At 36.7% G+C, this 260,120-nt stretch overlaps 1 protein-coding gene across 1 annotated transcript; it reads right to left on the minus strand.

Moving 5' to 3' along the window:
* Positions 1–7,773: 7,773 nt before the first annotated feature.
* On the minus strand, positions 7,774–241,190 carry LOC150087289 (beta-catenin-like protein 1). The gene is made up of 17 exons (XM_090371950.1): positions 240,983–241,190; positions 220,455–220,575; positions 216,835–216,908; positions 200,693–200,799; positions 180,187–180,326; positions 155,468–155,565; positions 144,368–144,461; positions 123,609–123,700; positions 102,539–102,611; positions 93,790–93,848; positions 73,583–73,731; positions 66,291–66,472; positions 53,115–53,212; positions 36,426–36,506; positions 28,768–28,905; positions 19,336–19,408; positions 7,774–7,951 (listed from the first exon to the last, which is right to left on the minus strand). The coding sequence occupies exons 1-17, from the start codon at positions 241,010–241,012 to the stop codon at positions 7,863–7,865; spliced, it is 1,698 nt and encodes a 565-aa protein (XP_090228076.1). The 5' UTR covers positions 241,013–241,190; the 3' UTR covers positions 7,774–7,862.
* Between the last annotated feature and the right edge of the window lie 18,930 nt (positions 241,191–260,120).

A 260,120-nucleotide genomic window follows, 5' to 3' on the forward strand; every position in this document is an offset into this window, starting at 1 on the left:
GTATTTTATCCTATCAGCATTTGAAAATTTCCATTTAACTGAATTTTTTGTTGGTAAGGAGGATATTTGAATTCTACATATTAATAGATTATGATCACTGTTGAGAGGATCGTTAAGAACTGACCAGTCCATACTTGGAAAAGGATCAGGGAGCAAATGGAGAGGTCTATTACGGAGGTAGACCATTTAGGGAGATGGATATAAGCAGGAGAACCAGTATTCGGTAATGTTAAATTCTGAACAGTGGGAGAATACCATAATGGATGGTTTGCATTGAAATCACCTAATAAGCAAAATGGAGACAGTAATTGCTATACAAGGCCTTTGAGTTCTTCAGTGGTACATGGATGATTGGGTGGAAGATCAATGGAGACAGGTGCAAGTGTAATACCAATTGCTGTATGTGCAGCATCTAGGGAGGTTTGCAGAGGAAGTGTTTGAGATTCTTGAATTCAAGAGGATGGCTTTTCCTCCATTAGGACTATTATCAGTTTATTAATTGAAGGGGGAGACATGAGATTTCGAGATTGTTTCTTGTAAGCAAATGCCATAAGGATTATAGCTGTGGATTAGCTCGTAAATTGACGTTGCTGTGAAAGTCTCTACAATTCCATTGAACAATGTTATCTGACCATTAAACATTGTTTGGTTTGGAAGCTGAATCTGTCTGTCTGTTTTTTAGAGGTATTCTGCTTGTAGCAATTAATTTTGACTTTATCTTTCTTTGAGAAGATAGGGTGTGTATCCATGTCATCTTCTGCTTTAATCTCAAGAATAGTTTCATCAAGGCTAGAAATGTCAGTAGTATCCATAACGGAGGTTTTAGTTTTCTTTTTCATGATTTGTGCTTTCTATTTGAGCTGATTGTACAGAGATCTCCCCCCTCAGTGTGGGCACCTGTACATGCTGAGGGGAACCTCCCAGTGGAGCTGCTGAGTCTTTGGATTAACATCACCGGGATCTGACAGCCCCACTAACTCTTGAACACCTTCACCAATTGCTATACAAGTGCTGTTGGCAGCTCTTGGTCATCACTGTCCTTGTCTTTCTCATGATATCCTCCAACTCGGTGTTAGTCCAATCTATGGCTGCATAGGTGTTTATGGCATTCTTAGCAGGGAAGTTGGACAATGGATGCTCCTGCTAAGAACTCCTGTATCTCTCCATTCAGGCCCAAAGACGGATTGGGTCAAAAATTCTTACCGGGGCAAACTTGTAGTGGCCTCATAGTGGGGTTTATGGCCAAAATCACACTGGCCTCCGGCCCACACAGTTTCCAAGGTTAGTCTTATGGCCAGTCTGCCTCTGTTCAGGCCATAGGTTCTAGATTGCCTTTGCTGGAATCTGGTGCATTTGCTGTGCACGAAAATCTGTGGACTTTGGAAAGGGTTAACCTGGTGGTTTGAGGGGGCCCAACTTTAATACATCACTTTAGTTCCTTTGTCAGCCTGTTCAGAATCAATTGGCTGGCAAGTCCACTAGGGTCAACTGCGCTTCAATAGGTCTCCTTTCCTTTGGTCCTGGGACAGGGGCAAGACCTGTTAGCTGTATGGGTATAGTATCTAGGTAACTCTGATGTCCCACTTGCATACACACTTCCTGCTAATTTGTGGGCATCCCCTTGCAGGGCTCCATTGTGGGTGGAGAGCCTGAAAGATACTGAATTTTTTATCTTACTCCTATTAGTAATTTAAATCTTCCTCCTCCTTAGACCCCTGTTAAGTCTTTACCTACAAACCCTTCAAGTCCCTTATGAATGAAGAAGAAAACGAAATTGGTAAAATGTCATTTTAACAATTTCCTTTTCTTCTTCATTTACAAGGGTCTTGAAGGGTTTGCAGGTTCTCTGAGATCAGTAAATTGACATTTTGAACCACTTCTCCAAGCAACACCTCTTGGAGGTATTCCAATAAAAGTAATACCACACAGAACACTTACATCATGTGGCATAATTGCTGGATAGGATCTTATTGAAACATCTGAAGAGGAGATATGCTCTGAATCGAGAAAAGGATATCCATGCATACCTTATGCATGATAATTAGTCAGTCTCAGATAGTTCTTATGCTTACATTTAATATTCCTACACTTCCTAATTCCATTAAAGCAGGATATCTGAACTGTCCCATAAGGCTCTACATCTCCTAATCCCTTGTGTTGTTTTAGATGCCAAATGTCGTGGTTTGCCTGCTGTGCTCGTTGTAGAAGAAAGGAACTCGATAGCAAGGAATATCCTGCTCTGGAATTGCATTGCTTGAATTGTGGCAGTGGGCATTATACATATTCAACAGGATGCAAAAGGTGGAAAGGCAAAAAAACAAGTTCAGCGGGTCAAGAGAGAGAAAAATATCTTGTATGCAGAGGCAAAGAAACGGGTAACACAAGTAAATAATGGAAAATCTTACACTCAAGAGATTTTGAAAAGTGTTCAACATTAACATACTGATATCTGTCCCACTGTGGGGCATCTTTTATCCCAGGGCCTGGCAAACTATAGCCCATCGGCCAAATCTGGCCCTTTGCCTGTTTTTGTATGGCCCATGAGCTAAGGATGGTTTTAAATTTTTAAATTGTTGAAAAAAGATCAAAAGAATATTTCATGACAACATGAAAATTTTATGAAATTCAAATTTCAGTGTCCATGAATAAAGTTTTATTGGAACACAGCCACACTCATTTGTTTACGTATTGTCTATGACTGCTTTCGTGCTACAACAGCAAAGTTGAGTAGTTGTGACAGACCATATGTGATGCTCTCATTGCTTTGCACTGTGCTCAGTGCACTACTAATAAAAGTGATGCAGTGATAACTTGGCAGCATTTCAAGTGCCATGCATTTTGCTGTGCAGCGACATTTTATTTTTATTTTATTACTAGTACATACCCATCATTTTCAAACAAGAAAAGAAGAAAAAAAAATGGACTTTTAATGCTCTGTGGAGTGTGGATTATTTTATCGAATTAAATGCCAAAGCATTGTGTTTATTATGCAATGACACTATAGCAGTGCTAAAAGAATACAATGTCGACGTATGTCAACATAAAATTAAGCTATTGCTACTATTTATTAACGTCAACATTACTAAACTAAGCACTCATCACAATATTCCCAACTCACAGGAAAGCAACAGTCACAAAAATTAGAAAATTTTAAACGGAATATCTCGTCACAGCAGCAATGGTAAGTTAATTAAATTGTGTTTGATTGCAGCTGAAGAAATGTGTCCAGAGAAATTAGACTTGTTTAAGGCTATTAGCCTTTTGATGAGAACAGTTGCTCGAAGAGTTGAGGACATTGGGAGCAACATCAAGTCAATTAAAAAACAATTGCAATTTTTGAGCTCAGGGCCGAGATTGAAATTTTTCTAAATGAGAAGCAAGTCATGGACTTCAACTGCCCTCAACCACTATTATCAAACATTGAATGGCTTTGGAAATTAGCTTTTGCTGCAGACTTGATAATGTATCTTAATGAATTCAACCTAAAATTAAAAGGCAAAACAGTGCTTATATGCAAAACTTATACTGCAGTAAAGTCATTTTGACAACTAACATTTTTTGAATCACAAGTAATATTAAGCTGCTTTATACACTTTTCATGCTGTCAAAAGTTAAAACAAGAAAAATGCTGCTCAAACTACAGTTTCAGCAGCATTTTTCGGACCTTAATGCAAGGGAAAGATAAATTAGCATATTTCAAAATCAACTGTGCAATTGAGGAGCTTCCACCTAACTTTCAATTGGAAGTGATTAATCTGTAATATAATGACATGCTAAAAGAGCTTCTGTTGCACATCAAGAGAAGAATGTAATAGAATTCTATTAATGCCTTCCAAGCGATGAATGTGCTCAACTGAAATCATATGCTAGTGTATTGATATCAGTATTTGACACTACTTTTAGAAGAAAAGAAAAGTGTGAAAAGACATTTTCAAAGGTGAAATATGTAAAATCTTATTACAGATCAGCATTGCAGATGAATATTTGCAATTGATTTTGATGATGGGGAACACTAACTTTGAACCCCAATTAACTGCCAAAAAAAAAAAAAATAAAAAAATATTCCATTGCTGTATCCCAAGAAATTGTACTCAATTATTTAATTATATTTTGAATTTTGTCAAAAAATTTGTGGAAATTTGTTTTCTCTCTTATTGTATAAGTACCTACACAATATCCTTGATTTTGCCTCTTGGCCCGCAAAGCCTAAAATATTTACTATCTGGCCCTTTACAGAAAAGGTTTGCTGACCTGTTTTATCCTATATGACTGCTATCTTTTGATGCAGTTGCATGGAGAAGAGGCAGTTGCTACTCCCATCTCGAAAACAACAAAGGTACATCTAAAGCAGTGATTCTCAAACTTTTTATCAGCGGGCTGTATATCAGGTTAATGCTGTGATATCACTGATATGTATATACATTGCACAACATACATATTAGAAAACAACACTTCTCGATAAAGTTTGATATAGTTGGCAAAAAACATACATTAAATTAGTAAATTTTCACATGAAACCTTGAATGGTATTTTTTAAATTAAGCAACAGAAATTTTATCTTACTTGCAAAGCAAAATGAAAAACAATTAAATGTTAATATTGGTCATAAATTTAAGTGATTGAAAATAATACAAAGAAATATTTATGAATTGTAGTGTTACAATAAAAAAAGTATAAAATTTAAGTTTGTTTTGTAGTATGTGATTTATGGAATTGATTTTTGTATGAAATTATTTCCATCAGCCTAGGTTCTAAAACACATACAAGATGACTATCCATTTATTTGGATCTTAATTTAGACTTTTTTATGTTTTTTCACCGATATTAGTGCAGGTCGACCATCACTAATCCGGCCACCGGTAATTCGGACATAATTTCTGATTTCCTGGGTTGGCGCACTGACCTGCCACTACTGTTTTGGTGGTGTTGGTTGCAGCATCAGCTGTTGGTGCGAACTCGTAAACACTAGCAAGCCATTCCTACTTGTTTTTTTTGCATTTATTATTATAATCTGGTCACATTTAGCCCTTGCCATGGTTCCAATGCATAAAGGAAATGCTTCTTGTGGTGTAAAGTGCAAACACTGTACATTGTCCATAATAGATAAAGCTGAACTTCTGAAAAAACTCTACAGCGGTGTGTCTGTGAGAAGCTTGTGTGAATTATACAGCATTGGCTCTTCAACAGTGCATGACGTAAAGAAACAAAGTAAAATTGCTCCAGTTCTTTGCTAACAGTGGATCAAAGAAACAGATGGGCACAAGGAAAACAATGAAAGATGGAAAAAGTTCAGAATTAGCATTAGCATTAGTTCAGAACTGGAGAAAGTGCTGATAGCATGGTTTAAGCTCCGCATAAATGAAGGTGTTGAGCTGTGTGGGGATCTGGTGAAGGAACAAGCTAAAATCTTTCATAAAGAATTAGGATTAGATTATAAATGTGATTATAGTGAAGGTTGGCTTTGGCGTTTTAAGCAGTGACATGGCTTAAAGTTTCGTGCAGCATGTGGCGAAAAACATTCAGCGGACAAGGAAGCAGCTGCTGCATTTGTTGACGAGTTTGCCAAGTTAGTTTCTGATGAAAGTCCTGAGCAGATCTACAATGCCAATGAGACTGCCTTGTATTGGAGATGTACTCCAAGAAGAACTCTGACAACTGAGGATGCAGAATCACCGACAGGTTATAAAGCATCGAAAGATGGTGTCACTGTGCTGGGCTGCTCTAATGCTGCGGGAACCTACAGGTGTAAGTTGCTGGCCATCAGCAAAAGTTTACGTCCCAGGGCCTTCAAAGGTATGACACAGTTTCCAGTGATTTACCATGCTAACAAGAAGGGATAGATTACAACTAACATTATATTGGAATGGTTCGAACAATATTTTGTTCCCAAAGCAAGAGCTCACTATGACTGTTGGCCTGGACCACAACTGTAAGATAATGCTTATTTTAGACAACTGCTCCGCACATCTGAAAGCAGAACTTCTGGTAAAAAATATTTTTAGTATCTACCTCCTACCAAACTGTACGTCATTAATTCAACCCCTGGACAATGGCATATTACATTCTCTTAAGTCTAAGTATCGCTTCCTGTTTATGAGGTGCCTACTGGGGGGAGGGGGTTGCAAGATAATAGGTACACTAACCTCCCAATGACAACTTATAATGCCGGTTCTTGTTGCTTATTTACAACTTGCAAAATATCTGTTTATACCTATTCTAGTTAGCTTGAATTTTATGATTTCTGTGATTTTTTTTTTTTTTTTTTTTTCAATTTGTAGTCAAGTATCCCGGTAAAGCAAGAGTACCATGTCTTTAATTTATCAATTAAACTTTATTGTACATATATATGTACAAGAAAATCACGTTATATATGGGGTCAGCAGGTGTTTGCTGCGGTTTCAGTCATCCACGGTAGGTCTTGGAACATATACCCCATGGATACGGTGGGGGTGTCTTACTGTATTTGGATTTTGTTTGAAGAATGGCATGGTACTGGACAAGTGTTGATGCTGTGTAAAGTTTCAGTCAGGTTCTTTTTCTTTTCCTCTCCCACTAAGTCAATAAACATATACTGTCTTACTCTAGTTGTTTTTTAAAGATTTATAATTTTCATGACAAAGGTAGGTCTTGGAACATATACTCCATGGATACGGTGGGGGTGTCTTACTGTATTTGGATTTTGTTTGAAGAATGGCATGGTACTGGACAAGTGTTGATGCTGTGTAAAGTTTCAGTCAGGTTCTTTTTCTTTTCCTCTCCCACTAAGTCAATAAACATATACTGTCTTACTCTAGTTGTTTTTTAAAGATTTATAATTTTCATGACAAAGGTAACACGACACCCAGTATTCTCTCAAAATGGCTGCTATTCTGCAGGAAGCAACACAGTTTTAAATTTCATACATTCTGAAGGATGCCAGATTTGAAATAAATTTAGAAAGTAACTAATGTTAATAAACATACATTTTTTTTTTTTTTAAATATTTTCTAGGGTGCTGCGCTCGCTTCTTTTGATAAAATAAAATACTTACAGAAGCTTTCGACACTGTGTCAGCTATGAATACATAAATACGTTACAATATCTGTATAATATCGGTGTAGATACAGCATAGACAACTCTTAAAGAAAAACTACGATCGTAGTGTGAAAGGCATAATTTCATCCGTATTTCATATTGCACTCGTCCTTCACGAGTTATCTAGTATTGCACTAACCCGGGGGTATTTAAAATGAGATATAATTAAAACTGTGCCGTTTTTAGCTTTTTTGTAGAATTGACGCATTTGCACAAACTTGTAAGAAATATAGGAAACCAAAAATTAATCACGTAGGTGTGGAAGTTTTGTTTTCTTCTTACCGAATTTCTTAAACCACAGGATTAGCAACAAGAGGAGGAAATAATTAATCATCACACTGAGGAAACTGAAAGAATGACTAAAAAACTAAACAAAATCAATACATTGAAACTGGTGCTTCTTTCACCCTGACCCATCTGAATCCTCCAATGTCTTCAGATGTCTTAGCTAATAGGAGAGGCAGATGATCTAACAGGCATTCCAACTTGTGGTCTAGCTTTTATTGTTCTGCACTATATATAGTCCACTTACTTTAGAAAGATGTTTATATCTAACTATGTGGAAGAAGGAAAAAAAAAAATTAATTTCTTCACCTGGGACAACATGGTTAAATTTTTTGGATAATTTTTAAGTGAAGTAGAGTACTGTTTACATAAAATGTAAACACTATTTAATAAAATATAACTCTTAACAGTTCAAACTTTTAGAGACTTTTATTATAAAAGTATATACAGAAATGGAAAAAGTGTTCTTGGTTTTAAAATGAACATGTTCATTTTGAATATGCTCAAAACCTGTCAACCAGCTGTAGTATGTATTGTTGTTCTGCTTCCCTAGTAACTGAATCCTTAGCATCACCAAGGTTCCCTGCATATTCTGCAAAAATAAAAAAAAGTGAAATGAGTTAGAACATTTTAATAGTACAAAAGTACTGTAAATAGGATTGATACTGATGCAGCAAGAAACTAGGTATACTAAATTTATTGTTAGACAAAATAGTTGATAAAAGCCCATTAAATCTGACATGGCAATACATCATGCAATAATACCATGTGTAAACTTATGAATAAAGCATGTCAATTTATGGAATATGCAGTTGTTCATTCATACATGCCAGCCAGAGAATTAAGTATCTAGAAGAGAAGGTTGTAGACCTTACAAGCTGATATAATTACTTTCTAATAGTTAGGCAAAACTCACAATGGGTATTCATACTGTTAGTGAATGTTCAAGAATTTAACTTGCTATTTTTAGATAGTAAAGACCAGTTCTTAACTTGTTTTTTATTTTTTGAGGAGGGCAGGGGGTGGCATGCAGTTGAAATTGGCATCCTGGAAAATCCCATAAATGCCACATGGGATTCAAGTCTAGAGATCATGGTGGCTACTCCATTTGGGCCTATTTTGCAGATATATACAGGGTGATTCACTACCAGTGCGACAAACTTGCAGGAGGTGTAGGGGGCACAAAGACTAATCGGAATCACATAGCATTGCAAGGTCTGAAATGCCTTCGTCATGCGGTAGAGAATGTTGAACGGGAGGTCGTGTGAACAGTCATCCCACTGGAAGTCAGCATTTATTTGCGAACCGTTTCTGTTGAAGAAACCAAGTACCAGAAGTCCTCCGGAGTGGATAATCCACAGGCTCCAACGACTGGACACGTTGCAGATAGTATGTACTCATTTGGTTTGTTGACAGTATCCTCCATACAGTGGATTGGGAAATACCCAATCGTTGGCCTATTGCTTGAGTACTCTTACTCGGATTGCCTTCTGCAAGATGTAGGACATTCTCCTCATTGTCTGGCGTCCTCGTTGTGCTCCTCATCACACAATTAAAATCGTATGACGAGGAGCATGCCTGTGTGGGAAACGTTCCTGGTACAAGTGCAGAGTGGCGTGCCTGTTACAGTCCGCAGCTCCATATGTGAGGTGCATGTCGGCCAGTTCAACGTTTGAATACTCGTCCATCCTACTGCCTCGGGGACCGGTTCGCAAATGCTGACTTCCAGCAGGATCGCTGTTCAAGTGACCTCCTGTTCAACATCCTCTACCGCATGATGAAGGCATTTCGGACCCTGCAATGCTATGTGATTCCGATTCATCTTTGTCGCACTGGTAGTGAATCACCCTGTACAATGTATATTTTACTATGTATCCTAGAGCAACTGCAGAAAGGAAAAAAAAAAAAAAAAAAAATTGGAAATGTGTGTCAAAAATGGTCTTACATGTGTTTTGTCAAATGATATATCTGTGAATTGCTACTACAAACAGGATCATTATAGCAAATGTTTTGATTATGACAGAAATAGAGAACTGAATAGACAAGGAATGTTCAAAAACCTCTCATGCAAATAAATAGGAAGTGTTGCATAGAGTGGTTAGTTATACAACAAAGATATTGGAGAAATCCACATAAAAGTTTGCATACAGAATGCATTATACCTATGCTTCAACCAAAAATGGTCCTTACATGTGCAGTGCTATTTTTTTTGGGAAGGACAATATACTGCAATACCTCTTCAGGGTTTGCCTGACTTCTCAGATGGACTTCTATCTTATCTGACCATGGTGCACCCTATGATGACTACCCTCCATCTCATAGGTGATGGAACTGTCCACGATGACAATGATCCAAAACAGTTCTTGAAATGTTCAAACAGCATCCATGTTTAGGCTCTAGAGCAAAGTTTCCGACATCCCCCTCCCCCCATACTTCTCCTTAAACCCATGCATGGTACTAAGTACTATAGGTTTTGATACCTTTCATGTTTGGAGTTTTCATATAAAAAAAAAAAAAAAAAAAAAAATGAAACTCCAACATTTCTTGGACCCTACAGTTCTGTTGAACACATGTAGCAAAAATAATAATCATCCACTAAAACACTTCCCTACTTCTATATGTTATTGGAGGAAAATGGTCCTGAATCTCCTTGGACAATATTCAATATAGCTCAAGGAGGTCCAACAAGTTATAAGCTGCTTTTTTTTTTTGTCCAGGCACTGTAAAATTTTATTTTTAGAACAGAATACCACTTTTATATTGTTTCAAATAAATTATCAAGTAGTCACTTTGCAAAGTTTATCCCCCTCCACACACATTATTTATCCAAATTCAACACAAAGTGAAATGCAGTATATATTAAAGTGTCATCAATAAACTGGAATTTAATTCTGAAGAAATTACAATTTCTTCAGCATGAAATCAAAATTTATATGATTTACTCTCATGGAGAAATTTCTGCTTGCTGTGATCCAAATTGAATGGGGTTATGTCCAACTTAGAGGCAATTACTGTTATGCATGATTCTACTTAATTTCTAACATCCTTTTAAATTGTATAGCACCACAAGAATTAATGTTAAGTACTTGCACTCAGTCTTCACTGATAGCAGAAAGTCTCTTTGTGAATGAAATCAAATGCAGGTAAAGCATACAAATTATTCTTTCATTTGATTTCAAGCATTGTATTGGATAAATGTGGCCTAATTCTAGGGATAAAAAGTAAACATAACAGTTATTTCTAAATGAAAGTTTTACTTCCATACACTGTTGGCTGTTCACTTAGGTAAAAAATGTTACATTTCAATGCATGTCTGCTAATAGAGATCACCTGCCAGTTGATGGGACACCAGTAAACTTCAAAACAGTTATCCTGGTTATATCCCAGGTACAGTGGATTCATCCAGTCTGGTAATGTAGTAACGGCTTATGCAGAACCATACCCAGTGTTCAATCTTCAATGGGTCTCTCCACCATCAAAATGGAAAACAGGTCAAGTGTGTGAATTTTGAGTTGATTTCAAATACTCTAGAACAGTATTTCTCAATTTAATTTGGCCACAGAACCTTTTCATAATCTTTAAAAAAAATTACGGCTGCATTCAACATCCCTCCCACTATAGACTCCCCATTTGTGGGGTACTGATAATGTATGCACAATTAGTATGGCATTTCCAAATGTTTGTATCTTCTCTTACTTAACAATATTATATTTATTATTTCAAATTACATATATAATTCATTTGATTAACATATGAAGCACGCTATGATTTCTTAAATTATTATAAAAAATATCTAATTCTTTTTGAAACATTATTAGAATTTTAGTTCTTGAAATATTATTCAAATCCCCCCCCCTAGAACCCCATTTGAAAAAACTGATCTAAAATGTCTAAAAACCAAACATTTTAAAATTGTGATCCCCTCTCATCCCTCTAAAGTCCGAAACTGATTTCCAAAGGTGGTGATTGACAAAAGTTTTCTTAATATGATTATTTATTTATTTGTTTTACAGTTGTTGCAAGCTTTAGTGTAGGCAGAAAATGAACCTGAAGCATTGGATGAGAAAAAATTCCGATATGCAACATTCATATCTTAAACAGCTTAGCATATTTATTGGAAAAGCAAGGTTCAGATAAAAGACGAGGGAGGAATGTGAAATTCACCCCTACAAGAATAATTACACTGATATGAACTGAACAAACAATGACATTAGAAAATTTAAAACAGCAATCCAACTAAGGAAACAAAGAACAGAAATCTCGCAGATCATCCCATTACACATTCTTGTAATGCCAAACAACATGAGGCTTTGTTTGTGAGAAGGATCATTAGTATTGGGTGTGTGGTTAAAACTGTCTGATATTCTGGTGGGTAAATGAACAATCTGTGCAAGGTCACTAGTTATTGCAAAAATTTACTTTGGTGATGTTAAAATCACCAAAGGAAATTACTTCACTCTCAGGAAACATGGTTCTGGAAAAAATGAATTCAGAGTTTCAGTGATTAGTGAGAATGATAGAGGATGAATTTAAGCATTGAATGAAGTACAGAGATATCTAAGCCAGAGAAGATGGAAAAGAGAAGATTCTAAATTAATAGGGAATTTAAAACAAAAAGAATCATACAGTGAATAATATTAGCAGTGGCAAGTAAGCAAGCTTATATGGCATCAGCCCCAAAAAAAAAAAAAAAAAAAACCAACCCCACCCTACCCCTTCCCATTTTACCTATCCATCCCTCTCCAACAGTTTGTCTAGTTCTTCCTTGAACTTATTCAAGCTATCCACTTCCACACATTTATTCTGCAACATCCTTTCTCAATTTGAATTTATGCCCCTTCTTGTGCATAGTCTGAGCAAGAGGAAGAATTCCAATAGTACTGAGCTTGCTCAATACATTCAAAGTCTCTAAAACATTTAGGACATAAGCCTCGAGCTATGGGAGAGTCTAGACTATGTATAAATATAGTGCAAGCCCATCAGAAATACATAGCTATATCTGAATAAATCAGAATATTAGTAAAACTGCATCGTTCTAGGTTATATCTCATATTGTGAATACCTTCACGAGTTGCCATGACATTGCACTACTTCCAATAAGTAACGCTTCACTTAAGGAGAAGATAATGTTACTTATTCTCAGATGGATACCACCACCCAGACGGCACCGTTTCAGGGCTTTTTGGCCCTTCTTCGGTGGGTGGGTGGGTGGGTGGGTAGGTACTCGAGTAATGCAATGATGGCAAAACAGTTATGAAGTACAACTCCACAATATGAGAGATGCCTGATGGTGTATCATGTATTTAGACTCTAAAGCATTTAGGGCATAAGCCTCAAGCTATGGTGCAACTCATTGTAAAGGTATTCACATGTATATCATGGCAACTCGTGAAGGTATTCACAATATGAGATATAATTTAAAACGATGCCGTTTTACTAATATTCTGATTTATTCAGATATAGCTATGTATTTCTGATGCGCTTGCACTATATTTATACATTCAAAGCCTTAAACACCACCTTTATCAGTTTCATTAATAAATATGGAAAACAATAATGGGCCCAGCTGAACCCTGGGAACTCTACTAATATCATCAGTCTATGAAGAGCAGTGTCCATTAATAACTCCTCTGTCTTCTACTCAACCAGGCCTTTATCCATAGTAGTAGTAACTTGCCATTAATGCCAACACTACTCCAGTTTGTATAGCAGTCTGCAATAATATCAAAAGCTTTCCTGAAATCACGTATATAATATCAAAATTATTTTTTGCATCTAGTTCCTTAGTCACTACATTATAGTACCTGAACACAGTGGTCAGACAAGATCTCCCTTTAACAAACTGAAGTATAAATACACTCCTGTACTTGGTACTTCATTACTTCTTTAACCATTAACTCCATTATTTTCCTTGGAACAGAAGTTAGCTAACAGGTCTGTAACTCATGTCACCCTTTGATCCCCTTTTGTGAACTGGGGTGATACATTCACACATCTCTGATCCACAAGGACTTCTGAATCCATAGATGCTCTCATAATTATGGTTAAGGGTTTGCTATCTCCCCTGCTGCATCCCTTAATATAATTGTATAGATCCCAAACTTTCCAGATGCTTTTTTATGTTCAATTTCTCTTCCACTTCCCTCTCAGTTATCACAAAATTGTTCAGCTCCCTGTTATAGTTTCATAAACATCTGGCTTCCCCTCTCCCCAAAGAATTCCTCATGTGTCAATGTAGATGCAAAATATTTATTCAGCTTGGCAGCAACCTGAGTAGGCTCATAAACAGTTGGACCATCGATATCAAGTGGACCAATGTGATTCATCCTCTTCCCTCTATTGTTTACATGAGAAAAGATGTTGCTATTTTTCTTTGCATCCTTTGCCAATGATTTTCACAATCTGCCTTAGCTTGCCTAACATCCTTTTTGACTTGTTGCAGACTAGTTTATATCTACCATAGGCTTTTTGTGTCATCTGATAATTTATATGCATCCTGTGCATTTTTCTTTTCTGCCATGAGTTAAGACAATTGAGATGAGCAGTGGTCAAAGAAACTGATAATTGGGATTCTGTCAGTAAAAATGGGACCTGACAGACTGTAAAGGGACATCACTGAGATTGGAAATGAGACCACATATTTGTGAAATACATGAGGAAATATTTGTGAGGTTTAGATTTCACAGAAAAGTTTCTTTTGTTAGTTCATGATGCATTCAAGGTATAAAGTAAAAGTACAGGAAAGGATATGTTGTTTGAAATAATGAAAATTTTTGGATAAGGTGTACACACAGTGAGAATATGCCCAACTACATGACATAACATGGCTTGACAATGGCACTCCATACATACTACTTGGACTTCTTCCAGTCACTATCTAGAAATGTTAAGGAAATGAAATTATACACTATGCCTCCTAGAGAGTTGGCCAGCCTGAAAACACCATTTTAGACCTGTACCCTCAAAAGACATCCATCATGCTGCATTATGGAAGAGGTGAGGGTTTCCAGAGCTTTAGTCTGGAGATTAACACTTCAAGCCCCGAATAAAAAGTGGTTGTTGAGAATCATCTACCACCCAGTATCACCTGGTGACAATTAGGACATTCCCCCAGATGTTGCACATGTGGGGAAGGGCAGGGTTACTAGAAGGAATTAGGTTTCATAGAATGACAAGACTTCATCAAAATTTGTTTTAATTACCACCTTAGTATCAGTTCCATCAGTATTTTAGACTTTCAGATAACAAGCCTTAACTTGTCACACCTGAGAGAATGTCTGCAGCAAGCCTAGGTTAAATATTTAACTTAATGCTTTTAATAATTTTTTCAATGTACACATTCTACACTTAGCAAAGTTGTAAGATTCTTTATTTATAATAATTGAAAGTCTACTTGCTGCTAACTGCCAAAGATATCTTGTACTGATTTGTATATGGAGTGCATGGTGGAGAAGCAAGTGATGATTGCCTAATTTATTTCTAATGCCAGTACAGTATTACACAGAGCTAAGGAAGTTTGTTTTAAATAAATAAACATTTTTCTGATGTCCTACACTGAAATATCCCCCCCCCCAAATAATATTGTGGATAGTAAATGAATGCTATGTAAATGCAACATTAGTTCACTGCATCAATTAACACCATACCAAAATTACTTTATAAAGAGATTAAACTGTGTGTGTAAGTCACCATAGCAGACACAGAAATTAGGGTCAATATCATTGTGCCACATCAACTTGGTTAATACTAGCATGGCACATTAACAAGAAATTTACTGTACTCCTGCACAAAGGGCTGTAAACTGAAGTAAAAATATTTACAACTTGTCTCCTGGGGTTGGAATTACAAGTCAGTCTGAAACAGACATCAACTGAATGTGTCTTTGGGTAGGAAATTCTCTTTTCTGTGTAACAATCAATAAATTGTTTTGTGACTGTATGTGGAATTTTTACCTTTTGAAATTTAATTGTTAATTTTTATAAAACACATACTTGGCTTCCTCTTTTTGTGAGTAGTTGTTGAGATGACCAGAAGTAAAAAAAAAAAAGTATTATTATTATTTTTTTTTATTTATGGAATCCTGTTAAAGCCAAACAAACCTTGTTTACATATAAACAGCAGATGGAGGCTGTCTTCTGTGGAAAGCTTCTGAAGGTCAGAAAGGCAGAAAAAACTTTATTAGCACAAGAAACTGTAAAAAATTAATATTAGTGATGTTTTCCCCACCTTATGGGCAGCTGGTGAAGCCTGCACTACTTTAAAGGCACAGATAAGAAGTCTTCCATAAATAAACAGCAACATTTTATTTTTTTCCTTATTTATTTGCCTTGTGATATAATTCAGTCTTACTTATTGCATAAAATTTTCTTTCACATTTTCTATATAAAATTTGAAAATGGCATTGTCAATGTGGATGGAATATGCTTTTGTTTGTGTGAAAAAAGTTACTGTTTATCTTGTTTACAATGAGAAAATCTGATTTCAAAGAATACAATATCAAAAGGGGCAGTACCACATGAATCACATTTTGGAATCAGTTAAGTAGCATAGGCCTATGGCCAGAAAGAACAGTGGCTTGTCATCAAGGAAATATTTGCTAAAATAGAAGCACTTGTGAATAAGTTCCAGTTGTGGGGAGTCCATCTGTTTAAATATTTTGTATACTTCTCAACTCTAACAACCAAAAAAGCATATTGACACTAAGAAATGTGCTGGTGAAATTCAGTCTTTGATAAGAAATTAACTGTAAATTTCAAAAATTTAAAAAACAAGGCTGCTTTCATTTTTAAACACCATTTGACATTAATGTTGAAACTATAACAGATAAATTTCAGTCAGAAATTATAGATGTACAGTTTGATTAGAACCTAAAAAATAAACTGAGATGTTACACTTCCCGACTTCTTTAAGCTCAGTTTTCCAATGCCTCAACAAATGACAAGCATTTTTGGAAGTACATTTGTAAACAATACATACAAAAACTGATTTGATGATGAATGACTAGAGAACTGCTTTGTGTTACTGCTTCTCCAAATGTGCCTAGATATTGACATTTTTGTATCTAAAAAGCAGTGCCAATTTTCTGCTATGAAGTAAGTTATAAAGATGTGCATATTTCCCACTATGAAACTGCATTAAATAAAGTGCTGTGTTATCAATAACACTGATTATTTTCACTTTAATTTTCTTTGTCTTTTTTCCAAATTTGCAAAATCTAACTTTTGTACTTTGTCTTTTATTCTCTCTACTTCTGGTTCTTATTTGTCTAATTACAACCTTCCAAGTAAAATTTTTAGGAGACTGTTTTGAAAAAATACAGGGTGGTCAAAAAATAACCTAATATAAAAATATGCAACTGTTTTTATGTAAACAATGATTTACATGGACAAAAAATTATCCAAGTTTTACTGTGCAGAATTAAAGGAAATTTACAAATCAGGAACACAAACTTGTATGTATATTACTAAAAGCACTTCAAAAAACAAAATCATAGCTACAATTCCCATATTAAGGAATGTAAAAGTAAAGCAGCAGCTCTCAACAGTGATATTCTGTTTACAACAATATAGTTCTTTTCTCTGCTGTTATTATCAAAACAGTAATACTGTTTTGATAATAACATAATAAGGGCTGTTGTTATATCAAAACAGTAATACTGTTTTGATATAACAACAGCCCTTAACAACAAAGGATGGAGAAAAGTAAAGGTCCTTGCTTAATTCAATCCCTGGAAGTTTGAACAGACCGGATAGATTACTGATAAAAAAAAAAGACAGATTCTCTCTCAGTTAAAAGCCTTTGCTGAGGTAGTCTAACTGTAATCAAATTAGCCTCAATTTTAGCTTTAGAGGGGGTGCAGTGCAAGAGGGGCAGTTAAGCAGATCAGCAGTTTTTATTTCTGACTGAAAAGTCTCCTGAATTTTACACACCTGTGTATTGGTCCAAACTGAATATAACTAGAAATGGCTAATTTGCATTTTATGATAATGACAAACCTCTCTTTTATCTTCACAATTCTGTTAATATGCATAATTGCGATGTGTGGGCTGTAGATCACACACACACACACACACACACACACACACACACACACACACACACACACACACACACACACACACACACACAATAACTGACAAATCATTACAAGATAAGGAAGTAACAGGATAGTATGATTTCATACTTGTATGTTATTTAAAAAATAAATAAATAAATAATGGACCCATTTTTACAGTATCTGTGAATGGACAGATAAGTAGATATTCGTTCTGGGCTTGAGACGAGAGGGGTGTCGGACCATGAATAATTTGTAATATCACTAATTACATCCAGGGGATATGATATAAAGTGAATATTTACATACGTGTTATGAACAGATATGAGCATATAGTGTGTTCAGTCATTGATTTCTCTAGGTCTATCATGCCCAAATGGCATTTCATAAAATCAGTTTTGTCTGATTTCCCTGTCTCTTGAGATAGTAATACATCATAAATGATCAAAGCTACCCTCTCAATAATCAACTCAAAAGTTGATTTTCCTGTTACTGATCCAGATTCCCTTTGAATTTCTCCAAGCCACCATTTGGTCAATTACCCATGGACATAACTTATTCCAATATTTAACAATGTGCTCATTAAAGGAAAACTTCCTACAATCTAGTCAGTAACTCTTAGCTTGAATTTATTGTTCTGGGTTCAAGTTGTAACTGGTGTTATGGAAAAGGCATGCTCACTTGGTTTAAAAAAAAAAAAGAAAAAAGTGTATTCAGCCTTTAATTTGTCTACTATGGTTTTAATAGATACACTCAGTGGCCAAAAATTAAAAACCTTTATTCAATACCTAATTTGTAAGGGGGTGTAATTTGGGCAAAAAGTGGCCCTTTTGCCGAAATTACAGCTCACACATGTCATGGCATGGATTTTACTAGGTGTCTGTGTTAGTTGTCTGATGGCACCAGGGGATTTCCCCCATCTCCGCCTACTAGGTTTCTGTGAGAGTTTAGCTATGCATTTGATCATCCTTTCATGAGGCTATTCAGCAGTTGCTGTATTGGGGTCAGTAGAGAACTGCACAGCCAAAATGAACTTTCCAATATATCCCATATATTCTCAGATCTGGAAAATAAGACAGCCAGAATAGATGTTGCAACTCTTTAAAGAATCCATTGCAATCACAATAAAAGTGAAGTACATGTGATACAACAAAGATATTGAGAGGAGTAACATAACCAGCTAAGGGTAGTACAGGCTTGGCACTCACAGCACCACATCAGCTGAACCTTTTTTTTTTTTAAAAAAAGAAAGAAGTGGCTTTGTACAGACACATGACTACCAAATCTCAGATACTTCAATTTCTGCCATAGTTTGGGTGGATATGGGTTGTTCTTTGCCTAAACTGAACTTTTCATTCATTTGCTGCTCAGGAGAATCTATTCTAACAAAAAAAAAAAAAAAAAAAAATACTGCAGTCTTGTCCTTGGAGTGCCAACCTGTCTGCCTACAGATTCTTTCATCTTCCACCTGTTTTATACTTTTGACAAGCCAGTGATTTTGTTTTTTTCATTTGTGGCTTTTGTTAAACATGCTCCAACATACATGCTTCCTTTTAGTGCTGCCTAGAGATTCTTACACCTGCTATATACTTTTGACACACCTATGATTTTTATGGCTCTTGTTAAACATGCTCCAACACTACCACCTTTCTGAGAGATCATCTGCCTTCCCCATTACAAGACTGACTAGGAAGCTCCAAGAAAGCATACAGTATTTATTTGATAACAAGGAACATTTGATCATACCATGTAACAACTGACTGGCATTTGCATATTATAAATTTAATTATCTGTTAATTTTTCATCCAGTGATTCTAAGTATCCTTCCTCTAAAAGAATACAAAAGAAAGAAATTATCTTATATATATATAAAAAAAAAACTTAAGTCATACAGGAAATATATATATAGAAAGAATACATACCTCTCATGATGTTACGAATTGTTTTAATAGAGCCCCCTCTTAAATTTAAAATTTTAAGAACTCTTTGCTTAATCTGTAGAAAATGAATACATAAGAAAACAGATTAAAATAAATACAAAAACAATGTTTGATAGTTTTAACTTATCTGGCAAAGCCTAAGTACTAATATAATAATATATTTAGCAATATATTCTATTTTTTAAACAGTTAAAAAAAACTCTAGATATAATATTTTAAATTTAGGATGTTTAAGTATAGCTGTTGACTGGAAGGCAAAGGAAATATAATTCAGTATATAAATCTTTCACAAAATATGGATATAACAATTCCTTTGATGGCAATAAAGAAAGTGTAAGTTCAAACAAAACATCAGTAATAATGTGTTCTTTGAGTTATGTGACAAGTTAAAGCACTAACATTTTATTTAGTAAGCATTTTTGAATTTATAGGGCCTTTAAATTAAAAGACACTGGTGTCTATCTTGCTTACTTTTAGTTTTAAGATTTTAACCATATAATAATTAATAGTCTAAGACTCAGTGAATATAGGGTTAATAATATTACTATACACTAATCCACAATTAATACATATATTTCAAATCCTGCCATCCATATTCCATCAATCAAATATGATGATATTCAAACTTATGTTTTAAGGATCCTAAGAATCTTTCAAGGAGTATGCCTGAGTGGCCAAACTATTTCTTTTTTAATTCTGGAAAAAGTTTTTGATTTTTTAAAAATAATACTTTTAGTACATCAACAATGTTTTACCTTTTTCTAAAAAATTTAAAAATATTTTAAACAATAGTAAAACTTTTATTAGTTTTGTTGGATTAATATAAACAAAATTATTAGTCACTTCCATTTTCAAGTTCATAAAACCATTGAGCACAAGAACATTCAAACTAATGCATGTACATGTATTATTATGTTTTGTCAACTAAATAGATCAATAATAAAGAAAATAAACCAATTCATATAATTAATTTTTTTTAATGGTACTATCAAATTTCAGCTGGAAACATTTGTTTACATTACACTGAAACAGAAAAAGCAGCACAAAGTGGAAGACAACAGAAACAAGAGTGCCTCAACTATCAACATATTCCACATAAACAATAAATATTGCTTCCAAAACTAAGTAAAACTATATATTTAGTAAGCTAGATGGAGAAAAAGTTGCTAATCTCAAACTAGTGATTAACATGCAACAGATATTTTTTTGAGACAGAGAGGGCCTATAAGATAATGGGTCAGTGATGTAAGGTTAAGAAAATTAAAAAAATTGTCAGCAACAGTGATTATCTATCTAGTAACTCCCAAAAAAAACCAGTAACTCCCAAACCTCCAATCCATTAAGAGAATATCACTATTCTACATATCCCTACAATCATTAAAAAAAAAATAGCTATAGTAGCCAAAAAGCTTCAACCCTGGATGCCATACCACATCCAATGCAAGTGTAATAGCACTTATACAGGCAGGTCTTTTCATATTTTAATAGAACAATAAATAAACATGGCAGATCTGAAGTCGGCCTCAGCTTACTGTATTTTAAAATGCAACAGAGAACTTTAATTCAGCTTCTACGACCTACTGATTATCAGCACTACAGAAGAACAATTAAAAGCACATTACAACCTATTTAAAGAAGAAATCACGACCAGGCTGTTGGCTATTTTCCAATAAGTACTGGCCATCCAAATTTCACAAGTAGAAGAAATAACGCCCAACAGTCAAGATGAAAGAGAACAACTCAGTATCAAGGATAACAACAGCAAACTCACCTCTTTGGCCAAGCAAAAAATCTACTCCAGAGGATAACTACCATTTCCAGAAGTAACCAGTTGCAAACAAAGCATTTAAAATTAATGTAATCCACCAATATATTTTTAGTTCATGTGTCTGTTTTTAATATTTCTACTACATCTTTGCCCTCTATAACATTGTTTGATTAGTTATCTTGTAATGTTCACATGTAAAGTGAAAATATTAAGTGGAATTAGGAATCCGTCCTTCCTGCAAATTAAAATCTCTTTATGGTGCAACTAAATGCAATTTAAGGGCACAAAAGGTGATATTGTTGTACACGTTGGCACTAATGACATTAAGAGTAGAGACCGGTGGAATTACTTAACAAGTACAGGTCACTGTTGAAAGAAAGAAGTGAATTAAGGTTGAATTTGAAAGTGTCTGCAATTCTGCCCAGGCATGATAGAAGGGACGAGAGCCTTGTTGATCAATTCGGCCCTGAAAAGATTGTGCAAGGCTCAAAGGGTAGAATTTTTTTCAGCATGGTCTGTACTTGTTAACAGGAGAGACTGCTTCTACAGGGATGGGATACACTTAAATAGAAAGGGTGCAAGAATATTTGCTGATACTATCGAAGCAGTGTTACATGGGTCGGAAAACTGCTAGCTTGGGGGGGGGGGGTCTTGCACTGCTTCTATTGGAATGAGCAGCAGTCTGGAAAACAAGATGCAGGGTATTTCAGAGACTGTTGGGAGTCATTGCAGTACAAGTAAACACATGGGTTGTGTTAGGGTAGCTAACAATAGGAACGGGTGCATGTATACTTGCATATACACCAATACTAGGAGTTTGGTAAATAAATTTGAGGTGTTGCTGAAAACATCAAAGGCAGATATTGTTGGGATATCAGAGACGTGATGTCACACAGATATAAGGAATGCAGAACTGGAATTTGGGAAGTACAATGTGTACAGGAAGTGAGGATGGGTTATGCTATTAGTTAAACACAAAATTCAAGGAAGTGCAGCCAGTCGACATTGCTGGACAGTGCAGCAATGTCAATGTTGAGTCAGTTTGGTGTGACATAAGCATTGGGAGATCAAAATTGAGAGTAGGAGTGTGTTATAGGCCTAATGACTCTGATGAGTATAATAAGAAACTGAACAGGGAAATAGAATGAGCCGATAAATCAGAGAGTCTTATAATGGGGAATTTTAATTTCCCAGATTTTGACTGAAATTTTGGATTGGTCACACACGCTAACAAGGCTTTTGTGGATTTATTGAATGATTGTTTTCTACATCAGCATGTTCGGGAGGCAACTAGAGGGAGTAATACTCTTGATCTGATTATCAGTAGTGATTCTTCATGCATTAAGAATCTGCAGATAAAAGAACCACTATAAAAATATATATAAATAAAGATATATATAGATAAAGTGATCACAGTGTGCTGAAGTGGGATTTACTCAAAGAGGTAACTACCATCAGGGGTAAAGGGAAGGGTTTTTGCTTTCGTAAAAGCAACTACAGTCAGTGGTCTGAGACAGTATTTAAATTCTATATGTCTGGCACCAACTGATGATGTTACCAACAGCAAATTCAAAATGGGAGGCATTCAAAGAATTTATCTTGGAAGCTACTAGGCTTTACATACCAACTAAGAAATATTGTTCAAGGTTTAGGCCTAAATGGATGTCGGATGAACTAATGAGACATATGGCAGAAAAGAAAAATGCATGGGATACATATAAATTAATGGGTGACATAAGCTGGTCTGTAACCAAGTCACAAAGAAGATTAGGCAGGCAAAGGCAAAGGAAAACAGCAAAGAGTTCTTTACCTATGTAAACTCTAAAAGGAAAGGGATGAATCAGATTGGTCCACTGGATATTGATAGTTCAACTGTTGATGATCCTTTTCAGGTGGCTAACAAACTAAATGAGTATTTTGCATCTCCATTCACACATGAGGAATTATTCAGGAACGGGAATGCCAGAGGTGAATTAAACTCTGGCAGTGAGCTAGATGGTTTTGTAATAACTGAGAGGAAAGTGGAGAAGAAATTGTTGAAGATAAACATAAAAAAGGCACCTGAGGTGGATGGGATCTATCCAGTTACATTAAAGGAGGCAGCAAAGGAAGTAAGCAAACCTTTAGCCATAATTATGAGAGCTTCCTTGGACTCAGGGGAGGTACCCATGGACTGGAGATGTGCAAATGTGACCCCAATTCACAAAGGAGGATCAAAGGGTGACACAAGTAATTATAGAGCTGTGAGTTTAACTTCTTGTCCAGGAAAATTAATGGAGGCCCTGGTTAAAGAAGCACTGCAGGATCATCTAGACAAGACTTCAGTTATAGCTCGGACACAGCATTGTTTTGTTAAGGGAAAGTCTTGCCTGACCAATTTGACTGGATACTATGATGTGGTCACAAAGGAACTGGATGCAGGGAATAACTTTGAAAATCATATATATGGATCTTAGAAAGGCTTTTGATACTGTTGCATATGGAAGACTGCTGCACTAATTGGAGCAGTGTGGCACTGGAGGCAAACTGCTGCTATGGATAAAGGGATGGTTGAGTGGGAGAAGATAGAGTGGTAATCAATGGACACTGCTCATCGTGGACTAATGTTATTAGTGGAGTGTCTCAGGGTTCAGTGTTGGGTCCATTCTTGTTTTCTGTATTTATAAATGATATTGATGATGGTATATCAAGGATAATGTCCAAGTTTTCAGACAATACGAAGGTTGGCAGGGTTGTTAAGGACACTAATGACAGTACGCTGCTGCAACAGGATCTAGAAAAGTTGAGCAGATGGGCTGAGAGGTGGCAAATGAAGTTTAACATTGACAAATGTACAGTACTACGTATGGGAAGCAGTAACCGCAGCATAACGTATCAACTCTGGGTACTACACTGACAGTGGTAGAGAATGAAAAAGGACTTGGGAGTAACTGTGCAGGCAGATATGAAGTTTTCTGAGCAGTGCAGATGGTCTGCAAGAGTAGCTCATGGTGTTTTGTCAATGATATACAGGAATTTTTCTAGCAGGGATACGGAGGTGATTATCCCCTTGTATAAGGCAATGGTCAGGCCACACCTTGAGTACTGTATACTGGTCTGGAGGCCTCATTTTAAGAAGGACGTAGAGCTGTTGGAACGAGTACAGAGAAGGTAACAAGATTAGTGAATGGAACAAAGGGATGCTCTTACGAAGAAAGGCTTAAGTTTTGCAAATTACAGTGTCTGGAGACTAGGCACCTGCAAGGTGATCTGAATGAGGTGTATAAAGCCTTGAATGGTTTGAGCATGCTCAATGCTGATGGGATTCTTCCTCTTGCTCAGAATAATCACCTGAGAGGTCATAAATTCAAATTGAGTAAAGACAATTGTAGGATAGATGTGTGAAAGTTTGCTTTTAGCCAGCAGGTAGTTGGTAGAACAGACTTCATCTTTTGTTTGGAAGTTGATAGCCTAAATAAATTTAAAGGCTGAGCTGGGCAGGTATTTGGAACGAACGGAGGGATGAAATTGGAGCGGTTTTCATTTATTTATTTATTTTTTTGGCTGATGCTGCATAAAGCTTGCTTTCCTGCATCATACGCATCTACTAATGCTAAAACATATCCATTTCTGAATTGCTGTTATCAACCAGTTTCCATTATAGAAATTAATGAAACATAAAAGCATGTCAATATGAGGGGGTATCAAAATGTTCGTACCTTACCTTGAAATAATAGCCCTAGAAAGGTGAAACTTCACAGGAACTTTAATCCTTTTCTATGTATTCTCCATGTATAGTGACACATTTTCCCCATCTATGGATCAGTTGTTTAATGCCTTGATCATAGAAGTCTGCATTTTTTGCTTGAAACCACGATTCAACTTCATTGATGACTTCCTGAGATGAATCAAAGCGATGTCTATGCAATGGTTTCTTCATTTCTCGAAACAAGAAGTGTAAAGGTAGATCAGGAGAATGGAGTGGGTGCTGCAGGAGGTCGAAGCCACATTGGGCAACAAAGTTGGTGGTGGCAATGGCCATGTGAGCCGGTGCATTGTATCACAGAAGATGGACACCTCTGGTTAACATTCCATGCCTTTTCACCTTCAAAGCATCGCGTAACTTTTTCAAAAGATTTCTCTGGTAAGCGTGGAACCCTGAGGTAGGTAATCTGTCATCTCTGTCCCAAAACACAGACAACATTACCTTCTTCACAGATGGAGTGGTCTTTGCCTTTTGAGAGGTGGTGTGCTTCCACTGCTTTGACATGCCTTTAGTATCCGGATCATACTGGTACATCCAGCATTTGTCACTGCTTCTGCAAAGGCATCAGTAATCTTGGAACCCATCATGCGGAGACCTTAGACATGTGCAGATGGTCAAGGAAAAATGCTGTGGGCAGACCCATAACTAATTCTTGCATAATTTGTGATGAAGTGAATTGTCACATGTCTGTCACTCAGCACCAGCTAGGCGCCTCCGTAGCCAGGTGGGAAGGAGCAGCAGTGCGTAGCACACGCTTCTTGATTAGACCGGGGTTCGAGCCCGTCACCACCAAATACGGAAGATGCGGAAAGGTCAGGGAATGACCACCGCACCGGAGCAATATGGCCTTAGTTGCTAATGCTCCTAAAAACCAAATAACAACAACAATAACAACAACAACAGCACCAGCTGCTCAACCTTTGCAACCGTCTGGATGTCAATAGTCTTCCCTCTCTTGGCTCATCAAAGACACTTGTATGACTGCAATAGAACTCCCGTTTCCACTTTTTTACAGTGTCATAGGGTAGAGAATCCTGCCCATACACAGCTTTCATTTCTTCGTCAATTTCCTGAGCTTTCTTGCCCTGTAAATGCAGGAACTTGATCACTGCTCAATACTCCACTTTGTCAACCATAGCATCATTCCTCAGATTCCGGGCTCCACCTCTGGTGTACAATTACCTACAGCAGGAGTGGCTACTTAATTTGTGATGTGATCTACTTTTTTCCTTCAAAATGTTCCGCGATCTACCATCTCAAAAATTACATTGCACAAATCGAGGGATGACTGTATATTTAAAATTCGTCGCAATCGACCAAAATTAAATCCGCGATCGACTCATTGGCCACCAATGACCTACAGGAATGAAATTTCACATGTTAGTTATTGAATATGTAGACAACTTATATTAAAAATGGCATCTTCTTACTGATGTTTTATCTAGGTCAGGGTACGAGCTTTTTGATACCCCTTCATATACTTTTATTACTGTCATTGTTATACAAGTATAACAATGACAGTAACTCTCAGAAAATGCTAAAATTTGTTTCTTTTCTCTCCTTTATTTGCCAGTAATAATAATAGTTTACTCTTGAAGTCATCTCAGTGATAGTTCATGAAAGTGAAGCCATCTGCTATACAGTAGCCAAATTATGATTACCGAAAAAGCTACATCTTTTAATGGCAAATCACATAACATTACAATACTTTAGCAAATATATTTGGAGTTAAAAAAAAAAAAAAATTCAGAAATTGAAACATGTGGTGCATGAACCACACGCATGCAAATCAACTTCTGACCAGGATGTCTGCCGGTACCATATACAGCAAGTGGTTCATTAAATATTCTGCAGATGCATTCCGAAATGTCATTCTAAACAAATTTGTTATTATTTATTGGACAACTATTGAAATAGTGTGTACAGAGCAAATGCAACCAGTGTGAGGGTACATCACTTGCTGCTACTAATTATCACAGACAATTCTGGACATGTGATAAAGGCTAGTTTAAAGCCTGAACAAAAGCAGAGCTACAAAGAATATTCGTATTAAATTGTTGAGAAGACATTGACTTTTTTTTTTTTTTGCTGTCTGCACTAAACAGCTCATCCTGCTATAATGTGCCACCAAATAAGGAATGAAAGTTTAAACACAAAATCCATGGACCACCACATTATACTCTTTCTCGTTAGTGTTATTTTAGTTTATGATTGTCCGTGAAAGCACAATGCATATTTATATTTTGTGTGTAAAAAAATTTTATACAGTTCCAAATATACATAATTTTACTACCCTTACTGTACACAATGAGTGCAAAATGTTTCAATAAATGGAAAGCATTAAACATTGAAATAAAAATGAAGTTTTAGTTGTGGCAAAAAAATGGTTTCCAACACACGAGGGGTTATCTACCTAAGGTACTGCCCATAGTTATATATCAATAAGTCATGATTTATCATGTTCCTACATATCTCAACTTGAATCACACTAATTTTAATCCCACTATGTTTTTAGGTTGTGCTGCCGTAACAGAAAGGAGGAAGACACCAGTATAAAATTATGGATTTGCTGAAATAGGAGCATCATTCAGAAGCCTGAACAAAATATATGGAAATGGGCCAAAGGCCATTCATAAAAGAATGGTGGCTGTGTATGGCAATGGTGCACCTTTGGAGTACCACGTGAAATTCTGGTCAAAACAATTCAAATGGGGTAGAGAGTTCACCAAAGATGATCCACGTCCCGGAATGTCCGTGACAGCAACCACTCCAGAAATGGGCCTAGCTGTGGAAACCCTTGTACTGAATGACAGATGTTTAACGGTGTCCCAAATCTCTAGGTAATGTAACATATCTGAGGGAACAGTTATAACCATCGACCATGAACATTTGGGGATGACTAAGGTCAGTGCAAGGTGGGTTTTCAGATTTCTGACCCATATGCAGAAGCAATTCAGTGTACAGTGTTGTGAGGAGAATTTAGAACTTTATGGAAGGGATCCTAAGACCATCTCCAGAATTGTTATGAATGATGAAACGTGGGTTCATCGCTAGGATCCTGAGACCAAGCAAGAAGCAATGCAATGGAAGCATAAGAGTTCTCCACCAACCCAAAAAATTCAGACACAACCTTCAGCTGTTAAGATTATGGCTACCATTTTTTGGGATGCTGAGGGAATTTTATACATTCACTACTTGGAACACAAGCAGACAGTCACTGGGGAAGCATATGCATCCCTACTATACAACCTAAGGGACATCATAAAGGAAAAATGCTGTACAGTCTGGATCTGCTTTCCCCACATGACTACTTCCTGTTTCAACACCTCAAGAAAAATGTATGTGGGCATCACTTTGCTGATGATAATGGACTGAGTCTGCTACTTCTGCATTCTTTGAAGGACAAGACAAAGAATTTTATTTGTCTTGTCTGGTATTTCCTCATTGCCAACAAAATGTTCTTTATACTTTGGTATGATCACCAGGTCAGAAGAGTTTACAATAAATTAGCAATATAAACATTAATCACATTTAGCAATCACGGGCTTGAACCCCGGTTCATTCAAAGAGTGCATGCTACTGAACTCTCACTCCTGACCACTTGGCTACATCAGGACTATGGAACAAGTGTATTAAAGTTCAGGGGAATTACATTTAAAAATAAAAAAAGATTTTTGCCTCTGTCTCATCTCCTTCATAAATAGGTAAATAATTTATTGAATGCTTCTCATAAATCCAGACATCAAAAAAAGCTGCACAGAAAATCGAATGTGCTGATGACAAATTTGTTTTAGAAGGGGATGGGGGAAAATAATCATTCTCAAACAACCTCTACAATTAGGTTTAAACTCATTCTTAAAGCAGACAAAAAAAATATATAAATAAAAATTAGTGTACTTACTGATGTAGGCCCAGAACTGCAAATATCCATCATAACGTAATCAATAAGTTGTAAAGTAAAAAGTCCACCTTCCAGCCTCCTTAAATAAAATTCATCCTCCAATGTTGTGTTCACTTCTTCTTCATTGTACCTTAAATCCTGTTTAAAATTAAAAACAGTATAATGGCAAATTTTAACTAAACTAAAAGTAGTAGCTTCTGAAATAGTAATCTGAGGAGAGGCAGGCCATCATGTATGATAGATATCTATATTACAGACACGTGCTAATTTATTGTAAATAAGGTTAGCTTATAAATAGTTAGGGCCTTGATGTTTAAGATTTAGAAAATATGATGTATGGGAATATACGGACTTAACGGTTATCATCTGTTGTAACAGAAAGTACATGTGGAAATATCAAAACAGCATCTCCAAATACTAAAATAAATTACCATAACTATGGTAATTATTTAATGGTTACAGATGTTCTGGAAAATATCATTTCACAAGGGGGGGGGGGGGCTTTGTTTTCTTTCTCAAACACACTGGAAACCATAAATGCTACAGGCAAATGACATTAAATACAACCAAACCAATACAGCCACTCCCCAACTTACATAAAGGTTGCATTCCACGGAACTTTGCACAAGTCGAGTTTTACGTAAGTCGAAATTTCCCTAAATGCTTATGCAGCACTCGCAACTGTGAATGCTGAATTTGATTGAACATTTAAATAGAATTATTCAATTTTTTTTTTTTTCTCATGCACAGGCAAAATTAGAGCATTCTTCAAAATGTACAATAAAAAGATTAAGACAGGTGCCAGTACAAACACCTTACAATCTAAAATAATCGTTGCCAGAATCAACGTCTCCTGATAAGTATGCCGCTGTGGAGATTTAGAAGGGGTCAGCCACTCATCCTTACAAACGAACATATTAATGGATGGCTGGACGGCAGCTTTTTTCTTTTCTTCATAGATTTCTTTGTAGCAAGCAAGCATATCATTCACTCCTCTGTTAACTTTTAAGAATCGTTCGCTGTCAGGATCCATCTTCTCAGATCTTGCCATTGCCGATGCAATTTCACAAAATTCCATTGCCACCTTTCTGGTGATGAAGTGTCGCCGCTCCTCATTTGGTTCATCTTGAGGTCGCATCAGCATTTTCTTCTCTCACTATTGCTGCTTGAAAGTCAAAAAGTTCTTTGTTAGATAATTCCTTCTCTTCTTCATCTATTAACTCCTCCATGTCATTGGCATCAGCCTCCAACTTAAGTAACTCTGCAAGCTTTACAATCTTATCTGTAATCTCTTCATATGATTAGTCTTTTTCAAATCCTGCCACAGGCATACTTTCTTCCAATATGACAAACAACTTTTAGTAATTTCTGCCCAGGCCTTATTAATGTTTAAGATGGCATGGTAAATATTCTAAGATTTCTAAGTCTCTTAACATCAAATTTTTATCACTATCTAATGCAGTCAATGCCTGAGCAAATGTGCGCAAATATGCTTTGAAATTCAAAACAACACCCTGATCCATAGGTTGGATGAGTGAAGTCATGTTTGGTGATAGAAATGTAACTCTCACGTTTGAATTAAAATCATCTTGGTGCATAGGATGTCCAGGAGCATTATTTAATAAAAGCAAAGAGATGAATTACAATATAAACACAATGAATGTTATACTTTATTTTAAGGCACTTGGCTTTATGGAGTTATGGCATCTACGTAATTTTGCCATCCTAGTTGGGTCTTCCATTTATTTCCTAAGGGATGCAAAATATATTGCCACGATTTTTTTTTTAAATTTGCACTGGCCGGCAAAAATTTATGTAAAGTCGAATTTGCGTAAGTCAGGGAGTGGCTGTATACTGCTTTCTTAGAATTTACAAGACCTTATTAACCCTTTCTGGAGTACACATACACACTTAAAGTATATATATGTGTACAGCCAGGCCTCGCAAATGCAAGTTTGATTAACACGTTTTTCAGTTACCACGATTTGAAAAAATTATACAACTTTTTACTTTATGCAATCCAGTTAATGCAATCTTTATGTGATAGTTGAAAAAGATTTGAATCGCACGCTAAGCATCTGATGCCTGCTGCCGCCTCAGTGTGTTCCATCAACCATCGGAAGTATACGTGTTACTTGTTTGTCTCCTACTAATAAAGTTATGTGCAGACGTATTTAAAAATTCTAATTTTTTACCCCTGTTAACTATGGATAAAATAGAGTGAAAAACAACGTGACTGCAATAAAAAAAAAAGAAAAGTTATTACTTTAGCTGGAAATACTTGAAGTTATTAAAAAACATGAAAGTGGTGCAAACCATGCGAAAATCGTAAGAGATCTAGGATACAGTGGGTCTACTGTACGAACTATCTTGAGCCATAAGGACGAATATAAAGAGAAAGGTAAAGTTTCATCAACTTCTTTTGCTTTGCAAAAGATGAGAAACAGAACTCCAATAATGACTGAAATGGAAAGTCATTGATTTGGATAAAAGATTGCAATCAAAAAAGAATTCCATTATCTAAGTACAATATTCAGAGCAAAGCTATTAACATTTTAACTAAGCTCAAAGAAACAAAACATCAAGGGGAGACAGAAATGTTTGTTGCTAGTTCAGGGTGGTTGGAACGATTTTCAAAAATCGAGCAGGATTGCATAATGTTAAAGTAACAGGGGAAGTTTCTAGTGCTGATGAAGATGCTTCAGCCAAATTTCCTGCAGAATTGCAAAAAATCATTTGGGATGGTGAATATGATGATCGGCAAATATTTAATGTAGACGAAACGGGCCTATTTTGGAAACGGGTGCCAACTAAAACTTATTTGGCTGCAAATGAAGCATCACAACCCGGGTATAAAGTCTCAAAAAATTGACTAACGCTTTTATTAGGAGGTAACACGGAAGGTGATTTTAAATTGAAGCCTATGCTTGCGTATCATACACAAAATTTAGGGCTTTAAAAGGATACAGCCATCGAACTCTTCCAGTCATTTTGCGTTCAAATAAAAAAGCATGGATGACCAAAGCCCTATTTGAAGACTGATTTACATCTTATTTCTGTCCAACAGTTGAAGCCTATTGCAAGAAAAATAATCTTACTTTTAAAGCTCTGTTACTTTTAGATAATGCACCTGGACATCCTGCACTTGGTGGCTTAAATAAAAATGTGAAAGTTGTTTTTTTACTGACGAATACGACTTCGTTATTGCAACCCATGGACCAAGGGATGGTTGCAACTTTCAAGGCTTACTATCTCTGTAGAACATTTGCATAGGCACTTGAAGCTACAACAGGAGACAATGCAATTTCTGTACCAGAAGTTTGGAAAAAATATAACATATGAGCGGCCACTGAAAACATTCATGCAGCATGGGAAGAAGTGACAGCCAGCAATATGAGAGCAGTTTGGAAGCATCTTTTACCCCATTGTGCAAACGATTTTACTGGCTTCAAAGATGCAGTTCAAAAAGTTATTGAAGACATAACTGATATTGGTAATGACGTTAGTTTCAAAGGCTTGGTGCAGCTAACATTCGAGAATCACTGAATTCACATTCAGAACAGCTAAGTGACAACAATCTCTGTCAAATAGTGGAACAGTGTGCATACGAATAAGCTAAAGGAAAAAGAATGTGAACCAGATGAAAATGTTACCACAAAGGAGATAACGGTAAAAGAACTAGGTGAAATCTTTCGTATCGCAAAGAACCTTAAACAAAAGGTAATGGACGTTGATCCTAACATCGAAAGAAGCATGTTATTTTGCCACGGCCTAGAGAAGCTTGTTGTCAGCTATCAGAAATTGTATGATGAAAAAAAGAAAGCCAAAACTGTTCAATTATTAGAACAGTTTTGGCTTTCTGTATTAGAAATATTAGAAAAAAAAACTGAAGAAACTAACTATTTCCATAGCAAATAGTTAGTTTCTTCATGTATTTTATGCAATAAACATTTAATTCTATAATTATTTTTATTATCTTTTATGCAGTTTATGGTATGCAGTTAAAAAGTTATTTAAAAGGTATTTTTAAAATTCTTTATGGATATTCCTGAAGATCACAGACCAATTATAATTTTTCCTATTGATTATTATATTCGATTAATGCGTTTCCGTTTTGCGCGATGTGCTTGTGGGAAGAATTAATCATGTTAATTGAGGCCAGCCTGTATATATTTTTCAAGGTTGTTTCAAATAACATTTGAAATAATGCTTCCAAGTACAGGTAGTCCTCGATTTATGCCAGGGTTAGGTTCCTGGGAGGAAGGGTTTATCTCAGGTTTATTTCTGAGCTTTAAATACTAGAGTATTTAAAGCTCAGAAATAAACTTTTTTAATTAAACAAGTTTTTTATTTTTAACCTACAGCCTTTTCAGTTATTACAGCTTGGGTCGAGGGAATGTTTTTTGGTTCAAATCATCAAGAAAGTGTCAGCAACTGTTCCATTTTTTCTAAAAGCTTACTTTTGCTGTAACTAACTTGTGTAGCACTTACTCTGATAGCACTTTGCACTGATTGTTTTATTTTATCAGCATTCTTCATAATCGTAGTAATAGTCGATGGAGACAGTAGGGTGGCTTTCACCAGCTTCCATCCTCTGAATAACTTCCATCTTTATCAATGTGATAGATCGAAGTGCCTTTTTCACACTTTCATTTGCACTAGGATTCATTGAACTTCTATAACCAGATGTAGCACCTCTTTATTCTATTAAATTAAAAACTTTATAACACGACTGGCAAAAACTGCACACGATTATCACTATTATTAATTATTATTTAATTTATTAATAGCACAATTAATAAAAAATGTTAGCATAATAAATTTCCAAAACGTGAAAATGGCGTAAATAACAACAACAACAATGTGAATGCTTCACTGGGACCTTTACCACCTGCATCCACGAGTGGCTACTTTGAGGGCAGGATGCTTTCTCATCTCTGACTGGCTATGATACGGATGTGCTAATTGCTGATTGGCTCAGATTGTCCTTGATCACGTGAACAGCGCACGATACATAGTACAGTATGATGCCAATAAATTTTGTCTAACAACTTTAAATTTTCAACTTATAAAAAAAATTGCGAAAATAAATATTCATGGCCTTGTGGTTAGCGACTGACACTATTGCAAATCGGACCGGTGCAAAACGAGGGCTACCTGTATACTAAACTTGTCCAGTAAGTGTCACCATCTCTTATCTGTGTTTTTAAGTAAATGTAAAAGTTTACATTTTAGCACAAAAAATAATTTTAAAGAGGAGATCATGCCTTCAGCAGTTATGGGATAGTAAAGATATCATGGAGTTTCGAAAGGGCATGATTATGGGAGATCATGCAATGAGTATCGGGCACGTCTTGTCAGCTGCTTATAGCACACTGTAATTAAAGTGTACAAAGTATGGTGTCAAACTACTTTCTATTGACAGAACTGTGAAGGATTGCGTAAGATGGGTGTTTACCATATTATATTGCAATCTCATTCACCATATTATATTGCAATGTCAACTGCAGGTAACTGTTGACATTGCAATATAATATGGTGAATGCAAGAACAATATCCCAAATGACTATGTGCCATACACTCAGACATATGGGGTTCCACAGCAGGTGACCCAAGAGACACCCTCTCCTCCCTGCTGATCATCATCAACAGTAAATGCTGTGGTGTTAACAACACATTGGTTGGCCACCAAAGGACAAACAAGAGTGCTGGTCACATGAGTCCATATAAAGTTTCAACACTCCAATGCATGCCTAGGTGTGTAGTGAAAGCAACACAAATCCATGGACCCATCGTCCAGGCAGGTAACTGTTGACAGGTGGTGGCGGCTGCTTAATATGGAGCATGTTTTGCTGCTGGTAGTCCTCACTGTTTTCACTGGTGAGGTATACTGGCAGGAGATCATGTGAATCCTGTGAGATGTTTTGGAATGGGAAGTGAGGCTTATGGTCATACAATCATCATCTATTCTGACATTGTGGAAAGCATTACAAGCAGCATGGCTGGAGAACCCTACAGACATCTTTCGGCATTTAGTGGAGTTAATGTCTAGGCAAATAGCAGCTATTATCTGTGAAAATGGTGGCCCAACATAATATTAGATAGGTGGTCACAATTAAGTGATCACTGAGTGTATATATGTAGAAGGCAGTGTTACATAAAAAAAAATAAGTAAATTTTTTTGTGAAATTAAATTAGAATAAAAAACATGAAAATTTTTCACTTTTTTTTTTATTCTAATTTGATTTTTTTAAATAATTTCACTAACTGGGCACCCAATTCAAAATTGGTACAAATTCATTCCACAGGGACCATACATCCCTGAAAAAGATAAAACAGTCAAAGAAGGAAGAAACAGGATAAATGATACTTACGAGGAGGTATCAAAAGGTTCGTATCCTTACCTAGAAATAATAGCCCTAGAAGGTGAAACTTTAATCCTTTTCTATGTACTCTCCACATATATGCACAGCAACACATTTCTCCCATCTATGGATCAGTTGTTTAATGACTTGATCATAGAAATCTGCACTTTTTGCCTGAAACCACGATTCCATTCATTGATGACTTTCTAAGACAAATCAAAGTGGAATCCACACAATGCTTTGACATGTCTTTAGTCTCTGGATCATACTGGTACACCCAGCATTCGTTGTGTCACCAACCGATCAAAAAGGTTCTCAACATCCACATTACACAAATCCAACAGCTGGCGAGAACGTTGCATTCGACATTGCTTCTGCAAAGGCGTTAGCAACCTTGGAATCCATCGTGTGGAGACCTTAGACATGTACAGATGATCAAGTAAAATTCTGTGGCAGACCCATAACTAATTCCTGCTGCATTTGTGATGAAGTGAATTGTCACATGTCTGTCACTCAGCACCAGCTGCTCAACCTTTGCAACCATCTCACTGACTGTGGATGTTGATGGCCTTCCTTCTCTTGGCTCATCAGACACTTGTACGACAGCACTGGAACTTCTGTTTCCACTTTTTTACAGTGTTGTAGGATGGACAATTCTGCCCATACACAGCTTTCATTTCTTTGTCAATTTCCTGCACTTTCTTGTCCTGCAAATGCAGGAACTTGATCACTGCTCAATACTCCACTTTGTCAACCATAGTGTCCTTCCTCAGATTCTGGGCTCCACCTCTGGTGTATGATCACGTACGGGATTGAAATTTCACGTGTTAATATTGAATGTAGGCAACTAATATTAAATATGGCATCTCCCTACTGATGTTTTATCTAGGTCAGGGTATGAACATTTTGATTGATACCCCCTTGTACTTTGCATTTAAATGTTAAACGAATTTTAGCATAAACAAAAAATATATACATCTGCTCAGATTATATATTGTCTTATTTGCAAGTTAAATTTTAAGCAAGATAAGAAAGCACATACCAAAAGCCTGAAGAAACTAGGAGATTATTTCATCTCCTGCATTCTTAAAAACATTAATGTTAACATTTTCTAATAAATAAATCAAATGTAACAAATACATTTCAAAACAGCATTAAATATCTCAGGCAAATTAACAGACCACCCAACAATATGACTAAGATTAAATTTACCATAAACATCTAATTCCCATCAATAATGGTATAAATACAAAACCATATAACCATTCCTAGTTAAAAAAATATTATACATACTGATTTTTCCTTTTCTATTTGATTATCAATGAGATGGACTTTATCCAAGTATTTGAAATGTAGTTCCATTAGACGATCTACCTACAAATAAATATTTTTAATCTTTAGCAATAATGAATCAGTTTTATATATATTAACACTCATATAAAATAAAATTAAACACAGGTATTCCCAACTTTACGAGTTAATTCGTTCCTAGCACGCTCGTAAAGTGAGAATTTATTTCCCATAGACAATGTTAAAAACAGGGGTTACGTTCTCAACAATGAAATTTATCCATAGTTATATTAAAAACAAAACAATATTAAAAACAAAACAATATTCTATGCTTAAACAATGATTTATTTATCCAAAGAAATGAAAACACAGCCTTTAAAATCAAGCAACTATTTATGTCATAAAAATGTTAAAGAATGTTTATTCTTCTTCATCATCAACTGATGAAGAATAATGAGATCATGTTTGCTTATGATCTCATATTTTATTCCTAATATTCCTCTTCACTGTTTATTTTTATTAACATCACTCTCCGTAGTATTACTTCGTTTTGGCATACTATACAGTATTAATAAGGGGGCTAAATTTGAAAAAAGATAAGGCAGTGAGAAGGAAGAGCAACACAACCACTCTGTAACATCAGCAAGGTAACTGCTTTATTTACGTGAGTGAGACACACTTCTGCCCGAACGAACAAACGCTATGTGCATGAAAATGCCGTATTTATGAATGTTTAGCATTTATTTATTGCAATTAATGTTATTATTTTTTCAATTTTGTTGATAATTGGGGGAAAAAAAAAAAAAACTAGTAAACCTGGGAACTCAAAGTGGGAACTGCCTGTATATCCCTGTCTATGAGTTAAGACCTGTGACAAACCAGCAGTGGAGATTTAAAATGAAGCTTTGTACAGTGACCAAACATGACTGTTAATGCCACTGTTTTGGGGCCAATGTATTCTGTAGACTTAGGAATCTGTAATTCTCTAAGATGATCATTGTCTTACTTTAGAGGGACTGTTAATCCTATTGTTTCACGGCCAATGTTTTTCACAGGTTTCTATGAATTTGGAGTTTCTGAAGTAACTGTATAAATACTGCTATCAAATAGTTATTCCATTCATTTATTTCTGATTTATCCATATTCAAATATAGACATGATGGCAGGAGAAAAAAAAAATAATAAAATAAAAATTTTAAATTTAGAAATGCGAGTGAAACTTATAGAAGATGAAGCAAAGGGATGGTTTGCAGAAAAGTATAAATGAACTAAAATGCAAATTCAAAAGATTTTACAGAAAACTGTATTCAGGGTGCAAATAAAAATATTCAATGAGAAACATAACAAGAAATTAGAGTTAACTCGAGCCTAGTTTGATGGTGCTTGTGCTAGAGGAATTCCAGTGAGCAGTCCATACTACAAGAAAAAAAAGTTGAGTTAGGACTGAATTTGAAAGTATCTATAATTCTGCCAAGACACAATAGGAGGGAATACATGTTGAGAGCCTTATCAATCAATTCAGCCGTGGAGAGAATGTGCAAGGCTCATGGCGTAGAATTTTTCTCAGAATGGCCTGTGCTTGTTAACAAGAGAGAGAGAGACTGTTTTTACAGGCACAGGATACACTTAAACAGAAAGGGGGGTGCAAGAATATTTGCTGATGCTATTTAAACAGTGATTAGTGGGTCAGAAAACTGCTAGCTTGGGGGGGGGGGATCCACAGACTACTAGATTAACTAGAGCCATGGGCAATTCTTGCACTGCTTCTATTGGAAACTGAAGCAGTCTGGAAAGCAAGGTGTCAGGGATTTTAGGAGCTGCTGTGGGTCATCATGGAACCAGCGAATACATGGGCTGTGTAAGGGTAACTAAGAGTAAGAACATGTGTATGTACACTAATGCTAGGAGCATTGTAAATAAATTTGATGTATTTAAAGTACTGATCAATCATCAAATTAGGAACCAGCCAATACATGGGCTGTGTAAAGGTAACTAAGAGTAAGAACATGTGTATGTACACTAATGCTAGGAGCATTAGTGTATGTACACTAATGCTAGGAGCATTGTAAATAAATTTGATGTATTTAAAGTACTGATTAATCATCAAGTGCAGACATTGTATGGATAGCGGAGACATGGTGTCACTCTGATAAAAGTGATGCTGAATTTCTGATTTTGAGTATGGGGGAGTACAATGTATACAGGAAAGACAGGAGGGATTAGGCTTTTAGTTAAAAAGCATATTAAATCTAAGGCAGAGCATCTAATCAATATGGGTGGCCAATGCAATACTGAATCAATCTAATATTATGTAAACAAAATTGAGAGGAGTGTGGTATAGATCTAATGACCATGATGAGTACACCAAACAGCTATATGGAGAAATAGAGTGAGCCAGTAATTCAATATGTCTTTTAATGGGGGATTTTAACTTTCCAGATTTTGACTGCAATTTGTGGGTTCGTCATTCACACACTAGTAAAACTTTTGTAAATTTCTTATATGACTGTTTTCTATAGCAGCATGTTAGAGATGCAACAAGAGGAAGCAATAATCTTGATTTCGTTATCAGCAGTGATTCTACATGCATTAAGAATCTGCAGGTAGAAGACCCACTGGGTGGCAGCAATCACAGTGTACTAATGTGGAATTTAATTAAAGACATAACAAGGGTAAAGGGAAAGGTTTTTGCTTTCTTAAGGGTGATGATTATGATGGTTTCTGATGATGTTACCAACAACAAATTCTAATGGGAAGCATTCAGAGAGGTAATCAAAGAAGCTACTAGGCTTTTCATACCAACAAAGAAATATTGCTCAAAGCTTAGACCTAAATGGACGTCAGGTGAACTACTGAGACAAGTGGCAGAGAAGAAAAGCACATGGGATGCATATAAATTATCAGGTGATAGAGATATGGTAGATATAAATTAGTCTGTAACCAAGCCAAAAGGAGGTTAGGCAAGCTAATGCAAATTATGAGAAGTCTCTGGCAAAGAATGCCAAGAAAAGCAGCAATGACTTCTATGCTTACACCCCAATTGGGACCTAAATGACTTTGTGATAAGAAAGAAAAGTGGAAGAGAAATTGTTGAAGCTGAACATAAAAAAGGTACTGGGGTTGATGAGATCTAACCAATCATATTAAGAGAGGCAGCAAAGGAGGTGAGCAAACCCTTAGCCATAATTATGACAGCATCCTTAGATTCAGGGAAGGTCCCTATGGGCTGGAGATGTGCAAATGTATCTCTAATTCATAAAGGGAGATTAAAAGCTGACATAAATAATTACAGACCTGTTAGTTTAAATTCTGTTCTGGGGAAAATAATGGAGCCAATGATTAAAGAAGCACTGCAGGATCGTCTTGGCAAGACTGTTATAGTTCAGACACAGCATGGGTTTGTCAAAGGAAAGTCTTGTGTGACCAATTTGATTGGATACTATGATGCGATCACAAAGGAACTGGATGCAAAAAAATAATTTTGATATCATATACAGTCCATTCCGGTTATTTGGGACACATCAGGACTAGTGTATTTTGGCCTGATTAAGTGGCTGCCCCAATTATCCGAAGTTTCACGTAAATAGTTAAAAATACAATGTACCTCCCTTTACAATTAGTTCACTGTACAATCAAATCACGTTACAACGAACTCACCATAGTAAAGTACCGTTCACTATACGATGTGTAGTAAGTGCCAGTCATTGTGATCACGTTTGTGAATTGAATTTTAATTCTATTAAACAGCAATTCTAATTAAATAGGAGGAATTTTATCCACAGGCTATAAAAGCAAAGATATATTAAGCACAAATTTACCCTTTATTACCTTACCAATTAAAAAATTAAATGATACGTGAAAATCGGAAGAATATGTGATAATCAGAATAATTAATACGTACTGTAATATGTACATACAAACTAGTTGATATTTCTGTTCAGTGACATTTGTGGGTGGGGGTTAAAATTTAAAACAGTAAAAATTCAGTAAGATCGAGTTTACTGTCCGTTTATGATAGATTTCGCTAACAGAAAAGTCCAATAAACAGGTGACTGCTAATTGTTTTTGTTTTATGGTTGTGACCTCCAGAATTTCGACTGAACCACGTGGTACCGTCAGAGATAATCGTACGGTAATCTCCAGTGCTGCGGTCTCCTGCCCCGATTAAACGGCATGCTATCCCAATTAAGCGAAGTAAACCCTGGCTATTTCCTCGATTGCTGTTTTTTTAAGATTTGCCCCAAATAAACGGCTGCACCGATTTTCCATCTTTAGCCCAAATAACCAGAATTCACTGTACTTGGATTTCAAATTTTTTGATACTGTTGCACATAAAAGACTGCTGTACAAACTGGAGCAATGTGGCATTAAGAGAAAGTTACTGCTACGGATAAAGGGATGGTTGAGTGGTTATCAATGGGCACTGCTCTTTGTGTACTCTGGGAAACTCCACTAATGTTATTAGTAGAGTTCCCCAGGGTTCAGTACTGGGCCCATTGTTGTTTTAAATACTTATAATGATACTAATGAAAGTATACCAGGCTTAATGTCAAAGTTTGCAGATGATACAAAGGGTGACAGGGTGGTTAACGACAGTAATGATTGTATGTTACTGCAACAAGGTTTAGAAAAATTAGTTTGATGGGCTGAGAAATGGCAGTTAAAGTTTAATGATGATAAATGCAAGATACTGCATATGGATAACAGTAATCTGAGAGTAACTTATCAACTGTGTGGAACTACATTCACGGTAGTAGAAAATGAAAAGGACCTGGTGGTAATTGTGCAGTCAGATATGAAATCTCTGAGCAGTGCAGACTTTGTGCAAGGGCAGCTCATGAGGTTTTGTCAATAATATACAGAAACTAGAGTACTGTAAACAGGTCTGGAGGCTTCAATTTAGGAAGGATGTAGAACTGCTGGAATGTTGTTGTTGTTGTTAGGTTTGTTGGTGCATCAGCAACTGTGGCTATAATGCACAACTGCTGGAATGGGTGCAGAGAATGGCAAAGGAAACAAAAGGGTGCTCTTTCCTAGAAAGAGCTTCAGTTCTGCAAATTGCAGCATATGGAAACTGGGGACCTGTGGGTGATCTGACTGAGGTGTTGGGAGTGATCTGACTAAGACCTTGAATGGATTGAGTAAGCTGAATGTGAATGGCATTCTTCCTCTTACTGAGACTACACAACGTTAGGGGCATAAATTTAAGCCAAGGAAGGATGATTACAAGATAGATGTGCGAGAGTTTGCCTTCAGCCAGCGAATGGTTGATCGTTGGAATAGGCTTGTATTTGTTGTTGTGGAAGTGGATAGTTTGAATAAATTCAAAGAACTAGACAAATTCTTGGGTGGTAAAGATGGGTGAAGTGCGTGCGTGCTTTTTTTTTTTTTTTTTTTTTTGGCTGATGTTATATAAGCTTGCTTTCTTGCATCATTTGCCAATACTATTACACCACTACTAAAAAGCTCCTGCTATTACTGGGATTATGAAAAATTCAGAGAAATTTCATAATCCCAGTAGTGAATTTTGTTGCAAAAGCTTGAAGAAATGGCACATTTTCTGTCAGCAATGGATGGTTTAGAAAATTTTGTAACAGAAATAACAGTTTTGAAGACTGTGTGGTGAAAGTGCATCTGTGAAACAGTGGATTTCACGTTTTCCATCTTTAACACAACAATATGAACCCAAAGACATCTTTAATATAGATGAAACTAGCCTCTGTTATCGTGCTTTACCAAGTAAATCATTAGTTTTTAAAGGTTCCAATAGATGGAAACATCATTGAACAAGTAATTGAATTTAAATATTTAGGAAATAGGATTTCAGAATTTAAAACGAATATGAAATACAAATTACAAACTTACAATAGAATGAATGAAATAATAAAAAGAAATTTTGGCAAACAAATGACAATACAAACAAAATTACAAATACATAACATAATGTCAAAGGCAGCACTTAAATATGGTAGTGAAGTATGGACACTTGGGAAGAGGGATAGACAATGTCTAGAAGCAGGCCAAATGAAATTTTTCAGACCACTATTGGGATTAACAAGACTAGATCAACAAAGAAACACAGATATAAGAAAAAGACTAAACACTTCCAACACAATAGAAGAAATACAAAATTATCAGTTAAAATGGAAAGAACATATAGAGAGAGAATGAGTAGAAAGAGACTACCAAAACTGGCAATGAACTAAGAACCTACTGGGGGGGGGGGGTGTCCCAGAAAGAGATGGACCGAACAGTTCTTTGAAGAGAGATAATGGTACAGGCTTCATAAGCCTAAAATCCATTAAGTACAAGGATATTCCAATTCTTTTGGTTATATAAAAAAAAACTGACAATTTTACTTTGGGACAAAAAGAACACCTATTTATAATTAATACTGCACCGAGAATAAGATGTTTCAAAAACATGAATATGGCATCCATGAATGCTGATTGATTCGTCAATAAAAAAAGCATGAGACATGCTATTTTTTCTAAATGGCTTCATAATTTGGACAAAAAAAAGGAAGATCTTACTGTTATTAGATAATGCCCCATGTCATCCCAAAAATTTCAAGTTAAGTAATGTCAATTTATTATTTCTTGCTGCTAATGTCAAGTGTTTGTCAATCACTGGACTACAGTATCATTCAATCATTTAAATTGTTTTGCTGCCGACATATTTTAACTAAATTAGTAAGCAAATATGGACATGGCATGAAATGTTGAAGAATTAGTTTAAAAAAAATTTCACTAGCAAATGTTGTTGAATACATAACGTTTCCTATTGGCTTAGAATAGTATTAGTGAAAATACTAGTGAAATTAGTGAAAAAAATTAGTGAAACTAGTGAAATTGATGTAAATTAGTGAAAAAAAAAAAGTGTTTCAATAAATGTAGAATTAAATACTGATGTTAGAACCGATTTTATAGAAATCCAAAATGAATTTGTTCAACTTGAACAGCAGATAAATGTAAGTATTGATATGGAATTTGAAGATTCAGTCATGTGAAAATGATGGTGAAAACCAGGAAGAACTTTATGATTCTGCTAGGAACACTGACAATGAATTGGATGTAAAAGAAATTAAAATTCCAACAAGAATGTTTAAATACTGTTTGTTTGTTATTTGGTTTTTAGGAGCATTAGCAACTAAGGTTGTATTGCTCTGGGACAAGTGGTGGTCATTCCCTGACCTTTCCGCATCCTCCGTATTTGGTGGTGACGGGCTCGAACCCTGGTCTAATAAAGAAGTGTGTGCTACGCACTGCTGCTTTTTCCCACCTGGCTACGGAGGCACCTTGTTTAAATACTGTTTCAGGACTTAAAAATTTATCTTGCAATTTAGGTAATAATGAAACGTTACAATTATTAAATGATTTTGAAACTGTTTTAGAAAAGGAATAATTCAACAAAATACAAAATCATCCAGACCGAAATATTTCAAAAAATAAAAATATTTTAGTTTTAAGACTTTTTATAATTAATGTAAAAAAAATTTATAGTTTCAAATAAAATAAGACTTTTATTTCTATTTTCCTATTAAAATTTTTGTTATATCATGATATAGCTGAGTTTTAAATATTTCCACAAGGCAACCACCTCTATAAACATGTGGAACCGAAGGTGGTTAGAGAGGTTTCACTATATTTCTTGAATTTGGACTGGTTAATAATATTATAATAATTCAATAATTCCAAACAAAAAATATCATATATGTAACAGTAGTAGTTATTTTTCTGAGAGAAATTTCATAATTCCAGTAGATGCCAAATTATGCTTATACTTAGAGGTTTGAGTTATCCTAGTTCCCAGGAAATACATATTTTATATATATCAACTTCTCTCTTGATAATGCTGATGATATGTGAGATGATTTATTACAAGAGCCAGAATTTTCTCAAAGCTGTATCTGAACACTGGCTGCTATCAAATTCCACACATCCTATTAACAGATAATTAGAAATACATGTTTTCTACCATGTAGCAGAAATACCAGCTTTGCTTCTTTTTTTTTTTTTTTCCTTAACCAGCACTACTGGCTTTTTGTTTCATTTTATTATTTCTCATAACCAGCACAAGAGGATTTTTCTTTCTTTCTTCTATTCCTCTGAAATGGGTCCTAGAGGATCCTGCCCCTCCTTTCTGGCAACATGGTGGCTCAGAGTCTCTTTTGAGACAATATGTGCTCTACTGGAACTAGCCCACCTTCCAGTGGTGTGAACGAGTACCCAGAATCATCTCTCCAAGAGACTGATGCTTCTGGGTAGCCAAGTGGCCAGAACACAACAGAACATGCACACTACTCACACAAACATATACCAATCACATTTCTGTCCCTTTTACAATGATTCTTCACAGAGAGATGAGGCAGAGTTTAACAGATGTTCCAGGTGCTGCCCTACACATGTCCGCATACTACAATAGGGGCTTTCAAGGTCTGATGAACAAGGTCATTGACAGGTTGTTTGATTGAGGAGGTGGTGATGTACCAAGGTGCATTTGTTGGTCTATATGGAAGATTTTGAGACACATCAGAAGCTTCTGTTAGTAGTGCTAATTCAGGTTGATCTCACTACTCATATGTTTAGAGAGCAATCTATTCTTGAAAAAAGCCACCTATCTGGGTCATATATTGGATTGAGATGGAATCCATCCAACACCAAGAAAAGTGAATGCAATCTTGGAATCAAAGCCTCCCAGTCAATGCTAAACAGGCAAAGAAACTGGTTATGTTTCCATACTGACTTTTCTGAGGCTTGGATAAGATTTTTTTTTTTTTTTTTTTTTTGTGATGTGAAGGCCACAGGATCTATATTGTAGCTAGTTATAAGCATAACTCAATAATTAATAAAATCGATTATAGGCAAATTAGTTGCAAACATTATATATATATATATATATTTACAACTACTTTGCATATATTGCAAATTAGCTGAAAGTTGCACTTTTGCAACTAATTGCATAAGTTTCAAAATTATGTATACACACTTTAAAAATTTATATTTAATGAATACGGTGCATATTGTTCATTAAATATTTATTTCATTAAATAATTAATTTTCTTGAATTCATTTTGTAGCTTGAAAATCTATAAATAATATAATATTTTATGAGAATAATCTTAATTATTCACAGACCATGTGTTCTTTAAAAGAAGAAGTGAAAAATAGATTTCCCAATTTATTTTCTTTTGAAGTGAAGGCATTGATGATAGATCCAATTGGATGCGATGCTGGGTCTGCAAGTGAAGAAATTCAAGAACTCATTGAATTAAAATGTAACAAAGAATGTAAATATAAATTCGAAAAAGGTGGAATGGCTGAGTTGTGGGGATCAAAAACAATTAAACTTCTTTATCCAACAATGTGGTCTGAAATGGCCAAAGTACTAATTTGTCTTCCAATGACTTATATGGTTGAAAGTGGTTTTAGTTTAATAAGTAAAATGTTAATGAAGGAAAGAAACAGAATTGATATAGTGAAGAGGAGACATTAGAATTAAACTTACTAACATCATGCAGAACATTGAACTTTTAGCTAAGAAGCATCAGGCTCAGGGATTCCATTGAATAAAGAGTAAGTATAAGTATTTTCTTGTTTAAAATTTAATGGGGGGGGGGATTATGAAAAAAAATAGTCTAAAAAAGCCCTTTAGGGGACGATAATTAAAAAAAGATTGAGAAACACTGATTTAGCCTAACTGCAAAGAGCATTGCACTAAGAACTGATCCTTGTGGACAACTGTTCGGGATAGTGAAATGCAGTAATGCACCTGAAAGGTTCTGTTTTTTGAGAAAGCTCTGTATGATTAGTGATAGCTGGCCCAGGAGTCCTGTGGCATAGAGATTTTGAAGAATGCCATAGTGCCAAGTAGTATCAAAGGCTTTTTCAATATCCAGGCAGACCATGACAAGATGTTCTTTATGGATAAAAGCATTCTGTATGTTTGATTCTGCCTTGATCATAAGGCCTAGAGTTGACCGATTTTTTTGAAACCGGTCAACTCTAGACCTTACTGATTCATCACCGAGTGAGATTCTAGATACCATACTAATCGAGTGTGAATCATTTTTTCTGTCTTACCAAGGCAACTGCTAAGAGATTCATGAAACTGATAATTTCATAAATCTGACTGATCCTTTCCAAGTTTAGGAAAGGCTAGGACTATTGAGTGGTGCCAAGAACATGGGTAGTAACCTTCTGAGAATATCAGTTGAAATATATTAGTAATGAATTCAGAGCTTTCTTGTTTAAGCATCATATAGTATATCTCATCAGGCCCTGGTGCACTATTAGCTAACCTGCTTAGGGACCTCTCTAGTTTGAGTAATGTAAAAGGTCAGTTATTTAGAAGAGATGTCATATTGAAATTCAGCTTATTCTTTTCTGTGTTGGCTTTTTCCTGTTTAAAAGCTGACTCATATGCTGATGTGGCAAAGATTTGAGAAAAGCATTCTGCCAAGGCACTTGCAATTTCCACTGGAGAGGAAAAGTCTTTACCTTTCCAACTTAGAACAGATGTTGATTCTGAGAGAAATCAACCATTCAGCTTTTTGATTTTGATCTTATATCCAAGTGCACGATCTTTTTTGCATCTTATATCCCGGTGCCATAAGTTCAGTCATTGAGGCCAGTCTCATCGCAGTTGTATATTTGGTCTTTAACCAAACTTCGTTCAGCTATTTCCTTTTGTAGTATTTCACGATAAACAGAAATTGCTGCGCTATCTGCACTTAGCTTCTCACCCTGGATCGACAACTGTCAAATACCATGGAAAAAGTTAAATTTGTCCAACCATTCGATGCTAGCCTTGAATGAAGGATCTCTGCCTAGTTTATTGATTTCAATAGCTTTTTCGATTATTATAGGTCCCAACAATGGAATTCCTTGGCTACGCTTTTGAAGTAACCACTGAAATGGTGCAGTACCCAATTGTTCATTTTTAGCAAGCTTCATTGTTTTCTGACTTTTAACATTACCAGTGGTGGTTTTAACAGTGGTGTCCTCTGGCTGTGAAGTCGCCAACTGCTGGCACTCAGCATAACACCACACATACTTACACGCCTACATACACTTGCCAGCCTTGCCTTTTGCCTTTTGAGATGCTACAGTGGTATATAGGAGAAACTCTGGACCACAATTAAAGCAAACACACCTTGACCATCAGTGGTTTCCATTTTTGACACGTGATTTACAATTTTGTTGGCATCATGCTTTATATCATTTATTGTTGTTCTTCCCATTCCATAAACCAATGCTATACTTGTAGTACTTTCACCTTTTCTTAGACGACTGATTATTTCAATTTTTTGTGATAATCCCAACACTACTTGCTTACGTTTCTTTGTCATTTAAACAGGTTTACTAAATAAAAAACAAGAGATAAAAGTACAACCGTATACAGTGAGTTGTAAACAAAGACTGAGTGATACATGGTTGCTGAGTGCTCTTCAATTCCTAGCCAAATTTTAATCAATGAACATTTATTGTTCTGGATTTACTGATAACCATATATAGTACAAGTAACATTATTCAGACATTTAGTAATAATTAAAATAAAAATGTTTTTACATAAGTGACTTGGACTACGAAAAAGTGGTTAATGTGTCAAGGTATCGATTATGAGGTTTTAGGTGATTTTTGTAGAAAAAAGTACATTCTTTCCAATGAAACCAATTCCAGGTCTAGCTCAATTTGGTTCTTCACAATTTGTACCTAATGATGGGGAATAAAAACTGGAAAACTTAAGAAATGAAAAATTGAACATCATCAGCCATTTTCATCCAGCCACTGCAGAAAGAACGCCTCTCCAGCAACTTTCCAGTTCCTTCTGTTTTGTGCAATGGCCATCCATTTACTACCCACAAACTCATGAATTTCATCTATCCATCTCCACCGTTGTCTTCCAGGTTTTCTTCTAGTTCCTCTTGAGTACCATTCTGTTATTTTCATAGTCCATCTATCATCATGTCTTTGAGCTATGTGTCCTGCCCAAAACCATTTTAGTTCATTAGTTTTGATAAGAATGTCCTTTACTTGAGTTTGCTGCCTAATCCATGTGTTAATCTTCTTATCTAACATTGATTCCCAATATGATTTGTTCCATTCTTCACTGTAGTTATCAGCTTCTCTTCCATTCTTTTGGTGAGTGCCCAAGTTTCACTTCCATAAGTCATGGTGGGAGTATACATTGGTTCATTATTTTATGTTTCAGACAAACTGGGATATTGCTCTTCAAGTATATGATTATATTTACTGAATGCTATATCCATCCAAAATTTATTCTTCTCTTGACTTCCAGCCATTTATCATTATTACAGCTAATAACTTGTCCCAGATAAGTATATGACTCCACCTTTTCCATTACTGCTCCTTCAATCATTATGTCCCTTTCTGTGGCATACTTGTTCATCATTACTTTTGTTTTAGCCATATTCATCTTTAGTCCAAAATCCTTACTAACTGTGCATAACTGATTAAGATTTTCCTCTAATTCTTTGGAATCATGGCTTATGATTACAATGCTATTTGCAAATCGTGAATGGTTTAGGTATTCTCCATTCACATTGACTCCTTTCTGTGACCAGTCTAATCTTCTGAAAGCTTCCTCAAGGGCAGCAGTAAACAGCTTCGGAGATAGTGTCTCCTTGTCAAACTCCTTTCTCGATTTTAAATTTGCTAATGTCTTTGTCTAGTCTAATAAAGGTAGGTAGCGTTCTCATATATTTTCTTCAAAATAATAATATATGGGGTATCTATGCCTTGTCTTTCCAGTGCCCGAAACATTGCCTTATGCTGTATGGAGTCAAATGCCTTTTCATAATCCACGAATGCCAAGCATAATGGTGTTTTATATCCATTTGCTTTCTCCATTAGCTGTGATATTACGTGAAGGTGATCCATAGTTAAGAATCCTGTCCTAAAGCCAGCTTGCTCTTTCGGTTGATTCTCATCAAGTATTCTTTCTAATCTGTTAGTAATGACCCTTGTGAACAACTTGTAGATGTGGGATGATAAGCTAATTGGTCTATAATTTATCTCCTTTCTTATGCAGCAAAACTATGATTGCATTATTCCACTGCTTAGGTCACACCTTTTCAAATGCATTTTGTGAAGAGCCTTGCCAGTTTTTGTGTCATGTCTCTTCCTCCCAATTTTAACTCTGCAGTAACTTCATCTTCCCCCGGCCTTTCTGATTCTTCGTTTTCTTCGATGCATGTTCTACCTCATCAGGAAGGATATCGGGTATGTCGTATGTGTTGCTAATCTGCGATCCATCTTCCCCACTGCTGGCATCATTCTCTCACTCCTTGTATAATTCTCTATAGTAGTCTTCTGCTATTTGAATTATGCCTTCTCTGCTATTTATAAGTACACCATCGCTTTTCTTCAGTTTCACATTTGTCTTTCTGTATTACTGCTCATGGCTGCTGATTTAAATCCTTTGTTTTCCCTTAATGCTTGTTCTACTTTTCTTGTGTTAAATCTTCTTATGTCCTCTCTGAGTCTCTTTCTAATGGCTTTGCATAACTCAGTATATTCAATTTTCTCCTTGTCAGTGTTTATCTTGCTCTTCATTTGTCACCTTCGGTTCATCATAACAAGTGTTTCTTGACTAATTTTTTCTTCTTTGGATTTCTTTTTCCCTAGAGGTTTCTTGGGCTTTATCACTTTCAGAAAGTTGTAATATTCCTCGTCGGTATCTTGGTCCTGAGCAGTCTGCAGAAGCTCTAACTTGTTCTTAAGTTCCAGTACATACTGCTCTTTCTCCTCTTCTGTTATCTCAAAGACCTTCGTATCATTTACTCGAGTCAGTTTTTTTCCTTTTCTACATCTATATCAAGTGTGCATCTTACCATTCTGTGATCACTTCCAACATTTACCTTATTCAGGACGGTAACATCATTCACGATATATCTTCTGTTAGTGAGGATGAAGTCGATTTCATTAGTTGTTAATCCATTTGGACTCTTCCATGTCCACTTTCTGTTCACCCTTTTCTTGAAAAAAGTGTTCATTACTGACAATCATTGAGATTCTGCAAATTCCACAAGCCTTTCACCTCTTTCATTTCTTTCACCAATTCCAAAATTTCTTATAGTTCCCCTTTCTGCGCTGTTTTGTCTTTTTCCAACCTTAGCATTGAAGTCCCCCATAATAATAGTGTAGTGGGTTTTCTGCTCACCCAGAAGACTCAATTTCGGTGTACATTTCTTCAACCTCTTCATCATCATGGCTCGATGTTGGTGCATAAATCATTATAACCTTTAGCTTGTACCCTTGGTGATGTACTTTTGAATTCCAAAATGTTGTTTTTTATATCTTTATGGACCAGAAACCCAACTCCACCTTTGCTCCTTTCACTGTTTCCATTGGTGTACAGCAGATTTCCACTTGATAAACTTATAAGTTATTAATTTCTTCTTCTTGTTTCAGCCGAACCGATGATATCCCAATTCACATTTTTTAGTTCCTTTTCCAGCTCTAATATCCTGTCTTCACTGATGAGTGATCTAACGTTGTAACAGGCCAAGTTCAGTTTCCATGCATGGCAGCCTTGTCGTACCCAGAGATTCTTAGCACCCTCTGCTTCCACTCTGATCCTCTCGCTGCCATAAAAGCCGCTAGGGACTGAGGGCCATTTGTTTCATCATGCTGTCATATGCTGGAGGGTTTGTCTTTTCCTCTTCACACCAACCAGGCATCTTCTACATGTTCGTTGCCACCTAACTGACGTAATTGAACATACTTAATTTTTACTGTAAAAAAAGGTTGTTGTTGTTGTTGTTATTTGGTTTTTAGGAGCATTAGCAACTAAGGCCATATTGCTCCTGTAAAAAAAAAAAAAAAGGTAGACATACAGAAATACTCATACAAAATTATCAAGTTTAAGAAAAAATAGCACACACTCACCCCTCTTCCTCTTTGTCAATTCTTTATTCGGTTGTGGGCCACTTAATCTGTTTTGGAAGAATCTGTTACTAGGCTTCTGATGTTGTTATACAAGTACCTCTGACATCTACCCATCCAACTGTTTTAATAAAAGAGTGAACTCATCAATGTCCTTACTATCAGCAAATTTCCTTGCCTTCACTAGGGCAAATCATGAAGTGATGGTATATTAATCCCAGTAATCCCAGCTAACTGTTTGAAAAATTTCTTCAAGTATACATCCCATTCATACAGTCACTTGTTTGGTAGAGACAGCTTTATTATGACCAACAATTTATCAAGTCATTGTGGGTATCAATATTACTGACAGCATACTTTTCTTTAAAGGTTCCAAACATCCGATCAAGACTAAACTTAGTATGACCAGTTAGGAGAAAATTGAAGAGAATACACTGCTGCAGTCCCTTTGCCACTCACCACATTAGATATTGAAGAATTGTATTATTTTTATTCTGTCCCACACAGTTGTCTGCAAATAGGACAAGGGTCTCAGCTTCTTGAGAAGTTTCCAGGTAGTGTTGCAGCAAACCCACTACACAATTTGGACTTTTCTCTATGTCTTGCTCCTCATCAATCAAGTAGTTGAACTGAATTTTTTCTTTTTCATTAGTTATACCAAAAATACATTTCTTTTTCATTAGTTATACCAAATACATTTCTTTTTCATTAGGTATACCAAATCTGCTTATTTCAAGTGCACATTTTCATGTGCACCTGAAATAAGCAGAAACTGATTGCTGAGGACTTGTTGGATAATGTACTGTTTGAGCAAAATTAAAAGATATTACCTTAGTCATATCATTTAAGTTGCCACATCAGGTTTGGTAATACAATCTCTGATTTCTGCCTTTCTGGAGGTCGTCCACTGTTCAGCTTCAGTTCTTGCTCTTCATCCTTACAGTTTTTGGCTTGAAAAATAGACAGAGAATTACTTCTACAAACACAACACAGATCAGCAGCTGGTTTCATGACTGTCACATAAGGGATGCATTTTGTCCAAATTCTTCTAAAAGACCTGCTACTCAATTTTGGTTCATTAGCATTAAGTGCGGAAATGTGGAGCCTGTAGATGGATGATTTATTCTCTGAAGATGGCAATTTCATAACACAATAATCTTTAAAATTGGGCAGTCTTCCTGGTAGTGGAATGGCCAGGCATGCAGCTGTAGCTTCAATAAACTGCACAACCTGTTCAAACACCTGCTGCCTTCGCGAGTGAGAAAGAATGGTGAGAAAACAGCTGCTTGCCTGGCGACTGCATGTACTGAAGGCGCAGGAACAAGAGACAAATGTAAATGTCATAAAATAAAGCAGAGGCCCACCAGAGAGAGAGAGAGAGAGAGAGATGTCCACCTCACACAGATTCGTGTTTACTTTAATCGCTGTTTACTCGAAAATTTCTTTTTGCACGTTAACCACCTTTTTGTAGTCCAGGTCACATAAATAAAATGTTTCTAATTAAAGTTAGCCTTAGGGTGTTTATGCCCCCCCTCTCCCCTGCCACTGTTTTAAAATCAGAAAATGAGTTCAAATTGGCAGCAAGGGGGAGGGGATAAACACCCTAAGACTAACCATAGCGGGTCAGGCATATCAATCACTGCTGCTTGCAATAATCAGTCGGAAGGGGTACCAGATTGTAAAGACTAACCTGCTTTTCTTGTATTTTAATGCACCTTCCCTCAATAAATATTAACATTGATCTCAAGGACACAACTAATAGAACATTTTAATTAATACAAACCTTCTCATGATCATTTTCTGTAAATTTATTTAACAACCTCTGTCTCTGAGTGCCTTTGCAATTTTTTAACATAGATCCAATAATAGAGCATACGTGTTCTGCAAAGTCATTAAATTGATATTAATAACAATTTATAAAATAAAATAAAATAGATATGTAAAACAAATTTTTCTCTTTATAGCTGTTACAAACTTAAAATATATCAACATGTAAAATAAGAGTTATCAATTTACATTTGAAGTTGAATGTGTTTTATTTTCAATAATAAAAGCAAACCTATAAAATAATTAACTTATTAATAGGCAACACAGATTTCTTATTATAAACTGATGATAAAAATTTCAAAATAAGAGCTTTTGTTTTCAGATATACACTGAAACACTAGAAGGAAAAAGTAATGTTCAGTATTGTAAATGGCATGCCCTCTGATGTCTGTGTTGTTACTTGTAATTTTCAGCATTAGTTAAATGCTAGGTGGTTATATTGTAGTTTTTTGGTTCATGGACTACAATGGCCATAATGCAATAGTTCATATGATGGAATGCATTTCATCTAAGCTGTTAAAGGGAAAAAAAATTTTGATGGTTCCTTTGTTAACCACATTTGTGCTTTGTTAAAGGTGCTATGCTGTTGGTTGGGTTTCTTTCTTTGATGATGTGATATAAATTAACTCCTTTTAGAAAGGTGAAACATTTCTTATATATGGTGGAGCAGAAAGTATGTATGCATTTAGTTTTTAAATTGCACCAGTTAGACCTAATGTAGTCATAAGCAAAAGTCAAATATTGAAAGGTGGGTACTTGAAGTTTTATTTCGTGCCAGTCCACAATGAAACATTGATCTCTGCAATTGTACATTACTTGGGCTGAATTATTTGTAAAGACAGATTTGATTTTACAGAAACTCTAGCTGTGTGGAAAGTGGCTCTATCTTGTTGAAACCAAATATTCTGATTGCAGAGTTAATGTAATCCACAAACTAGTCAAGCCTCAATTATAATGCAGTAATTCTGCTGTAACTACTATATTCCTGTTTTAATCACATTCAAAAAGGTTGAATACAATAATGGCACCCCATATAGTTGCCTTAACCTAGCTAAATGAAGGAGCGTGGTGCATTTATGTTGATTTTCTCATGTCCAATAACAATAGTTCTAATGTCAATATTGGGCATGAGAAACAAATCCAAAACATGAAAATCTTGAGTGCTAAGATGCCAGAGGACAGATGCGTGAAACACAGTGCACTGAGCCAGTCACTCAACATTTGGTATCGGAAAGTTGCTTCTCTTTCTTCTGAATTTGTTAATTTTGTTTATTATTTTATCATTTTTTATATTTTTCAAATAAGTAAGTACTCATGTTTTTTTTAACAATGTGGGTATAAAAAACTGGCATTAGGCAGCTCTGCCCACGTTTAGCACTGTTGATTGTGGCAAGGTAACTAAGGCATAAGGCATCCATGAATTTTATCTGTAGATTGCATGTATTCTTGCATAGCTCACCTAATTTGCAGATGAAACCCTGATTTTGGGGTTTCATCTGCAAATCAACTCACTTGAGCCAACTAACTGCCATTTCAACACAAAGTGTATTGTAATTTTTCCAGTATATGCTACCATCTCTTATCTGTGTTTTCAACTAATAGTAGATGCAGTCTTAATAATGACAGTACAAAAATAGCTTTAAAAATTAGAGGAAAGCATTGGCACCTGTCATCATTTTTGCCTCTGATTTTGGTTTACAAAAGTTGAAATTGAAGACATTCTCTGGAATTTGAATTGTGAAGTTGAAATCAAATTAAGTGGTACACAATACGTAATGATGGGTTACAATACAATTTTTAAGTGAATTTTCAATTAAAAAAAAAAAAAAAAAAAAAAAATTCTGGTTTCATTCTGACAGTTTTGTTCTAATGCTGGGCAATTGAATCAAAATAAGAAGAAATTAATATTTAAAAGCATTTAGGTACAAAATTTGTTTTTACAAAATTTAATGAAGAAACTCATTCCACAGAGCCCATCATCCCTCTGAAAAACTGACTACAGACAAACCCCCCCCCCACACACATTCATGAAAGGGATAAAATGGCCATAAAACTTCTCCATCTAGTGAGACCTTTTCCATACAGTGTGAAAGGGCAAGAGCTGTATTCATTATGCTAGATGCAAGGGCTGTGTAAGGAGAATATGTGTTTACTTTCTTATTTTTGATAGCAGCAGCATCAGGCTTTCATGTGATTTGTTCAATGTATTGTAAATGTTATAGTTCTCTGAATTTACAAATGGCCATAAAACTTCTCCATCTAGTGAGACCTTTTCCATACAGTGTGAAAGGGCAAGAGCTGTATTCATTATGCTAGATGCAAGGGCTGTGTAAGGAGAATATGTGTTTACTTTCTTATTTTTGATAGCAGCAGCATCAGGCTTTCATGTGATTTGTTCAATGTATTGTAAATGTTATAGTTCTCTGAATTTACAAATTCTTCACTAAATTACATCGTAGGATGGTACTTTTTTTTCTGCTTGTGAACAGCTGCATTAATGATAATGATATTTAATAACAGTCTATTTGCATACAAAAGGTGATATTCTGACTTTCCTTTTCTGAAAAAGAATATATACAGCCTATAGTAAAACTCACATTATTATGTTTCTTTAGAATTCTAATTCGAAATTTGTAAATATTTCACTCACATATCTAACTTTTGAAACACAAAACTGAAGTAGTGCTTGTACCCACTGTTAGTGTGCTGATAAGCTATAATGACGCTGCCCAACAATAACAACAAAAAAAGCTTCTGGAGCAGAAGTTGCAGCTTCTAAATGAAACTGATCCACTGATTCCAAAAATATTAAAATCATGTCACTATCACATCTTGAAATATACAACAGACTCAATTTACCAGGATCAGATTAACCAGGACATTTAAAGACTCCACAAAAAAAAAAAAAAAAAAACCAACCAGAAATCATAAAATTCAAGTAATAACTAGAATAGGTATAAACAGATGTTTTGTAAGTCGTAAATAAGTGGCGTTATAAGTTGTCATTGGGAGATTAGTGTACCTATTATCTTGCAACTCCTGCTGTCTTCACACCCGCTTTTTTTTTTTTTTTTTTTTTTGTAGTTGTTGGCGCATAGGCTTCTGTGGCCATAATGCACCTCCCAAGGTTTTTGTAGTACTTTGATCCAAGCCCGAGGCGGGAATCGAACCCGCGACCTTTGGGTTGCCAGGCAGGCACTTTACCCACCCGGCTAGCCCGATCGGCCTTCACACCCACCGCTCAAAAAAAAAAAAAAAAGAGACCAAATGTTTAGTTTGTTTTAGTGCGTCGCGTTGATTGTTTTGTCACACCGCAAAAGGACAAATTTTGTTTCGTTACTTGTCAGGGATGTCAGATTTTTTTTTTTATGAAGCACCCTGTATAGTTAATACAAGGTGTTTCAAAAATACATGGCATAACTTCAGGAATAAGTTCCTCATATGTAGACAATAAAAATATTTTATATCAACATAGTTCCGGAAATGCTTGGTTTCTGAGTTTTGAAGGTCTGTCTATGACACTTAACTGTTCACATCACCTTATAGTAATTGTTCAAAATGTTCGCCTTCTGCCTGAATACAGGCTTGAATACCACTGGCAGAACATTACTCGTGCAGGGTAATCTGCTGGTGACAAGGCCTGTACCCGTTGCAGATGGTAAGGATACAGTTGGTGTTCTTGCAACACTCTCCAAATAGTTGAACGTTGAATAGCCAGTTGCATTGCAATTCTGTGTGTGCTGATTCCAGGAGTGGCATGCATAACATCCAAAATATCCCCCTCTATTTCAGGAGTTGTAGATATTGGTCGTCCTCTGTCGGCAGCATGAGGTGTAAAGGTCCCATGTTCACAAAGGTGGTGATGGATACCTTCAACCGTTTTCCTGTCTGGACATCTTCATTCTGTGAACCTTTCGTGGTACAAACGACAAGCCTCCAGAGCATTGCCATCCATCAAACCGTACATAAAGTGCATATCCGCTTGCTCCTGATTTCAGTACATGGTCGGAATGGAAAACCACCAGATTCTGTCAGTACCTTGTGATGAAGGAAATCACCTGCGGGAGAAAAGACATTCCAGTTAATAACTCGGGAACCAAGCATTTCCGGAACCATGTTGATATAAAATATTTTTGTCAACATAAGAGGAACTCATTCCTGAAGTTATGCAGTGTATTTTTGAGACACGCTGTATATATATATATTTATTTTTTTTTTTTGTTTAGAAATCACGAAAATGATGGGCAAATGCAAGAGTTGTGCTTTCAATTAAACAAAAACTTGAAATTATTCAAAAGTTTGAAAACGGTGCATCTGTTAAATCTCTAATGAACCATTATAATGTTGGTGTCCAAACCATATGCGACATCGTAAAAAATAAAGGGAAGCATCATACTGGACACAAGAGTAGTGTGTGGTAAGTTTTTTCGATTTTTATCTATTGCCATACTTTTTACGTAGGTTGCTGAACATTTTTCGATACAGTAGTTCCCGACTTACGCTATTTATATATATAGCCTTACAGACTTACGTTATTTATATATATATTTTTTAAATTAATGAAGATTTCAGTGAAGGGAACACACACTTCACCATAATAACGTAAAAACCCATAGAATTCCAGCTATTTGTATTATTGCAAATGCAATAAGATCGGGTTTACTACCTGTTTATAATAGACTGTGCTAACAGAAAAGCCCAATAAACCAGAAACTGCAAATTGTTTTTGTTTTATGGCAGTGACCTCCAGAAATGAGCTTTAGTAAAATGTGAGCTCACATGGGGTGATAATAGTGAGTTTTCAGCTTAACCCTGTGAAGCTCTTTTCAGAAAATTTAATTTTGACTGTTATCATGGTGCTGACTAAGAAAATAAGCGACAGAGGTACTAGTAAATCTATCCAGAAAAGGAAAGCGATCGATTTGGATCAGAAAATTAAAATAATAAGGATGTATGAAAATGGCCAAACATTAACAAGTATCATGCGGAATTCGGATTTGTCCATGGCAACGGTGAACACAATAAAGGAGAAAGACAGAATATAAGAAACAGTGAAGCGTCGGCACCAATGAAGTCAACTATAATAACTAGAGCTACGAAATACATATCAGTTTTTACAGTACAATAACATGCGTTTTTTTGTTCCTTTTATGTTTTCTTATGTGCCACTCTGGCTACATCACCACTGTCCCCAGATAAAGTTTTTAATTGAACTAATTAAAAATATACAAAATTTGTATAACTATTTTTCTTAATCCTTCTGAGGATATCATGTAGTTTTTGTAATTTTGGCCAATCAGGCATATAGTAGCATTTTATTAGTCATTCCCGAGTTATGTAAAACTCGACTTACGTAAGAAGTCCTATAACATATCTCTTAAGTATGCCGGGGACTTACTGTATTTTTGGATTAACTGGGAAATCGATTATCCGGAAATTTTTTTTTCCCCCGTCTATCCCGGAAAATCAAGAGTCTACTGTATATTAAAATTTTACTAACTTAATGAACAACCAATTTCAAATATCACACAATACATGTGCTCTCTTAAAACTGAACCTTATCCTTCATTTTAAAATACTGTAATCAAACACATAATGTACTACATACCTTTATTTCCTTAGAAGCATTTGCCACTCAAGAGTTTTTCTTATAGTCGATTTTGATTTCCCCTTTAAAAAAAAACAGCAGTAATCTACCATCGTGGCAGTATCCCAGCAGCCCTCATAGTGCTTTTTCATCACGGATACGTCCTGTTGAAAGTATATTCTGCCTTCTTAATTTCTTAATCACATCTCCCAAATTTTGAGGGCAAAACTGAGATGGGAATGAAGAAAACGAATTTTCAGAGACACTCAGCAGCCCATATCTTTATAACACTGTGAAACCTCCCTATATACCAGTGAGTAATTCAATTACCACAGATATTCCAGGCAAAGTCATGGTACTTTATGGTACTCAAGATCTTGAACAGACATGCTTTCAAGTTTCTTTCAAGTCAACAGCATGAAGTAGAGGAACTAAAGAGAATGCATTTCCACTGTACAGCAAAACTGCTTTTAAACTTAATTTTGAGGCATCTATAAATATATGCCATTCATTAGGATCATGTTCAAAGTCCAGTTTGTTCAAGAGACTATTAATAACCTTTACAGAAACATATGTCTCCCAGAACAAAATTTTGAAAACACTCTGTGGCATTTTCAGTATACTGTAATTTTAGCTCCTATTCAAAGTAATTTCCACTGCTGTAATCTAGAACCAAGGAGTTCGCTTGCTCTTTAGATAAGTTTAAATCACGAACTAAGTAATTCAACTCTTATTGCTTAATTAAGTGTGGTAATTTTCTAGATGGTAATCCAAATCTGTTGAAGTAGATGGTCCAGCAGTGTCTACAAACACAATAACACCCATTATATTCATTGCTACTTCCTTTATCCCATAATTTTGGGTGATCTGGTATCAGGAAGTCTTCATTATGTGGAACAAGCTTATTACAGATTTAAGGTTAGGATATTTGATGCTGTGCTTCCCTTTTTTTTGATATCTCAGAAATAGCAATTATCAATGTGGTTGCACAGTTCTTACCACACCACAGGAACAGCAAAAGGCATTCTTTTAATTTTTACAGTTAGCCACTTCCTCAGATTTGTGATGCAGGTAATGTAGCACATTTGGAGCACAAGTTTATTCCTGATCACCAATCTTGCAACAGAAGTACAAAGAATATGCATATTTGGTAATACTGTAGATTTTCTTCCTCTAAGTTTTGGTTGTAAACTACACACACACACACACACACACACACACACACACACACACACACACACACACACACACACACACACACACACACAGAGCAAAAATTGTCAGGGTTATTGTAATGGAACAGGATCTAGATAATTTGGGCAGATGGGCTAAGAAGTGGCAACTGAAGTTTAATCTCGACAAATGCAAAGTACTGCATATGGGTAGAAGTAAGCCGAGAGAAACGTACCAACTGTGTGGTACTACACCTAAGGTGGTAGAAAATGAAAAAGACCTGGGAGTAATTGTGCAGTCAGATATGAAGTTTTCTGAGCAGTGCAGACAGGCTGCTAGGGCGGGTCATGGGGTTTTGTCAATGATATATAAGAATTTTGCTAGCAGGGAAAAGGAGGTGATTGTCCCTCTGTATAAGGCAATGGTCAGGCCACGCCTTGAGTACTGCGTACAGGTCTGGAGGCCTCATTTTAGGAAGGATGTAGATTTGCTTGAGCGTGTACAGAGAAGAGCAACACGATTGGTGAGGGGAATGAAGGGATTCTCTTACCAAGAGAGGCTTAAGTTCTGCAAATTGCAGTGGCTGGAGACTAGGCACCTGCGCGGTGATCTGATTGAGGTCTATAAGGCCTTGAATGGGTTGAGCACGCTGAATTCTGATGGGATCCTTCCACTTGTTCAGATTACGAACCTAAGGGGGCATAAATTCAAATTAAGAAAAGACAAATGTAGAATAGATGTGAGAAATTTACCTTTAGCCAGCGGGTGGTTAATTGCTGGAACCAACTTCCATCTGTCGTTGTGGAAGTTGATAGGTTGAATAAATTTAAGGAGGAACTAGACGGGCATTTGGAGGGAATGGTGTGATTTTTTTTTTTTTTTTTTTTTGGCTGATGCTGCATAAGCTCATACACTTGCTTTCCTGCATCACATGCCACTACTACGACTACTCAGACATTTCCTTATCTTACACTTAAACATTATAATACAGTGTTAAGAAAAACAAGGAAGAAACAAACAATATGTAATAAATATGCAGATAAACTGTACATATACTCACACTAGAACTGTCTTTTTCTTAGAGGGGGGGGTGGAAGGCAAGCAGGCAGACAGACATGGTTTTTTGTGCCTGCATTTGGGTGTAATCTGCAAGCAAAACTTAAAAGAAACAAAAATTGAAAATCCGCATGCTTCAGTGACTGGACATTAATGAGAAGCTTTCTTCAGCATATAAATAACATCTGAAGAAAGTAAGTATTTCCAGTGGGAGCTACAAGAATCAAGGGTTAAGCTAGCATGCTTCAATTATTGGATGTTAGAGATACCGCTACTTTTAAGTCTTGATAATTACAAGCAAGAATATGCTTGTAATAGCTATTTTTTTTTATGGCCAAACTTTAACAAAATAATGATATAGTTCAAAAGTCAAATGAGTAATGAAGGAATAATAACATTTACGTTGATATGACTTTTTTTGTTTTTTTCCCAGCCAAGGACCACTATCAACATGTGACTGGGTGCATTGTCATGGTGCAGGATCCAACCATCCTTCCACTTATGAGGTTATCTTCACTTTACATTCTTGTGCAAACATGTCAAATCTTAATGTGGTAAGCAGCAGCAATGCTTCTTTACCAGTCACAAATTCACGGTGCACTATGCCCTCATTGTTAAAAAAAAAACAGTCAGCATAACTTTGATGTTGGATTGACTTCTTGGTAAGTGGGAGTATCAGATACTGTGGAATTTAACTTGATATAATCTTTCTTATTTAAAACTACAACTGTATCGCCTTTGCCTTTGTCTGCTTTTTGTATCATGATATCTTTGTTTTTTTGAAGGTCACGTAGTGCTGAGCTTCCTTTACTATTTAATTTGGGGAGGTGCGGGCTTTTAGAGTTGTTCACTACTTGGTTTATCTGTTGAATGATTATGTCTTTCTGCTGGACGTTCCAAAGTGCAAATTTGACGTCTATAACAAGTTGTTTCTTAGGCAAATTGCGGGGTGCCTCCGTAGCCAGGTTGGAAGGAGCAGCAGTGCGTAACACACACTTCTTGATTAGACCGGGTTCGAGCCCGTCACCACCAAATACGGAGGATGCGGAAAGGTCAGGGAATGACCACCGCATATTCCCGGAGCAATATGGCCTTAGTTGCTAATGCTCCTTGAAAAACCAAACAAATAACAATAACAATAGCAAATTGTGGGGGGGAGGGGGAGAGAGAGATTGTAGTTTAAGCCTTGTACAGAAGTGAAATTTGGCCACAGGGTAGGGAGCTTTTTGAGAGATTAGTGACATACAGCAGGAAAGCTGTGTTGCAAGTTGAGAGTGGTGCTTCGGATTAATTAGCGTGTGGAATGCCATGTATCTGTGATAGCCTTATTAATTTATTTCTGTGATGGTCTCTAATTTCCAAACTCCGCCATGGACGGTCCCAAGCCCGGCTGCGAAAGGAGGAGGGTGGTCATCCTGCCGAAATGACCAGAACCGGGAAACCCGGGAAACTAGGCAAGAAACCGCATGAAATTTGGAACAAGCTCTTACAACAATGTTACCACATCCAGGGTAGCTGATGCACCAGCACGGGGGACCCAGGGTGCTGGTGTGAAGTGGACCACTGGCCATAGCAATAAGCTTACTACGCCGAAAAGGGCAATTAACATTGGCGAATGGAATGTTCGAATGGGGCACCACGTTGGACAAAAGGAAATCATTGCCCAAGAACTACTTAGGTGCAAGGTATCAATCGCGGCATTATCCGAATTATCATCCAACCACCAGCACCTAACAAAGCGGTTATGCTATTCTACTCTGGTGGTGAGAAACGAGAAGCAGGAGTGGGCTTTATGGTCGATGTTCAGGCCACCAGTAGTGTGATCGCTTTCCAACCAATATCGGACCGCCTGGCAGTCCTTACTGTCAAGGGCACCATCAAGACCCATATTATTTCCGCCTATGCACCAACTGAGACTAGCCTGGACCCGACCAAGAATGACTTCTACAACCAGCTCCAACATACACTGGATTCAATTCCACAGACAGAAGTGATCATCCTCGCAGGGGACTTTAATGCCCACATTGGCGTGGACAGATCTGGTTGGGAAACAACAATGGGCAAGTTTGGCCATGGGAAGATCAATGACAACGGACTACATTTGTTGTCCTTTGCCGCATCTAACAACCTGATCATCGGAAACAGTCAGTTCCAGCACCCTCAAAAACATCAACTTACATGGCGAAATCCATCTGGCAAGGACTCAGCAATCCTGGACTACATTCTGATCAACGCCCGATTTCGCTCATCACTCATGGACGTTCATGCCATGAGGGGACCTGATTGCGGATCTGATCACTACCTCATCCGGGCTAAGGTGCAACTCAAATTACGGCATGCAAAAAGGTCATCTCGGTCAGCCAAGCTGGACTGGAGGCAGCTAATGAATACTGCCAACAAAGGGGCATATCAGATCGTCCTATCCAACTGCTTCGAGATGCTAGCCGTGCCCGAGGATATAAATGAAGAAGAAAAGCAGATCTCTGATGCCATCCTGGAATGTGCCAAGCCCCTATGTCCACCTGCCCGACGTCGAACACAACCATGGATATCAGACGAGTGCCTCGACCTCGTGGACAAACGGAAGCAGGCAAAGTTGGTCGACTTTGAACAGTACCGGCAGCTAAACCGAGAAGTCCGACAGAGGATGACAGCAGAAACAGAAGCATACTGGAATCAAGTGGCAGACGATCTTGAAGTGGCGGCATCCAAGAATGAGTACCGCACTCTCTACTGCACCCTCAGATGTCTGAGTGGAAAGACCAAATTGACTAGTGACAACATCAAGAATGCTTATGGGACCTTCGTGCAATCACCGTCCGAACGCTTGCAACGGTGGAGTGAATTCTTCAAAGCATTGTATAATCACGACCCACCTCAGGGACCGCCAGAAGCCGCACTATCGATTGATCCCCCTGAAGTCTCCATGGTCGATGTTGAGCCTACAGTAGAAGTGAAAGCAGCCATACAATCCCTAAAGAATGGCAGGGCACCAGGAATGGACCAAGTCTCCACAGAAGCGATCAAAGCTGGGGAGATGTACTGCTTCGCCGACTACACTCACTGCTCAAAACCATCTGGTGCACTGAACAAATTCCGCTAACATGGAGGAAAGTCATTATCGTACCGATCCACAAGAAAGGTGATAACCGGAATTGCAAGAACTACCGTGGCATCAGCCTCCTTTCCATCATCGGAAAGGTCTTTATGAAGATCATCCAGTCAAGGCTGCAAAAACATCGCGAGCAAACCAGTTGAGAAGAACAGGCGGGATTTAGACCCGGGCGAGGATGCTGTGATCAAATCTTTGCCATCCGTCAGCTGATGGAGGAGAGGATCCGGTGTGGACAGCAAACCGTCATTGTTTTCATTGACTTTAAGTCTGCTTTCGACTGTGTCCATCGGCCTGCCTTATGGAAACTACTAGAGGTCGAACATGTACCTCGAAAAGTCATCACACTCCTCCAAACTGCATACAATGGTTTAACCAGCCAGGTGCGCATCCAGAACAATTTATCTGAGGAATTTATCATCCAAACTGGAGTCCGCCAAGGGGATGTAGCCTCCCCGTTGCTTTTCAACATCGTGGTCGACGCCATTATGAGGCAAGCATTCAGAAACAGACGGGGCATACAATATGACAAGGATCACTATGTGACTGACCTGATGTTTGCCGATGATAGTGCTATCTTTGCTTGTAACGACTCTGAAGCCACGGACATCCTCTACGACACTGCCTGCATTGCCCGGCCATACGGTTTGAAGATCAATGCTGATAAGACAAAGGCCCTGACAACAGATGGGTCGCAAGCCACCATCTATCTCGAAGGCGTCCAGATCGAGCAAGTGCAGGACTTTAAATACCTTGGGTCGCTGGTCCAGTAGAAGAAATTTGCATCCACCATGGAAATCCTCAACAGAATTGGACAGGCGGCCACTGCGTTCGCCTCGCTCAAATGGTGTCTGTGGAAGAGGACCAACATTTCCTCAAAGACTAAAATCCGACTCTTCCGGACTTTGATCCTGCCCATTCTCCTTTACGGATCAGAAACATGGATTTGTCTCAAGCTAGATTTAAACAAACTTGAGGTATTCCAAATGCAATGCCTGCGGCAGATTTTGGGCATCTCACTTCGTGACCGCATCACTAATGATACCATCCGTGCCAGAAGCCAACAGCAACCAACCATTACCGACCAAATCCAGAAGCGAAGGCTTAGATGGTTTGGCCACGTATGTAGAATGGGCATGAACAGAATACCATCCACACTCCTTTGGAGACAACGACCCCACCCAATGGAGCATCCAACGGACCGCGCCTAGGAAAACGTGGGCCAAGCAAGTGGAAAATGACTTGAAGAGCCGACGTCTCGACCTTAACCAGGCCAGGACTGACGCCATGGATCGTAAAGTATGGAAGAACATCACAGAGCAAGTCCGAAACCCTGCGGCACCTACAGCAGCATACTGGTTGCGTGGCCAACCGCCTCCCCAGCTGCCAGCTAAGGACCAAGAAGAAGAAGAATTTCCAAAGCTAGTGCTTCGTGATGAAAATTTATAGTGGTTTTCAAGGTTGACCAATCATTAGGGTGAAGGTATTTTCTTAATTTATTGCGGATGTGTTTGACTCTATCCAGATATTGTTGTTGTGATTGGATACCATGATTTTGGTGCGAGTTTGATGATACTACACAATGTGGTGTAAACTAGTTTATTTATGCCTGGTAAATTTTAGTTGAATTTGACTATAGCAAATTTCTGAGTAATTTTTTGTTTGAGGCAATAATTTAGGAAAGTTATGTGGTGATCCTGGGCTGAATATCTAAGTGTTAATTTGGTATATTTCTGTACCAAGGTAGGCAAGAAATCTCCCATGCTGGGTGGTTTGTGGAATTGTCAAAGGAATTTATAGGAATGTATTTAATTAATGGATAACAGAGCAACAATGGCTCAATAAGTTCTACGTTATAAGTAAATTAGTTTAAAAATGGAAGAATTACCTCTATGGTGTCTTGCAGAACACTTCGGTGCTGATACTCTCTGTAGTTGGATAACTATACAAATCGATTAATTGTATTCTACTCTCTCATAGACAAGATCAATGATCCAATGCACCACGGAATCGGGAACCCATGGACCCCCAAGCCTGACCCCAAAATACATCAAACCACCACCCCAATCTTGAGTGAGAGAATACAAAATGTCTGTATTTTTAAAACAATTTAATTACTATGGGACCAAATAGATACATAGTAAATAAATAAGTTAAAAGTAGTAACATTCTACTGTATTGAGTTAGCCATAAAGTTAACATACCTTCATGTTCTTCAACTGATAAACCTTTGTTCCGGTTCTTTTTTGGTGTTTTCATAAAAAGAGGAAAAACAGTTCTTAAACCCAGAATATCAACAAATTTATTACAATTGTCTATTCCTTCTTGGTTATTCATAGCATGATCAAGCACTTTTAAAGCTCCATTCCTTGACAGTCTTTTTTCTCTGCAAAATTTAATAAAATACATTTCAATCATTATACATTTATCTTGGCAAGTGCGTGTAAGAGAGAAGGGGGAAGCGAGAAAAAAAGACAAACTATTCTATAAAAAAACCAGCAGAGATAAATAAACTCAGTTTCTGCAGGCAGGCTTTGAATACAATCACATTAATAGATTGAAAGTACACCCATCATTTTCCACTCAGCTTTATTTCATTTATTTATTAATTATTTTAGGTAGCATAAGGCCAATAAAATTCTTCGTTTATTAAAATTCCATAAGTTTTGGAATTTTAATGTTTCACTCTTCTCCAGCAGTTATATACCCCTCAGGTGATTAAATTAATGGTATAAAATTTATTTTGGACCCAGGTATACACAACTTCGGCACCTAAAAACTTTTAGAAAGTTAATGCAGAAAACATTAAGCATGGATCTTGTCTTTCAACCAAAATGCCCTGAAATAGTGTTCTACAGGGTTTCTTACAAATTAATAAGAATAATTAGTTAATGCAAGTCATCAACAAAATTCAGTACAGCATATTGTAAATCCACTTACTTTATGTGTTCAAAGCTTTTTCAGAGCATAGAAGGAAAATATTTTTTGCATTTCTTAAAACTCCAGTAAAAAAGATTTTCTGCAAAATGACTATTTCCAAATTTATACTTTGTTACCAAAAAGTAAATTTTTCATTTAAATTAAATCCATGATAGTACAAAAATTATGGTGTCCTCATTCATTATCTACTTTCCAGGATCTTCTCATAACGATTCAAAACTGCTGCTCAGTTTAATGCTTTTAACATCATGTTCACTTTCATCTTCTTGACTGATACTAAGAATAATGTTTGTTGCTAGTAAGTTTTTTGGTATCAATCAAATACTGAATTTAGATAATTTTCTAAATCAGAAGCCAACGCAGGAAGTACTTGGTAGATCCATTTAAATGTCAGAATTATTATTTTCAATTCTTTGCACTTTTTGAACTTTTTTTTGAAAACAAGGCATTTATTTTATCAATAACATCGTTGTATTCACTTTTTTTTTTTTTTAAGCTTATAAATAATACAATGAAATGCTCTTATACCACATGAATATTTCAAAGTTTGTTTATCTCTTGTGACCTAATTACCCTAAATTTGACACAAAGGGTGACATTTCAGGACCACTGATATATCCTATAATCAGACCAATCTTTATTAATGGCATCTAAAGAGCCATATTTAAATTAAATCCTAAATAAATATGCACTTTTATCATACTCAAAACATATTCAAACTTGAAATGTCCTTTTAAATTGAACTTAGAAAATACCTGAACCATAAAACAAATAGGGCAATTAATTCAGTTAATAGCTAGGCAAGATGCTATTTTGCTCCCATAAACCTAACCACTTCTACAACAATAAAACACTATATAAACATAAAAATGAGATTAAAAATATAAAAGAGAAAACCCAAAGCAACACACCCTCAGAGGAGTGAATGCATCGATCCTGACTCAAAGAAGAGCTAATGCATTTACCTATTAACAAGCATTAATTAATTTGCATTAATTAATTTATTTATTTTGTAGTTCAATTGTTTCCCAAGTTAAATTTAATAGCTTTATACTAAGTTTTCACTCTCCATAATAAATATCACTTCAAGATGTGCTTCTTCAATCTACGGTCTTGATGGGAAAATGCTATAAATTAGCAGCATACTTTTTTTTTTTTTTTTTTTTTAAGGATATCAACATTAAATATGTTCATAGCAAAGACCTCAAATTTTCACATTTTAAAACTAAAATAGACAAATATGATCTAAATTCTGTTCTCTTATTTTTGGCAAAAGTGAAATGTTGACATCTTGCTCAAAATGTCAAAGTTCATAGTTCACAGTTCCTAGTTCATAGTTCAAAATTCAATTTGATTGTAATCAATGGACACTACTCTTCATGGACTAGTGTAAAGGACTTGGGGGTAATTGTGCAGACAGTCTGCAAGAGTAGCTCATGGTGTCTTCTCAATGATATACAGGAATTTTTCTAGCAGGGATAAAGAGGTAATTATCCCCTTGTATAAGGCAATGGTCAGGCCACACCTTGAGTACTGTATACAGGTCTGGAGGCCTCATTTTAAGAAGGATGTAGAGCTGTTGGAACAAGTACAGAGAAGAGCAACAAGACTAGTGAATGGAACGAAGGGTTGCTCTTACAAAGAAAGGCTTAAGTTTTGCAGATTACAGTGTCTGGAGACTAGGCACCTACGAGGTGATTGATTGAGGTGTATAAAGCCTTGAATGGTTTGAGCATGCTCAATGCATTTACTGATGGGATCCTTCCTCTTGCTCAGAATAATTACCTGAGAGGTCATAAATTCAAATTGAGGAAAGACAGTTGTAGGATAGATGTGCAGAAGTTTGCCTTTAGCCAGCGGGTAGTTGGTTGGTGGAACAGACTTACATCTTTTGTTGTGGAAGTTGATAGCCTAAATAAATTTAAGGCTGAGCTGGACAGGTATTTGGAACGAATGGAGGGGTGAAATGGGAGCGTTTTTTTTTTTTTTGGATGATGCTGCATAAGCTTGCTTTCTTGCATTGTATGCCTCTGCTAATGCTAATGCCAAACCTATCCATTTTGCATCAATACTATTTCTGTTGTAGTAATGGCTAAAAGATCATGCATTTAAAGAGTTGTGAATTGCTTCCAAACTTTATATATACACACATTATTTATTTATTTTTTTTTTTTGTATTAATTTATCTAAATGTAGGTTGTTTCCAAAAAAACAGTCCATGTCTGGCTATATAGCTAATGGGAGGCAAAGTTAGGAAAGTACTTAGAATAGCAAATAGACACTCCTGCCCTTGTATTGCACTAATAGCCCAGAGTGTTGAAGAATTTTAGGGGAAGGACAGTGAAAAGAATATGATTGAAGAAAATACAGCTGGTGATCAGGTAATCCGCAAGGCACAAGTTCCCATCTGTATTAGTAACAGCCCTGGATTGGGTAGGTTATTGCAATTTGAAAGATGTCATTGTATCTCTGTATATCCGAAATGTTAAGGTCTACACTAATGCATAAATAAACCCTAAAGCTATTAACTATTAAAATTAAAAATATATAAACCAACTAACATTAAAAGCTCAAAATTAAAAATTAGAAGGTAACTTGACAGATATATGTGAAACGGTATCTTTTCAGGATGCCATACCGTTTCACTATTTCAGTGAATTGTACTGAAATAGACCATATATGCCGCCATTAATGTTTCAATAGTCTCCTGTACATATAATTTTCTGTTGGGGTCAAAAGGTTTTTAAAAAAAAAAGAAAAAGAATTTATCTAATGTACAGGAAACTGTGGTATCTATGTTAAGTTACCTATACTTTAAGATGTTGACAATTGCTGTTAGAAATTAACAATTACTAAAAAAAAAAAATATATATATATATATATATATATATATATAAAGTCACTGCTAGTACTTACCGACCCACATGTGGCAGCCAGATTCAAAAAGTGAGAATGATTGTTGTTTGAGTTTGCCACCCAAGTTGGGGGGCATAGGTGGTTTTGCCTTCATCACAAACCATGTGATGAAGGCAAACTACTGTAATGCTCGTGAGGGAAAAAAAAAAAAATTAGCTAAAATAACACTAAGATGAAACTAAAATATAGTAGATAAAAGCCTATCATAAAGTTGCCCTTCCACAGGGTGTACTCTTTACATGCTACAGGGAGTGAACAGCCCATGGAAGCAGAAATTATATTTACAAAAATATTTACAAAATATATACAGAATGGTTTTGTCAATGTTTGCTATTCTTCTATTGTATAAGTTTCGATTCATTTTTTATTACCTTACTTAAGTATTTATCGATGAATCTGTCTGGAATTTTATTCTTAGTAAACTTGTCTTTTAAAGCCCCAAGTGCTTCAAATCTAAGTCTACTGTTGTTGCAAATTCTTATTATTCTTATTGCTTGTTTATTGTTTGCAATTGGTATGTTTGAACTCCAATGGCTAAGGTGTATTATTTCGAAATTATACTCTTCTCTTTTATCGTAAATTCCTATTTCATTAATCGCCCTGATATTTATTTTTAGGTCTAGAAATGTTACCTTAGTGTTGCTTCAGTTCGTTTTTGTTAAGGTTAGATCATTGGGAGAGATATCCTTTTTGACTTCTTCTAAGTTGCTGTCAAAAGAAATCATGTTGTCGATGTATCTATGTCTTAATTTGGTTTTTATTCTTTTTGTTGTATTCCTTTTCATAATGAGGTAGGAAAAGGTTTGCTGCCAGTACTGAGGATTTGGATCCCATAGGGATGCCTATCACTTGTTTATATATGTATTTGCCATTGTATATGTAGTTGCTGAATAGGCAAAAATCTGTATACACTGCCCATTGGCTATCATTTATTATTAATTTTTCTTCATGATTTCTAAAGTATGTGTCCAGTACTGTTTTGAGTTTGTCTGGCAGTGAATAGGTTGGAGAAGTCATGTGTTTCTATTTTGGTTATATTATGATGTTCTTTGATATACTGTATCACTTCAGCATTACTATTTATTATCCAAGTTTCTTCTATGTTCATGTATATTTGTTTTAGTATTTTTTCGAACTTATTGGCTATGACACTGGTGTAGCAATTTCTTCCACTGGTAATATATCTGAAACTAAGTGGTGTTTATGGAATTTGGGTATCATATATAAAAACAGTAAATTAGTATTGTCTATTCTTGCTTTTAATTTTTTGCGTAATGCCAGTATCTTGTTCCCTGTGCTTCTCATGTTGTTACTGACTCTCTTGTATGTGTTGCTTTTAGTAATTTCATCTTTCAGTGTATCAGCATAGAATTTTTTACATATAATGGCAAATTTATTGGTGGCTTTATCTATGCTCATAATTATGAATTTATTTTGTAATTCTTTAATCTGCATATTTATGTTTGCATAATTAACTATTGCCATTTGTTCAATATTTGATAAGGTTTGTGCTGCCATCCAGTACACATCTAATCCAACCATTGAATTCTTCAATCGGTACTTCTTATTTAACGGATAATTTGTAACAGAACTGTAATAGGTCACAGTATAACCCTTTTCTTACTTTATTCCAATTATTCTTGTAGTTGAGCCTAAATTTAAAACCCTGTTTCATAAGGTTCCTTAAATCTTTATCTTCTATTATTTCTAAACTGCCTGTAATAACATGTTGACAGTCTGTATTTATAAACCTTTTGTACCTGGTTTGGTTGCAGTAACAGTTTTGTGCTATATCTAAGTCTTTAGCTATGGCTTTATAATTACAAATAAATTCTTAATCCAATGGAAGGTTGGAGGCTATATCTAGGAATAATGACTATACTCTGTTTTAGTGGTGGTAATAATCTTTATTATTTTTGGAAAATGTTTATCCATCTCACTTGGTCAAACCTTTTGTCTAGATATTTAATTCTACAGTATTCTGTATTTTGTGTTGCCTTTTCTATGTTTTTGAGTCTGTTATTTTCCTATATCTGTAATGACGTTGATTAGATGTAGATTCTTCACTTTAATTGTGTTGGTAAATCTTATTAGGACTTTTAATTTACTGTGTTTGAGACTAAATACTTGTATTTTTATTGGTCTGATGTGAATCACTTCTTGATCCTAGTCTGACAACATTTTTCTAAAATCCACAAATCTGTTTTTAGTTTTCCTGTTGCCTCTTTTTCTCTGAGATTTGTTCTGTGCTTTCCTTAATATGTCCACACTGTTAAAGATATTTGCAATACACCTGGGTGTAGTCATGCGGCCACTACTCACTATATGTGTGTTGTGGAACAGGTTATTCAGTCTGTATGGATAAAAAGTCTTTGAGGAAACTCCTGAAAGATGATGTGTTTGAAACCCAATTAAAGGAGGTTGAATTGGCAGTTTGGCAATCATTTAAGGCAGTAGTACATGGTTTTTTGGGTAACAGGAAAGAAGAAAACTATGAAATATTGGTGTCTAATTTACTCAAGTGCTACAAAAACATGGGTCGCCTCCGTAGCCAGGTGGGCAGGAGCAGCAGTGCGTAGCACACGCTTCTTGATAGACCGGGGTTCGAGCCCATGATTACCAAATATGGAGGGTGCGGAAAGGTCAGGGAATGACCACCGCATATCCCGGAGCAATATGGCCTTAGTTGCTAATGCTCCTAAAAACCAAATAACAAACAAACATAACAAAAACATGGGCTGCCGAATGTCATTGAAAATTCATTTTCTTAATTCTCATCTTGAATATCCCCCCCAAATGTGAGTGATGAACAAGGGAAACGATTTCATCAAGACATTTCCACTATGGAGAAGCAGTACCAAGGTCGCTGGGATCCTGTAATGATGGGGGATTACTGTTGGTTCCTTGTGAGGGATAGTAAGCAGAAATACAAGAGAAAATTCCTTATTAGCAAACATTTTTAAGGACAATTAGAGGTATACTGATTATATATTATTGAAATAACCATTTCGCTATGATTTCTGATATTTTTTTTACACTTGTATTACAAACTTGAATTATATGTTTATATCCCTTTATTTTAACATTAAAAGTTGGTGATGTAGATGTGATAGACTTTTTATGGTGATTTTCAGAATCAGCATATTTATTTCCTCCAGAATCACATATTTTCATTGTGTATGACAAAAATTTTTTTGTTGGCTAGTGTAATCAGATCAAGAGTTTTGTTTTTGTATGTTATCTCTAACATTTTAATAGAAAACAATCATGCAATAAAAGCAAAAGTTTTGCTACTTTTGACTGATCACTACACAAGTTCCACACACACAAATATATATACTGACTGATGTTTTAAACTCTAGAACTATATGCCAAAAGTTGAAAATCTTCAGTGACACTTAAGAGAAAAAGTTAAATTGCAAAATCACTGTGAACACTTGGTGACATACTATACAAGACATAGAATACAAGTATGAATACATCATATAACTGATATTATGAGCAATTCACTGTAGATAGATGAAGGATGAAGCAGCATTCTAGAACATGTTCCAAATGAGTTTCTACTGAACTAACCTCAAATAACAAAATGATATTTTTAAAAAAAATCGTTTTTATTATCTATGCATAAATGTCATACCTTAACATTAAATTCATAAGCTGCAAGCCTTCTCCTTTCAAAAACTTATCTCTGTTAGGGGCATACATGAGAGATGAGCACAAGCAGTCAAAAAGATTTTCCATCATTTCTTGTTCTTCAGTACTGGCAGGATCATGCCTCTTAAAATACTGAATTAAGAAAAAAAATTCAACTGTAACAATTTTCCTGACAAAACGTTTTAATAAAAAATATATTATAATAATAATGAAAGAGAAATAGCTTTTCTTTTCAACAAATACAGGGTGACAGAGATGTCCAAAAAACCCAAAGTTTAGATGGCTGTATATTTTCATGAAAATGTTGCAACTTTCTCTTTTGCCATCAGATAGTATCAGAAGGATGTTGTTAACACAACAGTCTCCAATGGCAGTTTTGAGCATTTAGGTTTGGTGGTGGTGTTAGCTTTTTTTTTTTTTTTTTCAATGGCAGGAGCAAAATGCCATTTTCTAAAGTGCAGTGCGATAATTCATATGTGGCCAAAGAGCTTAAATATACAGATGGTGCAGTCCCTTATAAAATGACAATTGAAAGATTGGTGAACCATTTTTGTGAAAGTGAAACTGACACTAAATAGAGTGGAAGATTATCCATTATGGCTAACACTGAATTTTTTTTTTTTTTTTTTTTTTTTTTAATTTGGTAGTTGTTGGCGCATCGGCTTCTGTGGCCATATTGCACCTCCCAAGGTTTTTGCAGTACTTTGATCCAAGCCCGAGGCGGGAATCGAACCCGCGACCTTTGGGTTGCCGGGCAGGTACGTTACCCACTCGGCTAGCCCGGTCGGCACTGAAGTGGATAAGTGATGTAAAAATTGCAGTGGTCTCCTCCGAAAAGTATCATGAAATTTACACTGCAATCAGGAAATGTCATATAAAGGCATACAAAGGCTGTGAAACAGTTACATCTCTATCCATATTATATTCATTTCATCTAGGAGCTGTAGAAGCTGAATCAGAAAAACATCTCTGTTATAAGTGGTTTTGGACATATGCTGAGAAACATGGAAAGATAAGCTTGATATAGTTTTCTTCGGTGACAAATCTTGGTTCAATCTCAGTGGATATGTGAATAGCCAAAATGGTATGACTTAAGCCACTAAAAACCAAGACACATTCCCATGACACTGTAAAGCCCTTGAACTTTAAAAAAAAACTAAATATAGTGGGCTCCTTTTTCTTTGAAACTACTGCATGTGGTGCCACAAACCAAGATTGTGTTGCCAGTTCATTTCACTCCTTAGATGGATGAACACATTACTGGCTTCAGCAAGTTGGTGTGACATATCACATATCTGCTGAAACCATGTTCTTTATATGAGAGTCCTTCAGTGAGCATATGATTTTCAGAGGAGTATGACATACATGATTTCTGGATTTTTTCTTCTGGGAAGTATCTATAAGGAGTGGTCTATGAGAATAATCCACACATACTGGATGAGCTGAAGATGAAAATTACAAGAGTAACCGAAAACAATAGCTTTCTGATACTGCACAAGGTGGCCTCAAAAATGGGACAAGAATATGTGTGTGCATTCAGGAAAAAGTATTCATTTTCAACATACTTTGTAATCACATTGATGTTATAATGTAAAATGTTATGCTGTCAGTGACTACTTAATTGTACTTATTCTGTCAAAACTGTTGCTCAGTTTAGTATTTTTAGCATCAAGTTCACTTTCATTTCTCGCCTGATACTAAGAATAAAGCTGCTTGATAGTAAGTTTGTTAGTATCAATCAAGTACAGTCAGTTCTGCTATAATGCAGAACATGTGTTCCTAAAAATTTCCGCATTATGGTATTTCATGCATTAAAAATAACAGAGCTTATGGGAAAAATAGGAATAGGGGCAGAGCACTCAAAAAAAAAAAAAAAAGTTCAGTCCGATAAGTTTGTTCTTCTGGGAAGTATCACTAAAAAAAAGATAGAAACCCAATGAAATTGCTAACACAGGTTTAAACATCTTAAATTCCTGATAGATAAATAAATAAATAAATAAATAAATATTACAGTAAATATACCTTGACAAGATATGAAGTTTGCTTGTTTGAAGTGGGTGTGGTTAAGGGCTGTAGCTGGTGAGTGTTTTGTTTTTATTATACATGTTTTGTTTTATTTTATTCTGCTTCCAAAGAGGTAGAAGGAGGGTTATCATTCTTAGGACAAAATGTTGTTATACCGATGTGGAAGGGTGTGATTCACTGTCCTGATTTTCTTTCTTCCGTGCTGGTTCATGCACCACATGATTCAAGCAGTCTTTTGTATCATTCCAGGCTTCTACAATCATATCAATGGCAACTTTGATGTTAAATCTCTTCCAAAATTCTATAACAGTTTGTGCCTTGTCACCTTCAGTAGCAGCAATTAACACGTTGACTGCCAAGACTTATTTGGGTAAACTGGTCTCCAACGCCAATTTGAGTTAGGAATGCTAAATTATTCAAAACCCAAATTATAATATATATTCATCACCAAAACTCATAAAAAAAGCTTATTGTTGTAAAAAAAAAAAAAAAAAAAAAGCATTGTGAATTATTTCATGGTGTATGTAACAGAAAATTCTTCGCAGCAGCCAACTACGAGTTAATTCAATTAAATCAGACATGTTGTAACTTACAGAATTCTCTATATGAATCAGTGCTGTGCATAAATCCGCTGCAGTGACACAGACTTTGCTGTGTACATTGTATTTAGTACTTTGTTGCATTCTTGCATTCTAAAAAGGACCGAAAACATGGATAAGAAGAGACCACTGACTGAAGAAGAGCTTGAGCTCTATGCTAATATGAGTGACTCGGAATTTGAAGAGTTTTTTGACGAGTCGTACGGTCCTGGTTGATAGATTGATTGGATCAAATGCTCTTGTATTATTCAGCACTAAGAAAAACCATCAGATGTCCGAAAAAAAAATGACATTACATATTATAGAAATATATATGCATAACGCATACACCCTTTTCCATCAAGTTATGGATTTCTCTGAATTTCGGACACTTTATGGTGGAACCCATAACTTGACGGAAAAGTTACACTGAATCTTTGATTGGAGAAAAAATTCTAAATGTTCCAAAGAAGATTAGGTCTGAATGTAAAATTCATTATTTAGAATTTCAGTTCGCTATACCACTAACTGGAAAAAAAAAAAAAAAAAAACCAACCATGGCCAACTAAGCAGTGTCGAGTATGTACGTGAAATAAAAAACGCCATGGAACATGCTATTATTGTCCAGTGCGCTAAGAGAAGCTATTCACAAAAAGAAATATTTTCTTTTTGTGAATAAATGCTGTTTTTGATGCCGTGGTTAATTTTTCATTCTTATCCCAGAAGCCAACCATCAGTTGCACATATTTGCTACGAATATACTCTTAGCTGCACCCGAAAGGCAAGCCATAGCAATTCGAATTAACTCACAGTTGGCATCCTGGGCCAGTTCATCAAGTATGAATTAACTCGTAGTCGGCATTCAACGTGTTAACATCATGAATGTTTGCCTTAAATGCTGCTATCACACCATGGTCAAGAGGCTGTAGTAGAGAGGTTGTGTTCGGAGGTAAAAAGATGAATTTGATATTCGGAGAGAGTTCAGCAACCGTCTGACAATGGTTTGGTGCGTTATCAAGAATTATTAGAATTTTAAAATCTAGGTTCTTCTTCTTGCATAATTCTTGAAAGCGTCATGGTAAGCTTCAACTAAAATATCAGCGAATATTTGCCCAGTCATCCAACCTTTCTTGCTAGACCTATAGTGAACATCAAGGCTGGATTTCACAATTCCTTTTAAAACTCGCGGATTGGCAGAGTTATAAACCACTACTGGTTTTAAATTCAAGTCTCTGCTGGCGGCAAACATCGTAGTTAAGAGATCTTTTGCAGCCTTAAATCATGAGGCATGTGCTTCTGCCTTAGAGATGTAGGTCCTTGAAGGCATATGTTTCCAATAGAGGCCTGTTTCATCCAGGTTGAAATCTGATCCAATGTGTAGCCACCGCCTTCAATTATTCTGTACCACAGGTGGAAATATGCCTTTGTGGCTTCCTCATCTGCACTTGCAGCTTCGCCAGACAGCTTAACATTGTGAAAAGAGTAGCGGTGTTTGAAGTCACTAAACCAGCTACTACTAGCATTAAAAGGAATCACTTCTGCAGGATTTGGTGATTTAAGGTCTTCACACATATAGTTAGTGCTTTCTCTTTCACTGTGAGAAAGCTTGCTCCTGATTTTTTTTTTGGTTTGGTCTTCAATCCATATGCTTGGCAGCCTTTCCATTTCTTCTATTTCTTTAGGTCTTGTTCCAATTGACTTTGAAGCACTTGAAGTTGTTCCAGCTATACACGTAGCTTTTATTTTTGGGGCATTGTCTCTGATGGTGTGCAATGTGGATTCACTTAAGCCTGTTTCTCTAGAGATATCACATGTTTTCTGATTTTTTTCAAAACTTTTTATTATTTCAAGTTTCTCTTCTATACGTAATGCTTTCCTTTTGCACTCACTGCTTGGCTTCTTGGAACCAGGAGGCTTACCCATGTCTGGGATGCTGTATGAATATACTTTTTATAAAGAAAAGTTAACAAATGCTGGAGAACAATCCAAGACACACACTTGTAGGATAACACACACGGATGAACTGAGGTAAGAGATACAAGAGGTTCATGTACGTGTAAGGTGAGAATATGTAGTGTGTAGAAACACACTATTATCACCTCATACATTGAGCTCACATGTAAACATGTTAAACTTCAAATGTGTGAGAGCTATATTTCCCACTTAGTTTTATTGGTCGGAGACTATGTATGCTTATGTAGATGGCTTAATTATTACTGTAATATATACATACTAATTGATATTCCTGTTCACAGACTTTTTTTTTTTTTTTATTGTAAAATTTAAAACAGTAAAAAAGATAAGCAATCAATAACGACGAACACGGCATGTACAAAGAGAAGATTCTGAAAATTTGTTTTTTATATGATTGAAGAGGAAGGGGAAACACATCTCACCATAACGTGCAAACCCACAGAATTCCAGCTATTGCTATTATTGCAAATGCAGTAAGATAGAGTTTACTACCCATTTATAATTAGACTGCACTAATAAAAAAAGCCCAATAAACCGGGAACCGCAAATTGTTTTATGGTAGTGACCTCCAGAAATGTGCTCCTCTGCTCGCTCTATCCCACCTCACAAAATTTATGTTCAAACAAAAAAATCTTGTGAATACAGAGAATGAAAACAGTGTCTCTGGCCAATACAGTTACAGTAAATGGGAAATATAGCTCTCACAATTTGATGTTTGACATTTTTTTTTTTAAGCTTCGTAAACTTGCATGGTATTGCTGTGCAGGTCGCTACATTCAGCTTGGTGGTGAGCTTTGTTTACCTGGTGTTACTCGCAGACGAAATCACGCATGAGCCAACATAAAAATCTCATTATAGTTGCATCGTTCCCTAATATATCAATCACATTGGAGCAAATTTGCGTTACAGCAGAACTGACTGTACTGAATTTAGCTTATTTTATAAATCAGAAGCCAAAGCAGGAAGTACTAGGTAGAAACATTTCAATGTCAGAGTTATTACTTTAATCCTCTATATACAAAAATAAAGCTGTTTAATTTTAGTTGAGTGAATTCTCAATCACGCTGTATAATCACTGAAGGTATTATACTGCCACATTTCCTCACCTTTATTTGTGACAAACAAATAAAGAAAAAATACATTTACCATGCAATCTTCTCATTTCCATTACAGTATGGAAATACAGGACATCTAAAATGGACGCATAATATACTTTAAAAATTCAGTGTCAAAAATGTTTATCAACATTTTGGTTTTTACTGGACATAAAAACATCTTCTTAAGTTTTTATACCTGCCTTTCCATTTGATATACAAAATCCAAATTGCATAAAAGCTGCTATGGCCAGATTAAAGACATCATGCCCTACTAGAGATTACACTGAGAGGTACTGTATAACTGCAGAATATGAAACTGTTTGAACCCAAAGTGCTTTGGAAAACAAGAATGGCAGTGCTAAAGGTTGTATTTCACTTGAAATTGTAATACTGTTTGCACTTATTTATGCAAATAAAAATTTTGAAAATAGAATATTTCTGTGGACTTTATAAAAAACACCTTTAATATGGAAAAGTAAACTTTATAGATTGACAGCACAATTTCATTTATTGACGTATAAAGGAGTTAATATTTACACTTGTGTGAATACGAAGTATTGCTAATTTAAAAATTTGTTACCTAATTAATATAAAAGTTAAAGGACATGGTGTAAACAATTTTCAAGTTATCATTATTGGTTACTGTTCATTGTTTATCAAAAAAAAAAAAAAAAAGTGCATGTTTAACAATTTGATTGTATCTGGTATGGGCAGATGCACCAAATGAAAATTAATTAGCCTATACGTGGCATGCATGCATGTATGCACACAGCTGCAAACAACTTTAAAACAGATGGGGGGGGGGGAAGAGCGAGCGCAAGATATCAGGTATTTGCAAGGAAGAGGAAAGGAGGTGATTTTTGGGCCAAAACAGCAGGAGCCTTTTCAAAATCAACACTGCACCTAAAAATTAAATTTCACTGGCAAAATACACATATACACTTCATATTAAAAATAAACTACAGGATCATTTATCAGCATGACTTTAAATATTAGCCTACCTAATATTTATTTTTCCATCTGTAGATTTCTGCTTAGATATTCTACTAGACATCAAGTAATTTTGACTCCGTCAAAAAAGGTGTGTGTGGGTGTGTGTGTGTTTTTTTTTTTGCAGACTTTACCAGTTTCAGAAATGTTGAATCAAAATTTTGTTTATAACAATGGCACTGCTGTATAGATCATTTCCAAAGCTTCATCAGAAAGAGAAGATCTGAATTTGTTTTTCTAACCTGGCTGAACATACTCTCACACTTAAGAACTATTAAAATTCTAAGCATGACTTCAGATAATTTGTTATATTTCAAGCTTCCTCATACACTCGTCAGTTCCCCAAACAAGGGCCACTGTAGATCAATTTGTTTTTCTTTCATAATAGTTTCATGTAGGTTCTCATGCTGAAACTGATAGAGCTGATGCTACAAAACATCTACTGCTCCATCTATTTTTTTTTTTTTTTTATCTTTAATACACTTGTTGCATTTGTTCTGAATGATACATAAGAATTCAATAGTTATATGTGTCAATGTAACATAACATAGGCAGTCATTTTTAAGCAATCAACATACAAGTGGTGTAAAAGTAAAGGCATATGAAATGAACTGCTCAATTCTGTCAGCACACTGATTGAAGTCTGGCCTATTAGCATCAACAATTCGTTTTTGTTTATAGCTTGATACACATTTTTATTTCTTTTGCTTGTGTTGAGGTTAGTTTATTTAAATAGAATAAACTTTTGATAAAATTTTGGGTTTTGTTCTTATTTACAATGTTCAGCATAAGAGTAAGTGTTCACTTTTAACTATGAATTCTAAACTTTTACTTTTCAACTATTATTTATGAATTTTCGGAATGTTATTTCTCAACATTCTGAAAAATATGGCACAATAAATACACCTCTCATATATAGGTAATAGCAAATGTGCTAACAACACCAAGATATACTACTGGAAACTTGTCAAAAAAAAAAAAAATTTTCAAATCTGGAAATGATGCACTGCAATTAATGAAATCTGTGCTACTTCAGCATTTATAAGAATATTTTTCAATGGGAACTTTGCACTATGTAATCACATGTAGGATAAATTACTTCCTCACTGAACAAAAGAACAGAATCTTCTTTTGTTTTGGACTCTTCAAAATTTGGGCAAAAGAAATGCCTATGACTAAGTCAGAATCATCTTTCTGGTTTAGATTGTTATGGTAATTAACTACCGAAATGGAAGTAAAGATTTAAAAAACTATCAGTATAATAAATGTGGACATGACATATCTAGGAGTAATTACCTCAATATATGGATGTGAAGTACATTGGTTTGAAGAACTAGTTCAAATTTTTAGACATTGCCATAACATTTAAAAGAAACAAGCAAACTGCTTTATTCAAGCCAGAAGAGAGGAACATGAACAATTTTCTGTATGAGTGGAGATAACATACCTAGAGTTGTCAGCTTGCTTAGCCTGTTCAGGAGTATTTTCTTGGTTAAGTTCATCAATTTGTCTTCTTTAAAAACTTCTTTTGGATCATGAAATGGCTTTGGATATAAGCCAGTGCCATTCACTAGTGACTGCTTGTGGTACTTTTCAATTTGGTAACTCTGAAAAGTGCTCATATGACTTCTGATTAATTCAAATCTCTTCTAGAGTTGTCAAAGCCTGCTACTGTTCTACTAGTCTAATTACACATTAAACCAACCAAATACAGCTAATGTGGACACACATGCTTCAAAATATTTTTTACTTCGGTGGCTTGCATCAGTTGATACTGTTTAAACCTATCTTTCCTTTTAGCACCTCTCTCTCTAGATAGTAGCAAAAGTATTCATCCACTTTCGCAGGAAGGCATGTAGCTCCCTTTTAGCATTAGCATTAGTAGAGGCATTTGATGCAAGAAAGCAAGCTTATGCAGCATCAGCCAAAAAATAAAAAATAAATTAAAAAAAAATTAATAAAAAACATAAAGTAAAAAAAAATAATAATAATAAAAAGTAACCACTTCCACTTCACCCCTCTGTTCGTTCGAAATACCTGTCCAGCTGAGCCTTAAACTTATTTAGGCTATCAACTTCCACGACAAGGGATGGAAGTCTGTTCCACCTACCAACCACCCACTGGCTAAAGGCAAATTTCCGCACATCTATCCTACATCTGTCTTTCCTCAATTTGAACTTATGCCCTCTCAGGTGATTATTCTGAGCAAGAGGAAGGATCCCATCAGCATTGAGCATGCTCAAACCATTCAAGGCTTTGTACACCTCTATCAGATCACCTCGCTGGTGCCTAGTCTCCAGACACTGTAATTCACAAAACTTAAGCCTTTCTTCGTAAGAGCACCCCTTTGTTCCATTCACTAATCTTGTTGCTCTTCTCTGTACTCGTTCCAGCAGCTCTACATCCTTCTTGAAATGAGGCCTCCAGGCCTGTATACAGTACTCTAGGTGTGGCCTGACCATTGCCTTATAAAAGGGAATAATCACCTCTTTATCCCTGCTAGAAAAATTCCTATATATCATTGACAATACACCATGAGCTACTCTTGCAGCCCGTCTGCACTGCTCAGAGAACTTCATATCTGCCTGCACAACCACCCCAGGTCCCTTTCATTCTCTACCACTGTCAGTGTAGTACCACAGAGTTGATACGTTGCTCTGGGGTTGCTGTTTCCCATATGTAGTACTTTACATTTGTCAATGTTAAACTTCATTTGCCACCTCTCAGCCCATCTGCTCAACCTTTCCAGATCCTGTTGCAGCAGCATAGTGTCAGTAGTGTCCTTGACAACCCTGCCAACCTTCGTATCGTCTGCAAACTTGGACATTAAGCTTGATATACCATCATCAATATTATTTATAAATACAGAGAACAATAAAGGACCCAATACTGAAACCTGAGGGACTCCACTTATAACATTAGTCCACAATGAGCAGTGTCCATTGATTACCACTCTCTGTCTTCTCCCCCTCAACCACATAGCAGCAATTTGCCTCCAATGCCACACTGCTCCAATTTGTGCAGCAGTCTTCCATGTGCAACAGTATCAAAAGCCTTTCTAAGATCCAAGTATATAATATCAAAATTATTCCCTGCATCCAGTTCTTTTGTGACTGCATCATAGTATCCAATCAAATTGGTCAGGCAAGACTTCCCCTTAACAAAACCATGCTGTGTCCGAGCTATAACTGAAGTCTTGTCTAGATGATCCTGGAGTGCTTTTTTAACCAGTGCCCTCCATTAATTTTCCTGGAACAGAAGTTAAACTCACAGGTCTATAATTACTTGTGTCAGCCTTTGATCCTCCTTTGTGAATTGGGGTCACATTTGCACATCTCCAGTCTATGGGTATCTCCCCTGAGTCCAAGGAAGCTCTCATAATTATGGCTATGGGTTTCCTTACTTCCTTTGATGCCTCCTTTAATAACTGAATAGATCCCATCCACCCCGGGTTCCTTTCTTGTGTTTATCTTCAACAATTTTTCCTCCACTTTACTCTCAGTTATTACAAGATTATCTAGCTTACTAATAGAGTTGAAAACACCTCTGGCATTCCCCTCGCTGAATAACTCCTCATGTGCGAATGTCGATGCAAAATATTCATTTAGTTTGTTAGCTACCTGAGCAGGATCATCAACAGTTGAACCATCGATATCAAGTGGACCAATCTGAGGACCAAACATAAAATTCTACTTGCGCAAGAAGTCCCAAAACTTATCATCATCATCATCAGCCATTTTCAATCCACTGCAGGATGAAGGCCTTTCCAGCAACTTTCCAGTTCCTTCTGTTTTGAGCACTTGCCATCCATTTACTACTCAAAAACTCATGAATTTCATCTATCCATCTCCGCCTTTGTCTTCCAGGTTTTCTTCTAGCTCCTCTTGGGTACCATTCTGTTATTTTCTTAGTCCATCTGTCATCATGTCTTCGAGCTATATGTCCTGCCCAAGACCATTTTAGTTCTTTAGTTTTGATAAGAATGTCCTTTACTTGAGTTTGCTGCCTAATCCATGTGTTTCTCTTCTTATCTAACAGTCTGATTCCCAATATAATTCGTTCCATTCTTCGCTGTGTAGTTCTTAGCTTCTCTTCCATTCTTTTGGTGAGTGCCCAAGTTTCACTTCCATAAGTCATGGTGGGGAGTATACATTGATTCATTATTTTACGTTTCAGACAAACTGGGATATTGCTCTTCAGTATGTGACTATATTTCCTGAATGCTATCCATCCAAAATTTATTCTTCTCTTGACTTCCAGCCATTTATCATTATTACAGCTAATAACTTGTCCCAGATAAGTATATGACTCCACCTTTTCAATTACTGCTCCTTCAATCATTATTTCCCTTTCCGTGGCATACTTGTTCATCATTACTTTTGTTTTAGCCATATTCATCTTTAGTCCAAAATCCTTACTAACTGTGCATAACTGATTAAGATTTTCCTCTAATTCTTTGGGATCCTGGCTTATGACCACAATGTCATCTGCAAATCGTAAATGGTTTAGGTACTCTCCGTTCACATTGACTCCTTTCTGCGACCAGTCTACTCTTCTGAAAGCTTCCTCAAGGGCAGCAGTAAACAGCTTCAGAGATATTGTGTCTCCTTGTCGAACTCCTTTCTCGATTTTAAATTTGCTACTGTCTTTGTCTAGTCTAATAAAGGATGTAGCACTCTCATATATTTTCTTCAAAATCATAATATATGGAGTATCTATGCCTTGTCTTTCCAGTGCCCGAAACAATGCCTTATGCTGTAGGGAGTCAAATGCCTTTACATAATCCACAAATGCCAGGTATAATGGTGTTTTATATTCATTTGCTTTCTCCATTAGCTGTGATATTACGTGAAGGTGATCCATAGTTGAGAATCCTGTCCTAAAGCCAGCTTGCTCTTTCGGTTGATTCTCATCAAGTATTCTTTCTAATCTGTTAGTAATGACCCTTGTGAACAACTTGTAGATATGGGATAACAAGCTAATTGGTCTATAATTTCCAATTTCTGATTTATCTCCTTTCTTATGCAGCAAAACTATGATTGCATTATTCCACTGCTTAGGCATCACACCTTTTCTAATGCACTTTGTGAAGAGCCTTGCCAGTTTTTGTGTTATGTCTCTTCCTCCCAATTTTAACAACTCTACAGTAACTTCATCTTCCCCCGGGGCTTTCCGATTCTTCATTTTCTTCAATGCATGTTCTACCTCATCAGGAAGAATATCGGGTATGTCGTATGTGTTGCTACTTTGCAATCCATCTTCCTCACTGCTGGTATCATTCCCTCGCTCCTTGTATAATTCTCTATAGTAGTCTTCTGCTATTTGAATTATGCCTTCTCTGCTGTTTATAAGTACACCATCGCTATTCTTCAGTTTCAGTATCATTTGTCTTTCTGTATTACTGCTCATGGCTGCTGATTTAAATCCTTTGTTTTCCCTTAATGCTTGTTCTACTTTTCTTGTGTTAAATCTTCTTATGTCCTCTCTGAGTCTCTTTCTAATGGCTTTGCATAACTCAGTATACTCAATTTTCTCCCTGTCAGTGTTTTTCTTGCTCTTCATTTGTCGTCTTTGGTTCATCATGACAAGTGTTTCTTGACTAATTTTTTCTTCTTTGGATTTCTGTTTCCCTATAGGTTTCATGGGCTTTATCACTTCCAGAAAGTTGTAATATTCCTCGTCGATATCTTGGTCCTGAGCAGTCTGCAGAAGCTCAAACTTGTTCTTAAGTTCCAGTACATACTGCTTTTTCTCCTCCTCTGTTATTTCAAAGACCTTTGTATTATTTACTCGAGTCAGTTTTTTCCTTTCCTTTCCTACATCTATATCAAGTGTACATCTTACCATTCTGTGATCACTTCCAACATTTCAAAACTTATATCTTACGTATATTAGGGACTTACTGAATATACACAGGGTGTTTCAAAAATGATGATCAATAATTTAGAGGTGAAAAGTACAAACTAAAATAAGCAAAAATGTCCTAGTGAACATTAGGCCGCAAATGAACCGTTTGAGATAATGCACATTTTCTGTTAAGATCAGCCTCATTCCCCTCGCTGAATAACTCCTCATGTGGGAATGTCGATGCAAAATATTCATTCAGTTTGTTAGCTACCTAAGCAGGATCATCAACAGTTGACCCATCGATATCAAGTGGACCAATCTGATTCATCCCCTTCCTTCTAGAGTTTACATAAGTAAAGAACTCTTTGCTGTTTTTCTTCGCATCCCTTGCCAAGGATCTCTCGTAATCTGCCTTCGCCTGCCTAACCTCCTTTGTAACTTGGTTACAGATCAACTTGTATCTATCATAGGCTTCTGTGTCACGTGTTAATTTGTATGTATCCCATGCATTTTTCTTCTCTGCCATATGCCTCATTAGTTCATCTGACATCCATTTAGGCCTAAACCTTGAACAATATTTCTTAGTTGGTATGTAAAGCCTAGTAGCTTGCAAGATAAGTTCTTTGAATGCTTCCCATTTTGAATTTGCTGTTGGTAACATCATCAGTTGATCCTACTATATAGAATTTAAATACTGTCTCAGTCCATCGTAGTCACCTTTACGAAAGCAATACCCCTTCCCTTTACCCCTAATGGTAGTTACCTCTTTGAGTAACTCCCATTTCAGAACACTGTGATCACTGCCACCTAGTGGTTCATTTATCTGCAGATTCTTAATGCATGAAGAATCACTACTGATAATCAAATCAAGAGTATTACTCCCTCTAGTTGCCTCCCGAACATGCTGATGTAGAAAACAATCATCCAATAAATCCACAAAAGCCTTGCTAGTGTGTGAGTGACCAGCCCCCAAATTCCAGCCAATATCTGGGAAATTAAAATCCCCCATTATAAGACTCTCTGATTTACTGGCCCACTCTATTTCTCTGTACAGTTTCTTATTACAGTAAACCCCCGTTATTCGCAGTATCTGAATTCGCGGTTTCGCGTATTCGTGATCGCCGATTTAATATAAAATGAAACCTAAAAAAATGTGAATTTTAAAGCGCCGTGAATATTTTCCGCCATAAAAAACATGGGCGTGGCTAAGATTATCTTGTCCGGTCAAAACAGCGCTCAGTGGGTGGGGGGAGAGGGGTGACAAAATCGAGAGCGTGGATGTTTCTCGCTAATCCTTGTTCAGTATGTGTTATGCGTTTGTCATGGAAGGTTTCGTCGTTTGCTTTTAATTTATATGCTTATAAATTGAATAAATTTATCAATTTATAAATTGATATGCTTACAAAAATGATAAATCTACCGTTTTGCAGTGTAAAACAGACTTTTTCGAGTGTGTTAACGGAAGAAAGTGCCTTTATTGTGGACAAGTTCTTTCTAACCCGTACAAAAATATGGCTACGAATAACAAGGGAAATGTGAAAATATCAAAGAAGGTGATGACATTAGCGAATAAAATTGAGTTATTAGACAAAATTTCTAATGGTGAAAGTGTCTCTTCAGTGGCAAAACATTATAAAATCAATGAGTCAACGGTACGATCAATCAAAAATCGGAAAAAAAAATCCGCCGTAGTGTCCGCGAAAACGCGCTAATTGCTTCAAAAATTTGCTCTGTAACTCGTGATGTTAAATTAGAAAAAATGGAAAAGGCTTTAAATCTGTGGATAGAAGACCGAACTCAAAATAAAATTCCATTAAGTTCACTCATCATTCGAGAAAAGGCAAAACTCCTTTATCAACACTTTAGCGAAACTGGTGATAGCACTGGCGGGATGTTTTTTTTTTATAGCAAGCAAAATCGCTGGTTTGAAATTTCTAATAAATATTACATTTAATATTAAATTGTTTCTTATTTTCATTTCGATGCCATATGCTTGCATTTCACTATGTACTGTCTATGTACAGTCATATTATGAATGTACATATAATACATACATAGACAAAATTTTAGACTAGTTTTTCTTATATATTTCATACTTGGGAACGGAACCCCTTTATTACTATGGGAGCCATAACTCAGTATTCGCATTTTCGGTATTCGCGACATTTCTCAGGAACGTAACCCCCGCGAATAGCGGGGGTTTACTGTATACTCATCAGAGACATTAGGCCTATAGCACACTCCTACTGTCAATTTTGATCTCCCAATGCTTATGTCACACCAAACTGACTCGACACTGCACTGTCCAGCGATGTCAACTGGCTTCACTTCCTTGGATTTTATGTGTTTCTTAACTAATAGCATAACCCCTCTTCCCTTCCTATCCTGTCTATCCTTCCTGTAGACATTGTACTCCCCAAATTCCAGTTCTGCATTCCTTATATCTGTGTGACACCACGTCTCTGAAATCCCAACAATATCTGCCTTTGATGTTTTGAGCAATAACTCAAATTCATCAAATTTATTTACTAAACTCCTAGCATTGGTGTACACGCAAGTATACATGCACCTGCTCTTCCTCTTGGCCACCCTAACACAACCCATGTGTTTACTTGTACCCCCATGATTCCCAGCAGTCTCTCTAATATCCTGCATCTTATTTTGCAGGCTGCTGCTCATTCCAATAGAAGCAGTGCAAGAATCACTTTCTCCTCTGCCAGTGGCTACTGTTAATCTATTAGTCCTTGTATCACCCCAATCTAGCAGTTTTCCAACCCACCTAACACTGCCTCGATAGCATCAGCAAACATTCTTGCACCCTTTCTATTTAAGTGTATCCCATCCCTGTAGAAGCAGTCTCTCCTGTTAACAAGTACAGACCAGGCTGAAAAAAATTCTACCCCTTGAGCCCTGCACAATCTTTCCAGGGCCGAATTGATCGACAGGGCTCTCATCATATACTCCCTCCTATCGTGTCTGGGCAGAATTGAGACACCTTCAAATTCAACCCTAATTCACGGCTTTCTTTCATCAGTGACCTGTACTTGTTAAGTAATTCCGCCGGTCTCCTACTCTTAATATCATTAGTGCCAACGTGTACAACTATATCACCTTTTGTGCTCTTAAAAGATGAATCCGCTCTACAACGTCATCAACCTTTGCCCCTGGCAGACATACCCTGGTCCTGTTCCACCTATCCTTTTTACAAAGCATGTTTCCCGTTTCCCTGACAATAGAGTCACCAACAACTACTAGTTCCTTTGGGAACAGCGCATTCTGCCTTGGGGGTTGGCGCTGTGTTGCGCAATGACCAAGTGCAAGCTCTGGCATTGGTGTGGGCAGCTGAGAGCTTGATAGGCCCCTCACTTGTAATCCTTCGAGGGCATCCACCCTGTCCTTCAAGCTCTCATAGAGGTCCATAACAACGCTGAGTTGTCGCCTGATTTCCTTACACTCCTTGCATTGCGCACATACAAAGACATCCCCCATGGCAGTATCATGTCCCATACCTGACTGCTTCGCAAACATCAAGCAAATAGTGCATCTTAAAAGGCTGTGATTCAGAGGGTAACTGCCCCCCTCAGTTCTCCCCTGAGCCACAGCATTCCCATTAGCTTGAGCCTTTTGTTTTGCTGCTCTGGTTTGAGTCATGATTTCGATTTACTTTCAATAAAATTTCAATTTCAGTATAAAATTAAATCCTAAACTTGTATCCCAACACAGTTATAACGCTATATTTATGTTTCAGTAACGAGTGTTATCTACGAAATATTTATGTTCAGTAACGAGTGTTATCTACGAAATATATATGTTTCAGTAACGGGTGTTATCTTCGAATATTTATGTTTCAGTAACGAGTGTTATCTACGAAATATTTATGTTTCAGTAACGAGTGTCATCTATGAAATCCCTTTATATAACTTCCGTATCAAGTTATGTATTAATTATTTATTTTTACTAATTATTTATGTTACGTAACCTAAGTGGTTATATGTATAGTTAAAAGTGCAATTTAATTGCCAATGAAGTTCGACAAGATTAATAGATTTTACTGATTAACTTTCCCGTAACAATGGCGGCTATTTACGAATGGTAAACACGTGTATTTGATACCCTTTCCGATACTAAGTAATACCTACAAAATCTCTAAGTTACTTTAAACTTAAGTACCGTAAACAGGAATATAAAGCTACTCTAGAAAATAAGTTAATATGTCAATTTAAACTAATAAAGCAGAAAATAAATCAGAAAAAAACTTCTCTGTTCCAAGAGCGGCAGAAAGGCATGTCCGCACCGGCAACCCTCGTCCTCAGTACCCTTTCAGCACACAAATTAATAAGATGGCAAGGAAAACATATTACCACCAGGGGGCTCACATCTGGTGGGTATGGGCTTGGCAAACCCAGGGTCCTGAGCTGGATATCATCATTCTTCTCTTTCTTGGTGGTTTCTTTCTACTTCTCTCTCTCTCTCTCTCTCTCTCTCTCTCTCTCTCTCTCTCTCTCTCTCTCCTCTCTCTCTCTCTCTCTCTCTCTCTCTCTCTCTCTCTGTCTCTCTTCTCAGGGTAACTCGGGAAATTTTTTTTTTTTGGCTGGTGCAGCATAAGCCTCAGGCTTCCTTGTACCATGTGGCTAATAATAATAATAAGTGCTCAATCTCCTCTTTTAATATCCTTGCTACTTTCCAGTTTTCAGGCTTACCATAAAATGGGCGCATTATTAACACAAAGTACAGACAATTTTTTTTTTTTTTTTTTTTTTTTTTGAAGGCATCTGCTTTCAGGTTGTTCAGAAAATGACCAATGTTATAGTCACCTTCCAATGCTGGCACAGAGCAAGTTACTTTTGATTTGACTTTTTCATTTTATTTAATTATTATAATTACAAAAGGTCACCATAATAAGATATAGCTTGGAATCATTTCGATTACAATCAAAAGTGATCCATTTTTTCAGTGCTGTCACTACTTTTTCTTTCCCTGTCTATGCAATTTCATTAACAATGGCTTTTGTTTTTGTCCTTGCACAACTTGTTTTTTTTTGCTATTGGGAAACATTTCTGAGCAACATACTTGCGTGATCAGCACAACTCAAAGGAAGATTATGTTCTTGACTAAAAATGCAAACGTTCAGCACGTATTAACAGGCTGCATCTATATTTGGATTTCTTTCTAAGCACTTCAAGCTGTCCTTATGCTTATATATTTGCATTAGCATTATCTGATCATTTGAAATTGAAAAGTCACATCTATATACAGTATACACAAGACAAATGTGTTACCATTACAGATTTTACAATACATAGAAAATCTTATGGTAATATATGTGTCTTCTGAAATTTTACACTATATTTTTCAGCATCTTACCGAAAGACATTGTTAAACAGCTTAATACAAAAGTGCTATGAAATGATTGCACATTAAGAAATTTCATAAAGAAACATAAAATAATAAGGCTGTCTCAACAGAGACAATGGTATTACTCTGTTTCTATTTTTTAACTAACACAGCACATTCCCAAAGACCAATCCATTGATGAAAATAAGCAGAAATTTGCAAAAATTTCAAAACAGTTCCAATAATCACGTAGTTTTACTTTTTTTTTTTGGAAATAAAATGAGAGAAAAACTAAGTTCTTGCAAAACAACAGAGAAACTCTGCCGCAAACTATAATAAGTTGAACTGTCAAATCAGACAGTTCAACAAATCAGAAAAATGTCAAAATGACAAATCAAAAAAATGTCAAAATGGCAAATCAGAAAAATGTAAAATCGAGCAAAATAAAAAGATTTTCCATCGTAAATCCGAAAGTTGGCAGCTTTTACTGTGCATTTCAATATCTTGTCTTTGTTTTGGATGCAAATATTCATTAAGCTATCACAGAGACAGCATTGTGAGATTTTCCCATAAAATGACGTTTTTTTGTTTTCAACAATCATCTGGCTACTGCAAACTAGATGACTGTACTTCTGTTCACTTCAATTATATCAATATGAAAATTGCTGTTTTCATGATTGCATCAGTGAAGATTTCTTTGACTAGCACTGTATTGTTTGCATTTGTCATGTTATTTTCAAATATAAGTAAAATCTAGCACATTTTATATTTAAAAAAAAATTTTTCACAATCAATAATTAAGAAAGCAATCTAGCACTAAACATCAATGATCACATTTGTCTTAAGAATTCTTACAAAAAAAAAGAAAGAAAAAAAAAAAGTAACTCCCCCCCCACCCCAACCCTGTAGTGGCTATTGCTGATTCAGAGTAAAATTCATAACTTAGTGGCTGCCCTTACAAATTACAGCTATGTGGTAGGTCATACATGTTTCTACAATCCTAAGCCAGAGCTTATCCACACCCTTTACTCATACAGCCTATAAACTAACTTATTTATTTATTTTTCGGCTGGTGCAGCAAAAAGTATTAGCCGCATAGTTCCTCAAATATTAGTATTAGCTATATGGTGCAAGGCATCATATGGTTAATACAAATACTTGGGGAACAGCAGCCCAAAATGAGATATTGGTGGGGTTGAATTAAAAGCAGTAGTGGAAGATAGGGATTTGGAAGTTATGATACAGACAGACAGACATGAGGTGCTCTGTTCAGTGTCAACAGGCAGCAAGGAGTGTCCTTGCCATCCTGTCAATGATTCACTAAACATTTGATTGTAGAGATAGGTTGATCATAATGCCCCTTTATATGACAATTGTAAGACCACACTTGGACTACTGCATCCAATTTTATTTTTGAGGTATGGAGACCATACCTCAAAAATGATGACAAGCTTCTTGAATGGGTCCAAATACAGGTAATGTACCTGGTGAGATCAGCAAGCCTTCCCTGCCTCCCCAGAAGGAGATTATATTTTAAGAAATTTTAAAAGATTTAAAATTTAGTCATCTAAAAATATTTTTTCTCTGCTTTTCATGGAAACTGAATTCAATGCAGACTGTTTCTTAGATTGAACTCACTGCTATATGCATGTGCAGACTAGAAGTCTTGATATTTAGAAATCTGTTTCATTAAATATATAATATTTTCTGAATTTCAAGTGTTTGACTTCTAAAAGTTATGCAATTCCATAACTATATGCCAAAACTACTCTGCCAGTTTTTTTTTTTTTTTTTTTTTTTCATTAGTATTATTATGGTTAACTAGATGGTACACTTAACATGAACTTGATATGGGCAGACATGAAGCTCTGTACAGTGTTGAAAGGCAGCAAGAATAGCACATGCCATCCTATTGATGATTTATTGAATGTTTATTTGTATCAAGCCAATATGACACATATATAGACTCCATATAGAGTAATACAGAAGTCTGGCAAACTGAAAATAATCGGCATGCTAAACAATAAACACAGTTGTTAGATTTTAATTACACCAGTGAATGCCAAATCTATTTCTTGCCATTTTTTGAAAATTCACTGTAGTAGAAATTATTGAAATACCTCTTTTTTTTTTCCATCCTATAGGCATTCTTCATCAATCAAAATCATCAGTCAAAGTCATTGTGTATTATACTATATTGCTGCTTATTGGTATGATCAACTCACTTGGATTAGACCTAATGGAACAGTTTAAGTTTTTTTCACATCTAAACTGTACAATAATGTGATGATCATAAAAATTCTTTAATAATAGCTTAATAAAAATAAAGTCAAAGATTTACTTACCGCTAACTGTTGCAAGAGAACATCAATGCCATCTTGATCACCTAACATCTGTCGGTTTTCTGGAAAAGCATATGAATGCAAGTTTACAAAGAGAAAAACAACTAGTAACTAGAGCAAAATAAGCATTTGTTTTCTTTCTTTCTTTCTTTTTTTACAACAAATATGTAACTGCAAAACAGTCTTTAAAAAAAAAAGCATCTTTCAGCATAAATTTTTTCTAAATTTAATATAGTTAGGAAAGGACCTTACATGGTGATTTTCCATGAAAATCTTCCCTCTAAATAACCATGTGAGTTTAAGTTAGTTATTAGTCAATAGGCTCAATAAACTAACTTAAAAAATATAAAAAAACCTTGCATGGTAAAAGAGAGATTATTCAGAGAAAAATTTTTCCAAATTGTTATTTCTTCGAAAGAAACATCAAAAAGTTTTGCCAAGATTAAGCTACAATACACTTTTTTTTTTTCTTTGCTGAAAAGTTACTCCACAATCAAGTAAAGGCAGTTTGGCATTCTACAGCTTAAAGTAGGTATTAGAATACAAGCTTGAGTGATGTTTGTTTTTTGTTTGTTATTTGGTTTTTAGGAGCATTAGCAACTAAGGCCATGTGTGTGTGTGGTATGGGTGTTTATTGGCGCATTAGCTGCTATGGCTATAGTGCGCCTGTTCTTAGGAATATTAAAAAATAACCCAGTTTAAATTAGTTTCAGTTCTGTAGCCGATTTATAAAAGATGATACACTCCGATTTGTTTTAAAAAGCAGAAAAGTTTGTTAACATTTGCATCCTCTCCAATGACATGATGTAATGTCAATGTTTCTGAATGATTATCCATATTTTGAAGTATTGCATCTCGATGTTGTTGATACTGCGGACAGTCAATCAGAATGTGTTTGACTGTTAGATGTTCTAAGCAGTGTGGACATTGAGGAGGATCATCGCCCATTAGTAGGTGGAGGTGAGTCAGATGGGTGTGTCCTATTCTCATTCGTGTGAGTACCACTTCTTCCCGCCGCACTGTCTGATTGCTCGAATGCCAGAACTTTGGGTTTTGTTTCAGCTGGAAAAGTTTGTTATTCGTTTGGTTATGCCATAATTCTGTCCACTGTGCATGGCATGCTGCTTGAATTAAGGTATTATAATCGGGCGCTGGAATAGGGACAGAAGTTAGGTCTGAATTTGGACTTTTGGCAGATATATCAGCCACTTCATTCCCTTTTATGCCTGAATGTGCTGGAATCCAGCAAAACTTCACTAGTTGTTGACGATCATAAATCTGCAATAATAAACTCCTGATTTTCATTACAATATGGTGATTCTTTTGAGATGTATTCTGCATTGCTTTGATTGAGCTGAGAGAGTCAGTATAAACTATATATTTTGCAGATGGATGTAAATTCAAATTTTGTAGAGCTAACTGTATTGCATACAGTTCTGCTGAAAAGTTGCTATACTCAGGTGGAAGAGAAGCTGATATGATAGCAGAGGGAAACACTGCTGCTGCTCCAACAGTTGACAGAGATTTGGAACCATCCGTATATATCGGTAAGAAGTCGGCATGGGTTTGAATATGGCTAGCATGGAGTTGTTGCACAGTCACTGCCGGTAGGCAATTCTTTCCCCATTGAAGGAAATAGGTATCAGAGGTCGGTTGAGGAAAGGTGGTCCATGGTGGATGAGAGTAATTCTTTATCTGTTGCCTATTGTGGAGAGGAACATTCCAGTTCTGCGATATTTCAAGGAGCCGTAGGCCAGCCGGTTGGATTTTACTTGGTTTATGTCTATAGAGATTAACTAGTGGTTGATTAAAAAGGTATGGCTGAATAGGATGCAAAGGGCAAGTCTGTATTTTGGCTGCATATTTAAGTAGTAACATTTTTCTACGAAGATGCAAAGGGGGCTCATTAGCTTCAATGTATAGACTCTGAGTTGGAGATGTCCTGTATGCACCAATTGCAATCCGCAATGCATTATGTTGAATAGGATCCAGCCAGCGTAGCACACTCCTTCGGGCAGAATCATAAACTGGAGCACCATAGTCTAAACGGGATCTAATCAGTGCTCTATATAAGAGCAGCAAAGTTGTACGATCTGCTCCCCAAGAGAGGGCAGATAAAGCTCTTAGCATGTTGATCTTTTTAAGACAGGCAGTACGTATCAATTTAACATGATCTAAGAAGTTGAGCTTACTGTCCAGGATTAGTCCCAAGAATTTCATATTGCTGGCAATCGGAATGGTGGAATTTGAAATTCGAAGTTCAGGATCTGCATGCAATTTGCGTTGACAGCAAAAGTGGATCGCAACTGTTTTCTGTGGGGAAAGACGATATCCATTGAGCTCAGCCCACTTTTGAACTTTATTGAGGGATATCTGCAATTGCCTTTCGATAGATCTCATGTTCTGAGAATGGCAAGAAATAGCGAGATCGTCAGCGTAAAGGTAAGCCTCTACAGTATTTGGGAGTACTTTTGTAATGGAATCAATTTTAAGGGCAAACAAGGTTGCACTCAAAACTGATCCTTGTGGTACACCTTCTTCCTGCGAGAATGTAGCAGAAAGGGAATTTTGATATCTCACCTGGAAAGATCGGCTCTTCAGGAAGTTCCTAATAAATATGGGTAGGTTGCCTCGTAAACCAAGATTATATAGGTCACTGAGAATGCCATACCGCCAGGTAGTATCAAATGCCTTCTCTATATCAATGGAGACCATGACTAGGTGTTCGTTTTTCACAAAGGCATTGCGAATTTCAGATTCCGCCTTGATCATCAGATCTAGGGATGACCTGTTTTTGCGAAAGCCATGTTGACAATTACTCAGTAGATGTTGAGTTTCAATGATCCAAGTGAGTCGACTATGGATCATTTTTTCGAGAATTTTACCAAGGCAACTTGACAGAGATATTGGTCTGTAACTATTAGAACTGGAGGGATCTTTTCCAGGTTTCAAAAAGGCCAAAACTGTAGCATGGTGCCAAGAGGTTGGATAGATATTTTCAAGGAAGATCCGGTTAAAAAAGATTAGAATCATTTGTAAGTTTTTCTCATCGAGATGCTGTAGCATGACATAATATATGCCATCTGGCCCAGAGGCACTGTTTCGTGTTGTTCTGATGGCCTGTAAAAGTTCACAATATTGCAGAGGCTGATTATATGGAAGTGACAGTGAGGTTCGAAAGTTGATAGGTCTCTGTTCTTTGGCAGTCTTAATTTTCTGGAATTTTGGAGTGTAGTTTGATGCAGCCGATATTTCAGCAAAAGTTTTGCCCAAGGCATTGGCTATATCTACAGGAGCAGAGAGTTCTTGCCCATTGCAGGAGAGAATTGGGGAAGGAACAGTTGGAAACTTCCCAGAAAGCTGCCTAATTTTTCTCCATATTAGTCTGGAGTCAGTGTTCCTATTGATAGTTGATGCGAACCTAGTCCAAGAATCTTTCTTGGCCTGCTTTTGAATGTAACGCGCCTTTGCCCTTAGTTTCTTGTAGCTAATTAGATTAGCTGTGGTTGGAGATCGACGGAATAAATTAAATGCTTTATTTTTTTCCTTCTTTGCTTTTGTGCACTCTTCGTTCCACCAGTAATTTAAATGCCGTCGGGACGGGGGATTTGATAACGGAGTTGAGTACTTAGTTGCAACTAAAAGGCGGGATGTAATATAATCAGTAACTTCATCAATGGGCTGTAGTTGAATAGTTTTTTTGTCAAGAGTGATTGCTGACTGAAATTTCGCCCAATTGGCTTTAGAGAATTTCCATTTCCTACAGGGATATTGTAATTGTGGTTGGGTAGTGAACAGATTACAAACAATTGGAAAATGATCACTGCCCATGGGATCATCCAGGGTGGACCATTGTATAGCTGAAAACAGTATCGGGGAGCAAATCGATAGGTCAATGGCAGAAGTCTGTCCATTGGGTAACTGTATATGGGTGTGCGAGCCACTGTTAAGAAGAGTGAGGTTTTCTTTTTCCAGTAAAGTTTCAATCAATCTGCCGCGTCTGTCTAATTTAGATGAACCCCATAAAGGGTGGTGGCCGTTGAAATCCCCTAGCAGGCAGATAGGGGAGGGTAGCTGCAGTAAAAGTTCTTTAAGATCGTTGTAAGTGTAAGCATGGTTTGGTGGGAGATAAACTGAGACTAGAGTTAATGCAGTTTGAGTAATCAGACGCACAGCGACAGCTTCGATTTGGGTTTGGAGAGTAATTTGCGTAGCTGGAATCCTTGTACTAATTAAAATAGCTACACCACCTCGAGCAGAATCGGATATATTCCGATCTCGCCTATAGACCGAGTAGTTTTTGACGGAAATGGGAATTTGAGGAGTTAAATAGGTTTCTTGCAGGCAGAAACCAACTGGAGAGTAGCGATTAATTAAATAACGGATGTCGTCAATGTTTCCACGAAAGCCTCTGCAGTTCCATTGTAAGATGTTAGACATTATTTGAATTTAGAGGAAGAAGCTGTACCTGACGTGGCTGTCTTATGGCGTTCTGGCTTTGGTTTGTCTCTTTTCGGGAAGGAAGGGCGACCAGTGTCCATCTCTTCTTCAGCAAATATTTCCAGAATTGGATCTTCCTGTTTGGGTGGATACTCTGCCTCCATCGATTTGTCCTGGATAATCTTTTTCAAAGTCGAACTATCTTTATTTGTAGTGGCATTCACTGGTGGAGATTGAGATTTTGCTGGTATTGTGAGAGGCGTATTATTTGCTTGGTCTGAGTGCTTAACGGCACTGGACTGTTGCTGAGAGAGGACAGCTCGAGCCCAGTCAGAGATGGAAGTGTTTGAAGGAACGGTAACATCGGTTTGTGTGGCAATGGTTTGGTATTTTTTTGTAATATTGGCATAGGTACGGTTAGGTATACTCGGTGCAATTAATTTTCTAGCCTCCTGATAACTAACTCTGTTTTCAACTTTATATTTCACAATTTTTTTCTCTGTTTTCCACCTCTCACATGTCTTAGAGTAGGCCGGATGGTTCCCTTTGCAGTTGGGACATATCATTTCTTTCGCCACACAATCACTTTGAATGTGATCGGAGGATCCACAGTTGGGACAAACTGGGTTGCTTCTGCATGTCGTTTGAGAGTGGCCATACTTTTGGCATTTATAACATCTCAACGGATTTGGTATGAAAGGACGAGTGCGGCAAAGTAGATATCCAGCTTTTACTGATGAGGGCAGGATTGGACTGTTGAAGGTAAGAATGATATTTCTGGTAGGTGTAAGAATATTTTCTTTTTTTATCATTATTCTTTTTACAGCTATTACATTTTGTTCCTGAAGCTCTTCTTTAATTTCTTCCTCCGACACATTCATCAGGTCCCAACTAGATATTACACCCTTTGATGTATTTAGGGTTGCATGTGGAGTTACTTTCACTGGAATACCAGCGAAAGTTGTCTTTTTTAGTAATTTCTCAGAGTGCCTGCTATTCAGAGTTTCAATAAGTAAGTCCCCTGATTGCAGTCTCTTAACCGTCTTGGGAGACCCTGCAATACTTTCTAGATGTTTTTGAATTAAAAAGGGGGATAGCTTACTGAGAGGCTGTTCAGATAGTGAGTGCATTATTAAGAATGCAGGTAAGTCTGTCGCCGAGGGATTGGTTTTCAACCTCTTTGCTTGCGACGAATCATGGTCATGGTCATTTTCTGTGGTTGGCCGACAGCTTGACGGCTCTAAAGTTGGAAACATATTTTGTTCCATGTTGGCTCCTCTTAGCCCCTGGCAGATGGACTTTTCTGCCAAGGTTACCGGCCCCGCCACGGGGAGGCAGGAGCAGTGCCTGGTGTGACCAAGCGAAAAGTAGTAAGTGGTTAGTAGTAAACTAGAAGAAATAAAGAAAGGTGCCTTTCCTTTCTTGCTCTGTACAAGTGTTTTTGTTACAAGAGCTGTTTTTAAATGAATAAATTTATTAACGACAAGAACGTAAAATAACTATAGATCACTTTTGGAAAATCGCAGTGATAGCACAGAGAAATCGCTCAGTCACATTCGCTTGGCACCCGGGGCCAACTAAGGCCATATTGCTCCGGGGATATGTGGTGGTCATTCCCTGACCTTTCCGCATCCTCTGTATTTGGTGGTCATGGGCTCGAACCCCGATCTAATCAAGAAGCGTGTGCTACGCACTGCTGCTCCTGCCCACCTGGCTACAGAGGTGCCTTGAGTGATGTGCTTACAAGTGGTGCATACAACAAGTTTGAGTCATGTGCTTCTAATAGAAATGCACAGGCCATTATTAGATATTGTGCTAGTATACCAACTGTAATAAAAGCTACAATAAACCATGAACTCCTCTAGCCTTGGCCATAGAAAGTATAAAGGAACTATACTACCTTCTTCTCTCTCTTTTTTTTTTTTTTTTTTTTTTTAAGTTACTACTAACAGGTAGGGAAAATTAGCAACTTTGTAATGATTTAAATTTTCATGTTTTTAATGAATAGTGTGGGTTTACACCTTTCACTAATGACTTCATTATGTACTATACTGAACGAACAATCCACTAACATATAGCCAAATGTGAAACAGTATTCTTTCACTGTATAAAATAATAAAAAGCATTTATTTTCCACCTAATACAAGCTAAAAATAAATCAATATGACTTAATAAAAACACTACGCAGTTATAAACAAAAAAAAAAAAAAAAAATCATCAAACCATGATGATAAATTGCTTTATATCATCATCAAGAGCTAACACTTACTTACCACAATTACTTGCATCCGTGGCTGAAGCAATGAAATTAATTTGGAATTTTTGCATTTTTCAGGATTAAAAAAAAAATGGCAACCACAACAATTACACATACCACTAGTGCAGTTCACTTACAAATTATGCATATCTGCAGAATTTTCAATGTTTGCCATTCCATAACATTCATTATGAAGTTTTAATATTAGTCTCAATACATGAATCTCATAGCTAATTTATTGTTTATTATCTTTATATTAAAAAACAAAATAATATTTTAATTTATAAAAACACCAACAACCAAGCCTGACTGACTGATTTGTTTTTTAATGGTGCACAAGTACCTTAGGCCATGATGTGCCACATCCAAGGCAGCCTACTATGCAGGCAATTTGCTATATGTAACTTGATTGTTCCCTGGCTTTGTTGGCCTGCTTTTCTGAGTCAATTTCGTAGTCAATTAATAGCTATGATGTTTGATTTTATTTGTTGAAGGTAGGCTTGAAAGTATGCCAGGAATGCTTGAAAATATCTTAACCTAACTTGATATTGTGGCCATTATCTTTTAATGGGGGAGGACAAAATATTTAAAATTTACTAAAAGCTAAGTATATGATGTCAAAACTGTTCCTTGCATTTCCCACTGTTTTCATGACCTTATCATAATAATTAACTAGATTGGTCAGGCAAGACTTCCCCTTCATTTCTTGACCTGAACAACTTTTAAGCTTAAGGTCTTGTATATTGAAAAAGAAACCCAGGAGTAACAAAGTTACTCCTGGGTTTCTGTTTTCAAGGTGCAAGATCTTAAGCTTTGCAGCATTAAACTGTAACTGCCATTTTTTCAGGTCATATTTGTAACTTGTTCAAGTCATTTTTAAATAGCATAATCTAGTTTTGGCTGATAACCAGAATGCTGAGATCCTTTCAGAATTGTATTCATCATAAACTTGTCCTGTATAGTGCCCATAACCACTGACTTTATGATACCACAGAACTCAAATTCAATGGCTCTTCCTAGAGATTGGGGCAACAGCAGTTCTCCATTCTGAGAGGATCAATGAGAGGATCATAAATAATTGTAGGATTGATCCTCTCCATTCTGAGAGGATCAATCCTACAATCTAATGATAATCGTCATATTACTCCTTAAACTGGTACAATTGTGTGTGGGGGGAGGTTAAAACAATTTATCAGGCTTCATGCCACTTTATATGACTGGTATTATTTCAAGACTTAAATATTGTGTACAATATGTAATTTTGCATATTATTTTAATTAATACAAGAGATATAAGGACAGAAATAAAGATATATATATTATTACAAAACGACATCAGGCATAAATAAATATAAAGCAAGTAAATCAAGATTTATCACACAGATAAGGATTTACTTCAGCTTCAATAGAACTTTTTCTTAATGCAATTTTTTGCCTTAAAAATTCTAATTTAATTCTATACAAGAAAATTTTCAGTTTCAAGTTTTATCCCATGAAAAACTACTTGGTTTCAGTTTAGTCACAAAAACAAATTCCATGAAAATAAGAATATTTTCTCATCCTTTGAAAACCTGCTAGAGGAGAACAGTAAGCAAGTATATAACACATCAACTGTCTTTTTATGATATTTTCTAGTTGTGGAACTTTATAGGCAACCTGCATTCCAACCTTCTCCCATATCTGGAAAGCTTAATGGAATATAAAAATGGACTTATGCCTAACTGTATCGAAGTTTAAAGTAAAAATTTTATCAAAACCAAAAAAATGCTACATAAGAGTAGCATTTTTTGGTTTTGATGAAATTTGTACACTCTTCTTTCATAAGAGTGTACAAATTAAATAATAATAATAAAAAAACTTTCTGGAATGTAAAAAAAAAAATTCTATATTTTAAAACAATAATAAACAAACAAACATTATTCCATTCAGTCACAATGACTTTACCAGTACTGTAACCATGAATACAAAAAAATAAAGTAATTTAATAATTTAATTTAAATAAAGTAATTTAAAGGAAATAAACATCACAATACTTCAACAAGTGTATGAAACTTACCATCACAGCTCTGCAAAAGTATGGAGAGAATTTCACTGCAATATAATTTATTGGCATCAAATGACATTTTGGCCTAAAAAATTTTGAATCATCTAATTAGAAATCATAAGGCAAAAAAAGCAGTAATTAACTATAATCCTCTACTTTCAGTGTAAATATGAAAGTTTAGAAATATAGTATTTCTACTTATTTTGTAACAGGCTGAAGATTTCAGCTATTACAAGTTACTATTATTAGTAATCAACCTAATTAACAGTTGATAACATAAATTTAAAATACTTATTTCACTGATAAAAACAAAAAAAAAAAGGGGTAAATGTAAAATACAAAAATAATAAGTAAAAACAAATAATCAAATGAGATGCAAAAAAATATATATTTTTAAAATTTAAAATACACTTTTTTGCAACACCACTTTGTAGCAGCTATAAGCAGTGTGCTCAAGATTTCAGCTACAGCAATGCTAATCATAATATTGAGCACTAGGCAATGGTTATGAGAAACGTAGCCTGGAGGATGAGAATAAGAAATAAGCAACATATCGATCAGAGTCTGTTTCAATAGTGAAATGAAAGGCAAGAACAAAATTTATCTTAATACAATAAACTTTAAAATCTGCCACCCTTGGGCATTGAGAGGTGATGGATTTTAAAATTTTTGTAGTTTAGAGAGATATATACCTAGCAGCTGAGCTGTATTGGAGAAGCAAATTTTGATGGATATGAAAAAATAACCCAACTTATTTACATCTGTAAATTTATAATGACAAAAATGTAGTATTAATGGTTACAAATATAAACAATTCAATTTGTAAAATGTAAACAAATGACAATAAACAAAGAATAGCAAATGTCATATAAAGTAATCAAAATTTTACTCTTGTCTAGTACAGTATCAGAGAATACCAATGAATGTGCTTCAGAGAAAAAATACTTTTACACTGGAAATTAAAAAAATAATAATAAAATTTAAAAATAATAAAGAAACTACAATATTTCTCAGACCACAAGATGCATTTTTTCTCCTGGAAAATTGCTGCCTAAAACCCCATGTCTCTTATGATCCAAAGGAATACTAGGTATAGTGTTTATCTCTAGCCATGATTAGGGAAAGTGTGGCCAAAACACGCAAGTAGCATTTTGCAAAAGCTGGCTCTTTCAGTGTGATCTTTCAGACCACATATTAAGTAACAAAAAAGAAATGCACTGAATTAATCAGATTAAGCTATAATTCTAGCAAACCTCAGCCAACCGCAGCCATCTCAATTAGCAAACCCTTTAAGACATTCATACATGAGAAGCGGACCAAGAGGGACCAAACAGGTTGAATGAAGTTAGCAATAATCTCACAGGTGTGTAAATGGGTTAAATATTAATGGTAAGTAATGAAACATGATACAGTTTCCCAAGTCTTTCATGAAACATGAAACCAGCAATGTCCTTGACGGCAAATGAAATTGACATGTACTTCGAAGAATGTCCAAAATATCAATTACAATGAGTCCTTTGAATTCTAAGAAGAGTAAAACTTTGTTTTACACTGACTTGTGTAGTAAGCACTTTTGAATTTCTATTTCAATTATATACAATAAAATATATTTTTTTCCCTACAAAATTTGCCTTTTAAAACATGAGTGCATCTTATTGTCTGGAAAATCACAGTATTCTTCTTTAAGGAATAATTATATAATGAGGTACATGCAGTCTTTATCAATTTATATGACATTCTTATTTTAATAATATATTGTGGAGAAATTTAATCATTTTCTCCCATATATAACAAAGATCACTTAGATTATCCATAAATAACAAGTTGCATTTTTATTGCCAATATAACTTTTTATGCTGCTGACAAGCTGTATGGCTAATTACAATGGAAACAAAAACCTTGTTAAATTAAATCTGTTGTCCATGTACATTGTTAGGTCTCTGTTTATGGAAGAAATTAACCACAGATTTGATAAAGCGCATATAAACAACACATGTCCAGTGTATACATACTGGAAATTTTTTTCTCTCTGCTCTCTAGTGTACAAAGTGTACTAAGTTATTAAAAGAGAGGTTTTTTGCATGGATTCTTAAAGATAAATGCGATCATTAAAGAAGTGAAAGATTTATTTAATGCTTCTGTTTATAGTTTCCTGCATTACTTTGAATAAGTAATTGCAAATAGGAAATATCTGTCCCAATTAACTATTTCAGTTATGAAGTGTGCAACTTTGTCTGTTCAGACAAAAGCTGAAATTTTCATTATAATATGTGAAAATTCAATGATTCTTTTATTCAAAAACTGTACTCTGTTGCTAAAAAGAAATATTTCTGTTATGCTTGTATTTTACCCACAGCATATCTTCAAAGAAGTAAATCAAGAGTAACCTCTTTTGTGAATGGATTTCAGTGCTAGATTACAGCAGATGGAGTATTCTTTTTTTAAATCATTTTGGAGAGAATTTTTGCAATTTTAGGGACATCATAAATTCTGAGAGAGAGTTCTACTATTATTGAATTACTGATAACTGTGAACATTATCTGTGTATTTCTGAGCTATCTTAATGCAGTTAATCGATATATTAATTACACTTTCATTATATGGATTAATTGCCTGAACATATGCAATCCATCCAGATAGAACACACTATCTTACAAAATGTGTTTCAAGTTACACTCAGATTTATTTGATACCTTGTCTGCCATTACACACACCAAACCCATGCACTGCCAGGTACACTCTTTCTCACTAACATCATTTCAGTCTGTGGTTGTCCATTAGTGTATGTTGCATATTTTGATTTGTTATAAAATTTTGCATAAAAATTTACAAGATATACAATAGGAGAAAGATATATAGTAAGAGGAGGACAGAGGTATAGTGACTATGAAAATTAGTTAAATTTAGAAAACCAAAAAATAGAAAAAAAAAACCAAGAATGATTTAGAATCAAATAATAAAGATAAAAGCTATTGAAGAAACTAGCTGAAAATAAAATATAGTGTGAAATATCACAAATTTCAGAGGACAAATAAATGCCAAATGCTACAGGAATCCTAATAAGTAAAAACAGAAATGGCAAAAAAAATAAACTGATTAATAGCATGAAATAAAAATAAGGGTGGAAACACACTACTATCACTTTACGAGACTTCACTTATATACATGTCTAGTGTCAAATGTGGGGGAACTATATTTCCCATTTAGTTTATTGCTCAGGGATCCGCTGCTGTCATTGGCTGTACTCACAAGATAACATGCCGGGCTTCAAGGCTGAATCACGTTGTCAGGAGCTCAGATTTTTCTGTTCGAACAGAAATTTCGTCAGGCATGACCGCGTCACAAGCGGAAAATGGAGGAAGTGCTAATAGAAAATTAAATTATAAGTAAATAATGCTGTTTTGAGAGCACAAGTAAGAATAACTGAAAACAAATAAAACTGAAAACAAATAACAACAACATCAAGGAAGTTGCTCCTGTGCCTATTCCGAAGCACCCTCCACTTCGACCAGCTACTCGACATACTCACCGCAAATGTCCAGTCACAGACACTCAAAAATGATCAAAGGAGGAAAATAGAGCAGCAGTATTACATTAACAAATTTAGAGGACAAACAAGTCGATCATTTCAATTTGCACAACTCCTAACAATGTCTTACAAGTTCAATTTTTAGAGTTGAGAAGTAATTTTTTGTTGTTATTAAATTTCATTAAAAATTTTTGTTTGGTATTTTGACAGAATAAACCCTTATTCAAAATTAAACTTGCAGTATTTCAACTTTCCTTAAACATCAACTAATTTTTCCTTAGCGCTGATTGAATTTCTAAATTGCATATTTTGTCCTTGAATGTCATCCTTAATTAGAATATATAGGAAATTAAATTTTTCTTTATTCATCTGTAAGTACATCTTAAAACGATTTTCATCTTCTTCTAAATCCTGCAGTAAATGATGGAATTCGCCTTTTTCTGTTCTCTTCCAGTTTATGTCCTGTATCCATTGCGTACTGGAGAGAATGAACTGTGGCAATTAATTTCACTTCAGCATTCCTCAGAGACTAACACATATACATTACAGTAGGGTTGCCAGATGTACCCCATTACGGTGTATAATACCCCTTTTTTGGAATTATAATAAATTTCCATGATACCCCTTTTAAAAAATTTGAAATGGGGTATTTGAAAAAAAGCAGAAAACATAAAACACCCTGTTTAGATGATTATTTAGGAAGAAAGAAAGATTTAATGATAGTTGTTGAAATGCCCCCTTAAAGACTCAAAAAACGATGTGCTATCCTATTTACAAAGAGGGTTATAGAATATTTATTAGCATTAGCATTAGTAGAGGCATTTGATGCAAGAAAGCAAGCTTATGCAGCATCAGCCATTATATTATGCTTACTTTGTAACCTTTTACATTCTACTTGACTGCTTTTTTTATTTCATTGTAATGTTTTAAGGCTCAGGCAACAAACTTTTTGTATAAAATTTTTAAATGCATACGAAGCACGTAATACAGAAAAAAATATTAATTTTGTTTTTGCTTTGCCTCACTTAAATGCAATGAGTGAGCGAGTATTTAGCTCAAATGAAAAGTATTGCTAGGTAAATATTTTCTTTTTGATAAAATAAATCAGGTTTATTGAAATCAGGTACATAGTGTATAGTGTGTATAGTGTGTTCGTGTCTAACGGCACCAGGGGTTACCCCCATCTCCGCGTTGCTTTCATTGTAGGTGTACCAGTTCACTGGGAAGGCCAGAGATTTAAAAGTGTATGGATTTTGTAAGTGTAATGTTGTGTTTCGTTGTTCTTCTGGCCATTTAGCCGCTAGACCCCTGCTGGGGCCCAACGTTGTCCACACTATGCCTCGTGGAGGCAGACCAGGTACCCAGTAATTTTACGTTTTCACTCTGGCAGGTCCTGCCACCTAATTTCCTGAGATTTCAGTGGCAAGGACCTAAAAAAAAAAAAATAAAATAAAATAAATAAAAAAAAAATAAAAAAAAAAATTAAAAAAAAAATAAATAAATAAAATAATTTAATAGTATTGGGAAGTAGTCGCTGAAAGGTAGACTGAAAGGGGTTTTCGTATGCATTTGGAATTTTGACAATTTTTTTTTTTTTTTTAAATTTTGACATCCGCTAGTGTTTAGGCAGATTAGGGGGGAGACTGAAGACAGGTGGGGGAAAGCCAGAAATATGGAGCCAATAGGGAAGGTGACCCCAGGTCAGAGATTTAAATTTAGACTATGTGGGGTTACGCTGTGAAAGTGAACAGAGTAGGGAAGAGACTGAAGGCTAGGGAGGAGGAAATAGGAAGTAAGGGGTCGATAGAGGAGGTGACCCCTGTGGTCAGTGGGGCAGGCCCATGTCCCACTAGGAGGAAAAGGAGGGCGAGGAGGGGAAGAGACAGTGAAACCATCTCCTTCCCTCCCCAGGGAAGTGGAAAGAAAGTACTGTGCAAGAGAGCACAGGTATAGCTTGTTGCACTGGCAGCAGAGCTGCAATGAGGTCAAGTCCATGGTAGGTCTTCTATTTGAGTTCTACTTCTTCTAAAAAGATGTCAACTTCTAGGATTGTAGGTCATTCCTGGGACAACTCTTGTCTTTGCAGTTCAATTGTTGAGGTTGTGTTTGCAGTCTATCATCAAGTTTTTCGGTTTTAATCTTCTTTCATTTAAATAGGAGAAATGCTGGTTGGTGATTAGTTTTGTCTTTGCGTTGTCATGGTTGAGTGGCATTTCTTCTTTTTTTTCTCAGTGAGTCTGAAGCCAGCAAGCTTTGCATTGAAGGGGCCATGCCCTGTTATTAAGTACATTGTATGAAGTCCTGGGAAGAACCATGATGGTGATTTCGGGTATACTCTGTTTGTGTGTGGAAAAAACTTGCCGGTGATCTCTCCTTTGGTGGTACCAGCCCATCTGTTTTGCCACTCTTGTAGCAGGTGGTTCTGTAAGCGTACTTTTTCTGCCTTCCTATTATTAGTGGGATCAGTTGTAAAATTCAGGAAGGTAACTGGGACTCCTTTGGAAAGGTAATAGAGCATTCCAGTTCTAACGATTTCTAGGTCTAATGGTAGCGTTCCTGCTATTACTTGTAAGGCTGGTGTACTCACTGTACTGCAGGCGTGGGTTATGGCACGGAGGATGGATCACTGGGTAGAATCCAGCGTTCTTCTATTCACTACTAGTGTGGTCTTATCGTACCATATGGCCGAAGCATATGAGATTGCTGGTATGAAAACTGTCTTATAATAGGTTCTCTTGTTGAGGCCCCAGTCTCTACGTGAGACCCTGGCCACCAGGGCCGAGTAGTTCCTGATCTTTGTTCTGATGTATTTAAGGTGTGGCTGAAAGGATAGTTTGCCGTCTAGGAGAATACCTAAATATTTGAGCTGTGGTGCCAATTTTATCGTGCTCTCATCAATTTTAATTTGGGGTGGTCTACGCAGGTCGAGAGAGCCTTTAAGGAGAATGGATGAGGTTTTCACAGATGATATTGTGAGAAAGTTCTTTGCTGCCCAAGTTTGAAGCAGTCGAAGGGCATGGTTGGCCAGGGTCTCAAGCTGAGCTCTTGAGTTTGCTTCCACTGTAAGGATCAGGTCATCTGCAAAAAATCAGGTACAGAAATCAGGTACAGTAAACCCCCGCTATTCGCGGTATCTGTATTCACGATCGGTGATTTAATATAAAATGAAACTTTAAAAAATGCGAATTTTAAAGCGCCGTGAATATTTTCCACCATAAAAAAAAAACATGGGCGTGGCTAAAATTATCTTTCCCGGTCAAAACAGCGTTCAGTGGGTGGGGGGAGAGGGGTGACAAAATGGCGAGCGTGGATGTTTCTCGCTAATCCTTGTTCAGTATGTGTTATGCGCTTGTCATGGAGGGTTTGGTCGTTTGCTTTAATTTATATGCTTATAAATTGAATAAATTTATCAATTTATAAATTGATATGCTTACATAAGTGATAAATCTACCATTTTGCAGTGTAAAACAGACTTTTTCGAGTGTGTTAATGGAAGAAAGTGACTTTATTGTGGACAAGTTCTTTTTTACCCGTACAAAAATATGGCTACGAATAACAAGGGAAATGTGAAAATATCAAAGAAGGTGATGACATTAGCAAATAAAATTAAGTTATTAGACACAATTTCTAATGGTGAAAGTCTCTCTTCAGTGGCAAAACATTATAAAATCAATGAGTCAACGGTACGATCAATCAAAAAATCGGAAGAAGAAATCCGCCGTAGTGTCCGTGAAAATGCGCTAATTGCTTCAAAAATTTGCTCTGTAACTCGTGATGTTAAATTAGAAAAAAATGGAAAAGGCTTTAAATCTGTGGATAGAAGACCGAACTCAAAATGAAATTTCGTTAAGTTCACTCATCATTCGTGAAAAGGCAAAACTCGTTTATCAACACTTTAGCGAAACTGGTGATAGCACTGGCGGGATAGCAAAGGCGCTGGTTTGAAAGATTTGTTTGAAAGTTCTAATAAATATTACATTTAATATTAAATTGTTTCTTATTTTCATTTCGATACCTTATGCTTGCATTTCACTATGTACATAGTCATATTATGAAGGTACATATAATACATACATAGACAAAATTTTAGACTAGTTTTTCTTATATATTTCATACTTTGGAACGGAACCCCTTTATTACTATGGGAGCCATAACTCAGTATTCGCGTTTTCGGTATTCGCGACATTTCTCAGGAACGTAACCCCCGCGAATAGTGGGGGTTTACTGTATATTGTAAACATTATGCAAAACATTTGATGTTAATATTTATAAAAGTTTCCTTTAGTGTTTATAACTCTTGCAATAAAATTTTCCGAATTAAAGCACAGGCTATAATTCAGTTAGTTTTATTAAAATTTGACTAATTTTGCATTCCATGAACTTGTAAAAATTAACAAAATATAGAAATAAAATATTTATTATTAAAATTTTTCATTTTTTTTTTTTAAAGATACAGTATATTGCTGTTATTATTATTTTGGTTTTTAGGAGCATTAGCAACTAAGGCCATATTGCTCCAGTGATATGCCGTGGTCATTCCCTGACCTTTCCGCATCCTCCGTATTTGGTGGTCACAGGCTCGAACCTCGATTTAATCAAGAAGCGTGTGCTACGCACTACTGCTCCTGACCACCTAGCTACGGAGGCACCTACAGTATAATGCGAGTACCTCAAAACGAGGAATGAATACCCCCAAACATAAGCATGAGTACCCCAAGATCAAATTTTTAATCTGGTCACCCTACGTTACAGTGATGCTTCTTTTCCGACTGACTTCACAGTTTACACTAAACAGTGACATGACTAGAGTCCTGTGACGAGATAGTGTGTTTCCACCTTAATGGTAATGACCAACGTGGCTAAAATTAAATTACAAATTTGCTGTCTATATAAATGTCGAGACCAGCAGAACCATCTGAGTAAGCAGAGGTCTAAACTGTGAAATATTACATAAAAAGTAATGGAAAAAAGGAGAGGGAAATGAAGAAATGCCACCCAAACTCTTCAGACTGCTGCTGAGATATCATTGTAGCATAGCCATATTTTTCAATAATTATTGTATCTGTTTACAGCTATTTACTTGGCTTTTCAAGCCTGGTATTCATGCACAGTTTTTTACAGGTCGACTGTAACTAATCTGGCAGCATTGGGACCTGTGGAGTACCGGATTAGTGAGTTTGCCAGATCACCAGTGGTTATTTTAATGCACAGTTTTCCCAACAGCTAACCACCTCATCCTACCTTTAACACATTGAGTGCAGAAAAAAAATTCCCCAGGGGCCAAAAAATATTTAGCAAATAATTTGATCAGTAATTCTAAAATAAATATTATAACGTCAGTGTTATCGTTTTTTCACAATATCAAAAAAAAAGTGTCTTTTTGTTTTGCATATATGTGGCCAACGTGGCCCAGTAGGTTACTTTATTTCTAGAGAAGCCGTGTCGGCCACATACATGACACTATTACGGCATACATATGAAGGTATGAAGGTTGTTTGCGATTAGTTTATTGCATGTGCACCAAGCACTGCAATAAAACTAATTACAATAAAATAAACTCTCAAACGTTGCAATAAGTTTTTCAGTATTGTTAGAGATTTTGTGAAAACAAGTTCGTTAGCGCACTGTATTATCCATCATATTGTGTTGGGTTTTCCGCAAGTTTGTATAAGTGTGCTGTTAAAAAAAAAAAAAAAAAATCTAAAAAGGAATGGCTAAAAGAAAATTACTAAAATAAGAGGAACTGAGTGAAATTGCTGGAATTTACAACTAAGCAGAGTTAAACTTCTCACAGACACACCACTGTAGAGTTTTTTCAGAAGTTCAACTTTATCTGTTACGGATAATGAACAGTGTTTGCACTTTACACCACAAGAGGCACTTCCTTTATGCACTGGAACCATGGCTGGGGCTAAATGTGAGCAGGTTATTATAATAATAAATGCAGAAAAATAAGTAGGAATGGCTTGCCAGTGTTTACAAATTCGCACCAACAGCTGATGCTGCAACCAACGCCACCAAAACATTAGCAGCAGGTCGGTGCGCCGAGCCGGGAAATTTGAAATTACGTTCGCAGAAATTATGTCCGAATTAGTGATGGTCGACCTGTGTTTGATTTCAATTATAGTTTCTGCCCTTTTTCTGTTTATTTTGCAGTGAATTTTTTTGTTTGTTTAGTGTTATGGCTTCCATTATGGCTTCTTCCCTTTCCTTTCTCAGCAGCAAAATTACTGCAGCCATTCAAAGAGGTAGCTTCAGTGCTTATTTGACTGACTTATGAAATGCCGCCTGATTATCATGATATCTCAGCAACAATCTGAAGAGTGTGGGATTCATGGCCGACATCTCTTCATTTTTCTCTTCCCTTTTCTGTTTACTTTATGGGATATTTCAGTTTAGACCTTGGCTTACTCAGATGGTTCTGCTGATCCTGACATCTCTGCAGCCAAATTTTGTGGCTGCAGAGATGTCAGGATGTGGCTAAAATACAAATTTTGCATCTCTGCAAAATTTGTATTTTAGCCACATTTTTATTTTGTGCTATTAATCCATTTAAATTCTTTACCACTTCTGTTTTTACTTAATAGGATTCCTGTAGCACTTGGGATATGTAAATTCCAAGTTTTAAATAATTTAAATTTAATTAATTTAAATTATTTCATTTAATTTAAATTTGTGCTATTTTACACTATTTTATTTTAAGCTGGTCTCTTCAGTAGCTTTTATCTTTATTATTTGATTCTAAATCGTTTTCTGTTTTTGCCTATTCTTTTCTTAGTCACAAAACCTCTGTCCTCTTACTATAAACACTGATGAGCCAAAACATTATGACCACCTACCTAATATGATGTTGGTCCTCCATGTGCAGCCAAAACAGTTTGTACCCAGCAAGGCATGGATGCTACAAGATTTCTAAATGTGTCTTGTGGTATCTGGTACCAACACGTAACCAGCAGATCCTTTAACTCCTGTAAGGTCCATGGTTGAGATGCTGCAGATCGGAGTTGCTGTTCCAACACAAACCACAGGTGCTCGATGGGATTGATGTCTGGGGAATTTGGAAGCCAGGGTAATACCCGGAAGTCTTCCTCATGTTCCGCAAATCAGTCTCGAACAATCCGGGTGGTGTGGAATGGCACATTATCCTGCTGAAAGACAGCACTGCCAGAGTTTGTCTTCATGATGAGTCACTGTGCACTACTTTTAAACAAATGACATCAACAGAAGGTTGATCCATCATTTATTTAAAAAAGACATGATGTCAAATGGAGGGAACAGCAAGTACTTAAACAGGCTATCATACTAGTCTCATAAAATGGCAGATTAACCATTTGTCTGAAAGTAGTGCATACCAAGGAAACTCACTGCAAAGTTGTTGTTCTTCTTCTTCTCGTCCTTGTTTTGGTTTCTAGGTGCATCAGCAACTTGGGCCATATTGCACAATTATATTGTCTGTATAAGCATGTGTTTGCAGGAAGCTGAAAATCAAAAACAACTGATGGGGGAACCCCCCCCCTCATCCTGACTGAAATTGGCTGACCATGACAAAAATTGAAGAAGCCTTTAAAAACTCCTCCAGTCTATAACGCAATATGAATCCAACCTCACCAAATGAGTGACAAGTGAAACCACTACACTGTCACAGAGGACACACTGAACAGTGATTTTATTACTTAAAGTTCAACAAATACATACAATAGACTCTCGGTAATCCAGTTACACTTAGTCCAGATTGAAATACGAAAAATTCTGTTCACCGTTGATTACTTCCCTTTGAAAGACATGCAATTTAGGAAGCTAGATGACTGTGCAGAGAGATACATCACATTGTCTTGCATGTTGTTCAGTCTTGTTGTTGACTCAGAGTCTGAAGGGATTATTGCTTATATCGCTTCATTTGCGTACTTCTTTATATGTACATATAAAGAAAGTACGCAAATTAACATATTTTATATATTATGGGTTTATATAATTGTTGACCAAACCACAACACCATTGTCTTGTCGACGTCCTCATATGTAGACTTGTTGTTATTTGGTTTTTAGGAGCATTAGCAACTAGGGCCATATTGCTCCGGGATATGTGGTGGTCATTCCCTGACCTTTCCTCATCCTCCGTATTTGGTGGTGACAGGCTCGAACCCCGGTCTAATCAAGAAGTATGTGCTACGCACTGCTGCTCCTTCCCACCTGGCTATGGAGGCACCATATATGTAGACTGCTTCGTTTTTCTGATAGTCATGCCTTTAACGCTATCAGATGTGACTGAAAATCTAACTGTTTCCCTTTATTTTTTAAGATGTCATGTATGGTTTGGTTACCAACATTATAATGGTTTATTAAAGATTTAACAGATGTACTGTTTTCAAACTTTTGAATAATTTCAAGTTTTTGTTCAATTAAAAGCAAGACTCTTTTGTGTTTTATCCATAATTTTTGCAATATCTAAACAGGCAACGCCCTAAAACAATCTAAACATTTGTTCTCTTTCCATTGTTTTTTTGAGCGATGGGTGTGAAGACAGTGGGATAATAGGTATATTCATCTCCCATCAGGACTAATGGCACTTCTTATCGCTTATTTATGACTTGCAAAACATCTGTTTATACCCAACCTATTTATTACTTGAATTTTATGATTTCCAGTGGATAATCCCCTCCCCCCACCCCCACCCCTCCCCCCACACACTTTGGAGTCTTGAAGTGTCCCAGTTAATCCGGTCCCGGTAAATCGAGAGTCTGCTGCAGAGTGTCTTCAAAAATTTCTGTGATCAGAAAAATTTCTGATCACTATGCTGCACTATGGACAGTGGTTAAGAAGCTACTTATTGCATTCCCAACTTCGTATTCAGCAGAAGTGGTTTTAGTGTGTCATCCTACTTATCTCCAAGCAAAGAAATTGACACCAGATTACTGAACGTGGTGATTTAACCTCCTTCTAAGCAACTTTAAATCGGACATTGAGAAACTGATTATGTCATCAAGTCCATCCCTCGCATTAAAAATTTACAGAAAAAAAGAACTTGTTACTAAATGTAGTTCTAAGGCTTTTGTTAAATGATTGTCAGATTTTGAAAAGCTAGAATCACTAGTTCAGTAATTTCAATATTGTTGAATTAAATAAAATAAAACTTTTATTTGATTTGAAATAAATGTGCAATTAATCATTACTGTTTTGAATTATATTTTTTGTATTATCTTCCTGATTGGGTCATGCAGTCTGCCACTCCGAAAAATATTTTTATAAGTTAGGACTGGGGGGTGTTGGGGATGAATTTATGGAACCAAGGAGGCAGTGACTCAAAGTTTGCGAACCACTTCTTTAAATTATTAATACCCACATGGATCACTGTACACCTTTAGTTATCTGAAAAACTGGAACCTGACTAATCACATCATCCACTTCTGCTCACAGCAGACACACACTAGTTCTATTCCATCCATCTTTATTGCAGAATATAAAAGGGTGGGTCAATAAGTAACACACTATAAGCTGTAACATCTTGATTATCTGTGATATTGTAACCCTACTTCACATACATAAAATACAATCTTTCAAATTTGTAATATTACTCAATGTAAGAACCACCACACACTTTCTGCATTTTCTGCAATGTTCTTTCCATGCAGTGAATGCACTTCAGTAAAAATCAGGAGGCTGAAGGTTACACCATTAGTTCCACCTCACTCAAACACCTTACCACACAAGTATGCCTTCAGTCCACCAAACAAAAAACTAATGTGGAGAGGTCGAGGCTATGGGGGAGGGGGTGAGGCATTTTTCTCCACCCCAGCTGGATGATCTCTGACAGTGTAATCTGTGCTGTGTGTGGCCTTGTGTTATCTTGATGAAACTTAATGTTCTACAAATTCAGTTCAGGTCTTGGTTTTCAGAGCTCAATTAACCTTTTCTAGGGACAAGCAGTATCTTTCTTTCTTGATTGTTCCACTTTCCATGAAATCAATAAAAATGATGCCATTTTGATCCCAGAAGAAGATGGCCATAAGTTTTGTGGATGACTTGGAAAGTTTGGCTTTTTGTTTACAGGTGATGTCAGGTGTGCCCATTTCATGGATTTTCGTTTGGTTTGTGGGTCGTAATGGAAGAGCCATGTTTCATCATGTGGCAACCCTTTAAAGCACTCAGGACCACCAGCACCAAACCTCACCAGAAGATCTTCACAGAGTTCCACCTACACAAAAATGAAAAGCATGAGAGATAAAACTCTAACTTAACATTGAGACAAACATTCACTCAGGTATGACAAGCTGGGCTTGCAACATCAGAGTTCCATCAGTCTAAAACACTGATGGAACTGATATTCAGGTGACACTTGGGTCAAGTGGAGTGAATTTCAGTGAACTCTTGTCGTCCTGCAACAACCAAATCTTTTGCTTGCAATTTCACAATGGTGGAACTCTTAATAACCCTGCATATAACACCTGTGTGTAAGTGCTGAAATATATAGTACCTAGTGTACTGGAGATGACCACTGCAGGTGCAAACCAACATAAGCAGAGGTGAGATGTGGTGTCCATAACAGAGAGGAATGCTTACCAGGCAATACTAGGTGGTAGAGATGGCTCTCATCACCCAGTGCAATACCACCACTTAGCTCATTGAAGGCTCGAAGGGGCAAAGCCTCCAAACAGCAAATGTGTGATGAAGCCATGTTTAGTCTCCAAAGCAAAAGCTCCGGCTACCTACCATCTCTTCCTTCATGCAGTATGATTGATGTCTTTTAAGGTTATGATGGGCATCATGGCGAAATTCAATATTCGTTACATTGAGGATGCAGCCCTAATATTGTGTTCGCAGGCTGGCCATTAGATACTTTCTAGGTAACTCTCTAGGAGGCATCTGGATGAGCTAGTGTATAATCTCACTGCCTCTACTCTGTCAGATAGTGATGGAGAGAATCTGAGTAGTGTGTGGGGCACTGTCAAGGTGATGTTATATCGAGGAGTTAGGTATATTCTTGCCATGGGTACACCATATCCAAAAATATCATTACTTCATGTCCCCTCTGGCCTTTTTCTTATTATTGAATTTATCATGAATAGTCAAACCAATAAAACAAACTTGTGTGTCAAAAGAAAACCCCCTGAACACTTCCTCTTTCATTTCACAAATATGTAGCCTCTATTCCAATCTCAATGACGTCCATTTACACTTACAGTCTGCCAAGCCCCACTTTTTCTGACAGAATCCCAATTATCAGTTGATTCAACCACTGCTCATCTCAATTATCCTAATTATTTCCTGTACGATTCCTTTCGCTTCAGAGGTGGCACTTGTACATATATTTGATCTGATATTACCTTTCAAAGACTTAATAATTTCAAATCTCTCTACTACATTCTATCAAATTCATCTGTTTCCTCTATTATTCTCCCAACTCCAATAATAACTTGGAACCCTTTGACTTCCTTTCTTTGAAACATGACTTTCTCCAGTCCAACTTTCCTAACTGTATGAGAGAATTTTCCTTGGCAATTTTAATATTCACAACTCCAGCTGTATTTCATTTCCTAGTGACATGGACCCAGCTGGTCGAGTTGCTGAGGTTTTTACAATTATTAATGACCTAGCAAGCACAGATTGTTCATTCATTTACCTACCAGATGATCCTAACCACATGAGGCACCTCCGTAGCCAGGTGGGCAGGAGCAGCAGTGCGTAGCACATGCTTCTTGATTAGACCGGGGTTCGAGCCCGTGACCACCAAATACGGAGGATGCAGAAAGGTCAGGGAATGACCACTGCATACCCTCAGAGCAATATGGCCTTGGTTGCTAATGCTCCTAAAAAACCAAATAACAACAACAACCTAACCACTCAATCTTTTTCTCACAAACAACTCTTCCGAGTACATGGACAAGGTGAGCTCTAGGCAACTCCAATCACAAGTTGGTGATGGTCTATTCTCCAATGGAGCCTTTTTCTCATGCCTATTCTGAACCTTGTGTTGTTTGGCATTAGAAGAATGAAAAACAGGATGATCTGCAAGATTTCTATTCTTTTCCATTGTTGGGTTACTGTTTTAAATCTTCTAATGGCAATGTTTAATCACATTGTTTCAGTGAAATTAATCTTGTAGTAACAAAATCCTTTATTCTAAACTCCACCTTAAAATCTCATCCTTCATCTAAACCTTGGTTTTCCGTAAATGCGCTAAGGCTGCTCGATATAATAATGTTGCATATCACAATTGGCCTGCATCCAAATCTTTGGGTTCATTTTCTGCCTACACCAAACCTCACAACAATTGTAAAGCAGTTATTAATCAGTCCAAACTAGATTTTGAATAGGTAGAAAACACGATTCTTGTCCAAATGGTAGTCGACCATCCAAGTCTCTTGCCTAAGCTACTGGCCACAACTTTTGCCCATCTCTACTCACACCTCTGTTAAAACCTGATGGTTCTATTACCACCTCAGCTAAAGATAAAGCCAACCAGCTAGCATCCCACTTTTCTTCTAATTCTTGTATTGATGATCTTGGTAAACCACATCCTACCATGCCCAGTACATTCCAAATACCTCCTGTTGTTTTCTGTCAAAAAGGATGTCAGAAGAACTTTGAACAGCCTTGATGCCAAGAAAGTGCCAGATGCTGGTGGTATATCTCCACTTGTTTTTAAAACCCATGCTCCTCAGCTTAATCCTGTTTTGTGCTGCCTTTTTACACTTTCTTCTTCCACTGATGTTTTTTTCCTTCTGCTTGAAAATTTGCTCATATTCAGCCATTTCCTGAAAAGGGTGACAAATCGCTCCCAACCAATTACCATCTTACTGCAATTACTTTCACACATTTTAAAGTAAGGGAAAAATTCATTACCCACCAACTCTTAAACTATCTAGAAACCTTCCATCTGATCAATCATCTCCAATATGGATTCCATCAGAGTTAATCAACTGGTGATATATTGGCTTACATTACCCATCTATGGACAAATTCAAAGGAAAAGTTTGGTGAAACTCAAAGCAGTGGCTCTTGACATTTCAAAGGCTTTTGATTGTGACGGGCACAAAGGTCTTCTAAATTAGCTTCCATCTTATGGTTTACCAACTGGTTTTGTAACTGGATATCCAGTTCTCTCTCTGACTGCTCACTGTGTGTAATGGTAGATGGCTCTCTATCTTCTAACTTCACCATTAATGCTGGTGTTCCACAAGATTCAGTTCTTTGTCCCACTCTTTTCCTCTCATATATTAATGACCTTCTTCCATTGACTGGAAATCCTATCTATAGTTTTTCTAATGATAGTACGCTGCATTACACCTTCCGTTTTGAAAAACCTTGACCTGCACAGACAGCTTCCACTTCTCGAATATTCACTACCATTTCTTTAAATGCTGATCTCCAGGTGATTCTTCAGTGGGTTAAAGATAACATTAATTTTAATCCTCCTAAAACTCAGTCCTGTCTTATATCTTGCAAAAAAACGATTCTTCTGCTCCTATGGTTATATTCAATGACACTCAGATCATATATCTCTATTAGGGATTACCCTGACTTCTAATTTCCCTTGGAATAAGAACATCACCAGTATTGGTTCCTCTGCATCTAAAAAACTGTTTTCTCTTTTGCACTCAGTGTTTTTTAATTCTCTGAACAGCTGTTCACTCTGTACAAATCTCCTATGGGATACCATTCCTACATCTAGAGCACTGCCACCATAACCTCTCTTCTAGACTCCATTCAAAAGGGAGCAGTTAGGTTAATTAATGAATCATTTCATACAGTCTCTCCACTCTGTCTTAGATGTTCTATTTCTGCCATGCCTTTTGTATAGACACCTCTATGGCACTAAATTGGTTTCTATAATTTCCTCTCTCTCCTTTTTCCACACCAGTGTGAACATATGCTGCAACTAATCATCATCGACTTACTGTCCAAACTAACTGAAAGAACCAAATTTTTTCTTCCTATTTATACTTTCAACTTCCATATTCTGGAACCCCCCCCCCACACATATTTCCTGAATATTACAATCTACAGAAATTCAAGTCTAATGTCAAAAAGTATCTTCTTTCATCTTCTCAACTGTCAACCCATGCATGGTAAGAAGTACGATAGGTTCTAATATTTGTGTTTGCTGTTTTCACTTAAAAAAAAAAAAAAAAAAAAAACTTTGTATTCCACTTAAGAGTATTTGTGTAATTTGTACTTCATGCAAAATCTTCAAAAAATTATACAGCATTATTTCTGACTGATCCATACATTCTCATGATCTAACAGGCGTGAAATGTTAATGGAACACTAATGAGTATGAAATTTCCACTTAGCCTGATTTGAAGTCAAAGTCAATTACTCCTCTAAAGCAGAACATTTTCACACAAACAAAATTCTCCACTTAATGTCAACTTAAGGGGTAAGCAAAATCACCCATAGAATAAGCCTTTCCTTTGTTTCTAAAGATAGTACAGGTAAGGGCAAGTTGCTGCTATGTGTAAAGGAATGGTTGAGTGGGAGAAGACTGAAAGTGGTGTGGACACTGCTCTTCATGGACTAATGTTATTAATGGAGTCTCCCAGGATTCAGAGTTGGGCCCATTGTTGTTTTCTATATTTATCAATGATGCTGATGATGTCAAATCAGGCTTAATATCCAAGTTTGCAGATGATACAAAGGTTGGCAGGGTGGTTAACGGCAGCAATGATAGTACGCTACTGCAACAAGATCTAAAAAAGTTAGGCAGATAGGCAAAGAAATGGCAATTTGAAGTTTAACAGTGATAAATGCAAAATACTGCATATGAGTAGCAGTAACCCCAGAGTAATGTACCAACTATGTGGTACTACTGGTAGTTCCTGACTTTGAGTTAATTCGATCCTAGCAAGCACTCGTAAAGTGGGAATTAATACCCATAGACATAACGTAAAAAATAGGGGTTACGTTCTCTACAATTAAATTAGTTAGCTGATTAGTTTATGTTTAAACAATGATTGATTTATCCAAAGAAAGGAAAACGTAGACTGTAAAATGAAACAAATTATAATAATAAAGAAATTACTTATGACTTACAAATGTTAAAGAATGTTTATTCTTCTTCATCATCGACTAAATGCACACTCGTTGATCATTCATTATTGACTCCCACTCGTTGTTTGTTGCACAAAGAGTCGTCTTCTTCAGAAATGCTTCAAGGGGTGTTTGTTTCCAAGATAATCTTCTCTTTTCTTTATAAATTTCAATAGCATGCATAAGCATTTTTTAACGGAACACTAATTGCAAATAACACAATTCGCATAGAGTAACAAGGAATGAAGAGAAGATTCTGAAAATTTATTTAATGTTTTTTATATGATTGAAAATTTCAGTGAAGGGAACACACTTTACCATAACACAATTCCAGCTATCGGTATTTTCGAAAATGCAACATCGAGTTTACTACCCGTTTATAATTGCTTGTGGTAACAAAAAAACCCAATAAACCGGAAAGTGCAAATTGTTTTTATTGTTTTATGATCGTGATCTCCAGAAATGTGCTTTAGAAAAATATTACAAAGCCGTTCAAAATTTATTCTTATAACAGAATCATATGATAACGATGAGAGGGTAGTGCATTTTAATGATTTGAATTGGTAACTAATACAATTTACACCATAAAAACAACCTTTCAGTTATATAGTGAAAATTTCAACTTACGAGATCGTGGAACGAATTACCAAAAAACAATGTGTTATTGGGTTCACATTACAATGATGGTGTCTCTGGAATGGAACGGATTAATATCGAAAAGCAGGGTGCACTGTACTGTATAGCTATGCACGTGGTTTGGAATGCGGTATTTATGAATGTTTAAAATTCGTTTTTTTGCAAATAATGTTCATATTTTCAATTTTGTTGATACTTGATAAAAAAAAAAAAAAAAAAAAACTCGTAAAGCGGAAACTGCCTGTGTACTCAGGGTAGTGGAAAATGAAAAAGACCTGGAGGTAATTGTTCAGTCAGATATGAAATTCTTTCAGCAATGCAGACAGGCTGCCAAGACAACTCATGGGATTTTGTCAATGATATACAGGAATTTTGGCAGCAGGGATAAGATGATTATCCCATTGTATAAGGCAATGGTCAGGACACATCATGAGTACTGCATACATGTCCGGAGGCCTCATTTTAGAAAGGATGTAGAGAAGGGCAATGAGATTGGAGAGGGGAACAAAGGAGTGCTCTTACAGAGAAAGGCTTCAGTTCTGAAAATTGCAGTGTCTTTAGACAAGGCACCTGCAAGGTGATCTGAATGAAGTGTTTTATGGGCACAAATTCAAACTGTAAAAGTATGTTGCAGAATAAATGTGTGGAGGTCTGCCTTTAGCCAGTGGGTGGTTGACTGTTGGAACAAACTTCCATCCATTGCTGTGGAAGTTGATAGCTTAAATAAATTCATAAAAGAACTAGACAAAGTATTGGAGGGAATGGATATGCAAAATTTTTTTTTTTTTTTTTTTTTTTTAGTTGATTCTGTATTCAGAATCAACCAAAAAGCTTGCTTTCTTGCATCATTTGCCACTACTAATACTAACTTAAGATGAATAGTACTGGTTGGGATGATCCCACCAAGTAGACATGTACACTAAACATTACAATGTCTTGGTCATTATCAAGTTTGTATGGTTTGCGGCTGTATCTCATTCTGTCTCAAAATTATTGCACATACTTAGTCATCGTTGTGGACACTAAATGATGGCCAGGATACACAAAGCATGTGCAACTGGTGGGAAAACTTCGACTTAATGAAAGTAATCCATAACATCAATGGGGCATGGAATGAAGTCTGTCTTGTATGAACAACAGTGTCTGGCAACTACTAGCAACTGTATTCAGAAGTCACAGAGAATGCTCCTGATATTTAAGAACAAGCTACCTGATGCAAATGAAGACACTGGTCAAATGGTGACTGTAGCAGGAATCACCCCTCATGGGCAGCATGATGGTTATAATTGATATACTCTAACACTGTGTGAAAAAGTGTTCAAATCACACCTTTTATAGGTGTGATTTGAACCAGATAAACAGAAAAACTGGCCACAGGACATGCAATTTACATACAAATTATACTTGGAATGTATGAGTTACTGTGCAGTTAACCAGTGCAGTTACTGTGCAGTTAACCAGTGCAGTTACTGTGCAGTTAACCAGTAACTTAAAATGCTTGTTTGTTTGTTGTAACACAGAATGAAGAAGTAATTTCACTAAAAGGACTTGCCATGAGTGGTTATGAAACAAGATTGTAAATGCTCATTTGAGTGCCAAAAACATATTTTGTGCAAAAAAAAGGAGCCCACCCTGCAAATATAATTTGACAAAATATGTATACAATGTACAGTAAAGCTTTTTGTCATGTTTTTGTCATAAAAATAAAAGCAATGGTAATATAGTTTTACTTTAAATTTTTTTACAGAAATAGCATTTTTAAGAAAAAAAAAATACCTGTGGCAATGCACATCCCACATTAAGCAATGGTTACCTATACTCAAAATGTGGTATGCAAAGTTTTAAAGAGAGATTTTTAGTGTCATGTAAATAAATTTATTCTAAACATTACCTTTATTCTCTTTAATAGCCACTGCATGAGACCTTGCTGTGCAGCATCTATACATACTTCAGGTTTGAATTCAGCCAAGTTTTCAACAATTGCTTTTAAGAAAAATATAAAAATTAGGATGGAAATTTAAAAACCATAATCACAAATTACTGGGTTTTTTAAAAGAACAGAAATAACAATTTGAAAATCCCATATTTAAAATTGAAGGTTAGTAACTGCCTGTGTATGTATGCATATACACATTGTAAAAACATTAATATACATATTTTATATTTTACTCACCCAAATCCACATTTGTATACTAATTATAGAAGTGTAATGAAAAAAGTATGATAAATTTTAAGTAATGGGTAATCAGCAAATACCAACGTAGTTGAACCAATGCATCATAGTTCTTTGAACTATGATGCATTTTAGTAAACAGCTAGCTAGGGCTTGCCATTTGAGTCTAAAACACTGATGGGACTGCTATCCAGATAACAGTTGTGAGTCAAATGTATTGAACTTCGGTGCACATGGTCATTCTGCAACAACCAAATCCTCTACTAGCGCTTTCACAATGGTGGGACGGACTGTTCAAGTTCTGAAACACTGCATCTAGTATACTGGAAGTGACCATCCAGGTGTGAACCAACATAAGCAGAGATCAAAGTGTGGTTTGCACACCACAAAGAAATACCACCATTCTGTGTCAGCATTAGGTTGTAGACGACTCTTGTCACCCATTGCAAAACCACTACTTTGCTTACTAGAGGTGTGAAATAATGAAACCCATGATTAGTCTCCAGAGCAAAGCTCCAGCAACACCCACACTGTCCATCTTGCAGTATGAATGACGTCTTTTGAGGTTATGATTGGCATTATGCTAAGATCCACTTCCTTACATTTTGAGGATCCAGTTCTCAAATGGTGTTTGCAGGATAGACAATCTGACAGAACAAACCTATTGGTAACTTTCTAGGAGGCAACCGAATCGGCTAGTGCAGTATTCTCAAACTACTGAGATCTACGGACCCTTTCAAAAATCAAAAAGTTTACGGTCTCCTTCAAAAATCAAAAAAAAGTTTGCGGACCCATATATATATATATATGCATGCATGTTTCTCTGTGTGCGTATATGTGTATGAACACTGGGATTTCTGAAAAGAAAATTCAAAGTTTTATGTTTAAACCAACCCAACTTTATTCTTATTTTTACATAAATATATAATAATAAATTTATTTATCATCAATTTTCTATACATAGAACAAATAATTTGACCAGTTCCAGGGGGTCCATTTTTCGAGGTCCCCTTGGAACTGCTCTGCAGACCCCAGTTTGGGAAACGCTGAGCTAGTGCATATTCTCGCTGCCTCTACTCTGCCAAATAATGACCAGAGGAAATCCAAATAGTGTGTATATGAGGGCATTGTTGAGGACATGTTATGTCAAAGAGCTGGGTATATTCTTGATGGTATATTTTGGGTATATGCCATACCCAAAATTCAAACAACATGTCCTTCCCACTACTTTTATTTTATCTACTCAATGCATCATGAATAGGACAAACCTATCTGTGAAAAGTTCAAAAACTCCAAAACACATCCTTGTTCATTTCACAAATATACATGGCCTCAGTTCCAATCTCAATGATGTCCCTTTTCACTAAGTCTGCCAATCCCACATACATTTTCTGACAGAATCCTAATTATTGATTGCTCAATCACTTCTCATCTCAGTCGTTCTAATTACTCACTGCATGATTCCTTTAGCTTCAAAGGTGGCACTTGTACATGTCTGCAGGGGTGGTACATGTCTTGCATCTGGTGAGTATGGGCTTGGCACACCTAGGTTCCTAATCTGGATATCATCATTCTTCCCTTTCTTGGTGATTTCTTTCTACTTCTCTCTCTCTCTCTCTCTCTCTCTCTCTCTCTCTCTCTCTCTCTCTCTCTCTTAGGGTAACTTGGAGATTTTTTTTTGGCTGGTGCAACATAAGCCTCAGGCTTCCTTGCACCATATAGCTAATAATAATAGAAATGTAGTACAGTAATCCCCCCCCTTATCCACGGGAGATACGTTCCGAGACCCCCAGTGGATGCCTGAACTGCAGGTAGTACCGAACCCTATATATACTATGTTTTTTTTCCTATACATACTTATGATAAAGTTTAATTTATAAATTAAGCACAGTAAGAGATTAAAAACAATAACTAATAATAAAATAGGACAATTATAACAAAATACTGTAATAAAAGTTATGTGAATGTGGTCTCTCTTTTGGAAAAACACTGTAATCGGAAGTTGTCTCTTTCTTTTTAACTCATCAGTGTTGCTGCACAGGTTGTAATCCTTCGGTGATCATACAGGTGACTTTAATGCTGCGTTCCATCTGAGGATTGTATTCCATAATTTAGCCCTTTAACATCTGAGCAATTCGAAACACGGGCAAATTTCAGTAATATCCACATTGCTGGTTCTGCTTCAGTTTCTTCTTCTTCTTCTGTAGATGACTCAATGAGGAATTGGAGTTCTTCCAATTCCTCATTTGTTAACACTTCTTGATGGCCTTCAATATCTTCTTCCACTTCATCAAGCATGTTGGCAAATCTTTCTCCGCCAATTTGTCTTGCTGCATGAATAATTTTCCTAACTTCTCCATTGATCCCCGGGAAGCCTTTAAAATCATTCATGGCTTCACTCCATAAGTTCTTCCAGCAGGCATTTGCAGTTTCTGGTTTTAATTCATCCATTGCAGCTTTGATGAATGTTATTGCATCAGCAATAGTGAATGATTTCCAGCATTGCATTATGTCCATATTAGGGTCCGCATCAATTGCTGATTGAATGCGATCAAATACCAGGTGGGTGTATGTGGCCTTGACAAACTGAACAATGCCCTAGTCAAGGGGCTGGGGCAATGGGGTTGTATTTGGAGATAAGAATACAACCTCGACATTTTCATAGCAAACAGATTCAGGATGACGAGGTGCATTGTCTATTATTAAATTCCAACCCTTCCTCTTCCAAATATATATTTTTTCACTTCTGGGATAAAGCATTGGTGGAACAATTCCATAAACAAGATGGCTGTCACCCACACTTTCTGATTGTGTTGCCAGAACATGGGCAGATAATTTTTGTTTTTGAGAGTGCATGGGTTCTTCACTCTGTACACTGCGCCTGGCTTTATCATATGCCCTGTAGCATTGCCGCATAGTACCAGAGTTAATCTATCCTTCCATGTTTTATGCCCTGGTGCCTCCTTTGCGCTTTTATGAATGTAGGTTCTACTGGGCATCTCTTTCCAGAAGAGCCCAATTTCATTGCAACTGAAGACATGCTTTGGATGGTATCCTTTCTCCTTAATCAACTTCTTCAACCCTGCTGGAAATGTGGCAGCAGCAGCTTCATCGGCAGATGCAACCTCTCTGGTAATTTTTATATTTTCCAGTCCAAACCTATTCCTGAATCTGTCTAACCATCCCTTACTTGCAGCAAATGGCTTGGTTTCACTCGTTTCAGGGGATCTCTTGCTGAAGTCTTCGTATAGGCTCAATGCTTTTTGAAGCAACACATTGCCACCAATCAGAACACATTTCCTGTTCATGTCTTACACCCACAAATTTAATGCCTTTTCCATTTTAACTAAGCACTTATCATGCACTGTGGCCGTAACTTTTGTAGTTTGAGGTGCAACAGCAAAACTAGCACAAATTTCTTTTTCCTTCTTTACAATTTCATGAATAGAAGATTCATTCTTACCGTAGATCTTAGCAACCTCAGCATACGAGTTTTTTTCTTTCCTTATTAAGTCGAGAACTTTCACCTTTTCACTTAAAGCACTTTACGGCTTCTCTTTGGTATATCCGAATTGCCAGCATCACTACTCTTGAGCTATGGGGCCATTATCGAGTAAAATAAGGGTTATTTGAACACAAGCACTGCAATACCACAACAGTTGATCTGATAACCGAGACGGCTACTAAGTGACTAACGAGCGAGTAGCGTATACAGCGTGGATACGCTGGACAAAGGGATGATTAACATCCTGGGTGGGATGGCACGAGATTTCATCACGCTACTGAGAACGGCATGCAATTTAAAACTTATGAATTGTTTATTTCTGGAATTTTCCATTTAATATTTTCAGACTGCAGCTGACCGGGTAACTGAAACCACGGATGGGTGGGGGGACTACTGTAATTTGGAATATCCTCTTTTTGATCCTCTCTGGTTTAAAATCTTTACTCCATTCGGCCAAATTCATTTGCTTCCACCATTGTATTCCCACCACCAATAATCACTAGACCCTTTGACTTCCTTTATTCAAAACTTGATTTTCTTCAATCCAATTTTACTAAAAATGAGGTAATTTTCCTTGGTGATTTTAATGTTCACAACTCCAACTGGCTTCAGTTTTCTGAAACTTTTACAATAACTAATAATCTTGCACAGATTGTTCATTTACGTACCAGAATTCAGACAATCCTAACCACATTGCCAACACTCATGTTTTTCTCACAAACAACTCTGAAAAGTACACGGTCAAGGTGATGGTCCTCTAGATACCTCAGATCACAACCTGGTGACCGTCTTTTCTCCAATGGTGCTTTTCTCTCGTGGTCATTTTCAGCATTGTGTTGTTTAGCATTACAAGAATGTGAAATGGGATGATCCGTGAGATTTCTATTCTTCACCTTGGTTGGATTTGTGTCTTAAATCTTCTGATATCAATGTCTGCTTTGATCATGCTTTGTTTTAAATCTACTAATGTCAATGTTTGCATCAGTTTGTGAAATTACTCTTGCAGGAATAAAATTCCTTATTTCACAATCCATCATAAAATCTCGTCCTTTATCTAAACCTTAGTTTTGTTTTTTTTTTCCAAAAAATGTACTAATACTGTTCAAAACAAGAATGTTGCATATCACAACTGGCTCTCACTTAAACCTAGAGGGTTCATTTTTTTGTTTACACTAATGCTTGCAACAACTGTAAAGCAGTTATTAATCAATACAAACAAGATTTTGAACAGTCTAAGAATAGAAACTTCTCTTGTCCAAACAACAGTTGGGCATCCTAGTCTCTTGACAAAGCTATTGGCCACAAATTTTTCCCATCCATACTTCCACTCTATTCAAACTTGATGGTTCTATTGCCTCTTCAACTAAAGATAAAGCTAACTTACTAGCATCCTACTTTTCTTTTTTCTTCGATGATCTTGGTAAACCACCTCTTACCATTTCCAGTACACTCCTTGATGACTCCTGTGGTCTTTGACATCCTTTTGACTTCCATCAAAAGGATGTCAGAAGAATTTTGAACCTTGATTCTAAAAATCTCCAATGTCTTGATGGCATTTCTTCACTTGTTCTCCAAACCTGTGCTCCCATTCACTTTTTTATACTTTCTTATTCCTCTGGTGGCTTTCCTTTTGCTTGGAAATTTGCTTGTATCCAACCAGTTCCCATCCCATCCAATCATGCCCCATTGTACTTACTTCTACTATTTCTAAAAGGTAACATAGAATCCATTACTTTCTTGGAAAGTAATGGATTTAACTCCATTGCTTTTTTAAGTTCATTAACCACCAACTCTTCAACTATTGTGAAACCTTCCATCTGATCAATGATTACCGGTATTCATTCCATCAGTATTGATTCATTGGTGATATATTGGTTTATGTTACCCATCTACAGAAAAATTCAATGGAAATGTTTGGTGAAACTCAAGCAGTTGATCTTAACTTTTCTACAGCTTTTGATAATGTTTGGCAAAAAAGTCTTCTATACAAGCTTCCAACTCATCAATTGCTGACTATTTTTTACAACTGAGTATTCAGTTTTCTCTTTCACCACTCACGCATGGGTGATGGTGGTTGTTTGGTTTTCTAGGAGTATTAGCAACTAAGGCCATATTGCTCCGGGGATATGCAGTGGTCATTCCCTGACCCTTCCGCATCCTCCGTAATTTGATGGTCATGGGCTCGAACCCCGGTCTAATCAAGAAGCATGTGCTATGCACTGCTGCTCCTGCTCACCTGGCTACGAAGGCGCCGTGGGTGATGGTAGATGGCTCTGTCTTTTAACTTTTCCACTAATGCTGGTGTTCCCCAAGGTTCAGTTCTTTCTCCCACTCTTTTCCTCTTGTATATTAATAACCTTCTACCACTGACTTGAAATGCTATCCATAGTTTTGCTAATGATAATACACTGCATTCCACTTTCCAGTTTGAGAAATCTTGCCCTGCACAAACAGCTCCAATTTCTCGAATATCCGCCACCAATTTCTTAAGTGCTGATCTCCATGTAATTCTGTCTAAGATCAGCATAATTTAATTAATTTTGATTCCTTCTAAAACTCAGTCCTACCTTATTTCTTGCAAAAAGGAGTCTCCTGCTTCTACACTTATCTTCAATGACACTCAGATCTCTAGACAAGATCACAAATCTCTATTAGAGATTACCCTGACTTCTAATCTCTCTTGGAATAAGCCTTCAGAACAAATTCTATGTACAAATCTGAAATCTGCCCTACCAGGGAATACTGTTCCCAAATCTGGGGCAGTGCCCCATAAGCTCTCGGGCTTCAAGGTTCCAATCAGAAGGCAATCAGGTTAATTAGTGATCCATCTCTTACTCTCTCCACTCTCTGTCTCACAGATGTTCTGTCTCTACTGCAAGCCTTTTTTATAAATACTTCCATGAAAACCCGGCACTTATGAATTGACATTCATTCTCTCTCTCTCTCTCTCTCTCTCTCTCGTGTTCAGACTGGTCTTTCAAACCAGTCTGAACACATGCTGCAACCAGTCAGCATCCGCTTACTACCCAACTTCAAACTCTCAGAATAGACTTCTTCCTCACTTATCCCTTCAACTTCTGTTTTCTGGAAAAAAACTTTCTTCAAACTTATTTCCTATAAATTACAATCTACAAAAATTCAAGTCTAACATATATAATTAGCTTCTGTCTTCTCAACCTTCAGCCCACATACAGTACTAAATACTATAGGTTCCTAAAAAAGAAAATATCTTTTGTATCTGGGGTTTTCATTAAAAAAAAAAAAAAAAAAAAACCTGGATAAAGAATATGAATATAGTAAGTATAAAATGTACTGGAAAGACAAACATTAAAAAAGAGTAAGGGAAATGTTAAAATAACGAGAGATGTGCAGTAAAACTAAATTTTACAAACTCTATGAAGGTAAGTCCTGTTTGCTAATGCTGATTGTCCAACACTCTTAAAGAAATGCACATGGTCACCAAAGTTACTAATATATTATTAAAAACTGCTGTACTATAAAATAAAAAGCATTAAAAACACTATATAGTACTATATTTTACTGCACCTATAAGTTATATGGAGCAGAAAGGGTTGAAATTTGCCATGTTCAACAGCGAAAACTTTGACTAACGGTTATTCAGGGTCTGAAGTTTAAAATGCCCAACTGGCTGATATGAATCTTGTAAAAGGTCACAGGCTTGAAAAAGTTCACAAGCTTTAACTTTGTGGTTTTCTGATGATGCCTACAAATAACTATTACTCCAGGAGTCCATGTGGGTAATGATGACGACGATAAGGCTGCATTTCAGGGTCTGAAGCAAACTAATTAACTTTAAGATCACATCCAAATGATTTTTTTCTGGCACTATTTAGAAAACTTCCCAGCACATTCATACAGGCAAAATTTCTTATCTTGTGCAAAAGTTTCACTCATACACTATATCACATCCCATGAATTTCAGTTTGTTTACAGTTTCTTTATATTAGCAAGAACTGTAAACAAGTAAAATGTTGTTTTAAACAGTGTAGTAGTAGTAGTAGTGGCATGTGACGCAAGAAAGCAAGTGTATGAGCTTATGCAGCATCAGCCAAAAAAAAAAAAAATCACACCATTCCCTCCAAATGCCTGTCCAGTTCCTCCTTAAAATTTATTTAACCTATCAACTTCCACAACAACAGATGGAAGTTTGTTCCAGCAATTAACCATCTGCTGGCTAAAGATCCCATCAGAATTCAGCGTGCTCAACCCATTCAAGGCCTTATACACCTCAATCAGATCACCGCACAGGTGCCTAGTCTCCAGCCACTGCAATTTGCAGAACTTAAGCCTCTCTTGGTAAGAGGATCCCTTCACCAGTCTTGTTGCCCTTCTCAATACACGCTCAATCAAATCTACATCCTTCCTAAAATGAGGCCTCCAGACCTGTACGCAGTACTCAAGGCGTGGCCTGACCACTGCCTTATACAGAGGGGCAATCACCTCCTTTTCCCTACTAGCAAAATTCCTGTATATCATTGACAAAACCCCCGTGACCTACCCTGGCAGCCTGTCTGCGTTGCTCAGAAAACTTCATATCTGACTGCACAATTACTCCCAGGTCTTTTTCATTTTCTACCACCTTAAGTGTAGTACCACGCAGTTGGTACATTTCTCTGGGGTTACTTCTACCCATATGCAGTACTTTGCATTTGTCAAGGTTAAACTTCAGTTGCCACTTCTTAGCCCATCTGCCCAAATTATCTAGATCCTGTTGCAGTAGCACACTGCCATTACTGTCATTAACAACCCTGCCAACCTTTGTATTATCTGCAAACTTCGACACTAAGCCTGATATACCTTCATCAATATCATTGATAAATATACAAAACAACAGAGAACCCAACACCGAACCCTGTGGGACTCCACTAATAACATTAGTCCATGAAGAGCAGCACCCATTAATTACCACCCTCTGTCTTCTCCCACTCAACCATCCTTTTATCCATTGTAGCAACTTACCCTTAATACCATTCTGCTCCAATTTGTACAATAGTCTTCCAGTGTTAGTTTCGAGTTATTTTTATGATAAGAGAATAACAATGTTTCATAGATTATTTCATTTTTTCTGAATGAGTATTTGATACTGTTTTGATAAATGAAAGCATGGTCACCCTTTCATTAGCTATGAGTTAAACTGACTTTGCTATTAAAATATCTTAACAGATGGTAAGTAAGATTAGATTGAGGCAGTCATGTCACAGGGTCCTGTACAGACAAAAAGCCTGACTCACAAGACACTGGCAGTTGTTTCTGAAGTCTTTCAAATTGAAATCCATTAAAGCAAGTGTTTTGTGTATATTATTACAAGAAGAGTGTATTCAAGATGAAATCTATTAACATTCTGAGTCAATTTGGTGTGATTATGTGTTGAGAAAACAAGAATGAAATTTGGGGACAGCTAAAGATTAAATCAGTGTGATGAGTACTTTGACAGTTTATGAAGACATAAGTGAGTTGGAATATATGAACATAAAAGAAAATCATCATACAACAATCACTTAGAGAAATACAGATCATTTCTTTCTAATGAATATCATTCAAAATTATTTAAAAAAGATTCACTACTTATAAGTTTTACTGCACTTTTCTAAGTTACAGAAGTAGAAATTTATTTTATTTTATTTAAATATAAATTTTAAAATCAGCAATAAACTGACCAAAGAAGTACTACAGAATATACAGTATATAAGGAGTATTTTGCAAAGTTTCTGATCTACAATAGAGAGAATGGAGCAATCTGGAAATGAATCAACTTTTATTCAACACAGTTCTACACACCTGACGTTCCTTCATCTTTTCAAGACCTTTTATACAAATGTAGAACTAATGGAAAAGATACACTGAAGAGCAACAAATTTAGTATTGGTATAAACACATTGAGAGAAAGACTTCAGTATCCCCCCCCAAACAAGGCCTCAAAACCAGACACCTACATAGGAACTTGATTGGAATATTTAAAAGTTTCGAAAGGCTTGCATAAATTAAATAATGGAGGATATCTTTTTCTTTTGCAGGTGGCACAAACTAAGCAAAGGTATGGAAAATTATGCTTATCTCAGATGTTTACAGAACTCAAGCAAAGGCAGAGCAAATTTGTTCTTTAGTTGATGACTATATTGCAACCCAACAATTTTCATATACATTTTTCTGGATGCTTTCACAAACAATGGAGAGCTCAATTTCTTCTTCTTTTAAGTTCAGAAAAATCAATAAATTCAGCATGAAGTTTGAAGATAATTTCAGGAAAGATTTTAAAAGTTGTCTGAGTACTCAGAGAACATACACATTTCTCTCGAACATAGAAAGCAGTAAGTTGATTTTCTCCATCTGCTGTTCCTAAAAGCAAGCAACCGTGGCCTTGAAGAAGCTTGTTCAAGTCATATAAACGACCTGTCATGATATACAAAATGACAAATGAATCAGCACACTGGAGCCAACAGCCCAAAATTAATTAAAATATTTTCCTTCCCTTCAGACATAATTATATTCGAGAGCCAAAAAAAAAAAAAAAAAAAAAAGCCCATGTGTACCCTCTGTATGCACGAAAGACATTTTATGTGAAAACATCTTTGACAAAAATGTGAAATGGAAATGATAAATTAAGTCACTTCCTAAATGACATCAATGCTGTCATTAACACTGATTTGGTAGAGTAAGTAGGGGGCATGACCCCGTCATTTACTGGTGGAAGGTCAAAGATATCGTTACCAATTCTGGCTAGTTTGAACTTGTTCCTCATCATCCTTTTCTCGTACTTATCAAACCAATTCTCTTTCCAAATATAAGTAGAATCATCACCTGTGTTTTCTCATTCGATATTCTATTATGCTGTTGCTCGATAGGTCACACGGTAGGTATATAAGTTACAACAACTGAACTCTTGGATATCGGTTGACAAAGCAAAATACCAAGCAGCTTCTTGACTAGTAATTTTGACAGAGTTGAGCAAGCCAATGCTTAATTTTCTTGTAATTTCAATGATGCCAAACTCAGGATACTTGTTCATAATTTCAATAATTTTACATTGTAAATTGCTAATCCCACAATTGGTCTTATTTACGTATTCGATGACATAAGCAGCAAAAGAATATTCTTGTGCGATGAATTGAATGTACATGTTAGATTTTAAAATGCTAAAAAATGGTTATGCCATTTTTGATAAGGTTCTCATTTCAGAAAGACGTTTGGCCAAGTAATACCAACTCGAAGTAAATCCATATATATGATTCCGAATTAATGCGATTTTCTTTAAAGAAGTGATCGATGCTAGTATATTTGTTGTTCTCTAGATTCTTCCATGATTTCTTGTATTCAGCATTATATTTGACTAGATGAATGTCTGCTTTTGGCATGGGAATTAAAATCATTGTAGATCGTGATGGCATAAATGGAGCTTCAAAACTCCAAACTCATAAACAAGCAATAGTATGTTTATGAGTCTGATATTACCAGAGGCTTTTGGTAGAAACAGACAAGCTGATTTATCATAGCTATCGTTGTGTTCATACTGTTTCCCACAGGTTCTTTAGGAGCATTATTAAGCCACAAAAGAATGTGAGCACGTGGACTACCACGATATTGAAATTTGATCGGTTTACTGACGACGTAATATTGTCGAAATGGACTGAAATGCATAGACTGAAGTAAAGTTAAAATACAATCCACAAGTTTATTAAAATGACTTGCACACATCACAGCATCTTCATTAACTAATGTCGCCTTTACCATAAAATGAAGAGCTTCTGCTCGCTCGTCAGGGATATCCAAACAGTCATGCTTTAATTTGTATAAAATTTTTAGCAATTTAGGCCAACTGATTTCGTTTGCACTCTAAGTTAAGAAGAATGTAGGTTTACCCAATTGTCTAATCATCACAAACAAATCCTTTTACATTGCATCCAGTAATAAGTTAAATTAGGAATCAATTTCAAAAACAATTTTTTTTGAATCAGTTCGTGATGTATTCTCGAGATTGGATTTGTTCTTTGGTGAGCTTAGTGTCTTTTCTGACGATCTGAACGACAAAGTCCACCTGATGCCATCATAAATGGTGTAACTTTTAAATTATCTGTAAACTTTCGATAATAACCAAGGTAAATTCTAGGAAAGGACAATTCTTCGCCACATTCGTCAAAAAGTAAACTTTGTGGAACATTTCGTTCACCAGGAGCTTTTTGTAAATATTTGTCATCACTCCACAAGAGTTTGTTGTTCAGCAACTAAACTTTCTTCAATAGGTATAGTTTCACTCATTTCACTAAGTGTAGGAGCATGATTGTGTTCCATGTCTTCATTGAAGAATGCTTCATCAATCTCGATATCATACAGACAATGCAAGTAAGTAAATACTTTCACCTAACCCTTATATCTCATTTACGAGCCAAGCCCTTTAAACTGCTCAATTTGTGAATTTTTTTCTTATGTTTGATATGAATGTTAATGCAATAATCGTAATCTATTCTCCGAAGCAAATAATCGATCATCGAATTAACATTTACAGGAACATTTATAATTTGGCCTAAAATTCCATATTGGCTGAAATTGTCTTAGTCTTCTAATTTGCATTAATTATATACGAGGAGAAATGAGCCCCTCTTTCACTAAACCAATCGAGGCAGGTGAGGTGGAATAACAGGATAAACGAAACCATTCCTCTTCGAGAATATTGGAATGGAATCATTTTTGAGAGATGCTTGGACAAGTATTACAAGCCTTCATAGTCATTACACCTGCAGTTGGAAATTCTTGAAGTAATGGGCTCCAAATGTATTTTTCAGAGTTTAATAAAATCTGCTTCTCAAAATCTTCAGAAGCAGATTTTATTAAAATCTGCATTTTTTTTTCGTTCTCTGTGTTTTTGAACTCTTTCTTTTGTTGACATGGGAGGCTTGTTCAGTGGCTTTGAAGCTTTTATTCTTGTATACTTCTCTCGATTTCACTCAGCTGGAGTTTTAGCCTTCTTTAAAATACTCTTATAGGCTGTTAACTGAAATTAGATTTGGTATTTTCACAATTCACTAGTTGACAAAATCCATTTGTAGACTAGTATGACATCATAACCAAAAACTACTGCAAGAAGTTATTGTTGTTTGTTCAAGTAATTGTTTTATTGTTGCATTCTTGAATCAAAACAGTTTAAATTTTTAAATGGTTTAATCAAAACTTATTTACTCACTTAAGCTACTTAGAAGGTCGATGTTGATCAAAATCTTGATAAGCAGATTTTATTAAAGTCTTCATTTTTTTTCGTTCTCTACATTTTTGAACTCGTTACTTTTTGACATGAGAGGCTTCTTCGGTGGCTTTCAAGCTTTTATTCCTGCATAATGTTACTACCTGCTGCTTACTCTACCAAATCAATGTTAGTGACTGAATCACCATAAATTTAGGAAGTGACATCATTTTTATTTTTTAGTATGAAAGATGTGATGTTTTATTCTCACGCCCGCTACTTACTTTACCGAATCAACATTGGTGACTGAACATAGTTAGCGCCATTTAGGAAGTGACATCATTTGTCATTTAAAATCTAACAGCCAGCTAATAGGAAGTGACGTCGTTTCTGTAAGAAAATTTTGTAACTAATCAGTTTTACTCCAGTACCAAGTTTTCACATCAAAAACTTATGCATTACAAAGCTACAGCATGGTCAATGAATCTCCCAATGAACTGATGTTTGCCATTAAAGAACTGAGCATCAGTGTCAGATAGGAACTGTCTGAACTGATGGTGTACTGATCATGGTACTCAGTGTCACCCAGTTTAAACTTTTTACAAGCAAGAACCTCTTGGTGAATAATGCAATGGAACAATGAGACAGTTGCAACTATTCCATTTTCTTATGTAAACCCCAAACACAATTGGACTTGAACTTCTATAGACTGTAATTTTGGGGAAATATGTATGAAGGAAGGTTGTTCCAGAAAACGGCAGTTGAATGAATAAATGAGGAAGATGAAAAGTTGGTTCTGTGTGTTTGAAGTTGTACAGTAAATGGATGTTGGCTGGTAGTGGCATGTGTTTGGACTGTTTTGGAAGAGACAGCAGGAATTATAGAAGTCAATTCAGAAGAACAGTGCCCATGGAATTATCTGTAGAAGAGGCATGCAGCAGAAACAGTACATCTATGAGACAGTGAGTGGAGAGACTCTATTAGAGATGAATCATTAATTAGCCTAACTGCCCTCTTCTGAACGGAATCAAGAAGCCTGAGAGAAGTTTTGAGAGAAGTTCCCACACCACCCCAGATGTGGGAACAGTATTCCATGGTAGAGCGGATTTGTGATTTGTACAGAGTGAACAGCTGTTTGGAAGAAAAGTAACAGTGTGAGCGAAAGGGAAAACCAAGTTTCTTAGACGCAGAGGAAGCAATATTTGTAATGTGCTTGTGCCATGAGAGATTAGAAGTAAGGGTAATCCCCAAAAGAGATATATCATTTTGCCTAGAAATTGGAGTGTCACCAAAGATAAGCATAGGAGCAGAAAAATTCTTTTTGCGAGAAATAAGACAAGACTGAGTTTTAGAAATATTGAAATCAACTAAGCTGTTTTTGCCCCACTGGAGAATAACCTGGAGATCAGCATTTAAGGAATTGGTAGCAGATATTCGAGAAGTTGACAGTGATTGAGCAGGGCAAGGTTTCTCAAAATGGAAATTGGAATGCAATGTGCTATCATCGGAAAAACTATGGATAGGATTTCCAGTCAATGGAAGAAGGTCATTAATATACAAGAGGAAAAGAGTGGGGGAAAGAACTGAACCTTGGGGGACACCGGCATTAGTGAAGAAGTTAGAAGACAGAGAGCCATCTACCTTCACCTTCAGTGAGCGATAAGAGAGAAAACTGGATAACCAATTTCAAAAAAAAGTTGGCAAACCATAAGATGGAAGCTTGTTTAGAAGACCTTTATGCCAAACATGAGCAACTGCTTGTGTTTCACCAAACATTTCCATTGAATTAGTCCATAAATGGGTAACATAAGCCAGAATATCACCAGTGGATCGACACTGACAGAATCCATACTGGTGATCGTCGATTAGACAGAAGGTTTCTAGGTAGTTTAAGAGTTGGCGGTTAATTGATTTCTCCATTACTTTAGAAAGAGTAGAAGTAATTGCAATGGGACGATAATTGGATGGGAGGGATTTGTCAACCCTTTTAGGAACTGGCTGGATATGAGCAAATTTCCAAGCAGAAGGAAAAACACCTTTGGAATAAAAAAAGTGAAAAAAGCGGCAAAAAACAGGAGTAAGTTCAGGAGCACAGGTTTTGAGAACGAGTGGAGAAATACCATCGGGACCTGGACTTCCTTTGCATCAAGATTCGGCAAAATCCTTCTGACATCCTTTTGACGGAAGACCACAGGAGGCACTGAATGGAGCATGTTAGGAATGGTGGGAGGTGTTTTACCAAGATCATTAATAAATGAGTTGGAAGAAAAATGGGATGCTACCAGGTCGGCTTTATCCTTGGCTAAAGTGACAACAGAACCATCACATCTGTACAGAGGTGGGAGCAGAGATGGGCAAAAGTTGCGGCCAATAACTTTGGCAAGACACCATAATGCTCTGCTACCATTAGGGCAAGAAGCAAGTTTTCTACCCTTAGCCTGTTTAAACTCTAGTTTGGACTGATTAATTATTGCTTTACAATTGTTGCGAGCTTTGGTGTAGACAGAAAATGAAACTGAACAATTGGAAACGAGCCAATTACGATATGCAATGTTCTTCTCTTGAACAGCCTTAGCACATTTATTAGAAAACCAAGGAAAATAAAGGATGAGATTTTAAAGTGGAGTGTGGGATAACGGAATCCATTCCTGCAAGAATAATTTCACTGACATCAGAAGTTTTGAAATAGTAATCCAACCAAGGAAAAGAAATCTCGAAGGTCATCTCATTTTGCATTCTTGTAATGCCAAACAATACGATGTTGGGAATAGCCATGAGATAAAGGCTCCATTGGAATAGAGACAATCACCAAGTTGTGATCTGAGGTGCCTAAAGGACCTCTCACTTCGACCGTGTTGTTATTATTATTTGGTTTTTAGGAGCATTAGCAACTAAGGCCATATTGCTCCGGGAAATGCGGTGGCCATTCCCTGACCTTTCTGCATCCTCCGTATTTGGTGGTGACAGGCTCGAACTACGGTCTAATCAAGAAGTGTGTGCTACGCATTGCTGCTCCTTCCCACCTGGCTACGGAGGCACTTCGACCGTGTACTTAGAAGGGTTGTTTGTGAGAAACAGATCAAGTGTGTTGGCTGTATGGTTAGGATTGTCCGGTATTCATGTAGGTAAATGAACAATCTGTGCAAGGTCATTAGTAATTGCAAAAGCTTCAGCATCTTGACCAGTGGGTCAATGTGACTAGAAAACGGAAGACAGCTGGAGTTGTGAACATTAAAATCACCAAGGAAAACTACCTCACTGTTAGGAAAGTTGGACTGGAGAAAGTCAAGTTGCAAAGAGAGGAAGTCAAAGAGCTCCAAGTGATTAGTGGAGTTGGTAGAGACAACAAATGAGCATTACGCACGCTAGTTGTTATTTGGAGCATTAGCAACTAAGACCATATTGCTCCGGGGATATGCGGTGGTCATTCCCTAACCTTTCCGCATCCTCCGTATTTGGTGGTGACGGGCTCGAACCCCGGTCTAATCAAGAAGCGTGTGCTACGCACTGCTGCTCCTTCCCACCTGGCTACAGAGGCGCCAGGTATATCAGACTTAATGTCAAGTGTGCAGATGATACAAAGGTTGGCAGGGTTGTTAACGACAGTAAAGACAGTATTCTACTCCAACTGGATCTAGATAAGTTGGGCAAATGGGCTGAGAAGTGGCAATTGAAGTTTAACATTAGCAAATGCAAAATACTGCATATGGGTAGCAATAACTGAAGAGAAATGTACCAACTGTGTGGTACTACACTCAGGGAAGTGGAAAGTGAAAGAGACCTGGGGGTAATTGTGCAGTCAAATATGAAGTTCGCTGAGCAGTGCAGATGGGTTGCCAGGGCAGTTAATGGAGTCTTGTCATTGATGTATAGGAATTTTGCTAGCAGGGACAAGGAGGTGATTCTCCCATTATACAAGGCAATGGTCAGGCCACACCTAGAGTATTGGTGTACAGGTCTGGAGGCCTCATTTTAGGAAGGATGTAAAGAGTTCTGCAAATTGGCAGCACCTGGAGAGTAGGCACCTGCGAGGTGATCCGATTGAGGTGTATAAGGTCGTGAATGGGTTGAGGAAGTCGAATGCTGATGGGATTCTTCCTCTTGCTCAGATTAAGAACCTGAAGGGGCATAGTTTCAAATTGAGGAAAGACAGTTGTAGAATAGATGTGCAGAAATTTGCCTTTAGCCAGCAGGCAGTTGATTGGTGGAACAGACTTCTGTCTTTTGTTGTGGAAGTTGATAGCCTAAACAAATTTAAGGCTGAGCCGGACAGGCATTTGGAATGAATGGAGGGGTGAAATGGGAGGGGTTTTTTTTTTTTTTTTTTGGCTGATGCTGCATAAGTCTGCTTTCTTGCATCATATGCCTCTGGCTAATGCTATAAACTAGAAAAGCTAATTTACAGCACCAAATAATCACATTTCATCACTTAAATAATCACAAAATTCTGATTGCTCCAGTGAAAAAAATATGAGCATTTCCCCAAGCAATTCGTACATATGCATAATTATATTTCCTTTTGATAACCACCAAACCCAATTGCATTATTAAAGAGAAATGATCAGATTACAATTCCTCGCATAATTTTCCAAAAATACGTATTTTTGTGGTCTAGTTTTGATATAATTAACCATTTTAACTGCTTGATCAAGTACAAGTTTTAAATCGGGTACGACTGTCTTTGCTAATGGAACTTCTCTGTGTCTAAAACCTAGTCAAACGACACAATGAATTGTGTCGTTTGACTAGGTTTACAAACCCTTTTAGTGCTCGCTATCGCAGCTTATCGCAGGAGCACCATGGGTACAAATGCCGACACACGACTTCCATAGTATACCATACTTTTGCAAATAATTATTCATTACTTTGAAAATATCTTGGCCGGTTGTTCTTTACAACAACAACAAAAAAAAGAGTAATTGTGCTTTAATCCTAAAATCTGTAGAATTATCCACATGCAATGCAAACAGTCGCCCAAAACTATTAATATTTCGAACAAATTATTTTTAAATATCCTTGGACATTTCTTTTATACGCCTGCTTAGTGTGCTGTTCGAGAGTGGTACAGTCATTTTTTTTTTCCAGCTTCCTCTCCCAAAATACTTTTCATGATTACTCGACATGCTGGTAAAAATCAGGTGAGTTTTCTTTCTTTCTTTTTTTTTTTTTTTTTCCCCATTCGGCTACTAAATAGCTGGCTTCTTGCACTTTATCAGATATTTGGCCATACCATAAAATTCTGTACCTTATTTTTTAGTAAAGGCCAGCAGTCTTTTAAAATACTCCACAGTTTTGGACAATAAATTCTTGTGTTTTGTAGAAAAATGATGCTGCAATTTACTCGCTGCCATTGATTCATTAGACAATTTTAAACCACGTACCACACAAAACGGTAGAGGACAATCTTGGGTACTAGTATACGAAAATCCCATCACCAAATAATCATCATATTTATGACATGTTTTCTTCTTTTTTGATGCTGATGGTTGCTCGTTTTTGTTTGTCATTTTCTCCAAGCTCGTTGTTATCAATTTGCTTCTGAATTCCTTTCACTAAAAATTTAACCATTGCTAATAATTTATGAAAAAATTAAAGCTATTTCTAGAATGTACTAATAGTTATTTGAAAATACCTGTTCTATACGAATTAACTGTTCTATACGAATTAACTGAATATGATGTTTTAGAGATATAAAAACACAAAGGAAATTTCTTACTATGCTGCTAAGAAGTTGCATTTATACAACTGCAGGGTGTCTGGGAAAGTCCTTGAAATTATAAGAATGGCTGAATAAAGGTGAACAGATCTACTACTAGGAATCAAAAGGTGAATAAAGGATTAAAGGTGAATAGATCTAGTACTAGGAATCAAAACGTGACATCACATTGACTGCTGGAAGGAGCTAGGATGGGTGCAGCGTAAATAAACAATTTTTTTTACTTGAATTAATTTTTATTATAAAACTTGGATTTATTAATTTTTTTTTTATTTGCATTTTCTGCGGCACACCTGAAGCATACTCGCAGCACACAGGTTGAGAAACACTGTCTTAGTTGGTACTAAAAGCCCTAGTAGCCTTTATGACTAATTCCTTGAATGCTTCCCATTTAGAATATGCTGATGGCAAAATCATCAGTTGATTCCACTGCATAGAATTTAAAAACTGTCTGAGACCACTGTAGTCACCTTTACAAAAGCAAAAACCCCTCCCTTTCATTCATCTGTTACCCCTGCCCTCAACTGTGTGCAGTAAATCCAGTAATCACAGAAAATTTCCATATATGAGTATTGTAAATGAAAATCACATTTGGAATGAAAAGCAATTCCAAATGTTAGTACAATTTACATTTGGAATAGCTTTCAAAAAACACAAGACATTGATGACAGTATGTGATGTAGGTCTTCAAACTCTCCTGAAAATGAAATATGAGAAATTAATCAAGAGAGCTACCTCATAACTCAAAGAAGTAGCCTTTTCTTGATCAAAGTGCTACTAAATAAACACTGCATATGAATTTACCTATTTATCTTACTTACTGTATATTTTATTGTATTTAATTTTCTTGTATGCCAGTACTTAGACGTTAGCAGTCTAAGCAAGCAGCATCATATGAAGTGTACACTGGTGCATCTTAGTCAGATGTAGCTGTTGAACTAGCAGCAAAGCTCAAGAAATATTCATATTAACTTGAAAACACTGGCATATAAGAAAATTAAATGCAATAAAATATACAGTAAGTGATAAATAGGTAAATTCATGTTAAAATACCAATAAAACAATATGAGGCAAAATCTGTACCCTTTATTAGCTGTGGCCTAAAAGAAACATTATCATGAGTATGCATTCCAGTCAGCTTCTATCTATTAAATCTAACAGTATTTCTTTTTTAGGTATCAGATGATAATAGGCAGTTAATCTCATAATGCTTTATTTCCTTACTCTAGAATATAAAATTTCACACTGAGGTTCTAGATCTAATGGAATCCTGTGTGACACCACTGACTTGCATAGCTTTGAATATATGCTACAGATGATACAATGTGACTATTAGGAGAACCATTGTAACAATTCCCAGATCAAGCATGCCATCTCGAGTCAGTATTCTCACTAGATCTAGTTTTACCCATAATTAATAAAATTTCTAATTAACATTAATAAATTAATATATACTGCACTATGATATATTCAACAACACTATAATATGACAAAATATTTAAAACATCCTATCATACTGTTTTATATAGAATGGTGACATTAACCAGAAACCCTCACTACTGATTAATTGTAACATAACACTTAACTACTTTGATTTGATTTCAAGTACCATGAAATTAGTCTGTACCAACCTGTAAATTTCTATAGTACTTTTTACATTCAGTCAAATGAATTATTTATAACTGCACCTATGATGCTGTGTTTTTGAACATATAACAGCAATGGCTGCTCATAACTATGAATAGTGTCTATAATACTTTATTAAAAAAATAAATAAATAAGATCTAGTCCAACTATATAATCAGTGCAATAAAAGTTATAAGCTTAAATAAAATTCACCGATAAATAAATTAAAAAAAAAAAAAACACTAAAATTTATCCAAAATTCACCAGCTTAAGTAGGGTGAAAGTGCACCTGACCCCAATCTAATCCAATTATATAACTCATTTAGAATATTTTTTATAACAAAAAATATGAGCTGCATTTTTCTGATAGGCTACAAAAACTTCAATCAAAAAAAGTATTAGAAATCAAATTTATTTTTAAAATATATTTTTTTTACCCAATGTATTATGTACTCCTTCAGCCTCTTCTTTTACAGCCTCATCCAACCTTTCAAGATTCTGAACAAGTAGAGCTATTATTTGACTTTCTAACTGAAATTAAAATTGATTTTATGATAATATCAAGATTCTGAACAAGTAAAGCTATTATTTGACTTTCTAACAGAAATTAAAATTGATTTTATATATTTATAATAAAATGCACACACAAACTTCATCCTTTATTCTCTCTCTCTCTCTCTCTCTCTCTCTCTCTCTCTCTCTCTCTCTCTATTTAGAAGTTTAAGAGATGGAGTTTAAAAAAAAAAAAATTTAAAAGCAGTACATAAAAGTGTACCTGACTTTATTTTTTAAAAAGAAATACATACAGCAGCACTTCAAAATTTGGCACCCTTGGGGGTTGTGAGGTTGCTTGACCTGCAAAATTTTTCTGGATTTTAGAGAGCCATTATCTAGTGGGTAAACAGCTTTGAAGAAGCAAATATACTTTCCAAATTGTCCAAAATTTCCCCTCTCCAAATATCTTAATATTCACTGTTATTACAATGAATGTTAAGAAAGCAATTGAACTTATTTGTATAGTCATATTGGCAAAAAAAAAAAAAAAAAAAAAAGTATTTTTTTATACTCTGGTATGAACCACATACATCAGAGGAGTTTACACTAATTATTTTGATAAGAATGGGCAAAATCAACATGTGCTACTGCACTTCTGTACTGACTAAGCATAGTAGTTATAAATGTAAATAAGTTCAACTTGCTAAATATAAATGCCACTAAACAAAGCTAGTTTAAATGCATACCTAGTACAGTATCAGAGAGAATATCAGTGAACGTGCTTCAGAAAAAAAAAGCTTTTTCATTACAGGATAAAAAAAATGTTCTTCTTACAGAAGAAGTATAATGAGATGGCTGCAATTTTTATCAATTTATATGACATTTTGATTTTAGTAGTGTAGTGTGAAGAAATTCAATCAATTTCTTGTACAAGGGAACAAAGATCGTTACTTATTTATTTTTTGCTACCATTATAAGTAATTATGCAGCTAACAAGCTGTAAAGCTAGGTCACATTTTAGGGCAAAAGCCTCAAGTTGCACAGTGAGTTAACATGCTTACAAGTTAGTGCAAATACATCAGATCTGCTTGCAGCTAACTACTAAATAGTTATAAGATTGGCATCATTATGTATATCTCATATTGTGAATACCTTAACAACGATTTGCCATGATATTGCACTACCTCAAATAAGTTACTCTTCACCATGGGAAAAGACTATCATTACTTATTCTCAGCGGATGCCACCACCCAGACGGCACCGTTTCGGAGCTGATTGGCTCCTCATCGGTGAGAATAAGTAACAATAGTCTTCTCCTATGGTGAAGAGGTAGCGCAATATCATGGCAACTCATTGTAGGTATTCACAATATGAGATATATATAATGATGCCAATCATAACTATTTAGTAGTTAGCTGCAAGCAGATCTGATGCATTTGCACTAACTTGTAAGCATGTTAACTCACTATGCAACTTGAGACTTTTGCCCTAAAATGTGACGTAATTCAAATTACTACACTATTTTTTTTACTACACTAAAGTACTACATCAGGCATCTCTCATAAACCCCAGGGACTCACATCTGGTGAGTATGGGCTTGGCACACCCAGGGCCCCGAGCTGGATATCATCATTCTTCTTTTTCTGGCGCCTCCGTAACCAGGTGTTAAGGAGCAGCAGTGCGTAGCACACTCTTCTTGATTAGACCGGGGTTCAAGCCAGTCACCACCAAATACGGAGGATGCGGAAAGGTCAGGGAATGACCACCGCATATCCCTGGAGCAATATGGCCTTAGTTGCTAATGCTCCTAAAAACCAAATAACAACAACAACATCTTTTTCTTGGTGATTCCCTTCTACTTCTCTCTCTCTCTCTCTCTCTCTCTCTCTCTCTCTCTCTCGCGCTCTCAAAAAAATTTTTTTTTTGCTGGTGCAGCATAAGCCTCTGGCTTCCTTGCACCATATGGCTAATAATAATAATAATATTGTGCAGTTATACTTTGCAACTACCTTGCCATCATTGCAACACCAGGGTGCCTGCCCACCCACCGAAGAGCAGCCAATCAGTACCGAAACGGTGCCATCTGGGTGGTGGCATCCGCTGAGAATAAGTAACAAGTCTTCTCCTATAGTGAAGAGTTACTTATTCATGGTAATGCAATATAATGGCAACTTGTTGTGAAGGTATTCACAATATGAGATATGCATAATGATGCCAATCTAACTATTTAGTAGTTAGCTGCGATCTGATGCATTTGCATCAGATCGCAGCTAACTTTACAACTTGTAAGCTGTAAAGCTAGTTATAATAGCAGCAAAAAGCTTATTGTGGAATTTAATCTATTGTTTGTGCACATCAGCAAACCACTATGTGGAGATTATATATATGGATGAGATATATACAGGCAACTCCCATATAACACGGTTTCACTCTAACGCAATTGATAAATTGCGGCAATCCTCGCACAACACGGTACTTACATAAAACGGTTTCGCTCTAACACAGTTAGAGAATTGTGGCAAACCTCGCTTAACACTGTATTTTTAAGCTTGTGTGCAGAGAAAATCCTATTATGTTGCATGTAATTTTTTAACATTTCCATTTTTTTGTGAATCCCCGCTGTTGACTTGCTAGTTGTCATGCAAAAAAATTACTGGGAAATCCCTGTATTTTATTTTGTTGGGAAAGCCCTATTAGGTTCTTGTGCTATTAAACTTGTGCTTGTGCTTGTTTCAGACCACAAAAAACTGACTTCGAAGCATGCAGTTCATGGCTTTTAAGGTTTTTGTAAGGCTATTTTGGCTTTTATTTGATCATTTATAAATTTTTCGGAGTATGTAATACTAAACTTTGTTCTTAAGAACCATTTGGAATAAATTCTTAATAATATGAATTGAATTAAATTCCGTTGTGAATTAAATTCCAGCTCTAAATTATGCCTAAGGTAAAGTAAAAAAGCACTGCTCAAAAGAAACTTTATTTCTCTAAAATCAAAGATACAAATTTTGGATAGTCTTAAAAAGGGGAAGGTATCATATGTTACAAAAAGTTTAAATTTAAATGAAGTAACAATCCAGACTATAAAGAAAAATGAAGATCTTGCAGGATCTTTCAATTCCACAAATATGACAACTCGTCCCTGAGCACCAATAATTCAGAAAATGGAAAAAGCACTCAGTATTTGGATTGATGATTGCAGGATCATCAATCCAAAAATGGATCCTATTAGACAGCAATGTAATTAAACAAAAGGCACTAAAAATTTATAACCATTTAAAAGAAAATGAAGAATCTTCTGTTAACCTGGAGTTTGTTGCCAATAAAGGTTGGTTTGAGTAATTTAAAAACCACTTCTCATTACACAATATAAGAATTCAAGGGGAAAGTGCAACAGCTGATAATGAAGCTGCCAAAAAGTATGCAAAGGAATTTCAAAAAATTATTGAAGAGCACAGATTACACCACATCAAGTTTTTAATGCCAATGAGACAGGTCTTTGGTGGACAAAAATGCCCATCAGAATGTTAATTTCAAAAAAAAGAGAAAACTGCACCAAGTTTTAAGGAATCAGGTTTTAAGCCATATGGTGGATTTTAGAGTTTCTTATATATCAAAATGACCAAACCATTACATCTTTTCAAAGTATATTCCCAGTAACAGTGACACTTATTCTATCATCACAGCAAGGCAATAAAACCATGTTCAAGGTTCATCCATTTGAAATTTCTGTCCACCTATATGTTCTTTCATTAAAGCATATATATATATATATATACACACTTGGATGAAGACAAATGTAACTGATCATTCACACTATTCAATATTCAAGCGTGAACAGTACTATTTACCAAAAAGACGTTTTCACCATTCTTAGTGCTCCAGCCACAACCCTCCCCCCCCTCTCTCTCTCTCTCTCTTTTCAAAAAGAGAATTTGTGCTTGGAGGGTTACACAATAAAATTTTATAGGTCTATGAGCTATAGTAATAGTCTGTCAAACTTCCAAATATTATAATTAGTTTTTAAAGAACACCATAAAACCAAAACTGTCAAGGTACATATTACCTCATGTTCATTAAGCTTATATAACATGGAAAAGGGGAGAGGAAAATGCAAAACTTTCTTTTCCAATTTTCCATAAGATAAATAAGGATATTAATTCCATGCTTATATACACATACATGTTGTAGAAATCAAAATACAGAAGATTTAAGTCTTCCACTTCAGATGTGCATTCTGGCAGTTTGTTTGTTGTTTGTTTGTTATTTGGTTTTTAGGAGCATTAGCAACTAAGGCCATATTGCTCCGGGAATATGCGGTGGTCATTCCCTGACCTTTCCGCATCCTCTGTATTTGGTGGTGACAGGCTCGAACCCCGGTCTAATCAAGAAGCATGTGCTACGCACTGCTGCTCCTTCCCACCTGGCTACGGAGGCGGCTATTCTGGCAGTGCCTGAATGATATTTCCAGACCTTACTTCCAAAATGAATGGTAATTATTGCAAATCACATACCGCAGCAGATAAATTATGCATATCACTACAAAAAGAATAAACTGTATTTTACAGTTCTTTGCTTTATTTATTGCTCTGTTCTGGATAATGAACTGGAATGAACACAGAACCAGATAATGCAAAATCTTCATGACATTAGTGAAGCTGAGTTTAGTACATGTTGCCAACTTATGAAAATTACCTAGAACCCCTTCAACTAATTCGAAGTAAGCAATTTTTCTTTTGCAAAGAAAATCTCTTAAAAGACAACAAAACACTTATGTATTTAAACTAACCTATCCTTCAACAACAAACAATTAAAATACAAAACACAGAAACCATCCAATATCACTGTTATTGGATGGTTTCTGTGTTTTGCATGTTTTTTATGTAAAAAGACTGAACTCCACCTAAATTGTTAATACTACTTAAAAAAAAAAAAAAAAAAAAAAGCAGAGAAATTAATATATTGAAATTTAAACACTTATTACAAAAATTAAAGCTGTAAACATACATGTCAAAAACAAATGATATACAAGGTCCAAATAGATTTTTTTGCCTAATGTTGCAAAAGTGAGAAGATCCACTTAATGTCTTTTAAGCATGTTGTTAAATTCAGTAGTTTCATAATTAAAAAAATAATAATTGAAAAAAAAAAAAAAAAAAATTGAAATAAAAAAATAATGATAATTGTAAAAAAACAAACCTGACTTTAACCAGAAGCTAAACTCGTCAGAAATCTTCTGACTAAATCAAAAGAGTTGCATATAGATGCAGATTTTCTACACCATGATGACACTGATAAAATCAGTGATGACAGTTCAGGAAACACAGGAGTGGTAAACTGTTCATATCATTAACTTGAGCAACATTTTAAACGGTCTTATCCTTTTGAAACTATTAAATGCATGGATGAAAAATTTAACTTTCAGTTCAGCAATTAAATTTAGATTTTAAAGATAAGAATATTAATTAAATTAATACACTGATCTTAATTATTACAAATTACACTTTTCATTTAGAATACATCCAAGATTAAGAACATAGTTTTAGAAACATTGTATAATAAAAAAAAAAATTGTAAATTTTTTTGAATATATATTCCTACGAAGCGCTCTATGCACTGCTTAAATTGAGGTCCATTTCCATTCAAGTCATTGTCATCTACATACCACCCAATCCTACAAAGGAAACAATGCAAGAGGTGACCAACTGGATCCTTCACCACCTACACATCTCACCAATGAAAACTGTCTGTGGAGACTTCAACTTCCCTCCATGTATGGATCATACGAAAAGATTGCTTGTATCACAGCTAAGCATGGCAGGCCTAACTATAGCTGACGGGGGCCCCCACAAGGGGTACAAACCAACTTGACCTGATCCTCACATCAATACCATGTACACTTGAGACTCCTCAAGATGGTTACTTTAAATCAGACCATGACCCAATCCTAATACAACTGGAACCACCAATCCCAATTTTTAATGCAAAACAGGTGACATGGAGAACAATTTATAGTAAAAAACATCTCAATTTCCAAATACATTACAGCAACAGTTCTCATTCCATGGTATGTCCTTGAGTCATGCGATACCCTACTAGTGGCCAACCTGTTAACTAAATGGATTATCACGGTAGCTCAATATGCAGCCTCAAAGACAGTCACAATCACCCCCCAGTCTAGGGCATGGTGGATCCTACATCTAAACTCCAGTTTTCAATTAAAACAGCAACTCCATAAGCAATGGAAGCAATCTGGCAAAATTAATGATAGGATAGCCTTTCCAAGAGCACAAGCCATTTTCAACCGCCAAAAGTACCAGTCTATCAAGAGCTATTTTGAAAAGTTGCTAACAACTGGAAAGACACCATACACAGAAGAAACCACTAGTTTTCCAGGCAACTTGACCCCAGAGATGGATTGACTTCATTACCCAATTTGAAAATGCTGCAGCATCCAACAATAATTTTGACCTCATATTCAGTTGTAACAGACAAGACACGCTGACACCCATCACTATATCTAAATGCCAAATCTTAGCAGACTTGAATTTACATCTCTCTCTACAGCTCTGGGTGCAGATGGAATATTCCAGTTCATGCTCAGATGTCTGGGTCCATATATCATCCAGCCTCTTGTTACCACCTTCAATGCAGTACTAACCAAACGCACCTTTCCCCATCAACGGAAAGTCTATTTGGTAAGGCCGCACCCAAAAATAAGAACGCCGTCATAAGAGAAACACTTCAGACTCATCTCCAATTCCTCATGTCTCTTGAAATCACTAGAAAGGACCCTCCTGCCAACTAACAGTTCACATATCTCCAGATACCCCACCACAAATTTGTTCATCACTACCAAACAGGTCCACCATTACCAATCTCCTTGACACCACCCACAGCATCCTTGCAGCTTTTGAGAGGAAAGAACTCCTCATAACCTACCCCAAACATTGAAGCAGCATTTGATGCCATTCAAGCACCTAACCCCCCCCCCCCACATGGCTGCTTGAAGACCACTAACTCCACAGGTGGAGATGCATTGCATTTCCTCTCATCACTCCTTCAGAACCATACAATCTTACTCCATAATTCTGACAAAATCTATACTAAGCATATATCTACAGGAGTACCACAAGGGGTAGTCCTCTCCAGCCTCCTCTTTATTGCCATTATCTCCCCTTTTATAATCCAGAGACCAAATATATTTTCTTTTGCTGATGATTTAAAAATACTGACCACCATCCCAACAAATGCAGACTCCAATATGATCACAGAAGAAATTAACAGTGTGCTCCTTGCACACTTATCATGTAGTAGACTACCTCAAACAATTTGGCCTTAATATCAACCCAGCAAAGTCTGAATGCATGCTGTACTCCTTGAAGAAAGAGTCCACAAGCATCTCACCAAGGATTAATGCAATATCCATACTTCCTCTTTCATATCATTTAGATTTGGGAGTGGTTTTTGACACAAAGCTGAGATTTAACCACAACATTGACAAACTCAACAGGCAGGCAGCACACCTGAAATGGAGAGCAAAGCAGAACCTGCATTACGTCTCAGACAAGGTTACAGCAACAAAATGTCAGGACCATCATACGCAGCAGAAATCTGGGCATTGGCAGCACCCATGAACACAAAATCCATCTGGGCAGCACAGTACTGGCTCCTCAAAGTGGGTAACCTACAAACACAGGATAACACCCCAAGCCCATATGACTGAAATGGCCCTAGCCCTGGGAATTGCCAATGCTTCTCTCATTGAAGGAAAAAAAACAGACAATCACAATAAAGATGCTGACTGATCTCATCACATCTTCATTCTGTGATCTCTGTGGCTGGAGGATTCTAGCTGCTCAGAAGAGCCACCAACAATTTGCCCTCTTCACTCACACCTCCACTTACCTACCCTACCAGTTGCTTGGACAAATCCAGGACATCAATGCAGACTTACAGAAATTGGCTGTTAACCAACACTATAGGCACAGGATTCTTGGTCCCACCCATCCCATGCCCACCAATCACTCAGCATAGACAGAGGGGGTCCTCAAAACCACCACAGGTTCCCTCCAGTAAAGAATGGTCAACGAAGGTCTGGACAGTCTACAAAATGAAAAGACTTCATTGCATCCAAGCCAACGTGCCCTGCAGTCGCCACTTTAATGCTCTGGTTAATTAATTAGCATACCGGGGAAGGAGCAAGCAGTATGTGCCATCAATTTCATCTTTTCATAAGCTGAAAAGATGAAAATTGGGACTCAAGTGTCATTTTGTTCATTTAATTTAAATGTTACATTTCACCAGTATTTATTTAATGTAATTTTATTTAATGTCATCTTAATATTTTATGTAACCTAATGCCATTATGGAAGTCATTGTATCGTCGTTTTATATCATTTGATGTTATTTCATTTAAATGTCTATATCACTTAATGCCAATTTATTTATTTCTGTAATATATCTAGTTGTTATCTCTATAAGTATTAACCCCTGGCCTTTTGGCTGTGAAGAGACATTGCAACACTATGCTATCATGTAACTGTCACAATTGAAGGTGGTGCACACTCTCTCTCTCTCTCTCTCTCTCTCTCTCTCTCTCTCTCTCTCTCTCTCTCTCTCTCTCATCTTACAGCCAAGGGTTTAATTAATATTCTTAGATTTAAATTCTAAATTTAATAGTTGGACCTTAAATTTTCATCCAAGAAATTAACACTTTCAAAAGATTACAGCTCAGTCATTACAGTTTTATAACATACTGTCATTGCTATTACAAACGTTATAAAATCCTATAAATGCAAGCACTTCACGCCTCTAGCTTGCCATGGCAAAACATTTACCCCTTGCTTGAAACTTGTTAACCCACAGATTTCAGATTGGATGTTCTTTTGTAGTAACAGCTACAATCACGATAATATTTCAGTTTTCAATAACACGGATTAAGAACAATAGAAGTTGACTGTCATTGAAATGTTTCTTTGAAAAATTAATACAGTAATAATTATTAATAAATTAGAAAATATTTCCTTAATTCAATTTTTAAAAAGACTACTGAACTTAAGGAGACTGATATTTATTAGAAATATCAAACACACACACACTTTTTTTAGCTTCATTCCTTAATTTTTAAATTTATTAGGAACAGCACAACATGGGTAATTCTTCTGGTTAATGGTTAATTCTTCTGTTCACATGTACAAACAAAATAGAAAATAGCACTGTACAACCAGAGTGAACAGGTATATGGGATTGCAAGTCTCTGCATTAGAATTAACCATATTTAATCAAAATTCTCTTTATTGCAATCTGAACTAAATCCAACCAAAACAACTTTGCTACTATTAAACTGTCAAGTTATTACAGAATAAAGGTATTCTTAAAAATTTTACGATGGTGTTTGTGTATGGATTTCTAAAACAAAAAATATTTCTTTTGAATAAAAGTTTTTTTTCTTTTTTTTTTTTTCACAATTTATTCAGTTCTTACTTTTCAGTAAGTTCAAAATTTTAATTTAAATGATTTTCCCTTTGATTTCACAATGGGAAAATTGTTTAAATTAAAATGAAAAAATAATAAATAAAATAATTTTTTTATACAAATGACTTCACAAGCAGTTTATAATGGTGTTTTAAGTCATAATCACATGGTAATTATTTCTCGCAAATAGAAAAATAAGATATCTAAAACTAAACAAAGTTATAAAAAAAAAGTTATATATTAATTTTTCTCTCACAGTTTTAAGAGAAAAGTTAATATATAGACAAAATTCTATTTCAAAACAAGTGGCTCAGTTTCAGTTAAACTTTATCTTATTTCACCATTCTTTATTAGTTTTTACAGACAATAAATGGTTGAACTTAAATAGCAAACAATGAAGCAGAAAATCAATAAGAAAATATGATGTTTGACTTATCACATGCACTTAAAGTTATGTTTACTTAGTAACAAGTTATTCCATATTCATGTCACTACCATAGAGTGAATAGGTTTGTGTACAATAGTATGCAGACACTTAATATTTCTGTTTCTTGGAAAGACATCAAGCTATGTTAATTCAGGTCAGTTTTGAAGATGGATTGTAGGGAGGGTTAGTAAGCATGCTGAGCTGTCCGAAATTCAGATAAATTTACAGTTGAAGGGATTAGTTCATGTGATGTACTTTTCCTGAAGTGATTAGGAAAAGTACAAAATTTTATGAAAGGTTATAGGCATTTTCACAAGTCATTTTTGTACTGCATACTTAGAATTTTGTGAGAGAGGACACAAAATGGTGTGATGCATTTGCACAAACAATTGTTATATACGACATTGTTAGGGCAATTCCATCATTACTATTAGTTGAATTTTTAAGACAAACTGAAGTTTTTACGTTAGGCAAAGTTATTACAACATCTCATATTGTGAAACCATTCATAACAAGTAGCCTTCCTCTAATATTTCAAATAAGTAATACTTCCCATTAGAGAAGACTGCTGTTAGTTATTCTCAGATGTGTACCAACTATACAGACAGCATCATTTTGAAGCTATATTGTCTCTCACTGATGGGCAAGCAGGTACCCAGAGGTATAACTTTTTTTGCCAAAAAAGTTTACTTCTTAGACTAATAAAATTTTAGGGCAGAAAGCCTTGAACTATAGAGTAGGAATCAAAGCTGCTAAGCAAGTTCAAAAATAACCTTCAAAAATTAATTTCATTTTATCAAGCACTTCACAAGTTGCCTCAATACTGGGCTACTAAGAATAAGGAAGGAGGGAAACTGGCAACAAGCACACAAAATATTATGATGCAAAAATGAATTTGACTTTTTGATAGAGTACACACACATACTGACAAATCTACAATGCTCTGAATTTGGCTTGTTGTACAAGTACATGTATTCATAACTCCCATCATATGAGTTTATATATCATTTTATGAAAGTTTAAGTTTTTATTTAAGTTTTACACATTGTAACTTGAATAAAGAAGACAAAATAAGTTACAGAACTAGATAATGATTGATAATACAAGTGCATGTTGGGGGGGGAGATGAAAAATTTAATACCATTGCATCAGTTAAGACATCTATGCCATCTTTACTTTCATGAAGTACATCTGTGTCAGTCATTTCTTGTAGAAGATCAACTACAGCAATAGAAATGTCTGAAAATATAATAAGCTTATTTTTAAAATAATTCATAATCAAACCAAAATAACATATTTCAATATCAAGTATGGTGTTTACAATGCACATCAGTATACCGAGACAAAATGAAAATTCATTATTTAAACACTAATATATACCTACCAAAATTTAAATGAGAAACTAATTCTAACTTTCTATGCCAAATTATTCAAGCAATACACGACTGTGCAATATTTGAAATATGAGGGCTGTTCTATACAGAATGATCATAAATTTTCATGAACTGTACTGCTTACTATTTCTAGCTGAGCTATGGAATTTAGACCAAACCAAATCACATAGCAACTGTGCAGCTGACATGTGCACGGTGTGATCTTGGTGGTCATCAAGTTTATGCCTGTTCAGTTTCACCTACATAACAATGGATGTGACACATGAGGAATGGTATGCTGCTCTCAAATTTTGTTTCTGTCTCAAGAAAACATCAGCTGAAGCATATGAATTGTTAAAAGATGCTCATTGTGAATCTATGCTTCCATATAACAGATGATTACTGAAGATGGAGTTTCTGCACAAGGCAATAATGGTGGAAGAGACAGCTTTATTTTCACCCCTGGAGAGAGTAAGCAACAAAGCTGTTTGGAAGTCCATGTCACCACTAATAACGAAAAAAAAAAAAAAAAAAAAAGTTTTGGCTTCTGCAGGAAAGGTTATGGGTCATTTCTTTTATTTGACATTCAAGGAATAGTTTACCAGCATGCTGTGCCATTCATATGACTGTTACAGGACCTTATTACAGAACTGTACTGCACACTTTGCTAGTCACATTCATTGCAAATGATAACAACTACACACAAGTGGGTGGATGCTGCATCACAACAATGCAAGACCTCAGACTACTCATAGTGCCATCGAGTACTTAGCCAGTATTAACGTCAGATGTGTTCCTCATCTGACATTAATACTGGCCTACAGCCCTGACCTTGCACCCTGTGATTTTTTTTTTTTTTTTTAATTTTTGAAATTAAACCAAAGTTAAAGGAGTGTGAAGAAAATGATTCCAGTCATTAGAAGTTGTAAAAACATTGGAGGCGATTCTCAAATGCATGTCAAAAAATGGCTTCCACCACGTTTTTGAAGAATGGCAGAAACATTGGGAGTAAGTACACTTCATTAAATGGGGACTACTTTGAAAAGGACCATCAAATTATGAATGATTAATAAATATATGTTATGGGGAAAAATTTGATTATTCTTTATTGAGCAGCCCTTGTAGATATTTTATATGCAGTGGTTGAATTCTATGTTTTATATGTAATTTATACATAAACTAGTTGGGAATGTTTTGTGCACTGACTACTTTTGGTTATTTCATACTTTTTTGTGTGTACTGTCTGAACAAGGTGTGTTGGTGGGCCTATTTACATGCTGAACTAGTTGATTAACCTAAAATAACTTGCAAGGGAATCCTCACTCATTCGGCCTGAGATTTTACACAAGGCACCCACTTCATTACGTACACTACAAATTTGCAAGTAGTCTGTTGCATCATACAACCGTAACATTTGACTCTGACTATACTAATTTTGTCCAGACGAAATGAAATTCTCATTAGTCATAGAGAGAGAGAGAATATTATTCAAGTGCTGTTCTAAAAGTAAGGTAATGGATATTTTGAAGGTAAAATGTTGCATTAAAAAAGGCATACATATAATATTTTTCTTCTTGTTACAGAACACTGCAAACTCTCGGTGACATTAACTAACAAAACCAAAATGGCTTCCCTAGTTCAAATAGGCAAATGTTCAATGAAGTAGTGCAAATGAAGTTATCTGACTTCTGCAGGCCAATGAGACTAAACTCACAGAAATTTGTAACTAACTATGAGTGGCAGAGTCCAACAGTTATGTCCAAGAAACAAGCCTATTTTTGGTGCAATCATTTCAAACAAGGCAACATTTCACATCATATTACATCTGCACACAGCTCTGACCTTGTCCCTTCTGACTTTAATCTGTTTAGGCTTTTGTAAAAAACATCTGGCAGTGAACCAACTCATTGATGAAAATGCTGTTAAAATAGTATGTTGAAACCTTGTTAAATGGGAATGTTCCTGAATTTTATGACAAAGGTTTATGACACTATTACCATAAAAAAAAAAAAAAAAAAAAAAAAATAGCGCACTAACATACTTCAACTGTGTTTTATTTTGTTGTTTCTGTGATTTGCTGTATTTCACTTGTCTTCTTTACAAAACTTATTACCTTTTTCAAATAATCCTTGTAAACACCACTGTTTCAGGAGGGGATGTCACCAATAGCTTCCCACAACACACCACAGTGGACAAATGGGAGGGATGTAATAATCTTTGGGCATCAAACACCTGTAGGTACACAGAGACCAGGTGGTAGTGTCTCTGAAATAGCCGAACTGGTGAGGTGTTCAAGGAAAACTTTGTCAAGGATATACAAAAAAAAAAAAAAAAAAAAAAGGTGCCAAAACACCAGTCATTGAATGAACGAACAGTGGCCAAAAAATCGGCAGATGAGCAAAGGACAACCACCTGGTTTCCCTCGTGCTTCTCTGCCAGTTGGTCCATATAGTGGACATGAGACAAAAGGCATGAGGAAAATAACAGCTCACTTAATCGGGAACACAATGGAAGGCATTCATGCATGTAGCTCATTAGGTATTTCACCATTTAAGCTACAGTGGTAAATGACCTCATCACACACCACTGAATGTCTAACAAAACAGGAAGAATGGGTTACAGAGTGTAATAGGGCATCATCAACTAAACACCACCAGAGAGGAAGAGGGTAATGCTGGTTGCATGAATCCCACTTCAACTATATCATACTGATGGCAAGTTTGGAGAATAAAGCCAGTATATATAAAGTCACAGACCCAACACTACAGACAGTTAGCATTAGTAGAGGCATTTGATGCAAGAAAGCAAGCTTATGCAGCATCAGACAAAAAAAAAAAATAAAATAAAACAAATAAAATAAAATAAATAAAAAATAACCACTTCCACTTCACCCCTCTGTTCGTTCGAAATACCTGTCCAGCTGAGCCTTAAACTTATTTAGGCTATCAACTTCCACGACAAGGGATGGAAGTCTATTCCAGCAACCAACCACCAGCTGGCTAAAGGCAAATTTCCTCACATCTATCCTACATCTGTCTTTCCTCAATTTGAATTTATGCCCTCTCAGGTGATTATTCTGAGCAAGAGGAAGAATCCCATCAGCATTGAGCATGCTCAAACCATTCAAGGCTTTATACACCTCTATCAAATCACCTCGCCGGTGCCTAGTCTCCAGACACTGTAATTTGCAAAATTTAAGCCTTTCTTCATAAGAGCAACCTTTTGTTCCATTCACTAATCTTGTTGCCCTTCTCTGTATTCGTTCCAGCATCTCTACATCCTTCTTGAAATGAGGCCTACAGACCTGTATACAGTACTCTAGGTGCGGTCTGACCATTGCCTTATACAAGGGAATAATCACCTCCTTATCCCTGCTAGAAAAATTCCTATATATCATCGACAATACACCATGAGCTACTCTTGCAGCCCGTCTGCACTGCTCAGAAAACTTCATATCTGCCTGCACAACCACCCCCAGGTCCCTTTCATTCTCTACCACTTCAGTGTAGTACCACAGAGTTGATACGTTGCTCTGGGGTTGCTGTTTCCCATATGTAGTACTTTACATTTGTCAATGTTAAACTTCATTTGCCACCTCTCAGCCCATCTGCTCAACCTTTCCAGATCCTGTTGCAGTAGCATAGTGTCAGTAGTGTCCTTGACAACTCTGCCAACCTTCATATCGTCTGCAAACTTGGACATTAAGCTTGATATACCATCATCAATATCATTTATAAATACAGTAAACAATAATGGACCCAATACTGAACCCTGAGGGACTCCACTAATAACATTAGTCCACGATGAGCAGTGTCCATTGATTACCACTCTCTGTCTTCTCCCCCTCCACCACCCCTTTATCCATAGCAGCAATTTGCCTCCAATGCCACACTGCTCCAATTTGTGCAGCAGTCTTCCATGTGCAACAGTATCAAAAGCCTTTCTAAGATCCAAGTATATAATATCAAAGTTATTCCCTGCATCCAGTTCTTTTGTGACTGCATCATAGTATCCAATCAAATTGGTCAGGCAAGACTTCCCCTTAACAAAACCATGCTGTGTCTGAGCTATAACTGAAGTCTTGTCTAGATGATCCTGCATGCTTCTTTAACCAGTGCCTCCATTAATTTTCCAGGAACAGAAGTTAAACTAACAGGTCTATAATTACTTGTGTCGCCCTTTGATCCTCCTTTGTGAATTGGGGTCACATTTGCACACCTCCAGTCCATGGGTACTTCCCCTGAGTCCAAGGAAGCTCTCATAATTATGGCTAAGGGTTTGCTTAATTCCTTTGCTGCCTCCTTTAATATAACTGGATAGATCCCATCCACAACATTCTTTTTTGTATTTATCTTCAACAATTTCTCCTCCACTTTACTCTCAGTTATTACAAGATTCTCTAGCTTACTGCCAGAGTTGAATACACCTCTGGCATTCCCCTCGCTGAATAACTCCTCATGTGTGAATGTCGATGCAAAATATTCATTCAGTTTGTTAGCTACCTGAGCAGGATCATCAACAGCTGACCCATCGATATCAAGTGGACCAATCTGATTCATCCCCTTCCTTCTAGAGTTTACATAAGTAAAGAACTCTTTGCTGTTTTTCTTTGCATCCCTTGCCAAAGATTTCTCGTAATCTGCCTTTGCCTGCCTAATCTCCTTTGTAACTTGGTTACAGATCAACTTGTATCTATCATAGGCTTCTGTGTCACATGTTAATTTGTATGTATCCCATGCATTTTTCTTCTCTGCCATATGTCTCATTAGTTCATCTGACATCCATTTAAGCCTAAACCTTGAACAATATTTCTTAGTTGGTATGTAAAGCCTAGTAGCTTCCAAGATAAGTTCTTTGAATGCTTCCCATTTTGAATTTGCTGCTGGTAACATCATCAGTTGGTCCCACAGTATGGAATTTAAATACTGTCTCAGTCCATCGTAGTCCCCTTTACAAAAGCAATAACCCTTCCCTTTACCAATGATGGTAGTTACCTTTTTGAGTAAATCCCACTTCACAGCGCACTGATCACTGCCACCTAGTGATTCCTTTATCTGCAGATTCTTAATGCATGAAGAATCACTACTGATAATCAAATCAAGAGTATTACACCCTCTAGTTGCCTCCTGAACATGCTGATGTAGAAAACAATCATCCAATAAATCCACAAAAGCCTTGCTAGTGTGTGAGTGACCAGCCCCAAATTCCAGTCAATATCTGGGAAATTAAAATCCTCCATTATAAGACTCTCTGATTTACTGGCCCATTCTATTTCCCCGTACAGTTTCTTATTATACTCATCAGAGTCACTAGGCCTATAGCACACTCCTACTGTCAATTTTGATCTCCCAATGCTTATGTCACACCAAACTGACTCGACACTGCACTGTCCAGCAATGTCGACTGGCTTCACTTCCTTGGATTTTATGTATTTCTTAACTAATAGCATAACCCCTCCTCCCTTCCTATCCTGTCTATCCTTTCTGTAGACATTGTACTCCCCAAATTCCAGTTCTGCATTCCTTATATCTGTGTGACACCACGTCTCTGAAATCCCCACAATATCTGCCTTTGATGTTTTGAGAAATACCTCAAATTCATCAAATTTATTTACTAAACTCCTAGCATTGGTGTACACGCAAGTATACATGCACCTGTTCTTTTTCTTAGGAACCCTAACACAACCTATGTGTTTATTTGTACCCCAATGATTCCCAGCAGTCTGAAATATCCTGCATCTTATTTTCCAGGCTGCGGCTCATTCCAATAGAAGCAGTGAAAGAATCACTTTCCCTTCTGCCAGTGGCTACTGTTAATCTATTAGTCCTTGTATCCCCCTCAATCTAGCAGTTTTCCGATTCCTTGTATCCCCCTCAATCTAGCAGTTTTTCGACCCACCTAACACTGCCTCGATAGCATCAGCAAACATTCTTGCACCCTTTCTATTTAAGTGTATCCCATCCCTGTAGAAGCAGTCTCTCCTGTTAACAAGTACAGACCAGGCTAAAAAAAATTCTACCCCTAAAGTTGAAATGGAATGGTCTGATGTATATTCTGCTGATGGTCCATGGGACTATTGATTTGCATAAACCAATGGCTGAACAGCAGTATATATTTAAACATTACTGCAAATGGATGAATGGCAAATAGTGCATTATTTTGACTATTTTCAGTCAATGACAGCAGGATAATGCATTATGCATATATCTTATCAGACTAGTTCATGGAACATGGACTTCTTTTTCAATGGATCCAATCATTAGACCTCAGTCTCAATAAGCATGAATAGAATGACATCAAAAGGGGCTCTGACAACAGGAATCACTGCCATCCACTCTACACTGGCTCATGCCACTAGCTGGTGACACGAGCCAGTATACCATCACAAAATTATTGGAAGTTAGTATAGTGCATAACAAAACCTAAATTGAATATACTGATAACTGTTAATGCCATATTATCTCTGCTGCTGTTGCACATCACTCCCCATGCATACGCAAGATAGCCAAATGTGCCCTATTGTTCAGTAGAAGCATTAGTATCGATCCCTAAATTTACCAGTATAACGCCAAACATTACCGCAAGTTAGATGAGTGCATGCCAAGAGGTAACTTAGATATACCCATAACTGTGAGCACCATACTATGGATGCTGATGCTGCTGTGAATTACTCCCAATGCATACAGGACATCTAAATATGCCATACTGTTCAGATATAAACATTCATATCAACCTCAAAATTAACACCCATGGCAGTGCATAATTTAAATTCAGGCAACTGAAATCTCTTTTTCATTTGATTCAACCCAGTATTAAAGGTTCTAAACTAGTATTCCAATCAAACAGTCGTTGTGACTACCAAAATGTAATGAAATTAAATGACTAGTGCAGATTTTTAAACTGATTTATTGAGCATCTTTCTTTTAAGCTACTCATTGTGGATACTACTACTACAACCAGTTAGCATTTGACATTTAAGGAAAGAGTTGTCATGAAACTAAAAAAGTTATTATAGGGCAGCTGAGAGAACAAAATACAGACCATTAACCATCATATACCAAAACAGGAGTTGCTCACCCCCTGTAAGCATCACAAGATAAATACAAGTCCTTGAATTAGATACACAACTAGTACATTGCTAGTACAACTTGATTGAACTGATTTGAACCAAAGTAAAAGATGAAATACTGAAAGGAAACTGGAAAAGGAACTGATGCAGCTAAAAGTGAACAAAGATCTGGGCCTGATGGAATCATCCCAATTACATTAAAAGAAAAAGCCAGAAAGGTAGTTAAACCTTCTGTTATAATACCAAGAGCATTACAAGATTTAAGGAAGTCTAGACTAGAGGTATACAAATGTCTCTTCTATTCACAAAGGTTTCAAAAGATGAACATAAAACTAGAGCTGTTAGAACTGTTTTAATTCTGTACAAGGGAAAATAATGGAGTCATCTCGATTGGAGCTAAGGCAATCACAGCATTTATGAAAGAGAGATTGTGCTTGACCAATCTGATTAGCTATTGTGAAGATCATCACAAAGGAAGTGGGATGCAAAAAACAGTTTTGACATAATATACTGATTTCAGTTAAGCATTTACCACTGGACCCCTTACTGTTTTTACTATTTATTAATGATAATAATGTAGGTGTTTCAATTTTAATATGATGATAATAAAGTGATCAGGGTAGTTAATGCATTACTCAGAGTATGCCCAAGAAGATCTTGGGGTAGCATACTAGTACCTAATTATAAACTAGGCAGATGGGGTATAAAAATGGTAACTTAAGTTTAAAATAGATAAAATCAAGGACAACAGTAATTACAAAATAATATAGCATTTAGGTAGCACCAAACTTCGGGAGGAGAAACTGATAATGAAAAGCAGTTCTACAAGTAGTGCAAACAAGCTGCTAGAAAAGCTCATGGAGTTCTGTCAGTAACATATAGAAACTTTTGAGTAGGGACAAGGAGGTGATTATTCCATAGTACAAGGTAGTGGTTAGGCAGTTTGAAATATTGCATAGAGCTTTGGAAGCTCCAATTTAGGAAGAACATAGATCTGTTGGAAAGGCTGAGGAGAAGAGATTAGATGGGGGGAACAAAAGGATATTCTGACCAAGAAAGACTGGGGTTCTGCAAACTGCAGCATCTGGAAACTAGGCATTTGTGGTGCTGAATTGTTAAAGTTTTTAAGAGTTCACAAAACATTAATTAAACTAAATGTTGCAAACAACTTTACTCTTTCTTAGGCAACACAAGGGTGTGTGTCTAAGAAAGAATGTGTGGAATTGCCTTAAGCCAGAAAGTAAATGGCTTGGAATAAAAGTTCCACCTAATGTTGTGGAGGTGGGTAGTCTGAATATATTATTTGGGGAAGTGAACAAATTATTAGAAGGAATGAGCAAATGAAGTAGGTAAAATTATTTATTTGGCTGATGCCGAATAAGCTTTGCTTAACTGCATTGGCAGAACAATGCAGTTAAGCAAAGAGGATTATAAAAAAAGGATATCATAAAACAGTCACCACACATACCACTATAAACAGAAAATTTGGAAGATGATTTATTAAGTGATGAAGCAGAGAGTGATATATAACTTCGTGGTCAGGAGCACAAGTGCAGTAGCAAGTGTTCAAGCCTGTGACTGCTAGATACGATTAATGTAGTGCCAGAGTATAAACAAGAACATTTTTTTTTTTTTTTTTTTTTTTTAATTTATAAAGTAAAAAAAGTAAAGTGCAGCCATTATCAACCCACTGCAGGATGGAAGCCTCCTCAACAATTCATGCTGAGGGAAATGGACCATAATCTACCACGCTGGTCCAGTGCGGGTTGGCAGATCGACCGTATTCAGCAGGCAGGGGCTTGAACCCCGGTCTACTCAAAGAGCGTGTGCTACTGCACTCCCGCTCCTGCCCACTCGGCTACGGAGGCCTCTTTTAATTTATATGCAAGTTATAATGCCTATTATTACTAGTACCATTGGTTTCAGAAATAAACTCTTAACTCAACTGAATCTGGCTTTTATATAATTGTTTCATATTCTTGTCTAATAAACTGTTTTATATTGAGCATCCATTCATTGGGTATGCCTAATAGTGAGTGGGTCCCAGCTTTAGTCCTCAGAACAGCCTTTCAAAAAGCAGGATATCAGGTATTCTTAAGCAGGACGAAAACAGGAGATTTTTTAGAAACAGCAGGAATTTTTTTAAAATCTACACTGCACTAGAAATTAAATTTCGTTGACAAAATACACATTTTATATTAAAATATAGCCACAGGACTGCTTACCCAGCACAGTATGCTTTAAACATTAGCTTACCCAACATTTTCTGTTGATTTCTATTAGACATCAACTGATTTTGACAGCTTTAAGAAAGATACTGTTGCAGACTTTGTGAACTTCAGATATGCTGAGTGAAAGTTTTGTTAATAACAATGGCCCTGCTATCTATATTTGGCTGCCAGGAGAATTTGCAAAACTTCAAATGCTGCAAACCTTACTTTATTTTATATGCAATTTCAAGCTTTCCAATTTTGATAATTTCAATCTTAAAAAAAAAAATTGTTCTTAGGATTGGATTAATTCATAACTTCATTTCAAACGATTATCCTGTATTCCATTGGTTTGATGTAATCAAGATTGTAACTAATCTTCTCAGGTTCTTCTGTCCCAATGTATTTCTAAATTTAGATATGTTACATCATTGGTCTACTACTAGACTATCATATGTATTCCTTTGGTTTGATGTAATCAAGATCATATTTAGTTATAATCAAGATATTATAATTGTAACTAATTACTCATGTTATTCAAACCCACTGTCTCCTATGCAGTTCACTGGTTTTCTACTAAATTATTGTACTATATCCCAGTGGTTAGAGAGTTTTGTAATGACATCATCCTTACCCTCTACCTGCTCTCACTCGCCAGTTCTTTAGTTAATGTTATCTGACTTACAAGGTATATAATCTCTCCTGCCATTTCAATAAACTGATAGGGTTATAGGCCTCTGCTAGTAAGTAGATGTATTTCATTTGATAAGTTTACTTATTGGTTAAGTGTCAATGTTGTTGTTGTTGTTGTGTGGGGTTTTCTGGCGCATAAGCTGCTTTGGCTATAATGTGCCTATTCCTTTATTGTAATAAAATATTAGAATTTCTTGTCACGTCAGAAAAGGAGAAATCAGAAATGAGTAAAAAGTCCAATTTTCTTCAGAAAATTTAAAAATTGAGGAATATTTGCATTGTCACCAATGACATTCTCTAGGGTTATTGGTTTCCGAAGGTTAACCAAAGATAGTAGGGTTGTATTTCTGTCTTGATTATAGTGTGGGCATTCAATGAGAATGTGTTTCACAGTCAAATTTAGAGAACAATGTGGACACTGTGGTGGATCATCTCCTGTGAGTAAATGAAGGCGAGTCAAATGTGTATGGCCTATTCTTGATCTTGAAAGAAGTACTTCTTCTCGTCTTGATGAACGGACACTGGAACGCCAAATTCTAGGATCCTGTTTAAATTGAAAAAGTTTTTTATTTGTTTGAGAGTGCCAGAGTGCTGTCCATTCTGTTAGGCATGCACCACGAATGATTTGTGGATAGTCTGATGCTGGAACAGGTATATTGGTTAAATTTAAGGTAGATGGATTTTTTGCAGCTTTATCGGCCAGTTCATTACCAGAAATTCCAGAATGTGCCGGAATCCAGCAGAAGGTGATCAGTTGGTGGCGCTCTTCAATCTGCAGTAATAATCTTCTAATTTCATTTAGAAAAGGGTGATCTTTATCTGCGGAGTTAGATAATGCCATAATTGAGCTGAGGGAGTCAGTGTAAATAACAAATTTTAATGAGCAGTCAGAACAGAGATTTTCTAAGGCTAGCTTAATTGCATATAATTCTGCTGAGAAGATACTGAATTCAGGTGGAAGGGATGCTGAAATAGTGGTATTTAGGAACACTGCTGCTGCTCCAACATTTGAGTTAGATTTAGAGCCATCTGTATAAATTGGAGAAAAGTCAAAATATCTGTGAGTGTGAATTGCATGAAGTTGTTTCACATTTGATTCTTGAAGAACATTTTTTCCCCACTGGCAAAGGTAAGTGTCACAGGTGCGTAGAGGAGTACACGTCCATGGTGGTTGAGCGCATGTTACTACTTCTTGTACAGAATGAATGGGGACATTCCAAACCTGCATCAGTTCAAGAAGGCGAAGACCAGCTGGTTTTACTATGCTAGGCTTAATTCTGTAGAGGTTTTCTAATGGTGGATTGAATAAGTATGACTGAATTGGATGCGAGGCACAACTATGTATTTTAACGGCATACTTCAGTAGCAATGTTTTCCTACGTAGAGTTAAAGGGGGCTCATGTGCATCGATGTAGAGGCTATGTGCTGGTGATGTTCTGAAAGCCCCAAGTGCAGTCCTCAAGGCGCTGTGCTGAACTGGATCAAGCCAGCGCAAAGCACTTGCTCTGGCAGAATCATAGACAGGTGCACTATATTCGAGACGGGATCGGATTAATGCCCTGTATAACCGAAGTAAGGAGGTGCGATTTGCACCCCATGTTAGGGCGGATAAAGTTCTGAGTATATTTAACTTTTTTAAACAGGAAGTACGTACATTTTTAATACGGTCTAAGAAATTTAATTTGTTGTCAAGGATTAATCCTAGAAATCTGATGTTAGTAGTGACTGGGATGGAGACATTGGAAATTTGAAGTTCAGGATCCAGATGGAGTTTGCGTTGTCGACAAAAATGGATAGCGACTGTTTTCTGTTGTGAGAGTCGATAGCCGTTAAGGCTGGCCCATTGTTGTATTTTATTCAGTGATATCTGAAGCTGCCTTCAATAGATCTCATGCTTTGGGAATGACAGGAAATGGAAAGGTCATCCGCGTAAAGATATGATTCAACTGTGTTTGGAAGCTGTTTAGTGATGGAATCGATTCTAAGAGCAAAGAGAGTGGCACTCAGTACAGATCCCTGAGGAACACCTTCTTCCTGAATGAAAGTTGTAGAGAGGTTGTTTTGGTATTTTACTTGAAACGATCTAGCGTATAAAAAGTTCTGAACAAATATGGGAAGATTGCCCCGTAGACCGAGAGAATAAAGATCACTAAGTATGCCATGTCGCCAGGTGGTGTCAAAAGCCTTCTGTATATCTATAGAAACCATTACCAGATGCTCATGTTTAACGAAAGCATTGCGAATGGCAAATTCAGCCTTGATCATGAGATCTAAACATGATCTGTTTTGTCGAAAGCCATGCTGACTATTGCTCATTAGATCTTGTGACTCTATTATCCATACAAGTCTACTGTGGACAATTTTTTCAAGGATTTTGCTGAGGCAGCTGGACAGAGATATTGGTCTATAGTTATGGGGATTGGTTGGATCTTTTCCAGGCTTCAGGAAAGCCAAAACAATACAGTGGTGCCAAGAAGCTGGATAAATATTTTCTAAAAAAATACGGTTGTAAAAGACCAGGAGGAGGCGCAAAGCTTTGTCATCAAGATGTTGCAGCATGATATAATAGATGCCATCTGGTCCTGTGGCACCATTACGAGCTGTTTTAATGGCATGCAATAATTCAGAATATTGTAGAGGTTTGTTATATGGTAGAATGAGGGGAGTTTGGAAGTTAATAGAATACTGTTCTCGACTGTTTTTAATTCGTTGGAAAGATGTAGTATAAGCTGATGTTGCTGAGATCTCAGCAAAAGTATTGCCCAAAGCATTAGCTATATCCGAGGGACTAGATAATTCTCGCCCATTCCAGGAGAGGACTGGAGAAGGTATGGTTGGAAACTTACCAGAAAGCTGTCTAATTTTTTTCCAAATTAATTTGCTGTCAGTGTTTCTGTTAATTGTCGATGCAAAACGGGTCCAGGATTCTTTTTTGGCTTGCCTCTGTATGTAACGTGCTTTTGCCCTTTCTTTCTTATAATTTATCAGATTGGCTGTGATTGGATATTGCCGAAACAAATTCCACGCTTTATTTTTTGCCTTTTTTGCTTTGGTGCACTCCTCATTCCACCAATAATTATAGTGTTTACGGCCCGGTGGATTTAATAATGGTATTGTATCTTTAGCCACGTTTAGGAGATGCGACGTGATGTAATCTGTCACATCATCAATACGCTGGAGACGGATTTTTTTCTCATCGAAACAGATTGATGACTGAAATTTTGTCCAGTTTGCTCTTGTAAATTTCCATTTCCTGCAGGGTTTAGTTAAAGGAGCCTGTGCTATCAATACCTTGCATACGATTGGGAAGTGATCACTGCCCATAGGATCGTTTATAACATACCACTCTATGGTCGGGACCAGTACTGGAGAACAAATGGAAAGATCTATTGCTGAAGTATGTCCAGTTGGGAGCTGAATGTGAGTGTGCGTGCCAGTATTCAGTATGGCTAGGTTTAGTGCCTCTAATAGGCTTTCAATGAGTCGACCTCGTCTATCTAATTTAGTAGCGCCCCATAGTGGGTGGTGACCATTAAAGTCTCCTAAAATACAGAAAGGTGGAGGTATCTGTATGATGAGGTCTTCAAGTTCTTTTAAACAGTATGTATGGTTTGGCTGCAAGTAGATTGACACAAGTGTTAATGAAATATGGAGCGTTATACGAACAGCAACAGCTTCTATTTCAGTTTGCAGTGGGATATGCTTTGTTGGGATCTTTGAATTTATCAGAATTGCAACACCACCATGGGCAGCATTTGCTGTATTACGGTCTCTTCGATAAAGACAATAGTTCTTTATCGAAGGAGAAATTTGTGAAGTTAAGTAAGTTTCTTGGAGACAAAGAGCAACTGGCGAATACCGATTTATCAGATCATGAATATCATCTGTATTGCAACGAAAGCCTCTGCAGTTCCATTGCAAAATACAAGGCATTATTTGGGTTTAACTGATGGAGCTGTATCTGACTGTTTTTTGAAGGTGACTGGCTTATGACGTTCTAATTTTGATTTATCTTTTTTGGAGAAAACTGGCCGACCAGTGTCCATTTCTTCTTCTTCAGCGTGAATTTCTAAAATTGGATCTTCCTGTATAGATGTGCTATCTGTATCCATGGTTGTGTTCTGGGTATTTTTCATTGCATTTGAGTTTGTAATATCGGACGTAGTAGTACTCATTGGAGGAGGAGATGCTGCTGGTATTGTCAGAGGAGTATTATTTGCCTGGTCTGAGACTTTGGGCTGTTGTTTGCGTACACTTGGTTGTTTCTCAGAGAGGACAGTTCCAGCCCAATCGGAAATTGATTTATTAGTGGAAATTGTGACATCTGTTTGAGTGGAGACTGTTTCATATTTTTTTACTGCATTGGCATAAGTTAAATTTTGGTTTATACAAAGTAGTAGGTGTAACTTGTTTTCTTGCCTCTTGGTAGCTGACTTTATTCTCAACTTTGTATTTTACGATTTTTTTCTCTGTTTTCCATTTTTCACAAGTTTTGGAATATGCAGGGTGGTCACCTTTGCAGTTAGCGCACGTCATTTTTGTAGCCGAACAGTCACTTTGATTGTGTTCAGAGGATCCACAATTGGGGCAGACTGGAACTCCTCTGCACACAGTTTGCGAATGGCCATACTTTTGGCATTTGTAACATCGTAAAGGTTGTCTTTTTTTTTTGGTCATTATGCGCTTTGCTTCAATGACATTTTGTCCCTGCAGCTCTTGGGTTATTTCTTCCTCGCTGACATTTAGAAGATCCCAACTGGATATCACACCCTTCGATGAATTTAGGGTTGCGTGAGGAGATATTTTTACTGGGATACCAGCAAAATTACTTAGTTGTAAAAAAGTTTCTCCGAATGTCTGTGGTTATTGGTTTCCACTAATAGGTCTCCTGATTGCAGTCTCTTAACAGTCTTAGGACATCCTGCAATACCTTCTAGATCTTTCTGAATCACAAAGGAAGACAGTTTACTCATAGGTTGGAAAATTGGGAATGGAAAATTAGAAAAGGTTGGGAATGGAAAATTAGAAAAGATGGGCAGGGTTGCTCCATCCTATCAGTTTTCAGTCTTTTGGTGTTGTTACCTAAATCGTGATTTGTGTCATGGTCATTGTAATTTTCTGCCCTGGAGCTCGAAGGCTCTAATGGTGGATAAGTATTGTTATCCATGTTGGCTCCTTTTGGCCCTGGGGGTTTTTCTTTACCTCCCAGGTTACCGGCCCCACCACGGGGAGGCAGGAGCAGTGCCACGAGGTGACCAAGCGGCTGTTAGTTGAGTTAGTACTAAAGGAAAAAGAAACAGAAAGGTGTCTTTCCTTTCTGGGCCTTTGCCTACTACTTGTAGAACAAAAGAGCTACTGAAATATAAAATGAAATGAAGAAAACGCTATTCAGAAATAAACAGAATATGTATTGGCAAAAGCTCTTTAGATAGTTCACTTGTATAAACGCACTGAAATCGCTTGGCCATGGAACGCTTGGCACCCGGGGCCAAGTGTCAATGTGACAATCTTAGTAATTTCATGACATGCAATAATCAGTACAGTGAAATCTTGTTAGTACATTTTTCAGCAGACTAGGAAAAATATAGTCATAATTTTGTTAGAAAATGCACTAATGAAAATTCTCATAAGAGTTAAATGTATTTATTTAACGAATCTTTTTTAAAAAAACATATCTAGAGTGCTTTGTTTCTTATTTTTTCTAGCCTAGTCTGTATGTAATCATATCCATTTTTGAAAATTGATTAATAACATCCTCATCAACATGAAAGCTGCAAATATAATACTACAGTGTCTGTGGCTTCCACGGTTTCCAACAGTTGGAATGGTGCAAGCTCTTGTTCTTCACCGTCATCCTCATCGTTGTTGGCACCTCCTTCTGCTTGGTGCTGTTCCATTTCTTCTAGTGATAACTGGAAGAAAATGATACTGCTGCCACACTCAACATCATTGTTGAAACTAATGTTGCTAGCAGCAATTTTCCACCATTCACCCGATTTTACCACGTGCTCATCTGTATCCATTACAGTTGAGCACTTTTGTAAGAGCCTTTCTATCATTTTACTTCACACAATGAATTATACCTTGATCAAAGTGTTGAAGGTGATGACCCGTAGAAGTGGCTGGGAGGAGCACCACTTTTACACACTGCAGATTTCAGAGGGATGTGCCACACAAAAATTTTTCTCAAATATTCTTTTAAGCAGCATGGTCCACAGATATATCAAGAACTGAATATTGGTGAAATAATGAGCACTTAAACCTGCATAGAGTGTAACCTGCCTTTCATTTCTTAAAGAATTACAGATTATTCTCAGATACTTCCTGTACCACTTCTTCAGTGACTGTAAAGACAGCACAACAAGTAAATCATGGCGACTTTATTTACATAAAGCTGTTAATTTAATATATTTGTTAAGGTTTCATCTTGGATCAGTCAACAAATAGCTATTAGCAAACAACGGGTAAAGATTAAATTTTAAGTTTTAAATAATTTTACTTTAGTTATTAATTTAGTTAATAAAATTAATAATTAAAATTAATTAAATTACTATTAGGTTATTTAATTATAATTAATAGAAATGAGACCGGGACTTACAAAAATCATCATATTATGAGGGAAAATGTGCTAATCATGAGCATACTAATGAGATTTCATTGTATTTTTTTGTCACAAATTATTGTTTTGTCAATGAGATTGTTGCAGAATATTCCTGCAAAATATTCTGCAACTTTAATGTCATGAATATTCTGCTCTCGATTAAAACTTTATGCCTTTATATATACAGTAAACCCCCGCTATTCGCGGGGGTTACGTTCCTGAGAAATGCCGCGAATACCGAAAACGCGAATACTGAGTTATGGCTCCCATAGTAATAAAGGGGTTCCGTTCCAAAGTATGAAATATATAAGAAAAACTAATCTAAAATTTTGTCTATGTATGTATTATATGTACCTTCATAATATGACTATGTACATAGACAGTACATAGTGAAATGCAAGCATATGGCATCGAAATGAAAATAAGAAACAATTTAATATTAAATGTAATATTTATTAGAAATTTCAAACAAATCTTTCAAACCAGCGTCTTTGCTAGCTAAAAAACCTATCCCGCCAGTGCTATCACCAGTTTCGCTAAAGCGTTGATAAGGAGTTGCGTTTTCACGAATGATGAGTGAATTTAACGGAATTTTATTTTGAGTTCGGTCTTCTATCCACAGATTTAAAGCCTTTTCCATTTTTTCTAATTTAACATCACGAGTTACAGAGCAAATTTTTGAAGCAATTAGCGCGTTTTCACGGACACTACGGCGGATTTTTTCTTCCGATTTCTTGATTGATCGTACCGTTGACTCATTGATTTTATAATGTTTTGCCACTGACGAGACACTTTCACTATTAGAAATTTTATCTAATAACTCAATTTTATTCGTTAATGTCATCACCTTCTTTGATATTTTCACATTTCTCTTGTTATTCGTAGTCATATTTTTGTAGGGGTTAGAAAGAACTTGTCCACAATAAAGTCACTTTCTTCCGTTAACACACTCGAAAAAGTCTGTTTTACACTGCAAAACTGTAGATTTATCACTTTTTTAAGCATATCAATTTATAAATTGATAAATTTATTCAATTTATAAGCATATAAATTAAAAGCAAACGACGAAACCTTCCATAACAAGCGCATAACACATATTGAACAAGGATTAGCGAGAAACATTCACGCTCGCGATTTTGTCACCCCTCTCCCCCCACCCATTGAGCGCTGTTTTGACCGGGAAAGATAATTTTAGCCACGCCAATGTTTTTTTATGGCGGAAAATATTCACGGCGCTTTAAAATTCACATTTTTTAGGTTTCATTTTATATTAAATCGGCGATCGCGAATACGCGAAACCGCGAATACAGATACCGCGAATAGCGGGGGTTTACTGTGTATATATATATATATATATATAAAGGCATAAAGTTTTAAGGCATATATGTGTGTGTGTGTGTTTTTAAGATTAAGTAAATTTCAACAATAGTAAGATTAATAATTATATACAATATTTCTTCGATTCTAAGATTCCATCGATTGTAAGACGCACCTTAATTTCAGACCACCAACAGAAAAAAAAGATTTGATTCTAAGAAAAATAAATAAATAAAATAAACACTAAAATCTATCTAACAAATATTTTTATTATAATAGAATTCAATTTACTAACAACAATAGTATTTATCAGTAGGTATGTTATTCATCACTTCCTTCTGAATCTGCTGAGCCATCGATATCTGCATCAATATCAGAGTCTGATTCTTCTGAGCTGTGCTTATAATCTTGATTTATTTAACACCTTTAGCATTGATGACGTAATTTCGAGGCATACTGAAGAAGACTGGGGTTTCATCAGCATTTCCAATTTGACTAAACTCAGTTTATTTTTTTCCCTTAATTTCATACCTCTTGCTGAAAGTTAATCAGCTTCTGCTGAAAGTCTGCAGGAATTTGATAGATAGATGTTCGGCGCCTTAATGATAATCCGCTATGACACAAGAGTCTGTCGCACCAGCAGCGACTGCCTTTAAAAATTATTTTCTCTATTCCGAGGGACTTGGCAATTTCTCCAGCTTTCAATTGCGTGGCTTGTCGAGCAACAAGTAATCCTTTTGCAGACATCTCCGTTACAAAGCATATTACAGCTTCATCAACTTGTGGAAATCTTCCTTTCTTAGGCCCTGTAAAGTATGTGGTTGTTGCTTTGCATGAAAATATGGAATTGCGATCATTTCTTCAACAACGGACATTTACTTCACTAATGTCAACCCGCAGCTCCATTTCCATGTTCTTTTGCATATGCAATACCTTTGTTTCAATGTGGCTTCATAGTGCAATCATTTTGACATTTTAATGTGCAATAAGGGATCAAAATGAACGAAATACGGTAACTCCACTTCTTATGTACTTTCGAAGATATAAAAAAAACTTCCCAGTTTTCACTGAGTGAGCTCCACTATAATGAAATAACAGTGGCTTCACATTTTGAAAGTGCGTGAAATCACCCACGCCACTTTATTGCATGGGTGCAAAGCGTGAGAAAATTTGAAAAAAAAAAAAAAAAAAACTGCAACTGTAAGACACCATCGATTCTAAGATGCACCCCATTTTTAAAGATGTTTATAGGAGGAAAAAAGTGAGTCTTAGTATCGAAGAAATACGGTAATAATTATATAGCAAGATTAATAAATGGATAACTATGAATACTTACACTTTTTGCAATGTTGTCCTTATGACACCAACAGCCTCATATACCAAAACACTTTTTAATTATTAATCATACTATTTGCTTAGTGAAGTAATCACAATTCAGTATCTATTTTTAAATTGTAATTCTTTAATAGTCTAAAAGACATTTCTTGGTTAAAGCCTCAAGGGTATAAAGGAGTTTACTTATGCATGGATTAATGCACACACATCATTAATACTACCAAGGTAGTTTTAATGAATTGTTTTAATCTTTAATATTCAATAATAATAAAAAACAAAACCATAGTTTAGTTTAGCTAAAAATTGTGTAATGTAGTGCCAACCCGTGTTAACTTCTTTTTTACATAATTTTATAGAACTCAAAATCCAGGCACATAGAAATTCAAAACAGTCGATTTATTTAGTCATTAGGACTGTTTATATCTAACTATATACCAATTTATCCTTATCATACAAAAAAACTAATTAAATACTTAATGTCTTTTATTCAAAGTTCAATAAAAAGTATTTTATTGAACTTTCTTACTAAACAGTAATACCTAGTCAATTTTAACGTGAAATTTAAAAATATCAGCAAAATATGATGAAAGAGGTCCAGAAAAACAGATAGCCTAAACCTAAATATAAAATTGAAGCACTCTGTATATTATTATTTTTTTTTAAATCAAGTATTTAATATTGCAAATGCTATAGTCTCTGAAATAAATTAGTAAATAGACAAATGCATACTGTCTGTTCGTGACTGGAAGATACTTGAGGGTGTGGCTAAGTAGGCACTTCTATTCTTTAGAATAGGGGTTGGGTAAAGAGAGCATGGAGATGGTTAAATGAATAGCATGTTTTAGTAGTGTTATTTTTTATAGCTATATCATAAATACTGAATTACTGAAAAATCATTATATACAATCATTATATTCAGAAATAAATGTTGACATCTTAATATTTAATAAATATTAATAACGTAATTCAAACCTTACATTAATCCTCTTGATCTGTTTCCATTGCCATTTCCCTACCACTTTAATTTGTAGTAAACACTAAAGACTTGGTTAATTCTTCAATAACACAGTTCCCAATACTTCTGCTCTATTTTGAAAACACTGTCATAGCAACTTTTTCATCTTTCTTCATTTATGCTAGCTATTCTTTTTTCATGTATTCCATTAGATGTCTCATAATCAGATCTTGAATATTTTTATTTTGAATAAACATTTTTAATTGCACCCATATTAATCAATAGGGTTTAAATTGCAATGATAAAGGGTAAACTGCAATCATTATCAATCCATTGCAGGGTGGAAGGCTCCTTAATGATTCATGTTGAAGGAATTGGACCATAATCTGCCATGCTGGTCCAGTGCGGTTTGGCAGATCAACCGTTTTGTTGTTGTTTGTTATTTGGTTTTTAGGAGCATTAACAACTAAGGCCATATTGCTCCGGGAATAAGTGGTGGTCATTCCCTGACCTTTCCGCATCCTCCGTGTTTGGTGGTGACGGGCATGAACCCCGGTCTGATCACGAAGCGTGTGCTACGCATTGCTGCTCCTTCCCACCTGGCTACGGAGGCGCCCAGATCAACCGTATTTAGCAGTCAGGTACTTGAACCTTGGTCTACTCAAAGAGTGTGCTACTGCACTCCTGCTTCTGACCACTCGGCTACAGAGGCCACATTGGTATGGTGGTAAAATCTTAAGGGAATATGTATTCTATCCACTGTGTATATTTTTGGAATGTTTAAATGGCTAATCATTTTTAATAATTCACTTTACGCATCATACTAGGTTGAAATGATACATTGTGTTCCTACCTACCACTTTATAATAGCTTGCTTCTGTGACAAAGTGTTTGGAGGCTTGTCTTGTTGAATGCTATGATACGGTGCATTATTGAAAACTATAACAGAATGTGCCTGAATATTTGGCATTACTAGTAGTAGTGGCATGTGATGCAAGAAAGCAAGTGTATGAGATTATGCATCATCAGCCAGGGGAAAAAAAAAAAAAAAAAAAAATCACACCATTCCCTCCAAAAGCCTGTCCAGGTCCTCCTTAAAATTATTTAACCTATCAACTTCCACAACGACAGATGGAAGTTTGTTCCAGCAATTAAACACCAGCTGGCTAAAGGCAAATTCCGCACATCTATTCTACATCTGTCCTTTCTTAATTTGAATTTATGCCCCCTTAAGTTCGTAATCTGAACAAGTGGAAGAATTCCATAAGAATTCAGCATGCTCAAACCATTCAAGGCCTTATACACCTCAATCAGATCACTGCACAGGTGCCTAGTCTCCAGCCACTGCAATTTGCAGAACTTAAGCCTTTCTTGGTAAGAGGATCCCTTCTTTCCCCTCACCAATCTTGTTGCCCTTCTCTGTACACACTCAATCAAATCTACATCCTTCCTAAAATGATGCCTCCAGACCTGTATGCAGTACGCAAGGCATGGCCTGACCATTGCCTTATACAGAGGGACAATCACCTCCTTTTCCCTGCTAGCAAAATTCCTGTATATCATTGACAAAACCCCATGACCTGCCCTAGCAGCCTGTCTGCATTTCTCAGAAAACTTCATATCTGACTGCACAATTACTTCCAGGTCTTTTTCATTTTCCACCACCTTAAGTGTAGTACCACACAGTTGGTACGTTTCTCTGGGGTTACTTCTACCCATATGCAGTACTTTGCATTTGTCAATGTTAAACTTCAGTCCACTTCTCAGCCCATCTGCCCAAATTTTCTAGATCCTATTGCAGTAGCACACTGCCATTACCGTCATTAACAACCCTGTCAACCTTTGTATCTTCTGCAAGCTTCGACATTAAGCCTGATATACCTTCATCAATATCACTGATAAATACACAAAACAACAGTGGACCCAACACCGAACTCCGTGGGACTCCACTAATAACATTAGTCCAAGAAGAGCAGCATCCATTGATTATCACCCTCTGTCTTCTCTCACTCAACCATCTTTTTATCCATTGTAGCAACTTACCCTTAATGCCATTCTGCTCTAATTTGTACAGTAGTCTTCCATGCGCAACAGTGTCAAAAGCTTTCCTGAAATCCAAGTATATGATATCAAAATTATTTTTTTGCATCCAGTTCCTTTGTAACCACATCATAATATCCAATCAAATTTGTCAGACAAGACTTTCCCTTAACAAACCCATGCTGTGTCTGAATTATTGCTGCAGTTTTGTCTAGATGAGCCTGCGATGCATCTTTAACCAGTGACTCCATTATTTTACCCGGAACAGAAGTTAAACTAACTGGTCTGTAATTACTCGTGTCACCCTTCGATCCCCCTTCGTGAATTGCAGATACATTTGCACACTTCCAGTCTGTGGGGACCTAATCCGAGTCTAAGTATGCTCTCATAATTATGGCTAAGGGTTTGCTTACTTCCATTGCCGCCTCCTTTAATATAACTGGATAGATACCATCCACCCCGGGTGCCTTTCTTATGTTTAACTTCAATAATTTCTCCTCCACTTTGCTCTCAGTTATTACAAAATCATTAAGCACCCTGCTACAATATGATAACCTTCTGGCATTTTCAAACCTTAATAACTCCTCATGTGTGAACATAGATGCAAAATACTCATTCAGTTTGTTATATCTGAGCAGGATCATCAATAGTCGAAACATCAATAATCAAGTGGACCAATCAGATTCATCCCCTTCCTTTTAGAGTTTTTATAAGTAGGAAATCCTTGCCTAACCTCCTTTGTGACTTGATTACAAACTAGCTTATATCTGCCATAGGCTTCTGTGTTGCCTGATAATTTATATGCATCCCATGCATTTTTCTTCTCTGCCACAAGTCTCATTAGTTCATTTGACAACCATTTAGGCCTAAACCTTGAACAATATTTCTTAATAGGTGTGAAACTTTCAGTAGCTTCCACGATTAATTCCTTGAATGCTTCCTACTTAGAATTTGCTGTTGGTAACATCATCAGCATTAGTTGCTGCTTTAGCCATGGTGTTGATTCACTTGACTATGGTAGACACCAGCTGTATTTTGAGCTTTATATATAAACAGAGTTTGGAATAAAGCCGTTTATATTTCCTACACTCATTAAGTTTTTTCCCAGCGTGACCATAGTCCACAACTCCAGATAATCCATCGATCCTCCAACACTTCCAAAAATTACTATCTAAAAAAACCTGGGTGGATAGTAATCTAGGTTCTTCCCAGAATCGCAGTAATGTGTAATTGCTTGTAAATATTTTGTTCTCCATAGAACAATGTCATCTCTTTCCATTTGCTAAACCCCATTCATTTCAAAATTGCATGTAGAGCTGTTTTTCCCAAATGGGAAATTAAATTTGTGTAACTGCCAACAATTTATTGAAAGTGGGCACTTTCTGTCAATACTATAAAATTCTTCAATAATGCAACAAAATAATGCATCTATCAAAATCATCAACTGCTTTCCTACTCACCGATTTTTCTTCTTACAAGGAGATTATTTTCTAATGCATTTATTATTTCTGATAAAAACTATGGCTAGAGCAGCTCTTCTTGTAGGTTGACTTTTAGGTACAATTAAACTTGAATATCCTGCTTTATCTTTAAAAAAAAAAAACTTAAGGAAAATGTTCATTACATTTTTTCCTTTACTGTGAACAACGTTTGGACCCTGCTGTACAGTCATTTATGTAGGTTTCCAGCAGTACATACCAGTACACATCATATGTATTGCTCAGTCAGACTGACTGCTCCATCGATTGCCTCTATCTTATCCATTTGCAAAATGTTTGGTCTGGTTGACAAGGCACCAAAGTATCTTCCAGTCGCAAACATACAGTAGTATAATATGACTATATTATACTATGCATTTGACAGTGAACAGAATCATCAGTTAAGTAAATGCTACGGTATCAGTATAAAGCTTTTTTTTTTTCGTTTGCTTGTTTCTTAATAAATATGGCAAAACAGTCTTCACTGACAGCTAGTTTTGGACTTTCCAGATGACATCAGAAATCTGTTATTTTTATTTATTTATTTTTTTTATTATTTTTTTTTTTTTTTGCTGAATGACCATTAGATTTAGAAACAAGACCACCAACAGTGATCCATATTTTTAAGTAATGTGCTTCAGAGCAAGTCGAGGATACTGAAATTTGTTCTGTCTCAAGTACTACAATCATAGCATTTACTTCAACTGCTGCTATATACACAGACGAATATATATTTAGTGTTGAATCAACTAGTGGCATGGCATGAAATATTAAAACTTTATTAATTACCTGAATTATCATGATTCAATAAGCCAAGAAGACTAGATACACAATTCAGATCAACCAAAATATGGTATAAATCGGGTTGAGTTGCAATAATGTGCATTTCCTGGAGAACATCATTTAGCTCTATCTCTGAATCCATAAACCTAAGAAAACAAAATTGTAAACTCAAAGGACCAAATATTTTCATATATAACTATAACTTTATACAGCAGTCATCATCAGAATATCCTTCATGTATATATACACTGAGTTGGCTTTACATTAGCCACACCCTCTCTTTGTGTAGGAATAGACTGGTCTGTGACAATGATGAAGGCTAAAAGTCAAGAACAGCCTGATAGCACATTACAGTCTGCACACACGCCGATCAGTTTGAGTGTCTGCAAGGAAGAAGGCCAGTGTCAAGATCTTTCCAACTTGGAAGATGGAATGGTTGTGGGGGGCAAGAAACAGGTTTCAGTATCTCAAAAACAACCAAAATGGTTAAGTACTCCCAATTCTGTGGTGTAACAAGAATGCCATGATTGGCTCAACAGTGGTCGAACAACCAGCCAAAGGTCACATGGGACAGCCCCATGTGGCCAATGCCTGTAGCGAGCACCATATATCTCATCTTGTAACACAGCAGTGGCCCAGGTAACCACCCAGTACAATGTAGGAATAGCAAGATCAAATATGTTGCAAAAAGCAACATAATGCCACAGTATCTGGATGCACTATTGGTGCATCCAGATAACAGTGTCCTCTGATCACTGTTAATCAATGGCTCAATGGGAATGCTTATCTTTCTACTGTTGCTGACCAAGTACACCCTCCTTTCAAGATGACCACTTATCCAGAAAACTCCAGTATCCATCAACAAGACCAAGACGTAGCATGCTGCAAGGCCTGGCAGATTGCCAACTGTTTTCAGGAATATGAAAATGAGTTCTGTGCCCCCATGGCTGCCCAATACACCAAATTCCAAACAAGTGCGCATGTATGGGCCTAATGAAAAAGAAAAAGAATGGTCATAGCATTCCTAAATAGGAATGCTATGACCATCCACCTGGCAACCTGCAGAACATTACTGGACACATTGTACAATGCATGGGAAGCACTACCACAGGTCACCTTGCAACGCATGGTAATGTCCGTGTCAAGATATGTATGAGTTACATTATGAGAAAAAGGCAGCACCATATGGTATTAGGCAGGTGTTGCTAATGCAAAGTCAACTCAATGTCTTTTGCAGAACACATCCATTTGCAAATGCAACATAACTATATTTCCTTCATTAAATTATAAAACAAATGTTTACTAAATAGGAATAAAAATAATGGAATAATTATCAACTAGTATTATTAATATATTCACTACATCTGACAGATATATAAAACTTGAAATGGTAAAATTGATGTGCCATTATGCATATAAGCATTCAAAAAGTAGCCAAGTGCTGTGTTGATTCTGTCATCACACTCAACTCTGGACTATTAGTAGTAATACTTTGTTTTTGTTTATAGCTTGGTACACATTTTCTGTTTTTTGCTTGTGTTGAAGTAAATTTATAAACAAGAATTAAACTTTTCATAAAATTGAGTTTGGTTCTGATTTACTGCTCAGTCAAAAAGTAAACATTTTTTTTTTAGTTAATTCCAGACTTTCTTTTCAACCATTATCAATGAAATTCTGGAATGTCAAAGATTTTGGAATGTTATTTCTCAGCATTCCAAAAATTATACAATCAAGCAATGTGATATTAAGGACAAGTTACTGCAATGGATAAAAGGATAGTTAAGTGGAAGAAGGCAGAGAGTGGTTATTGACAGGCACTGCTCTTCGTGGACTGATGTTAATAGTGCAGCTCCCCAAGGTTCAGTATTGGGCCCATTACTATTTTCAATATTTATCAATGATATTGATGAAGGTATATCAGGCTTAATGTCTAAATTTGCAAATGATACAAAGCATTACAGGGTGGTTAAAGACAGTCATCAGGGTGAGCTACTGCAACAAGATCTATCAAAATTGTGTCAATGGGCTGAGAAATGGCAGTTGAAGTTTAACACTGACAAATGCAAGGTACTGCATATGGGTAGCAGTAACCACAGTAATTTATGAACTGTATGGTACTACACTCAAGACAGTGGAAAATTAAAAAGACCTTGGAGTAAATGTGAAATGACATATATGAAATTCTATGAGCAGTGCAGACATGCTGCCAGGGCAGCTCGTGGGATTTTTGTCAATGATATAAAGAAACTTTGCTAGCAGGTTTAGGGAGGTGATTATCCCTTTGTATAAAGCCATGGTTAGGCCACATCTTCAGTATGGTATACAGGTCTGGAGGCCTCACTTTAGAAAGGATGTAGATTTGCTGAATAGGCACAGAAGAAGGGCTACTAGGCTGGTGAAGAGAACAAAAAGGTGTTCTAACCTAAAAAGGCTTCACTTCTACAAATTGCAGCGTCTTGAGCCCAGGCACCTGCGGGGACCTGATTGAGATGTTTAAAGCCTTAAATGGATTGAGTAAGATGAATGTTAATAGCATTGTTCCACTTGCTGAGACTGCACATGAGGGAGCATAACTTCAAGTTGAGGAAGGATGGTAGCAGGATAGATACGAAGAGGTTTGCATTCAGCCAGTGGGTGGTTGATTGTTGGAACAAACTACCATCTGTTGTTGTGAAAGTGGATGTTAAAGTGGTTTGTATCAACATGTCAGATAGTACTATGAGAAAAGAATATTCTAGACATGATAAATCATTGCCCATGAATCAGGTGACACAATAGGGCTGACAGTACAAGAACCAGAAGATGGAAGTGATCATGAAGTTCTACAGTGGACGATGAAGATAGAGTTAGCAGAAGTTAAAGGCAAAGAAATGGGTTATAATTTCAGGAAAGGAAATTATGACAGCTTAAGGTGCTACATGGCCTCTATTAACTGGGTAGATATCTCACAGAAATCAAATACAATTGAATTATGGCATGATATACCTTTAAAAAGGCCTCTGTAGCCGAGTGGTCAGGAGCGGGAGTGCAGTAGCACACGCTCTTTGAGTAGATTGGGGTTCAAGCCCCTGACTGGTAAATACGGTCGATCTGCCAACCCGCACTGGACCAGTGTGGCAGATTATGGTCCATTTCCCTCAGCATGAATTGTTGAGAAGGCTTCCATCCTGCAGTGGGTTGATAATGGCTGCAGTTAACTTTTTTATATACCTTTAAAACATCACAGAAGCCTTGAATGCATACACCCAATTAAAAAAAAAATTCCACAGGAGAATTCCAAGTTGAATGAATAATGAAGTTACCAGATTACTTGAGGAGAAAAAGACAGCATGGCAAAGTTACAGAGCAATAAAAAGTACTGAAGCCTATATATAACAGCTAAAATTGATTTGTAATAGTGCCACACAAAAAAGGTTAGGCTGGCAAAGGCAGATTATGAGAAATCACTGGCAAAGAGTGAGGATAAGGAATCCTTCACATATATAAGTGCAAAGAAGAGAAGGACAAACCAGATTTAACCCTTATGTAATGTATGTAGGATAGTATTAGATATCCCAGCTGATTTTGCAGATGAACTCAACAGTTACTTTTCATCAATATTTAAAGAAGAAAAACCCTTTATGTCATTGAGAAATTATAGGAGTGAAGTAGAAAAATATGTAATTAATGATATTGAAAAAACTTTAACGCCTACAGGGAGTAAGGCCCCCAAGAGCCTTACTCGCCTGTAGGCTTGAGTTTAATTGTAATTAATTACAATTATGTAATTAATGTTATTGAAATTTCACGATTATTTAATGAAAAAACTTGAGCTTGCAGGTGAGTAAGGGTGGAAACACACTATTATCACTTCCCGAGACTTCACTTGCATACATATCTAACGTCAAATGTGGGGGAGCTATATTTACCAATTGTTTATTGCTCGGAGATGCAGTGTCCTAACTGGCTGTATTCACAAGATAACACGTCAGGCTTCAAGGCCGAATGACACTGTCAGGAAGTCAGATTTTTTTGTTCAAACAGAAATTTCATTAGGTGTGGCTGCGTGACAAGAGGAAAATGGAGGAAATGCTAATAGAAAATTAAATTATAAGTAAATAATCTGTTTTCAGTGCACAAGTAAGAATATCCGAAAACAAATAATAACATCAAGGACGTTACTCGTGCCTATTCCGAAGCACCCTCCACTTCGACCAGCTACTTGATCACTTGTTGAATTGCACCCTTAGACTCAAATACGACTTTCTATCCTATTTACAAAGAGGGTTGTAGAATATTTATATTATGCTTACTTTGTAAGCTTTTACATTCTACTTGACTTCTTTTTTATTTCGTTATAATGGTTTAAGGCTCAGGCAACAAACTTTTTTTTATTTAAAATTTCCAATATCAATATCGATTTGCTGTATGATGAATATGTTCTGTTGAAATAATTCCATAGAAATAGAGACAAAAGACCTCAAAAATACCACAGATGTTTGGATAAAAATTTTAAATGCATACAAAGTAAGTAATACAGAAAAAAAATATTAATTTTGTGTTTGCTTTTCCTCACTCAAATGCAATGTGTGAGCGAGTATTTAGCTCAATGTTTAACGAGCAGAAAAATGATAGAAATAAGAATGTTGAAGGAGAACTGTTGCAGAAAACCAATCCCAAAATGTCATGCAAAGAATTTTACGCATGTGCACTAAAAAATGAAAAACTGTTAAAGAAAATTTGCTCAAATAAAAAGTATTGCTAGGTAAATATTTTCTTTTTGATAAAATAAATCAGGTTTATTGAACATGTATTGTAAACAATTATGTAAAACATTTGATGTTAATATTTATAAAAGTTTCCTTTAATGTTTATAACTATTGCAATAAAATTTTCTGAATTAAACGAATTAAAGCACTGGCTATAATTCGATTAATTTTATTAAAATTTGACTAATTTTGAATTCCACGAACTTGTAAAAATTGACAAAATATAGAAATAAAATGGTTGTTATTAAAATTGTTCAGTTTTCTTAAGATATAATGCGAGTACTTCTAAACGAGGAATGAATACCCCAAACATAAGCATGAGTACCTCGAGATCAAATTTTTAATCTGGCCACCCTACATTACAGTTTCTTCAACAACCGACTTCACAGTTTACACTAAACAGGGACCACAGAGTACTACTCTGTGACAGGGACATGACGAGATTCACGTGACGTGATAATAGTGTGTTTCTGCACTAAGGCTCCTGTGATTCATGGCATATACCCTATAATTTTAAGAACCGGTGAAGGGATCAGCACCAATAAATAACAAAGGCTACGAAATACATATGTTTTATAGTACAATAACGTGTTCTTTCTTCCTTTTATGTTTTCTTTTCTTATGTGCCACTCCGGCTACTTCACCACTGTCCCCAGATAAAGTTTTTAATTGAACTCATTAAAAATATATAACTAATTAATTGAAAAATATATAATTATTTTTCTTCATTCTTCTGAGGATGTGGTTTTTGTAATTTTGGCATATCAGGGATATAATAGCAATATTTTATTAGTCATTCCCAAGTTACATTAGCATTAGTAGAGGCATATGATGCAAGAAAGCAAGCTTATGGCAGCATCAGCCAAAAAAAAAAAAAAAAACAAAAAAAACTTCCACTTCATCCCTCCGTTGGTTCGAAATACCTGTCCAGCTGAGCCTTAAATTTATTTAGGCTATCAACTTCCACAAGGGATGGAAGTCTGTTCCAACTACCCGATGGCTAAAGGCAAATTTCCGTACATCTATCCTACATCTGTCTTTCCTCAATTTGAATTTATACCCTCTCAGGTGATTATTCTGAGCAAGAGGAAGAATCCCATCAGCATTGAGCATGCTCAAACCATTCAAGGCTTTATACACCTCTATCAGGTCACCTTGCTGGTGCCTAGTCTCCAGACACTGTAAAATTTGCAAAACTTAAGCCTTTCTTCATAAGAGCAACCCTTTGTTCCATTCACTAATCTTGTTGCCCTTCTCTGTACTCGTTCCAGCATCTCTACATCCTTCTTGAAATGAGGCCTCCAGACCTGTATACAGTACTCAAGGTGTGGCCTGACCATTGCCTTATACAGGGGAATAATCACCTCCTTATCCCTGCTAGAAAAATTCCTGTATATCATAAGACACCATGAGCTACTCTTGCAGCCCGTCTGCACTGCTCAGAGAACTTCATATCTGCCTGCAAAATTACCCCCAGGTCCTTTTCATTCTCTACCACTGTCAGTGTAGTACCACAGAGTTGATATGTTGCTCTGGGGTTGCTGTTTCCCATATGTAGTACTTTACATTTGTCAATGTTAAACTTCATTTGCCACCTCTCAGACCATCTGCTCAACCTTTCCAGATCCTGTTGCAGCAGCACAGCATCAGTAGTGTCCTTAACAACCCTGCCAACCTTTGTATCGTCTGCAAACTTGGACATTAAGCTTGATATACCATCATAAATATTATTTATAAATACAGAAAACAATAATGGACCCAACACTGAACCCTGAGGGACTCCACTAATAACATTAGTCCACGATGAGCAGTGTCCATTGATTACCACTCTTGTCTTCTCCCCCTCAACCACCCCTTTATCCATAGCAGCAATTTGCCTCCAATGCCACTGCTCCAATTTGTGCTCCAATTTGTGCAGCAGTCTTCCATGTGCAACAGTATCAAAAGCCTTTCTAAGATCCAAGTATATAATATCAAAGTTATTCCCTGCATCCAGTTCTTTTGTGACTGCATCATAGTATCCAATCAAATTGGTCAGGCAAGACTTCCCCTTAACAAAACCATGCTGTGTCCGAGCTATAACTGAAGTCTTGTCTAGATGATCCTGCAGTGCTTTTTTAACCAGTGCCCTCCATTAATTTTCCTGGAACAGAAGCTAAACTCACAGGTCTATAATTACTTGTGTCAGCCTTTGATCCTCCTTTGTGAATTGGGGTCACATTTGCACATCTCCAGTCTATGGGTATCTCCCCTGAGTCCAAGGAAGCTCTTATAATTATGGCTAAGGGTTTCGTTACTTCCGTTGATGCCTCCTTTAATATAACTGAATAGATCCCATCCACCCCGGGTTCCTTTCTTGTGTTTATCTTCAACAATTTTTCCTCCACTTTACTCTGTTATTACAAGATTATCTAGCTTACTAATAGAGTTGAAAACACCTCTGGCATTCCCCTCGCTGAATAATCCTCATGTGCGAATGTCGATGCAAAATATTCATTTAGTTTGTTAGCTACCTGAGCAGGATCATCAACAGTTGAACCATCGATATCAAGTGGACCAATCTGAGGACCAAACATAAAATTCTACTTGCGCAAGAAGTCCCAAAACTTATATCTTACGTATATTTGGGACTTACTGAATATACACAGGGTGTTTCAAAAATGATGATCAATAATTTAGAGGTGAAAAGTACAAACTAAAATAAGCAAAAATGTCCCAGTGAACATTAGGCCGCAAATGAACCGTTTGAGATAATGCACATTTTCTGTTAAGATCAGCCTCTGACTATAAGAGCACTAGTTTAGCAAAACACTGAAACCTTTGCTAAGGGTGGTTTTATTAAATATAAGATAGTACATTTTTAATTTTTGGTTTCAATACCACAGGATTTTACAGATGTTACATGTTACAAAAGGTGTTCAAAATGCTGTCCTTGCATCCATACGCAGCTTTGTAGTTTTCTCTGCATTGAGTTGTGAATCCTCTCAGACATTCCTGGGTCATTCCTGATTTTCTGAAAGGCTCCAACCTGACACTGCAATTCTTCAATTGTGTTAATGTCAGAAATGTACACCAAGATTTTTACATGACCCGAGATACAAAAATCCATAGGATTTAAGTACTCTTCGTTGCTATAACCTCTTTCTATGTTGACTATCCTTTGACAAGTACTAGTATGCCTGATATCTGTACAGTTCACCTTTAAATTACTGACCATCACTTTTGAAACACCCTGTGTGTGTTTGTGTGTGTGTGTGTGTGTGTGTTTATATATATATATATCCCAGTGAGCCCACTCATAAAAACTTTATATATACTTATGAAAAGGGTGTGCATGTGCACGATTACAGGCAGTTCCCACTTTGAGTTTTCATTTAACAAGTTCCCGGGCTTATGAATTCTTTTTTTTCAAATATCAAGTATTGAAAGAATCGAAAATATCAACATTAATTGCAATAAATAAATGCTGAACATTGATAAATACAGCATTTCAAACTGCGTGTGCAGAGCTATACAATATATTACTACTGTGCGTGCATTTGAAATGCCATATTTATGAATGTTTAGCATTTATTTATTGCAATTAATGTTGATATTTTCGATTCTGTTGATACTTGATATTTGTTGATATTTGCTAGTTCTTGAAATTCTTCAAAATTATCAATAAACTGATAACAGATTTAGTACAAAATGAAAAGCGGTCGTTAATACTGCTAACCAATTGCAGCTTGAGGTTTCTATAACTGACGTTACTGATCTGCTTCAAACACACAATGGAGAGCTCACAAATGAAGACCTCCTTGGAATGGCAAAATGTGAAGAAGCTGAGATAGATTTACCAGCTGAAACTCTTGTTAGTTCCTTCACTCTCAAGGGGTTGACAAAGCTTTTGACCACATAGAAAAATCAATTGAGATCTGAGTCACAAGATTCAAATTTCGAGCACACTAGAAAAGTTGCTACAGATTTAAAAAAATACTTATGCATGCTATTGTGGAATTGCTAGTCTTGGAAACAAATGACTCTTGAAGAATTTCTGAAGAAGACAACGCCTTGTGCTTCCAACAAACCAACAATGAGTGAAGAACCATTAACGAGTGTGCGTGTCGATGATGAAGAATAAACATTCTTTAACATTTGTATGACAAATAATTTCTTTATTAATATAATTTGCCTGATTTTAAAGTCTGTTTTCCTTTCTTTGGATAAATAAATCATTATTTAAGCATAAACTATTGTTTTGTTGACCTTTATTAACATTACTATGGTGAAATTTCATTGTCAATAATGTAACCCGTTTTTAACATTACATCTATAAGATAAATACCCGCTTTATGAGCCCACACTAGGAATGAATGAACTTGTAAAGTTGGGAACTACCTGTATATATACATATTTTGCTCCTGATGATTTTTGTAAGCATTCAAAAGAACAACGTATAAAGTTGCCACTTGGAAGTCTAAAATCATTAAGAGCTTATATTCAGCCCACTGATATTCCTTGAATTTAGGGGAGGTTCTTATGGACTGGATATGTGTGAATATATCCCAAATTCATAGAAGGGGATCAAAAGGTGACATGAGTAATTATAGACCTGATAGCTTAATATCTATCTGTTTCAGGAAAAATAATGGAGTCACTAGTTAAAGAAGTAATGCAGGACCATCTGGACAGGAATGCAATTAAACTGCAGTCACAGCATGGATTTGTTAAGGGGCAGTCTTGTCTAATCAATCTGATGGGTTATTATGATGCAGTGACCAAGGAACTGGATGCAAAAAAATAAATTTTGATATCAAATACCTGGATTTCAGGAAGGCTTTTGATACTGTTGCACATAAAAGACTGCTGTATAAACTGGAGAAATTTAGCATTACAGGAAAGTTACTGCTTTGAACAAAAGAATGGTTAAGTGGAAGAAGACAAAGTGGTTATCAATGAGCACTGCTCTTGGTGGACGTTATTAGAGTAGTTCCCCAGCGTTCAGTGCTGGGCCCACTGTTTAGAATATTTATCAAAGATATTGATGAAGGTTTATCAGGCTTAATGTATAATGTTTTCAGATGATATAAAGTTCGGCAGGGTGGCTAACAACAGTAATGACTGTATGCTACTGCAACAAGATTTAGTAAAATTGGGTCAATGGGCTGAGAAATGTCAGTGGAAATTTAACATTGCATTTGTCAATGTACTGCATATGGGTAGCAGTAATTCCAGGATAACTGTATGGTGCTACACTCGGAGCAGTGGAAAATGAAAAAGACCTTCCTTTCCCTATACCATTTGCCCGCATATTTATAAAATTTATCTAATTTTTATTAATTAATTATTTTATTAATAATTTTATCAATAAAAATATTAATTTCATTAATTATTAATAATTTTATCAATAAAATATTAATTTTATTAATTTCATTAATTATTAATAATTTTATCAATAAAAATATTAATTTTTATTGATATATTAAATATTATATTAATTAATTATGAGAGCATCCTTAGATTTAGGGGAGGATCCCCATAGACTGCAGATGTGCAAATGTATCCCCAACTCACAAAGGGGGAAGACAAATAATTATAGACCTGTTAGTTTAACTTCTGTTCTGGGGAAAATAATGGAGTCACTGGTTAAAGAAGTGATGCAGGATCACCTACACAAGACTGCAGTAATAGTTCAGACACAGAATGGGTTTGTTAAGGGGAAGTCTCGTCTGACAAATTTGACTTGAGGTGTATAAGGCCTTGAATGGGTTCAGCATGCTGAATTCTGATGGAATCCTTCCACTTGTTCAGATTACGAACCTAAGGGGGCATAAATTCAAATTAAGAAACGACAGATGTAGAATAGATGTGCAGAAATTTGCCTTTAGCCAGCGGGTGGTTAATTGCTGGAACAAACTTCCATCTGTCGTTGTGGAAGTTGATAGGTTGAATAAATTTAAGGAGGAACTGGACAGGCATTTGGAGGGAATGGTGTGATTTTTTTTTTTTTTTTTTTTTGGCTGATGCTGCATAAGCTCATATATTTGCTTTCTTGCATCGCCACTACTACTACTAAATACTATGATGTTGTCACAAAGGAAATGGATGCAAAAAATAATTTTGATATCATACACTTGGATTTCAGGAAAGCTTTTGATACTATTGCACATGAAATATTGCTGTACAAATTGGAGTGGGTAAGGCATTAAAAGCAAATTGCTGCAATGGATAAAGGGTTGGTTCGGTGGGAGATGGCAGAGAGTGGTAATAAATGGACGCTGCTCTATGTGAACTAATGTTATTAGTGGAATCTCCCAGGGTTCAGTGCTGGGCCCATTGTTGTTTTGTCTATTTATCAATAATATCGATGAAGGTATATCAGGCTTAATGTCCAAGTTTGCAGATGATACAAAGGTTGGCATGGTTGTTAATGACAGTAAGGACAGTATACTACTGCAACAGGAACTACAAAAGTTAGTCTGATGGGCTGAGAAGTGGCAACTGAAGTTTAACATTGACAAATGCAAAGTACTACGTATGAGTGGCAGTAACCCAAGAGAAACATACCAACTGTGTGGTATTACACTCAGGGAGGTGGAGAATGAAAAAGACATGGAGGTAATTGTGCAGTCTGATATGGAGTTCTCTGAGCAGCACAGACAGGCTGCCAGAACAGATCGTTGAGTTTTGTCAATGATATATAGGAATTTTGCTAGCAGAGACAAGGAGGTAATTATCCTTTTGTATAAAGCAATGGTCAGGCCACACCTTGAGTACTGCGTACAGGTCTGGAGGCCTCATATTGGGAAGGATGTAGAGTTGCTAGAACAAGTACAGAGAAGGGCAACAAGATTGGTGAGAGGAACAAAGGGGTAGGTACTCTTACCAAGGAAGTCTTAAGTTCTGCAAGTTGCAGCATCTGGAGACTAGACACCTGCGAGGTGATCTGATTAAGGTGTACAATTTTCAAGCATATGATATCAAAAAATAATTTTGATATCATATGCTTGGATTTCAGGAAAGCTTTTGACACTGTTGCGCATGGAAGACTACTGTACAAATTAGAGCAGAATGGCATTAAGGGAAGTTGCTACAATGGATAAAAAGATGGTTGAGTGAGAGAAGACAGAGGGTGATAATCAATGGATGCTGCTCTTCTTGGACTAATGTTATTAGTGGAGTCCACTGTTGTTTTGTGTATTTATCAATGATATTGATGAAGGTATATCAGGCTTAATGTTGAAGCTTGCAGAAGATAAAGGTTGAAGGGTTGTTAATGACAGTAATGGCAGTGTGCTACTGCAACAGGATCTAGAAAATTTGGGCAGATGGGCTAAGAAGTGGCAACTGAAGTTTAACATTGACAAATGCAAAGTACTGCATATGGGTAGAAGTAACCCCAGCGAAACGTACCAACTGTGTGGTAATACACTTAAGGTGGTGGAAAATGAAAAAGACCTGGGAGTAATTGTGCAGTCAGATATGAAGTTTTCTGAGAAATGCAGACAGGCTGCCAGGGCAGGTCATGGGGTTTTGTCAATGATATACAGGAATTTTGCTAGCAGGGAAAAGGAGGTGATTGCCCCTCTGTATAAGCAGTGGTCAGGCCACGCCTTGAGTACTGCGTACAGGTCTGGAGGCCTCATTTTAGGAAAGATGTAGATTTAATTGAGTGTGTACAGAGAAGGGCAATAAGATTGGTGACGGGGATGAAGGGATCCTCTTACCAAGAGAGGCTTAAGTTCTGCAAATTGCAGTGGCTGGAGACTAGGCACCTGCGCAGTGATCTTATTGAGGTGTATAAGGCCTTGAATGGGTTGAGCACACTGAATTTGAAAGGACAGATGTAGAATAGATGTGCCAAAATTTGCCTTTAGCCAGCAGGTGGTTAATTGCTGGAACAAACTTCCATCTGTCGTTGTGGAAGTTGATAGGTTAAATAATTTTAAGGAGGAACTGGACAGGCATTTGGAGGGAATGGTGTGATTTTTTTTTTTGGCTGATGCTGCATAAGCTCATACACTTGCTTTCTTGCATCACATGCCGCTACTACTACTATTAAATGCACACACACATTATATATATATAAAAAAATGTACGATGTTTCTATATTAATATTTTTAAACTATATAGCCCAATATTAGTGACCAACCATAGCGTAAAAAGGGAACCAAATATCCACCATAACTAGCAAAGTCATACTTAATATAAAATTAACATAATAACAAATCAAGAGTATCATGATGCCATTACTGCATAAAGGTTACATTGAAAGGCACGTCAACTTGGGGCTAGAACCTCTCAATATATGCTATCGGTAACAACATAAGCCATTTGTAGTTTCAGTAGTTTTTACATATAATTCAGGTATTGCAAATTATTTCTACTATATATATATAAATAATTTTTGTAAAATAATAAGAGAAGTTTACCTCAATATAGTACGTAGAACACTTCCATATGATACCCTCCAGAAATTAAAACGGGAAAAAAACCGACAACTTACCGGTACATTAGAGTAAAATATAAATAATTAAATAATTAAAAAACCAATTTAACACAATTCAAATCAATTCAAAACAATTAAAAATCAAATTAACGCAATTAAAAGAATCTAACGAAAATATTCAAAACGATTTTCCTTCCTGAAGCTGACAATGCTTTTCGACCGTATGTCGTGATCACAGGAATGAAAATTACCGAATCGGGTTAAAACTGAAACTTAAATAGTAATTATTTGTCTTCGCGCATGCGCGTAAAGGTCCACGCATTGGAGATCAAATATGGCCACCGAACATTAACAGAATTCTCATGTAATTTAATTTCTACGATTTCTGCAATTAATAGTCGCGTATAATTACGTTGAACATTAAATATTTTGGCCTCGTTAAATAAAAAAGTATGTTTTTCGTTAATGGCATGAAAGGCTAATTCTGACGCTGCTGAATGAGAAGCACGAACTGAGGCTTCATGTTGATTTACGAATATTAAGAGAAAATCGCGTCGAACCTTGGTAAGACGAATCGCAATCACCGCAAGAAATGTTGTATACCAGATCATTAATTTGCGTTGCAAATGCAGAAAGAACCGAGCAATTGTTCAGTATAGTGTGCAGTTTCTGTAGTGGTCTGGCCACAATTTTAAATTCGGTATCTGAAGAATCTATTAAGCTGCTTGTGCCACTGTTCAGAAATAAAGTATTTTTTGATATTACTATTGTTGGTTGGTGTAGTATTTTGTATCCTATCCTTAGCCTGTACCCTAATTTGGTTTATTGTGGTAATGGAATAACCCCTGTTTAAGATTAATGATCTGGTATACAACATTTCTTGCAGTGATTGCGACTCATCTTACCAAGGTTTGACGCGATTTTCTCTTAATATTCGTGTAAATCAGCACGAAGCCTCAGTTCATACTTCTCGTTCAGCAGTGTCACAATTAGCCTTTCATGCCATGAACGAAAAACATACTTTTTTATTTGTTGTTGTTGTTTTTGGTTTTTTAGGAGCATTAGCAACTAAGGCCATATTGCTCCAGTATATGCGGTGGTCATTCCTTAACCTTTCCACATCCTCCGTATTTGGTGGTGACGGGCTCGAACCCCGGTCTAATCAAGAAGCGTGTGCTATGCACTGCTGCTCCTTCCCACCTGGCTATGGAGGCGCCTACTTTTTTATTTAACGAGGCCAAAATACTTAATGTTCAACGTAATTATATGCGACTATTAATTGCAGAAACCATAGAAATTAAATTAACGAGAATTCTGTTAATGTTCGGTGGCCATATTTGATCTCCGATGTGGACCTTTAGTGCATGCACGAAGACAAAAAATCACTATTAAGTTTCAGGTTTAACCAGATTCGGTAATTTTCATTCCTGTGATCACGACATACGGTCGAAAAGCGTTGTCAGCTTCAGGAAGGAAAATAGTTTTGAATATTTTCGTTAGATTCTTTTAATTGCGTTAATTTGATTTTTAATTGTTTTAAATTGATTTGAATTGTGTTAAATTGGTTTTTTAATTATTTATATTTTACTCTAATGTACTGGTAAGTTGTCGATTTTTTCATTTTTCCCGTTTTAATTTCTGGAGGGTATCATACGGAAGTGTTCTACATACTATATTGAGGTAAACTCCTCTTATTATTTTACAAAAATTATTATAAACGTAGAACGTATTGAGTATTACAGCTCTGATTCATACTATCTAATATATAAATAATGTGTGGTTTGTAGAATAAATAAAGTCTCTGTGAAAATGGAAATGAAAAGACACAAGGTGCCAGAACTAAGAGAAGTTTAAGGGATAGTAGAAAGTGAAGTAGTGGTTAAACAGGTGAAAGAATTTGAAAAACCTAGTGCAAAAATGCACTTTTTCTAATACTGGGACTGAAAAAAAAAAAAAAAAAAAAAAAAAAGGAATATATAAGTAAATAAATAAATAACACTATATTCAGATATGGGAGGGCAATTTTAGCAAGAGGTCAAAGTCACATATGCAAAAGCTGAATATAGTAGATGAAAATATAATACACAGGCAGGAAATTCATCAGGTACTGCGTTTCCAAACTTTTCTATAGTATTAGAAAAAGAGGGGGGCAAATATGCAGCCTTTTATTATAATACTAGTAGACAAGGTAGTCCCTACGCAGTTTAAAAAATGTAAATTAAAATAAATACAAATTTACAAAAGTGTAATGTGGAATATAATACAAATGTATGTGAAGTGCAGAAGGGGTGAAAAGTAATGAAAAAGTATAATAATGAGAAAAGATGTTCAAAAGAAGGCAAAAATAGTGATAGGATTGAGGATAGATGGAGTGTTCGTATGATACGATATGAACACTCCATCTATCCTCAATCCTATCGCTGTTTGCCTTCTTTTGAAGATCTTTTCTTCCCTTCCCTAGAACTTTCCATTTGCTTGTCTATACTTTTTAATTACCTTTCACTCCTTCCAACACTTCACATACATTTGTATTATATTCCACATTACACTTTTGTAAATTTGTATTTATTTTAATTTACATTTTTTACACTGCGCAGGGACTACTTTGTCTACTAGTATTATGATAAAAGGCCGCATATTTGCTCCCCTTTTTCTAATACTACAGACAAGTTTGGAAACGCAGTGCCTGATACATGGTCAGGAGTAGACCCTCTGATGAATTTCCTGGATATGTATCATATTTTCATCTACTATATTCAAGATTTTGCATATCTGCCATCTCCTGATTCAGCCTGTTGTAAAATTGCCCTCCCATATCTGAATATAGTGTATTTATTTATTTATTTACTTGTACAGGTGACCCCCGCTTAACGCTAATAATTTGTTCCGGAAAAACAGAGTGCTAAGTGAATCCGAGGTAAGCGAGCTCCGTTCCCGTAAGGTAACAAATAACATATGCATTTGTAAGTTGCGATTGGTGCCATAGGATATTTTCTAATCAATAATAAACGGTAGTGAAAAGATGCACAAATGTCGGTCAAAATATTTAATATTCAAATATTTGTACATATAAAATATTCTGCATTACATACGTATATAATTATGTGGTAACTACTTATATATCAAAATTAAACTTAAAATTCCAATTAAAATCATGAATTTAATTGATCTAAATTGATTTAATTTAATTGATGAATTTAATCATGAAAAATGTGTTGATTTTGGGTTGAACTTTGGCTCTCTTCTAAATAAACTAAAAGGGGTATTAATTTTAAATCATCCGCAGCGTTACCACCCAACAATAAAGTCACCTGATCCTTCGCCGCTTTGAAACCTGGCATGTTTTTTGCTTCTTTCAATATGAAACTTCTTTTAGGCATTCATTTCCACAAAAGTCCTGCTTCATCTATGTTATAAACTTGTTGAGAAGTATAACACACAATACCCCTCTTCAATAATTTTAACAAATTCTTTTTTGAAAGTTTCGGCTCCTTGATCTGCACCTGCGGCTTCTCCCTAGATTTTAAATCTATTCGACCAGCCCTTACCAGTTTTAAATGGTTCCACATTTTTTTTTTTAGGTGAGTTTTCTTCAGATCATCATATTGGCTAATCTCTCTCTCTCTCTCTCTCTCTCTCTCTCTCTCTCTCTCTCTCTCTCTCTTTTTTTTATAATATTTAACTTAACTGAATTCTGCATTTAGACTATCTTCAATAAAATTAGTTAAAAGACTTTTCAATTTCAATCCTAATAGCCGGCCTAGCCCTAGTTGCTTGCAGTGGAACAGTTATCTTCCAGCTGCTAAAATTAATTCTTTATTTTTTTATAATTGTTCTTACAGTTAAACTTGCAAGTCCTAAATTACAGCACACATCCGCTTGTCGCTGACGGGAATCGATTCGCTTCAAAACGTCTAATTTAATTTTCAAATTCAGTCTTTTTCTTACATTTATAATCTTCGTACTGTGCCCAGACGTTGCTTTTTCATTCTTATCGGCCATTATTAACTCTTCAAAAATGTAACTGCGTTGGTTGCATTAATTACGATACAATGTTCAAGTAAACTGTCCGATACACACAATGTCTAATGTGGTACTGAGTGATGACTAGACTTCGAATAAATGCATATAACCAAATATTTCAAGCAATATACTTGATCATTTTTTAAAATGTTGAACTCGAAACTACATAACAAGTGACTGTATTGCAATTAAATTAGCGTGCAAGAAAATTTCACTGAGCATGGGAAGCGTTCTAATGCTGTTTTGCTATTCATTTTCAAGCTATCGACTCCATCAAATGAAACGATTTCATTAAATATGCCAAAAATGCAATCTGTAAAAGAGCATTATAGTGATCTGTGACAGTGTTATAGTCAGATATGAGTTGTAATATAAGAACAGTTTATAGCGAATCAGCGTAAAGCAAACCGCGTTATAACAGGGGCCTGCTGTATATTCTTTTTTTTTTTCTCTTTTTTTTTCTTAGTCCCAGTTCATTTTTCCACTAGGTTAACCACTACTTCACTTCCACTATCCCTTAAACTTCTTAGTTCTGGCACCTTGTGTACTTTTCATTTCCATTTTCACACACACTATTTATTCTACAAACCACACATTATTTATATCCTTTTGCTTCCTCTACTGCTGCACTGCGTGTTTTGGAGCATTAGACATACTATAACTTTTTTATTTTCCTTTTTCTGCTTATTTTGCTTCTTAACTGTTATATATTACTACTATATACATACATTCTCTCTCTCTCTCTCTCTCTCTCTCTCTCTATATATATATATATAGAGAGAGAGAGAGAGAGAGAGAGAAAAATAGAAAAGCCATACATAAACTCAAAACAAAAAAAAAAATTTTTTTTTTTCTACATCTGTTCTGCAGATGTAAAACTGTTTTGTAGAAAACTGTAAGTTTTCTACAAAATTGTAGCCTTAGAAATGTTCTCAAATTCTATAACTGTTGACTGCTAAAGCTCCAGAAGAGACCCGTGCTTATTACTAAATACTTTATCCTTTAAGAATCCCGAGAGAAAGTAATCACAAGGTGTAAAATCTGGGGAACACAGTGACCATTCACTGGAATCCCAGTGTCCAATTCATATATCTGTAAAGCAAACTTTTTGTCTAAGAATTTATGGACAATTTTTGCATAGTGAGCTAGAGTTCCATCCTGCATTTAAAAAATGCAGTGCCGAAAACTGATTTTGGACGGCATTAATGGAACCATTTTGTCTTTTAGCAGTCTAAGGTAGCTTTTTCCTGTCATGGTTTCTTCAAAGAAAAAAAAGGTCTGAGAACACCTGTCCAAATTTTAGCCTAAACTGCCAAACCAGGAATGTTTCCATCACTGTTAAACAATAAGCTGGGGCTATTAAGAGAGTAATAAACACATTCATGGTGATTAATAGTTCCATCTAGTTTAAATACAGCTTCCAACATTGTCAATGAGTGTTTGTAATACTCATGGCCAGAAACAGTTTGGCAAATTCCAATCTTCCATTGGGGTTATCCTCATTCAAACTTTGCAGCAACATGGGAAGATAAACCTTATATTTCTTTAAAGTTCCTTTGTGATTCTACTTATGCTTGTTTTAGGTATTTTAAGTTCCAAACTTCGATTCCTTTGCAATTTTTTCGGACTTCTTTTTGATATCCTCTTCTTACAAGTTTCAAATTAGCAGATTTCTTTGAGATAAAAGGACTGCCTGGTTTTGGAAGACTGAGCACTGTTCCCACTTCGAACTTCTTCACAATCTGTTTTATGGTATTTATTGTGGATGGTTTATGTCCAAAAACTCCTTTAACTGGAATGCAAATTCATTCTGCAGAATTTTCATAGTTTGCATGTCACTTTTATTATGTTTAAATTATTCCGAAACAATAAAAAAAAAAAAAAAAAAACCTGCAGGAGAGGAATCTTAAGGAATGGAATACCAACTTTGGGTTAAAAATGATTCAACACACTTATTCTATATGAGCTCCTCATAGACTTTTCCCACAAATAACTTTGTATCCATCCCAGTGCTTGATCCCTTATGGCCATACTGATATCATTTATCAATTTCTCTGGTAATGCCAAGTCAAATGCACTGGATAAATTCAAGAGAATGATATCCAACTGTACCTCCATTGAATAAATTCATATGTTGGTCCACAAATAACAGTGTTTGAAATAGCAGACTTGCCTTCCAAACCCATGTGTGTTGCAACAAGTTATTTGCATAATGAATGAATGAATTTTCCAAAACGTTTTGATGGTTCAGTATGCAATTTATTCACCAAAGAATTCTTACAAATAGGAAATTTCCCCTTCATAAAAATTGGAAATAAAATCTGAGAGGACATTCAAATAGGATCACCTAAATCTAATGGAAACAATTGGACTAATGCACCAGAATTTTTTTTTTTTTTTTTTTTAGCCATTTAACAGTTCATGCCCAAGTACTGTATAAGCATATCTGGCACACAGTGTTATGTGTGACAAGAATGGCAAGGGGCCACTATGATGGACCTTCAAAGAGTTATGACTGTTGATATGTATGGGTGGGGAGGGGGGAGAGAGTCCATTTCTGATACAGCAAATCTAGTGCACTGTGTATCGAGTTTCAGACAAGGGCCAGTTCTGTGCCAAATAAAAAAAACCAGCTTGTGGAAAACCTCTAGTGAAAAATTAGTGGTGGCTGAATGGGCTGAGAGAGACAACTACAGCAGTAAAAGATGGTCATGGTGGTGCACATGACTATAAAGCATAAGGTAAGATGGCCCTGAACACTTTGCAGAAGGACTATTCAATTTAGTCTCCAGTGGATAGAATGTCAGAGCAAGTAGCCGACACGACATCCCTTTCTCACTGCAGTTCACAGACATCTGCATCTCATCTGGTACCATATATTTTTTAGACCATTACGCCAGCCATTTGTTGTACAACACTACAGTTGGACAGCAAGGTGTGGTGAGCAGATGAATAGTTTCCTTTTGCCCAATGCTGATGGAAAGGTAGGTAGGTTGGGGGAGGGGGGTGTTGACAAAACCAAGGACAACTGACCCCATATTGAATATTTCCCCACTGTTATACAAATTAATTATTCTACATTAAAATTTCATATTTCATAAAACTATAGAATCACTCATTTTTGTGGCCAGTTCTTTGTCAATAAAACAAATTAAATGCATTTCAAAATGTTTATGATTTTATAATTCTAATTCAGAAATAAAGCACATAAAATTTACAAATCTACATTATTTTCAGGTTTTTTTTTTTTTTTTTTTTTTGCAATCAAAAATCTTATTCCTTCATTGCTTAATGAAGTAAATATAGTTACCTCTCTGGAAGGTCAGGAAACTTAATACGCAATTCCTGATTTTTAAGTACTTTCTTCTCAAAAGATAATATTAGTCTTTTTAAATTTGCTTCATCCAAAACTTCACCCTATAACATAACGATGAATTATTAATATAAAAATTGCACAAAAATTCCATATAAACTTCTTACAGAAGAAAGTTTTAATGTATGATAAAAATGGGATCCCCATATAGGTGGTCATTATCAAAGCAAGATTATTCTCTTTTGCATCAGCCGTTTAAGGTTATATTGTGAAAATTGATTAGACCTGTTCGAAACAACAAAGCATATGTCACCCAATCGTAATCAGCTCTAAGCCCAATCTAATCATTGCATACAACCAGTTCCTCATCCTTTATTGTTCTGGATGGTACTAATTGATTCTTACAACATAACCTTAAAAGAAGTATAACAACAATGAAAATGAAAAGCAAAACCACTAAAAACATTACTTTATCTCATCCAACTATAAAATACCATTTTTTACTTTCTACCATCAGTGTTTTTTTTTTCTAGTTATAACTGATCTGAAATTGAATCAGATTGTCAATAAATATATGACTATAAAATGATATTCACTGAAACTATCACCTCCAAAAATTATTTAATTCTACAAAAGAAATTATGCCTATAAGTTGCAATAATGCATATGACCAAGTATCACCATAACTGTATCACTCTGGCATGCAGCAATAAAAACAAGTCCAGGTGATCCTGCTGTCAGTTTGTAGGAAAGTATGTACAATAACACTAAACAAAATGTGCAGCTATTGCTTTCAAGTGAAGAAAACATTTCTACACATGAAAAGCTGTTCATCTGCATTGTAATCAATTTGCAGTTCTCATGGACACTTTCTAAGTCAGTGTTTTCCAAACTTTTTTAGTCATGGAACACTTTTCACCTCACAATATATTTACGGAACACTTACGAAATGCAAGTTTGGCAGGAGAAAAAGAACTGTTTGCTAATATTTTATTACATACGATGCACTGTGCATCAGCATGTAACGCTGAACGTCAAATAACTGGCATCATACTTTCATTTTAGTCTTTTATTAGTTTGTTCTTGTTTTTTCACTTCAGATTTTTGGGGAACAAAAGGCTGCGATTGTTCATCCTCAGTTTGAAGAGTGACAAAATTGTGTTCGTTTTCATCAACCACAGTTGCAATACTTAGAAGTACTTACTTCTCGTTTTAAAGTTCCTTTTTTCAATCACAAATCCATGATCATTTATTTTAATAATATTTCGAAATACTGATAATTATCAAAAAAATTTATACAAGGAAGGAGTTTAGTTATGATATCGGTTCGCTTCCATCTCTCCTTCAAACCCAGTATACTCAGGCTAAATCGCATACAAATGGCATATTAGATCACTACATTGCTACTTTTTCGTTGCTGACATTTTTTTTTTTTTTGATTTGGTAGTTGTTGGCGCATCGGCTTCTGTGGCCATATTGCACCTCCCAAGGTTTTTGCAGTACTTTGATCCAAGCCCGAGGCGGGAATCGAACCCGCGACCTTTGGGTTGCCGGGCAGGTACTTTACCCACTCAGCTAGCCCGGTCGGCGTTGCTGACATATTACTATACCTCTACGCATATTTCTCTATGCAAAAGCACGCCAAAATAAAGTGGTCCACAGTCTATTTGAGTATTAGTCTATGCCAGTATATTAATAACCAAAAAAAATTAAAATAATGTTAAAAATTATGACACAAAAGTGGTGTACGCTACAAATATGCAAAATTTATTTTATTTTTTTAAATTATTAATTACGATTTTTCACAGAACACTTGTTCACATCTCACGAAACACTAGTGTTTCACGGAACACAGTTTGGGAAACACTGTTCTAAGCTTTCAAGACACTCCATTACTAGGAGACTTGAAAGAATAAATTTCTACAGCATCCCAAGACAGTATCAACATATTTTTGCTTCAAAAATGAAAAGGTTTCCTTCATCCACAGACAAACACAACATGGGAAGTACAATATTAAACCACAATGTTCTCAGCAATTCAAATGGAATCAAAGAAAAACAATCATGAAAAGGATATTAATTTGGCGATGGATGTAAGAATGTGGCTAGATGATAAAAATTAGGCTTAACATCATATGGTAATATAAGAATCCATGGTAACACAGTTCAAAGGGGGGGGGGATCTATAGGCGAAATAAGAAGCAAGGAAGAAAATAAAGTAGAAGTAAAATTACATAAAGCCAAAAATTGCCTTGTCATTCCTATTAAATTTGCTAATTCTGATGGGGAATTCAAAAAAATATATTTTTATGCTTTAAAATAAATTCAGACCATGAAACAGTATTAAAAAAAGAAACAGAAAACTTAATTTCTTCAAAAAAGACAATACAATTGGAGATCCATCTGTATATGATTAAATTAATAGTTAGACATATTAACATATTAAACATTCAACATATTAATTAAAATTTGTTTCAAAAAAAAAAAAATCATGCCATTTGTGTTCTGCCATTTAAGAAACATTTTCTTAAATTTCTTTATCATATTTGTGCCCTAATACTATTTAAGTTAATTTATGTTGCTGAACTGTGAATAGATTTGCTGGGTTTTTATGAACTACAACTATAATATTTACTAATTATTATATTCTGCAATTTGGACTTTTCACTAATTCAAGCTACTCCTCCCATTATCTGATTTAACATTACGACTAATAATAAAAAAAGTTAATGTGATGAGGATGAATAAGTTTTATTGCTCCAGTATCTCATCAGTGGCTACAGTGGCTCCTGCCCACTCGGCTACGGTGGCCCCCGTAGCCGAGTGGGCAGGAGCGGGAGTGCAGTAGCACACGCTCTTTGAGTAGACCGGAGTTCAAGCCCCTGACTGCTGAATACGGTCGATCTGCCAACCCGCACTGGACCAGCGTGGCAGATTATGGTCCATTTTCCCTCAGCATAAATTGTTGAGAGGCTTCCATCCTGCAGTGGGTTGATAATGGCTGCACTTTACTTTATCTCATCAGTTAAAATATCAAATAGCTGTGATCAAATGAAATTGAGTTTAGATAGGTTTACAATTAATTTTCAAATTTTGTGAAAATTTTTCACATATCAGAAAGAGTACCTATGCTTTATGTAACACATGGCTTTAAAATACCGAAAAGCTGTGATTAAGTGTTTGAATAGTCCTACACAACAATTAAACGTCCTTCAATCAAATTTTCTCCCCTTTAAGCAAAAACACTTCAGCTTTCTTACAAATATTTTTCATTTGAAATATACTCACTGTATTCACAGACACAGCTCATGAAAATGCAATTACACCTTAAACTGTTAAAAACCTCAAAAATATTTCAACAGTTATAACATTTATTAAGGCTGACAGTGTATGTCAATGCACATTACCAATCTGAGTTGAGGTTTGAACAATGCAGGAAGATAATCCATACTCAGAAGCTGATAATGCATGATCATTCAATGGTGTTTCAATCATCTGATAAGTAAACAGCATTATTCCAATGTGTGACAAAAAAGAACAAGCTTTTTTTTTAAGCATTAAAAAAAAACAGATTATTCTTTTACATCCAATAACTGAACTTTCTCCTCTTACCACCAACCATGTAAACAGTGTATTTAGTCATTTAACATTTAATTAACAGTACATTCACATTCAATACATACTGTCAATACATGCCAACTAAGGCTTAAAAGAGCATGTTAGTACAAAACACATGGTTTTTTCAACATAGTTTTATATGATATTAAACAGTTTTCAGCATTTAACACTTCAACAAACAATTTAAAGCAACTGACATACATGCAAATTTTAATAATATAACCATGCATCCTCAGACTATGACTACTGTGATAAGTTAAAATAAATAGCAAGAAATATAGACGTTAATATATTATAAAAATTAGTATAAATGTGTCTCACTAAAACCATTAAATCAGAAATGAGTAAATTCCTTTTTAAAAACTAAGTTATTTGGTTGATAAAAGTAATTAAGTTGAGTTAAGTAAAGTAGCTCATTAAGTTAGTTCATGAAAAGTAACTGATGCTACTTTCAAGTATTTTTTCCTTAAATATTCCTCTATTCTAACACTAAATTTTTTTTTTTTTTTTTTTTTTTTAAATAAAGAGTATAAATATTGCTAGAGAACCATGTGAAATGTTTTATCTAAAATATTTTTTAAATTTCACTAACACCTACATTTCAAAATTTGCATCAGATAATTTTCCTCTGTCTTGAAATAACATCCCTGTAGCACTAAACATTCTTTCTAGATGGACTGATGATGGCAGTTCAGTATCATAGCATAAAAATTGAGATTAGTAACAATGGACCCCTGCTTTACGAATGGTTCACTGTATGATCAAATCACTTTATGATGGCTTCTCCATAACAGAATATGATATGTAGTAAGCACCGGTCATTGTGATCATGTTTGCAAATTGAATTTTAATCCTATTATTATTAAACAGCAATTCTAATAAGCAAAAATAGCAATTAATCAAATTAAATGATACCTTACCAATTAACAAAATTAAATGGTACGTGAAAATCGGGAGAATATTTTCCACAGGTTAGCAAAATAAAAACAAATTTATGCTTATGTACATAGTTTAATTAATACTGTATATACATACTAATTGATATTTTGGTTCACTGATTTTTTTTTTTGTTTGTAAAATTTAAAACAGTAAAACAGATAAGCAATCAATTATGAAGAATGCACAAATTACAACTAACATGATATGCACAAGTGAGATATGGAGTAACAAGTTTATGAAGTTTTCTTAAAAAATAGGAATGAAGAGAAGATTCTGAAAATTTTTTTGTATGATTGAAGATTTCAGTGAAGGGAAAAGACAGTGTCACCATAATAATGTAAAAACTCGCAGAATTCCAGCTATCGGTATTATCGCAAATGCTGTAAGATCGAGTTTACTACCCATTTATAACAGATTGCGCTAACAGGAAAGCCCAATAAACCAGAAACCGCTAATTGTTTTTATTGTTTTATGGAAACAACCTTCACAAATGTGCTTTAGAAAAATATCAAAAAGGCATTCAATAAAGGTCTTCTAAATGTGGAGGTTGGCATTCGAGGTGAGCGGACGCGCTTAGACAGGGCTCCTCAGTTAAGTGGTTTACTTTTGGATAGTGCTTTTAAATATTTGATTTATTTAGATATTGTTGGATTATTTTGTTATAGGTTTTCCTGTAACTGTTTGATTTTAATAATATTATAGATATAATTTTTTAAAGTTACTTTCATTGATATTTATTTAATTTTATAATGGTAGTTACGAGATCTGCCTTAAACACGTCACAGGGTATCGTGACTCACACGGAAATAGCAGATGGCGATTTACGGGTGAGTCATGATTTAATCCGTTGTGGAACCTGTGGAATGTTTTCCAAGGTCAACCTGGTGACTAATCCTAGCTCACCTGGGGATTCTTTTCTTTGTGATCGATGTAAGGAGTGCACCGATCTTAAATTACAATTTGGTGCACTGAGGGAACAATTTGAGTCCCTGAAAAAACGAGTGCTTGCCCTCGAAAATAATGCATCTGGGAGCTCGTCAGGGACTCAAAACTCCAGCAATCTACCAAGTGATGCACACCCGATTCGAGCCTCAAAACAGAAAAACCAAGTGCAAACTACTCTGGTTAAAAAGGACATTGTATTATTAGGAGACTCCATTGTCAGGGAAACGGGGAATATTTTTTGTAATAAAGATAGGTGGAGGAGAACCAGGGTATGTCTGCCGGGAGCAACTATTAATGATGTCACCAACAGACTGTCAGATTTTAAAGGGGGTAAAGAAAATATTATTATACATGTGGGGACAAACGATATTAAACGTACACGATCTGACGATTTGTTGGAAAAATACAGAACCATGCTGAGGAAATGTCGCGAGCTAGGCCATAATGTCTATGTGTCTGCAATTCTGCCCAGACACGATAGGAGGGATTATATGTTAAGAGCCTTGTGGATTAACTCAAGACTTGAAGGAATCTGCAAGGCTTTAGGGGGTAAATTTCTATCAGCATGGCCCACACTTGTAGGTAGAAGGAATTTGTTTTGTAGAGACGGGATACACTTAAACAAAGGTGGTGCAAAAGTTTTTGCCAGTATTATTGAGGATACCTTAAAGGTTCAGGGAAACTGCTAGTTAGGGGGGATGTGGGTAATACTGACACGCGTTTATCTGATAATATTGGTCAAAGTAACTCTTGCACATACCTCAAGAGTTCTTATCTGTTACCCCAACTGGACGTATTATCTAGATGTTCTGGGGGCACAAACGTTTCACGTGGGCGGGTAGCTAATGCGAGGGAAGAGAGCCTAAAAAACTTCAAGGGTTGTGTTAGGGTTGTTAAATATACAAGAACAGTAAATCTTAATTGTTTATACAGTAACGTTAGAAGTGTCGTCAATAAAATGAGCGAATTCGAACTGCTGGTTAAAACAAGTAACGCGGACATAATAGGGCTTACAGAGACGTGGTGCCACCCGGAAATTGGGGATGATGAATTTCAGTACGGCTTGTATAATGTATTTAGGAAGGATAGGTTAGATAGAAGGGGTGGTGGGGTAATGCTTCTTATCAGAAGCAGCCTGAGTGCGACGATAGCTTTCCCGGATTCAGACGTTTCACATGCTAGTATAGAGTCTGTATGGTGTGAGATAGTTGGAAACAAAGGTATAATGCGAGTAGGAGTAATCTACAGACCAGGTGATTGTGAAGATTATGACAAAAGCCTCCACATGCAAATGGAATGGGCAAGTAAGCGTCAATGCCTTATTATGGGTGATTTCAATCTGCCTCTAATTGATTGGAGTAAATGGGAAGGAAACTCGACATGGGGAACAAAATTTTTAAATCAACTAGATGACTGTTATTTGTATCAACATGTCAGGGAAAATACTAGAGAAAAGAGTATCCTAGACCTCATCATCACACATGAATCAGATGACATAACAGGGCTGACAGTAGAGGAACCAGTAGCAGGAAGTGATCACGGAGTTCTACGGTGGATGATGACGAGAGAGGTAGCAGAAGTAAAAGGCAAAGGAATGGGTTTTAATTTCAGAAAAGGAAATTACGATGCCTTAAGGTACTACATGGCCTCTATTAACTGGGTAGATATCGCGCAGAGAATGAATACAATTGAACTGTGGTACGCTTTTAAAACATTAATCACAGATGCCTTGAATGCGTATATACCATTAAAAAAATACTCCACGAGGAGGGTTCCAAGTTGGATGACTAGTGAAGTTGCCGCATTACTTGAGCAGAAAAAGGTGGCATGGAAAGGTTACAGAACAACAAAAAGTACTGAAGCCTATAACAGCTACAAGGTGTTGTGTAATAGAGCCACAGAAAAGGTTCGACAGGCAAAGGCAGTTTATGAGAAATCACTAGCAAACAGAGCAAAGAGGGGGGATAAAGAATTCTTCACATATATAAATGCCAAGAAGAGCAGGACAAACCAGATCGGACCTTTATGTAAGGGAAAGGGGATAGTAATAAATACACCAGCTGCCGTTGCAGATGAACTCAACAGTTATTTTGCATCGATATTTACAAATGAAAAGCCTTTTGTGGCAAAGGGAAATTGTGGGAGCGAAGTTAAAAAATATGTAATTAATGATATTGAAATTTCGCAAGATTATTTAATGAAAAAACTTTCGAGCCTACAGACCAGTAAGGCTCCTGGAGTTGATGGAATATACCCTATAATCTTAAGAGAGGCGGCAAGCGAGTGCATTGAACATTGAGGCTAATTATGCGAGCATCATTAGACTCTGGGGAGATTCCCTTGGATTGGAAAAGTGCAAATGTATCTCCCATACATAAGAGTGGCTCTAAAAGTGAAGTTGGAAATTATCGACCTGTCAGTCTGACTTCAGTAGTAGGGAAAATCATGGAGGCAATGATCAAGGGTGGAATTCAGGATCATTTGGATCGAATTGAAATTCTCAAGGATACTCAGCATGGTTTCGTAAAGGGAAAATCATGTTTAACAAATCTGGTTCGCTATTTCGAAAGGGTCACTCACGAGCTGGATTTAGGGAATAATTTCGACATTGTTTATTTAGATTTCAGCAAAGCTTTTGACTCAGTCCCACATGAGCGGTTGCTTTATAAGCTGGAACAGGTTGGAATCACTGGGAAAATCCTTAGATGGATAGAAGGATGGCTTCAGGGCAGGAGGCAGAGGGTTGTGATAAATGGCTATTCCTCAGATTGGGTTGATGTAAGAAGTGGGGTTCCCCAAGGATCAGTATTAGGACCACTGTTGTTTTTAATTTTCATAAACGACATTGATGAAGGGATAGAGGGCGTGATGTCTAAATTTGCAGATGATGTTAAAATTGGGAGAGTAGTTAATGATCACTGTCAAGCTGAGCTTCTTCAGAGAGACCTAGATAGACTTCAGGAATGGTCAGAAAAATGGCAGCTGTGCTTTAATCCAACAAAGTGTAAGGTATTACACCTGGGAAACAGTAATCCCAAAAAAACTTATTCACTTGGTGGAGTTCAACTAAAGCCAGTACTGGAGGAGAGGGACTTGGGTGTTACGATACGGTCAGACATGAAATTCTCTGAGCATTGTAAACAGGTTGCAAGGAAGGCCCATGGTGTCCTATCAATGATCTATCGAACTTTTGCAAGTAGAGATAGGGACGTGATAATCCCATTATATAAGGCTTATGTTAGACCACACTTGGAATACTGTGTTCAAGTATGGAGACCGCACCTGAAGAAAGACATCGAGCTTCTTGAAAGGGTGCAAAGAAGGGTAACTCGCCTGGTGAGATCGGCAAAAGGGCGTCCTTATGAAGAAAGACTTCGAATATGTGGGTTGCAGAGTTTGGAAACTAGACACCTTAGAGGAGATTTCATTGAGGTGTTTAAGGCTCTGAGAGGCATCAGTAAAATGAATGAGGACAAAATTTTCAAGATTATAAATGATGCTAGAACTAGGGGACATAAATTCAAGTTACGGGGGGAAATGTTCAGATTGGATTGCAGGAAGTTCTATTTTAGCCAGCGAGTTAAAAATTACTGGAATAAGTTGCCTTCATGGGTGGTAGAGGCCGACAGTTTGGGGAAATTCAAAGGTCATCTGGATAGTACTTTCGGGTAAGGGAAGCACATAGGATGATAGGTTTAATTTCCTTTTTATTTATTTTTTATTTTATTAATTATTATTATTTAGTTATTTATTTTTATTTTTTTGTTTTTATCATTGTTTTGTTCGGATTTATTTTTTTTAATTTTTTTTTTTTTTTTTTTTTGGCTGGTGCAGCATAAGCCATAGGCTTTCTTGCACCATGCGGCCGTTACTAATACTAATACTAATACTAAATAAACTTCCATCTTAGGGTTCTTCAACTGTTTTTTGTAATTTGGTATCCAGTTTTCTCTCTAACCACTCACTGTAGTTTCATGGTAGATAGCTTGCTGTCTTTCAACTTCTCCACTAATGCTGGTGTTACACAAGGTTCAGTTTTCTCCCACTCTTTTCCTCTTCAACTCTCAAATTTCTATACAAGATCATATCTCTATTGGGAATTACCCCACCTTCTAAACTCCCTTTGCATAAGCACATCACAAACATTGCTTCCCCTGAGTCTAAAAAACTGGTTCTCTCTTTTGCTCTCAGCATTACTTTTCTTCTAAACAGCTACTCATGCTGTACAAATTTATAATCCACCCTACCACAGAATACTGTTCCCACATCTGGGGTGATGACCCCATAATCTCTCTCAGGCCTCTAGTTTCCATTCAAAAGAGGGCAGTTGGGTTAATTAATGATCCAACTGTCGCAAAGTCTTGCAACTTTGCCTCATAGACATTCTGTTTCTGCTGCATGCCTTTTCTATAGAAACTTCCATGGGCATTGTTCTTTGAAAATGGCTTGTATAATCCCACCCCCCAAACCAGTCTGACCATGAGCTGCAACCAGAACCAGTCAGCATCCTTTTACCATTCAACTTCAAACTTACAGAAAAAACTTTCTTCTTCCTTATTTATTCCTTCAACTTTAGTTTTCAGGAACAACCACCCCTCATACGTATTTCCTGAAAATTACAATCTACAGAAATTCAAGTCTAATGTCAACAACTATCTTCTTTCATCATGTCAACCTGCAACCCATGCACAGCTCTAAATACTATAGGTTTTAATACCTTTTGTGTTTGGGGTTTTCGCACAAAAAAAAGAAAAAGAAAGAAAGAAAAGAAGGTATGCAAACAGTTATTAGAGAAGGAAAAATCAGAAAGACACTAAATTTTCAATACACGTTTCATTGGTCCACATGGTGGTTTTAGGTGCAATTCCCATTTCATAACTCCCCCATACAGTGGTTCTAAATAAGTGAAATCATTTTGAAAATGATTTCAATTATTTAGAATATCTTAACAAGACTTTGTAACAAATATCATGTCAACAGGTTAACCCAGGTCTGTGCGCACCTGTCCTCCCTCCACAAAAGAGAGAAGGGAAGAGAGAGATATGGTACAGAAATCTTACCTCATAATTGTCCATCCCGCATCGAGATTTTTGTAAACACTTCTTGAGTACTATATAGAAGTTTAATCCCAGAGGTACATTATTTGATAACGAAATATGGTGGCTGAAATATAATATGCGTTGCCCTATACTTAATATGTAGACACCTGCATATCTACAAATAACCTTTATTTATAAGAAAAGTGTGTGCTGAAACTTTTATTTAGCCTTTATTACAGCCTCTAGTCTAAGTGGGACACTCCACCAGTTTTTTTTGTAAATGTCCTCTGATATTTTCCACCATTCAGCTTTCAAAGTAGCAACCAGTTCAGCTGTTTTTTTGAGCAGCCTCTACTCACATATACCCAAATGATCCAATTCCTACCAGAGGTTCTTCACAGAATTGAGGTCAGAACTCTGACTAGCCTTTTTGACTCATGTCCTCAAACCAGTCAATCACAATGCAAGCAGTATGACACAGAGCATTTCCCTGCAGATACAGGTATGGGTCTTCCCCAACATACTGCAACAAGTAATTCATTAGTGTCCAGGACATCTAGATAGACCTCAGCATTCATGGTTTTGTACAAAATAACCAGTGGTCCCAGGCCAAACAGTGAAAACAGCCCAAGACCATCCCTTGCCTTCACAAAGCTTCATCATCAGGATGATACAGTCCAGCAGGTAGCTTCCTCTGGGCACAACCATTAAATTGGCAGACCACGTACTGTGACTCATTGCTCCAAATCAACAGTTTTCTATTGGTCTATGCTCCAAGAACACGACCTTACAAAGTAGATGATGTCTAGAATTAGTTGGGGTGATTAGTGGCCTGTGGACAGCTGCACAATGGTAACCCGTATCATGCAGAATGCTCTGCACCACCAGTGCTGACATGTGTCCCAATCATCTCAGTGCGGGTCTATGTGACAGTGACCTGCATTCTTTGCAGGGCTTTCCTCTCACATTGTGTCAGAATTGGCGGTTTTATGGGTAGCTTTCTGATGGTTTCAGCACCAGTCCACTTCCATTTACAGATCACATCACCAATCGTCAACCCAAGGATCTTCAGTGCGATTGAAATGTAACATATGTTAATGCGGCACACTATTATCATTTTGTGCTGGAAATCTGTTAACCGAGCAGACACAATCATGACCTGGCCTACGGACACTGGCTTCCTATAAACGGTGGTCCTAATATGCGAGCCAACCCTCCTAACCAAACTGTCCTAGAAAGCTAGGAGGCCATCTGCCTTTGTCTCAGAGGTAAACTGAATGTCTGCTAAAAAGCAATTAAAATAAGGCAAGGGCTCAACTTCCCAACCCCAAGGAATAATAATGAATACACTGTCTATACACCTTATCATATACATATCAATACCAGAGAGATATCAACATGGCAATCTCAAAAGCCTCCATCACAATGCTGGACCCAATGACAATAATGAGAAAACCCATAACTGTGCCATGTACTTTCTTATACATTTACTTTTCTAGGACCATAGTGATACTAAACAAATAAAGTCTAACAGCACTACACATGTCCAAACAGTTAAGGAGGATCTAGTGTTCAAAGTGACATCCCCGTCTATGCTTCCCTTAAACAATCCACTGCATAACTAATCAGTACATACATGAATATACATAACATCAAAAGACAAAACTGTTTCCTCTTCCATAATTTCCATTAGTTGCACAATTACTAAAAAAATTCATAGTCTTCAATTCATAGATTTCAATTTTTATAGAATTCATTTCAAAAATTCATGTGCAGTGACAACTTGCATATTGATTATCCAATAAAGGATACAGATAGTCATGACAGTATACCTGATTTATATGTCTTTAGTAATCCATAAAAATAAAGATGGCAACCTGTAGCATGTAGTATCAATACTGTCAATCTTTACATTATCTGCCTATGAATTAAACAATTTATTGACTCATCTCTCCACCTCAAAGTAGATTCTTCTCTATTGAAATGTAGACCTTATGATCCTATAGTAAAACCACACCCTCCACTGCTGACCCACTGAACTGGGACATGCCAGTCTTGCCCGATTCAATATTCAGGCAGTCCTATAATGAATACCCTCAGCTTCAAGCAATTTCCTTAATGCAGCTTCCACCTCCCCCAACAATCCATTTGTAATTGGTTGGGAGGCGGGTTGAGAGTAAAAGTACCTAAGGCAAAAATATCAATTTGTTCACTAGTTAACTGCCTACTAATCAGGTTATACAGTCAGTCCTCGTATAACACGTGTTTACACTACACGAATTCGAGCATACACGATTTATAAATAGGGGAACGATATCTTATACAACACGAACCGAATTCGCTTATGCACAATTCACCTTTGTGTTTACAAGAAATAGTAGTCCAATGCGGAATCACCCCAACTGAACGCAACACGATAGGAATGAAGAGAAGATTCTGAAAATGTATTTGTTTTTTATATCAATGAAGGGGAAACACATTTCACCATAATAACGTAAAAACCAACACAATTCCAGCTATCGGTATAATCACAAATGCAATTAGATCGAGTTTACTATCAGTTCATAACAGTTTACTATCAGTTTATAACAGTAGCAGAAATGCAACTGGAAATTGTTTTTATTGTTTTATGGTAGTAAACCCTAGAAATGTGCTTTAGTAAAATGTGAGGTGTTAATAATGTATCTCTGCCTTTATGGTGTTGTTTCTTTCAGTTGCTACACGCGCGCAACTTTGTTTATGTGTATCAAGCGTGCCTCCTCATTTTGCAATTGTGCTTTATTCACTAAAAATGAGTAAAATACTTAATTAAAAGGTGTGAAAAGGATGCATCCTAGTGAAGACACTGCAGATTCAGAGAGAAAAAGGAAAGCAATATCGATAAACTGAGGCGGACTGGATCAAAAATTCTTACCCGGGAAAATTTATAGTGGCCTCATACTATGGTTTATGGCCAAAATCACACCGGCCTCCGGCCCACCGGGATTTCCCCGGTAAGGCTTATGTCCAGTCCGCCTCTGTCGATAGAGAAAAAATATGAAATTGTGAAACTCTTTGACCGAAATGAAAGACCATGTGATATTGCACGTGCTACAGACCTAAATGAGACAACGCCGAGAATTACAAAGAAAGCAGAGAAAATAAAAACAACTTTCATAGCAGGAACAATTCAAAGTGTAATTAAAATCCATTAGATTAAGACAAAGAATTGGAAGAGATGGAACGGCTGTCATCTGTTTGGATAGAAAATCAAACAAAAAACAAGTTTGCTTACGATAGAAGCAAAAGCATTAGCAATATTTTATTACGTAATAGTCGTAATAAAATACGTAAGTAGTTTATTACGATTATTTATTGTGTTTGGTAATGTTTTGGTTACAAATGTGGGTTCAATCTTGGGTGGTTGGCACCTAACCCTATTTTTCCCATAGGGCCTGTTGTTTATATTTCACAATTTTGCATTGCACGAGGGCTTCTAAGAACACAACTATCGTGCTATACGAGGACTGACTGTACACAAATTATACCTAGCTTCCCAAATCTCATATTTACTCACTACCCGTACTAATAATACCATTTTCAAAATCTGCCTACAATAGTAGGCCTCAGAAACATGCACCACTTTGGCTATTAATACATGTACAATCAAACCAAACTTAAGCACGCACCCTACCAAAAACCATAGCCAAAATGAATTGCTTCTCGTCCCAAACAGCCCTCGGTTTATTTGCGGAGATGGAAGAAATCCCAGGTGCCGTCTGACACAAACATTCCTAGCCCTCGGTTTATTATGAACAACTCCAATCCAAATGCTAACTATCCTAGCTTCATAATTTGTTGTGGCTCTATCCAACTGGACAACCTGAAAAGCTAGTTATATAAACAACATCTAACATTTGTTCATCGACGTAGGAGTAATACCACATGGTTTTAGGGTAAAGTGGCAATTTTATGATAATATGTATTAGTCACTACATGCTAGTTTGAATGTAATTGTATATCAGGGTGGGGACGGTTAGCTCTTGACCTAATAGCTTTTTTAGCAGATATCTAATTTACCTTCAAAATGGAGGCAAATAACATCCAGAATTTCTTGAATGTTTTGCTTAGGAAAGTTGGCTTGTGTATTAGGACCACAATTTATAGGGAACCAATGCACACAGATCAATTTATGAAGTGTATGTCTGCTTGCATACTGATGCATAAGAATACATTGTAAGATCAGATCTTCAAGTATGAGACTTACTGCAGAAAATGTTGGAACACTATGTTAATAAAGAGGGTAGGAGGTTGGTTGGTTGTTGTAGAGTTTTAAGTGCATCAGCAACTTAGGCCATATTGCTCCATATATATATATACAAAATATATATATATGGAATATATGCAATTTACTGTCTGTAAATTGCATATATTCTATGGTCGATTTTCTGTTTGCTCAATGAAAAACCCGAATTTTTGAGAGAAAACAACCAGGCAACACTTGCCTAAGACCAACTAACTCAGCCACACTACGAAAAAGACAAAAAAAATTCCTCGTGTCACTGACGGGACTAACTCGGGTCTTTTCTACTCAGTATGGAGAGGATGGCGATTATACCAATTGTGCTACCCAGAAAGATTGAAAGGGTAGGATGGGCTGTAGGGATACCATTGTTCCTCTTGCAGCCTATGTACCTTTTTATCTGGGCATAACAGAACAGAACTCCAGGAACCTGAAATCATGTCTGCTATTGTGCAGCTTCCCAGCAAGAAGCTTTCTACGATGGTATAGGTTAGGACTTCAATTCTGAAGGAGTCGAAGAGCAGAGCTGTCTGTAAGAGCCAATGCCCAGATAGTGAGGCATACTATGTTGGCAAAACAGGTTGTTGTATTAATGATAGGTTGAAAGAACACAGAAATGTTATTAAGGAAGTGATCTTCATATAGCATTTCTTGTGTTGCCACTGCAGCAGCCATGTAATGTACTTATGTAGAGCATATAAAGTAGGTTACAACCAGAATGCATAATCTGCTGATGAAGAAAGTCATGGCTTTGGAAAGATCCAGAATTTGTATTTATATTTTTAAATTGTTTTTTTTTTGTATTTTAACCTATTTGTTTTATCACTATTACTTTAAATATACAGTTACATTAAATGCCAGTTTATTTTGTGTAAACTTTGTTTCATTATCTCCTTATCACAATGGTATTAGTGAATTCGAAAAATTTATGCAGTGTTTAGTAGGTAATAAAAATTACACCTGTGAAGGGTCATTTTTATTGCCTACCACCCCTATTGAAACCCTCATGTAATGAAACCTTTTCTGTTCCAAAAGCATGTAGTACTTATTACCTTATTGCCTGAGGTACATTCATTTGCTGAAACACTTGGTCCTTGAGCTGCTATGCTATGGTATGTTGGAAGAGTTCGTGACCCACATTTCATGGCCCAAAATTTGCCATCTACAGCACTAAAATCATCATCACCAGTCTTAATTCCAAATTAAAAAAATAAAAAATAAAAAACTTTTAAAAAAGATTTTTTTTCAGAAAACAAAATGAAACTACATAAAATAAAAATAATAACTGTTTCATGCAAATGCACACATGCACTTACTTCAACATTTTCTTCCACAGTAATTTCTGTCCCTAAATTTTCTTTATTGTCTTCTTCAATCTTAGGTACAGGAGCTATAAAGAAAAAATATCTTTCATCCAGAACAAAGTTACTGCTGACACTTGTATAATATACTTTTTATTAATGATTATTATTAAATTATCTTAATTTTATTCCACTTATTTTCCACTTTTATTCCACCTAAACAGTATTATATCCACTGTATCCCAATCTTTGTACAAAGTAGGATCACAAAATTCCATGACTGAATTTATTAAAACTACATGAAAATCAAACAACAATGAAACTTTTTCAGTTTATATCATTTTTGGTTGCCAATACACAGGTTTATTTTTATCTGTTGTTGACAGTAAATAATTTCATATCATTTTCCAAAATGTAACTTCCTCAACAAAAAAATAATTGAAGCATATGGTAAAAAAAAACCCTTTATCAAGACGATAGACTATTTGAATGGTACATGAGCTTCAAAGTTGGATAAGATACGAGGATGGTTCAATAAAGAATTACCCTGACCTAGCTGCAGAGGTGCTAGTCTGTTGATTCTTAGTACAGATTTTAGTTGTTCTCTACATATCCAACGTGCAGATTTAAACATTTTTCCCATTGATGGATGAAGCTATAGATACTGTTTTTGTAGAAGTGGTGAGATTGGAGTTTGAACAGTGACTCTGTTGCAGAAATGAGTGTCTCATCATCAGGGAAGCGAGTCCCCCAAAGAAAACAAGAAGTCCGATGGTGCAAGATCGGGTGAGTAAGCTGAATGGGGCAGTATTTCATATCCACAAGTGGCCACTTGTGTTGTTGCAATTTCAGAAGTGTGAACTGGGGCATTGTCTTGAAGCATTCTCACACCTTTGGACAGCATGCCATGCCTACATGTTTTGATTTTCGCCCATAATTTTGGGAGTAAGTTGGCATAATAGGCACCTGTAATTGTTCTATCTTTTGGCAGGTAATCAATCATTATTACGCCTTCTCATCCCAAACACTGTCAGCAAGACCTTTCCTGCTGACGCTTGGTCCCTTGCCTTCTTGGGGGGAGGGGGGGACCATGATGTCGCCATTCCATGGACTGCTTTTTACTTTCAGGGTCGAAATGGTGTGTCCATTTTTCGGCCTGAGTGATTAGACGAGAGAAAAAAATCTTCCTCATTTTTTTGGCACAGGGCTAACAACTCTTGTGATTTCTGTTGTCGATCAGCCTTCTGGAAACCAGTCAATAATCCGGGAATCCATCTTGCACTCAATTTCCATAAATGGAGTTGGTCATGAAGGACTGTTTCAACAGAGCCCACACTAATCTTCACCCCTGGACAATTCACGCAGTTATCCAGCAATCTTCCATGATTAAAGATTCCACTTTTCTGGGCATGCTGTCCCCAATGGCTGAATAGGGACGACCTGGATTGGGCTCAGATTCTATAGATGTCCGACCACATCTAAACTGTCTATGTCAGTGCTTCACAATGCCATAGGATGGGGCTTCGTGCTTATATACAGTAGTCATCTCCTCATGGATTTCTTTAGGAGATTTCCCCTTAAAGAACAGACACCGGATTACAGCTCTGGCTTCAACTTTGTCCATGATGTTACTTTGTTACACATTCAGCTCTGTAAGAGAAAAACAAATTAAGACAGGGCTGGAATTTTACACCTTTAGTACAGAGATATGTATGATGCTACACACAAAATATCATGACTCTGCAATATGTGGAAGTAGGTGAGGGCAATTCTTTATTGAACCACCCTCGTATCATGGCATGGAAGACCTTGCAAACACCAATGGATGAACTTGTTATCATTTGTATAGAGTATTAGAAACTAAAAGCCATATTGGGCTGTGTGTTATATCTGCACAAGCATGGGCCAATTTACATGTTATTCGAGTTGAAAAACCCAGAATAACTTATTGGGGGGGGGGACTTGACTCACTCCACTTAAGAGTGGCTAACTACAATGAAGTGAAAAGACCTGTAATAATTCCTAAGTGAACCTAATAATCCTAAGTGAAAAGACCTGTAATAATTCCTCCAATCTCTGACAGAATTTGACTTAGACCCCCCCCCCTTCCTTCTCCAAACTTCATCAGTCTAGTGACAAAATCACTAGACTGATGAATTTGGCTCCCATGCTAGAAGCATAGCATTATTTTGATTAATCATCAAAAATCAAATTAAACTAAAATTAAATCATCAAAAATTAGCCTTTCGAAAAGGCATAGCTTATGTTAAAGCCAAGCCAGCTTTGTCAGCACAATGTCACTATCTGCCATTCTTCCAGTGCAAGTACTATTATCATGATACCCAAAACGCACACCTAGAGTCCTGAGCTGAATATCATCATTCTTTTCTTTCTTTCTTTCTCTTCTCTCTCTCTCTCTCTCTCTCTCTCTCTCTCTCTCTCTCTCTCATAAGCCTCAGGCTTCCTTGCACTATATGTCTGGTAATAATAATAATAATATTAATTTTTAAAAGTGTGAAAGGACTTTATAACCAACCCGTATTTTAATTTGCATTGTATGATTATTTTTTATATTTATGTTTGCAATTCCCTGGCATATTTATGAATATTCCTAGAGAAATGCATAGCAACGCACCAATCCTTTGAAAATACACCATGTCCATAAATTTGTTTCTTACTGCAAAAAATTATCATAAATATTTTAATATAACTTTGTCCTGTATTGGTAACAAAGAAACTGTAAAGTCCAATTATCTTACAAGAAAATCATATCCACACAATAATCCATGGTAGATTAACATCTTTCTGAGGAGATATGTGAATTTTCATTAGCCAGATGAAAAGTTGTGATAGTTCACATGATCATTTAGTTTGCATGTGGCTTTGTCCCACCATACGATTATTCTCCAAATCCTTTGCCATCCATTATGACTATAATCAATAGCAGAATTGCACATATCAATACAGATCAACACCTTTAATTGCATGCACCAGTCAAGGAATATAAGGTTTCCACTTTATGTCCTATAAATTTCTAAGAATTGTTATCAAACAACTCACGCAGTTTGATAACAATGACTATTCACAACTATTTTAGACAGCCTGGGCATTGAGAATTATGAAGAAATTTAAAAATAGTTTTAAAATATTTTCTTTATTAGCTGCATCTGATTTAGGAAGTAACTATACATTTGTGCCAATAAAGCTTTTTAAATTGTATTTATATTGCTGTAACTAAAAGAACTGAACAGCCATGGACGAGCATCTCTTTTAATTTAGCTTCAGTTATGTAAATTTATCCAAATTCTAAACTAAATGCTTGTTAGAGTATAGCAAAGTGCTCTCCTATCAACTCAGTAGTATCTGTATTAACTAGTATGCTCTTTTACAATCTTACTATTTGTTACAGGATACATTGTCTTGGTGGAAAATCACAAAGAAGCAAAAGCTGACATTTATCAACCTATTCACAAAGATTAAAGGAATTCAGTCACTAAGAATTCGAAAATGTCAACATGGGATAACACTATAAATTATGAAAATATAAGCAACAATAGTCAATCTATATTTATGTTCTTAAAACCTCTCAATAGAATATTTCCCCTTTTATCCCCCCAACAAAACAAGTTCATTACCTGGTTTCTGATGCTTTCTTTCTAGAAGAAATAATTCAGAGAAATTAGCCAGTCGCTTTGATCGTGGTCTGGTCTCTATATCTTCATCCTCTGGAAGGCTTCGTTTGGGCTCTTTGGCTGGCTGTAAATTAAAAGAATGATGATACAGCAAAAACTTTTTTTTTAATTAAAAAAAAACATCAATACATGCTTGTGTACTGTATACAAGCTTGTTTATCTAATACAAAAGGTATGAGAATTTTGAAGGTAAAAAGTGTTTTTCACATATACATTCAAGAGCCAAACCATTTTAACCACCCATCTCCATGAGCGGACACATCTTACAGCAACTAGAATTGACATCACTGACTAGCATAGCATATATAATGATGGCATGGGTAGTGCTTCTCAGTTCAGTGTGAAGCTTGTGCAATGGGGAAATGGAAGAACATGACAGAGTTTGAATGGGGAATGATTTCCAGCCCTAGAAAAGCAGGGGCCAACATCTCAGCAACCGAAGGCATTGTAGGTGCGGTAGTGAAGGTGTGGCAGAAATGGTCCAAAGAGGGGGGAGACAACCATCTAATCTAATCGAAATCCCTATTACTATGTAGTAATAGGGATTTCTTTCCCTTATATGATGAATATGGTTACAGTAAGCTGAATCTAATGTTTTTCCTACCAATATCTTTTTTACAACACATTCATCCAAATAACTAAGGACTGACTTTTGAAGTTCCATTCATTTGTTTGAGTTCTGCTTTCACTCATTTCCAATAGTTCTCCATGTGACTGGTCTGAGCTCCTGTAATCTGGTCTTTAAAGTTCTTGCTATGATTAGCATTAGTAGAGGCATATGATGCAAGAAAGCAAGTTTATATAGCATCAGCTAAAGAAAAAAAAAAAGAAAAACCCTTCCCATTTCACCCATCCATTAACTCCAAATGTTTGTCTAGTTCTGCCTTGAATTTATTTAAACTGTCAACTTCTACAACGACAGAAGTTTGTTCCAGCAATCAACCATTCAATTGCTAAAGGCAAAACATTACTGGCTGACAATAACATGCATGTAATTTTTTTTATCACGTAAATATTCAATATCTGCATTACATGCATCCGACAACTGTTGGGCCTCCAGTATCAAAATGCTAATAATAGTAGCAAAGCAGCACTGTCAATTTGTGCCACATTATCTAGCCTAATGTGGTGCGAGGTTGGCCTGTGCAGACATTGCTCCTTAAAGCTCTTCAAACAGAGAAGTTTTTCCTGATTTATTTTCTGCTTTATTAGTTTAAATTGTCATATTAACTTATTTTCTAGAGTAGCTTTATATTCCTAGTTACGATACTTAGTTTAAAGTTTAACTTAGACAGATATTTCGTAGATATTACTTAGTATCGGTAACGGTATCAAATCCACGTGTCACAAATTGAACGAGAGGTCTTTTAACCAAATTTAGTCGATTTATTAACCAATTGTTATATCAAATTATCTTCTATAAGTAGATTATAGACCTAGTCAGGATCCTTAGTTTATTCTAAATTGAGATAGCGAGATTTCGAAGCTAATCAATACTTACGAGTCCGTAGAAATACCGTTCGTGAATTCCCGCCATTTTTACACGATAGCATAAGCTTAGTGTAGTATACTGCATAATATAATACTGTCAATTAATCAGTAAATCTATTAATCTTGATAAACTTTATTGTCAATTAAATTGTATTTTTAACTCTATAAATAATATATAACGACTTAATCGTAACAAATAATTAATACATAACTATAGTGGTACACGTGATACGGAAGTTGTATAAAGGGAACACTAGATACCGAAAAAAAAAAATATATATATATATATATAACATAACTGTTTTGGGATATAACTTAAGGATTTAATTTTTGTTTTAAATTTTATTGAATTAAATTGGAATCATGACTCTGACCAGAGCAGCAAAGCAAAAGGCTCAAGCTAATGGGAGTGCTGTGGTTCAGGGGAGAACTGAGGGGGCAGTTGCCCTCTGAATCACAGTCTATTAAAATGCACTGTTTGCTTGATGTTTGCGGAGCAGTCGGGTACGGGACATGATACTGCCAAGGGGGATGTCTTTGTGTGTGCACGATGTAAGGAGTGCAAGGAAATCAGGCGACAACTCAGCGTTGTTATGGGCCTTTATGAGACCTTGAAGGACAGGGTGGATGCCCTCGAAGGAAATAAATTGAGGGGCCCATCAAGCTCTCAGCTGCCCACATCAACGCCAGAGCTTGCACTTGGTCATCAGGCAACACAGGGGCAGCCCCCTAGGCAGAATGCGCTGGTCCAACAGGAACTAGTAGTTGTTGGTGACTCTATTGTCAGGGAAACGGGGAACATGCTTTGTAAAAAGGATAGGTGGAATAGGACCAGGGTATGTCTGCCAGGGGCAAAGGTTGATGACATTATAGAGCGGATATCATCTTTTAAGGGCACAAAAGGTGATATAGTTGTACACGTTGGCACTAATGATATTAAGAGTAGGAGACCGGCGGAATTACTTAGCAAGTACAGGTCACTGTTGAAAAAAAGCCATGAATTAGGGTTGAACTTGAAAGTGTCTGCAATTCTGCCCAGACACGACAGGAGGGAGTATATGATGAGAGCCTTGTCGATCAATTTGGCCCTGGAGGGATTGTGCAAGGCTCAAGGGGTAGAATTTTTTTCAGCCTGGACTGTACTTGTTAACAGGAGAGATTGCTTCTACAGGGATGGGATACACTTAAATAGAAAGGGTGCAAGAATTTTTGCTGATGCTGTCGAGGCAGTGTTAGGTGGGTCGGAAAACTGCTAGTTGGGGGGGATACAAGGACTAATAGATTAACAGTAGCCACTGGCAGAGGTGGAAGTGATTCTTGCACTGCTTCTATTCAAATGAGCAGAAGTCTGAAAAACAAGATGCAGGATATTTCAGAGACTGCTGGTAGTCATTGCGTTACAAGTAAACACATGGGTTGTGTTAGGGTAGCTAAGAATAGAAACAGGTGCATGTATACCTGCGTGTACACCAATGCTAGGAGTTTGGTAAATAAATTTGATGAATTTGAGGTATTGCTCAAAACATCAAAGGCAGATATTGTTGGGATATCAGAGACGTGGTGTCACACAGATATAAGTAATGCGGAACTGGAATTTGGGGAATACAATGTATATAGAAAGGATAGACAGGACAGGAGGGGAGGAGGGTTTATGCTATTAATTAAGAAACACATAAAGTCAAAGAAAGTGAAGCCAGTTGACATCGATGGACAGGGAAGTGTCGAGTCAGTTTGGTGTGACATAAGCATAGGGAAATCAAAATTGAGAGTAGGAGTGTGCTATAGGCCTAATGACTCTGATGAGTATAATAATATATTGTACAGGGAAATAGAGTGGGCCAGTAAATCAGAGAGTCTTATAATGGGGGATTTTAATTTCCCAGATATTGACTGGAATTTGTGGGTTGGTCACTCGCACACTAGCAAGGCTTTTGTGGATTTATTGGATGATTGTTTTCTACATCAGCATGTTCGTGAGGCAACAAGAGGGAGCAATACTCTTGATCTGATTATCAGTAGTGATTCTTCATGCATTAAGAACCTGCAGATAAATGAACCACTAGGTGGCAGTGATCACAGTGTGTTGAAGTGGGATTTACTCAAGGAGGTAACTACCATCAGAGGTAAAGGGAAGGGTTTTTGTTTTCGTAAAGGCGACTATGATGGTCTGAGACAGTATTTAAATTCTATACAGTGGGACCAACTGATGATGTTACCAACAGCAAACTCAAAATGGGAAGCATTCAAGGAACTAATCTTGGTGGCTACCAGGCTTTACATACCAACTAAGAAATATTGTTCAAGGTTTAGGCCTAAATGGTTGTCAGATGGACTAATGAGACATGTGGCAGAGAAGAAAAATGCATGGGATACATACAAATTAATGGGTGACATGGAAGCCTATGATAGATATAAGTTGGTCTGTAACCAAGTCACAAAGGAGATTAGGCAGGCAAAGGCAGACTACGAAAAATCCTTGGCAAAGGATGCAAAGAAAAACAGAAAGGAGTTCTTTACATACTTGAACTCGAGAAGGAAAGGGATGAATCAGATTGGTCCACCGGATATTGATGGTTCAACAGTTGAGGATCCTGCTCAGGTGGCTAACAATCTAAACGAGTATTTTGCATCTACATTCACGCATGAGGAGTTATTCAGGAAGGAGAATGATGTAGGTAAAGTAAACATTGGCAGTGAGCTGGATGATTTTGTAATAAGTGAGAGGAAAGTGGAGGAGAGATTGTTGAGGATAAACATAAAAAAGGCACCTGGGGTGGATGGGATCTATCCAGTTATATTAAAGGAGGCAGCAAAGGAAGTATGCAAACCCCTAGCCATAATTATGAGAGCTTCTTTGGACTCAGGGGAGGTACCCATAGACTGGAGATGTGCAAATGTAACCCCAATTCACAAAGGAGGATCAAAGGCTGACACAAGTAATTATAGACCTGTTAGTTTAACTTCTGTTCCAGGTAAATTAATGGAGGCACTGGTTAAAGAGGCACTGCAGGATCATCTAGACAAGAATTCAGTTATAGCTCAGACGCAGCATGGTTTTGTTAAGGGCAGGTCTTGCCTGACCAATTTGATTGGATACTATGATGTAGTCACAAAAGAACTGGATGCAGGGAATAACTTTGATATTATATATTTGGATCTTAGAAAGGCTTTTGATACTGTTGCACATGGAAGACTGTTGCACAAATTGGAGCAGTGTGGCATTGGAGGCAAATTGCTGCTATGGATAAGGGGATGGTTGAGTGGCAGAAGACAGAGAGTGGTAATCAATGGACACTGCTCAACGTGGACTAATGTTATTAGTGGAGTTCCTCAAGGTTCAGTGTTGGGTCCATTGTTGTTTTCGGTGTTTATGAATGATATTGATGATGGGATATCAAGTTTAATGTCTAAGTTTGCAGATGATACAAAGGTTGGCAGGGTCGTTAAGGACACTACTGACGCTATGCTGCTGCAACAGGATCTGGAAAGGTTGAACAGATGGGCTGAGAGGTGGCAAATGAAGTTTAACATTGACAAATGTAAAGTACTACATATGGGTAACAGTAACCCCAGAGCAATGTATCAACTCTGCGGTACTACACTGACAGTGGTGGAGAATGAAAAGGACCTGGGGGTAATTGTGCAGGCAGATATGAAGTTCTCTGAGCAGTGCAGACGAGCTGCAAGAGTAGCTCATGGTGTCTTGTCAATGATATACAGGAATTTTTCTAGCAGGGATAAGAAGGTGATTATTCCCTTGTATAAGGCAATGGTTAGGCCACATCTTGAGTACTGTATACAGGTCTGGAGGCCTCATTTCAAGAAGGATGTAGAGCTGCTGGAACGGGTACAGAGAAGGGCAACAAGATTAGTAAATGGAACAAAGGGTTTCTCTTACGAAGAAAGGCTTAAGTTTTGCAAATTACAGAGTCTGGAGACTAGGCACCGGCGAGGTGATCTGATAGAGGTGTATAAGGCTTTGAATGGTTTGAGCATGCTCAATGCCAATGGGATTCTTCATCTTTCTCAGAATAATCACCTCAGAGGGCATAAATTCAAATTGAGGAAGGACGGATGCCGGATAGATGTGCGGAAATTTGCCTTTGGCCAGCGGGTGGTTGGTTGGTGGAACCGACTTCCATCACTTGTTGTTGAAGTTGATAGCCTAAACAAATTTAAAGCTCAACTGGACAGGTATTTCAAACGAACGGAGGGGTGAAATGGGAGAGGGTTTTTTTTTTTTTTTTTTTGGCTGATGCTGAATAAGCTTGCTTTCTTGCATCATATGCCTCTACTAATGCTAATGCTAATGGAAATTCCACATAGCAACTACCAAAAATCCATGGTTGCTTCACTAAATATTTTTGCCTTTACTAATAGGAATTCAATCTTTCCTTATACATACAGTCCACCTATTGCAGAGATTTACAAAGTGAATGGGGCATCACCAAATTCTGGAATCATATCAGTATGGTTTTCACTCTGATTTCCTTTCACTGCACAGTGATATAACTGATTAAAATGCAATTACTGAGTAAACAGAGTTCCCAAACCGTTATATCTCATATCCCCCCCACCACTTAAAATATTTCACAAAAGTCATGCTCCCATCTTCCAGAACAAGTGCAAATTAACAGATTCATATATACTTCAATAAATTTAATCTCAAAGATTGAAATAAAATATGCTTCATACCAAGGTTAGTGGAGTAGTTTGTAAATATTTTGATAATAAAAAAAGTGCTTCATAAAAACAATGTGTGCCCACAACTTCTGGAGTAACACATTTAAAAAAAAAAAAAAAAAAAAATCCCGATTTATTTCTTCATGTACTTCAACCAAGAAGACTTTTTGCCATTTTGATGAACAGTATATAACAGTCTTTAGAGTAAAAATAAAAATTATTACCGTGTTATATATTGTAATTTATTTATCAGCTGTGTTTTCGGCGAATTGATATTCAGTGAACTGAATTTTTCAGTGAATTTTCCTAGACCTGTATTAAATCAGACATACAGTAATAAATTAATTTCTCCAAAAGCAAACTGATTACATATATTACACACTGAACTCCTATTAAAAAAATTAAAAAATTAAATCTTTAATTCCATTATTTAGTATGTTCCTTGTATAGAGCATTCAAAAATAACTAGATGTACCCAGCGTAACATACACCATCTTTCTAATTATGGCATAAATAGTTTAATCTAGATCCTCCAGTCTTCACCATTCTTGTTTAGTTAGTACAAAAATTCTACAGCAGTCACCTGTGGGATGTATGCATATGTCTCTATTTGCAGGTGATTCCCCGTCTCCTCCAAAAAATATTGCAGCAACCTCCGTTTTGGATGTAGGAGCGATACATCATCTCTTATCTAAGTCCCACACATTCATTGCACATGACTCAGCAAATGAGTTAACTTGTCGGAGCATCTCATCCAATTGTTGCATTACTTCGGCCATACACCCTTAGTTTGATTGTTTTTCCAAGCTGTTTTGAACTGAATTGTTGCTTCAGCAGAATCTAAAAATATAAAAGTTGTCCATATCATGGCTTATTTGCCTCGTCTGGATATAGCATGAGACCAAATGGTAAATCTGGCTGTCTATTCTAAAACAGTAAGACCATTTCTAGGCAGTGATTTAATCTTTGCACCCAATGATGTAAACGCCATTGCTGAGTTGTACTCTCGTATATGTTCTCTGTAGTTATTTGCTTCATGTGTATCTCCTGTAAGCAGCTCCTGTGAAACCTTTCCATCATGACAGCATTTAGTGTATTTATTCGATGTGTTTAACTCATATCCCCAGTATCTTGCATTGCAATACGCACAGTCGAAACACATATTTCCTAGATCATACTCTTCCACATTAATTACAGCTTGTTGATTATTTGCATCCTGTACTTCTATTTGATTAGTCCTACAGCATTTTGCCCATCTTCTCATTTCCAATCATGCTTCTCTTTCTTCAATGTTTTCCGTCCGTCTTTGTAGATTTTCGTTTCAGTCTCTTAGTCTATTAGATCTCTCCTCAAATGTTTCATTAGCATTTCTTCTACATTTTCTCAAAGTTCTTACACTGTTCAGCCATTTTACACTTCTTAAAACTTAGAATGGTATATTAAAATTGAGATAAAATAAACAGTTCAATAGTTCATACATCAATAGCTTTCAGGTGTGGGTTGCCTTTCTTCAGTCAAAAAACGTTAGTACAAAAATTAATAAAGAATGCTCAATAGCATTAGTAGAGGCATATGATGCAAGAAAACAAGCTTATACAACATCAGCCAAAAAAAAAAAAAACTACCTTCCCATTTCAACCATCTATTCGCTGCAAGTGTTTGTCTAGTTCTGCCTTGAATTTATTTAAGCTGCCAACTTCTACGACAGATGGAAGTTTGTTCCAGCACACAACAACACACTGGTTAAAGGCAAACTTCCGCACATCTATTCTACAAGAGGGAGTAACACTCTTCATCTGATTATCAGCAGTGATTATTCATGCATTAAGAATCGACAGATAAAGGAATCACTAGGAGGCAGTGATCACAGTGTACTGATGTGGTGTTTACCTGAAGATGTAACTACCATCAGGGGTAAAGGGAAGGGTTTTTGCTTTCATAGAGGCAACTACAGTGGTCTCAAATTTTAAGTTCTATATGGTGAGACCAACTGATGAGTTCCCAACAGTAAATTCTAAATGGGAAGCATTCAAGGAAGTAATTTTGGAAACTACTACGCTTTTTGTTCCAACTAAGAAACACTGCTCTAGGTTTAGGCCCAAATGGACATCAGATGAACTAATGAGACTCGTAGCAGAGAAGAAAAATGCACAGAATGCACATAAATTGTCAGGAGACACAGAAGCCTATGGTAGATACAAGCTAGTCTGTAATTAAGTCAGAGCAGGTTAGGCAAGCGAAGACAGATCATGAAAAATTTTTGGCAAAGGATGCAAAGAAAAACAGCAGACTTCTTTACTTATATAAAGTCTAAGAGAAAGGGGATGAATCAGATTGGTCCACTTGATATCAATGGTTTGACTGTAGTTGATCATTCTCAGATAGCTGCCGAACCAAATTGGTATTCTGAATCTACATTCACACATGAGGAGTTATTCAAGGATGAGAGGGAGATGTTTTTCAAACTCTAACAGGGAGTTAAATAATTTTGTAATAACTGAGAGCAAAACGTAGCAGAAATTGTTGAAGTTAAACATAAGAAAGGCACCTGGGGTAGATAGGATCTATCCAGTTATATTAAAGGAGTTGGCAAAGGAAGTAAGCAAACCATAAGCCATAATTATAAGAGCATCCTTGGACACTGGAAGGAAGTCCCCACAGACTGCAGATGTATCTCCAATTCACAAAGGGGAATCAAAGGGGGAGACAAATAATTATAGACCTGTTAGTTTAACTTCTGTTCCAGGGAAAATAATGGAGTCACTGGTTAAAAAAGTATTGCAGGATCATCTAGACAAGACAGCAGTAATAATTCAGACACAGCATGGGTTTGTCAAGGGGAAGTCTTATCTGACCAATCTGATTGCATACTATGACGTGGTCACAAAAGAACTGAATGCAAAAAATAATTTTGATATCATATACTTGGAATTTCAGAAAAGCTTTCCACAGTTGCACTTGGAAGACTACTGTACAAATCAGAACAGTATGGCATTAAGGGAAAGTAGCTAAAATGGATAAAAGAATGGTTGAGTGGGAGAAGACAGAGTGGTAATCAATGGATACTGCTCTACGTGGACTAATGTTATTAGAGGTGTACCTCAGAGTTCGGTTCATTGTTGTTTTGTATATTTATCAATGAAATTGATGAAGGAATATCAAGCTTAATGTCAAAGTTTGCAGATGATACAAAGGTTAGTAGAGTTGTTAATAACAGTAATGACAGTATGCTTCCGCAACTAGATCTGGAAAAGTTGGGCAGATGGGCTGAGAAGTGGCAACTGAAGTTTAACATTGACAAATGCAAAGTACAGGTGACACCCGCTTAACACTGATAATTCGTTACGGAAAAACAGAGCGCTAAGTGACCCCCACATTCCCATAAGGTAACATATGTATTTGTGAGTTGCGGTCGGTGCCACACGATATTTCCTAATCAATAATAAATGGTAGTGAAAAGATGCACAAATGTCGGTCAAAATATTTAATATTCAAATATTTGTACATATAAAATATTTTGCATTACATACGTATATAATTATGTGGTAACTACTTACGTATCAAAATTAAACTTAAAATTCCATTTAAAATCATGAATTTAATTGATTTAATTAATTGATGAATTTAATCATGAAAAATGTGTCGATTTTGGGTTGAACTTTGGCCTTCTTCTAAATAAACTAAAAGTGGTATTAATTTTAAATCATCCGCAGCGTTACCACCCAACAATAAAGTCACCCGATCCTTTGCCGCTTTGAAACCTGGCATGTTTTTTGCTTCTTTCAATATGAAACTTCTTTTAGGCATTCATTTCCACAAAAGTCCTGCTTCATCTATGTTATAAACTTGTTGAGAAGTATAACACACAATATCCCTCTTCAATAATTTTAACAAGTTCTTTTTTGAAGGTTTCGGCTCCTGCACTTGCGGCTTCTCCCTGGATTTTAAATCAATTCAACCAGCATTTACTAGTTTTAAATGGTTCCACATTTTTTTTTTTTTAGGTGAGTTTTCTTCAGATCATCATATTGGCTAATCTCTTTCTCTTTTTTTTTAATAATATTTAACTTAACTGAATTCTGCATTGGATATTATTTTCAATAAAATTAGTTCAAGTCTTTCCATTTCAATCCTAATAGCCGGCCTAGCCCTAGTTGCTTGCAGTGGAACAGCTATCTTTCCCGCTGCTAAAATTAATTCTTTATTTTTTTATAATTGTTCTTACAGTTAAACTTGCAAGTCCTAAATTATGGCACACATCCGCTTGTCGTTGACGGGAATCGATTCGCTTCAAAACGTCTAATTTAATTTTCAAATTCAGTCTTTTTCTTACATTTATAGTCTTCGTACTGAGCCCAGACGTTGCTTTTTCATTCTTATCGGCCATTATTAACTCTTCTAAAATGTAACTGTGTTGGTTGCATTAATTAAGATACAATGTTCAAGTAAACTGTCCGTTACGCACAATGTCTAATACTGTACTGAGTGATGACTAGACTTCGGATAAATGCATATAACGCAAATATTACAAGCAATGCACTTGATCATTTTTTAAAATGTTGATCTATAACAAGTCACTGTACTGCAATTAATTTAATGTGCGAGAAAATTTCACTGAGCGTGAGAAAATTTCTGAAGTCGGCGTGGGAAACGTTTTAATGCTGTTTTGCTATTCATTTTCTAGCTATCGATTCCATCAAATGAAACGATTTCATTAAATATGTAAAAAGGCAATCTGTAAAAGAGCATTATAGTAATCTGTGACAGCGTTATAGTCAGATACGGGTTATAATATAAGAACAGCGTTATAGCGAATCAGCTAAAACAAACCGCATTATAACAGGGGCCTGCTGTACTGCATATTGGTAGCAGTAACCCCAGAGAAATTTACAACTGGGGAGTGTTACACTCAGTGTAGTGGAGAATGAAAGAGACCTGGGAGTAATTGTGCAGTCAAATATAAAATTTTCTGAGCAGCGCAGACAGGCTGCCAGAGTAGGTCATGGGATCTTGTTAATGATATACAGGAATTTTGTGAACAGAGATAAGCCTGTGATTATCCCCTTGTATAAGGTAATCATCAGGCTACACCTTGAGTAATACATACAGGTCTGGAAGCCTCATTTTAGGAAGGATGTAGAGTTGCTAGAAGGAGTACAGAGAAGGGCAACAAGACTGGTAAATTGAACAAAGAGGTGCTCTTATCAAAAAGAAGTTCTGCAAATTGCAGCTTTGGGAGACAAGGAACCTGCGAGACAATCTGATTGAGCTGTATAAGGCCTTGAATGGATTGAACAGGCTCGATACTGACGGGATTCTTCCTCTTGCTCTGATTACAAATCTGGGGGGGGGGATAGATTCAAACTGAGGAAAGACAGTTGTAGAATAGATGTCCAGAAGTTTGCCTTTAGCCAGTGGGTAGTTGATTGCTGGAACAAACTTACATCTGTTGTTATGGAAGTTGATACCTTAAATAAATTCAAGGCAGAACTAGACAAACATTTGAAACGAATGGATCAGTGAAATGGAGTTTTTTTTTTTTTTTTTTTGGCAGATGCTTTATAAACTTGCTTTCTTGCATCATGTGCCTCTACTAATGCTAACTGCCTTTCTTCAATTTGAATTTGTCCCCTCAGGCAATTAATCTGGGCAAGAGGAAGAATCCCATCAGCAGCGAGCTTCCTCAAACCATTCAAACCTTATACAACATCAGATCACCTTGCAGGTGCCTAGTCACCACACTAATTTGCAAATCTTAAGCCTTTCTTCGTAAGAGCAATCCTTTGTTCCATTCGTTAATCTTGTTGCCCTTCTATGTACTCGTTCCAGCAGCTTTACATCCTTCCTAAAATGAGGCCTCCGGGGCTGTATACAGTACTTAAGGTGTGGCCTGACCATTGCCTTATACAAGGGGATAATCATCGCCTTATCCCTGCTAGAAAAGTTTCTGTATATCATTGACAAGACACCATGAGCTACTCTTGCAGACTGTCTGCACTGCTCAGAAAACTTCATAACTTACTGCACAATTACCCCCAGGTCCTTTTCATTCTCTACCACCTTGAGTGTAGTACCATACAGTTAATGTTACTCTGGGGTTACTGCTACCCATATGCAGTACTTTTCATTTGTCAATGTTAAACTTCAGTTGCCACCTCTCAGCCCATCTGATCAACATTTCAGATCCTCTTGCAGTAGAGTACTGTCATTAGTGCCATTAACAACCCTGCCAACCTTCATATCGTCTGAAAACTTAGACATTAAGTCTGATATACTTTCATCAATAGCATTAATAAATACAGAAAATAACAATGAACTCAACAATGAACCCTGGGGACTCCACTAATAACATTAGTCCATGAACAGCGGTGTCCATTCATTACCACTCTCTCTCTCTCTTCTCCTACTCAACCATCCCTTTATCCACAGCAGCATTTTGCCCTTAATGCCATACTACTCCAATTTGTGCAGTAGTCTTCCATGTGCAACAGTATCAAAAGCTTTCCTAAGATCCAAGGATATGATATTAAATTATTTTTTGCATCCAGTTCCTTTGTGACCACATCATAGTATCCAATCAAAATGGTCAGACAAGACTTCCCCTCAACAAACCCATGCTGTGTCCAAACTATAATCGAAGTGTTGTTTAGATGATCCTGCAGTGATTTTTTAACCAGTGCCCTGATTAATTTCCCCGGAAGAGAAGTTAAACTAACAGGTGTGTAATTACAGTGGTGTATGCTAGAACGAATGTAATTGGTTCTAGAACCTCGTTTGTTATAGCACCTGTTTGTTCTAGCACACATTGAAATGTATGTATTTAGGGGTAATCCGTTCCAGGCGCGCAGCCTAGAGCAAAGTTACCATCTAATACGATTTAAACAGGAAAAATATAATACAAAATGAAAAATATATAAGTGTAAAAATAATATAAAATTAATTTATTTAACTTTTATACACTGTACATAAAATTTGAAAAGCATAAACAATATTCCCCAAATAAAAATCATAAAACCTAGAGACTCCATTCGCGACCTGAGCACTTTATTTCTTCCTTGTTTTTTAAAATTGTTCTGATTGTTGATTTAGCCATACCATATTCAGCACTTATACACTTTTTCCACTTTATCGCTTGGAAATTATTTCTTTCTTAATCTCTAAGTTAATTAGCTTTCTCACTCTATTTTGCCGGCTCATGGCTAAAATTACATAGCAGAATAATTAAAAAATATTTTCCCTGATAAAGAGCAAATAACCAGATAACAGAACCTTACAAACAATAACAAAGGTGATAAATGATGCTCTAATCAAAGCAGGAAATTAGAGCGAGAAGCGCTCTACTCAACACGTCAGGCACACGCGCGTGATACAGCGCCCTATAGTATTCCTCCATGTTCATTGCAACATCTTGATTTTATTGATAAAAACTGTTTGTTGTAACATTTGTTCATTGTAGCATACCTGACTGTACTTGTGTCACCCTTTGATCCTGCTTTGTGAATTGGAGATCTCCAATCCATGGGCACTTCCCCTGAGTCCAACAAAGCTCTCATAATTATGGCTAAGGGTTTGCTTACTTCCTTTGCTGCCTCCTTTAATATAACTGGATAGATCCCATCCACCACAGGTGGATGGGATCTATCCAGTAATGTTTATCTTCAACAATTTCTCCTCCACTTTGCTCTCAGTTATTAAAAAATCATTTAACTCACTACCATAGTTTAATACACCTCTGGTATTCCCCTCCCCGAATAACTCTTCGTGTAAATGTAGATGCAAAATACTTATTCATTTTGCTAGCTACCTGAGCAGAATCATCAACAGTTGAACCATTGATATCAAGTGGACCCATCCTCTCTCTCTTGCTGTTTTTTTTTGCATCCTCTGCCACATGTATCCCCTATAAGCAGCTCTCGTAATAGAGTAGGCATCTCAGACAGTGGGTCAAGTGAAACCTTTCCATCATGACAGCATTTAGTGCATTTATTCAATGTGTTTAACTCATGTCCCCAATATCTTGCATTACAATACTCACAGTTTTACCACATTTCCTATGTCATGCTCTTCCACATTAATTACAGCTTGTTGATTATTTGCATCCGGTATTTCTATTTATTAGTCCGATGGTGTTTCGTCCATCTTCTCATTTCCAATCTTATGGTGCTCATTTCCAATTATATGGTGGTTGTGAGAGGTGAATGGATCCTGGCAACAATTAACAGTTGGGAAAACTGTTAGTACAAAAATTAATAAAGAATGCCCCAGTGTGGTGGTCATGCGAGGTGAATCGTGTGAACGGGTACTGGCAACAATTAGCAGCTGGAAAGATTTAGGCAGCATACCTAAGAGATTTATATATACAGCAACTCTAACTACGTAAGTCTAAATTTCCCCCATGCTTGTGGAGCACTCGCAACAATGCTCGCAGAATTATTTGATTCAAAAAAAGGAATGTTTGACGAACATGTAAATAGAATTATTTATTGTATTTATTCAATTTTTTATTTCATACACAGGAAAAATGACAAAAGTGTGCAATTTAAAAAATTTCAAATTATAAAATTACAAAAAAAATTAGGAGACAAGCATAACGTCAGTAAGTTTTACCTCTCGAGGTAAAACATACTGACGCATCATTTTAGTTCGTAGTAAATCACCAGAGTAGATGAAATAGCATAGTTTTGTTACATCTTATATTGTGAACACCTTCACAATGAATTACCCTGATATTGCAATACCTCAAAACAATGCTTTGCCAGCAGAGAAGCTAAAGCTAATGTTACTTATTCTTGGCAGATAGCACCACCCAGACAGCACTGTTTCGAGGCTTCTTGGCCTCTCACCAGTGAGCTGGTAGGTGCCCTGGTAATACAATGAATGAAAACCCAGTTATGAAGTATAACTCCACAATATGAGAGATGTCTGACAATGTGTGACAGCAAAGACTAGCCGCCCGGGCTAGCCGGGTGGGTAAAGTGCCTGCTGGCAAACCAAAGGTCGCGGGTTCGATTCCCGCCTCGGGCTTGGATCAAAGTACTGAAAAAACCTTGGGAAGTGCATTATGGCTACAGAAGCCTATGCACCAACAACTACCAAAAAAAAAAAAAAAAAAAAAACAGCAAAGACTAAAAGGGGTTTGGGGCAAACTTGTTCATTTAGCAGATTTTTCATAGCAGTAATGGAGGCATATGATGCAAGAAAGCAAGCTTACATAGCATCAGCCAAAAAAAAAAAAAAAAAAATATTTTACATATCCATTCCCTCTAAGTTTGTCCAGTTCCTCCTTAAATTTATTTAACCTATCAACTTCCACAATGACAGATGGAAGTTTGTTCCAGCAATTAACCACCCACTGGCTAAAGGCAAATTTCCACACATCTATCTATTCTACACCTGTCTTTACTCAATTTGAATTTATGTCCCTTCAGGTTCATAATCTGAGCAAGCAGAAGAATCCCATCAGGATTCAGCATGCTCAACCCATTCAAGGCCTTATACACCTCAATCAGATCACCTCACAGGTGCCTAGTCTCCAGCCACTGCACTTTGCAGAACTTAAATCTTTCTTGGTAAGACCAACCCCTTCGTTCCCATCAACAATCTTGTTGCCCTTCTCTGTACACGTTCAAGCAACTCTACATCCTTCCTAAAATGAGGCCTCCAGACCTGTATGCAATACTCAAGACGTGGCCTGACCATTGCCTAATACAAAGGGCTAATCACCTCCTTTTCCCTATTAGCAAAATTCCTGTATATCATTGACAATACCCCATGACCTGCTCTGTCAGCCTGTCTACACTGTTCAGAAAACTTCATATTTGACTGCACAATTACTCCCAGACCTTTTTCATTTTCTATCACCCTAAGTGCAGTACAACACAGTTGGTACGTTCCTCTGGGGTTACTTCTACCCATATGCAGTACTTTGCATTTGTCAATGTTAAACTTCAAGTTTGCAGCATCATCTGCAAACTTCAACACTAAGCCTGATATACCTTCATCAATGTCACTGATAAATATACAAAACAGTGGGCCTAATACCGATCCCTGGGGAACTCCACTAATAACATTAGTCCAAGAAGAGCAGCGTCCATTGATTACTGTCTTTTCCTGCTCAACCACCCTTTTATCCATTGTAGCAACTTACCCTTAATATAAAGTGACCAGACGTTAGGAAATTAGAACAGGATTTCAAGTTTTGTAAACTTGTTACTCCGCACAAATCATGTAAGTTGCAATTTGTGTGTTCTGTTTAAAAATGCTTATGCATGCTATTGAAATTTATAAAGAAAAGAGAAGATTATCTTAGAAATAAACGCCTCTTGAAGCATTTCTAAAGAAGACAATTCCTTGTGCAACAAACCAATGAGTGTGCATTTAGTCGATGATGAAGAATAAACATTCTTTAACATTTGTAAGTCATAAATAATTTGTCTATTATCATAATTTGCTTGATTTTACAGGCTACGTTTTCATTTCTTTGGATAAATCAATCATTGTTTAAACAAACTAATTAGTTAGCTAATTTCGTTGCTGATAACGTAACCCCTATTTTTAACATTATGTCTATGGGAAATAAATTTCCACTTTAAGAGTGCACGTTAGGAACAAATTAACTCGTAAAGTCGAGAACTACCTGTACTACAAAATAATGAAGAATTCACTCAGCGGAAAAATATTTAATTTCTCTTGTTTTTATTATTAAAAGAAGTATGTATTTTTATTATTAGTATTATTTCACAGAAAAAAAAATCTTTTTTCACTAAACAAAAATGAAAGTCTGTTAAAAACATGACCCCTCTAATAAGTGTTTTTTTATTTCCTTCTAATAACAATTATTTATCTCGGTTCATGTCCTTCACGCAACCTACTGTTCATCATGTAACATAACATAAGGGGTATATTTCCTGACTTAAAATATAATATTTCAAAATTTTAATATTTCTTAATATCCTATACATTACATTTATTATCCTATTTTTATTTGGTCTAAATTCAAAACATCATTTTAAACTCAAAATGAAGACAGCTTCTCTACAATGGAAAATCACAATAAGTTAGCGTTTGTCCAATTTTACGAATATTAGCGGGTCTCGATCACACAAGTCTGTCCAACATGAGGGAGTACCTATACTGAATTTTAGCCTTTCTGTAAAAAAAAAAAAATATATATATATATATATATACAATAAACTTATTTTTCTTATTATTAAATTTGGTTCTACATGGGAGCATCAGGTTCGTGGTGACCCCAACCAACCCACTAGTTATCTATAAATTAGCCCTAGAATGGATAGCCAAATGTACCATAGCTATATATAAATATATAGTTTGTTTGTTAGTTTGTTATTTGGTTTTTTAGGAGCATTAGCAACTAAGGCCATATTGCTCCGGAGATATGCGGTGGTCATTCCCTGACCTTTCCGCATCCTCTGTATTTGGTGGGCACGGGCTTGAACCCCGGTCTAATCAAGAAGCGTGTGCTACGCACTGCTGCTCCTGCCCACCTGGCTACGGAGGCACCTAAATATATAGTAATATATAACACTACAAAATTAATGTAAATTGGAGTAATTTGGAGAAATTACAGAAATTTAAGGAAATTAACATTCTCCCTCTTGGCCATACATCTGCTACTTCCTCAGGGGCACTGAGCAGACACATTGCCAAACTAGAAGAATGTATCATACATACCCGTTTCTGTAATCTCTATGCCAGTTTTGATAGGTTAACTTTATGTCATAACTTGGTGGAAAGATTTTTGTGGACATATATATATATATATATAGGCTATATTTGTTTTGTTTTTTTAAGAAGTGCGATATTTTATTTTATAAGTTTTGTTCAAAGAAGTGTATGTATTTAATTTATATTTCATATGTGAATTTTTTATAAATGAAAAAATAAATTTTAAAAAATGTGTATATTGTTTCTAGGAGGGATTATAAAATTCCCCCTCCCCCAAACCATACTGCTCCAATTTCTACAGTAATCTTCCATGCACAACAGTGTCAAAAGCTTTCATGAAATTCAAGCATATGATATCAAAATTATTTTCTGCATCCAATTCCTTTGTAACCACATCATAGTATCCAATCAAATTTGTCAGACAAGGCTTTCCCTTCATAAACACATGCTGTGTCTGAATTATTACTGCAGTCTTGTCTAGATGATCCTGCAATGCATCTTTAACCAGTGACTCCATTATTTAGCACTCAACAGAAGTAAAAACATAAGTATGAGGCTTTCAGCCCTAAACACCTTTTTAATTTAAAAATCATTAACGTTAGTTTAACTTCTGTTAGTTTAACTTCTGTTCCGGGTAAAATAATGGAGTCACTGGTTAAAGATGCATTGCAGGATCATCTAGACAAGACTGCAGCAATAATTCAAACACAGCATGGGTTTGTTAAGGGAAAGTCTTGTCTGACAAATTTGATTGGTTATTATGATGTGGTCACAAAGGAACTAGATGCAAAAAATAATTTTGATATCATATACTTGGATTTCAGGAAAGCTTTTGACACTGTTGCGCATGGAAGACTACTGTACAAATTGGAGCAGAATGGTATTCAGGGTAAGTTGCTACAATGGATAAAAGGATGGTTAAGTGGGAGAAGACAGAGGGTGGTAATCAATGGGTGCTGCTCTTCGTGGACTAATGTTATTAATGGAGTCCCACAGGGTTCGGTGTTGGGTCCACTGTTGTTTTGTGTATTTATCAATGATATTGATGAAGGTATATCAGGCTTAATGTCGAAGTTTGCAGATGACACAAAGGTTGGCAGGGTTGTTAATGACAGTAATGGCAGTGTGCTACTGCAACAGGATCTAGATAATTTGGGCAGATGGGCTAAGAAGTGGCAACTGAAGTTCAACCTTGACAAATGCAAAGTACTGCATATGGGGAGAAGTAACCCCAGAGAAACGTACCAACTGTGTGGTACTACACCTAAGGTGCTAGAAAATGAAAAAGACCTGGGAGTAATTGTGCAGTCAGATATGAAGTTTTCTGAGCAGTGCAGACAGGCTGCTAGGGCGGGTCATGGGGTTTTGTCAATGATATATAAGAATTTTGCTAGCAGGGAAAAGGAGGTGATTGTCCCTCTGTATAAGGCAATGGTCAGGCCACGCCTTGAGTACTGCGTACAGGTCTGGCGGCCTCATTTTAGGAAGGATGTAGATTTGCTTGAGCGTGTACAGAGAAGAGCAACACGATTGGTGAGGGGAATGAAGGGATTCTCTTACCAAGAGAGGCTTAAGTTCTGCAAATTGCAGTGGCTGGAGACTAGGCACCTGCGCGGTGATCTGATTGAGGTCTATAAGGCCTTGAATGGGTTGAGCACGCTGAATTCTGATGGGATCCTTCCACTTGTTCAGATTACGAACCTACGGGGACATAAGTTCAAATTAAGAAAGGACAGATGTAGAATAGATGTGCGGAAATTTGCCTTTAGCCAGCGGGTGGTTAATTGCTGGAACAAACTTCCATCTGTCGTTGTGGAAGTTGATGGATTGAATAAATTTAAGGAGGAATTGGACGGCATTTGGAGGGAATGGTGTGATTTTTTTTTTTTTTTTTTTGGCTGATGCTGCATAAGCTCCTACACTTGCTTTCTTGCATCATGTGCCACTACTACTACTACGTTGTATTAATTTTATTACGAAATTCCATGTATTGTTTGAATTCCTTAAAATAACTTTTACCCATTTTCCTTGTTGTTTAATAATTTTGGCTGTATTTTATATTAATATTCTGTTACACTCTAGATATATTACAGAATATATTAGTCCCTATATTCTGTTTGTTATTTGATTTTTTAGGAGCATTAGTAACTAAGGCCATATTGCTCCGGGAATATGCGGTGGTCATTCCCTGACCTTTCCGCATCCTCCGTATTTGGTGGTCACGGGCTCAAACCCCGGTCAAGAAGCGTGTGCTACGCACTGCTGCTCTTGCCCACCTGCATCCACAAACCGACGTGTGCTGGCCAAATCACCAACTACTCTATATTCTGTTAGCCCCTATTGCCATCCACTGGTTGTTACAGGTTTGTTTTGTTTGGCACATGTATTTAACTCAAGCAAATAAACGGATATTGATATCTCCTGAAATCCAACAAGGTGAAAACCTATAACATTATTTTAAACTCTTAAAAAATATACATATTTCTCTTCTATCCAGAAGGTTACAAGTTATAATTACTTTAACTGATAAAATTAATAATTTAAAAATATTGAATTTCGGCTAATAGTTTTAGATATAAACATGCCGTAACCTAACCCTAATCCCATACCTTATAACTCAGAAGTTCACCGACATCCATTGCCCTCTAATTATGTCCCTGTGTGTATTAAAATCTTACATTGGATTTCAATAATACAACTCGGAATAGAACAATTCTCAAACACGAGAAAAATAGTATCACCCAAACATAACAACAAAGTATAAAAGAGAAATCTAGTCTCTTACGCCAACCAGCGCAATATAAAACCAAAGACTTCGAAAAATGTTTGCATACACAGTCCCAGAACGCCACCTTTCAATATATCAGTTCTTATTAGATTCCCCATAGCAGCCAGTGAAGTCACGACAGGATATTATTATTGTAATTAGCCGTATGGTACAAGGAAGGAAGCCTGAGGCTTTGCTGCACCAGCCAAAAAAAAAATTTGAGTTACCCCCTGAGAGAGAGAGAGTCAGAAATAGAAGGGAATCACTCAAGAAAGAGAAGAATGATGATATCCAGCTCAGGACCCTGGGTGTGCCGATTCCGTACTCACCAGATGCGAGCCCCTCGGGGTATGCAGAACACCAAACCGCTACGCCAAAGGGGTGGGGTAAATTTCCGTTTTTACCCTCGAAAGGAGGGACCGCAACTTCCTGGCAGCTGCAGCACTTTATCCCATAAGATTTTAGAGAGCTGTTGTGACACGCCCGGGTAGTAGGGAATAAAAGCGGTGAAGGTGGCGTCATTGCTACTGGTCCCCCCTCCCTCCCCGTAGCGATGACGCCATCGCTATCGATAGGGTGTGTTGCGCGGTCACAGGCTTACAGGTCACACTTATCTAGGGCACTGGCAGTGTAGCCACATCTGCTTTTATTTTAACAATCTCATCACGTCTTTTATCCAATGAACTGGAATGAGTCCAGGCGCAGGTTAGGAGGGCTCGCATGGTACCAATAAGCTGGCTTTGATCGTGTGCTGAAGGTTAGTGGGTAAATTGGCCAGTACACATTGGTTTGCGGTGCACCGAAGATTCTAAACGCGTGCCCTCGCGCCAAACAAGAGAATCTAAAAAGGGAGAGTATTGCCTGACTTCAGTACAATGGTGAATTGAATAAAGGGTGACAGAGAGTTGAGGTGTCACAAAAGTCGATCCCCTGCTGTCCTGCGTGGAATGATGATAAACACATCGTCGATATAGCAACACCAAAAGGCTATAGGATCTGACAAATCCACAAAGGCGAGACCTGTCAGCTCTTCCATAGCAATGTTTGCCATGACCGAGCTGACGGATGCACCCATAGGCATACCATGAATTTGAAAACTTCGGTCCATCACAAACCGACGTGTGCTGGCCAAATCACCAACTACCGGTGAACATACGCTCATATCCAGCGCTTCACGGTACCGCGCGAGCCTTCCTAACCCGCGTCTGGACTCATTCCAGTTTATTGGATGAAATGGACTCATTCCAGTTTATTGGATGAAAGGGGCGGTGAGGTTGTTAAAATAAAAGGAGATATGGCTACCCTGTCGGTATGTCTGGGCGGGTAACACAGTGGTATCGTCACCGTCCTTCCCACATTGGGTGGAAAAGGCCCGGGTTCGGATCCCGTCGATGATGGGAGGAACATTAATGGGCTTTTATCACTTCGTGGCTGAATTGGTCGGTCTCAAGCGTAGATAGCAAGGTTCCCCCCCCCCCCCAGAAACTGGGGTTTTTCGTCCAGCACACAGACAAATCGACCATAGAACACACGAAATTAACAGACATAATACACAGCATGGCAAATGAATTTAATTATTCGGATGGCCTAAATATAATAGTTTGGTTTTTTTACCCTGCCTGTGCCCTAGATAACTGTGACCGTGCTGCACACCACTTCCATCGCCTTTATCCCCTACTACCCGGGAGTGTCACAACAGCTCTCTAAAATCTTAAGGGAACACAGAATAAAGTGCTTGCAGCACCAGGTAGAAAGTTGCGGTACCTCCTCTCGAGTGTAAAAACGCCGATTCCCCTGTCCCTGTGGCGTAGAGGTTCAATGTACCGCATATTTTGTTGTGACGGCACAGGCAGCTATATTGGAGTATCTGGCAGGAGGCTCCATGGTCGAATCTCCGAACGTGAGAGAGCAATCTGTTCGGCAGATTCAGAACACTCAACACTTACGGAGCACTTCTGGTCTTTCCAGCACAACCTCGATCCACGCCACGATGTTGAAATTAGCGACCAATCCCGAAACTACCGTCACTGCATCTAGTTAGAATCGTTACACATTTCCTGTTGTCGAGGTGCCTTTAACCGAAATAAAGAAGACTGCATCCACCCCATAATGGAAGCAGTTATCCTACAGAATGATAAGCGTTGGCCCATGCTTCATACTCAAGCACTACGTTTACAACCACAAACCTCCATTTCCAACAACTGATTGTTACCTGCACACATTTCACCTCGCACAGCCACCATGACTGAGCACCTGGTATTTTTTGTTTTATAATAACGCTGATTCCCCAATTGAAAAAGGACTACACAAGTCCGAAAGCTTTTGGTAGATGTATTTATTTTTGTTTTCTTAACTAGTTTTTACTAAAATTGAAGGATTTTTCTCTCAAACGAGTCAGAAGGTCGCTTCGCTCCCCTCTGACTTGTGTCACACGAACCTGAATTACACGTTTTTATATTTTAATCTTTTTAGTGGGGGAACACCCCACAATTGAATCATTGCCTTTAGACATGTTGAATTCTAAAATTAAACTCACAATTTAAAAGTGACGTGCCGAGGCGTGGTCTTTGAGACCAGGGCTCCCACTCACAAATTTTAAAAAAACTTAGATTGCAACTTAAATAAACCCAAAAAAAACCTAGTTTTCATCATATAGTATAGCAACACAAATAAGATAAAACTTACCATGCAAAAATATCTTTTATTTAATTGTAATCAGAATTTTCATCCCATTCAGTTCCCTCCACATTTATTTTTTGAAGTTCTTTCATTTTTTTCAAACGTTCTTCGCATCTTTTATGACAAGTTCCTTGTATGACTTCTTTTACCAATTCTGATTTAGGTTTCCATGTATAGCAATTTTGATTAGATCTATTTATCGCCTGTTTTGCCATTAGTCGATTTTTCACAGTTTCTGGTTTAAGGGAGTTTGTGGCTTTTGTTTTTATATGGTTTACTTGGGAGAACATTCTTTCTACGCTTGCCGAAGAGTGAGGTAAAATAGTTAGACTGGTCATAAAGTTAGATAAAATCTCATATTTATAATTATTAAAGCCATCTTTTACATTACGTAACAGATACCAAAACTCAGGGATGGTTTTGTAAGAGAAATCTAAATCTTGATTTAAACGAAATGATCTCCATTCATCATCTAGAAGATCTAGTTTGTCTTCAGAAACAAGGTGTGGGAACTGCATTGCTAAATGGAAAATTGAGGATGGCGAATTGGCACGATCATGTATCACTGCTGGGTCAAGAACATTGAGACTGGCGATAATTCCATCATCATTTAGAGGAAATCTTTTTCTGATTTCCATACAAAGTTCAACAAGAAATTTTAAACAATCATTTTTAAACCTGCTTTCACTGTCACCAAGTGGTGTTGAATTTAATAAGGCCATACAACGGCCTCCCAAATATATTTTATTCAGAGGCTTATGATCTATTGCATTGCTTGGATCAATTTCAACCAGCTTGCACGAAGTAATGACTTCTTCTTTTATGAAAAAACTAAGTATATTTTTATACTCAATTGAAACCATTGAATGAAGTAAGTGCAATCTGAAATGCTCAGATTGAAATTCAATATTCAGGCAGTTTATTTTCTCCAGTACATATCCTAAAAACAACAACATATGCTTAGTTCCTTTGGTGATCATAGTATTGTAAATATTCCCTGCACCATCGATTTTGTCAATTTTTGATTGAGACTGAAAATAAAGAACTAACACATCCCACTGCTCAATAATAATTTTTATTACATTGCCACGGGATAACCAACGTGTTTGTGCTAATTTGGGGATTTTATGCTTAGCAGTATCTACAACATCTTGAATCATTTTGAACTCGTTTAATCTTTTACTACTACGGGAAAAATAACAAGAGATATCTTTTATAAATATTTCTAGATATGATGGTAGTACCTTGACTGAATGACTAGCACATAGTGCAAAAGAATGGCAAACACATCCCATTATAAATACTGATGGTACATCCTTTTTTAGCAATGACTGGAACCCACTCTTAGTACCCATCATAGTGGCACAATTATCACTTCCAAAGCTAAAGAGATTACTTATTTGAATGTTTTTTTCTATTAAAAGATCTTTTACAGCTTGATAAAGCCTTTCCGAAGTACCATTTTCGACACAAACAGTGTCAAGTAACACATCTACAACATCAAGTTTTTGAATATCAAAATATCTAACAACAACAGCTAGAACTTGTGATAAAGATAAATCTGTACTTTCATCTATTATCATTGAAAACTTGTTGTTTCTGCATATGTTAGAAATGTATATTTTTTCATGATAGGCTATGCCATCTTGTATAAGATATAAGAGACTTTAGTCGCCTTCATCTGAACTTGTTTTGCAATATTGCTATCAAGAAATGCTTTCTTACATGCTGCTATAAGGTGATCACATTGCGCAAATGGAATATTATGCTCAGAACTGAGTGCAGCAATTGTTAACTCTGCCTTTGCTACTTCTTCATTCTCCGTAGGTTTACGTTTTGTGAAGAACGTGTCTAATGTTGAACTTGTCTTAGCAATATTTGCACTTCTTTTATGTTTAACTGTATTTTTATGCGCTAGTAACATCGATTTATTGGCATTATTTAATTTCATTTCACAACAAATACAGTAAGACGCATCTTTTTCATTACTGTCTTCTTTCAACCAATCCTTTAATTCCGGATCTTCTAACCATTCATTTCTAAAATTTTGAGTATACCTCCGTTTACTCATCTTTCTCTGTGGGGAACAAGTTTCAGACATTGTGGGCAATTTGTGGGTTTGGCTAATTAGCAGTTATCTTATTTAAAATGTTCTATAAAAAAAAATTAATCACTAATCCATTAACATAAAATAGAAATAGTCACTACAATTTAAATTTATTATATCACTGTATATTCATACATGTGATATAATAAATTAAAAATTTATTATATCACTGTATGTAGTATACGCATAAATGTAAAAATCACACCAAATAATGCAATAATACCACGAACGATCACGAAAGACTGTACAGTAAAGACCGCCTTCCGCCTGCTCAATAGGCTGCGCATACATGTTAGTAACACGAACATGTATGCTTACATGTATGAACATGTAAGCGTAATTTCATAGTGTAGAACCCTGCGAAAACTTTGAAATCCTTTTACATTTGTAGCATTTTGTACAAGCACTTGAGATATTACAAATTATGATCAGTATTGTTAGAATATAAAATTAAGAAAATTGTAAACTGTTATTAAATGTATTAAATTTTATTGTATTTACAAGAAATAAAAATAAATTTTGACTTAAAATTAAAAATTACCGAAAAAACTGAGATAATGAGATATTTTTGTGAAAAAAACCTATCAACCCAGATGACAATTAAAAAACCCAGATCTGGGTAGAAAAAACGAGGACTGGGAGCCCTGTTTGAGACAGACTTGTCAATCAGTTTGTAGTAGTATAACGTATGGGCAGCTAGCACAGCCTTGCGGAAAGCAAAAAGTGCGCACGTGAAAAACCACTATTTTCCAAAATATATATATATATATATTTTTTTTTTATGTAAACCCTAAACACGAGAGGTGTTAGAACCTATAGTACTTAGTACCGTACTTGGATTGGAGGTTGAGAAGACGAAAGAAGATATTTGTTGACATTGGACTTAAACTTCTGTAGACTGTAATTTTCAGGAAATACGTATGAAGGAAGGTTGTTCCAGAAAACGGCATTGCAATGAATAAACGAGAAAGATGAAAAGTTGGTTCTGTGAGTTTGAAGTTGAACAGTAAATGGATGTTGGCTGGTGGCGGCACGTGTTCGGACTGTTTTGAAAGAGGGAGTAGGAACGAATTATAGAAGCTAATTCAGAAGAAAAGTGCCCATAGAAGTATCTGTAGAAAAGGCATGCAGCAGAAACAGTACGTCTATGAGACAGCGAGTGCAGAGACTCTGTTACAGATGAGTCATTAATTAACCTAACTGCCCTCTTCTGAATGGAATCAAGAAGCCTGAGAGAGGTTTTGGGGGCACCATTCCAGATGTGGAAACAATATTCCATGGCAGGGCGGATTTGCGATTTATACAGAGTGAGCAGCTGTTTGGAAGAAAAGTAACGCCAAGAGCAAAAGAGAAAACCAAGTTTTTTAGATGCAGAGGAAGCAATATTTGTAATGTGCTTGTGCCAAGAGACAGAACTCAGGGTAATCTCCAAAAATGATATATCATTTTGCCTAGAAATCGGAGTGTCACTAAAGATAAGCATAGGAGCAGAAGAATCCTTTTTGTGAGATATAAGACAAGACTGAGTTTTAGAACGGTTGAAATCAACTAAGTTGTCTTTGCCCCACTGGAGAATTACCTGAAGATCAGCATTTAAGGAATTGGTAGCAGATTTTCGAGAAGTTGAAGCTGATTGAGCAGGACAACGTTTCTCAAAATGGAAAGTGGAATGCAATGTGCTATCATCGGCAAAACTATGGATAGGATTTCCTGTCAATGGAAGAAGGTCATTAATGCACAAGACGAAAAGAGTGGGGGAGAGAACTGAACCTTGGGGGACACCGGCATTAGTGGAGAAGTTAGAAGACAGAGAGCCATCTACCATCACCTTCACTGAGCGATAAGAGAGAAAACTGGATAACCAATTTCAAAAAAAAGTTGGCAAACCATAAGATGGAAGCTTGTTTCGAAGACCTTTATGCCAAACACGATCGAAAACATTTGAAATGTCAAGAGGAACTACTTGTGTTTCACCGAACCTTTCCATTGAATTAGTCCATAAATGAGTAACATAAGCAGAATATCACCAGTGGATCGACACTGACGGAATCCATACTGGCAATCATTGATCAGACGGAAGGTTTCTAGGCAGTTTAAAATTTTGCGGTTAATTGATTTCTCCATTACTTTAGAAAGAGTAGAAGTAATTGCAATGGGACGATAATTGGATGGGAGGGATTTGTCACCCTTTTTAGGAACTGGCTGGATATGAGCAAATTTCCAAGCAGAAGGAAAAACACCTTTGGAATAAGAAAGTGAAAAAAGGCGGCAAAGAATAGGAGTAAGTTCAAGAGCACAGGTTTTGTATATGTTTTTATATCATCGGGACGTGGAGCTTTCTTAGCATCAAGATTCGTCAAAATCCTCTTGACGGAAGACCACAGGAGGCATTGAATGGAGTGCGTTGGGAACAGTGAGAGGTGTTTTACCAAGATCGTTAATGCATGAGTTCAAAGAAAAATGGGATGCTAGCAGGTCAGCTTTATCCTTGGCTGAAGTGACAACAGAACCATCTGGTTTGGACAGAGGTGGGAGCAGAGATGGACAAAAGTTGCGGCCAATAGCTTTGGCAAGAGACCAGAATGCTCAGCTACCATTAGGGCAAGAAGCAAGTTTTCTACTCTTAGCCTGTTCAAAATCTAGTTTGGACTGATTAATAACTGCTTTACAATTGTTCCGAGCTTTGGTGTAGGCAGAAAATGAAACTGAAGAATTAGAAACAAGCCAATTACGATATGCAACATTCTTCTCTTGAACAGCCTTAGCACATTTATTGGAAAACCAAGGTTTAGATAAAGGACGAGATTTTAATGTGGAGTGTGGGATAAAGGATTCCATTCCTGCAAGAATAATTTCACTGACACGATCGGAGCAAACGTTGACATCAGAAGTTTTGAAACAGTAATCCGACCAAGGAAAAGAAGACTTGCAGGTCATCCCATTTTGCATTCTTGTAATGCCAAACAACACGAGGTTGGGAATAGCCATGAGATAAAGGTTCCATGAGATAAAGCGTGTTGGCTGTATCATTTGGATTGTCCGTTATTCTTGTAGGTAAATGAACAATCTGTGCAAGGTCATTAGTAATTGCAAAAGCCTCAGCATCTCGACCAGCTGGGTCGGTGTGACTAGAAAACGGAAGCCAGATGGAGTTGTGAACATTAAAATCACCAAGGAAAATTACCTCACTCTTAGGAAAGTTGGACTGGAGAAAGTCAAGTTGCAAAGAGAGGAAGTCAAAGAGCTCCAAGTGATTAGTGGAGTCGGGAGAACGGTAGAGACAACGGATGAATTTGACACAATGAGTTAGAGAGATTTTAAGCCAGAGAAGATCAAAGAGAGGAGACTCCAAATTGTCAAGTCTCTGACAGGGAATATCAGAACGGACATATGCACAAGTACCACCTTTGAGGCAAAAGGAATCATTCGGCGAATAATTTGGGCATCTGAGATCAGCAGTAGTTGAATCAACCGATAACTGAGATTCTGACAGAAAAAAGTACATGGGGTTTGGCAGACTGCAAGTGAAAACGGACATCGTTGAGATTAGAATTGAGACCATGTATATTTGTGAAATGAATTTGGAAGTGCTTGGGAGGTTTAGATCTTTTCACAGATAAGCTTGCTCTATTAGTTTGACAATTCATGGTGTATTCAATAGTAAGGAAAAGTGGGTTGGACATGCTGTATGAAGTAATGAAATTTTTGGATATGGCGTACACATGGTAAGAATATACCCAGATCCTTGACATAATGTGGCCTCGACAATGCTCACCGCATACACACTACTCGGACTCCCTCCAGTCACTATCTGGCAGAGTAGAGGTAGCACGATTATACACTAGCTGATCCGGAAGCCTCCTTGAGAGTTACGAATAGGTTCGGTCCGGTGTACTAACTAGCGGCCGGCCTGCTAACACCGTTTTAGAGCTGTACCCTCGAAATGTAAGGAATATTGGATCTCACCACGATGGTAATCATAACCTCAAAAGTCATCAATCATACTTCATGATGGAAGAAATGGGGAAGGGTTGACCGGAACTTAGCTCTAGAGACTAAACACGGGTTCCACCACTTCAAGCCTCCAATAAGCAAAGTGGTGGTATTGCACCGGTTGATGAGAGTCATCTACCACCTAGTACTGCCTGGTAACATAGAGGGGTGGCGTTACTCCATGTGGTGTGGGCGCCACACCTGGACCCCTGCTTATGTCGGTTCACACCTGGATGGTCACCCTCCATGTACTTGTGCATGGAGGTTATACCTAGGATTACTAACAGTCCAATCATCGTGAAGGTGCAAGCCGAGGATTTGGCTGTCACAGACCTTCCGGACTTCTCCGAAATTGGATCCACTTAACTTGAGTGTTACCCGAATATCAGTTCCATCAGCGTTTTAGACTCGCAGGTAGCAAGTACAGCTTGTCTGGCATATCTCAGAGAATGTCTGTGACAACCTCAAGGACCAGATCTCACCACGATGTTCATCATAACCTCAAAAGTCATCAATCATACTGCATGATGGAAGAGATGGGGAATGTTTACATGTAGACCTTGTTTTTAATCCAGTACGACTGAAATACGTATAAATTAGAAATGAATCACGGGGACAGAGGCCATTTCCAATTCATTCGACATATAAGTTTGAAACTGGTTTCTGGTCTTTGATTCTCTTCAAAAAGAAATAGAATTAATGTGGAACCAGATTTTTTTATTTGTTTGATATTTGGTTTTGAGGAGCATTAGCAACTAAGGCCATATTGCTCCGGGAATATGTTGTGGTCATTCCCTTGACCTTTCCGCATCCTCCGTATTTGGTGGTGACGGGCTCGAACTCCGGTCTAATCAAGAAGCGTGTGCTACGCACTGCTGCTCCTTCCCACCTGGCTACGGAGGCGCCCCAGATTTTTGGATAAACTTTCTTTTGCGCTGACATAAATTTGTTCCGATGATAAACGACATTATCAGTTCATATTAGTTTTCTTTTAGTTATTTGAATGCTTCAAAATTTGAAATTATTAAGGGACACAATGAATGATAAAATTATAAGGTTGGAAAAAAAGAGAATAGGTATTTTTTTTTTTTTTTTTATATGCATTTATATATTTGGGTAACAAAAATCATATTCAAAAATAACAAGTCCCAGGCTATATAAAGTTGGGGAAACATTGCTATGAACAGCAGGGCAGGTCATGGCAGAGACCACACATAATTGTGGGTAAAGTAGGTTTATATAGGTTCTAATACTGAGAGAAGGTATGAGAACCTATAGTTCTCAGTACAGTGGGTGGTTGAAAGTTAAGAAGATAAAAGGTACTCTTGTTGATGATGATTATTATTTTCAGGAAAAACACATGAAGGTTCTTCCGGAACACGAAAGTTGAGGGAGTAAATGAAGAAGAAAATTGGTTCTGTGAGTTTGAAGTTGGACAGTAAATAGGTACTCACTAGTTGTAACAACCGTTCAGACTGAAGAGAGGAGAGTGCCAGAATTTTACTTTCTGCAAACGGAGAAAATTTTGAAAATTTTTATAATAAATTTTGATTTACAAGTATATTAAATAAACTTTTCCACGTTCGTTAGTTTATTTTTAAAATTTAGATGCGATTCTGTAAGTTAGCAAGTAATGCAGAGGAGGAGAAATTGTTAAAGGTAAACATAAGAAAGACACCTCGTGTGGATGGGAGCTATCTAATAATAGTAGATGAGGTAGCAAGGGAAATTGGCAAACGCTTAGGCATTATTATGAGAGCATCCTTGGATTCAGGAGAGAGACCCATCTACTAGAGATGTTCAGTGCTTCCCCAGTCCACAAAGGGGGAACAAAGAGTGATATGAATAATTACAGACGTATTAGTTTAACTTCTGTTCCAGGGAAAAAAATGTAAGCAACAGTTAAAGAAGCAATTCAGGATCATCTGGAGAAGACTACAGTTATAGTTCAGACAGAATCGGTTTGTTAAGGTGAAATCTAGCCATATAAATTTGATTGGATATTGTGATGTGGTCTTAAAGGAACTTGATGCAAAAGTAATTTTGGTATAATATACTTGAATTTCAGGAAAATTTTTGATACTGTTGCATAAGGAAACTGCTGTACATATTTCACCAGTATGGTAATAACTGAAAGTTTCTGCAATGAATAAAGGGATGGTCCAGTGACCGAAGGCAGAAAGTGGTGATCAATGGCGCAAGTAATAATAGCGTTAGTCAACAGTTTGTAGACTAATGCTATTAGGGGAGATCAGCAGGGTGATAATCGCAGGACAGTGTGATACTGCAATATGGTGCATATAAAGCAGATTGGCTGTGAAGTGATAACTGAAGTTTAATATTGATAAATATAAAGAATTGCATATGGGTAGCAGTAATCCCAGCGTAACGTAATGGATAAAGGGAGTGTAGTACCCACTGTGCAGTACTACACTCAGGGTAGCGAAGAATAAAAAAAAATCTCGGGGCAAATCTGCAGTCAGGTATGAAGTTAATCTGACCACTGCAGACTGACCGTAAAAGAAGCTCAGGGGATCTTCTCAATGATATATAGCAATTTTGATATCAGTGATAAGGTGATCCCTTTGTATAAGGCAATGGTCAGGTCAAGTCATGCCCTTAGTACTCCATACAGGTTGTGTAGGCTTCATTTAAGGAAGGATGTACAGTTGCTGAAACGAGTACAGGGAAGGGCAAAGAGATTGGAGAGGGAAACAAAGGGTTGTTCTCAGCAAGAAAGGCCGAGTCCTGCACATTGCAGCGTTTGTATACTAGGAATATGTGAGGTGATGTGATTGAAGTGTATAACGCATTGAATGGTTTGGATAAGCTCAGGTTAGACAGGATTTTTCCACTTGCTCAGATTACGCACCTGAGGATACAGAAATTCAAATTTGGAAAGACAGTTGTTGAATAGATTGTTCGGAAATTTGCCTTTAGGCAGAGGATGATTGATTGCAGGAATAAACTTCCATGTCATTGTGGAAGTTGCATCATATGCGTCTTCTGATGCCAATGCTGCCCCATTTTCCTAACAGGGTTAAAAATAATTAGCTCCTGTGGTAACAGCGCATTCTGCCTTGAGGTTTGCCGCTGTTGTGTCTGATGCAGAAGACTGAGCCCTTGCATTTAGTTGGGCAGCTGAGCGTCTGCTGGGCCCTCATTTTAATCAGTCGAGGGTTTCCATTCTAATCTTCAAAAAACTCACATGAAGGCCACTCAGAATACTGCATTGGCGCCGAATTTCTTCACATCATCTACATCTAGCACACAGGAAGAGGTTCTTCTTTGCAAGATCGTCTCCTGTTCTGTAAAGGCTGCAAACATTTCACAAGTTGATTTTTTTTAGGCTGTGATCTTTTCAACAACTCCCCACATCGCTTCTGCCCAGAGCTAATCACTCGGTCTTCTTTGTGCAAATTGCTTGGCTGCTCTAGTCTTCAGAATGATTTCCGTTTAAATACAATTAATTAATTATCAATGAAAATTAATGATTAATAAATTTAATGTATTGATTGACAGTACTGCATCATGGTAATAGATTCTTTGGATTTCACTTATACTTGGATTTAAGGAAAGCTTTTGATACTGTTGCACATGGAAGACTGCTTTACAAATTGGAGCGGTATGGCATTAAGGGTAAGTTGCAGCAATGGATAAAGGGACGGGGTTGAGTGAGAGACGGCAGAGAGCTAAAATAAATGGACACTGCTCTACATGGACTAATGTTTTTGTGGATTTCCCCAGGGTTCTGCGCTGGGTCCATTGTTGTTTTGTGTATTTATCAATGATATGGATGAAGGAATATCAGGCTTAATATCCAAGTTGGTAGATGATACAAAGGTTGGCAGTGTTATTAATGACAGTAAAGAGAGTATGCTAAGGCAACAGGATCTAGAAAAGTTAGGCAGATGGGCTGAGAAGTGGCAACTAAAGTTTAACATTAACATATGGAAAGTACTGCACATGGGTAGCGGTAACCCAAGAGAAACATACCAAGTGTGTGGTTCTACACTCAGGGAGGTGGAGAATGAAAAAGATCTGGGGTAATTGTGCAGTGAGATATACTCAGAGAATTCTGAGCAGTTCACAGTTCTCTAAGCAAGTCCACCTCCATAGATGGATGATGTTGCAGATAAATATTATTCATACTGCATTGAGTGTGGCGCAGGATAAAGTCACTCGCGTTCAAGCCTTAGGCAGAGGGGTCGGTTCGATAAGTTGGAGACAGTCTCCCGAGCAAGACAGTGGAGCAAGTGGCCTGTCCCCCGTAAGGATACCACAAAAGAAGGGAAAGACCATCCAGCCCCACGAACTGACGTGTTTCCTGCGCTAGTGACCACACAGGAAGGAAGAAAACGCCAATGCATGAAGTGAAGCATTGAAATGAAGACATACATCATGCGAGCATACTATGAAATAACCACGCTACAGATCGATATGACAATGTACAGATTGCGACTACATACCAAGTGGTTGGAACGATCCCCGGATATTCAGGTCACTGAACAGCGATTATCAGACCAAAGAAGGACCATCGTCACGAAGGATTGATTTGATTTGGTAGTTGTTGGCGCATCGGCTTCTGTGGCCATATTGCACCTCCCAAGGTTTTTTGCAGTACTTTCATCCAAGCCCGAGGCGGGAATCGAACCCGCGACCTTTGGGTTGCCGGGCAGGTACTTTACCCACTCGGCTAGCCCGGTCGGCCCACGAAGGATCTAATAGCTCCTGCCATCTTGGAAAAAATCAAGCAGGATGTGAGCGATCTGCTACAAAGCACAAAGAATATGGTCAATATGGAACCAGAGGAGGAACAGCAAAAAGAAATACAACCCAGAGCAGCTGAAGTGGAAAGAGATGAAATCATGCTATCCAGAATAGAGGACGAGTGGAAGGCCCTAATAGAATTCGAAGGAATGGGCCCCCACAAGAACCCATGTGATACCTAAGCGGAGGGCCAAATGAAATCCTGTGGAGTGTAATAGACCACCTCATTCGACAAATAATGCCACATTACCTTGACAACAATGTTGCAATGCTGGAGACTATCCACACAGCCGAATAGTGTGTTGCCATAGCAGCCACTAGGATTATTGGAAAAGAAACGTGAGACCAGCAGCAGAAGAAACGAAAACAGAAGGAACCGCCAGCTTGGGAAAGAAGGCTTCAGCATAAGATAGAATTAAGAGTCAAGATAGGTCAGTTGACCCAGTACCAAGAGGGTAATAGAAGTAAGAAATTGATTGGAAAGGTGAAGAGCATCCTCAAGAGAGACAGAAAACATAAAACCAGAAATCAGAGATTAGGAGAATACTTGGAAACACTGAAGCAGAATCTCCTCGCACTCAGCATGAGACTATACCACTACAAAGAGAGCTCCCAGAGTAAAATAAACAACCGAATCTTCGATGAGGACCGAAGAGCCTTCTACAGGAAACTGGGTGAAGATGAGAAAGGAGGAAATGGACCACCCGAGAACACGATCGAAGAGTTCTGGAGCAGTGAAGTAAGACATAACAGCAGAGCACCCTGGATACAATTAGAACGGAAGAAAACGAAGGACATACAAAAGATGTGAGAGTGGGAGAATCGAGAAGTAAAACAATCGATCAGGAACATCCACACCTAGCAAACCCCGGGAATTGATAACATCCACAACTACAGGTGCAAGAAGCTCACCTCCACACACACACAAGCACCTGACAGAGCAGTTCACTCGAATGATAAGGCAACCGGAGAAAATCCCGAAGTTTCTCACTGAAGGAGTCACATATCTGAAGCCTAAAGATGAAGATAGAAGAAATCCTGCGAAATACAGGCCAATCACATGGCTCCCAGCGATGTACAAGATCCTGACCAGCTACATAACTAAGAAGATATAAGACCACTTAGAGTCAGAACATAACGGCCAAAGAGCAGAAAGGATGCAAGTGGAGGAGCAATTAATCATAGATACCGCAGTTATGGAGCAAGCCTACAAGAAGCACCGGAACCTATACACGGCCTACATCGATTACCGCAAGGCCTTCGACTCCGTACCTCATAATAGAGACCCTGAAGATCTACAAGGTCAATCCGATAGTGACAAACGTCGAGAACCACCATTAACGTCGAGAACATTAATAACCAGGCCAATCCCCATTATAAGAGGAATCTTTCAGGGAGATGCTCTGAGCCCACTGTGGTTGTCTAGCCCTCAACCCACTATCCACCATGCTTAATGGCAGCACATTAGCATTAGTAGAGGCATTTGATGCAAGAAAGCAAGCTTATGCAGCATCAGCCAAAAAAAAAAAAAAAAACCCACTTCCACTTCACCCCTCTGTTCGTTCAAAATACCTGTCCAGCCGAGCCTTAAACTTATTTAGGCTATCAACCTCCACCACAAGGGATGGAAGTCTGTTCCACCAACCAACCACCCGCTGGTAAAGGCAAATTTCCGCACATCTATCCTACATCTGTCTTTCCTCAATTTGAATTTATGCCCTCTCAGGTGATTTTTCTGAGCTAGAGGAAGAATCCCATCAGCATTGAGCATGCTTAAACCATTCAAGGCTTTATACACCTCTATCAGATCACCTCGCTGGTGCCTAGTCTCCAGACACTGTAATTTGCAAAACTTAAGCCTTTCTTCGTAGGAGCACCCCTTTGTTCCATTCACTAATCTTGTTGCCCTTCTCTGTACTCGTTCCAGCAGCTCTACATCCTTCTTGAAATGAGGCCTCCAGACCTGTATACAGTACTCTACATGTGGCCTGACCATCGCCTTATACAATGGAATAATCTCCTCCTTATCCCTGCTGGAAAAATTCCTGTATATCATTGACAATACTCCATGAGCTACTCTTGCAGCCCATCTGCACTGCTCAGAGAACTTCATATCTGCCTGCACAACCACCCCCAAGTCCCTTTCATTCTCTACCACTGTCAGTGTAGTACCACAGAGTTGATACGTTCTTCTGAGGTTGCTGTTTCTCATGTGTAGTACTTTACATTTGTCAATGTTAAACTTCATTTGCCACCTCTCAGCCCATCTGCTCAACCTTTCCAGATCCTGTTGCAGCAGCATAGTGTCAGTAGTGTCCTTGACAACCCTGCCAACCTTTGTATCGTCTGCAAACTTGGACATTAAGCCCGATATACCATTATCAATATCATTTATAAATACAGAAAACAATGGACTGAGCCCTGAGGGACTCCACTAATAACATCAGTCCACGATGAGCAGTGTCCATTGATTACCACTCTGTCTTCTCCCCCTCAACCACCCCTTTATCCATAGCAGCAATTTGCCTCCAATGTCACACTGCTCCAATTTGTGTAGCATTCTTCCATGTGCAACAGTATCAAAAACTTTCTAAGATCCAAGTATATAATATCAAAGTTATTCCCTGCATCCAGTTATTTTGTGACTGCATCATAGTATCCAATCAAGTTGGTCAGGCAAGACTTCCCCTTAACAAAACCATGCTGTGTCTGAGCTATAACTGAAGTCTTGTCTAAATGATCCTGCAGTGCTTCTTTAACCAGTGCCTCCATTAATTTTCCTGGAACAGAAGTTAAGCTCACAGGTCTATAATTACTTGTGTCAGCCTTTGATCCTCCTTTGTGAATTGGGGTCACATTTGCACATTTCCAGTCTATGGGTACCTCCCCTGAGTCCAAGTAAGCTCTCATAATTATGGCTAAGGGTTTGCTTACTTCCTTTGCTGCCTCCTTTAATATAACTGGATAGATCCCATCCACCCCGGGTGCCTTTCTTGTGTTTATCTTCAACAGTTTCTCTTCCACTTTACTCCCAGTTATTTCAAGATTGTGTAGCTTACTGCTAGAGTTGAATACACCTCTGGCATTCCCCTCGCTGAATAACTCCTCATGTGTGAATGTCGATGCAAAATATTCATTTAGTTTGTTAGCTACCTGAGCAGGATCATCAACACTTGACCCATCAATATCAAGTGGACCAATCTGATTCATCCCCTTCCTTCTAGAGTTTACATAAGTAAAGAACTCTTTGCTGTTTTTCTTTGCATCCCTTGCCAAGGATTTCTCGTAATCTGCCTTCGCCTGCCTAACCTCCTTTGTAACTTGGTTGCATATCAACTTGTATCTATCATAGGCTTCTGTGTCATGTGTTAATTTGTATGTATCCCATGCATTTTTCTTCTCTGAAATATGCCTCATTAGTTCATCTGACATCCATTTTGGCCTAAACCTTGAACAATATTTCTTAGTTGGTATGTAAAGCCTAGTAGCTTCCAAGATAAGTTCTTTGAATGCTTCCCATTTTGAATTTGCTGTTGGTAACATCATCAGTTGGTCCCACTGTATAGAATTTAAATACTGTCTCAGTCCATCGTAGTCGCCTTTACGGAAGCAATAGCCCTTCCCTTTACCCCTAATGGTAGTTACCTCTTTGAGTAAATCCCACTTCAGCACACTGTGTTCACTGGCACCTAGTGGTTCATTTATCTGCAGAATCTTAATGCATGAAGAATCACTGCTGATAATCAAATCAAGAGTATTACTCCCTCTAGTTGCCTCCCGAACATGCTGATGTAGAAAACAATCATGCAATAAATCCACAAAAGCCCTGCTAGTGTGTGAGTGATCAGCCCCCAAATTCCAGTCAAGATCTGGGAAATTAAAATCTCCCATTATAAGACTCTCTGATTTACTGGCCCACTCTATTTCCCTGTACAGTTTCTTATTATACTCATCAGTCATTAGGCCTATAGCACACTCCTACTCTCAATTTTGATCTCCCAATGCTTATGTCACACCAAACTGACTCAACACTGCACTGTCCAGCGATGTCGACTGGCTTCACTTTCTTGGTTTTTATGTGTTTCTTAACTAATAGCATAACCCCTCCCCCCTTCCTATCCTGTCTATCCTTTCTGTAGACGTTCTCCCCAAATTCCAGTTCTGCATCCCTTATATGTGTGACACCACGTCTCTGATATCCCAATAATATCTGCCTTTGATGTTTTGAGCAATACCTCAAATTTATTTACTAAACTCCTAGCATTGGTGTACATGCAAGTATACCTGCACCTGTTTCTTTTCTTAGCTACCCTAACACAACCCATGCGTTTACTTGTACCGCAATGGCTCCCAGCAGTCTCTGAAATATCATGCATCTTGTTTTTCAGGCTTCTGCTCATTCTAATAGAAGCAGTGCAAGAATCTTTCACCTCTGCCAGTGGCTACTGTCAATCTATTGGTCTTTGTCTCCCCCCAAGCTAGCAGTTTTCCGACCCACCTAACACTGCCTCGATAGCATCAGCAGTCTTTTCTAGATGATCCTGCAGTGCTTCTTTAACCAGTGCCTCCATTAATTTTCCTGGAAGAGGAGTTAAACTCACAGGTCTATAATTACTTGTGTCAGCTTTTGATCCTCCTTTGAATTGGGGTCACATTTCCAGTCTATGGGTACCTCCCCTGAGTCCAACGATGCTCTCATAATTATGGCTATGGGTTTGCTTACTTCCTTTGCTGCCTCCTTTAATATAACTGGATATATTCCATCCACCCCAGGTGCCTTTCTTGTGTTTATCTTCAACAATTTCTCCTCCACTTTTTCTCCTAATCTGCCTTTGCCTGCCTAACCTCCTTTATGACTTGAATACAGACCAGCTTATATCTATCATAGGCTTCTGTGTCATTAATTTATATGTATCCCATGCAGTTTTCTTCTCTTTCATATGTCTCAGTAGTTCATCTAACATCCATTTAGGCAAACCATGCACTATATTTTTCAGGTGGTATGAAAAGCCTAGTAACTTCCAAGATTAATTCTTTGAATGCTTCCCATTTTGAATTTGCTGTTGGTAACATCATCAGTTGATTTGACCATATAGAATTTAAATACTGTCTCATACCACCGTAGTCGCCTTTACGAAAGCCAAATCCCTTCCCTTTACCCATGATGGTAGTTAACTCTGAGTAAATTCCACTTCAGCACACTGATCACTGCCACCTAGTGGTTCCTTTATCTGCAGATTCTTAATGCATGAAGAATCACTACTGATGATCATATCAAGAGTATTACTCTCTCTAGTTGCTTCCCAAACATGCTGCTATAGAAAACAATTATCCAATAAATCCACAAAAGCCGTGCTAGTGTGTGTGACTAACTCACAAATTCCAGTCAATATATGGGAAATTAAAATCCCCATTATAACACATTCTGATT

The sequence above is a fragment of the Mastigoproctus giganteus genome, chromosome 4 (assembly GCF_048544385.1).
Source record: "Mastigoproctus giganteus isolate SK-2022 chromosome 4, ASM4854438v1, whole genome shotgun sequence".
Classification (NCBI taxonomy): domain Eukaryota; kingdom Metazoa; phylum Arthropoda; class Arachnida; order Uropygi; family Thelyphonidae; genus Mastigoproctus; species Mastigoproctus giganteus.

Excerpts from the sequence above, each read along its gene's own strand:
- LOC150087289 (XM_090371950.1), bottom strand. The coding sequence starts at position 241,012 with ATGGATGTCGGTGAACTTCTGAGTTATAAG. Across the intron at positions 73,732-93,789 it reads TTCTCTTGCAACAGTTAGCG|TATTTTAAGAGGCATGATCC; the intron begins GTAAGTAAATCT and ends TTCTTAATTCAG. Across the intron at positions 53,213-66,290 it reads ATCAGTTGAAGAACATGAAG|AACACGTATGCTCTATTATT; the intron begins GTATGTTAACTT and ends ATGACTTTGCAG.